Source organism: Trachurus japonicus, chromosome 19 (assembly GCF_045865225.1).
Source record: "Trachurus japonicus isolate A0001 chromosome 19, Traja_1.0".
Lineage (NCBI taxonomy): Eukaryota > Metazoa > Chordata > Actinopteri > Carangiformes > Carangidae > Trachurus > Trachurus japonicus.
Genome location: NC_140925.1, coordinates 21,082,489 through 21,347,944, shown reverse-complemented (window position 1 = coordinate 21,347,944; position 265,456 = coordinate 21,082,489). Strand labels below are relative to the sequence as shown.

Here is a 265,456-nt window from a genome sequence, read left to right as displayed (position 1 = left end):
GAGAGCCACAAACATAACCTTTTGCTTTTGAGACGCTTGTCTAAATAATGCTGGAGAAACACTGACACGCACATCACGTAAAGACACTTCTTCACTCATCATAGAGTGAATGCTGGTCTATGTATTTTAAGTGCAGTTGGAAAATGCCTGTTGTAGGTTTTACACCCTTTCATAGCCTACACCCTGACCACAAAGTGACGCCTGGCAACAAGCACAAAGGGCTTTTACAATCCCAGAGAAAATCAGTGGACTCACTTCTCTGATTAGAGAGAAAAACACACATGGTGGGAATAAAACATGATGAATGACCAGTAACTTTGCACAGAGGAGTGAGAAAGAAAGAAATAAGTAGGGAATGAAACAACGCATGCAAACTCTGAGTAAAAACCTGCAACTTAATCAAAACAATGTACAAATTACTCTTGAATGCAACCCCAACTCCAATGTACAACAATGCATTCTTCAAAAATACTTAACAAATTACAATCTCTGAAACAAAATAAAATGTTTAGTATATTGCACTGAAAGAGTTGATAAAATCTACTAGAAGATAAAGAATTTCCAAACTGAATGCTTTATCCACAGTTGGTCCATGCACTGTCAAGTCTCTATGGCTCAACTGAGCCCAGTGCTCTTTGTTTGGCCCGTGCCAGTGTGATGGTGAGTGGTTCAAGGTTCAATGTTCAAGGTTCAGGGTTCAAAGTAAAGGCCTCAGCAGTGGCAATGCTGCATCTCTGTCCAGCTGGTGATCCAATACTTTTTTTGCGGCTCCTCAGGCTGAAATCCCAGATTAAACTGATAACGCTCAGCCTTGCGAATTTTCACCCCCTGGTGCTTTGGCATTATCCGGTAGTAGATGGCTCGCTTAAAGAATCCAAGCTGGAGGGGGAGAGAGGGAGAGAGGGAGGTGACATTTAAGACGAGGCAGTGAAATGGCAGGGGAGCTGGGATTATTGATGGGTTGAGAGGAAGATTTAGGATTCGGAGGCTGAGGAAAATCAGGTTAAGGTAACCGAGAGACCCACAATTTCCTACTGCGTGAGATTGGAAAGATAGATAAAGCAGCTTAAATAAGAGTTACAGCAGCAGTGCAATGCACAGTATTAGCCTGAAAGGGAAAAAGAAGAAATGTTAGTTACAGTGCCTACGGGAAGTTGATGTGAAAGTGAAGAGACAGAAAGTGGAGTGGTAAGCTGATTCACACCCCAAGCTTAGTGCTGTAAGTAACAGAATCTGTAGGAAATCCATTTGAAAGTTTTCTTTTTTTGTTTTTTTTTTACCCAAAAGCCCCACTGGTGTGTGCTGTCAGGCGGCCCTGGGGGCCTCAGTAGTCCTCTGTCAGCCTCTCTGTCTCAGAAGGCTGGATCTTCATCTCAGCCTTCTGGGCCTTGGCCTCATACATCTCCCTCCTGCTGGCCCTCTGGAAGAAGCCACACTGGGGGGCGGTGGAAGAGGAGGGTGCATGGGGAGGGAGGGGTAGGTCGAACGTTAGACTGACGGCTTGATACGGAGTTTATAGATGTGAGCTCAACGGGTCAGCAGAGACATTCAGAGCATGTCTCTGTCAGATTTACAGCATGTCAATGTACAAGAGCACGATCAGCTTGACACGATTTGTATCCTCACCTTCCATAGTATAAGAATAATGATTCCTAGTAGGAGGATTCCAGCTACTGCGGCTGAGATGATGATCCATAGCGGGAGCTCGTAGGGGATCTCCACTCCCTCCACTGGGTCTATTTCTACGGTGAACTATAAGACAGCAGGAGGCAGTCAGGGAAAATCATCATCATCATTATCATCCTGATGATCCCAATGATCTCGATCGTCATCATCAGCTTTTACGCACCGTGATGGGCTGACTGACCATCCTGAGGGTTGGTTTATTAGTAATGAGCTTCAGCGTGGCTTCACCTCGGACTTTAACTCTTAAAGCGTTGGCATAGTCCTGCAGGAACACACACACACGAGAACATTTTCACAATGAACTAAACTGTTGTAGTTTGCCATCGATGAGTTGCAAAGTGTGTGTGAGTGTGTGTGTGTGTGGCTGCAGCTGGTGAACGAACCTCAAGCATCGTGCTGTTCCACAAACGGGACCGGACATAAATCTTGGCTGACTGCGTCATGTTGATTAGTGGGCAGGTGAACGTCACACATTTCACATTCCCCAGGGCGCAGCCCTTCAACACAACAATTAAACAAACATGGACAACCGCTTTATATTATATTTGCAGATTTTGTTTTAGGTTGTACACAAGCTGATAAAGTATTCCAGCAGTAGTAGAAAGGAAGGAGCCTCGGAGCCATGACCGTTAAATCTGTTTTATTGTTATAGGCATCCAGGGAGACTGTCAGTCCAAGATTTACTTCTACTGATTCTATTTTATAGTATATGTGGTGTGAATGTAGGTTGGTGCTGGTGTTATTGCGCCAGTATGTCTCAACAAATGAATGAATGCATGCATGTTTCATTTAGCATTATTTAATAGTTATAAAATTGCTACAAGTCTTAATTGTGTTCATGATGTAGGCTACTCGAGACATCCACATAATGTAGTGTAGACTTGTAGACCGGTCTTGGTCTCAAGACCACTTTTTGTGGTCTTGGTCTTGTCTCGGTCTCGACGGTGTTTGGTCTCGGTCTCAGGTCTCTTGGCCTCGCAATGTCTGGGACTGGCAGAACGGTCTCAAAGGGATTTGTAGCCTACAATATCCAGACAGGCATGCTTTTTTTTGGATATCATTATTTATTCACCCCCTTCAAGTGGAACCAATCACATGCATTTTGTGACACAGACGTGTTGGCACTCGCCCTCTCGCGTTCTACAACTCATGTGGAATAGCAAAATATGGTGTAACTGTTTTTTGGTCTCGTTCTCGGTCTTGAGCTCAACTGGTCTTGGTCTTGTCTTGGTCTTGATACTCTCTGGTCTTGGTCTTGATACTCTCTGGTCTTGGTAGTGTCTTGGTCTCGGTTCAGGCGGTCTTGACTAATGTAGTGTCAGTGATGTGTACTGTATAGGCACACTTTTTGTCTGAATACGGACCATGAGAGCACTCGGGCGGTCCCATTTCTTACCAACTCGTAGGTCTCTTTTCGATGAGTGGTCAGTTTGATTGACGCCTGCGGCTCAATGATTTGCGGCTGGGTCGTATCATGAACATCATCCACCACAATCTGCCGTTTAGTGCGCCCGGGCCTGCTCTCTGACAACTGGAAGGCAAGAGAGAGAGAGAGAGACAGAGAGAAAGAGAGGAGAAAATGAAGGGAGGAAGTAGAGGAGACAGAGACATTACATCAGAGGGTTAGTAGTAATTACTGGTTTTGATAAAGACATTACTAAATTCCTCTCAGAATAGAATTGTCATTTCCATCGTCTATATTTAGGCCACATGCATTACGATTTTCTGTTTCGGGGCTATGTGAGGTTTGTATGTGGCGACACAGATGTTTTTTTCCAAAATGTATTTCTGAGCAGCTGTGGTTTGGCTGTCAGACCATTTTCACACCACTGACGTTTACTTCAACTGCTCAGACTGCTTCACTTCACCCAGATACAATTTATGTCATAAGTCTGACCAATATAAAAGCACAATATAAACAGCAGCAGTTAATTCAATTTAGTTTTAGTTAATATTAGTCCAGTTCAGACCAAATCTCAAGGCCACTGCTACATTTTAAAACTGTACAGCATGTTTAGTGCTAATTGTCAAAAGTTAGTGTGCCAGCATGCTAAATATTTTACCTGCTGTGTCACTGCGGGTGTCTTAGTATGCTTGCGTTAGCATCTAGTTCAAAGCACCATTGTGCTTTAGTGCAGCCTCACAAAGCAGCTAGCTGTACCACTCTGTTGTTCTTTGTCCCAGGCCTTTCATTAAGGCCTCTACCTCTGTTTATTTGTAACCAAGTTTGTGGCTTTTCATAGATGGAACATTTTGGGATGTGCGTATTTCAAGGGTGTGGGCAACAGGACGCCGTAAAGCGTGGAAGAACAAGACAGGAGAGATAGGAAAGATTACAACAAAAACCGCCACACGCATCAAAGGTCTCAGTCTGAATATCAACCCAGTCACCTTTTTATGTGGTTTTCCAGCTGAATCACTGGCATCATTTGTGCGTTATAGTCTGCATCTTTAGCGCCTACTTTGGCTTTACATGTTCCCTCAGGTCATGGGCGTATGTTTGCATATGGACGGTAGGGACATGTAAAAAAAAACAACATTTTGGGAGGACAGAATTACCCTTAATAATAGAGTGAACCCACTGTGGTTAGAGTTAAGTCAGTTGAGGCATACTATTGGCTGATTGGTTAGAGGCACAAACTGTATTGAGGCTCATAAGCTCTTTTGCACTAGCCTAGAAATCTATCTGCACCCTAGTGGCAGCAAATCTCTTTGCTCCGTAGGTGGGTCTAGAAACGAGCCATAGGAACTTTTTGAGTCTCGAACACCGTTTGTGTTGACCAATCACAGCGCTCTATCTGTTTAGAGAGTCGTTGGGCGGCTTAACGCGATGACGACATACATTTTAATTGGCTTGTCAGGCTAACGTCATCCTGCTCTTTGCTCTGATTGGTCGTAGCGCTACCCTATTGGTGCAGAGGCAGTTTGAAAGACAGCCTTCATCCCGCCCCCTGGATTGAGCCGAGGTCTACCGGTCGTTGCCAGACTAGACATGTTAATGATGTAGTCTGGCTTGTCAGGCTACTTTTGCACAGCACACTTAGATAAATGTTGTCCACACCCACACATTTTGTACTTTGTAGATATGACTCCAAAAACAAGTGTACGTAACGTTTAGTAAAACAGATAGTATACTAACCAGCCAGCAGCGATATTGATTAATTAAAATTAAAACCTGGCAACTAATATCATCAACGATTCATTGTGACATTATCGATATTGATGCAGGAGGCTGCATTTTAATATTGGAGCCGATGATGGTGGGGCTAGTTTTAAACATAAAATCAAAGGAAGAAGTGGAAGAGCAAAAGTGGCAGGCCAACTGAATATACAAATATTTGTATTGAGTAAATGTAGAATTTCAATTTGTTTTGGAGGGGTAGCAAGGTTGTTGTGTCCCTACCAATGTTTAGACAAACCTACGCCCTCGTCTCATTTTCAATCTGCGCACTATTTCAAGGCATCCAACATATTTAGGACTGACATAATGTGCAACACTTAAATAAAAACTTAGAGCAGAGTCTTACAGTGAGGTTCAGTGTGTTGACGAGTGCTTCAGGAGGTTTACACTCCACCTCTGATTCCCCCTTAACAACGATCTTCGTCAGGTACAGCAGCCACTTGCCGTTGGATACCTCTAAAGGCCAGTTAAACTCCACACCCAGTGTCCCCAAGTCTCCCAGGGGGTCACCTCTCATTTCGACCTGGTGGAGAGTCAGACAGGCAGCAGCACGGAAAAAACAAAATCAAAATGATACTATGAAATAATATGGGGTAAAATAACAGTCAGAGCTGGACTGTAACTTTGTGACTCCTAAATAGTATCCACCCCTGGTCATGCTTACACCACAAACCATAGCTCACATAACAATCCCTTCCCCACACAATATTAAACTTCTGAAGAATAGAAGCACTGGCTCCAGAGACTGGGTGGGGATGAGGGAAATGTGGGTGAGTAGCACACATAGTGTAGATGCAATATACAGTCGTGGAGGTCTAATATAGCCTGAGTGGTAGAGGTGACTCACGTTGAAGGTGAACTCCACCAGACTACCCACGTCACTGGTGTTTACCATGGCGGACTCGCCCATCACTGTCCCACCGAACGTTGTTTGCACCAAGCGCTTCTCCCTGTACAGAGTGACAAGTTAATGTACACTGTGCGGCTGGGAGAGAGACGTGGTGTGGAAGATAATGTGATGTGACATTCAGTGCCGCCATGGCATTTCTGTGCTCTTCACTGTACTGTATATACACTGCATCATGAGTTATTAGATAATGGGACTCACATGGAGAAGGAGGGCAGAATGGTATTTTCAATCAGCAGGCCCACAGGCACCGGCTTCAGGTCACTCTGTTCACTAAGACTGAAGAAATACGCTTATTATATATAGCATTATAAACCATAATGTATAACCACAATGACATACCATGGAGAATTAAAATGCAAATTAACTTTAAACACTAAAAAAGTGTTTAAAGAGTTAGAAAATAAGAAGAAATGCTTAACTGTAGAATCAAGGTTGAGATGCAAGTTTAAACATGTTGATAAAAAAAAACAATCTCATATACTTACGTGGACAGAAGCAGCTGGGCTTCAATCTCTTGTGTATAAAGATTAATCCCTGATGTCTCAAAGTTTAAGACAAGTGACACCTGATGATGAAAACAATGATATTAGAAGAATCATAAACCAACCTGAGTAAAAAAGCCAAACTCTTTGAGAGACAGGCATACAAACTCACCTTTTCCTTGCCTTTAAGCGGATTCCCCAGCTCACAAAGAACATTGCCGTCATAAGTGCACTGTACGTCATGGTCCTAAACAGTCAGCGGATCAAAAGAATTATGAGACTGATGGAATTCATGGGAAAGTAGGCGCAATCAGTGCAGCCTTTACATTTCTTATGGACATTGAGGAGTGATTATTTTTAAGCCTAAACAAAATTGAACAGTCTCATAGTGCATTGTGCTTTTAATAAAATGATTTAAGGCCTGGCAATAGGGAAAAACTATTAAATGGTAATTTCCCTATCATCTGCTGCCCCCCAGTGGACGTACCGTTGATCTGACGCCAGAGTATTTCAGTGCGTCAGGGATGGTGACGTTGAGCATGGCCTGGTGAGCGTCCTCAGCAACCTTCCCCGGAGAAGGGAGGTTAGTCACCTCCACCATCAGCTTTATTAACTTCATGCTGCTGTCGAACTGAAGCACCTGTAATTTTCCCTGCCTGGACAAAGACAACATATAGGCCTTCTTATTTGTCTACTTATTTATCAATCATTATTACTACATTTATGCTTGTTTAGCTCATAAAATCTGCTACCAAGGAGAAGCAACTAGTCAAAAGAAGCATTACAGATTTAAAAAAATGACATCATGTATAAGACCCTCTTTCCGGTATTTATGCTAAGCAAATACTAACCTGCCACTTTCTTACTGTATGTAGCCTACTGTTCAGACATGACTTCTTTTCAACTAACTACTAATCATACTAAACTTTAAAGGGACAAGGAGGAGTTTCTATTCGGTTATAAAAAAGTCTCACGTTAATGTGGATGAATCTCCGCTAGCCACACTTGTTAATGGGCCCATTTTCGATAAATATATCGTTCTGTCTCTATCGTTATTTTGTTATTATTAGTGGTGGCGGAAATGCTGGTCGAGCCGACCAGCGTTTCCTTCGTGGCGAGTCATGAGAATAACGCAGCCAAATCGCCGTTTATGGTCGGAACTACGACGGTATGTGAACCTCTTTGAACCTCTGACTTTAATTCTTGATGAATGAAAACATGAGTCCGTCTTGCGCCGGTCAAAGAATTTTACGGTGCGCGCGGAGGCTAATAAATGTAGTGTGGAAATGCTTCGCTTTTCCAAAACTCCTCGTTGTCCCTTTAAAACGTCCTAAACTGTGACACTATAGCAGCTTTAAAAATCCTTAAACAAAGGGTTAATTTAATCAAAATATCATCTCACTTGGGGTACGTCTTATTATTGCTGCCAGCAAACCGAGCTGTCAGCTGCAGGTTACTGGTACATTTGTTGTCCGAACCACACGCCTTCTGAAAGTTAATCTGCAGGAAAGCAAACATAAAACAGATTGAATTATAGGCTACCTCACACAGGAACCATCACAGGTAGCTACATGTGTTTCATTGTCCCAGTAATTAGGGATGTGGAATATAAATGTGTTTTATGCAGTTCTACCACCTACCTCCGCTCTTTGAGTAAGTTTCTGCTCCTGGCTCAGAACTGGGAAGGAGTCCAGGTTCTGGAGGACACGTCTGACTTTGGCTTTTTGTTCATGTAGGGACATGTTGAGGGAAAAGACCACTGGCTCCAGTTTGTCCCTCACAGGTTCCTGTAAAAAAAGTCCAAGAATTTAACACTTGTAATAAGCATAATCTTAGCAATAGCAGCTTCTCAATGAACAAATAAATAAGTGAACATAGACAGCAGTTAACAAATGTTGTTGACATCTTACCACAACAGACAGCTTCAGAGTTTGACACGTGGTTTTGGAGGATTGCAGGCTAATTAGGCCGGTGTAGGTGTCATCTTTTTTGTGCTGGAAAAGAACTCGTGGGCTTCTTCTCTCCATGTCGGCTTCCACTGTGTATTTCACCGCTTTACAAAGCAGAAACACGCACAGTACATTAAAGAGTGAAGTAGTTCATAATACCTTTGTAAACAACAGAAATGTAAATGGGTAAAAAAAAAAAAAAAAACATTGCAAAAAGAAAAGAAGAAAGAAGTTCAGACAAGGGTTTATCAAAGAGATATCATAACTATATATGTTCATTTTATAATGGCCCAAAATGATTCAGCTGAATTATAAATATTGTCTTTTATTATGAAGGGTTCAAAGGAGGAAGCGATAAGGATGACGAGTGGTCCAGGTAAATAAAGAGAGACAGGAAGTGGAGTGTGTAATATAAAGTTTGGCGCTAGACTGATTTAAATCGCGTTTGTGACGTCATCTGTGAAGTTTGTGCATAAACTTCGACGTCCGTGTCTGGGATTATTTCTATGGATTATTTATGACACTCGACAGTCTTCACTAGCCAGGACTCTTGTTGTTCACCACCTGTCTCTGGGAGCAGATACTGAAGCTCGGCAGGCAGTTGTACCTGTTTATGTTAACGAGCTCATTAGCATACTGAGTGCATACCATTAGCCCCTTCATTAGCAACGTGGGTGGACACCTGGCTACTGGACCGCTAACACAGTTTATGCTAAAGGCGCTAACTCAGTTTATCTGACGTGGAAACCTGGATTTTGCTACGAGATACAAAGTAAACTCCCTGTTGAGGGACATCCGAGAGTGACCACCCATCGTTGGACAACAGACGCCGAGAGGCTGCAGACCCCGCCGTCAAAGAGACCCCCTGCTGACCAGGTAACAAGCTGCAGATTGGACTCAACTAAGGTGTTAGGCTACCAGACGCTACTCACACTGCTCTGTGATAGTTTTGGGCCGCTGTGCTCACAAGTCTCAAATCTGGCTGCAACAGGTTTTGGTTTAAGCGATGCTGGCTGATGTGTGTGATGCTGCTGCTGCTGCTGCTATCTGTCTGGTGTGTGTGTGTGTGTGTGTGTGTGTGTGTGTGTGTGTGTGTGTGTGTGTGTGAGCTTGATGTAAATCTGAATTGCATCACAAAGTTGCAGAAGAAGATGACAAGTGAAAGTTAAACATTAATTGAATTAATGGTCATGTTAAAAAGGTAACTTGATCCTGCTGAAACCGATTCCAGTATGATTTCTGGTTAATTCGTTGGTTTGATTTTATGGAGTATTTATACTTAGTTTTTAGAGGCCATATGTTTTTGTTGACCATGACAGTTGTTTAACTATTTATTTGATTGTTTAGATATGATACAAGGGTGAAGTAAACAAGCAAAACCCAGTTGGCAGCTGAATGGGTGATTAATTGAATAAAAAAAAACTTGAGGACCTTTCCTGATTTAAAATAGATAGGTTATGATGGGATGGGCCACATAAAAAATCCACATCAGTATTTGTGAACAGCCAGGGCACCGGTGTCTTCATCAACTCAAAGTCACAGCCATTATTTGTGCAACTTGTAAATTAGTCATTTACATGTTTATGACATTTAAGTGAAGAAAGTCTTACTGATATTTCTCTTGAAGTCTTTGTTTCCATTGCTCATTGTGAAAGACATGCACAGAGTTGCTGTAATGCTGTAAAACACCAACAGACATTAACACACGTGAGAAACGAGTGAATAAGACAGTTTCAGATAGAGATATCATATTCTGGGATGGCAGCTCACCATGGTGCCGTTGGAGGACACTGATCTGCGTCCACGATCCAAGGCTCCACGGTGAACTCCTTTTTTATGTGGACGACTGGTCGAGCTCTGTAAACCAGTAGATTGAAAACAGGAATCAAACTGAACCCAAGTTGTATGAGAGAATACAATTAAATATGTGATAAAGCTTAAATCCACTGCTTTTGTTACTCTACATGCATTTGAACTGTTACCAGGTGAAAACTTTGTCCTAAAGTTTATTTATACACATTTTTCTAATATTTTAACACAATGAACAACAAAAGCTGTTTGTTAAAAAACACAGCAACACCATGTTTTCTCTCATTGCTACCTGAGCAGGGCGACGCGGTCGTCCAGAGAACCAATTAAGATGTCAGGGTAACTGTTATCATCCATGTCCATCCCACCGTTGATGGAGTAGCCGAAGGTGTGGAATCCATTGCTCACTGACTTGCCCTCAATCACCTGTAGAGGGCAACAGCAGTACATGAGGGGTCAATACAGTAACTGTGGGCCGGTCCATATCCTGCATGTTGTGTAATAGTATGTGACGTGTTACCTGACTGGGGCTCTCTGAGATTCCCTGTTTGCTTCCCATCCATATGTAGACTTTTCCTGTCTCGTGGAAAGGAGCTCCCACCGCAAAGTCTGCAGACAGTGACAATGAAGTGAAATATTGGCAAGGAAACATGCTGCTATCACAGGACCGTCAGTATAGGAAGATATTAGGCCTCTAGGTGGCAGCATTGCACCACCTCATGATTAGTATGAAATGCAACATGGTCCATCATGTCTCTATGCTGAGATGTTGCATTAGTGTATAAAAAAACAGTGCTAATGCTTAGTTAACCCTATGTTTCTCTCTACAACAGTTTGATTCCTTTCCTCAGCAGAGCAGTGAATGCACCACCATTCAGTTGAGTACATAGATAGGGTGCCTGCTTGATGAAGATACTGTAGGGTGTGACCCAGCAGGGATATGCGATACAGTCAGTGGATGGATGGACAGATAGGGTGTTCACAAAGTAAAGGAAACAAATGCACAAAGATGCACTTAAACTAGATAGATCCTGTGTCACCATTTCATAGACTAGATAAATATAATAAAATCAAGAGTTCAGAGTCGTACCTTGGAATCCATCTTGGTTGATATCACCAATTGCAGCAACTGCCAGACCGAATGCAGAGCCCGACGGCCCCTTCAGCACCGTGGTGGCAGTCTTCTGGAAAGATCCATTCTCATTCATGAAGATGTACACGGCTCCGCCTTCGTCATCCATTCGGTCAAAGTAAAACGGAGCTCCAACAATCAGGTCGTTCCAGCTGGAAGAGGCAAAATGAACATCAGTAACAACCTAATCTTGACCAAAAGAGTTTATATTTCACAATCTTGCAACCCCTCAAAATGTCAATATTCCTTAAAATCCCAGAAATCCACCAAGTTGTGAAATGGTAGAGTTTAACCAGATTAACTGCTGCATTAAAGCGGACACATGACTTCACAATGATGTCATGATGTCAACACTTTATCTGAGCTGCTGAAAGGACAGGTTCTCTTCTCTCATGCACACCGTCATGCATTCTCTACATAACACAGCATATCGCTGCTCCAGAGCACTCGACCATGAGGAAGCTCTGGAAGATCAAGATATGGTTACACACACTTGCTTTTAAAGATCCAAACACAACATTTCTGCTTTTCTTCTTTCCCAGCTGTGAGTTCAGTCTTTTAAGCAGCTTGTAGTTGAAATTAGGTGAAAGCAAGATTGCTTCTTAATTTATGGGCTTTTCTTTGTTTGGATGTTAGACTTTAGTTTTTGAATTAAATGACTTCCAATTTGGGATTCCACTCAAACTAAGGACATAGTGGATTTCAAGCAAATCTAGACAAGAAATTATGTTTTTATTTACCATATATACCATATATTCCTAATGTTCATTAAGACACAATCCCAAATATCTAGTTTATAGAAACATACTCGTCGTTGTTGAGGTCGGTGACGGCCAGGCTGCTCCCAAAGTACGAGCCCACTTGTTCTCCAGGGATGATGAGCGCTTTTTCAATGGTGGCGTCGGTCTTTGTCCCAAACATCACAGAGCCCTTGGAACCATCCCTGGGAGACCCTGTCACTACTGTGAAGTCATCGTGACTCAGGAGCTTCTTCTCTTCAAGAACTGAATAACCTGTGGTGAAGAGCGTTAACGAGCTGTTAAACTGTCATCTGACCTTTTGTACAGGTGATACAGGCTCTTTCCAATGTCACTGACCACTATTCTGTAGTGAACCAGAACCATCTGTTCTTCTGTTTTGGTTTCTTTGTTACTTCTACTGACAGCTTGGTGTCAACAGTTATTTTATAATAAATACAATATACAAGCATATTTACCTATATAACTGTATCGTCTATTCAGCTGGCCAAAGCTTTTGCCTCTAGAGTCCCAGGCATTGAGTGGATCGGGATCTCTCCATGTCACATGAACATTTCCTTTAAAACAAAGCACAATCACAAAACAGTGTTAAAATCTGCTTCATGCACAACGGACAGGTTTCCCAGACAGAGAATAATCCCAGAGCTAGACCAACACTAGCTATTTTTGAATGCGTTTAATCCTTGTCTGTGAAACCTGCCCATTATTTCAATGTTGAGTATCAAACGCTCCTCTCCTCTCTGTGTTAACCCTTCCGTGCCCACCTTGCCACAAATAGCTGCCTGGTGCGCCGATGTAGACCTCAGTGTCCGTCATGCCGGCTGAGATGCCCATGTTGCACATGCCCTCGAAATCCATGTCGAAGTTGGGGTTGCAGGCCTCGTAGCTGTCGGTCTGCCACTCGTCGTTTCGGTCAAGGGTCAGATCATTACTCCGTACGAAGCACTTCCCGATCATCCGCCACTGCTCCCCTGTGCCGCCTTGGATGACCTTCACATATCGATGCCCACATGCCTGGACACCGGCGGAGAACATACAAGGTCTGTTTTACTTTGTGTTGTACACTGTACGGTAAAAACAAACCTTTTAAATTATGTCAATATAAATCAATTACTTAATGATCACTTGTAACACAAAGTACCAAACAAATTTAATGTATTAAAGAAAGGTTTCTTGAAATTAAAGGCCATAAAAGTGTCATTATGGTTCATCCACCAACATAATATATTATTTCCTAAACAAAAGTAACACCGTCAATAAGTCATATAAGAATCCCTCAGGAAAATAACTTTTTTGTATGCATATTTATTTACAAAGGGACCATCTACAATATTAAACATAGATGTTAACATTTAATGCATTGTAGCAGAGTTAGCCTAGAGCTAATTTACATCTCGGTCTAAAATCTACATGGCACTGCCTACCTGCATATCTAATTCTGTTGTGTCTGTCTTTGACACAGGAAATAAAATATAACGAGTTACATATCACCATTCAGTGAATGCAGCTGTTCACTGTAAATAGCACATCACCATCACCTTGACACTGACTAGTGGAGAAAAAGAGGAAGTCATCTCACCAGCACTCGTCCCCCCGGATGGTCCCTCTGACTTGCCACCGTCACACCCAGCCACATGCCCTCCACGTTCTCCGTCGAGGGATTGGCTGTGGACGTGTCATAAGGGTTGGGGTCATATGTAGAAATTTCATGGGAAGGGTTTTCAAAGGTTCCTGTGGTACTTAAGGGTATGCCATAATGTTTAACATTCAGTCAGAGTCTACAGAAACATTTTGCAAGTGCAAAAATTTCACCACCAGGTTTATGTTGCCAATTTAGTATCACATATTCACCTATATTCATCTCTAAACATCCATTTGCTGTACATAAATATTCAAAATCATGATTATTAGCATCAGAGTCAATGGAAAACCAACCTAACCCGATCAGCCTGGATCGTGCCCTGGCAGATATTAACCTCAAAAAATGTACTGAGACGGCAGCATCCGTCTCTCCGAGCTCAACACTGAAAGATGTTAGGAATCCTTTTATTATGGTTCTTACTTCTAGCCTCCGGCTGGCCATATTCACCTTAAGGTATTGCAGCACTAAGTCTATTGGTTAATAACCTCAAATTAAGAAAGGATTGCGCTTTCAGAGATTTATATCCTGAAGCTCCTCATGTAGGTGCAGCATGTGATCCTGAATGCTACGAAACCTGCCGAGGATTAGACTGAGATTGTCTGACGCAGAAGCCCTGCTCAGTGAATAAAGAGGAAGTTGGCTGATTATTGTTTGTGAGTTGTACTGTAACTTCCAGTCACCCCAGTTTAATAGCTAACGGGGAACTCTGGTAGAATAGCAACATGTGTCAAACAGAAACCGATTTCACACGTACAGGTTATATATATATATATATATTGTCATGACTACAACCACAACTGTATAACGCTATTTGTGGTTTTAAGGGAAGTTTGAGCAAGTCAGAGAAAAATACCCCTTTCTAACAATAGCCTGCTTTAAAAGTAATGTCACTGAGCTCCAAACATGTACTAAGCAGGTAATGCAAGTGCAGGAGTTTCACTAAGTCTAATTTTTCAGTTCAAGGTCACACTTTTGTTTACAACAAATAGCAACAAAACTAAAACTCCCATTGCTACACTTTTCATTTACATCAGATTAACAACTGTTAGCATGCTAAATGCTATACTAGAATAGAAAGGTAATATAAGTGTTATATACCTACAAAAACTATTTTAAAAAACTATACCTACGAAACCTACTCACCTTCAAAACTTGGGTGTGTTAGCATGCCTTAAAGCATCAATATATGCATGCCTGTATTGTAATTTTTACATCAGTGTCCCTCTCTCTCTCCTTCATCTTGGATTTTGCTGAGTTGCAAACGGCTGTCAGTAACTGTAGCCTAACTTTGAACCTGTACAAATGAACTGTTCCTCTGTTAAATATTAAAATAAGTCAGTAGCCTACATCTGAGAGCTCTGCACTGTGCTTACTTGTGCTGACCAGGTCCATTCTGGAGCAGTCACTGGTGTCTGTGTTGAGCGGACACGAGTAGACGGCCCCCGTTTCGTTGACATGTTGTAGAGACGGGGCTTTCTCCTTGGGCGCTCCTGCAAGAAGCCTGAACACACAGAGACAGACAGACAGAAAGAGACAGATAAAGATTATTGTCAGTAGATCGTATCAGGGTCGTGTTGTGGCGTTAGACAATATAACACAGAGACTGTAGCAGCAACAAAAGTGAGATGATTTCCCAGATAATCCTGCTAGTCAAAACACAGAAAAGTATCCTGCAGGTTCATATTTTAAAACATGAAACACAACTTTTTTTTTTAATCCAACTTTTAACAGCAGGACACTTCTTGATTAAACATTTTTAAGTGTGACACTAAAGTTGCTGTGTGTATTAACACATAGTACACATGACGTAGAGTCGGAGCATGATCCGTTACAAGTCTGGGCACACACACACATAAAGACAGACACACCAACTAGCCCCTTGGTGATGGACCTGATCTTTTTGTCCACTCACCCGGACACTCCCTACATCAGCACCTTTTAACACACCACAGAACTTTGAAGTAGAGGGATTACCCCCTCTACAAGGCTCTGTGCAGGGACACACTATTTACTGTCAGCACAAGATTTATTAGCTCCACTTTGTCGGTGGAAGGTGCAGACAGTCTTGTTTTCAGTCACTCAGTGCCTGAGTCTTGTCCCGCTGCACTATGTGGGAAGCAAACACTATATAGCAGTGTACTGTAGTAGTGTGTGTGTGTGTGTGGAGCTTGTCATTGTTTTCATGCAAACTCTCTGAAACACCCAGACTTTTCTGCCTGAATGCCCACATGTTCCTGGCTGAGGTGAACAGTGAAAAGTGCAAATCAGTGAGTCAATGTGTTAGTCAAGCTTGCGGGTATATTAACTGCAACAGCGGGGTGGCTACCTTCCTTACACACACTGATAAGCAAGAATAAACACTCTCATAATGGGTGCAGACGAAAAAGACGCCTTAAAAGGAAGGCCATTGTGAAGGCCGTCGTAATTTATGAGTCAAACCTGTATTGCTTAAACTTAAAGGTAGATCATTTGTTTCTGAGTTGAATCATTGAAGGAGGAACATGAGTAATATTGCACTGATTTTTGTAGAATCTTGTTCAGGCTGAGCCACTCCTGCTCGCATGCTTCCTGGCAAGTTATGAGATGGATTTTCATCCTCGTGTACCAGTCTCCACCACTCCTGCAGGATATTTATACATGAGCATCAGACAAAATATCTCCAGACATATTTTCAGTCTCATCGTGCGAACATCACAGGAGCCCAGACGAATCTTGTTTCTCTTTGATGTTTCACCTGAGCATGAACTTACACAGGAAGTTTGTTTTTGCACTGAAAGCCATCCCATGCATCGGCTTCCGCTGAGTATCTTCAACTGAATCATCTTATCAGACTTTTATTTTGTCTCATTACAGAAGTAATTTGGACCAGAGCAATATGACAACATCTGCATTTGTCCTGAGTTCATTTATGAGTATGATCTAAGCTTGAAGGGATATTTCACCATTTTGGCAAATTTGTCATTGCCATAATTTCCTATAGTCTTAGGGATAGGTTGGTTACCTTTAATTGTTGGTGCAAGCTGTTTTGAGACCGGCCGGGCAGAGATACAAGCTGCTCAGCTAACACCACAGAGGCTCATGGTATTTCCGGGCTTTCCCTCAAAACTCAAATCAAATAGCCTACACAATCCAACAACTCCAAAACGCTCTCATGGACAAGTTGTGACCTGCACATTCACCACGCTATGACATAATAATGGAACGTTACGAGACAGAGTTGTTTTCGAGGCGCATGGAAAGCCGGTGTTGTGCCAAAGAGAGACTCCTTGCCGAAAAATGACTGGCCCGACGGGAACGCACATTGGCAGCTTTGCATTGACCCATGCATTTGCCTCGAAAACAACTCTGTCTCATAACGTTCCATTATTATTTCCTAGTGTGGTGAATGTTCAGGTCACAACTTGTCCACGAGAGCGTTTTGGAGTTGTTGGATTGTGTATTTGATGAGTTCTGAGGGAAAGCCCAGAAATACCATGAGTCTCGGTCTCAAAACAGCTTGCACCGACAATTAAAGGTCATGAACCTATCCCTAAGACTATAGGGATTATGACAATGGGCGAACTTGCCAAAATGTTGAAATATCCCTTTAAAACTGAGTATTTTCCACTGAGGGATAAAAACCGTTTATCTCCACTCCATGCCTGCACCATTTGAAACAGGTATAATTATCTCTTCTTTCAGCAACCAGATGTGCATTATCAGCAAAGAATCAATTATCTTGCCACAGTGATGACAACCAGATAGAGCCAAGATGGCCTCTGAGGTCCAGCAGGTTTCAGCTGGACTGGAAGGAAGTGGCCTTGATTCAGGTAATCACTCAGTACTGTAGACAGCATCTAAGACTCCACAGAGGTTTGTAGCAGTTAGTAGGACTGATATATAGATGTGGAGAACCAGGGCCACAGCGTCCCACTGTGACCGCGTGGAGGCGTACATAGTGAGAGTGTATAAGCACATTAGTAGTAGGTGTGTGTTATGAGCTTACATGACTTGCCTTTCTGCTTCCATAGCCATTATATGAGAGGTCACGGCCACCCAATGTGTTTTTCAGCTGTAAGCAGCACAAAGCGTCTCAAAACACCGACTTACAAGGTTAACCATTCTTGCAGTGAAAAACTAAACAGGGCAAGAAAGAACAGGGTCAAGCCAGAGAAAAAGGAAAACTCTTTCCAAACACTTAAGAAACCAGTTTGTGTGAACTTTGCTCGCACTAAATAGAAATTAGGATTCAAAGTCCAGTGCTAATTACTCATGTTTCAGGAAGGGCATGGCTAACCTTGCCTTACCTTGCCAGAGAACCAGAGAACCAGAAGGGGAAAAAAACAAAACAACTTAGGTTCAGGCCGACTTCATAAACACACTCGTTGTCGTCTTACTGTCTCAGCAGATCACCTGTGTTTGTTGTGGAAATTCAACACTGCAGATTGAAGCCACCAGACAGTGGAGGCACAGCTTTACAAAAGAGCAGTAGTATTTTCAGCCGGAGGAAAGCCGGTGTTACAGTATCAAGATTTACTGTATATAGGAAACACTGACATATTGGGAAATACAGCAGAGAGGATTGTTGAGTTCTCATGTCTGCATGGTAAATATGAGGCAATAGCTCTTTTTTATACGGTCTATGGGCAATAGGTAGCAGCCAGGTTAGCTTGGGAGCAGTGGGAAACAGCTTGAATTGTCTTAAAGGGATACGCCAACATTTTTTTCGTGTCTTGCCTCACTCCCAAGTCCATGACCAGCAGATAGACACCATCCTTTCGACTGTGCGTGCAGTAACAAGGGAGATAAAGCCTGTATCACCCGTACTTAGCTTAGCTCAAACACTGGAAGTGTATAGGTAGTGTTAGCCTGCCTCCTACCCGAGCTGAAATCAGCAGTCAGAAGCTGATTTCATTTTAGCTCTAAACTCTGTAAATATATCACTTTATCCACATTTCAAACATTTTTAGACGAGAAAGTAGCCGTTTAGATCAGCGGTGTGTCCTTTATTTGTCTAAATACCAGCTGTTTACAATTTTGTTTGGATGAATCTGGCGCTACTCAAGCTAGCTGTTGTGACCAACACACTTCCGGTTACTTTCACAAAATAAAACACCCGTTGCTGCCCTTTACATACAGAAAACCATGACGATAGAATTTGTACTTTTACTTTGAAATAGGAAGCTAACCTACCCTCGATGTAGCTAGCTTGAACCAAAATAAAACCGTCTTTGCTTGAACCCTCCGTTTTGACCGATCTGGTCCCGTTAGCGGCATTTGACCACTAAAGATGCCTTACCGGAGAGTTTGTCAACTCTGAGACGAAGATCGGCCGTTTAGAGTTGCTGAGTGTCTCTGATGACTTTAGGTGGAGGCAGGCTAACACTACCCATACACTTCCAGTGTTTGAGCTAAGCTAATTACGGGCGATACGGCTCTATCTCCCTTGTTACTGCACGCACAGTCGAAAGGATGGTGTCTATCTGCTTGTCATGGACTCGGAGTGAGGCAAGACACGAAAAAAAATGTTGGCGTATCACATTAACAATGATGATTAATTGACCCAATTTATTAAATATGCAAGACATAGACAGCTACACCAGATTAGTAGTAGGCTTTGTCCTTCATCTTGCTGTTTCCATGTAAAAATTCCTCTCTAATTGTCAGTTTTCCATGAGATGTAACTCACATGAAAAGGATTTGAAAGGATTTCAGTCTTCTCAGCTTATACCTAAAATGATCAAAACCCAAGTTACAAATAGGTGACTCAGCCATGACAGCACATCTCATTTCCTGTCCTGTCCCAATTGCAACATTGCACATTGTCCTCCTATCTACCTTCCCTGCTCATCACCTCCTCATAAACATGCTGTCAAGGGCCCAGGGAAGGAAGGGAAGAGGGGCACCCAGCAGCTGCATTCCTACTCTGAGGACATGTTGAAATTCGCCCCCTCTGCCTCCGAAGTGATCTGAACTGCTGGCTTAACCAAACATTTGCTGTGGCAAACACACCCAGAGAAGGTGCATTCCTGCCTCTGAAGATGGGAGTCTGGGTGAACTGCTGCACATTCGTATCAGTGGTGTTTAGATAAATAAATAGACTCAGAGGTAAGCTCATCTACTCATCTTAGTCATCAGCAGCACTGCCCACTGACTTAGCCCAGAGGACAGGAGCAAGACGAGGTATTAAAAAAAAGGGAGTGAGTGTCAAGGGAGGAGGACAAGAAAATTGGTCATCGCTCATTGTCTCACACAGAGATAAAGAGAGAAAAAGAGTGATCATTATAATGTCTTGTCACTTTGGTAAACAGACCTCAGTCTACAACAAATAAAATGGTTTAATTATAACTAGGGCCGGGACTCGATTAAAAAAATTAATCGAATTAATCAGAGGCTTTGTAATTAATCGCATTTTAATCGCATATAAATATTTGACCTGAGAACAGAGAAGCATTTTTTTTTTCACATGGATTTTAGTATACCATTGAATGACTGAATACATAAGCTTAAGCATTCAAGGTGGTACTTAACCAAGACCAACAGACTAGGGATGCAAATTATCGATTAATTCATTAATCGATATTTGATACATACAGATTAAATGGTCTTTCCTTCCAATACACTATGATGATTACTGTAGTATTTAACTAGGCTACTTAAATCACAGTAGCATAAACTGATTTGTTGAACTCAGCCTGATGTAAACATTAATAAAACTCAGTAACCAATCACACAGCTCCATGTTGTCCCTGTGTGATGTTCAGGGACAGGTCAGGACAGTCTGAAGACAGAGAGCTCTGAGGGTGAAGTCCTATCATAATGAGATGAGCTGCACCTGTGACAGTGACAGGTCATAGATATAGCGCTGCAGCTGAGCAATTAGCGCGATATAGCGCATTTAGCGTGCGCCCGTGTCTGTGTATCTATGTGCAGGCAGAGATCAGAGATGGTGTTTTAAATAACCATGCTAGCGTTTCACCAGCTCTCATCTCTGCCAGTCAGCCTCTCAAACTGCCGCCTCTCTCGCGTGCGGGCGCACTGCACGTAGACACACGTGAGAAAAAAAAAAAAAAAATGTAATAAGTGCGATTAAAATGCATTAATTTTTTTAACGCGTTAATTTTTGTGTAGTTAATTAATCGTAATTAATGCGTTAAAGTCCCGGCCCTAATTATAACATTTTTTAAAATCCTAATGGAGAATCATGAAACCAGTAAACATGAAAAGCAACTAAATGAAAGATGACTAAAACTTTCTATGACACTTTCTCAGAATTGTATAAGACCAACAAGAAGAGACAATGTTCAGCGCTAGTCATTCGGCCTCATTCATCTTTATCTTGGTCCAGTCTGAACATGACTGTGATTACACACTGGCAATCAACTTTTCACCCCGCTGGCCCTTCCCTTAAGCAATAAAAGGGGTGAATATTTCTGTATGTGAAAGTGAGAGACAGTGGGTGAAAAGGAAACAGGAGTAGGAGTAAGAGCTGCTGCTTCTAATAAGCGTGCATTTATGTACATTTGTGTGCGAGTGAATGTGCTTGAGTAAGTCGGCCTGACGTAGTTGATTGATCATCTGTCCAGATACGGCTCAGGGAAACCTGTTTGTCACGGGGTGCGGCTGTGGCCCTCATGGCAAACTCTTCAATAACATGTAAGATAACCTCAGGGCCTGTGTTTCACACCAGCACTGCCACTCCTACACCTCTAGGAATAATATACAATCAATCCACCATGTGACATCCGGTTAGTCAGTCCTCTTGGTCAAATTACTAAGCAGGTACACTTTCTCTGTCTTTCTACCAGATTTACTTTCCCTTCTGTACTGTATGGAGCAGTAGACAAATGCTTGTAAATCAACCTGCATGCTCAGGATGTGGATTCTTAAAAAACAAAGCACACGCAGCTACACAACACAACACAGTTATCTGATCAGGTCACGTTCCTGCTCCTGTGCATCATGAAGCAAACCACAGGTCTGCCATGTCTGCAATTAAAAATATCATGCTTCAGGCTTCAGGCTGCTTTTGTCAAATCCAGCCGAAAACAAATACACACTTGCAGCTGTTGCCCCTGCTAACAATGGTTTGTTGTATTAAAGGGCATTTCCAGTCGTAACAAAGTTTACCTCAGATATCAGGTCACCTATGATTTCATACCATCCATAATATAAACATCACCACGCTGCAGTTGGGAGTATGGATGGTATGAAATGAACTGATCACAGGTGACCTGATATCAGAGGTAAACATTGATTATGTCTGGAAATGCCCTTTAAGGGTTCAGATTGAGTTTGGTGGGGATGGACAGTTCTGAGGAAACAAGATTTAACTGCTGTGTATTTATGTCTTTTTGGGGAAATGCATGAACTCTTTGCACATTTCTCATTTTGATTTAGATTTTTGATACAGATTGAGCTGACACTTTAAACAGCTGCCCAGAGTTGTAATAAAAAAAGAAAAAAGGAAGACCATCATACTGTGCGCACAAGCTGTTCTATTTATTCATTTGTGAGAAACACAACTTAGACTTGACCTTATCTTATTGGTGTCACTGTTGAAAGTGTGGTGTCTGCTTGTGGTGAGACAAACAAAAAGGACAAAAATGGCACAAAACAAGTATGCACTATGCAGTGAACAGACACACAAATGCTATTAATCTCTAACACTCTAACATACACATACATACACTGTGTCCTAAAGCTGTTGCACTACAGGCAACTTATTTTGATCCTGGGGAAACATTACCACTTAGACCCACTAAACAAATAAATGGAGATAATATTGAATGGAGCAACTCAATTTGAAGATTGAATTAAACATGAGAACAGGAGGAGACGAGGGCAGCCATCTCTTTATGCTCTTGTAATGGTGTAATGACTTGACTGAAAGATGAGAGGAGGAGGTTGGTATAGACACAGTGTGTTATGGTGTGGTCCACAATTAGTGTACTGATGGTAAGAGGGCATAAAGTCATATATGATGAATGTGTGTGTGAGAGGGAGAGTATTTCTGCCTGTGACTGCTCTGCTCTCTGTGTGGTTTTATTACAATACAACAGACTCTGATAAATCCAGTTCTTTGCAATTCCAGGAAGCACTCTCACAAAGCAGTAGGTGGAGTGGACTACGTGCACTTCTGTCAGACTATTCACAGTGAGCACGCCTTGTTGGTAATACACTAACTCCAGTATGTGCCTGTATGGTGTACAGAACATGGCCCACTGATGAGTCGCCTCTGGGCAAACACTGACCTGACTATCGACCTGTTGCAGGTAGGAACGTGTTGGTCACTCAGACCTGACCTCACTGCACCTCAGGGATTTCACATTTGTCTAAATTTATTTGTAAAGGCCGGTCTGAATAAAATCACCATGGATATTTTCTGACCTTCATCTTCATAAAGACAAAACATGGACAAATCACATTAAATAATCAAACTATAAAGTTGTTATCCAGTTTAAATCTACTTAGAGCTTTCTCAGAATAATTCATTTGGACAATTATTGGTTGGATAAGATCTTATCACCACTATATAATTCAAACAAAAATCTGTAAACAACGACATAAAGCTATCACACATCCAAATCAACAACATCCAACCAAAAAACAAAAGTAATCGTTGCAACCATCAGCACACAGCATGATCTACATCAAAGCCTAATGGAAAATAGACCAATAGTCAACCTGCTGTATCAAGACAAATCATTCACCATAACCGCCACAGTGAGTAAACCAACTGAGCAAACATGCACAGAGTGAAAGGAAGCTGGTGCTGGTTTATGGGCCCACCAATGCAACTGTATACACACCGCTGAGGCTGGTTGTGGTTAAAATGTAATTTCACGAGACACAGTCAGAAGATCAGTGCTGAATTTCCATCTCTTTATTATTTCTAAAAGCTTTAAAATGTTTGTTTTTTCAAGTCGAAGTCGCTGATTATGTCAGATTTTCATAAAGTGTAAAAAGAGGAAATGAAATGCTGGCGTCATTCTGATAAATGGTATGTTTTCTTGTAAGTCAAAAACATAACAGGACTGAAATGCAGTTAATATGCCGTTATTGACTGAAAGAGGAAGTGGCACTGAACATTTCAATATTGTTGGATAAAATGAAACGTCTGTGTCCCACTGTGTTTGATAGACACATGAACTCAGGTCTACCTGGGTATCTCAGCTGGGCAAACATCCGGTTTTAAAACCAGCCATCTGCCTTGGATGAAACAGTAACAAGAGAGCAAACTCATTTAGATCCAGTGTGACAAATGAAACATGGCCGGTCATCCCCTGATAATAAGCTAACTCACTTTTCATTAGCGACGAGTAAAACCTGACAAGGACACTGCCATGTTGGCTCATGTCTGGAGGTCGGTCTGCTAACTATGGCCACCCAGTGTCTGCTGTCACCGGATGAATGATGTCAGTCCCCCCCCCCCCACACACACACACATACATAGTCTACCAAGCCGACAGGGAGAAACAAACACAAATGTATGCACTGACACAACAATAGACACACACACACAGCTGGACTGCGCTTGGATACATGTTTGTCAGTGGCCCCACACACACCGCACCAGCATCCATCCATCCATCCATCCTTGCATATTTACATCACGGAGCTATAGAGGAATCCACAGGAGACTCACAGTATCAGTAACAGTATTTTCCATTAACATCTTGACCCTGCTGTGCATAAAGGGCGAGGAGGAGGAGGAGGAGGGGGGAGAGGAAGAGGGGGGTTACAGGTGGACTACCTCACAAATGAGCCGACTGCACCGCCGCTGCTATAGCGTGTCAGTGTGAGGCCAAGTTTTCACTGGGATATTACTCAGCTTACATGGAAGCAGAGCAGGTATGAAACATCTGTTTTTACCTGTTGAGTCCTGGGAAACCTCAGATAAACACCAGTGAAGCTGAGTCTACTTTAAGTGAACTGTAACAGGCATTTGATACCACTTAAAGGGTTTATAATTAATCTATTTGTTAGCTTGCTAACACTTTATCAATCATTTATATGCTGTTACAACACAATAGGTAAAAAGGAAGTGATAGTGACCCTTTGCTTGCCAAATAGTGATCCCATATTTATCTTCACTGTAAATCCTCGTATCTCTTTGTCTTCTCCAACATCCAGACTTTGTACCTGTCTGCTTCATCATATTACTCATTTGTTAAGTTAGTATCAATCAACCACAATCAGAATCTTAATGATCACAAGTTTAATTTCGCAGATCAAATGGGCTTTATGCACAGCTCCACTACTTCCTGATCTTAAGCCAGCTCCTTTATTTCTCGTCTTACATTATTGGACAAATAATGTATTAATAATGATTGATCCAGGTGTGTGTGACCTCACAACAATGGTCAGACACACCTGGATTAATCAGTTGGTCCAATAATGTAAGACAAGAAATAAAGGAGCTGGCTTAAGATCAGGAAGTAGTGGAGCTGTGCATAAAGCCCATTATGGCATATAAGATAACCACATTCATGTCATTATCAGTTATTAACAAGTTACTTTAAAGCTTCCAGTTATAAATGGTAGTAACTCAACTTTGATAGGAAGTATTAACTTGATCTTGCCAAATTGTGAGCCTGCACCAATGTATGAAAAATGTGTTATAACTTGTTTATTTGGGATTTATAAAGTGTTTAATAACCTTATTATAAGCAGTTATCAATCCTTCATAATACTAGTCTCATTATAAGGAGGTACCAGGCATCTCAAGCCATTTTCAGCTGATGTTGTGTTGCTAACATCCAGACAAACACTAGTCCCGCTGGCCAGACCCTCCTCAGACAAACACTGACTTCCACATACACATGCAAAGTGTAAACCAATACTGGAGGATCATTTCCCCCTGATGATGATAAATGGCACGAGGAGAGAAAAGAATTGAAGTATGTAGTTTTTCTAGCTCCAGGTAGCCCCCATTAGCCCAGCGGCTAGCTTCTTTTACGTGCTGTTTCAGGGCATTTGTACAACCAGGGGAGAAAAAGGGGGGGATCTCTTACAGTTTAGTTGGGATAGAAACAGTCCTCACTGCAGGTATTTCCAGTGAAAGCACCACCATGGAGAATCTCCTCAGTGGAGATTAGCAGGAGGCCCGAGGTCCCGCTGGGATCCATTTCAACGCGTTATTAGAAGCTGTCATTCATTCTGCCGCTACACAAAATACAACTCATGCCATTACCAACTGATTGGATACAGGCAATAAATAGCTTAAAGATTAGGGTCAGTCACCCTGGACAAACTTGCATGTAACATTAGTCAGGTCTTGTACTGTTGCAGTGCCTTGACCTAAAACCTTCAATAACTCCCAACTAACCCCTTTGTTCACAACACTGATTTTAAATTTCTGCCTGTCTGCTGTCTGACACAATTTGCTGTTTTTCATTTCTACAGTTATTACTGTTGGGAAAGGATTTATACGCTGTAATGAAATGGACTTTGGGTTGCCAAGTTGTAAAGAAGACCCCACTGGAAGGTGTGTATGGTGCCATGCTAATAAGCCATAATCTTCCTTAAAGGGACAACGAGGAGTTTTGGAAAGAGAAGTGTTTTCACACTACATTTCCCATGAGCCTCTGTGCGCACGGTGAAATTCTTGGACCGGTGCAATACGGACGTCTTGCCAAGAATGTTTTCATTCATCAAGAATGAAAGTCAGAGGTTTGAAGACGATCAGATACCGTCGTAGTTCCGACCATAAACGGCGATTCTGCTGCGTTATTCCCATGACTCGCCGGGCAGCGTCTGCGAAACCGAAAGTAAGGAAACGCTGGTCGGCTCGTCCAGCATTTCCACCACTAATAATAATAACACAATAGAGACAAAACGATATGTTTATCGAAAATGGAGCCATTAACAAGTGTGGGTAACGTAGATTCATCCACATTAAGGTTATTTATAACCAAATACAAACTCCTCGTTGTCCCTTTAATAAATTATATTTTTAAACCCTCTGGCATCTTAATAGAAAAAAGTAATAATAAAAGTAAAAGTTATATAGTATCGTAATTTTCAGCAAATTCAGTGCATATCTAACAGATGTATGGTTTAACACTGCTTCCTTTTCACACAGACACACACAGTCAGTAACAACTTGAGGCTGGCTCTCGTATAACACATGTATGAGGGTCTAATGGACAACACAGGAGTCTGATCTGAAAATGTTTCAGTGTGGAACACTGCTGCTCTGGTGGGTACTTCAGAGACAAAGCCCACTAGTATTCACATGACAAGGAATGTTGGATTCTGTCCAAGTTGGACATACCCACCTGCATCATTTACATTAGCCTGTGCTGTGTAATGTAATATAGCGCATTAGGTCATTCATTTGAAGTTACACTCCAAAAATCAGACTCTATTTGCTGAACAGCTTTTCAGAGCTCACAGCCGCATACACAATACTACAATAATACCAGGCTACAGGCACATTCATACTTCTTCCTGCTTTGCACAATCACAGCTACTGGAACCCTTGAATACCTGACATGAAGTCAAATGCTCTGCAGCTGCACCTCCAGTCAGCAGGGAGGGAGTGTTTTATAACTGAATCACAGGTCTGGGATGGAGCATCACCTTTATGTCGTTCCGGGACACTAATTCCTGTCTTTAAACAAATAAAGTGCAGTTAAAGTTTAACACGATGACTGTACAGCAAATCATCCTCATCTGCTGCATTACATTTACTTTGCAAGAGAGAGATTTGATTTAGCAATCCCATATTTGATTCTATCACTCTAAAGGAAAAGCAGAGTATGTTCCTGTGCTTATTCAACCCGTGCATCAGACTGTTTGTGACTATAAACCTTACAACAAGTCAAATGTGTACCTCACAGCAGAAAGGGGAAGGCCCCGTCAAATTAAATGGCTGACTTTCATGGCCTCAGGCCACAGCAGTCAGACAGAGATGAGCTGGAAAAGCAAATGCACTTCAGCTCTGATTAAGTATTCATCAGTCAGAAGAATTTAATCCTTGACTGAGGTCACAGAGGCTCCAATCTGTAAAACCAAGGGATTTTTTTTCTGTTGCATGAGTTTAAATTTTAGAGTTTTTGCTACGATTATAGTACGTATTCATCAATGGCCCACCACAGTCGTCATTCTCACTTCTGTCTTGTCTCAACCTGAAACCTGGCAGGTTGTGACTGTGCAGAGAGGGGCATTACATTCCAGGCATACCGTGGGGTCAGGGGACTGGAAGAGCCAATAGGTGGCCAGCTGACTGCCCAGTCCCCCCTCCCTGCTACAACAGAGAACAAAAAAGCTCTCTCAGGAAAAAAAAACCTCTCTGAGACCTTAAATGGGTGATTCAAAGAAAAGGGGGAGTGGAGAGGTGGATACCCTGTACAAATTGGCCTCAGGTATCTTCTATACTCTTCAGGTGCAGCCCTTCCCTATAGGTTGGTTTACTAATTGCTCATGAACGACCCCCTGAGTTCAAAATACATTTTTTTTTCAAACTCTTTCAGCCAAGCCATGATATACTGCTAAATTCAGACTAATTGGATAATAGCCTGTATCCTTAGACGTTAAGAAAACCTTTTTATTGCGCTCATTTAATTGCACAACTGGGAGTGGAGACCTTCTGTCTTGACTTTTATCCTCAACTCTGTCTGACTAATGCATGCACAAAAGAACAGCCACTGTACTGTACGTGTTCATGTCACGACTGGTTTATATGCCCAGTTCTTGCATTTTTCAAATATTCACACTCCAGCTCGTACCAGTAATGAGAAAAGCTGTGACAAACGGCTCTGTGGTGCAGCGAGACAAATCTGGGGCCACAAAAAAAAAAAGAAAAGAAACCACCAGACAGCAGAGAGGAAACAGACAGGACTGTAAAACAGGCACAAACACAGGGACACACACTAACCATCAGGATGTTGTTACTGTATGTGTCTCAGCAGAATCACAGAGTCGGTGCACAGCCAGGTCTGAGTGCTGAAACACTGTCTTTAGTGAGAATTTGTCTTCTGCAGATTACAAGCTCAGGCTGATGGAGAGGACGCTGATGAAACAGGACAAATAAACACACCACACCTGACACAGAAATTGTGTCTTGTGAATTGTCTCGTAAGATTCAGAATAAGCAAGAGCTCATTGTTGTGGGTGTGTAGGTTGATGCTCTGTAAACTTAACAACCACACTAAAGGGGAACATACAACAGCTGTTCACCGAACATGAACCTACAGCTAGCAGCAGGTTGAGTTCACGGTTAGTTAATGCTAAAGATACATCCCAATAAAACAGACCTGAGCTGCAGACCAATGAGACTGTTTACAGCCTGTTACTCCCTATAGGCCACAGAGTCTCATTACCACAGCCATGTGCTCCCCTTCTTGTGTTGCAGTCTGTGGACAGTGACTCCCCCCCCCTGGGGACAGGACCATGATGGCCCATTGATCTTGTGTCAGATGGACACCGCTATCAGTTCTATTAACTGGGGGGAGAAGCTCTGTACTGCACTGGCAGATAAAAGCTGGACGCTGCAGATTCACTTCACTGGTGACGATGCAGAGGAAGTGGGCCCCCGTATTGCAATTTTTCTTCCCTGTGATACTCTTCAAAGCAGAACGAGAGGACACAGATAACAGCAAGTTATGAACACGCTGTGTGATCATGGATGCGGAAGGATGAAGGATGGAGGGGGGGGGTAATTGGCCGAGGGAAATCCTACACTAAACAATGATACAGTTTGAGAAGCTTTAATTAAAGACAGGAAAGACATATGTCACACATTCTTCCCCTCAAATGTGAAATAGTCCTCTGAAACAAAACAAAACAAAACAAAAAACTCCCGTAAATCCACCTAAACACACTTTAATCCACACCAGCCTTCATGCCATGCTAATAACAACCTACAAGTGTTACAGGCCAATGAACACCTTTATTGCGAAACACACACTCACTTGAGTCTTGGCTGAATGTAATAGCCTGAGGATATGTGGAAAGAAAGTAGAGCAGGCTATGTCAGGAGTGTGTGCATTCCTCTGTGGCTGGATGTGTTCACTGAACTCCTGGACGCACAATACAGACCACAACATGAGAAGCTTTAAACTAACCCGACAGAACCTCCACACTGTTTGTTGCAGTGTCCATGTTTGATTTTCCATGTCATTACAACTTTGAAGACACTTGTTGCTGTGAGTTCAGTTCACACTCCGCTGTTGTTCACCTGGGTGCAGCTGTTTCACCCGCAGCTATAGTCCACTTCAAAGAGGTGTATGATGGGAGTTATGACATATCCTATTCAGCCAGGTCTGCATCTCTAACAGGAGGAGTCAGTCGAGGTCGAGGGATTATTCCTGCAATGAGGGGATGACGGTTGACGGTTGTAAAACTACAACACCCAGGTTTACATTCACACATCTCTGTATCACGCCTGTTTGACTGAAACACGTCAACAACTCTACTGATACCGACTCATGTAGCGAACCGCATTAGACAAGCATGATCACTGGATCCTCGTTATAAACGACACAAACGCAAAAAGCGGCAGAAAACCAACAACTGCTCCTGAGAGTCTGGTACTGGGTGAATCCGCAGAGATTTAACAGGTGGACTTGAGGAGGAACTACTTTGCGTGTTGAAGAAGGAAGTGTGTGATGTTAAAGGAAGTCCTCGGAAGCATTTAACTACAAGGTTATGTAAAGTGCAGTAGCCTATATAAACAGGTGTTAAACACAACAGGCTGTTCACTTCATCGCGGTGTGTTGTGCACAGTGAGCGGGCGCAATCATTTTCCTCCGCGGCGGATTCAATAGCTTTTTCTCTCCTGACGCTTCCCGGTGGAAAGAAAAAAAAAAAAAAGCAGGTGCGGAGCCGGTCCCGTTTGGTTGCGACTTTCTGTGTTTAACCTCTGAATGAGAAAAGAAGTAGAAGCGTTTTTTCTTTGTTTTCTTTCTACATGCGCATGCCGGTAACTTACAGATATCTCTGGGTTCCCTCCGTCTGGTGATGCAGAGCGACTGAGAATCCAAAGAAGCTGCCTTTGGTTTTCCCCTCCTTGATCACAGGAAACCGTTCATCTACATTAAATCCGCTGCAGGTTCGAGTCCCCTGGTACACAGCCAAAACAGCGCACAAGAACAGTCTCGGAGTCATTGTTTTGTTTTTTTTAGGCTGTTGGTGTCTCCTCAAAGTGCACTGGGCTTCCCGCGGATCCACGATCAGCGTGGGGCTCGGTGCGCACTGAGCTCCAACAGGTAGACTGCTGCTGCTGCTTCACAGACACCTCCCCATCCACAGCCGCTGCCCCCGTTAGCACTGGGAGTGTTGCTGCCTATAGGTGTGTGAGCCGGACTGACTCCCTCTGCCTCCCTCTGCTGCCCACCCTCACCCTCACCCTCACCCTCCCTTCCTTCCTCTCTGGCCTCCACACCCACTTTGAAACAAGTGCATTCATCATGGCTATACAGCACTGACTCACTGTAGACTGTGGTTAGCTGAATGAAATCATCCTCTCTCTCATCCTTCCCCCTTTGCCTCTGAATCTCACTTTCACACACAGAAGATTTTCCACCTGTTGATGCTCTCAACAAGTTATTATATAAGCATTTCTATTGAAAAATAACTGAAAAAGACTCATAATAATCATGATATCTGACCGCACGGGTTACATCAAGTTTTAAATTTAAATCCACATCCATATCATATATGTTACATACTCAGACATATTGAACTTAAAATATTTTTCAGTCATCACCTTCCAGATAAGATGCTGCAATTTCTTTTTCCAAACTACAATCAGTATTTTGAAGCAGGATATTCTGAGAGAGAAAGCCCTCTGATAAAAGTCTCCCAAGCCCACTAATAGACGCATGGCCCGCCCTCACATGAGCACTCTTGTGACAGCAACCCCCCTTTGCACCATTGACTATATCGCTCAAACTTCTGGCCTCCAATAGGCAGTTCATTAAATCCTTAATCCCCTTAGAGAGTTCAAGGAACAGGCCACAGTTTTAAAAGTATCCTTTCCTTTCCATGAATCCCCCCTGTGCCAGTTTTCCCTTCTTTTTTTCCTCCCTCTGTCTTCCTGAGGAACCCTCCCGGTTGTCCAGAGACCAACTGCAGCTCCATCTCCTCCCAGTTCGCTTGTATCTCCACAGTCGGAGCGCGATCTTTCATCGTGTCGGCTTTATTGGCCGACTCCTGCCTGAAATCTGGCGTCTCTGACCTCCTCTAATTGATGAACTGAGCTCCCACTCTGCATCTCCTCACGCTTCAGGAGTCTCTCCTCCATCCCGAGTGAAATAATGCCCAATGAGGAATGTAGTGGTTCACTGTGCACATTCCACAGACTGCAAAGATGAACACGGCCTTCTGTATTTAGAAGGACTGCATAAAAAGGATCTATCCTTTCTATAAGTATAAACATAACTTTTAAATGAAAACTCATTCAAATCAGCCAATAAGAGTATAAAATAATACAAATTTGCCTTTTAATGAACCACCCAGGACTGCCCATCTGAACTTCTTTTTGTACTTAATCCAGGCTTAAACTTTGTGTTTGCATTCACGTGTTATCATGCAAGTCGATGCTTTTTAGCCCAAAGGTGAGCGCACAACATGCCTGTGTATACAGTGTCAACATCCCGTTGTGGCCTTATCAAGGCATGCATCTGGCATAACGCTGACACAGAACAGAGCCACGCGATCGTACAAATAAAGGCCCGTCTTTACCAGACTCCAGACTCCACGCTAAACAAAATGTCTTTAGAGATGTTAGCATTGAGGAATTTAAATCAGCCAAACCACAAAGGACGAGCAGCAATCTGACCTTCCCACTTCCATCTCTGTGTGCGACTGGTTCTCATGCACCTGATCCTTAACCCCTCTAGGTCTTGGACCCGCCCATTAACAACTGAAAAGTGTCACTCTTGAAAAGTGACAGATGATACTGATGAACAGGGTAGTGTAGTCTTTTTCCATACGTTGTGTAATTGCGGTGTAAAATGCTCTCATGGCCCTTTACTCATACAAAAGCCGCTTTGCAGTGAGAAAGTACAAGAATGTATCTGATAACTTTGCACAAGGCTTGAGTTCACTTTCAATCCCTGCCCAGAAGAAACAAAAAAAAACAGCTCCAGTTCTGGCCTTTAGATGTGTATTCCCCCGACCCTACTGTAAACCAACACCAGCCATAGTGAACCACTGGGGACAAAGACCCACTGCCCTCAGAGTCCTGGCTGCTCTGGGACCTCCAGTCTTAGCCCACACATAACACATGGAATGTAATTTGCAATTTAGCTCCCAGTTTCCTGTTGTTTTCTTCACCAAACCCACCACCATCCTCCCCCATCACCATACAGTCCCAGGAAAAAGCAACCCCGCCCCCCTCCCCTCACTTCTTATTACTCCAAGAATCTTCCTGTCTCATAACATCCACCATTTAATTGAGCAGGTTAATCCTACATAATTATAACATGGTCCCCGCTCAACTTTCCTGCTGCTTTGTGGTTCTCTGTGTATCCCGACCGACCCCGGCTCCTCAAGGCATCCTTTGAAACGGAGCTGATGGGATGGGCTGGGTGAGTGGGATGCTATGTGGAGTTCCTGATGTGAATGTGTGATAACAGAAATGGACATGCTATTGTAAAGTGCTGTGAAATACTCAGAGTATCAGTATGCTCCATAATAGTCCCATTACACTTATCTCTGCTGAAATGACTGAAATCCTCCAGGCAGCGGTCAGGAGAAGAGCAGCACAACGACTGCACAGTGCCGGCTTTTAAACATGAAAATAAACCAGGCCTCTAAATAACTGGACGCCTGCTCCGCATTGAATTTCCATGAATATTAATCCACATTAGCTAAACTTAACATACAGAGCAGGACATTGGTTGAATTTGAAACACAGCACGCTCTCACGCCGGGTCCTCGCTGCACGGCGACGACAGAGCCGGCAGTTGCCATGGAGCTGGGAGTTGCTATGAAGCCAGTATGTTGTGAGCGCTGGTAGCCGCTGTGGAGAAGGACAGTGTGGTCTGTTTAAACTCCAGCCAGGGCTCTTGCTGGGCTCCGTTGACCTTTCACAGGAATAAAACATGATCTACTAAGTATCAAGCCAAGAAAGCGGGAAATTAACACAGATACGCACATTTACACACATGCACACAATGACATGCAACTGTAATATGCAGCAACAATGGACCACATAATGTTGATGCTATACAACAACTGGCCTGATGTTATATGATACCTCTCTATACATTGTCTCTGTTTTATGACTTCTCTAAGTTACTGAGCATTTGTTTCCCCTGGTGTTTTCATACATAGTGTGTGTGTGTGGTGTGGGTGGAAATATCTGTGAGCATATGTTCACATTTGTTCATCTGGGTGCGGGGGCTGTATGGTAGCATCCACATGTGCATGTACTTTGAGTGTTTGGTGTGTTGGTGTATGTGTGTAACAGGAAGGAAATGCAGCATGGGGTTTGAGACCCACACAAGGTCTGGCTGTTCCTCAGGTCTTCAGTTGGTGCTGTTGTGTAGGAATGTATAGCCTAAGGTGGAAGGCGTGGCGCCGACACACTCTCCCGCTGTCCAGTGGCACCTGTTTTTCAGCTCAGCTCCCATGCAGACAGATAGAGTGATGGGAGACAGCAGGGCACATAGTCACTGTGTGGTGGAAACAAAACAGCTGTTACACAAATTCATGTAATAAATATAATACCACAGGCATGACAAAGAGCTTTTCATGTTCTGTTTTTCTTTTTGCTCAGGGAGTTATATCACAATCTGGAATTAAGCTCATTTGACTTCTTGCCAAGTGTTGGATGAGAATTGACAGCGTAAAGCTACACCCAGCAGCTCAGCTTTAGCTGGGACTAAAGACAACTGGTATATGTTTGTCAGAATGTCACACAATCAGATTAGCAGGTCATATGTTAACATGTTATATCTCACTTGTCTAATCTGTGTAATCTGGAAACCTCATGATGACAACAGAACTAACCCTAACTCTAGCATGAGCTGGTTTTGTTATCTGACAACACAACCAGGCTAGTGGTTTCCCGTCTTTGGGTAACTGTCTGCTGGCTGCATCTTACAGAAGTGGAAGTGGTATTGATCTTTTGTGTCAGACAGAGTATCTGCCAAAATGTCATAATATTCCTTTGAGAGGTAGTTTGGGTTAAACCAACCGATGTAGTGTTTGTTACACAGAACAATCCAGGAAGGCCTCTTTGGAAACATGGCAGCTGACTGGATGATCTGCAGCGCAGAAAATAAAACATCATTTTTCTCATCTACGTCAGAAAACCCCAAAAAGGAGAAGCAGAAATAACAATATAGTTGCTTCCCCATAGATAACCACTAGTAATACCAGAAAGTAATATACAACAACTTTTAGCATAACATTTCAAAAATGTTGGAGGTGGTTAGTGAAATCCACCCAGCAGTTCAATCCTGCACTATGGGCAGCAGAGAAAACTACTAACAACAACAACTGCCCTCCTCTTTCTGGAAACATTGCATTAACAGTAATAGGGATGTGTGGTTGAGTTAAAGGGATAGTTCAACATTTTGGCATATTGGCCCATTGCCATAATCGCTATAGTCATAGCAGTAGGTTTGTTACCTTTATTTGTCGGTGCAAGCTATTTTTAGAACGGCGGAGCAGAGCCGCGAGCTGCTCAGAGCTACGCTACGGAGGCTAATGGGATTTCTTGGTTTCCCTCATCAAACTCATGAAATACACAATCCAACAACTCCAAAACGCTCTCGTGGACAAATTGTGACCTGCACATTCACCACGCTATGAGATGATAATGGAACGGCCAATTTGCCAAAATGTTGAACTATCCCTTTAAGGATTCACCAAAGGGAAAATGAAATTGAGACACTTGTTGTTCCCTGGGTGCACTCTGTGTTTAATCATTAAAAAGGGAGTTACTTCATGCAGCATTCCTTCCTGTGCCTATAGAGACACTTTTGTTGAAATGAACAATTCGGTGCAGAGGAGTCATAGGTAAAGAAAGACGTGTTTGAGGGGAGGCTGGGTTTGATCTGGCGCCGTGCCCAGAGGACTGATAACCTTGGGCATAAGCTCTCATGCTGAAAGAAATAGAGAAGCAATAACCACCACGAAAAATCCCTAAAAGTTTCACATTTATATTTCATATAGTGCAGCTTTGTTGGGGATACAGTATGTCTGAAGTTTAAGGGAGTTGTGGATGAAGGGGCTTTCTCTACGGGGAACAACACCAGCTTGACCTTTAGCCTGAGCTCAGTCGTAACCAACAGGACTCCCATTGAGTTTTTCCATCAGACCACGCTACTTGTTGCGATTGGCTGCTGCATGAGCTGGAAAAGGTCACGGGTGCATTTCACCTTAGTCTGAGATTTTCCCCTCCTCTCATGGGACATATTAACTCAGAATGTGATACTTAACAACCTTGTGAAGCCCTCACCATCACTTGTCTGCAGTGTTTAACAAAGGCGCAGTTATTTGTCTGTGGGACTGTCTTTCAGTGAGGAGCCTACATTACCTTTATACTCACACTGCAGGAAATACAAACACATGTGGCTACACTTCATGCCACTTAACACTTGAGTTTAAATATCCTGACAGGACAGGCTTAGAAACGTCTTTGAAAGCGATACTGCCATGTTGACAAACTGGAAAATTATATTCCTATCTACCTCCACTTAATGCAATTATTAACAGCCTTGCTATTCTTCACTGCAGGTAATAGGTGAATATATAGGGCAGTAAATCTGATGCATGGTGCTGCGACCAGGCCTAATGTAATCTCATAGACAGACCATTGAATAATGACACAATTTGGAGGGTAACTGCAGTAAATCTGGCCAGCAAACACAATGCTAGCTCACTCCCACATTGCTCATCTTCCCTCCTGTGGTAAAGTGAGTTGCAGTGATTTACAATTTTCCTTATAAAGCCTCCTTCCTGTCTGCGCAGCGTACGAGGCTGTCTGGTTGGCCGAACCCCTGCAAGCCTCGCCGGTCTTCCCTCAGACCTCCTGTAAACACTCGGAGGATTTCTTTTCCTGTCTTTTGATCGACTGTTTGCAGTCAATCCCGAGTAACCACATGGTGCCCCTTTGTTTATGACTGGCCTTGTATAACCCGTAAATAAATGTCAGGAGATAAAAGGATGGCTTTTTTATTGGACACATATGTGTTAGTTTGCAAAAGCTGAACCCGTGGTGATCGTCTGTTTGTGGTGAACGTGTTGAGCCCGGCAGATTGTTCAGATTTGATAGGTGGAAAGATGGCCGTATGTTAATAAATTCATGGTCTGTCTGTGTCTGTGTGTGCTCAGCAGATTTGAGGTTTCTGATGGTTTGGGAATAGCCTACTGTTGAACTCTACTATTGTTCACACTAGAAAGACTTTTCATATGCAAGGATCTGCACTAATATTTTAGGGGCACATGTGCTCCTTAAGTAAAATATTTGGGAGCACAAAAAGAAATTTGGGAGCAAACTGAAAAATGTTTAAGAAACACATTATTTTTTAACCCTTACATAATTTTGAGGGTCCAACGTGAGCCATTTTTACGTTTGAGAACAGTAAAATCACCCTAAACACTTCATCTTTAGCCTGAAATTTGATGACCCAGAATATACAAACATGGAAATACTTCAACTTTTTTAATCAACAGACACAAACAATAACTTGTTCTATAATATGACCAGCACAATATTTGATACATTAAACATAAATTGGTCTTTCCTGTAGGCCACTCCCATATTATGATATTAAATAATGCTTGAACTGATATGAATTACCAACTACTTAAATCACAGTAGTATACTAAATGTTTGGCTTGCTGCTTAGCATGTATTGATTATCATGATTATTAGCCTGAGATATGAATACAACTCAATTACCAGTCACACAGGTTAAGTGTTGCGTTGTGGCCTCTTTTCACCGACAGCTCCATTCTCCCTTACATGTAACTACTGTGATTGGTGTGTTGCGGTCAGAGGATTGTGGGATTTGTAGTTTTTGAACAAAGCAGATAAAAGAGGTTGTGTTTTTACCTGCACACTGTGCACCTATATCATTTTCCTGGTTCGCACATATATATTTTTAGGGGCAAATGCGAGTGTAATCCTCGCACTGTAGAGCCCTGATATGGTGCAGTGGTGCGTCATCATTGTTTAAGTTATGTGTTAAAAACAACACACATCGGTGAGGATGTCTTCCCCGTGAAGGTTTTCATTTGTGAGAGATTTGCTGAAGTGTGTGAAAATCTGCTTTGGCCTACTGCTCAAGCCGCTGCATGAATCCCCTCCATCCCTCTTCAGTCTGTGTGTGTGTGTGTGTGAATACAGAGCCGTGCCCTTTGTTTCCGTCGACAAGTGGAGCTGTACTCTACAGACCTGCACATTTTCCACTCAATTGAATGGCCTCTCTCAGATCATTAAATGGCCATTCATTAGTGAGGGACACTGGCGGGGACTCAGCGGCAAACCAAACACAGAGAGGCCTGTCTGGGGGACATTGTCCCTCACACCGAGGCCTGCAGCACTGTGGGTGGTGGCAGCCTTCAAGTGGAGCACCTGAGGTTTAGCCATTGTCATGATGAGAAGGTGCTTGAAGCTAGCTGAGATTTATTTTGTGAGTGGGCACTATTGAAATTGTATTTGATTGATATAGTTAGAGTTACAATTAATGTCCTATATAATCTGCTCTTAATCTCACGGTTTACAGTTTTTAGTTAGCGCTTTCTTCTGGACTTCTTTTTTTTTTATCTATCCATCATTTCCACCATTTATCCACTACTGTGAAGGAGGTATTTAAGTTTTGTTATTGCTTCATTGCCAAGATTAGCATTGACAACTGTGTACTTACCAGCCTGGAAGAAACATTGGGAGTGTGTGTGTGTAGTGTGAGAGTCGGCATCCAACTTTACTCCTGTACTTGCCAACAGCTGTCTCCAGTTGCAGAAAGCATCTCCATTATTAACCCTGGTCTCCATCACATCGTGCTCTTCTGCTGAAGTTAGCATGCTAACCAGCTAGCCCTGACCTGTCTTGTCACTTTCCGATAGCGACTCGCTGTAGCCTCTCATCTGCCCTGAAACTGTAGCACTGCTCACAGACTGTACTCTAACCTCTAATATTATAAAGACTATGATGGCTGAAGCTCTTGTTAAGTTACAGTTACCACCCGCCCCCAGCAAGAAACCACATATTTTCAGAGAAAAGCCCTTTTAAACTTCCTATTTATACACCACTCTCCTTTACTTCAAGTAAAATATTTAGATTTTTTTGCATTTTAGTTACAGCTTAAATCCCATGCCCATTACTTTAGGATATGTGAACTAATTATCCATCAGCAACTTTCAGTCATGTCACTTTAACAAACTGTTTCATGTTTTCTTCTCACTTACTGGACAGCTGTTTCTCTCAAGAGACATGTGAAAAATCATCATTTTTGATTTTGCAAGCAGTAGCTTGCAAAAATCTACAATCTACAAGCTACAGCAGTCTGGAAGTATCAGTACTCCTGCTCCCAGGCAAAACAGCTCCTGTGTATCCCTTGTTTCCAGGACTGGAGTTCATGTTGTCATCACTTCCCTCAGGACACCGAGTCCAGCACAAAAACCTGCACAGGAGATGAGGGAGTGGGGGTTGGAGGGAAGGCGCTCACCTCCTGGGGCCAAATATTCATGCACAAACTCACTCATGGTCAGGTGGTTAGAGCGGCTGAAGCTTTGTTTCAACCTGACTGAACCTGATTGACTCACTCTGCCGTGTCTTATTTAATGAGAGCGACTGTGAGTTTATAACACGGAGATGAGAAACCATCATGGAGGTTTTTGTGTAAGCTGAGGAGGACAGAGTGGGCAGAACGGGAACTCCCAACATCTGCTGTGCTCAGGCATGCCTAGAAAAATGACAGCTCTCTGTGCAGTGTTAACAAGCCCACCAAATGACTAGGTACATGTCTTACTCAAGATTTTCCTCTCTACAAAAGATTCCCAGTCAAAGGCATTTGAGTACCTTTGTTCTTCACATTCAGATTTGGTTGGAGACAAACACCTTCACAATGTGGCCCTGAACCATTTGAATTTAATAGGCTATTTCATTAAGTGGTGTGTGAATTGGAAATTTAAGATGTTTGAGATTAGAAAGAGCAAACTTTAACTCTGGGAATTTCTTGTTAGTCTAAGAAGGTTCACTATTTGCAATAGACTGCGTTACTAGGCTGAAAAGCAAAGTGAATGACAATCTTTTCTAGAAACTCCAGGAAACATTTGATTGTCAGAAGTTATCCTGCCAGCAGATAATCAGCAGATAGAAGGAAGCAGTTTCCACTGGTCTTAGATGCATTTTCATCTGAGCCAAAATAAACATGCTGGGATTAGGGTGGAGCTTCCTGTGAGAATCCTGGGAGAGGGCATCTCAACCTACAAGACTCAAGAAGAGTGTATCTGTAACCAAGGCTACAAATTCACTCTTCAGTGATAAGCCCCAAAAGAGATTGTAACAAAGGGGTGAAGGGTCAAGATGAACTGTGGGATAGCGGGAGCTCGAGCTCGACTGGCACATTTACAAACATCGTAGTTTAAATGAGCATCATTAGGAGATGATGTGTCCAATTTTAGCTCCAGCAGATTAATTTGAACTTAAAAACATGGGCCTACAAATAGCTCCTCATTTCTAAAAGCAAATTATTACCTTGGCTTGCAGCCCATTCAATGTCACCGCGAAAGTTTGGGTGGGGGGGCAAACAAAGAGGTGGTAATCAAAGAAGCCTCTCATTCTTTTGATCACTCCCTGAACAGCTGTTTCTTGGGGCCGCTCTCATCCACTCTTGGCAGAGTGGAACCAGAGAATAGATGCATTCTTGTCAGCGAGGCCGGGGCTGCCAGGACGGGGACACTTGTACGGATGCCTCTGTGCAACGTCTCATACCGGTGCCAGCTGAATGGAAAAAGATGGTGAGGAGCAGTTTGATGGATGGAGTGAGGAGCAGTGGATGCCAGAGAGAGGGAGAGAGAGGGAGCAGGAGAAGAGGATGTAATAAAAACACAATAGACAAAGAGTGGGAATGAGAATCAGCACATGAATCAGATATTGATTTGATCGTCTTGTCTTTGTCAGGCTTCTTTGGTGACCGTCCAGCTGACTGTGTCATAGCTCAATTAGCACAGTGCACTAATGACTGACATGTGATGCTGTCCAGGTCAAAGGCCGTTGTCTCCATCCAGGGGGCTGTTTGTTTACATCCCCACTTTCAAACATAATACAGATAGATTTTATTTAAGTATGCAGTATGCTATGACAGACAATAAAATCATAGATGGACACTAATCTCTTACAAAAGTCATTACTATTTTACTGTTATGCATTAGATGTAGATCTGTTACTTTTGGCAAACAAACTGTTTATTCAATACTTTAAACTTTTTCTTGATACAGTACTTTTTTTTGTTAGCATTAACTAGCTACTTTCTTCTACTATAACTCTTTGTGCATTACTTTTAGCATTTTCAGTAAATATCTATAGGCGAGAGCAGGGTCGATGCTGCGCTAATGACACACTTCCTTCACATCTTCACTTACACCCCCTGTTACACACACAGCACAGCACAACACAGCTTTAATGTGAATTTGTAGGTTTGAATGCTTGTGAAATGGTGTGTCTTTAGTCAATCTGCATCTCACACTTAAAACACACAAATTTACATTAATTTATACATTCTGTTACAAACTTCCCATGAATGATTTCATGCTAAATATAGTTTGAACTAACAAAACAACCCGTTATTTCGTGCTTATTTAAATAATGTGTTAAGAGCACAAGAAAGCTAGCTAGCAAAATTTAGCAAGAGACACCAAAACAGTGATGGATAAATGGTTGAAATGGTAAATTGATAAGGATTTCAGATAGTTAGCTAGCAGTGGAACAAGTTTTCTAAAATGGACAAACAGATTCTATACATTTGTGTGAGATGCAGATTGACTAAAGAAACATCATTTCACAAGCATTCAAACCTACAAATTCACATTAAAGCTGTGTTGTGTTGTGCTGTGCTGTGTGTAACAGGGTGTAAGTGAAGATGTGAAGGAAGTGTGTCATTAGCGCAGCATCAAGCGCAGCAGATGGCCGATGGCGTTGGATCTTCTTTGTGTTTCAGCTCACAAGTGGGTGTTTGTGAAGCAGCTCTGCAGGAGAGCATTTAGCTTCAGAATGTGTTTGGGATATGTTTATGTGCATGAGTGGGTTTGGGGGAAAAGGTCATGCCCTTCAACATCTGGACACATGTGTTTCCCATCAGCCTTTCCTCTGGCAGCTGTGGACCCCTGGGAACACATTACCCAGGTCTTACCTGATGTGGCCTACAACACACACATGTCACCTTCTGCACAGTGCACTGTCCTGTTGTGAAGCTGCATGAGAACAACACGGGCCTCCATTTCCACGTAGCTGAGCCAACTTACAACACCGCTGGGAGGTTGCAGCAATCATTCATTCCAGAAAAATCCCAGATCAAGTGGAGTATTTTTAGTTTGGAGGGATGGGAGCGCGGTGAAGCATTGGCTAGCTCCAGAGGAAGCCAATTACTGTACTATAGTTTTCTGAGAGCCTTGAAATTCATTTTGAGCTATATTCTGTACGCAGTAAGTAGTGTTTCGATAGTAATGCATTTTGCAGCGCTAACAGAGAGTCTGTATCTGGAAACATTTGTCGAAAAGACAGACAAGACTTTACTCATGAAAGAGGAGTAGCAGTAAAAAGCATCAGCTGATTTCCCCTGTCTGCACACACAGATCTACATTAAAACCAATGGCTCGGAGTCCTTGACCCGTTGCCATTTTCTCTTTTTATCTCTAATCAGGGCTGGAGATGAAGGAGGGAGAGTGGGAGGAAGAGAGAGTTAGCGGCTAATAGACTTCCAAGTCTCCCACTCATGAGAGTGCCCTGACTCCCTGAGTGAGTCGACCATTCAATCAGATCAGCACAGACCGGCCAGTGGTGCTTCATTATCTGAAGTAGCTGCACATTGCTGCCTCCAACTTTTCAAAGGGAGATGAAATTGCGTTGATGGTTGCGTTGCGGGGGTGTATAGGAAGCAATGAGCGAACTTTGTTTCTGTACGTCCCTTTCGTAATTAGAGTCTAAACATCCTCTGCAGTGTGGGCGTGTGCCTGATGGGGATCCCTTTGACTCCTTCATGTGTGTAGGGGGTTAAATATAGCATTCAGTGTTGCTATAGATCAAGACCTTGCTGTACACTGAGCTGTACATAATATAGTACTATATACATATCCAGTATATGTCTTTCCATTTGTTCTTTTGTGCTTGCAGGTGTAGGGCATTTCAAAAGTGTTCACTAGACAGCACAAGACAACAACAGAATGTGCAATATTTGTATCAGCCGAAGGAGAAATGCTGAGGCTGGTATTTTAAAATTGAAAAACCAGAGAGAAACAAAGAGGAGGTGCACTCTGTCCTTGTAGTGAAACTTTTTGAACTGCAGCCACTGTCATCCTATCAAGGTCCTGAGAAAATCGCTACACTAGTGTTTCTGATTCTCCCACATACTTCAGCTCTGAGGGTCGCCGCCATTAGTGCTGCTCTTTCTGGCCTGAAGGGGCTCCCATAATCACATTGATGACTCTCAGGAAGATTTGACAAGTTGAAAACAGGAGGAAAATTACTTTCTCTGAGGGGGGAAATGGTTTTATTTGTAATGTGCTGTACAAAAGATTTTTTTTTTTAAACCTTAGCAGCAGTGATCAGACCTAGTTAGCCAGTAATTGATGGGGTTTCATTGTGCGCAGTCTGAGCTCTTGTCCTGTTGGATCTGAGCCAGCTGTTCCACTTTTATTCACTGTGTTAGAAAGTGCAAAACAATGGCCCTGAATGCTGCCTCATATTACTGTGTTGTGTGGGGGGTTGTTGAGTTGGCAGCCTAGGACATTTAGAGAGTTCATTTGTCCATAAATCACATATTTAAGGAACAAATTATAATTTACACACATTTAAACCTCAAAGAGGAGCAACTACAAACAGCAAACTGATGTCAGAGCCTGAAAGTGTTGCAAATCCGTTATATTTTCTCCTTTATAAATACTTTCTCCATATTTTACATGTTTATTACATTTTTACTTTTTGTGCTTTACTTACTCCACAAGTAATTTCAAGCTGATGCCACCACATTCAATTTTAAGACATTTGCACCATCTACTGGTTGTTCTGTGACACTGCAAAAACCTGATGCTTTCACAATAAAACAGCAGCTGATTTGCTCTTTATATCTAATAAAAGTTTTGAGCAGTGAAGACATTTTTGGTAGACATGACTTTAAGCGAGTAGTTTTAAGTAGTTAAGTTAAGTAACAGTGTAGTGTTAAAATAGATTTTGAATATGTGTATGTTTGCTCATGTAGCTGATGTGAAACATGTCTTTACTTTGATCTTCTTTGATGGTCTTTTTTCATCCCTTCTTGTTTGACTGTGACTGAATGTGTCTATTTTTTCTGATATATCCAGTCACATGACTGCATCAGACTCGCTCAGTGCTGTTTTTGAAGTGGGAGGTTTGAGGCAGCCAGAGGCATGCACAGTCTCTCTCAGGCATGATTAGATTACCTGTCATTCATTTTTGTTGTTTACTTGGTGAGTATATACTTGAAAAAATTGCACAAAGATGCAAAGAGATTGGAAAGACTGAGTATGCATGTGAAGGCAAGAAGCTTTGCAATAAAGTATATAAAAAGATATTATCTGTCAGGTCTGGGGGCATTTGACAAATAAAAAAAGCTTCTGTTTGAAAAGTCGGGGATCAGGATGGTCTAAGCCCGTCTTAAAGGACATCTGATGAATGTTTTTCTTGACACAGAGAAAAGTTAATCTGTTGAGATCAGCTTTGCCTCTATATCTCTTCTTTGATTGACTGTTGATTTGAAGTGAAGAAAAAAACATTAAACTATAGCACTTTACTTACTTTACTTTATTTGTATATTTAGTTGGGACAATGCATATTAATCAGAACTGTATCCAGTCAGGTGCAACGTCTCAATGTCCTTTTCATGATGAGCTTAAGAACTTGGGGGAAAAAAACCTGCTGCAAAGTCCTAAAGAAGTTCATTTGCCAGATCTTTCAAATATAAACACATTTATTGTAGTTTTAAAAAATCAATGCATATTTTAAAATCAATATTGGATAGGCAAAATCTATACAAAGGTCTTTATTTGTGCCTTTGAGTTACATTTTGAACTTTGTGTCTTTGTTAGCATGAAATATCACTATCATTAATGTCCATAGTTCATATTTTTTAAAATAACGAGCAACATGTAAGAGGCCAAACATGTATCACAGCAGCTTTAATTGATGCAAGAAATAAAAGTTTTACTTTATTTTATTTATTTTTTAACGTCCGTTTTAATCAAACGGTTTTTCATGTTCGTTTGTGTTTTGGTGAACTGGCCCTTTAAAACTCCTGCACTACATAAGTCGACCGAAAGATGGCGCCACGTTATCAGATATGCGGTGCTACGGATGAAGCGCGTGCTGCTGCATCAACAGTGTCCTTTAAAGTCTTAAGACAGAGTTTTGTGCAGAATGAAGAGAGTCTGCAGCCTGCGCGTCTCCACATATGGAAATGTGAAAACTACAGTGACATACTGAGTGGAATCAGCAGGGGGCGCTGTGCACCATGTTTTCAACTGACACTAAAAATCTGCAGAATAAAAAAAAATCCCTTGTTGAAATTTCAAACAAAACATTATTTATGTAGTTCTCTATCAAAATAATTAATCAAAATTTTTTAAAAAAATCTAATCATTTAGACCTGGCTACTGCGCCTCCTACAATGTGAATTCGACTTTACCATCATCTTCTGAACAACAATGTTGATCTGATTTGCATTTACACACACGCATGCACACCCACGGACACACGTTCACACACAACATCCATGTTACACACAGTGCAGAGGAATTTACCCACAGGCAAACATCAGTTGAGCGAGTCTTTTGCCTATCTGTTCCATCTCTTTCACCTAAAGTTCACTGTCCGCCAGCGCCTTTGAATGACAAAAGGAGTCTGTGGGAGACTGGCCGGTCGCCTCTCAATGGGCTGAATGCAGCGGGATCTCTAGGCACTGTTAAGAAAACATTGCATAAAAACATTAAGGAGCCGCTCTGGCTGGAGGAGTCGGGCTTAGAAAAAAACAAAACAAAACAAAAAAAACTCTGGGGCAGTTCTGAGCTGGGGCATCTCGGTGCCAAACTGCACTATAGATGACTCAGCTCTTGAGAAAATCTTGACCTATAGATGCTTGTGTTTTTGACGTATGTTCATGCAGTGAGCAGGTAAATGCAAATCTTAAGAAAAAAAACTCAGGGTGCTGAGGTATGCGTGCACTGGCTGAAGGCTGGGTTTCACCACGACTTCGCCTGGAGCGCGAGAGGAGGGGGAGAAACGGAGCAGCCAATGGGAAGGCAGCATCCAGCCCCGCTCTCTATAACTCTGTGTCACAGGGACTGCGCTGTGCCACAACCGAGTTTCTTGCAGCTGGGAGAGTTTCAGTGGACTATAGGCTCTCCTAAGCTGTGCGTTTAAAGGGCGCACACACACATACACACACACACACACTTACGCACATACACTCCAGTTCTTCGGTGCGAGTTTGCTTTTGCGCGCTCCTCCGCTGAGGGAAGTCACCAGTGGACTTGGTTTTCTCTGGAGAGGCTGCTTTCACCATGAGCGCCGGACAGACGTACGAGAAGAAGATTGCGAGTATTTTGACCGATCTGCCAGGATCTATGAGCTGCCACCCGAACTCCAAGGACTCCCCTACTCTCCCCGAGTCGTCGGTGACGGACATGGGCTACTACAGCGGACAGACGTCCCACGGCCATCACGAATATTATCAGGGTCAAGCGTACGGACAGCCCATGAACTCTTACCACCATCAGTTTAATCTGAACGGAATGGGAGCCGCTGGAGCGTACGCCACCAAATCTGAATACCCCTACACAAATGGCTACAGACAGTACGGACATTACAACAGAGATCACCTGCAGGCCTCGCCCCCGAGCTCAGGTAAATATTGAGAAAATTTCCTGTTATTTTATTTCTTTTTTTTTTTGTTACTGCTGTTCGTCCTTATCTGCAGCGTGCATCGTGTTATCTAGACCGAGTCACTTGTGTGGGCTGAGATCTGCGCGTGGATACATAAGAAAACAGCAGTCAGGGTGTTTAGTTTTAGTTTTATTCTATATTTAATCTGGAGTTTTCCTTAATTCTCTTGGAATGTAATAACACGCGACGTGCTGATTGAACCCAGACCCCGTCTTTGAAGATTTGACTTTACAAAACCAATGCTTTATTCACTGTCCAGTATATTTGACTATTTACAGGTCAAAAAATACAAAAAACCCAAACGCACTAGACATTTGTTCAGCGGTAGTTCACCGCCTGGTGTTAATGTCGTGTTTTAATACCCACTCTGGGAATGGGCCAGCCATTAACAGCTGGTCATAAAACAATAATGGTTTGATTAAAGCTAATAATATACACTTCATCCATTTGAACGTCTCACTGCTGCCAGATTGCTGAGATTGGAGACAATAATTTGGAGATTTATTTTAGCTGATTTGTTGTGAAATGTTTCTGTCTTCTAAATGTCCTCACATTTTAGTTTAAACTTAAAAACATTATTCTCATGAAAGTAATAAAATATTCTAAGACATTTGAAAGTCTAACCTGCATTTTATTTTATTATGTTTTGTCCTTTGATTAATTAAATACGCAGAATCTTTTGTACTCGCAGTGAAACTCAGAGCAGCAGCACTGACGGTTTGATTTATACTTTCGTTGTCATTTATAGTGAAAGAAGAGCCAGAGCCCGAGGTCCGCATGGTGAATGGAAAACCGAAAAAGATCCGCAAGCCGAGGACGATCTACTCCAGCTACCAGCTCGCTGCTCTGCAGAGGCGCTTCCAGAAGGCGCAGTACCTCGCTCTGCCCGAGAGAGCGGAGCTGGCGGCTCAGCTCGGCCTCACTCAGACACAGGTAAGCTGCCTGACCCGGTGCAACACCTGGCCTTTTCTAGTTCACCAAAGCTATTAATGTCGCGTGAGTCAGGACTCCCCAATTTAGTCAGCGAGTTTCTTTGTAATTACCCATCGATGCGTAATTACGCACACCAGATGTGCCTCCCGGTTTCATTTCCTTTATTTACACTGGAGTAAAGCATTAAAATAGTCTGTGATTTTGTTACAAGCAAACATCCAATTTAAAATGATACATGTTGAATTTTCTATTGCATTGAAATTAATATACACATGTTTTCTCTCTCTCAGGTCAAGATCTGGTTCCAGAACAGGAGATCCAAGTTCAAGAAGCTGTACAAAAACGGCGAGGTTCCCCTGGACCACAGTCCCAACGCCAGCGACTCCATGGCCTGCAACTCCCCGCCTTCCCCCGCGGTGTGGGACAACAGCACCCCGCAGAGCACCCCGATCAGCAGACCCCAGGTCCCACAGCCGACGCACAGCTCGTCGCCGCCATACATGGAGGATTTTAACAACCACTGGTACCAGCAGGGATCACACCTACAGCACCCGGGCACCGTGCACCACCCAGTCCCACAGCAAAGTGTGGGCGCTGTTTATTGACAATGACTCCAGAGCAGATTTATCTCCGTACCCCCCCACCCCAAAAAAAACGAGGTGTCTCCACAATGACTCTGCAGAGCAGAAGGTCGACTGGACCGGGAGCTGGCCTGAAGTGAAACATTGCCTTTGGTTTTTTTTTTTTTTTGGATCATCAAGAATGTTTCAGAACTGGGTTTTCCATTCACAAAGCACATAAGGGATTTCTGATCACTTGTGGCAGCATATTTAACGGACATCTGGCGTGGTTTTTAAATTATTTATCGCTTCTGTTGTATTTCCTTACCTTCTTTTGTAAATGAATATGCAAAGTTTTTTTGTTTGTTTTTTTAGCCTGACCACAAACCGAATTATTTTGACAAAACTGTGCAGTTGATTCATGCTACATTCAAGTGCATGCATGCGGGTTTGTAGAGCGCGCGTAAAAAATAAACCGGAAAAGAAAACTCAGGTCATATTTATATTGATTTGTACAATACGTCGAAGGCTGTAAATATGTGTTTATATGCAGAACCACTATGATCATATTTGTTTTGAAACGGAGTGGCTGCACCGAGGTGCTTCCAAAAACCATTTTTATATCCATGTAATTAGTCCCCTTGTTCTTCTTGTCAATTGAATAAAGGTGTTAATTGCATGTTCTGTGTGAAGCGCCTTTATAAACAGTCTGATGGATTCGACAAACCGTGCAGATCACATCCACAAGGTCTAAACACCGCAGCAAACACTCGAAATAAAAATCAATATGCCTAAGGAGAATCATTTTCATAAAACAGTCTCTCTCTCTCATCTGGAATCCAAATGATTGCTTACATTGGAAGCAACTTCAGTCCTTATTCATATTTTATTCTAATACACCAATCAGGCTTTGATATTTACTCAACCATCTGAATATTAACCGTCTTGTGCCAATTAGGCCTAATGTGTGTGAGAAAGAAGGAGTATCCATGCCCACAAGCTACAAGCGCTGTTTAGTTCATGTTTCCTATAACTTATAATGTTTTATATTTTCAAGATATTTTTTTAAAGTCTCATCCTCTGATCAAAGCAGTGAAGTTAAACCTATAGTTGTGTGATGGGGACAGTATAGCGAACTGACTCTCCTCCTTCGGGCTGTGAGCTGCGTGCAAAGCGCTGCAGTAGGAGGCGACGTACACGCAGACATGTTGGAGTCACTTGGTTTTATTACTATTCTGTTGCCAGATAACAAGAGAGAATTCAGCACGTTGCACAAAGGGAGAGAGAGAGTTGTGTGTATGTGTGTGTGTGTGGGTGGGTGAGTGGGTGGGGCTGTGCGGGGGTAAAGCGAGTCTGTTGCCCAAGGGAATCTCACGCGCGCGCACACACACGCACACGCACATGCAGGCGCAGCAGGATGGATAGAAACTCTGCCAAATATTGAAGGTATAAGAAAACACAACTCCTTTGTGTTTCTGGAGCGTTTCACTTTAGACGCTGGAATCTGTTGTGTTTGGCAAAGTCGTTCCTCGAGGAAAAAAACTCATGATAAGCATTTTTTTTTTACTCACTGACGCACAACGTTTGAGAATGGAGTTCTAGTATGTGGCCAAATTGAGCACTTTTTTTTTTAATTCAAGCAACAGCTCTTCCTTGATAACCTACTTAAATATGCTCGTGGGAGCGACTGTGCGTGGCGCACGTGAAACCTGGAGAATACACTGGGATCAATTAGCTGAGAGATGCTGCATCAACATGACAGCTACAGGATAATGACTGTTATGACAGCGACAACGAGACAGAAATAAAAAAAACAACAGCTTTCCCCCTCTGCTTCTTCTGGAGGGATGACTAACGGACAATAACACCACGCAGCTCACTCATTATTAAATATGATGCGTAAAAAAATATTTTGGACACACTGCTGATGGCGATCCTGTCCACATGGACCACCAAGGCGCCGCTACACCCGGGGAGACCCCCGGCATTAGCGGCTTTAAAACCTTTTCTTTTCTTAGTAACTGGAATGGCATGCGCCCCGACCGGAGGTGTTACTGTATCAAACTTTATTGCGTCGTTGTGTCATATGAGTCACTTCAAAACGTTACAGCTTTAGGTGGGTGTATGAATAAAGGTCACATTGCGCCCTAAAATGACATTTTAACCTTTAAACTTTCACGCCAATGAAAACATGTTAGAAAGAAGTTTATTATCTCTACTAATGATCAGATGATCTAACTTCATTCAGCACAATTCTGGATACAGAATCAGTCAGCTATTTTCATATTAACCTGCCCCAAAATGAAATGAAATGATAAATAATATAATAGGAACATCATAATGGAAAAATATGGTATATAGTTAAATCATTTTTGGGACAAATATCTTTGACCTGGACAAGACTTAATCTGATTTTTCTCTGTTGCTTCATATACTATGAGCACACAGTCCCATCCAAATGCAGCATAGCCTACTCTACATGTTAACATTTTAGGGATGTTAAGGCATGTAATAGAAACCACTAAGAATAGTATTTGTTGACATGTAGTTCATATTGCTAAAATTTCCAAATTATTATTTTATTTTCAGTTTATTTCAATCCTATAAAGTGTGCCATGCAGTCAGGACATAATTTAATAAATTACTGGATTATGATTTTTTCAGTCATTTGAAATTCACTCCAGAGGATTTTGAACTGACGTCAATTGTTTCACTTTATTCACTTTTATAAATTTACCATAAAGTCTTAGTGCGCTGTTTGGTTTCCTTGACACCTGTGACATTCAGTTTATTCTAGAAGGCAGTTTACAGACTTCCACCAACCTTACACACATTCTCTCATCGTTCTGCCATGCACACACACATACACACACACACGCACATACAGTGTCACGGCCCCTGGTTCTATTTCCCTAATGTCTTTCCTCTGGTTTATTTCCCTGAACTCAACCCCAGTTGTCTATAGCATCACTCATCGTGTCAGTGCACTGTGCTGATTTGACAAAAGCAGCATGATTACTATTGCATTTTAATATCAATGAAATCTCATCAAGAGTACATGTGACCTCCCCTCGGTGGCTCCCTCAGCGTGTGTGGCCCCTCGGCCGTGGCTGTCAGGGGAAACATTTGTGCCGAAGACAAACGTGTGTTCGCTACAGGCTGCACTTGTGTGTGTGGGCCGTCAGACATGTCCATATATGTCATCTCTTAAACATTAACAAGTGTAAGTAGCCACGGAGGGCGGAAGGCGAACTGCTGAACCTGAATGTGATCTCTGCATGGCACAGCATCACACACAGCACCCTAAATAGAGCCGCTGGTGCCAGGGCCCCTGTAAGCCCCTCTACCCCCCCCAGCCCTCGCAACAGTCAACAGCGTGGTGTCAGCACTTGTCTCTGGGGTGCAGCGATGGGGGTTGAGATGGAGGTCGGGAACTGAAATGCATCCATGGAAAGACTTCAGCAGCTGTCCGACACTTAGCCCGGGCCGGGCCGAGTCCTCGGCTGCATTAAGATCACTCACTGGGTCCATTTTGCAGTAAACTGGGATGAAATGAAGGGGGAAAGGCATCCTTGACAGCTGTGGACCCATGAACCCTGGCTGACCTCAGGCCCGGGCCGGGCTGGGCTGGGCTGGGCTGGGCTGTGTGCTGATGATGCTTCACAGCCAGTCATCACATCATGATAAAGCCTTTTCAATAGTGAGGGCCCGCTGCTGCTGCTGCTGCTGCTGCTGCTGCTGCTGCTGCTGCTGCTGCTGCTGCTGCTGCTGCTGCTGTGCCATGAGCTCACCTTGACCTAGAAGGAGAAAGAATTGGCCTCTGGAAATGGATTTCAGCAACGAGACAGGCTCGAAAAGTAGAAAATGCTGTAAAGGACTAGAAAAGAAATGAAAATGAGTTGTAATTCCTGATCCCCCCCCCACCTTGGCTCTGTTTTGGGTGTGTCTGTCCTGCCTAAACCCAGTGTTTTGAATCTAAGCTCAGTGTGTGTAATGTGTGCATGTCCTCCTGCCTGCCAAAATATATTCCATCTTTTAATCCATCCAGTGTGTGTGTGTGTGTGTGTGTGGATGATGTCCCAAACTATAAGTCAAGCCTTTCCCTCAGATGAAACCAAATCATGTGCTCCCTCTCTGTAACAGGGATGTTGCTCACAATTACCCGAGATGTCGGATCACTCAAGTTAATAACAATAATCACCCCAGAGACCTGCTTTGCCGTCGGCCCGTTCGAAAGCGACTGGGATTTAATAACAAGTCATTTTCTCCATTGTCGCTATCCTACAATTAAAACCCAACAGACACATCGTATCTGATAACCGCAGCATCCACACATCGATACAGTCAGACTCGGCCTTTATCATTCCCCTTCAACCCATCTCCCAGCCTTCCGTCCCCTCCTCTTCGCTTGTCTTTTACACGAGGAGCCCTTTTCACTTTCCCTTCAATCTTCTCACATGATAATTGGCCCCCGTTTTGAAAGGTCCCACTCTTGTCTGTCCAACTCCACGGGCCATTATTCTAATCTGGAGATGTGAAATTGCCTATAATTTTCCCTGATGCCCCGCCACTTGGTTCAGAAATGCTTGCCTCTTCTTCCTTGGGCCTGCATGTTTAACCAGGCGCATAATCATCAGGAGAGAGGGATGAGGGCACGAGGGTGTGTGTGTGTGTGTGTGTGCGTGTGTATGTATATATAAAGAAGGAGATGTTAATGTTACACAATGCCTGTCGTTGTGTGAGAAAATCGGCTTGGAGGAGAGAGCACGCAGGGCTCTGGTGCGTCTTTGTTCTTCAGAGAAACACCTCTGCAGGCTCAACACCTCCAGGACAAAGCTGCACTTCTCTGACTGAGGTAAGACGGGACTGAATGTAGCCCGCATGACTGAGCGTAGCCTAATGTACCAGTGGTGTAGTGCAGATTGCTGCTTGAATGTAATTAATAATAGGTATGGCGTGCTGTATATTTAAATGCATTAGTGTCAGAGTTTGCATATGTTTAAGATAACAGCTGTACCTGTGAGGGCAAAATTGAAGTTATTTGAATTTGCTGATATTTATTTTCCTGCAGAGGAATGAAAACCTGGACGTCATGACCCTTTAAGATGACATCACACATGTAGATTTGCTCCTATAATAGAAATACCCTGCAGTATATTCTTACTACATGTGATTTTCAGAGATACAAGGAGAGAATATCTCCTCTTAAACTGCATGGTTTGGTTTTTTTTTTTTTTTTTTTTAATCCTTGGGTATGACATCAGGCAGAGTACACCTAATGTTTGCCAGACAGTAAAGACAGCAGGGCGATGAATGAAAAAGATAAAAAGAAGTCATTGGGTGATTCTTTTACGCACCATTCAGTTTCATTAATCAGAGCTTAGCCCCTCATTTAAATCAAGAGCATCAGGCCAGACCGCGGCGAAGTGTTTGCAAAGATATAAATAACACATTTTCTGTGTTTAGACAGTGTTAGCGCCAGAATGTGCAAATCAGTGCAAACGACTATAAATCAGGCGCCGTTTATTGGAGGGATAGGGCAGCCATTTGTCATTTTATCATGACAACGGCGAGTTGAGTGAGCTCACTTAAAGAGAGGGAAAATATCGTTGAAATGTTGGCGTGCACGTCCCTCACCCTCTCCCCTCCTCTCCTCTCCTCACGGCATGAGGAGGGAAAAAATAGGGATGTTGCCTCAGATGTCCCCTCGTTCTGCTTTCAAAACACACGAGAATAGTTTTATTTTGTTTCTGATGGAGCAGAAAATGCAGCCAATATGAGAAAAGTTTTTTCTTTCTTTTCCCCTAGTATATGTATATTTTTGTCATTGTGACCTTCAAATTAAAAGAGTCAATGTGAACCAAATAGCTCGCTTGCAGTGCGTAAAAGCTGTGCGTAAAGGTGCCAGAATCCATTACTTTGGCCTTTTCAGGTAGGTGTCATTATGATGGCACGTTTTTATGAGGTATGACTCCAATTAATAGCAAATAATTGTTTGGCGACCTATTTTTTTTCAGCCCCGAGGTGTTTGGACTAAATCTGAGCTGAGCTAATTGACACATTAGCTGTTGTTAATATTCTCATTACACTGAACCAGCTATAGGCTGCTGCAGTTTATGCATTTAAAAACCTGTATCTCGCAAGTGGGTTAGGGTTAATCATCTCTCATCTTTCAAAATAGGTGTAAATGAAAACGTGAGGCGTGAAGAACTCGACACACAACACATCAGTCATTAACTATGTGTGTATGTGTGTGACGCCCGTGGCATTTGTTGGTTCATTTAATTGAAAACTCCAGCACTTATAAATCAGACCCGTGCACACAAAATATTTTTGAAAAGTTCCTTTATCCAGATTCTCTTAGTAAACTGCACACACTAAATCCACATGTCAGTGAGATGAGGTCGAGCAATAGAAGTTGCAACGACTTAAGAATAAATCTAAAAGAAAAATAATAAAGAAATAAAAGCATTTAATGCCTGGAAGAGTTTTGCAGTGAAATTATAATTCCAAACACGCACACGAAATACAGTGAATATGGGACACACGTTTAAAGGCAGTTGAGTTCTGAGAAGAGGCCTTGGGGGAGAGAGACCAGCGGGTTCAGTGTAGCGCGCGTCTCACAGGCCGAGCAGCTGGCCTAAAAAAAACACACACAGTCCACTCACATCATCTGAGGCCTGGGCATCGCGTCCTGGTGAGGGTGGTGGTTTGGATACCAGTGACCAAAACTGTTCATGTAATTGTTTGGGTGCATTGAGGCTCCTTTGTTCGCCATGGAAACCTCCCAAAGCTGGGGCAACCCGGGCGAGCATGGGGAGATGGAGCTGGTGCTGTGGAGATGTTCTCCCTCTGATCCGCTGCCATGCTTCATGATCTTTTTATACTTGGAGCGCTTATTCTGAAACCATATTTTCACCTAAAAAAGGGAGAAAATGCACATAATTGTCACTGCGGTCAACAATCAGGAGTAATATAAAGGAAATAATACTGGGAAGGCCCTTTTATGAGCATATTTCCCCAGTTAAACTCAGCACTCTTTGCAAAATTGGCCTGAAGTGAATATAGCGAAGAATAAAAAAAGAAAACTCCACATAGCTCTCATCTTTTCCGTGTTATTTTTTTTGCAGATCTCAGGCCTGTTTTTGGCGCATTGTTATGCATGCAGCCTTATGGCTGAGCGGTGCAATCCATTAAAACTCAGCTCTCTTATTATTGTTGTTTTATGAGTCCAGTGATGCATGAGTGTGACAGCAACAAGCCGAGACTTAAGAGTATTGTGAAATAAAAACAGCCCTCAGAGCGCGGCGGTGGGCCACTGCGTTTTCTGCTGATTCAAAGTAAAAATGTCTATTTTTACACGAGAACAATGGTGTGAATATTCATAAAAAGGGCATCAAACGAGCCAGATGAATCACTCCATAAACATCTGAGCAACAGCAACACGAACGGCTGCATAGAAGCGGGAGATAATAGTCGAGGTAACTGGAGGGATTAAAGAAAATGTGCAGGAGGCGGCTCAGATGACAGAGTGGATTCCTTTGTTTATCTCTTATTTTGCAACTGTAAACTGAAGCCAGACCAGTCAGTCATTTCACTGACGACAGAGAGAGAGAGCTGGGGAGAGAGGGAGAGAGGGAGACCTCATTTTGTCCCATTTGGAAAGGGCACGTGCACCTGTTAATGGCTCCACGTGAAATTATTGCAATTATTATTTGTCCTAATTTTGATATGTCAGCATTTAAAATATTTGGGTCAAAAATGCACGTGCAGAGCCCCACGTGTTTCTGTGTAGATATATGTGTGTCAAGGCAAATTATGAGAATTATTAACCTATTAGACGGTCTGCGTTAATAAGCTGTTAAATATCTGAGCCAAGCACGCAATACAAAACACTAAAATATAAAATCTATCGAATAAAAAAGAAAGGACAATGCAAGAGATAATTGGATTTATAATAATAATAATAATAATAATGAAGCCTGATCTAAAGATCTTTATTTCACCTATATGATTAATCAGACAACCCTTCATTTCGCAGCATAATGACTTTGAAAACATGTAAGTGGAGCCATGCCTCACTCACAGGGATCACTTCAAGGACCAGGCCTGACAAAAGAAATATGGCCCCCGAAATTAAGTACAGTAAATAAGGCACGCATTAAAGGATTGAGTTACAAATCACAACTATTTGGTTTTTCATTTGATCTGCAGACGCGCTGTGATCCGTTATAATACAGCAAATGAGAGGGTTCCTCTTCAGCACCATCCTCTAACACTGTGAGACTTAGCTCCAGGCTACTGCAAATAAGATCAATTAGGAGGTTTGAATATAAAATATTTGCTAAGCTAACGAGCCCTCAGTGCTGTATAATAATTCAGTAACAGTTAAATGTTACCGGCCTGTTTTTTTTTTTTAGCCTGAAACGTCCTTGAGTCATTTTCATATTAACTATATTTGTATTATTAATTGCAGGCTAATATAATGTCTGTTCTCAACTCTACATCCGCCACAGTGTCTGTATGGTTGAGGGCTGCAGGCTGAGGTGAAGGCCCACCTGAGTCTGGGTCAGCCCCAGCTTTGCCGCCAGGTCTGCGCGCTCCGGTAAGGCCAGGTACTGGGTCTGCTGGAAGCGCTGGTGCAGGGCCTGCAGCTGCAGGCTGGAGTAGATGGTCCGAGGCTTCCGGATTTTCTTCCCTTTGCCATTTAGACGAATATCTCTGTTCTCAATCACAGTGGACTTCTCGCGATCTTTGTTGTTTGAAGAGAAAACAAAAAAAAGAGAGATCAAATAAAGAAGAGTTCAGTGTTTTTCATCGTCAGGTTCAAGACAAACAGCAGAAGTCGGAGATGTGACAGTTAAAACACACTGCCGGGGCGTTTTAAACAAACAAAAGCCACCATTTCAAACACAACGGGAGCACTGATGAATGGTTGGATTTTACACCCTAGTGCCTGGACACTTTCACCCACAGGCCCTGCACTGCATGCTACAACAACTCAAGTTTCTGGGCCTAAAAACCCTAAAACTGTAAATTCATCTCTGATTTTTTGACAGACTACGACAGTAAAGTGTCACTAGACCCCTGTATGTAGTTTTATTTAATTACGTATATCTTATTTATCCTTTATTCTATTATTGACAGCAAGTGCAGGTTGGTTCGTGGTGATACCTTCACACTGCAGAGACACAATGCAAAAAGAAAAAAGAGGGAAATCAGGGCTGCACACAGATGAAAGGAGTCCTGTTTCAGGAACCGTTTTCTTAATGTGCACTAACAATGAGGCTAGAAAAGAGTTCCTGAGGTAGGCTCCGACTACATGGACTATAATTGCACTAACCCACAGAAAATTATGGTCAATAAAAGTAATGGCACCGTCTGTCTTCATTTTATAACATGAGTGCTAAAGAGGGAGCAGTATCTGAACGGGCCCTGTTTGGACATTAGTGATTGAGTGAGAATCTACATGCTGATGTTCACAACTTTATTAAACTTTTAATATAAAACAGTATATGACAAAAAAAATGACTTATGTTTGCGTACTTAGTAAACCCACAAGTGAACCGTTTTTATCAGCAGGAAAATATCAGGGAAATTGCGCGCGTCCTGTGCGTAATTGCGCTCATGCATGATGGTAAATCAGAATTTTATAGCCATTAATAACACAACAATTTAGCTCGACTCGGTTTGACTTGCTCACATACCTGTCTGCTCTAATCTGCTCTGAGCCAGACTGCTGCTGTTGCTGCAGTGATTGCTGTGCGGGTAGGGCATGTAAGCAGACGGGGGATGAGTGTTCACCGCGCCGGGGTAGGCGTAGCCCAAAGAGCGGCCATAGGACGCGCTGCCAGGAAAAGGACTTTCGTGCTGGGAATGCCCAGCAGCGTGCAAGCCATGGACGGGGTAAATGTGAGAAAGTCCGGGGGAGTGCTGCTGGTGCGCCGGGTGTCCGTGGCCAAACTCTAGAAAGGCCGATTTGGAGGGATCTGAGGCATTCAGACTGTCAGGCATGAAACCCATAGACATCATTAGCTAATACGCGAGTCCATAAACCCGTCGCTCTGAAGAGGGTTTCATGAGTTGTGTCGGACAGCGAGGAAAACTTGGAACAAATCCACACTTAAGTCCAATGCATTGTTGTAGAAAAAGCGTTCTCCGCAGTGACAGCTTACAGTGGGCATATTCGCGTCTATAGGAGGTGGAAATCGAATAAAAAAGCGAATGGGATCCTTCTTTACATCACTGGAGGAGCTGACATGGTTCTTCAAACACCTCCTGCCTGCAGAGCCTCAAACACACTGACTTCCATCTGCGAGCTCTCTGATTGGTCTTCAGCAGCCGGCTGTCACTGGAGCTCCACCATTAACTTCATTAACATATGATACAGGATGCGGCCGTGCAGCCAGGAGGGACCTCCTTCCATACATATTGAAATAAATATCATTCACTCCTAGGTGGAGATTTTTTTTTATTCAGGTCCGCTTCATAATTCTATGACGCCATTTAAACCATCAAAATAACAAGGCGTCAAAGGCAGCTGACCCGATTTAGAAAACATCATAGGACTTTATCAAATAATTATAAAAGTTATGATTTAAAAAATAAAAGTCTATCATTGTTATTATAATTATTTTTGCGTTAGAAGAAGGAAGGTGCGATTATGAGACCAGACAAAAATCTGCATAATTGTATTTTACGGATTTGATATGGACGGAAATGACAAGTCTGATGGCTGCATTTACAGTCTAAATACAAGATAGACATATCAGCTTTAATTGATCTAGTGTTCAGATTTGTCAATTTCGTTTCATGTGTTTAATTCTCTCCAAAATAATGTAAATGTTTGTTGTTGTATTTTGTTGTTTTTTAATAATAGCCTACTGTTAATAATGTAATAATAATAATGAAATCCTGTTTGGATTTCGCCTAAAGGCTAATTTCTTATTTTCAGTGTATCAACTGTGTAGGCTGCTAAAACTTTTTTATGCTTTTTGTTTTTTCCCATAGTGGCGTTAATGAGATTTTAATGCACTGTAAAGTTTGTGAGATCACACAAACACAAAATCCTTGTGATCAGAAAGACATTTTAAAATTCTGTACATAATCCCATTTTGCAAAGCATTCAGACTTTTTTTTTATTATCACTTGACATAATTTTAACAGCAAATAAAATAAGCAAATAAAGATAAATGATCAAACAGAAAGTAGAAAACAAAAGATTGATTCTGTACAGACAGGAGGTTTGGTGTGTGTACAGTGTGTGTCCACCCAACCCTGCAGCAACCATGGTGACTCAGGCTTGTTGATATCAAGGATGACTACACATGTTCCTCCTCTGTCAACACTCATTCCTATAAATTATCCAAATTAGGAGGTAACTGATGCACAGTAACCATGATTAAAAAATTAGGCACATGCAGATATACAATAACACAATATTTTAAAATAGCATTTGGATAAACGCTTTAATACAAGCACAGTGTGTTTATGTCATTTGTGTAATTACTCTAAATAAATATTTTCATGATCTGGTGACTGGATGGAGACAAAAGAATAACTCACAGTTTGATTTCAGTTTTATATGAAACAAAAATACTCTGCCCACACGTCACACACACATATTATTTCTGAGTAAATAAGAGTTTATGAAATAAGGGAAACACTAACCCGCCAAAAAGAGGGTGGGATTGTGGTGCAGACTGCGGACTCAGCGAAACTCACAAGGTGCATGTGGATATAGTGTGGGAGAGGGGGAAGAGGAGTGTGGTCACAGGCTCAAAGAGCAACCCTGTCTCCATATTGACTCGCCCTCAAGCAGAGTCCATCCACAGGTGGGTGGGGGTGGTGGTGGTGGTGGTGGGGGGGGGGCACAGGGTGAAAGGAGGAAATGTTGCACATCCTGCTGCTGAGTTTGTAGCACGGTTTGATACAGACTTCACCTTCCATCTCCGCTGACTCACATGGGAAGCTGCAGTGAAATTGTAAGCAGAGTGTTTGGTGGGTTTGAGCGTGGTGCTAAGCTGCTGTCCAACCCCGTCATTTTGGTCATGTCCTACCCTGCCTGCGACTACTGGGAATCCAGCAGTGCTAAAGGACTGCTGGGGGCTGGACCGGTTCCCAAATCCTCACACAGGCCTCAGCCGAGCAGCCAGCCAGAACAAAGCCACAAATTATTATCATAGTAAAATTTCAGTCACAATAAAAAAAATAAAATAAAAATAAAACAAAACCAAAAAAAAAAAAGGCTGCTGAGAGACCAGTTTCATATTGTGGCTAACAAGTTTCTGCCTTAGGGCCTGTGGCTGTAAATCCTCACTGGGAAATGATATCACTGCAGAATGCACTGCTGTGGCTGTGGCTATTAGGAATTTACTGCAGCATTATGGTAGTGGGATTATGGAGGCAATATTTGCATTTGGCAACAAGTGAGTGGCTGAGAGATTTCTGTTGCTGCAGGAGCAGGTGTTGCATTCAGGGGCCACGTTATCAGCAGGAAAAACAACCGTTCTCGCCGTAGCCGTCGCACTCTTTAGCAGGATGAATGAGATCAGTGCGACCGAATGGAGATAAACACAAAATGCAAAGACTTTGAAGACGAAGGGGCCTATGGGCATAATGTCAACAGGCACTTTAGCAGCTGAATGCACAGGACTTAGACCTGGACGTGAAGTATCTGTCTAGAGATAAGGTGTGGGCACGAGAGGAGCATAGGAGCCACAGGGAGAGGGAGAGAAAGCAAGGTGAGGAGGCTCTTTAAGGCTTGTAATTATGTCTGTATTACGGGTGAAGAACAAAGGCGAGCCCTGCAGTCATAGGGGAGGGATGGGACCTTTACCGTGGCTCTTTTAATATGCGCAAGAGGATGATGTCAAAAACAGTCACACTCCTGAATGCCGCCCAGACTTACTGGCGTCTCTCTGCTGCACAGTGTGCATGGGCAAGGACCTGCAAAGGTGTGTTTGACATAGGTGTGTTTTCTCTCTCTCTCTCACACACACACACATACACATAAGTCAGGTTTGTCCATCACGAAGCACCGATGCAGAGTGACAGCATTCTTTGTGTACAAACCCAGAGCACATTCTCAGGCAACTGCCTCGGCTGTGATCTTCCCCATTGGCACGTCATGTTTTACAAGTAACCCTCTGTTGCTGTGGCCGAGCTGAGGCCCAGACTCAGACTGACAGTCCACCACTCCGACAGGATGCCAGGATTTATTATCATAGGCTCAGCTCACCACATAATAGACACAAATAAAGACCCACATGTCCCATTTCTGTAGCGCGCGATGATGGGTGTGAAGCTGAAGTGTGGTTTTGACACAATTATCTCACAAGAAAAGCAGCACACAACCAAAGTGAGGAAAAGCTGTGGGAAACATGGAAATAACTCCAAAATAAAATTAAAAAACATTTTTTGTTTTTTTGGACTATATCAGATATTCACATCGTAGTTATATGGATTTATTGTGTATGCTTTTACGCCCACGCTAACCAGGTGTCTGTCAGTGGAACACCCACCACTGTACATAGCAGCTGTTTTCCAATTTTCTTGCATCCACAAAACGCAAACAACGGGCCTGATGTTTTTCTGTGGCTGTTTTGCGCCTCAGGAAAGAGAAGAGGCAGAGGAGGAGCTGCAGCAGAGCAGAGGATGAACGGCCTAATCTCTCCTCCAGGCACCATCACACAGGAACACTCATATCTCCACGGCCGGCGTCTCATTCCTCAAGTGCAGCCATGTTGCCGGTGATGTGTGTGTGTGTGTGTGTGTGTGTGTGTTGTGCCTGGACTGGCAGCCTCTGAGGGCCCAGAGAGTTCACTGGTGTTACATGATCAGCATCAGTCAAGTGTGAAGCCTTAGGAAGCAACACATCTGATGTTTACGCGCCGGCTCAGCTGCTTTAAACAGAAACACTGTTGGCTGAATTGTGTCTGGTCATGTCATTTAGGTCTGTACTTATGTCATTAAAGGTAATCATTTTTACAATAGACTTGATTGACTGATTTATGGATTTGTATGGTTCAAAGGTTGTTTTATAAAATGCTTTCTAACCATAATCACACTGGCCTACAACTGATAAGGATTTACAGCTTAAAAGGTGAGCATGATTTACATCTATTTGTGGTTTGACCTTGTCAAATTTCTATTTCAGAGGCAATATATAATGGGAATATATTTACAGCATTTATGTGAGAATGTATTTTTTTCCTAGTTAAAAATAATATAAATTCCAATTGGGATTAATTAATGTATTATTACTATTTTGTATTGTAATTGTTGTATTATTAATACTCTTTGTATTTTGTTTTGACTGTTTCCAGTTGCAATTTTTGTCTGTAAATATTAAACTTAACTTCAAATGTTCATGTTGCAGCTGCTGTTTACTTTGCATTGAGCCTGGTTTGTTGTAATAGTTTCTTTTATACGTCACAACTAAAAACTAAAAACTCTAAATGTCAATAATTCATTAAATGTAAAACAACAACAACAATAATAGTAAATAATAATTATAGTAACAACAACAGCAACAACAATAATAATTATAATATGCCAAATGTAAGATAGATGACCTATTTCATTAAATCAATTCTACACAGTTAATTTAATTATGGAAGCAGATTTTTAACTGATATCTAGAATTTGGTGCCTATAAATATCAAGGTAAAGCAAAACCTTTTCCGCCATCCCACACCATAATACTCCAACTTTTAATTTAGTTTTTTGTTCATATATATTTTATAATATTTATTTTAGTTTTATTTGCTATTGATATATCAATTTAATTTTATCTGATTTATTTTAATTCTATCTGACCTTATTTGGGCGTTAAAATGACCTCGTCAGGACCGCTCATGTCCCAACATGTTCGCCTGAACAGTTTGGGTATTTCCTCTGAAGACCTTCTCATCACTGAGTCCAACTGTTTTATATATACTAATAAAATCAACTCTGAATTGCGTCATGCAGTGAATTAGCTTTATGTCACCATTTAGTAGAATTAAACTAGAAAACAGCCTAAATATGTGGGCCACATCGATAGAATAACAATCAAATCATATAAAATGAAATAATATAGGCTAAGCCACGCTAGCAATTAGCTTCTCAGACCACAGTGACTGAAAGTGAAGAGACTTGCGTGGGAACTGCCGGACTGTGTCTGCTCCTCTGCTTCGAGCTTTGAATTCATCATTTGGCATAATTGTTGCCAGACAGCGGTGACAGCAGCATCGCCCGCTGCCGCTGACGGTTAGACTTAAACTTTTAATTGATTGGTTGAATATAGAGGCCTTGGCAAATCGGGAGAAAAAATGAGTAAAGTAAAAATGAAAAAAAAAAAAGAGTCTGGTATCCGTTAACCGTAATACGCACGCGGGCCTGTAAGCCGCTCCGCTGCAACCTGAGCTCGGTGTCACGCGGGGCATCTGATTTAAATGGCTTCATTTGTAGAGAACGGCGCTCATATGTCTAAATTATACGTTGTTAATTTTTTCTAACCTTCCTTCAGTCATCTGGTTGCGGCTCAAATGCGCATTTGGTACCAATTCTGACTGCGGGCTCTGGCACACACACACACTCACACACTAACACACACACACACACACACACACAGGGTTTACTCATTCAAAATAGTGTGGAATCACGCAGTAACCTGTCTATGTGAATGCAGCCCGGGCCCAGCTGATGGACACGCAGTGGGACAGTAGTGGCAGTGTATTGGGTTACAGCGGCGCTGGGCTGGAGCTGCTCTAATAGTGTGCGCCTGCTCCACATCTGGAACAAAGAAGCCAGTCTGGGTCTACCCTTGGTGTTTACAGCTCTGTTGTTTTTTCACACTCCTTGCAAAATCTTGCCCAAACACACATTCCAGACTCACCAGCTCAACATGGGGGGAAAGAATATACTATATTTTTCCACTGTAAATCTTTGCCCCCAGTACCGAGGGGAGAAGTGGGTAGAAAAACAAAAGCTGGAAGCTGGCATGGATCAGTGGGGCGACAAGAGGGTGGCAGCGGCTCTGAGGAGTGGCTGAGAGAGAGAGAGAGAGAGCGAGGTCTGTGTCTGTGGGAGAGCGGTGCCAGGCCTGGTGGCTGGGATGGCACACGAGTTCGGCTGAGGTCAAAACCAGCCGGGATGGGGAGTGGCTGCCGAGGCTCCCGGGTCAGTTAACTGTCTGTTTACAAGCGTGTGAGGAGATATCTGAGGAGGCATCTGACGTTACATTTCAGCAGTTCTTTCAAAGAATATCTACTGGGACCTTTTTGTGAAGAAAATAAAGTCTGAAGACTGTAGAGACAATGTGTTCGGGCCATAAATCTCCTCAAGAAACAATAAAAAGATTCATAGTTCCCATAAACTCACTAGAATGGCCTACAGGTTTAACAAGCTGCAGATGGTTAGACAAGAAAATAATACGAGACGTGCAGGACTTTAGTAATTTTTTGTTTTTCCCTCCTCTTTCTCTCTCTCTTGTGAGCAGATGAGCTGACAGATGGAGGTGGAAATACTGAACATGCCGGACAATGATTTGCCCAGGGGGGAGTCACACATGCACACCCAATCAACACACAATGACACAAGGCTCGGGGTTGCCAGGTTTAGACAGTAGGTTCTATTAAAGACAGGTTTACCAGGTCCGAGGATTATCCATCTGAAGTTACCTGCCCCTCTGGGTAACGTGAACCCCCTTTTGTGGTCTGCAGGGCAACAGTGTGCGAGGCGAGCGTCGGTTTGAAATGCCAGAGGTGATGGGGATGATAAGTACCGGTGGCCCGGGCGGGTGGGCGGCGGGCGGGAGGGAGGGGGTCATCAGTGCAGGTGACAACTCATGCACATTCTCCCAACTATGATCTCACATCAAAACTGGATCTTGTGAGAATTCTCCCAAAAAAAAAGAAAAGAAACATGCGCCCATACGTGTCATAACAGGTTTCCCATAAAGTACAGCAGCTCTCCTGCATATCCTTTGAATGGTGAATTAATATTTGGCCTGATACTGAGCTTGCACAGCCGTGAGGTCAAAGCCCTTTCTTTAGAGCTCTTCAGTGGGAACAACTTGACAGGATCAAGTTCAGCTCCTGCCAACAAGCCCTGGCTCTGTCAAGTGTTAAGTTCCATTGTGACCTACAATAGGACACAATGGCCCTGCAGCACCCGGCCTGTACCACACTGCCTATCGAATGACGGCGTCTCTCAAAGAAGAACTTGGCAAACTGATATTCAGATATGTGTCTATTGTATGTATCATTTGTTGTTGTAGTTTTTTTTTTTACACCATGCAGCATGAGAGCATGTGAGGATCCCTAGATTTAAACCAGGAGCAGGGATTGATAGTTCATTAATTATTGTGAACTGGGAGTAATCAGAGTGCTCCAGTTTATTCTATAATAAACAAACAGCTCCAATTAACCACATACAGTATAACCTCAGTGAGCTCCTCTAGACAACTGACAGTGCCAAGTAATATCAAATGTGAGAAAACATTGAACAAAATCCAAAGAAAAAAGAAAAAAGAAAAGGGGAGGCAATAATGTGAGAACATGATTGAACCAAGGAGTTATGAATTAAAAGAGAATGTAGAGCTCATGTTACAACAAGCAGCTCATACGCATGGTCACGTGATCCATTGCTGATGTAGAAATATTGATCCTGGCAGCTTTGATTTTTTTTTAAAACAAAATCTTCTTTCTCTTTGACAAGAATCGATTTCTGAACGTAGAGGGAGACCCGCTGTGTAAAACAACTATGAATAAGTGAAGAGTCATAAGCTGTTTGGCATTTAAAGCTGCACCCCTGACCCCGGCTTCGTCATGACCATTTTGCTGCAGTGCTTCAGGTGTTTAACCTTGTCATATTAAAGCGTTTGTCACTGGAGGGCTAGACGACTGGGGCCAGGATGGGCCGGGGATTTAAAAAGCCTTGTGCTCCCAGATCATCAGATTGTCAGTGACTGTCTGAAGGCTGCCAAGAAACATCAAAGCCTCGGAGACTTGCTCATTTCATCTTTGAACCTCACCAAAAACATTCCCTCTCCTGCGCTCCCTCCCTGCCTGCATTCCTACCCTACGTCGCCTTTTTTTTTTTTTTCTTAATTAAAAAAAAAAACACACAGTAAAACAGAAATGATACAGGAGAGAGTAAAATCAAACCGCATTGGAAAATTAAAAGAGAGAAACACCTCTGAGGATTTTTTTGTTGTTGTGTGGAGCTGTAGTTGTTGTGTGGTTGTGTGGTTGTCACGCCGGCGCTCTGTCGAGGCGAGGAGGAGACAGTCTTAGTCTGAGCAGGCCCGCTCGGAGAGGGAGCAGCCTCCCAACAGCTCCACGCCAAGATTGATGGCTATGAAAGAGCTACCTGAGGCAGAGATCAAAGTCAGACAGAATACATACGCCTCAGCATTTAACTCTTTCATCTCCCGTCTCTTCTACGTGAGTCACGACCCCTCACCTGTCTATCAGTTTGACCTGTGACTGATAGATGGTATTGGCACTTTATGATGCGATATTTCCCCCCTTAATTGGATCAAAACAAGACTAGGAAAATATGATTTTTTGTGAAAATGTGTCTTTAATCAAAATGGACTGGACTGATATATCTTTGTCAAATAACGTAGAGGTGAGTGCATGTGCTTTAATATTTTTTTTTTCTTGGTTTCTCAACGTGGGGCTCTCCTCCTGGTGGAGGCCAGCGGTGGAGGGCTATTTGCATTCCAGCAGTGAGAGTGAGGACAATTAAACCATTTCCCCTCCAATCTATCTCCCTCCAGCCAGCCATCCAGGCAGCCCAGTAGATCAATGGGAAATGCAGCTGCACAGCCCATGTGTGCCAGGCTGTGAGACGAGAGAGGAGAAGATTGGGGTTAAAACCCTCCTGGCCTTCAGATTGGCTCCATACCTGAGTTAAAGCACAAGCGAACCAGCAGCTGTTGCCGGACAGAGCAGACAAACACAGCCTCTCTGGCCCGGTCTGTGTAAGCAGCGTATGGTTTCTGGCTCTGGTTCACTGTTTATTTTTTGAACGGCTCAGAGCTAAGACGTCTTTGTTTTGTATTTAGCATCATTTTGCACCTGAAAGGAGAGAGCAGCAGGTTCATTAATGCTATGCATAAAGGAAGCAGCCTCGACTTCCATCACAGTCCATTCCTGTGTGTGGTTTTTTTTTTTTTTTTACCCCCCCTCCAGGCACTCAAGACTGGCCACTCCAAAATCAATTAGCCAAATCACATTTCACAAAAGTAGCTGGAGTTCTGCTTTCAGCGGTCTGGCCCCTCAGGTGTCTCAGTGTCAGATTAAAGGTGCGGGCAGTGAGCCTTGGTTTAAATTGTGTGGGATTAGACCAAACAAAGAGCCATAGATATCTAGCCACACCTGTGCGACTTGCTCCTCAAGGACCGCTAATAGGGAGAGTCTTTGGTCCAAATAGCGGGTGCTCAGAACTTAATCTCCCAACTTTCGGGCCATCGCAGGTATCTGTTTCCCTCATACCCGGCAGCAGAAACTGTCCTGAACTTGGACGCTGCCATCATGTAACAGGGACTTCCATCTCTGCTCTCCCCTGCCAAGTCCAGGTGATCAATCATTTACATGTGTAATTAGGAACGGGTGTCAAAACAGAAACTGTACACTCGCTCGGGGACCCTGTGTGCAGTGGGCTGACATCAGACTTGGCAAGTAGTGGGTAAACAGGGTCAGAGAGAAAGAGACAGAGAGAGGGAGGGTGAAAAATGAGATGCTGAGATGTACCGATGCTTTTTTTCCCCCTGACATATTCAACTTCTTGCCACCCAAGGGGTGAGCTCCTCCTCGGCATATCAAGTTATGTAAGAGCATATCTCAATTTATGCGGTGACTTAAAAAATGCTGTGTCGAGCTTTCGGTGAGTCTTTGGTGTCACTGGAGATTTATCCTGCTGCACTGACTGCAACTAAAAACAGAAATCATGTTGTGATGGATCAGCACTTTATGGATGGATCCCCTTTCCTGAACAAGACAAACGCTTTCTAGTTTACTCAAGTGGCTCAATGGTCCTCAGAGAACCCAACCAGCCATTCAGCCCATCTGAGGTCATAACAAGGGATTACACAGCAACAACAAATACATCCAAGTGGGGAGTAATGCTTTGAAAACATGCGATTAAAACGCCAAACGATGCTTAGGGATGCAATGGGTTCACTTTGATTTTTTTTACATGTTAGGTTATCGCAAAGCTATTTTTCAAAATCCATCAGTCTTGTTAATATCTCATAGAAAAACAAATCAATTGAAGGTGACAAATTGATTGAATATTGCCCAAGACCATTTCTCCAGGCCTTAGCTGACATGTTCCCATGGGTAAATGAACTGTTTATAACTGGGCAGGAGAGTGCAGGAATACCGATGCCCAATAATCCACCTGTCACCCGAGGGGGATAGGTGTGGTGCTGCAGGGCTAAGGAGGGGATGTGTGCGGGCCACCGTGACTTATGTGGACTCATCCAGCCGCCACCTCAGTGCCCAGGGGGGTGAGTGGGTGTTTAAAAAAGAGCCTGTCTGGGGCCTAAGTTTAGAGTTTCCCGCTGCAGAGTGGCTGAGCTTTGAAGAGGCAGGTCCAGTAATGAATTAGAGTATTGTCTGCTCGGAGGGAGAAGCCTCTGGGTGGAACATCAGATCAAAGGAGGACCTGCTTTATTATTTCAACGTCAGTTCAGGTATGCAACTGGACAGAGCAAAAGGGCACAAACTTTGATCCTTAAAGAAGAAAACACAGGACATTTACACTGAGGAGAATGTCTCATCTCAAGTTGGCAAATAGTTTAAATTTAAACCAAATAAGGAACTGGGCCAGGAAACCAAGTCATGTTTAGTATGAATGTTAAACTGTTTTGGGAACAGGACAATAATTATAAGTGTCATGCAGGTGTCACATCTTTGATGTTTTCATGCCAGCGTGACATTACAAGCTATTTATGTCACCATGCAACGTTCTCTCTCTCTCAGACACGTGATGACTTTTTGTCCAAGCATCAGGCCACTGAACCTTTACAGTACACACTACTACACACACACATACACACAGAGGAATGCACTGACCGCTCCTCTTAGGTGCTTCCACGTCGTCCTGGGGCCGGGTCATTCTCCCATGACATTTCCCTCAGTGTGGAAAGGGGGAACAACACACCTCTGCTTTGATGTCAAAGTGGTTGGGTTTAGAGGATGAAGCAATGACACAGGAGAAGCAAACACCTGGACTGACTGGAACTAAACAGGAATGCAGCTCAGATGTCATATCTGTAAGTGACATATACATACAATAAATCTGTGCTCCTACACAAAGCGAGGCATTTGGAAGCCATCCAGACTGAACTAGTCGGTCCATCTACATACTACGTTAGATGAGCAATGAGGAAGTGGTTGTCGAACAGAAAACCTGGCACCAACATCATAAATCTTGCGACTCACATTATGAAACGCTTCTGAATACTTGAAGAGCTTTGACCTGTTTAATACAGGTCAGGATATGAGCTAGCAGGTGCAGCTCAAATCAAATCAAGCACTAGGCCATCATTAGATCAAGCTCATTTTTTATAAAATTAAAAGAGACACACTTATAAGTTGTTTCTGAAACTGAAAGCAAAAGTTTAGAATTGAAACCAAAAAGCTAACATGGTCAAAATGCTTTATTTGTACTACATGCAAAGGTCAGTATTGCTACTAAAAGGCTAAAATCTCACTTTCATCTTTCCACCAACAAAAATGAATGCAATATCCGTGAGCCCCGGCTGCACTTTGTGTTGATGCTAATGGTCAATCAATCAACACACCGAACATAGATGATGAATATAATGAGCATTAAACATTAGCATGTATGTTAGCAGAGGAGCTGCTGCAGTCTTGAGTCTTGAACACAGAGTGACAAACACACTCTCTGTGCTGCACCGGTGTATGATCAACACCAGCGAAAGCCATTTGGAAAATTCCATGTTTCCAGTATGTTGCAAGAACTGTGGCGGTGGCTGGTGACTCTGAGCTGTGGTCCGCCCGCCCACCTGTGACGGCGGCTGGACCATTTTCATTGAGTCTAAAATGAAATGTTCCCAGAAACCATTGCGGTTATCATGTTAGTCAAGTCATGTTCTGTTAAGTTTCAAGCGCATAGACTCGGCAGAGAGCCAGGATAGAAAAACTATCCTTCAGTTTTTGTTTTGATTTGTAATGTCACTCACTTGTCGTTGCAACTTGTCAGGAGTCAAAACTATCAGCTGAATTCACCTTTTCCTCTCGTTCCATAGGCTTTGATCGGCTGACATGTCAGGAAAATTAGTAGCATTTTCTGCTACCTAGTATTTGCTTGTTATGAAGTTGAGCGTAGACATGACATTTATGGTCCTGATTGTGTGTAAATACTGAATTGAACTGTATTAAGGGCAGGATGGGAGACTAACATACAATAAATCTATGCGTACAAAACTGATCTAATCACTGTTTGATCAACTCGTTACCTCTCTACCCCCAAAAGAGCGCACCGGTGTCAACGACTTCCCCTGATGGAGACAGAATATAGTCTCTGTATGTGGTGGATTGCTTCCCTCTGGGAACACTCGGCCCCTGGTTGCCCATTCCTCCCTCCTGCTTCTCACCAACTGGGACTGCTGCTCAGCCATCCAGCCATAATGTCATAATTGTCCTGTTCCTCTGCTCCTCTTCAGCCACTAGTCTGCGACACAATGGCTGGCAGCTTAGGCGGAGTGTGAATAGGGGCTCTGGCAAACTGGGTGGGTCCAGGATTATTCCCACACCTGCTGCTCACACCTTGGCTTGGCACTGTGAATGGCCTGCAAGGTGGAGAGCAGGTCAGTGTACAAACTAATCAAAGTTATAATGATGCTGTAGTGACAAACTCAGATTAATTTGCTGTATGCCTGAATTAATGATGTCTTCTTCATTGATGAAACATGCAACGAGGGCCATCAACCTTCAGCGGAGCTCCCCAGGTCTTAATTAGCCCTGATGACTTACCTAGTGGGAGCTTGTGTTTAAATCAAACAAGGAAATTATTGCCAGGGAGCCATAATAATTGATTCTTGGCCCCAGAACCACAAAACAATTACTGATTGCTTATTTGTGTTTGTCAGCTTTGACAGCAGGGGTTTCAATAAAACAGCAGGAGGGGAAAACAGAACTGGTCACAGGGGACCACACCTCACGCTGGAAAACACTGCCATGGCAATCATCTTGTCTGAGCGTTACATTGAATAAAAATCACTGAAGACTTTTTCTCATTCAAAATGATTTCAGATTAATGTGGCGTTCATTTTACAAACATATAATTGATCGTAAAAGTTAACAAAGCATAGCAATGAATACAGTTTAGTGTATGAAACATCATCACTTGTTAAAGCTCCCTTGTGAATAATCGTGTTAAAACATGAGCACAAAAACAAAATCAGGAGCACAGGGGACAGGGGAACAGGTGTTGTACATATACTGAGGCAGCTCAGTGAAACCACACCACCATCTGCCACAATCACATGTATCACCTCTTACAGTTGTGTCGAACTTAACTGTGCACACAGGCACTATAAAATGATTTGAGCACTTTCTAAGAAAATGGTCAGCGTAAACCCAAATGTCTTGTCTTCTCCAACATTTCCTTATAAGTCACTGTAGCTCATTTGTTGCGGACGTGACCGGAATCGGCAGTGATGTACTTCCTGTGGGTTTGTCCCCTCAGTCTGGCCCACAGTGAGATCTCACGATAACGCTAAACTGGGGCCTGTTTCTCGCCAGCTGCCTCCTCTGGTCACATTAACTTGGACCTCATTAGTCATAATCTGCTCCCCAGGGCCCGCCTCGAAAAAAAAGAAAAAAACTCCTGCCTGGTAACTGCATAGAAATGCTCCAAGCAAAATGTTCCTCTTATGTGCCTGACCCAAAGATGAAAAAAAAAAAAAAAAACTAAATCTCTTATCTGATGGATGGAGCTTTGGCAGTTCTCCTGTTCGAATGAGGCAGAAAGGAAGGTCTCTCTTTCTCAATGCAGAACTTCAGATAACAGAAATAGCTACCTCTGAAAATCTGCATGTGTAGACAAATAAATATCCTGTGGTTGGCGGGCAAGTTGAATAACTTCGCTGTTTCTTCTGAGCTAATTCATAACCACAGATTCAGCCAAAAACCATGCGTCCAACATAGGTCTGCTGTTATTTGTTGCCACACCGCGCAGAGTGGTTTTATATAAGGCCGAGAGAGCAACAGCAATCTGGGGCTGAGGAATTCAACCAGAGCTTAGCATGACATGACGAACTGGTAGCAGAGTGATCCTGCTCATCGACAAGCTTGTAACTTCTTCGTTTGGTTGCGTAGGGGTTAGCACTTCAAACACATCCATATTTCAGTGACACAAGGCTCTGGGGTAAGGCAATCCATTTACCTGTAATCTGTTTTAAAACCAGCCTCAGAGCAAAAAGGCAGTCCTTTAACGATGGGAAAGCTGTCTGAGTTGGGAGCCTGCATGCGTCAAAACCTGGAAAACACAAAGACAAGGCGGTAGAAGCTCCAATTGACCAGAGCTTGACCCCATTAGCTCTGGCTACATCACTTCAGGCAAACTAATGTATTTTTTTTTGTTTTTGTTTTAATGTAGGTCAACAGAGAGAAGAATTTTGCTTTTTAAGATGAGCAAATAAACAGTTTGAAATATTGGAAGTGTGAATTTAGGATAAGCAAGAAAAAATAATTATGAGAGGTTAGAAGTGTAGGACTAAAGTGTCAAAGAAGCAAAGGTTATCTAAAGTATCACAGGTGACTAACAGTGAAATGATTGAGCTTGCTTGGACCTCATATCTTTCTTTAAAACTAATCAATAGTTGATTTCAGAGGTAAACCAATGCATTCAGGAAATCTTTCCTCAGGTGACGTTCCTCAGGTCGCTTGTGTTTTCTCTGCCTGTTTACTATCATTGTCATGCAGTTTTCTGCTCAAGGCCCTGAAGGCCACAAGAGCTCAAAACGGCTCAGGGGGGGTCACCCTCTATTGTTTCCCCGTAAGATTTTAAAACCCATCTGGTTTGTCATCTTCCCCCCACCTGTACCACTACGTTTCTCCAGTACACACTCAATGGAGAGCCAAGAGGAATGCTGTATTTAGTCTGACCAACAATGACAACAAAAAACATCAACAAAAGCCAAAGTGCCAAACCCAGCCAAGGTACCTCCCCTGGACATACAATGCCCCTGCTTACCTCACCCTGCCCCTCCATTTCAGCTCAACCCTTGCCCCCCTGCCAAGCCAGGAATGCCGGGGACAGTGACCTTTTCACCCACGAGTCCCACCTTGGTTTCTCAGGAAGATTAGGAGGTGCTAGAGGAACTGGGAGTGTCTGGTGTTGAACCTCGTTGGAAGGGATTCCAGCTTTTTTTTGAGGAGGAGGACCAGATACTAAGTTTTGGAACAGTCAGGTCTCAAATTCCTCGCTGTATTGCAACAACCTTGTACACTCTTTACGCTTCACTGGTCTGGCTAATATTCAAAAATGTGAAACCAATGCCACTGCAACACAGCAGTTTTCGATTACCGAGCCCTCCATTATAAATAACAGAACGCAGCCTCATTAAAGGGGCTTCTCCTCGGTGGCAGCAGACTGTTAGCATACATAAAAGTGTGATTGGTGATTTTATGAGCTTTGCTTTCAAACTCGGTTTCCGTTGGCTTCTGTGTTGTTGTTGGAGCGTTGCCCAAAACCGACGTTCCTGCCGTCTGTGAGGCTCCTGAGAGAAGCTGGAGCGAGCGCCATCAGGTGCGTTCGTCACGCCGAGGCGCTCATCAGGTGGCCTGTTGCTCTGCGACAGCTGTCTGGGTGGCAACAGTGGCCCACCAGCTGCTGACATCACATGGACACCACTGCTTAGATAGTGAAACCACAGCCTGTAGAGGAAAACTCACAAACAAATAATATAATATATAAATTGGCATTTTGGTATTATTTCATTATAAGCCACAAACCAAACATGTTTCTGTACTCAATTCTCTCTTCACCCTCGTTTAAACATATAAAATGATGCTGAACATATGATGCTAGGACTGTAAATAACAAAAAGGCTCTTGACTCGAGTCTGAGATCAAATATTCATGTCCTAAGGAGTGACGCATGCCAAAACAAAATGCCTTAAAGCGGGCAGCTAAAAAGCCTTGTAACAAAATCTACTGTACATCTGCACGGCACATTTAAGGATTACCTCAACCATATAAAGTCACACCATGTTACGCAGGGGTGAAAAGACAAACAACAGCAATAGTGGCGAGAAAAGCTCCTGACGCACTCCAGATATTAACATCTCTGCAACAGCTGGGTGTTACCTCAGCAGACCAAACCAAAACCTCTGAGTTTTCCACAATTAAAGCTTTCACAAAGCAGAGAGGTTGAAATTCCAGTGTTGAGATAAAAGAGTAATCCACGGCGCTCAGTCCTGATAACCAGGCTAAATGGCCATTATTACAAAGTGTTACCAGATGCTGCCACAACATGATGATCAGTCTCCAGGTTATCAAATCTTTGCTCTTTGCTTTCTTTATATCACATTCGCCTCATGTCCAATCAGCTGCTTTAAGCACCAGATATGCTGCGGCTGTCTGATAATATTTACAGGCACACAGACAAAAATTAAACATATGAATCTACGTGATGCATAGAAATGATTGCTCGATGTTTGCCTTCGTACAGTGGAGGTTATTAGAGGAAATGTAAGAGAAACTCGTGTTTCTGTTGAGCTGATGGCAGTTGGGTGGTGGAAGTGTCTGGGGATTAACAGAGGGGCAAAGACGAGCCTCAGGTTTCCTATGGAGCTCCAAACACAGTCGACTTGCACCGTCTCAAACTGTCGGGGAAGAGGTAATTATGGTGACGTGAGTGACGTTAGCAAACAAAGTCCCTGTAAATGCAGCCACAAACACTTAAGTTATACACTGGTGACATGATAAAGCTACTGGCATTTTCCTAAGTTAGGACATGTGCTGATATTTACCTTTGTGTATTTGATTAATTTACTATATATTTACTTTTGGTGTCCTAGGTAAACCCCACACACTGTCTCTGATTGTCTTGATACTTTGGTCTGTATTTGCTGGGGGTGTAAAATGATTCTCAGATAATTTAGATGGATAATATCTGCAGATTTGTTTGCAGTTTTGTTTTTTAAGTTAGTGTTACACATTTTGCATAAACATACACATAGTGCATATTTGACATTTGATTAAATGGTGAATGCTTGATTCCAATATGGACAAGACATGTAAAACTCTGGGCCAAGGAAGAACCCATTCAATTCTGGTGCCAGTGAGGTTAATCACTTTTTAAAATCCACTTTGCTTTTTACTACTTGTTTGTCAATTTTAGGAAATTTCAGAAATGATCTTTAGATTTTTATGAAATAAGACATATTATTGGATCATAATCTAGACCTATCATAAATGTTTGTTGTTCTTTGTTTGTTTGTGCGCTATTCCAGTTGTTTTTTCTTTTAATTTAGCCTCTTTGTGGTTGTTTATGTCTTTTTGTTTATAGTACGCGTCTCTTTAAACTACATTTTGCAGGTGAAGCCTGTGTCTATGCCCAGTAGACCCATTCTCTAATCTGTCCGTGACCACCCAACAGCCACGGATTTAAATTTCAAGACCAACAGAACAGGTTGATATCAGGTTCACTAACATTTACCCAGTATGGTTTTGCATGTTTTAAACAACAGGCAATTACACAGTTTTAAACAAATGAGCATTTCCAGAGTACAAGCCTTATCATGCAAATGAATTGCCGGTCATAATCAATATTTCCTAAACTTGCCAGACCTCATGTTTAAACACCACCTTCAGATATTGACCATGAACAGGTCTGCCTTTGGGTTTGCGTTGACATTTCCAAAGTCATTTATTTGCACAGGAAGCAAAATATCACATCATAGCAACTCTAACAAGTCTAAGTAGTATAATGCATTGCTCTCCAGTGAATATCTATTTTCTCCTACTCAGTGATTCATTTCTGCAGGAAGTTGCAGGTTTGGGTGCATCTAGGTGCGGCGGAAACCCAATCCATCAGGGCAGAGCGAGGCGGGTGGGCCTGTTCTGTCTGACAATATCCAGACACCTCCCCGACAGCTCCAGCTTCACTGCTGACACATGTGTTACGAGCAACGTAAGCTGGCACTGAGGGACGAGGACTGAGAAACAAGTAGCTACATATCTGAAAATGTGGAATTGAAAGAACTGGTTTGTTGTACAGCAGGGAGTCTGCCTAGTTGAAGGACCTGTATCAACACATAAACATTGGAAAAAGACTGAAAAGTATTGCTACTCATGCCAATCCAACATCCAGTATTTCCACTCTGTTAATTTTTTAAAAATAATTTTTAACTAAAACATATAAATAAGCTTACCTTATCGTTCTTAATTGAGTTTTCTCCTATAATATCACACTGCTTTCTTCTTATTCTGATTTGAAACAACAGATTTAAATATGTTCATGCCAACCCACTGACAGATCTCTAATAGTCATATCAGATGTCTGCAGCTCCTCTAACAGTCTCCAAGACTAAACAGAAGCATGTACTCTCTTTGTCCAGACCCATCTGTGCTAATCCATACAACCAGCTTCCCACTGCAATCAAACCTTAGTAAACTTCACAACTTCTACAAAGATGGCCACCTCTGCTGCATTATTTCAACCTCACTTTGACCACAAATAGGTCTAAATCGACCCAATTACTTACTGCTTCCTTACATGCTCAAACCAGATTTACTGATACTCGCCAGCAATGACTCAGTGATAGCTATCTGTTTCATCTGTTGTCTTCTTGAGTATCCTGTCAAATGGCACAGTCCTCATGCGAGTGTCTCCGCTGTGACTTTGGGGGAATTTCAGACGACTGTGACACATAACGTAAACTCATGGAGAGTGAAAGAAATCATAGCTCAGAGATTTACGATAAATCCATCCTGCAGATAGACTTTCATGGCTACATTACATGAAATGTTCCTGTTTGGCAAAAGATTTATTTCCGTAAATTTGAACTTTTACACTTTTAAGCCAGTAGGTATTTCTGTGAACACACACTTGCAGCAAAATATGCCATCCTGCAGTGCTACACAAACAGTGAAGCCACTGAGAGACAGCAAAGGTGACAGATGAGACTCTCCTCTCTGAGTGGGTTAGCATATGGTAGCAATCAGGGAAAGTGAGGGTCTGCTGGCCCAACAGTAATTAGCGGACGGCCTCATGTTCATGTTTCTTTTAATAGCTCAACACGGCCCAGTGTGGACTAAAAATAAACATGGCAATTAGGGGCGGCAAGGAAGGCCGTCATTTCAGGGGTCTGACCTTTGAACCCGGGTCAGAACCCATATAGAGGTGTCCATGTGGACCACCTGCACCCCTCTGGGTCAGTGAGAATAGGAGCCATGTTGTGTTTATGTTAGGGGTCAGGCGTAGAGACGGGCTATTGTTGGGTAAACTAGATGTGTGAGTAAACACTGTCTATTTATATCAGGAGAGCAGTGTTAGTTAGTGTTAGCTGAACTTTGAAATGAAGGATAGCTACATGTTGCACCAGCTCTTTGAAAATGTAAGCACATGTGCAGCTGGAATATGTACCAAGTTGAGATGTATTTCATCATTTCATTATTTCATTAAAATTGAGTGCATACTTACATAGAGATTACATTTTTACTGAACACCCAAGTGAAACTGCTAGGTAGCTAACTGAAACAATGGCAGTGCTAATGTCATATCACCTGACGCTAAATAAAAGAGTTGTGTAGGCTAAGTATAAAGGGGCAATTTGCAGGTTTGCACATCCTGCTTTAAATGTCATTTCTTTATTCACAAGAACTGTCTCCACCAGTGGAGGAAAGAAAGGCCATCGCTCATGGGTTTTACTCTACTGAAGTTAGCATGCTAACCAGCTGCTCCAGGCCCCTCTCATCACTTTCCAATAGCGAGTCACTGTAGCCTACAATCTGACCCGATGATGTGCTGCCACATATAGGGCGTATCATAACCTCATAACCACCTATATTTGGAGGCAGAGAAATTCACAGATATGTCATCCATATGGATGCTCTGTTCTACAATTTGTGATGTTATTGGCTACTTTTGGCCGGATGGTTTCCTAGCACCTGATCTTATTGCTTCAGTCTTTGACTATTTCTCATTTGATGCGTTTCATTATTGCTGAGACTTAGTAAATCAATATAGTTTCAAACTAGTGTAAATGTTGAGGAATTTACATGGATTTTACACACAAATTCAGTAAGGATATAAATGTAGCTAAATCATGTCAGATAGTCCAGATAGAGTAAGTGTTCTGAAGGAATACAAGACCCCTGATGCATAGCTACACAGAGATTTAATTCCCAATTCCCCTCCCCACCCTTAAGTGTGTTTTCCCTAAATTATCCATGTTTTAAGGGGAATTCAACATCCTCAGCTTCAGCATGACTCTCTGTCTCTGCACTGGCTAGAAGTCCGGCACAGATGTGCACATCGGCCCAAGATCAACAAGTAAAGCTTTTCACACCTGGCAACTCTCAAACAGAACTTGGCACCAAAGAACCTGCAAGGTTGTCCCAGATTGACCTTTCACCCTTTGTGATGTCAATGATCCTGTCGACCAATTAGATGCTGGAAGCTGCCCTTGGACTTGCCTGGCCCCAGACACAAAGACAAATGATTCTATCAGATTAAATGTTTTTTAATGGCAGGCAGAGAGGCCTAATGCGGGTCTTTCACTTAGAAGCCATATGTGCATTTCTCTGGTTATCATTCCAAATGAGCCTCATTTGTAACCAATATGTGAATGAAAAGCTCAGCTCTGGCAGATACGTGGAGGACAAATTCTTGTTTGTTACCTCAGGGACAGCACGCAAAAACAGCAGTGTAACAATTTATTTCCTTGTGTCAATATTGCTCCATAATCGACATGTTCTCAAATTTGATTGACTATAAGAATAACCGACAGGCTGTTAAGACATGGACTCACATTATGTTGCTTTACATATGAAGCGGATTATGCTCTGACCTCAATCTGCCAAGAGAAACAGTGAGAGCAAGCCACACATCCCAAGACCTCGCTATTTTTAAACCCACATTTGGATTTTTGCTATGTGCCTACCACAGCAAAAGCTGCTGGAGCCACCATCAAACCCAACACAAAGACATTGTCCCTGAGAGTCAAGCTTCAAAGGAACATCAAGGTCAAACACTGTATTTTTAGCCTCTGGTGCTGGGCCACAGTGTAGGGCAAACTGGACCTCATGCCATGATGGTTCTCCACATACATGTATATATTGCACATGTAGACGTATGATCACTCAGCCATCATCCTTTTATTCAGAGAATGGGTGATGAGGTCTTTCACCTGGCTGTGGGGTGACCTGGTCACTCCTGTGGCCCCTTGTGAGTGGATTAATCCCCCCCCCAAGAGAAGAAAGACCCCTGCACCACTTATGAAGCGTTTGTTCTTCCTGTCAGCCTTCAATTGAGGATAATTGTCTCTTTTAGATCTCGAGGGCCTGTGATCTGCCATCCATTGAGCCCAGAAGGAGGTTATGTTTCACCTCAGGTTAGAGGGGGGGTGGGGGGGTGGGTGGTTGCTTGTCGAAGACGGTCCCAGATTCAGAAAAGGAAAAGGAAGACCTCTACATTGATGTAAACACAGTTTTCACACTGAATTCACAAGTGGAGGAGTCACATAGTGTCATGTGAATTGCACAATGCATTAATATAGATTGACAGCACTGAAGAAATTGACATTTGAATGTGAAGTTCAAAGCTGGATGATTCATACAGGTAGTCGTTGTTGAAGGTCACAGACAGGTATGCAATGTTGTGCAAAAGATTGTTTTCATTCTAATACCAGTATCAGATGTGTGGTATTCACTTGTGATTGTGTGTGTCTGTCTGTCCGCCTCGCTCTTTTGTGTAACGCACGCATACTTCATTCCGTCTGGTGCCGGCTCAGCTTACACATGAAGCTGAAATGCTTTGCACACTAACAGCTTTGGTTCAAATTTGCATTCAGTATTCAGTGCTGCTGACATCAGAAAAGGGTTTCCTTCACTTCCTGCTTATACTCTTACACCTGCAGCTGCAGTCACATAATCACCTCCCAATGGCGGTCCTTTAGTGCAACAGCTGTGCACCAGTGAGAGAATCATATGGGAAATTAGCATAAGCTGAGGCCCTGGACTGATTGTTGGGTCTGCACAACATAACAACATAATCATTTCAAATTCTAAATGCTGCTTGGATGTTGCCTCGGCTCTCAGGAGTCACACACGCACCCATCGTGACCCCCACCCCTCCGCCCCCCACTTCTCCCTCTATATCACTTCATCTCTTTCTATCTGTCACACACACACACACACACACACACACACACACACACACACACACAATGTCTGAATTGTGGGTCAGTGCCTCATGTGGTGACAATGTGTGCGCTGTGCTGTGGCGGTGGAGGCAGCAGTCAGTCTGTAAAAAGAGGAAGTGGTGCTGTGTACCCCGGAGCAGTAGGGTCCCAGGGAAGAATGTTTATCCTGTCCACCGCCTTTGATCTTTTACTGTTAATCACTTCCTGCACACTGTATATGAACTAAGCAGCTCTGCTCTGCCACGCCGAAACCGCCGGTGACAGTGGGAAAAAGGGAGAGGGCGATTTTCCAAACAGGGGCAGAGAAAAGGTTAAAAGAGTGAAATCGTGCTCTGGCTGGTGCTTTTGAATCACCTCAGAGCGGCTGCTCTGACCACTGTGAGCAGAATGTATTAAGATTTAGGTCTTTTGACATGAAACAGTATCGGAGACATTGTGTGGGACTTCCAGGAACACCGAGCTCAGAGGGTTACAGTAAAGCTGCCATGTTCAAGACTTATGAGGCACTAATGTTCAACTACTACACCGTGTGGTTTGAGCAGCGGTGAACGTTTCTGGCCATTATAGTTCCAAATGCCTGCCAGTTTTACAAAAGTCTCCAACCCTCAATGCCACTGATCACATGAGCAGAGTTCTCCCACGTATAAAACTGGTTGTCTGGGTTTGGCCTCCCGTCTTTCTGTCTCTTTGTCTTACGCAGTTATAGATGCACACCACACTTGCATGGGTGCAAGACCCCATGCAACAAACCTAACCCCTGCACACTTTAACCCCCCCGAGCATCTGTGAACATTTACACAGCTTTGGAATTCAGAGGGTCTAAACCCCACACCTGGTGAATGAAATTAAAATCAGCAACCGAGGACATTCAGACTTGAATAAGACAGTTCCTGACCTCCACACAAAACCTTCTGCTCCGTGTCTGACTGGCACTCTGCAGGCAGAAAACACACACACACAGGCTATCCTTATACAACAAAAGTCTGTGACAGGCTGAAAAGCACCGGTTGCCTGTGATGACAGTTGACACTTGGTTGGTTAGTGTGTGCCAGTGTGTGGGTGCATCAATGACAGACAAAGCAGGAAAGCTTTTGTGTCGGAGCGGGCACTGTGATTTATAGTTGCGACAGTAAACCGTGTGTGTCATGAACTGCTGATGAAAAAAAGCACGCAAATGTCGACACAAGACAAGGAGACAGGCAGGGAGGAGAGGATTTGGATTTTCTTTTCATTTTGGATTGTATGTTCGAGGTAGTGTGTGTTCATGTAACACACATGTTTGTATGTGTGTGTGTGTGTGTGTGTTGGGAGCTTTGTTTTGCAGTAAAGGTCTCTCCTATCAGTCATGCAGCGATGCCCTGCAGCCTTTTTTTTAAGCATCCCACTTGAATAGTCCCTCCTCTCATGCGCTTTCTTTCTTTCTCTCTCACACACACACACCAAAACTATACACAATGTTCATACACACTCCATTAAATAACCAAAGCAGAGGTTGATTGTTCTGTGGTTGTTGTTTAGCTTCTGCGTACCACCAGCAGCCGTGTCATGCCGTTACAGCTCCGTTGTAATTCACCAACTTCCCAAGTCATGGCTCAAAGTTCTCACTGGTTGTCTCAGCTTCAAGTACAAGACAGTTCTTCTCCATACATAAATCAAGGCTGCATAGGATGTGTGAATTCCTTACAATTTCAAATAACCACAAAAACCACAACAAGGAGTTGCACAACATCTGAATTTACCATCCTGAGTTTCTTCTATGAGTCATTATTCAGTTCGAGTGTGAGGTTTTTGTCTGTCTGCTTTCCTGTGACTGTGTGTGTGTGTGTGTGTGTGTGTGTGTGTGTGTGTGTGTGTGTGTGTGTGTGTGTGTGTGTGTGTGTGTGTGTGTTTGTGTGTGCAAACCTGTCTCTGACGGGGCTTGCGTGACTAGCGTGTAGTGTGAGCAGAGAGTGGAAAGGTTCCTCTCCTGCCTAAGGGAAATAGCAGTGTTGTGTGCATCTAACCTCTTTTAATCCCACAGAAACTTTTAAAAGGCCATGTAAAACAACAATGCCCTCAGGTAGCTGCACACAGGCATTATCATAATGTTAACATGCGTGAACACTGAAGTTCCCACAAATCCTTTGAGCCACCATCTAAAGTGTGCATACAACACAGATATATAGATAGGCAGACAGACAGATAAATAGAAAGCTTGATCTGCTCGTTCTTGCAGCGCGGTGAGTCAGACCTTGCACATCATTTATTATGTTAACCAGTGTTTATTTAGTGAAATCATGCATGCGTGCTTTTTCTTGGGTGCTACGCACTGATGCCATAAGTCAAATTCACACCTTGCGGCTTCCCTGTGTTCCCACAGTCCTCTGCTGCTGGCTACACGGCACTATCCGAATCACTTTGCACTTTATTTATTTATTTATTTTTCTTTCTCTCATTTCTGTTCTTTTTTGCTCATATAATATTGATTATGTATGCACTTTATCTCTTTTTTTCATGTTTATTTGTTAGCCATTGAAATTTGTCTTGTCCCTCTGGTTCAGTTTCCTTTATTTTAACAAAGGGCTGGGAAAAAAGGGAAACTGAAATCAACCCGGCTTTTTAATGGATGAGCTGGAGTCACTATGATTAAAAATAATATAATTGTAGGTAGGATTAGTGTAATATCATTTCTGGCTTTCAGGCAAATACAATGTGGTGTGATAGAAGTTTGAGCAGTTCACATAAAAAACAAAACAAAATAATTCAGCTTGTAAAAAAGTTCATCTTCAAATATTTTAACTGTAATAGATAAAGCACTGTGAAAGCTAAAGTGAACAGGTTTCTTGCAAATACAAGGATGCAACTGAGGATCCTCAGACTCTACCATGAGACTCTGCAGCCACAGAGCTGCTGCATGAGACTGTGTTCTTCATCACCATGTTGTGTAGTAGTAATGCTAACATTTGCCAGTTAGCACAAACGCAAACAAATCTTCTAATTTGAATGAGCAAAACTGTCTGTCCCTTAACTCAGACACAGGGTTTAGCTAAGGCCAAGGGATAATCACAGTTTGCGTAAGTTTAACAAATGCTACCTTGTCACGGGGTCGTCACAGCTACAACAGTCAACATGGGGTTGAACATACAATAATGTCTTTCTTCTTCCACTAGAGGTCTCAATTAAAAATGAGTTTACTGACATGGTGAAATAGCATGGGAGCTGTTGTCTTCACCACCTCTGTCGTCCTTGCAGTCACCTGTCAGTTCTTATGTAAGTTTTTACCAGGCACTGATTTATTCACAAAGGTCCAATCAGCCGACCTGCCGGCGCTGTGAGCCGACCTGAGGCGCTGTGAGCCGACCTGCCGCCAGTGTTTGTTCAGGCTTGTTTCTCTGATCATTTCACATCCAGACATTTCGGGGGATTTCTATTGACAAAGCTTTCCTCGTCTCCAAAGTAAATGGACTCAGTAAGTAGTAGACACAAGACATCTCGCAGGGGCCGGGAGCCAAGTGACCTCTAATGCTTGCTGAAACTGACCATTACCTTGATTAACTTTACAGATTGCTCTTGTTTTGAAAACTATTGGAAACATTTGTAATGCCCTTACATCAGAAGAGATACGATTTGCAACAATGACTCAGTACCTAATGAGACATCATTTGTGTGTAAAAGTCAATTCCAATCTTTTCTTAAAGCATGAGTTTCTTGGGGTGCCAAGTGGCGCAGTAGGTTGAGCAGGCGACCCATACAGACCCATACGGTCCTCACGACAGTCTGCCCCAGTTTGAATCCTGCATCAGGCGGCCCTTTACTGCATGTCATATCCCTCTCTCGGCCTCCCCATTTCCTGTCTCTCTCTACGATACTGTCCAATAAAGGCATAAAAAGCCCAAAAATATACTTAAAAAGTAAAAAATAAATAAAGTTTCTGATTACAGAAACTTTTGCACAAAATAAATCATATAGGTTGTAATAAACTGCATGGCACAATTAGGGCTCAGTCTGTGACAGGAGGACAGTGTAGTATATCCCTAGTCCCTAGAGGCAGCCACTAGCATGGCTAAAGAGCATGGTAAAAAAAAAATGGTGGGCAGATCTTTACTGTGATCACATGTCAGAGTTACACAGGCCTCTGCATTGCATTATGGCAAAAACTCTGCTTGAATACCACATTTTAGTCTCATCTCTGGTGCTAAGTAGTTGCGGCATTTCTGTGCTGCAGTTCCCCAGTGATCAGTTGTTAATCAAAGGGTGTGGGCAGAACTGTGGTGTTAATGTTGTTTGTGTGTGTGTATTTTTTTTCTTCTTTTCGACTGAGTACTTCAAATGTGGCAGATGTCGCTGCTCACGCTAACGCTCACAGTTCCTCTCTTTGCCCAAACCAAAACAGTTTTGAAGAGACTTTCATGAGGTTTCTTTAAATGACTGTTGCATTCATATCAACTGTTGTAATGTGATGGTGAGAACTTCATGCGGAGAGGTTAAAAGGTATACGGTCCGGGGTCGCCCCCGAGCTAATGGGACGGGACGGAAAGAGGGCGTGCACCAGGGGCGGAGAAGGTTGAAAGAGGGTGGGATGGGTGGAGGGCGGGGCACCCTGCTGATTCTCAGTCCAAGTGACAGGGTGACAGGTGGAGGGGGTTGGCCCTGATGTGTGTGTGTGTGTGTGTGTGTGTGTGTGTGTGTGTGTGTGTGTGTGTTTGCGCGGGGCCTTGGGGACGGGGGGTTCACCTGTTCCACTCATGCCCTGACAGGTAGGACCCCTCCCCTTCTGCCATGCAGCGACCCCACCCCCCAGCTTAACCACCGCTACACCCAGTCCCTACGCAGACTAGAGCCCGAAAGTTTCTTTTATCCCGTCTCAGGGTTCAATCTGGTCAGCGCAGCCCCCTTATGCTCCCGTCTGTGGGTGGATGTGTGGCAGCTTAAAGATTCCCATCTGCTGTCCTTGACTCGCTGCCAGAGGAGCTGGGAATGGCCGACGCTGCTGCAGGAAGTACAGAGAATTGTTGAGGCTTTGCTTCCTGGTTGAGTTCCATGCTCAGGGTTAGAGAGCATTACATGATATTTATGTTGGAAGCAGCGGGAAGTATTGATACTTACTATTACTGTTGAAACAACAAATTCTTTGTCTTTGCTTTTCACAGACACAGATGTTAATGAAACTGCGTGGGATCAGTTCTCCAATGTGTTTGCGTTCAGTGTAACATATGTCCTTTAAAAACTCTGGTGATGTCAATATGATTTTTTTTTTTTATCTTTTAAATTGGTTGTCAGAGAGACACCCCTCCTCTTCAGCTTTGATTTATTTACATCTCTGGGGTGGAAGTTGTTCTGGGATGTTGATTAAGGTTATGGTGAGGTTTGGCTCTTTATTTCATTTTCTTGAAATGCCACCCAGGTTACGCCCACAGAGGCTGTTTCCTTTTTATGTATCAAGCAAAAAAAAAAAAACAAGACCTTTGTTTCTACACCATAAATTCTCCTTACGCAGAAGCGAGCTTATTATTTCTTATGGAAAAAAACAAAACAAGGAGAGACTTTTTCAGTCATAATTTTAACAAATACAGGCATACAGACACAGACAATCAAACATGATCAGTTTTATCTCAGTATCCTGCTGTAGTCACTCCATCATGTTGTCGTGTGTGTTTCAGTGTGTGTGTGTGTGTGTGTGTGTGTGTGTGTGTCTGCAGGAGACAGGGAAGTGGTGGCCTGGTGCCAGTAAACACAGAGCTTTTGTTTGTGGGAATCGGCCTCAGGTGCAGTTGACCCCTGACCTGTGAGCCTGCAGGTTGAACAAAGGGCCATTAAGAGGAGCTGGGCATGTCTCCACTCCAGAACGACTGAGACAGAGAGGTTTACAGAAAGTGTGCAAAGGGTCAGGACTTGAGACGGACAGAGACAAATGGACACATGGAATTGAATATAGATTTTTTTTTTTAATGAATGCATATTGTCTGAATATATAACAAATGATAAATGGGCAGCTTCATAAGCCCATGCAACAAAATATACCCAATTCAAAGTATTTTCTCTGATTTCTAACAATTATCTGTCCCCTGGTCTTTATAGGGACACCCACCCATCAAACCAGCGCTGACAGCCGCTATCCACACTTGTGAATCCAGAGCAGATCACTTTATCATCATCTGATCACTGAAACAAGGTTCCCTTGGAAGTATCCTCTTGTCCCCCTGTCACTCCTATAACAAAGTAGAGACAGGGGCTTGTCCTCTGGGCTATAGCTGGTGACAGGTCGGTCTCCTAGATGCAGCAGCAGCAGCAGCAGCAGCACAATGCCCCCAGTCTCTCACGGCCCCTTAGGGAACAATGGGGTCACTCAGTCAGGGGAGGTTGGGGTGTGTGGGGCACCCTGTATCCTGGCTGCCTTTACACCTGAATCTGACAGGTGGGTGATGGTCAGGAAGTAATTATTGATCCTGGAAACATCTAAGAACAGAAATCTGTCTTATTTGCAGTGTTTTGTTTACGTTTAGCATGCTGAGCCAATCTGCAGTGGACTCCCTGTATTGAATGAGCATGAAGCCATGAAGCCAGACTTTAGTCCTCAATCGCTTCCATCCTCCTTCTCCTCCTTTCTGGCTCAACACTGCCACCCAGTGATCTCCCCACTCAGCCATCAGGCTGCAGCTCTGAGGCCTGTGGTTAGGCAGCCAGCATGACCTCACTGCAGGGGAAATACATAGGACACCCACCACCCCACCCACACCCCCCAGCTAATAAAAACAAGGGCTTGACATAGTCAGAAAGATCCGCAGGTGACACCGCTCAGTGTCTGACAATGTGATTTATGGTGCAGAGCTACTCTGTGTATTGAAGCTGCTGAGATTTTCTTCTTCGGTTTTGTATTCATTCCTAAATACTGAGGGAGGGTTGTGTATCTGTGTCAACTGCGTCTATTGCATCTCTCTCTCTCTCTCTCTCTCTATATATATATATATATATATATATATAAACTTCTAAATTACTATTATTACTTATAAATATTATATATTATATTACAGTATTTAGAAGTAATAGTAATAATAGTGTGTGTGTGTGTGTGTGTGTGTGTGTGTGTGTGTGTGTGTGTGTGTGTGTGTGTGTGTGTGTGTGTGTGCATCATTTAGAAGTAATTTTAAAGGCAGGTAATGACAGTATTAGTGCCAACCTACACCTATAGCTGGAGAATCTGAGCAGGTTAGACGTGATGGTCATCAGGGAGGTATTAACAAACTGGTTCTTTGCCCAAAGTCTTTAAGTTCATGGTCTTCTGCTATTATCGTAAAAGACAGCACTTCATTAGTGGTTCTCCTGAGAAGATGGGTTGTCTGTCTGCAGATGTAATTAGTTTTGGGGGAGGAAACAGGAGCTGAGTAGAGCCACCACACCTCCTGGAGATCAGAGATACTGTAGGTTAAGGTGCTTGAATAATTCAGAGTGGACGGCAATAATGCTGCTACTGCTCCTGCTCCCCCCTCCAGCTGCCTATAGGATCTGAAATACATGGCTGTTTTGCTTGGTTGGTTTTTTGACAGAGTAAGAGTACAATCAAAATCACACAACCTTAACATTACATGTGGCAAATTATGGGTGAAAATAATATTTTGCTATGTATGGTAAAAGTTTAAGTTTATATTACATTAACTTTCAGACAGAAGTATCAGGGACTCTTATTGAGTTCATCCTGACAACAATTCTCTGAAGGCTGGAGTAAATAAAGGATCAGATGACTATGACTAATATGAATTGTGGTTGAGTCCTCTCAGCTCGTGTGGAGCTTTATAGCAGCTTATTAACTCATTATTCTCTTTCCCGTCCTCCAAAAACCCACTGAATCTCCCAAACTGTAGAATTTTACAGTTAGCAACTAGCTGGTAAACACAGAGGAACATTAAGAGCAGGCAAAGGATTCAGTGGAGAGGAGCAGTAGGCCTGGACCAGTGCCAGCTGAGGGGGGGGATTACACCCTGAACAGGTCGCTAATGTATCACAAGGCTGAGATATAGAGACGAACAACTTCACACGCTCACACTCACAAAATTAACCTAATAGACTGTGAGAGGAAGCCGGAGAACCTGGAGGGAACCACGGCAGAGCGTGCAAACTCCACACACAAAGGCTTTATTTTAGAAATAAAAATAAATGATGAGTACATTGCCAGTGTAAAATAAAATCATAGGGAATGTAGGTGAACCATATTTTGGAAAATACTCTCCAATGTAAATATCTTTTTTTTCTTTTTTTAGTTTTATTGCTTCCTATAGGTTTCAGTTATATTAGTCTTATCCTGTTTATTTCTCTTTTTTTTCTTTTTCTTTTTACTGCATTTTAGTGTGAATGTTTACATTTTATCTTTTGCAAAATAGGGATGGTGGGGATCAAGTAAAAGATAAACACTGTATATTTAAAGGGACTACGAGGGGTTTCGGAAAGCAAAGTGTTTTCACACTACATTTCCCATGAGCCTCCGCACACATGGTGAAATTCTTGGACCAGCGCAGGACGGACGAAAGCGAAAGCATTTGCCAGAATGTATTCATTGATCAATGACGAAAGTCGGAGTTTTGAAGACGATCAGATACCGTCGTAGTTCCGACCGTGAACCGAAACTAGGAAACGCTGGGTGAGTCGACCACTAAATAATAATATAAAAATAACAATAAAGACAAAACAATATATTTATCGAAAGTTGACCCATTAACAAGTGTGGGTAATGTAGATTCATCCACATTATATGAGACTCTTTTATAACCAAAAGCAAACTCCTCAGCGTCTCTTTAATACTTATTATATTTTATTACTTGGTGGTTATCAAACATCCTCGCGCAATCAGCCGCCAGCCACAGGCTCATGTCTTTGCACGTGATGGAACACACATCCCAAAACACGCTGGGGTCTCAGTAGTGTGTGATCCTTGGCTCTTCAACACCTTGTAGGGATTACAGGTGTTGGTTTTCTTTCCACTGTGCAAGAGGAGCCAGAGTCCTGCTTCCGTGTGCCTGAGCATTTGTACAAGAGCATGGGAAACTTGATCATGTTAAATAATTCACGGCAGCACTGAAACCCCTTCATCTCCGTCCATTAGTTCCTCTAAGACCTCTGGCCTTACACTACTTTGTAACTTCTTCAACACAAGAGAGCGTGACTCCCCGGTGCCGGCACTTACGCCCGTTGCCGGCCCCTCACGGTGACAGTGACTAATATCAGCTTTTACGGGGACTCCATCTTTGTCTGCCTGACTGCTGATCGGCTGTGTCCCGATGCACTGGACATATACATGCTGACATGAGTTTGATTGGATAGGCGTAGGAGAGGAGGACAGCAGGATTAATTAGGTGTCAGTTTGTCTCCATTTCCTTAATTAATGTGTGCGTCTCTCTCCTGCCAGCTCCACCAAAGGTTTAAATCTTCGGTGGTGGAGGGGGTCTGGAAGTGACAAGGGAGCCTGCTGGTAAATAATGCACACGTTACACCTCAGAGTGTGACTAATCCAGACCTATTGACACGAGATGGCCGCGGCTTAGCCACAACATTAGCCTCGACACTTATGCTCTGGTGACTCTTGGCCTTGGAGGTTGCACCTTGTAAAGTGGGTTTGCACTTTTTAGTCTGGTTTTATATGTGTGTATGAACTGAGAAAGCATCTCTACATTGCCGTTATCACAGGACCGATCATATATTAAAATTTCTTTTTTTGCATAGGAGGTAAATATGAGAGATGATTTTGCGTAACAAGCTGGCAGCAGAACAAAGAGAAGAAACAGAAGACTAAATGGAAAATAGCCTCAAGCGTTTGCCTTGAACTTAATGACTCGGGTTCGTCCGAGGTGAATATTTGATTACATTGTGTCAATGTGCTGGTTGTGATCCAGTGTGCCACCCTGTCCTCTGCCAGTGCTGATGGCTGGGATGACCACACCCACCACAATGTCGCCTAGTGATACCTAATTAGTGTCGTGTCTATTTGTCTAAGGTTGTAACCTATATAAACAGAAAATGGCTTTAATGAATATCACCACACAAACCTATCATTTCCACTCTCCTTTTCTTAACCCCGGCAAATGACAGGGTGAAATACAGCTGCAATTGTTTGTGTTGTTGTAATCGAATGAGCACTTAATGGGACAATTAATGTCATAACACTCATCGGATCATTGTTCACTCCACCACCTGCTGGAATGCAGGTTTCCCTTGATAATCGGGGCAATTAGAGATTTCCCTGCTTTACTACCCTTGGCCGTGGAGGAACCCTGTTATTACCATTACACAACTCGACCAGGAAAACTCACCTCAGGGTCTAAAACCAGCTTATCTTAATTGTCATATCAGCTTGCCTCACTTAGGCTTTTTGCCTGCAGTATGCAAGCACTGGAAATGCAGTGCTAATGTAAATTATTGACAAGAGAAAGTGAGATAATTGCAGCCCAGTGGAAGCGACCAGGATTCCAGTGGGCTATCTCCGTGCTAATTGGGCAGATACACACATGAGGACGCAGCGCACATTACTGCATGACTGCAAGCCAAGCACCCACAAATATGTGAGCATGCAAATACGTGCACATGCGGCTCATGAATGACAGAGAAAATGCCCTGGCACCTCTCCGTTGTCACTTGAGCTCACAAAGGCAAGAGTGACAAGCGAGATCAAACAAAGCAGAGTGTTTAGGTGTGGCAGCAAAGCAGCAGTAGGAGTTACTCTCTTCATCTGTCTTGAGTGAGCGTTTCATCTTTTGCCTCTTGACAGCTGATGGCATCATTTCCCCTTGTTTATAATGCAGTGGCAGTCGTCACTTATAGACCCCCCCCCGCCCCCTCCTCTGTACTCTCACACGCAATGCTTTTCTTTTTATCAGGAGGCCCATCCATTGTTTCCAGACTGACAGAGGGAGATTAATACCCCTCGCACACCTTTACCTCACAGTTTGGGCCACCTTGTGTTTGGGAACCACTTCTGAGAAAAAAGACCGCATGGATTACATGGGAAAAAAAGAAAAGAAAATACAAGTGGAATATTGTGAGTGATGGAGTATTATTTCAGCATGACCGAAACAGAAAACAAACATGAGATATGTAACAAAAAGCTCCGGTCTGGGTAGCAGCCCAGCCGTACCCCTTTGGATCCAGTGTCTCCACCAAAGCTCTTGTTTTCCAGTACACAGTGATGGAGACAGTAGACACAGTAGGTAAGTGTTTGTGTCGGGCCGGGCCTAAGCCCCTTAGACTCCCTTAGTCCCCTGACGTCTACTCAGGTTCCTCAGGTTCTCAGGGTTGGACCTGCGTCCTGTTCCCTGAGCGCTGGCATGACACCGGCCCTCATTGGCCACAGACACAAACAGTAATTCTGATAGAGTCACACAAACAGGTATAAAAGCGCGCACACACACACACACACGTCGTGTAACACCACCTCCCTCTGCATAAAGAGCATCCCAATGGAATGCAGTGGTGTGTGTGTCTGACGCCACGCTAAGCCACCTCAGTCCTGCTGAGGAGTCTACTTTTGCAAGCCCTATCGTCTGCGTCTCGCCATCACATTCATGAGAAAATCACTAGGTGCCTGCAGGGTACATCTCCCAGGTTACAGGTACTGCCTGTTGACACATGCTAAATCCCTCTCTTTCTCCCTGGTCGGTGGTGAACACGCTGGAACGCCCTGTCTCAACCGCAGACATCATATAGGCCACTGAGCACGGCAAGACATGTTGGGTCAGGCGATGGAACCGCTGGCTGCGTCGATGCCTCGTAAACATGCATGAGCGCAAAACTACCTGCACTGCACACCAACAACACATGCACACTGGCATTAAAAGAGTGCATGCACACTGGCTGATTTGAAGAAGCTGCTGCCCCGGGGGGCTCGGTGAGGCCCTACAGCAGGCCACTGTTATGCCTGCTCTAGTTGAGCCGCTGATGGATGGAAGTCTTGGCACATTCCTCTGACAGGTGACAGGAACAGCTACTATTTGATCTGCCACCGAGTGCAGAGAGAGCAGGAAGAGCCAGAGAAAATCAAATGGCCTACATACGTACATCTCTGATGGTGACATGTGAGGTGCTAACATGTGGACCAACAGTAGCTACTCATAAAACTATTTGTGCTACATTTTAAAAACCAGGAAGTATATTAACCTAAATACTAGTGCAATTCTCATACTTTTATTAAATATTTTAACATTTGACCCTTCATTTTTTTAACAACTATAATTAAATCACAGATTAACACAAGTATGTATAGGGTCCATTGCTATATTTAAACCACCTACATACCAATCTGTCATTTGAATAAACAAACCCTACATCAAATTACCTCTGGCATGTTAATGCATCAGTGGTAACAGAACAAAAAAATAATTTAAGGGCAATTTACTGTATAATAACATATACACTGTATGCTAATAGTTCTGAGGCATTGTTGCATTGCATTTTTATTGTTATAATCATTTAGTACATTTTATTATAATGTTTTAAATATAATACTGTCTTCAAAATGCAAGTTGGTATAATACAAATAAGGCTACTCTGTTTTGTGTTGTGAAAAATGTTTGCTGACAGCAAGGTTACACAGAAGAGCGAAATCTGATCCTACAATCATATTTCCTTGAAAACATTTAGCCAGACGTGTGTGTATGGTTACAGGGAGCTCGGGTTACAGTAGGTCATTCATCCACAGGCCTTTTAACATTTTACTCACTGTACCTGTGACATCACAAAATTCTCACATTTATTCCCAGTTATGCATGAAACCACCGTGTGTATGTCGCAATACGCGCCACTGAACACAATTGCAAATAATTCCACAATGCACTCACTATACCTCAATGCACCGTTGTTGCCACTCTAAAGCCATGATATCCTTTAAATGTGGGTGGAAAACGCAGGATTGATGATTGAAATGCGACGTTAGATGACGTTAGACTATTTGTTTTGCCGCCATGGCGACTAAATCCAGGCGTAGGAAGAAACAAGAACAAGCATGGAAACAGGAACAAGGAGATTGAGATGATCAGTTCAGCATTATTAGATACCACAAGGATGAAATTGTTATCACTAGTTAACTGATGCACGGCGACGGCGCGGCAGCAGAGACAGAGCTGCATGACGGGACAGTCAGAGAACGCTGTGGTTCACCGTCACCGTCACCGTCACCGTCCCTGTCAGCACCGGCCCCGTCGGTTTGTTTTCCTCTTTCAGGTGTTTGTCATTCTAGCACAGAGACACAACAAGCCTGTTGTTGAGGATGTACACACCCCCTAAACACGTGTTGCATTTCAACGCCTCACTGGCTCCACAGAGGCAGGAGAGTCAAAGTCCAGTGGTGAGGAAGAATGAGAATAAAAGTGAGTATCCTCATCAGGGGAACTACCTACAGTATCTGGTTGGCTGAAGACTGTTTTAAGAGGTGTCTAATTAATTCTGCTCTCATGTAGCACAAGTCTCTCATGTCTCTCTGGTGAGTGCGGCTGTTGAATCACGTTCTATCCTTGTAAACAAGGCCATCTTGTATTTCCTGTTCCCTGCCTGGCACGCCATCGTCCTGAAATGACAAACTTGAAAAGCCGAGGAGGTGAAGCTGTGAGTTTGTGTGCGTGTGAACTTATATGTGCTTATGTGAAAATGTGTGTTCACATGTACATGTGTGTTTGGGGAGTGGGGTGGATGTCGGCTTGTGGAGGGAAGGTGGTTCAGCCACCGCCCTGACTGACTTCCAGGCTCCCCGACAGAACCGCAAACCCTGCCTGCCCCCCCCCCCCCCCCCCCCTCACCCCCCCACCCCTCCGCCCCATCTCCACTCACCCCTGCAGAGGCCGACGCCAGATTCAACACAGCATCCACGAAACAAACACAAACTCCCACTGTTCTCCTCTACGTGGCCTGCCGCGGTTGTGCAAGACGTTTGGTAGAAAATCCTTGTTTATATCGCAACCATAATACAGTAGATCTACAAAGAGAAGCTCCTGCCCACGCCAGAACCACTCAAAACATTACTGACCACCTTCTAAACACTGAAATCGAGCCTCATTGCAATGTAAAGGTTTGGGGCTACAGAGGTTTGGCTCGGCCTGGAAAAATACTGTGCATACCTTCAAATGAATAAAATACATCATTTAAATACATGAACAGGTCGACTTTTTGTGCTCTGTGACCTTTGTTGGTTTGTTTACTAGTTTAGGGCCTGTGCATTTGGCTGTTAGTGTTTCTGTAGGAGTTTAAATGTACAAATGCGTGGTATTTCACTCTATAGGTCAGGTTGTGAGAGGCTCAGGAGGGCTGGTCCCCTCATGTCCCCGCTCCCTCATGTCCCCCTCCATAAACCTCCAGCACGCCTCCCAGTCTAAGCACTGCCACTCTGTAATTGTGGAGAAACCACAGCACACAGCCCCGTATATAAATACCCTATTCTCCCAGCCTTGTCAAAATAAAGGTTGTGTGGGGAGAAAGAAATAGGGCTTTTTTGGTGGCCCTCTCCCCCACTTTGGAGCTATTTCTGAGCAAACTATACTCACATGCATGGATTTGAGTATGATACATGAAGACAAAATTGAGGAGTTTCCTTCCATGTTACATTTTTTTTAACGCACAGTTTGACATCAAAAGAGCTAAAAATAAGTCTACTGATGTTGTGAAACTTCCGCAGAGAGGTTACTACATGTATTGTATGTTGACATTGACGCTGTGGCATATTTACATGGCACAGTCCTTACAACATACAGGTGAGCTGACGTGGCTGGTGTAAAAAAAAAAAAAAGAAAAAAGGGGGGGTTGAAATCCTTGGCTAATGCAGTGGAGAGAGAGATGCAGACATCTGTAGAGAGCTGCCTGAGCTATGTACAAACAGCCGCCTGTTGACAGCTTGCTTTGATCTGTGTTTTTGGTGCGCGGAGACTTCCTTGTTGTCTTAACAGCCTACTCACCTGTCTGCATCTGCAGCAGCTCTCGTCTCCTCTGAACACACACAAAAATGCTTTAAAAAAGCTTTTGTCACCTGGTGTGTGGCCTCTGACCGGATTGCATAAGAGTAAAATCCATTCACTTGACTCCACTTAGTAACCATGACCCAGACTCATAAAATGATGATGCTTGTTTAGTCATAGAGAAGAAACTAGCCAGTCACTTACAAACATCACAGATCACAGTCCACATTTAGTGAAGAACAAGTGGAAATACTTTGTGTTTTGCTGATAGACAGGTAACAGAGTGCATGCAAACAGCAGCATTTAAACAACCTAGAGGCCTTCAAGTGGCACATTTGGCAAATAAATGATCATCAAGTAATTGAATACAATACAAATAGATTGTTTTACACGGCCTCCTCCGTGTTCACTATGATCTTGAACCGACCAGGTTACATATTTCCTGCTAGTAAACTATTAAGGAAATAATTAGACTTCATCACATTTTACCAACACTGTCAGTCAACCAGATCAACTAATCATGCCGCGTTGTGTCAACGTATGGTTGCAGAAAGCGTCAAATCCATTTGTTGAAAATGCTCCTTTAAAAGCTAAATACATGGTTTCCCATAAAGTTGGAATTATTATCTTTTTTTGTTTACCTCTTCTCATGAAATGATTGTTGACAATGTGGTTTATTCTTGATAGATTAAGTGTATATCTTCTCAAAACTTTATTGATCAATCTCTTCCAAACATATCACTGTGAAAATGAAACCACAATTAACCTTTATAGTAGGAATAAAAAGAGGAATGTGTCTGAAAACAAAATTATCCCAACTTTATGGGCAACAGTGTGTATGTTGATAAAAAAGACTCCAAGATGAATTCAGCTGTATTTGGTCTAATGTGAACCCCTGCATAAATCACATTAAGCCTGAGTTGTTCAATATGTTGTGTCATTTTAAAATAAACTTCCATAAGATGAAACTTGTTGATTGTGAAAATATATCATTGTCACTTTCAGTATAAAATTGTGATTTCCTGTCAAGAGAGAAAATCCTTCTTGCCCTTAAAAAGTAAAAACATTTTTTATACTGTATAATGGTAGAAAATCACATATTTTACGCAACTTTTCTGGCTCCTGCCTCCAGGACATTTGCTCTGTGACTGGGAAAACATATGAAACTGAGCCCTGCTCTGCTTTAAACATATCCACAAAACATTAGACTGGCTGTGCATGTCAAAATCATTCAAGAGCTCCTTATACAAGTGTGCCAAGGAAATCTGTCTATTTGGTGACAGCATTTTCATCAAGGACTTAGCCGCCCTTCTCACTCTCAGCTCAGATATAACAGCTGATGATGGGTTATGATCGGTTCTGCATCGATGCTGCTATGTTTTTTAACTTGGATGCACAACCCACACTGTCCGGATGTGAAATGCACACACGTATTGTGCAGAGGTCCTTATTTACATGCACACACATTGCATCTTTCACACATATTCTTCCCTTGCTCTCTGCCTCATACACGCACACACACAGGCAGGCAGCCATGGGAGGAGGGAATGCGAGGAATGCTCCAAACCCCGGGCTGGTGTTCTGACTCGTCCCAGACTTCATGCCGTCACCACCGGGGTCTGTGGCCAGACCTCCCTGTGCCAGACCCACTGGCTCCAACACCCGCCCAGGCCAGCCGAGCTGCAGCTCGCGACCCATAATTAACCAGCAAGCCGCACTGCAGTGCACATCCCCTCCCCCCCTCCCCATACTAGTACGGCAGGGGCCCCTTGAAAGCTCAGAGGAAGAAAATATGGCCTCATACTGCAGCTTTTAGCTGAGGATGCTCTGGAAGACCCTGGAGGAGGAGGTTCATTGATGATCTACTGAATTAACAGTATTATCTGTCAGGTCTAACAGTCACTCACTGTCACAAATTCAACGGTTGCACGTTAGCATGCGATGTTTTACGCATAATTATAGCTGTAAGGCACTCTTGGCAAAGATCAAAGTCACAAGCTGGTTTGCAAAGAATATGCAAACTCGAGGCATAAGAAAAGACAAATAGCGCCTTTTGATAAGGAAGAGGTAAGTGTGTGTACCTAAGTGTATTAGAAGTAATGCCAGGGTGCCTGTAATTCTCCCAGACTGGCATAATTATGGCTGAGACGTCTGCAGGTACCGTTGATGAGAAAGCAGTGATCATCTTCATTCTTCTAAAGGTTACTCTCTTGTTCAGGCAGGAAAGACCTTTATTCGGGGTGAGGTTTCTTCAGATCAGCCAGAGGGTCTTATACAGGAATCTTATACCAGCCAGGTTTGGTATGCATGAGCATTACTGCTAAGAGGTGACAGAAAATTGAATGTTTTATAACGTTGGTTTCTTTTGAAAGCAGAGCCAAAGTCAGACAACTTCTGATTACCTGCGCACAAAGTGTTGAAAAGTGGCGGCATAACTCCATCAAGTGCTAGACATCAAGTCATACAACTCCATTCGTGGCTCCTGTTCCCTGTCAGAGAAGCCTCCTTCCCGCTGATGTGGGGTCATGGCTTATAAATTTAACAGGGCTTCCTCGAGGAATACCTCATCCTTTGAAAGAGCAACAGGAAAATTATACGGTGGACAGCCCACTTGGTTTTTCACCCCCTTTTTTGCACTGTAATTTGCTTCTGGAGCGGGTCGGCCTAAAATAACCTTAACCTAATATTCTCAACATAGGCAGACTTTGAGAGATGCTGGAGGTCTACCCTTGGGTGGCAGTGGACCATCCTCAGCCCGTGGCCGCTAAGAGACTGTTTACTTGCTTACCTCTCTTAGATACCTCAAGAGCACGTAGGCGAGGTAGCGGTTTGAGCTCCTGTTCGTGAAACATATCTTGTGATATGCATAAAAACGGGTTTATCTGGTCAGCTGATTTTCCTAATTCTGGGAGCAAGACATGTTGGGATGCAGTGGGCGTGATGCGGTTTATCACTGAACTGCTGCGAAAAAATACATGTACAGATCCTCAGTGTCTTGGCGAACCGATCCGCAGTCCTGTTTCAGCATATCCCCCCAAGTCTACAGAGCTCAACGAGAAAACCACTAAACCCAATTGATGGGCATCAAAAGAGAAATGCCCATGATCTCACTTGAACCAAAGTTTCCAACAGGCAGGTTTCTCATTAATCTGAGGCTCCACTCTTCTCTGTATCCTCATCGTATTTCCATGATCAGCAACCATGACGCCCCATATGTTTATACAGGCAAGGTTAGAAAAGAATCACCTCAATCTGTAGATACAGTGTCCAGAAATCTGACAGTGATTTATGAATCGTGAGTCATGGAACAGGTTTTGAATCTAGAGCAGAGCATGAATGAGGAATGTTAGGGATTCAGTGTATGTAAAGGTGCATTATTTACATTTGTCGGTAATTAGCTAATGTGTTTGTGATGACAAATCTCTTCTGATAATGGGACGTATTTGGTTTTAATAAAGCATTAAATACACATGCGTTTGAATGCCAGGACACACCACCTCTGCCTGCAGCCATGAATGTAAAAACTGCATTTCCTCATTAAAAGCACATGTACTCACGTACACACAGACACAAGTACACACAAACTTACCCCACTAACCCCATCCACCCCTCCAACCCCCCCCCCCAATACTCACACACACAGAGCACACCGCAGGCACCACACACACACTGTTTCTCATATGGAATATCGTGGGTGGCGCTGGACCGGTAGAGGGCTCTGTAAATAGCTCGGGAGCAACCCCTCCATTTGAGCGACCCAAATTTCCTTTTCTGAGGTCGGCTGACTGGGCTGGAAGTGCTGTGCAGCAAGCCTCTAGTCGCCACGGAAGACCACAACGGCCATGCTGACAGCACTTCACAAGGACCACGGCATGGCAGGGGTGACCAGATGGCCCTCCGCACACACACATCACATGGGGACACCGAGGCCTCACACAAACACACACCTCATCCGTGCGTATACTGCATGCACTGGTGCATTAAGCCATGCATCCATGCACCTCCGTGTTTACATACAGGATATACAAATCTGTAAGTATGTGCACATGCACTGCAACACACTCCTAACGTGCTCTTATGCTTCCAAGGAGATCCATAAGACTCAGTCTACAGACACCATGCAACCGGGCTGTGACTTTATCAAAGAGACAGAGGATGGGAAAATGTGTGTGGTGCATGTTTGTGTGTTTGGTTTGTGGAAGGTGATTAGCTTTGCTTTACTGCTTGACTTTAAGTGTTTGTGACATTGGTTTGTATTATATATGTGTGTGTTTGTGTGTGTGTTGGAGGGAGGGCAAAACCTCCACGGACAAGAGATGGAAAAACACTGAAATAGAAGAGGTGCTTACCACCACCACCACCACTACCACATCTCACTTCAATTTCACGGCTAGGCGTTTACACTGCAGGTAAACTGCGTGCTGTTTAACGGCCATTTGCTGTTGCCGGGGAACAGATTTCAGGGTTTGGATTTCTGGCACTTAAACCTTGAAGTTTTTTTTTTGTTCAGGAGATTCTGCACGAGTTGATAGTTTATATAATAATATATAATGTGCTGTTGAAATGAAGTTCTTACATGCGACAAATTAGTTTTCAACCACTGCAGTAATACAAAGTAGTAATTAAATAGAAACGTATTAATTTCCTCGTTAACTGAGAAGATTGACACCACTCTCATGATGGCTGCAGTATAATTCTTCTCTTCTAATTCTTGGCAAGCAAGAGAGTCATTTCACAACATGATTTCTTTAAATAGGACCCCCCTACATAAATTCCTCCCCGCTCTAATGTTTTTTTAATCCATTAAATGTTTTCCAGCGATGCCAGGGAAAACCACAACTTCTTTCTGTTGCTGAGCCGAGCAGTTCCGCTGGAGGAGATAAACTTTTGCATCTTGCTCAAAGGCGCATTTGAAATAAGTGAATCATCTCCTCTGATCTAAGATTTTCCTGCAGCTGCTTTGTAGATTTGAACCAAGGGAAGGTCCAATTCCACGTGCCTAATATCAGATCTGACTGTGGTAGCTGGAATAGTCAGTAACTAGAGTTATCAGCTGAGGAAATTGGACAAAATATGTCTTAACAGTTTGTCTTTTACATTTCCATTGTTAATCTGAATGTGCAGAATTTAAAAAAAGCTTTATATGCTCCCATAATACTTATATTGTATCGTCATTTGAAACCATTACTATGCCATGGCAGTGCCAGTAAGCAGCAAAAGACGAAAGGAGAGAGCAAAAACATCAGCTACTACTCCACGTCTCTCCTTCAAAAGCCTTTTGTTTGTAATGGAGGGACTGAATGTTGCCATTCACGTCGGCCATTTCTTACCCGGGACAATATTTTATAAGCCCTTCAGAGAGGACCTTTCGCTTCCTTTTCCTGTGGTTTGGCCCGGGCTTAGCTGTCGGGAGAGGGGAACAGCCAAACCCAAATGTAGATGCACAACTTGGCAGGCTCTCGGCGGAGTGTCCTGACCAGACAAAAGCAGGGAGAGAAATACAGCCATTTATTTATATTCGCTGTGGTTTTGCGTGTTGCGTCCTAGACTTCCAGACCCCGGGTGGATATTCCGTCTGAGGATGAAGACAGATGGATGGCTTTCCATTGACATACTTAAAGCAACCGTCAGGATTAATGTCAGATCCATATGTGTTAATCGAGTGTGAGGTTTTGATGTGTGGTCCGCCCCCATCCCCCATCCCCCATCCCCCAACGCCATCTTCTTTTCTTTTCTCAAACAAAATGCTGTAGGTCTATCTTTCAGAGCAGGTTCTGGTTTAGACAGACTATCCTCCTGTAAAGATTTGACATTTCGTATGATGGTCTATAATGACAGCAACAGGGAAAGTATGAAATCTGAGCGTTGTCAGAATCACCAGCTCAGGCTCTTTTTCTGTGGGGGATGACCTCACCACTGTCAGCCAAGGAATGGAACCAATTTAGAAGAGCTCCCCTGAATTGCTTGTGTGTTCAGATTTGTCAAACTCCAGTACATCTGGGCCCACCTCCACTTCAGTTACATGTATACATTACTATTGGGGAGGGTGTGTGTGTATCTGAGTTGTAAGGATTGAGGGGGGGGATAAAACAAAACCTGAAATTTCTTCCAACAGAAACTGCGCTTGAGCCTTTCTGACTCACACCTAGGTACTGTTTCAATGTGGGAGAGCCCATAAATTAGTCAACCAAAGCTATTTCTATATAGGCTTCGAATCTGGGAGGGGGAAGGGCTATATATGTTCATACACAAACACACACATACACACGCACACACATACACAGTGGCTGTGGCTAGCTAGACCTCTCTGGTCAGGAGCTGGTGCCAAGAGCAAGCCGAACAGTGGAACACTGGGAGTCTTGTGCCTGATTTTGGAGCCTCTGGCTCTCTCCCGACCTTGCTTCAAAATACACTGCGGCTTCGAGGAACAGCACTCTCAGCAGTAGGGAGGCCAGGCATGGAAAATTTAGACGCAACAAGAAAGACGGAGGGGAAAAAAAGAGGCAGGCGAAATTTATGTGCTCATTCACATTTGCGGCCGTGAGCATTTTCTTAATGCTTTTAACACACTTACTGTATTGTAAAGGGAAGAGTTCTCATAGAAAAATTCAAATCTGAAAGTGAAAGAAAAAAAAAGTGCACCGTAAGAGCAGTTTGTGACTTGAACCAAACAATGTTGCAATCTGATGACAAGTTACACAACCAGGCTTTTTGAAAATGTCATACTGTGTATTTCTGTGTCTCTTGTTGCAGAGAATGTTTTGCCTTGAAATGTATCTGGAAATATCTCAAATAAATGAACGTGCAAACAGAAAATCTGTCTTTCCATTCAGATATGGGTTCAGAAAAGATTTATAGAGGTGCGTCTTTGTTAATGTGTTTGCATTACTCACTTGTTACTGTCTAAGCCTGCTGATCCAGCAATTGTAAGCATGACACAGACTAGTTGCTCTGACATCTCACCTGACACCAGAGGCATAATAACACCTTGTCTTCCTAATAGTGTGTGTTATTGCTGCTGTAACCTGTAATCTCTTCCCTTTCTGACGCTGGTAATGACTCCAAATATCAAACTGGCCTGCAGTGATACAATCCATACAAAACAAATGCAAATACAAATACTATGTCATGCAGTGACACAAACACAAACACACACACGCTTGCACAGACACACACAGACAGCATGGACTGAGCTCATCTATCCCAGAAGAGGAAACTTACTCTTTTTGTTTTCTACAGGACACATTTACAACTGGGCTGTCTGCTGCTCTGAGAAGTGAAAGGATTCAAACTCAAACAACCCACACACTAATTTGGGATGAATCAAAAAACGATTTGGTGTCTCTTTGCACACTGACTGGCATATCGTCTGTCTCTGCTTTGAAAAATACCCATCTAAAAATCCCCTCTCTCTGTTTTAAGAGATGTTTTACAATGTAGGATCACTTTGAAAGAACACAGGTGAGAAGGCAGCCACATAAGAACAGACAGGTATGGTTGAAGTACCATCAGAGTCCCATATCAAAGTCAGTGGAAACTTCTTTTTACACCCCATTGGAGGCTTCTGTTTCCCTTTCATCATTTATTTGCTTTACTGGGAAGAAATCACCATGAGTATGTTTAGTGTGTTTTCTTTCTCCAGACTTATAGCCCATCCGTTTAACAGAGCGTATATCTGAGAGGATGTTTGATCATTTCTGTGTGGCCCCATCCTGTCTGTCTCAGAGGTAATCCCTCTGCTCTGACACACAAATTAGTACACAAGCCCAGTCTTCCTTCAGTGGATACATAAACAATTAAATACCTGACAGACCAGCCCACATCTCCAGGTATTTATTAGGCTGTTTCTAATTCTTTGTGAGTGGTTCTATAGGTATGAGCCTACGTATGTCGTTTCCAGTAAAATATATGACCTTTAAGTTTATGTGGAGGCGACACTTTTGGAAAAGTACTGGTGCTTTTCTCTATCACATGAGGGAATGAGTAATGGCTGCGGATCTAAAATCAAACATGTTTTGTCTGCTACTCACTCACAGTTTACAGCTCAACACACCTCAACACACCTCAGCACACTTCATCGCCAAGTGAGTTATGATGCACGGGCACGCCTGTGCGTGAGGGAGGCAGACAAACCGAGAAGAAAAAAAAAAAAAAAACGGGGGGAGGGTGTGAGGGGGAGAGGAGGAAAAGAAAAAAAAACAACACATGCAAGCTCAGGAAGCTCACACAACAGAAACTGGGCCCAGAGAAGAGGCATGGGAGGAGGGGAGGAAGGTGGGATGGAGAAGAGGAAGAGGCGGTGGTGAAGCAGGGAGAGATGAAGAGTGAGTGAGTAAGTGAGTGAGTGAGTGAGAGAGTGAAGAGCTGAAGGAGGCTAGGACAGGATGAAGGGAGGAGGAGGAGGAGGAGGAGGAGGGGGGGGGGGTTGCTTCCTGTCGCCATTCCCGCCTGCCCACATAGACAGTCCGAGAAAGAGAGAGAGAGAGAGAATATCTGGGCTGACTGCAGGCCACATGACATTCTCTCTGGGTCCCTTGCTTTTCCTCCGCGCCGAGTGATGTGCTCCCTCCTTCCCTTCCCGTTCCCTCCCCCTCTCCCTCCCCCTCTCCCTCCCTTCCCCTGCCCTTCAAAGCTTCGACATGTCATCTCCCACCACAAAAACAGAGGTGGGAAGACTCGCTGGCGCTACCGCTGCCTCAGGGTGTCTGGCACTAAAGCTGCCTGCAAATACAGCAGGGAGAGGAGGAGGAGGAGGAGGAGGAGGAGGAGGAGTGAAGAGACAGAAAGAAAGACAGAAGGAGGGAGAGAAGGATATAGAGACAGAAAACTCAAAAGAGAGACGGAGAGAGAAGGAGAGAGCAGGACGGTGTGCATTTAACAGAACTCGTAAAGCCCTAGGCATCAAAGTGTGTGTGTGTGTGTGTGTGTGTGTGTGTGTGTGTGTGTGTGTGTGTGTGTGTGTGTGTGTGTGTGTGTGTGTGTGGAGAGGAGCTGTTATTAAGGTTGATGAGTCCTGTCTGTTTTTTAAAGTGACACTGCTGCAACCGCACTGTCTGCCGCTTTATGTCTCGCACACTGCAGCAGATGACTGAAGTTTATGAAGAGAGATTGAGGGGAGTACGTGGGGGTGGGGGTGGGGGGGGGGGACCCTCTCAGATGCAGCGAGGGGTTCGTGCTGTGTGGCCCGCCCCACCAGCAGAACCACAAAAACACAATGCTACATATAAAGATTGAACAAATAGGATGAATTGCGCTAAGCCTAATGTAAGATGTATGAAAACCACAGGCCCCCACCATTCAATGTATCTTCCATGACTCAAATGTAATTTTCTCCAGGAACACTGTAGTATTTTCTGTGACTCTAAATACATACCATGGACAGCCATTCGTCGTGAATAAATGATTCCAGGCCAACTGTTCGGATACCACGAAATTTGCAGATTGATTTAAGGGGCAATTATGCACTTGGCTTTTGAACCTCTGAGGCTTGGGGAATGAATTGGTGATTGGCTCCTCTACAAAGTAAGCACATCTGACCGAATGGGGCCTCGCCATAGGCTGAGAGTGTTGAAGAAGCCACAAGAGCCCAGCAAACAAGAACATCACTAACAGGGCCAATTATGGGCCTCTGGGGACCCGTGGGTTCTGACCTAAGAACCAACAGATGAGCACTGTAGAGAGGCTGGGAAAAGACAACAAACAAATATAGCTGCAAGAAGAGATGTGGGGGCCAAGTAACCCAGTGGGCCAGAGTTACCATGGAAATATGATGTCATTATGTCAAAGGCAGGTTTCATGCCAGCTGATAAAAAGATTGAGATATGACTTGATTTCTTGTTTGGCATCTTTGACGCCGGCGCTGGCAACGGATGAACGCTTTTGCAAATGAAACAAAAGCAACAACACCAGTTTTGTCAGGCTTAGTTTGAAAAACATCTGGGTCAATTTTTGTAAAGACCAGACCCAGGAATTGTGTCGACAGCTATAAGACGGAATAGCTACAGATTTTCCTGTCGCAGCATCTCCCAGAGGTCAAAGGATGCAAGATTGCTTGACCCACTTCCTGATTGGGTTGTGAACCCATACACTAAATTTAGGTTCCAAAGATCACTGTTGAGATTTGTTCCACTGCCATTTCCAATTGGTTGTGAAGGACTGAGGCTCTGTAAAAACAAAGTCTATGTCATAAGGAGGAGGAAGAATGAGCTTGCCTGATCTTAGGAAATCTAATGGTGTGTCAACTTGAGGCACAGACATGAAACTTGTAGAAAAGTATCACAGAAGTTCCCTCAGTCAACGTTTTACCACACAGCTCTAGAGGCCGCTGTAGATTCCTGTAACACAGGAAGAAGTTTAAAGAAGAAACACAAGCAGATCATACTGAGACAGAGGTTTAACCAATTATCATCATTATTATCAATATTAACAACCCATTATATGGATTTTAAGGAAACATTCAGCATGCTCCCTGTAGCTTAGCAAAAAATAAAGAGGCTGGCTTCATCAAAGGTGTGTAAAACTGATTAAAAGACATTCTAATATATCATGGTAAGAGATGAGCTGGGCTACTATGGCATAGCTGCTGGTTGTTAGACATGAAAGTGGTAACACCATTTTAAATAGTCAAAATGCTTTTATACGGAAGCTAAAATAGGTCGCACTCTTAAATGTCTGTTTATCTTGTTATGTTAGAAGAAGAAAACTAAGACCCATAAAGCTTGAAGCTAAAAACTAAATAGATAGTAAATGATGTTGTTTTTGTTTGAAAATTGTTTTTTGCCAGTGGGTCTCTTGCCAAAACCAAGCAACCACCCCTTTGAAACAAAGCAAAACTAACCAAAGAAGCTAACATAACCTGTATGTGATAGTACGCTTTGGTCTAATATGCAAAAACAAACCAACACCTTGTTTCAAGCAGTTTGGCAATTCATGAGTTATTAGTCCTAATATTGATGCCAGAATCATTCTCTAACAGGCTTAAGGGCATGTTGTTGTTGTTGTTGTTATCTTATCATAGCTCTGACATAACACCAAAACACAAGCCCATCACTGTGATTTGATTTCGAATTTAGAAAAAGCCCAACTTGCTTCTTCGAACACAACATATGAAGTGAAGCCCTGCCACCTGCCAGTGTCTCTATGTGCGGCCTTTTATTACCTGCCTGTGTTGAGGCAGCATTGCTCTTGCGTTTGGTGGTGGGGATCTACAAAGAGACACAATACACATCTCGTGCTCCTCTTGGTTCATGACTGTCGCAGCCGGTCCCATGACACCAGCCTGTCTCACACTGCTGGATACAGAACCGCTGTGTGGTACGAGCCAAAAGCCCCCAGTCCGAGCATGCAAAGGCAGACAGTGGTATTTCATTCTCAGAGAGCCTTGAAGAGCCAAATTTATGCCTCTCGAGAGAAACCACACTAAAGTGCCACAGGGCACTAAACAGGAAAAACAACTAAAAGAGCTATAGGGACGCTTTCAGGCTGAGTAACAAACTCCTTAGATAATTTACGGTTACTTGTATGCTAGGTTGCACTGCCTACCATTGTAGAGATGGGATGGGAACATACAATGTCTGATCTATTCTGGTGTGAGATTCTCCAACATGGAAACAATTAGTGTCATCCAGCTGGAGTGAGTGAAAATGGGAAGTGTTTGTGATGCACCTACCTCATCGATTCACTGTTGTTGTGTGAAAAATGAAAAAAGAAAAAAGCAAACTCAATTCCAAATAAGCATAAAACATTTTTTCCTAAACTGACATTGTCGACACTGTGAGTAGATGTCATTACATGAAGTCAGGATTTTCTTGATTTATAAAAACAAGAATTTCATGTAGCCTAATAAGTATAATTTAACACAATGAGAACTTCACTTGTTTTCTGTGTGCAACAACAAATATCCAGATTTCTTTGTGGTGTGCATAAATATTGTATGCTGACACTTGGATGTCTCAGTTTTGAAACTGACAAACAGAACAGAACACAAATGAACCACAAAAATCAAAGAGAAAACATAATACGTGTCACATTGCTCTTAAACCAAGACAATACTCACACATTCTTTCACATTTGTACTGTGTCAGCCAAGCATGCAGGCAAAAAAAGCTAACGAGACAGAGATTCATCATGGGAGCTTCAAAGTGCAGTTTGCAGTGACTCCACTCAAGTGAGGTGGTGGCAGCGTTTTGACAGGGAACCAGCAGCTCTGCAGGTTTTTGGTGCTGCGGGTTTATCTGTTGGGGGACACTGCCATCTGCTGGATAAGAAGTCTACTGTGATCTACCAGATGATAGGAAGATAATACTCCTTATTAGTTGTTTTAATGGGAGATAAAAATGAATAACAATTGTGTTTAAAACTAACATTGCTAACACATTTATGATATTTGACAGTTAAACTTATATACTATCCGATACTCCTTAATCAAGTATGACAGCATAAACGTACTGGTTTCATAATAGAATGAAAAATCCCAAAAAATTAACATGTAAATGATAATAGATGGCTGAATAGTGTGCACTGGTCAGATATCTGAATATCGCAAAATACAAAAAAGCAGCAGATAAGGATTATATTATCATTATACTCTTAATTTTGAGTTTTTCAGATGACAGTGTTGTGAGTTTTACTGTGTTCTGTATCATCATTGTACATTTTTAGGCTCATTACTGTCTTTGTATATGTTTTATACCTTTCTGTTTCCCCTTGTTTTATGTATATGTGAAACACTTCGTGGCTGCTGCTCTTAATGAAGTTTCTGAAATCTCTCTTCCTACTTCTATTTTTTTTGCACATGAAAACATCTGAAAATACATAGAGGACGATGATGAAATACTGAATTTTAGACAAACATTCAACTATTATTTCAATTCATATCATTTAAAACTCACTGTCAGTTTCTATAGCATTTCATATTGATGATTGTATGGCACAGTGATGAACATTTGTCACTTTTCCTCCACTTGCCTGACTGACCAGCTCCACTAAATCCCACTTAGTCCTAATGTGAACGGAGTGATTAGTCAGTGTCCGATAGTGTGGAGATAGCAGGTCTATCCGTCGGCCTTAAAGCCGCTCTGTCAGGCTGAGGCGATGATATCAGGCCTCCAGACTAAACTCACCACACTGCCTCATCTGATAACACAGCGTCTGTCAACAGCAGCTTAAGGCCCTCAGCTCCAACAACGTGGCTGTCGTCCACTGCTTTTTGTCAGGTGTGTCATGTATTTGTTCCTACATGTAGCTCGTCTGAGGCGAGGTATAAAACAACACCATGTAACTGATTTTATCTGTCTAATATGCAGATGTGATGCTGTTGCGTTGGCAGCACGGTGGTGTTCACTGAACACCAGATGAAAACAGTTACGCACCGAGACTCAAGACTAGAAAAGACGATGGTGGTTTTTATTACTTCAGACCACAAATAAATTAAGCACAGATACTGTCTTTTGTATCTGTCATGTACAATTTCCCTCCACGATGGTGATCTTGGTAATATAATAAACTGCATTTCAGTGGCAATATTGAGTCATTTCCACAGCTGAATTAGTGAACTCACTCGAGTCTGTAAGATGTTTGAACACCAGTAATAAATCTTTTTGAATGTAACATTTGAAGCCTGCATTAAAGGACGACTTCGGTGATTTAGTATTGCTTTTAATTAAAACATAAACTCCGGGGACTAACAAGAGCCAGATTTTACTGTAAAAAAGGGGGGGTTTCAATCGAAACAGCAGAGGTTGAAGTAGGCTATTCAAGTTACAGACATACTGGAAGCAGCGTTTTTCATTTTTTCCTGTAGCTCAACGCAATAAAAATATTTCTTTGGGAATATTTCTCCTGCCTCCTGAATAACCATATATCATCAGTTCTTTGCTGCATGTCACTTCCCATCTCACCCCCTTTAATCTATTTCCAGTAAAGACATAACATACACTACTCACAATATGTTAGAAATTGATGGAAAATGGAAAAAGTTCATGCTCAAGTGATATGAAATTAGGGCACTTGTGATTTTTCAGTTAATCACCTTAATCACCACTGAAACATTGAATAGTTGGACATGTGCATTCAAAAGTTTAGAGAAGGTCAAATTAAGTTCACCTGTAAAGGTTATAGTGCATTTTAGGTGCATTCTGAAATTTCATCCGAAAGCCAAATATCCCTAACTGCATGAGTTGTTTCCCATATGTATCCCCTTGAAGAAAATGAACTTCATGTGTGGAGAGCAACTATTATTGTCTAAATTCAAACCTGTATGAGTCTGATTGTTAATTTCAAAATAAAACTATTCAGAATAAATTATGGTAGCACATGGTGCTGTCTATATGGAACAAAACACTCCCATTAAAATGAAGCACAGCTGATCTCTTCAACCTTGCCCGCCCCATGATGCACCTGTAACAGGCTGATGAGGATGACACGTTTCTCGTCTTGTCAGGATGGGAGCTTTCTCCAGAGTGACCCCCACCCCCCACCGCTGGGACTGAAATAGTTGTGCACTTGAGATGTCAGAGAAGAGGCAGGTAAAGCGAAGGTGGACTGGATCAGAGGTTAACATCAGACTCTACACGCTGCAGTGGATCACCAGCAGTGAGCAGCAGAAATGGCCTCTCCCCATCCTCTCCCCTGCGTCACATGGAAATGCAGTGTTCTGTCATTACGGGGGCTCTTTGTGACTCAACCATTTCATATGCTAATGTTGTGCCTCTGATTTCTTTTGATTCGGCACTTTACGTTAGCCGTGGATTAGACTATGTGCACATGAGGGCTGTTCAGGTGTAATTGCTTTTCAGGCCTAATTCTCCCGGGCTTTTCTTGCTTTTAGAAGCACCTGTGTGTGGATCAAAGCATTTGATGCGTGTGTCAGCTTTGTTTCAAGTGGGTGTCCTTACAGCACACCAATTGTCAAGTAATTGCCTCTCCAGAAATTTCTATAGCCAGAGTGTTGGAAAAAGAGCTCAGCTTTCATTAAAACAGAGCATTTAAATAGCTAAGTAAGTAAAGATCATGAAAAGGTTTAATAACAGTGTAATTATGTCAGGGGATGGAACCTAAATATTGCTAAATAAAGTATCACATATATCAACATGGCTAGTTGGTTGTCTATATTTCAGGTTATGATGTGCAGCACAATTCATACATATTTCATAGCACTTGAAATGTCAACTGTCTATTTGCTGGTATTCTAAACAATGAGCTTGTTTTCCCCCCATCTTCAGCTTGACTTCTGACCATTAGCGTCACATAGGATCCAGATTCAATTGACTTCAGAGGTCACATCTGTGTCATCCTGCTCAATAAATCCAGACGTAGCAGGAAGGCACCAAGTCACTTGGCCAACCATAAAAGCTGTACCTTCAAAGCAGATGGTTTTATTTGGAGAGCATCGCCTGCGCGTCCTGCCCTCTTCCTCACTGATATCAAAGAAGCATGTGCACATCACAAGGTCACAAATGAGCAACAGGAGAATATTTTAAGACCAACAGCAATCCAGATGTCTCATAAAAAAATAAAGAACACCTCAACTGTAAATATTTGAGCTTTATTATTACTGCACATGTAAGCCCTCCTTTGAGCTTGCAAATAGATCTTTGGGGAGTGTCCCAGTATCAGACAACTGAGGAAATATAGTTTTCCAACTATAAGTTTGATTCCCCATATATATTACAGTAAATTAATAATCTGGCTGCGAAGTACATTATGGACAAAAGCCAGGTCCTCTTTAGAAAAAAAAGATGAAATATGACAAATCTGGACGTTTTTAATGTAATTGAGCCAAGTGCGTAATCATGTTTGGAGGGGAGGGGTCTAGCAGCAGTGGGGGTACAAAGGTATAAATGCATCATGGATACAGTTAGGACGGGCGAAAATAACCTGAACCACATCCTCTCAGCGTCATTTTTAAATGTGTTTTTAAGCTTTTGGAGCTAAAGAGGAACATTTTGATTGAAAAGATTCAGAACTAAAGCATTTCTCCTCAGCTAAGAGATGGAAAACTGGAAGATCCAGCTGATTGTTGTGACTTTTTGTGCTTTGTTGCAAACCTACCAGGGACTGTTGGCCGGTGTGGAAGAGGAGAGAGGATTATATAGTGACTGGCAGGTGAGCTTCAATTATTAACAGTGACTTATTCTGAACTGAATATTTTGAGTGATGGAAAAAAAATGAAATTAATGAATTCTGAATCAAATGTGATATGCATGTAATTTGAAGAAATATTAATTATAGATTTAAATGGTAGATTTAATTTCAGATTTTTCTTATTTTTATACATTAAAGATCTAATCTGTAATGAATTTTCTGGCAGGATGAATCCCTGGAAACAGGTCTGACTGAGCCAATGGCCGCTCTAATGAAGAGATCTAAAGCCCTCCGCTTCTACGGACTCATGGGGAAACGCTCCTCAGGTTGCCATCATTAAAATCACAATAACTATAATAAATATGGTCCATTTCATTTTTGTAATAGTGTAAAATTAAACTAAATCCTTTTTTTTTTTTTTACCCCACAGGTGTTAAGAAACCCTTTCAAGTAAACAGACGTAAGTAGCCTATTACATTTTTACAGGACAAAGCAACAGAAAGGTCAGGAAATATCTTGGGAAACATGATTTAAAAAAAAACATTTTTTTTTAAATCAGGGTTATCTTGTAACAATGGTACTGCTGCTTTGTAAATGTGCTCATCCTTTAACTTGTAGGAAATAAAGGAGGGACATTTGTGGGCCTGATGGGCAGGAGCATCTCCAGCGCTGGTGAGCACAAACACAAAGAAATGCAATTTCAAAATATCAATTCAGCTTTATTGATAAAAATATCAAATTGCTAATACACATTTAACAACTATGTTCAAAAGTACAAGGCAAAGATAACCCCATTTGAATGTTTTCTGCTTTTCTTACAGAATCGTTAACCAGAATAAATCCACCTGCAACAACCACTGGCATCGATGTCTCGGAGAAACCACACAAGCAAGGTATGATTGTATCAGTATAAAAACCTGAGGTTGTTTTATTTCTATGTGCATTCTTACAGTGGTATTGTCATAATCTTATCATATTCTCAGCAGATTAAAAGTATCTCAATTTTTTATTCCATTATTTGGCAGGTTCGTCAGAGGAATGGGTCCAAATCCTGTATTGATGGAGCTAGAGAGAAAAAAGTACACAATACTATGATCTATACAATTTAACACCAACCAAAGACGTTACCATACATCACACTCCTCGAAGTACACTCTGCTTACGGCTTCAGTTCATGCTAACAATAATTGTATTAATCCCAAACAAAAATATCTACCATCTTTGAAATGCACATTTCTTTGAAGAAATAAAAATAACAGCCTGTAAATGCTGCCAAATGTTGGTATGTATTTTTTTTTCCTTTTTTTTTTGCATGAGAAAAGCAAAACATTCATGTTATCCACCACATTGGACCATTGTATCATTTAACATTCAAAGCTTAGTTGATGTAGGCAGGACAAATACATTTTCTACTGTTAACTGTCATTATCAGTCGACTTGGAACGTATGGTGCTTAAAATATGAAGGAAAATATAAATGTAAAAAAAAAAAAAAAGACAAAAAAACAAACCTAAGCAGGATAAAAAAAAAACAAAGTGACAGAAAGAAAACACTGATCTTTATTGACAGTTCATAGGTCTAGGCTACTTGTGGCTGGTGAGGCTGGAGGTGAGTTTATTCAGTAGCCTGAGGATCTTAGTGCTCATGTCCCTTTGGGAGGGGTCCATTTTAGTGAAGTGGGGTCGATGGTTTTGTTGCTGTTGCCCCGCTTGATCTCTTTCGCCTTCCACTCATCAATCAGGTCCTGAAGGAAGAAAAGGTTATAAACTGTGCTGTCAAATACAGGGATTACTGAAGTCATGCGCCATTAATCACTTTTCAACAGCAGAGGAAAGACTGGGCCTGAGGCTTGTGGGGAAAAGTTACGTCAACATGATATTAGAGTTAATTTAAAAAAAAAAATCACTTTATCCAACTCATATCTATCTTAGTTTGATAACTTGTTAGACCAGAATGAAATGATTCAGTTGAAGTATCTAGTAATAACTTGTTTATTTAGATGTGAGAATTCTGCAATGTAGATGCATAAAACTTTAAAGAGAATAAAAATAAAATCAAAATAATAAAAATAAATGTAAAAAATAAATTAAATAACAGGAGCTACATGGGCCAGTGGACCAGCATCTTACCTGTCGCTTTAACACCAAGTGCTTTCCCTTCCAGTACTTGAGCATCTGAAGAGACTGAAGGGTGCTCACAATGTCCACCGGGTTGACTGCAGTTTCCTGACTGATCTCTGTGCAACAAGCAAACATTACAAGTGTGAATATTTCTCTGTATTGATGTTGAAATTGATCTCACGTTAGTAAATGTCTTTCCCATCCTGGCACTTAGCGTCACTTTCTACTGGAATGTTTTGTAGAACAGCAGCGAGTCCTGTGTCCTCTCTCACCTTTGATGGAAATCTCTTTGCCTTGAAAGTTGTACATGTATCTTAGTAACACTTCTTTCCAGTAGCTTCGGTAGCTGATGAGGCCCAGGTCAGACAGGGGTCTCTCCGGTGAGCCCACCTTCTCCTCCACTTTGGACAGCAGGTAGCCTGAACAAAACACAGAACAAGGTTAACAAACATGTACTCTTTCAAAATGGATCATCTTTAATCTGTATGTCATTGCGGTGCTAACCAAAATATGTACATTTCCATTCAATAAATGGATTAAATACTATATTCTTATTTTAAAAAGGCCCAAAAGACATCAGTATTTGATCAATCAAAAATTATCTAATTTAGATAATAGCATATTACAGCAATGAACAAAAAACAGTGTTGTCAAATGCAATCTAATGCAAGAGCCCCATAATAAATACTGCATAGTTGAAGCTCCTGTTTGTTGTTGACTGAGCAGGGGGTAAATAAAATATCCATAAAATATCCTCTTTATTTCAGGACACATTTTGAAATCAGTTTCCTATCTGAGAAGTCATGCTAACTGCTCTACTTTGCATTGATGGCAGCTCTGTTTCAGAGTCAGAGTCACATAGATGACTGTGTCTTTTACTAGACTACAGAGATCACATCTTTTTAAATAACAATATTCCTCATAAAGGATCGATTCTACTGTTTCGATATTCAACACTCTTTGTAAACAATTTTGTGGAGGAACCAATAAAAAAAGAGGAAAAAATAAGTAACACTGAACATACTGAAGTCAATGAGCATCTTGCCAAAGCCCTGCCTCATGTACTGTGGCATCGTCAGGATACAGGATACGTTGTAGTTCAGGAAGGAATTCTTCTCCTTGAATTAAAAAAAACAAAGGAAGACATATTTCAGATTATTCTGCATATGAAAATATATTTTTATACTGCATTAATGCACCATTTCACTTACCTTGGAAAAGTATCCGACTAAATGGCAGCCAGTGTTATCAGCTTCAGTCATGACGTAGAAGAGAAACGGCTCCACATCGTAATACAGTGTTTTGTGGTCCAGGAAAAGCTTGGCAAGTAAACACAGGTTCTGGCAGTAGATCTGTGGATACAGTGGCATTTAATCACTTTAATTGAGCCTGTAATTTAGCCTCTCATTAGACTGTTTTAAAAGCAAAATGTCACCCTTTACAGATAGAATTGCAACCTTATTTCTCGCAAATGAAAAAAACAGAAGGAGTAAAGAAAACACACATTTTAAAGTCAGAGTTTCTCTACCTTATTCTTTTTGCCATCAACTTCAAACACAGAAATAGCCCCTTTTCTGTAGACCTCGTCTCCTGGAGGATGCTTCCACACACACTTTGCCTGCAAACACACAGTAGCATTTCCATCAAACAACGCAATAAGTATGGACAGACATGTAAATGCATTTATAACCAAAGGCTATTTTTGCCTGAGTCCAATTAGGTTTCAGAAATAAAACAAATAAAATAAAATAAATAATTTCTTATGGAGGGGCATTTCAAAACAATTTTTACAATTTACAGATCTCTGTTTTTAGCTTTATTCAGTCATCAGTCAGATGGCCAGACACCAGGCTGTTCAGCATAACCTCACTGGTGTGTCACAGATGTCTTAGGTAACTTAGTTATCTAGTCAGAGGTAGTTTTTGTTTTTAAAAATGCTGTTCTGCAAAAAGGGGGCTGCCGCTTCACCCGGCTGGTTCTTTGCTAAGGTGCTGGAGGCATCAAAAGTGTCCAAACTGCAGAAAGAGATCTCCACACACTTAGATCTGTCTCTTAGATTTATCTCTTAACAGTGTCTGGCTCTCACCATGTGCCGCCTGAGGATGGTTTGGCTCTTCATGTACTTGAGGCAGAACTCGCAGACGTAGAGGCGACCCAGACGTGCGTACTCCTCAGGATATGGCGAGTGGTACCAAGTGTCCAGCTCGTAGCGGCCAAACAGGATTGTTTTAATCATGTTACTGCCTTCTGTGATCTGACCCTGGATACGCAGCTTCTCCTGCAGGACGGACAGACAGGAGGGAATACACAGCGTTACTGTTAGTCTTTATAACAACGACGTGCATGATAAGGTGCTAACAAACTGAGTAACAACTACATATTTGGTGCATATTCATTTATACATAGGTATTTAGTACTTTAGTTCAGTGCTATTAATTAACAACTATTTTAATTTGAAAAAAGAAAAGAAAACAAAACAAAAAAGTCATGAATCTGCCCCTTACCAGGTCTTCAGATGCTCGGGCCTGGGCTTTCCTGAAAAGTTCCAGATCATATTCACTGGTGATGTTCTCCAGAAGAGGTTCTCTGGTGTTGCCGTGTGTCTGCCGATGCTCCTGTGGTTCAGAGGTCGAGACAACATACCGGCTTAGACGTGCAGTCCCACTAGTTACGGTTAAATCTGCAGTGTGCATGTTGGAGTTAAAGTCATGTACCATGTGCTTTTCTTTCTGCTCCTTCTGCAGGCCAGAGTTTCGCCCCTTCCTGATCTCAGCCACCTGCTCTTTGTATCTGCTCTGTTTCGATGTTGGTGTCTTAGAGGCAAAATAGATATACATCAGTTAGTCATTGAAACATGAAGATATGGCCAGTAAGCCATATCTAATTACATCAAGACAGCTAATTACTTATCTATCATTATTATTTATTATTATGTAGTAGGAGAAACTGTGGAGTCTGCACTGTGCAGCCGAAAATCACATTGATGTCCTGGTGAAAAAAAAAAAGAATAAACCTAACAATAATGCAAATCTTTGTGTAAAAAAGGAACTACCTGGTGACGAGTTGCATGGCGTGAGTTGCTTTCTTCCTGTACTTTCACCTCTTCTTCTTGTTTCTCTCGACTGACGGCTTTCACCTGAAATGAGGAATAAAATGGATGGATTAGAGTTTATGTGAGGAAAAAACACCTGCCTGCTCCCCACCTCCGAAAAAGACAAGATGAAGTTTAACCACCAAAGCTAAGATATGTTTCTAGGTCTAATTAACTTTTTGTTTGATGGCATGCTTGAGCCAATTTGTGGTTGAACTGATTTATACCAAGCAAGGCTTTCCATGTAATATTCAATTATTGATGTTTTGTAAATAATTTTCAGTAAAGGACAATTTAATCAACAAAGTTGAATTGAAAAACTCTTAACTCTTAAACTGATTGCTCCAAAAGGCACCATGTAAATAAATGTATAAATATGACAAATATTATAGGGATTGCATAATGACGGGATACAATATATATCCATGGATGAGGAAGGACAGACGTGGTGAACACAGAACCACAACAGAGAAAACAAAATTACAGCTACAGCGTTTAGATGCTCACCTTGCACTCGTCAGCAGAAAGATTGTGGTAGAGAGGGCAACCTGATACAGCAAAATGACGTTCGTGTTTCCCTGTGAGGTGACCTGGGCAAATGGAAGAAATAGTTTGTTTTCTCTTATTTATATTGACACAAAAATATCACGACAGTAGAGGATGTGATGGACGACAAATGTAAATCAAATTCATTTTCGTAGAATGTGCCTTACCAAGTGAATTACACCCTGGTGTGGGGCATTTCATGTTAAAGTTGTAGGTCTCGTGGCAGCGGCGGCGCTTGGGTCGATGGGAGAGGTCTTTATCTGAGTCTCTGTTGGTTTGGTCTTTGGCCTGGCTCTCGTCGTGAGAGGCATTGGGGCTTGAGATGTCCAGCTCAGATTCAGACGAGGGGGCGTTTCCTGTGGGCGTCAGTGGGGGAGACTCATCATGGTCTGCAGCTCGTTTCAAGTCTGGAGTATCTGAAGCAAAAGTCAAACAGACACAGTGGATATGACAGAGCTGAGATGAAGAAGATGGAGAAAAAGAAAGCTTTGTACTGGATGAACAGGATAAGTCGACCAACCCTGAGAGCTTTGGCTAAGGCGTGTGGAGGCTCTGGTGAGTCGCTGCCTCTTGGGCATGTTTCCATCACTTTCTGAGCTATTGGTCTGTTCTCTTTCAGCAGAGGAGTCTGAGTCTTCGGTGCCATCTGAGCCGCTGCCTGCCATGTGTCTCTGTCAGGGGAAAAACATTACATGGTTTTGGCATCTTGCACAAATTACATAATAATCAGCTATGTGGTTAGCTTGCTAACAGCTGTTGCTATTAGACTCAAGAATTTAATTAACCAACATCTGGGACAGAGGGAGTCTTGTTTATAGACAACTATTTCTCTGGTCATGAATGAAGTGTTTGATTGAGAGGTCTCACAGAGCTGACAGCTTGCTGAGAGCTAAATCTGTAGAAATGTTAGGCTGAACAGCTATGACGAGCTGACACATTTTACAGCAGCTGGTAAAAGAGCAGCCGACCCTACGGTTGGTCAGATAATGTTACAGTTGGTGGCTCCCCTGTTTTCTGCTTCAGGTCAGCACCTCCACAGCCTATTATTATTGTTAGCCTAGCCTGTAGCGTTAGCTGCCTCTCACGGCTAACAGGCTGCGGAGCCAAACTCCACTCACAAATCTCAGCGTTTCAGGTTCACAGCTCCTCGGTGGGCTTTTCAATCCATGTAATTTACAAACCAATCATAAAATATCCATTATTGTTGTACTGTGATGTGTCCGGCGAACCATACGTTCCTCAATGATGGGTTTTAATGCAATAATGTCCACGTTAAACCCAAAGGTTTGGTTCAGCTGCTCGATACCGCCCATCAAGGTGTATTCACATTATCTAACGATTCCAACAAAAACAAAACACGAATATAAAAATTATAACAAAATAAATCACTGCTTGAGTCATTTTGTCCCTTATTGGACTACTCTACTGTAGCTACAGCATATTTCTGGGATGTTAAATCATGAGACTAGTGAAGGCAACATGGTGGGACTTTCTTCCCATCCGGAGAATGGAACACCTCGGTGCTAACTCGGCTAACGTTTCCTTCTCGTGCGACCTACATTTGTTCTTACCTGTCGTCTGCGGGGCATGTTCACAGTAACAGACGGTTATCCCTCTGGGCTTTAAGGAAACCAACGTCAAGACGTCCCAGTGGGAAGAGGAAAATGTGAAAGCAGAGTGTTAATTGGGGTTTTCTCTTTTTTTTTCAGGCAGAAGTTTGTATGTACACAGGGTTGCCAGGATCTCTCGCGCCACATTCCCCACAGCCGGAGCAGAGGATCATTGCATTTCCGGTGGTAAATCAGCGGCGCGTGCGCCGCCGGAACAGCAGGGGGCGACGCTGTGCTACACGAAGCCCTGTCACGACCACGACCAGCCTGTGGCCTGTGGCTGTAGCTGAAGCTCACCCAGGCCAGCTGACATAAGATAAATAGTCATAGACTGTAAAAAAAATAAAATAAAATAAAATCCACTCTTTGCGTGTTTGTTCCATGGATCTATTGTTCCCTAGATCAGTGGTTCTCAACTGGTGGGTCGGGACCCAAAAGTGGGTCGCGGACCCGTTCTGGATGGGTCGCGGACAGCTGGTCAAAAAAGTAAATAATATTTAATGCGCATCTGATTTTGGACATGTCTTTTATTTGAAAAATAACTTATAGTGAAAGGCATGCGTCACGTGAACACATGCAGTTGTAATGCTCCTCCTCAGTTTATTATTATTTGCTCTGAATGCAAAGATATCAGTTTCTTATTAATGTGGCCTGAATGCAGTGAATCTTGTTTTGTTTTGTGGGTCTTTATTTTGTGCAATTTGATATTAATTATTTATTCACTTTTGTGAACATGCTCTGAATGCAGAGATGCATTAGAAGGCTTGATATTTTTTTATTCACTTCCGTACATGCAGTTGTCATGGTAACTCCTCAGTTTCATTCATGTGCTCTGAAATGCACTTTGTTCAATAAAGAGCAAAATGAGTTTTTAAAGGCTTAAAAAAAAAAATCTTGGTTTGAATTCTATAAAAGTGGGTCGCGACTTAATGACCACGGGACAATGTGGAGCCCAGAGTGAGACTAGTTGAGAACCCCTGTACTAGTGTGCACTGCACAACACACATAAATATAAACAACAAGAAATAAAATGTCAGCCAAAGAGATCACTAAAAGATATGTAGGCCTTTTCTTACATGTAATTCCTATTCAAATTGAACTTTTGTATGTTTGCTGGAAATCCAGAGATGTCACCCAACAGAAATTGAATTATTATTATAATATTATTATAATTATAAGAAGTATTGATTTATTTATCTAATTTATAATTTATGATATTTCTGTGGGGCCTAAAAGTGACACAGGAAATCAATAATTAAAATAAATAAATCATTGTGGGAAGGACTATTCAAATAAATTAAGAAAGCATAGGCCTACAACTTTTTATTATTAGCCTATTATTTAACTCTTAGTCATTGTGTTCCACAAAGACAAAAAAAAGGCAAAAGTTGTTTGTAAAAGCTGTCTTTACATTTGTTGGCATGCACTCTTCTGTTCTGTGTCCCTGCCCCCACCCCCACCCTGTTAAGTTGGGGGTGGCTGAAGTTTTGAGGAACCCAGAAAATGCATCTGTTTTCCAGAGAGTTCCACGGACAGACCATAAGGGGCAGGGGAAGGGGCTGTGGCCGGCTCGTCAAACCAGCAGCTGATACCAACTGCTCTATAAATAGCTATCAGGGCCTGGCCACTGCATTAGACACACAGCTTGAACCAATGACCCACATGTCTTTTACTTTTCCACGGTCAAAGTAAGAAAAGGCTGGTTTCTGTTTTAGGATTTTATTGTTGTTTGTTTGTTTTTTGACAAGAATCGAAATGAACAAGACCAAAATTGTCAGACCAGAGGAGAGGTAAGTGCTGCCAGTTCTTCTCTCGACTATTGACCTACACATGTTTTTGCTAATCGTTTTGATTATGACAGTGTTTCACACTAGAAAAAGAAAAAACTTAAACAAATTATTGTGATGATGATTTCATTTGTGTCTCAACAGTCAGCCAGCACATGCCCGGTGGTATGACAGAAAGAAATATGTCACCGTCAATTTCCACGTGCAAAGACCTAAAGATGTCCAAGTTGATATTCAGAAAGACAAAATGATTTTATGGTGAGTTTACAACAAGTTAGAGAAAATGTTCTTCTTTCTTTCTAGAACTTTCTATCTATGCTTTTAGTAGCTATAGCAGCAGCTGTTGAAAATCTTATCAAAAAGCCATTGTTTCAGGAAATGGAAAGATAATGTGGGCAGCTGCTGTGAATTTTGTATATGTTGTGCTAACTTGTTCTTGTGACAACCCTGTCCGATCAGCTGTAAAAACGACACAGATGACTTCTTCTACAATGAGCTCTACTTCTACGACGAAATCCTAGTCAATGTAAGCACTGAATTCTTGTCTATGATGGAGTATAGCTAATGTCCTATGCAGTAAACACATAGTCACATATACTATCTTTTTAAAAGGACTCCAGAGAAAGAGTCTATGACCGCACCATCAACATGTTGCTGAGGAAGGTGAAGCCTGATTTTGCATGGCCTCGACTCCAGAAGGATGTCGCCAAGGTAAATCTGTCTGTAATCAGTTATAAGATTTGTGTTTATAATACATTTTTCACAGTCATTCTGGGTGAATGCCATTATGAATTGTGTTGTTTCACCTACTTTTTTGCAGGCCAGCTGGATTACTGTAGACTTTGATAATTGGAGAGACTGGGAGCATGAAGAAGATGACGGAAAGGAAGAATACGATAGATACATGGATGTAAGTGAAGTAATAGTGTGTGTGTGTGTGTGTGTGTGTGTGTGTGTGTGTGTGTGTGTGTGTGTGTGTGTGTGTGTGTGTGTGTGTAACTGTAAACATCTGCATTTCTTTTTTTAGATGATCCAAGAGATGGCTGTCACTAATAAGGGAGGGACACCGGATATGGGTGATCTCAGTGATGTAAGTATCTAAAATGTTATATGGAGAGCTGCAGAGATTAATTCATTTCCTGGATTTTCACATGCTGAAGTCAAATGTGTGTTTTGGTCAGAGGTGACATTAATTACTTTCTTCTTATTTCCCTTATAGTCTGACTGAGACGTGCAGTGCCTCCTCTCCAGTGTTTGTTGACGCTTGTAATATTTGCTGATGATCTGATTGTCCCAATACTGTAATATTTTCTATAAGATTATTTATTGACTCATTCTTGTCCTCTGTACACTGACACTGTCAGTTTTCATTAAAATGCTTTTTATCAACTATGATCTGGTGTTAAGGTGTTTTGGTTTATGTTCTCAGCTGAGAATTGCAACACATTAGGCCTGTTACTTTCAGTAAGTCCAGAAGATGGCAGTACAATGCAGCAGAAAAAGATGCAAACCACTTTAATTCAATTATTGGTGCATGTGCACTGTCATATAATAATAAATAAACAAAAATGATTCAAATGCTCATGATAATTCAGCATGTCTTTCAAATATCAGCTGGTCATATCAGCTGGTCAACCAATTTTTTCGAAGGTGATGATTGGCTACCCAAGGTTTGATCACCGTGTTTCATGCCAGCTTGTCGTTTTCACAGTAGCCTATATATTTAGTCCGAACAAAAGTTTATTTTAGTGATTTAATATGATATTTTGGAACAAGACAGCCAAATTCCCAATATTTTTTTTTTAGTAATATGTTATTTTCCTTTATATGTCCTTTATATGTCAGGAAAGAAAGAAAGAAGGAAAGAATCAAAGACTCAAAAGTCGTTGTGACTAAGTTTGGACGCTCTTAGTATCCGTACTGAGCTGACAGCTGTAGCTGTAGACTGGAGTTCGTCATACTTGTACAAACTCCCGTTATCAGCAAGTTTTCCTGTTAAAGTACTCCACCATGGCTTTTCAGTGTCAACGGGATTGCTACATGAAAGAGGTATGAAACAGTTTTCACACACTTCACGACCACTAAACTGTTTAAAACCCGGCGAAGTCATTCTGCAGAAGAGGTTAGCATGGCTGCTAATGTCTCTATCATGGATGTATTATATTTAGATCCATGGTCTCTATACTCCAAGCAGCAGCAGCCACCAGTCTAGCTAACTGTAATAATGTATAACGAAACCGTAGATCTGGCTTTTATCATGTGATGAATGCATTATATGTCTACTTATAATGTTGATTTATAATAAGTGTATCATGTAGCCTACCAGTGATATCGTGAATGCACAGTTTCTTCTGGTCTAAAGAGCATGCTGTCGATCTGTGTTCAAATCTGGACTTTATTTAAAAAGTGAAACTCATATCGACCAGTTGTCCGTTAACCACACTCTTCGTAGAAACCGTAAGTTTTTGTTTCATTCTTTATTTTTCTCCCGTAGTTTGTTACCTCAGTAGTGTCCTGCAGCCCAGGTGAATTAAAGCACGAAGTCAATGGAAAGAAAGAAACTCTCAAGGGCTTCAACGTCAAGCTCCAAGACACCATCTTGTTTCCTGAGGGGGGTGGACAAGTAAGCCCTTCTTCAAAATATGACATTATTTATGAAGAAAATGTGACTTTATGTTGCTTCCTTGCAAGTTGCCTCGACCAGAAATCACGAACAATCTTGCTATGAAATATCAAACTTTGACCTCCTGTTATGTGATGTCTTCCCTCAGCCAGATGACCACGGGCTGATCGGGGATGTCCCGGTGTTGAGGGTGACCAGGCAGGGACCAGACGCTGTCCACTTTGTGAGTTCACCTCTGGAGGCGGGTCAGGAGGTGCAGCTGAAGGTGGACTGGGAGAGGAGGTTTGACCACATGCAGCAACACTCGGGTAAGGACCATTTCATAAATAAGATCAGAATTAAGGGGATACCCTGGAGGCAAATGATTGTATTCATGATATTGTTCTGAGCTTTGCTTGTTTCACTCCCAGGTCAACATTTGATCACAGCACTGGCAGATACAATGTTTGGATACAAGACCACATCTTGGTACTCCACCTCTGCACAGATTACCTCTCTCTCTGAATAAAACCCAAGACTGGTGGGTTTACCTGCATCTGTGGTGTGTTTTTATTCAGGGACCTGGGGCGTCAGAGAAGCTCCATTGAGCTGGACGCTCCATGTGTGAAGGCTGCTCAGCTCCAGGCCCTGGAGGAGGCCGTTAATGAGAAGATCAGAGCTCAAGTCACCGTCACTGTTCAGCTTCTCTCCATAGATGACCCTGCTGTGGAAAAGGTATGTGTACTGTACTTACTGCTGTAGAAAACTCCTCATACTCTGTGATCAGTGGCTCAAACATACTGTATCTCTAACTGAACGTCCTCTATCTATCAATATGACAAGAAATATCAATGTTACACTGTATTTGTGTGTGAACCAGGTGAGGTCTCGAGGGCTGCCAGACGACCACGCCGGGCCCATTCGGATCATTGATATCGAGGGTGTTGATGCCAACATGTGCTGTGGGACCCACGTGTCTAACCTCAGTCACTTACAGGTACAACTTCACAAACAGGGATACACAAACACTTAGATGTGTCACTTTTGCATCGTTTTTAATGTTTAGGAGGTTGTGCAATTGCATAAGTCACTATTCTGCACATATCCATGACATATTTGTAATACTGGAGATTTATATTATTCACTTTCTTTATTTAATTTTTTTTTAACTTTTTATTTTTCATTTTTCCACAAAACAAAACATTCACTGACATAGGACCCTATGAATTGAAATACAAGTAAATAAAATGCAGTAAAAATACCATAAAGAGAAATCGCACAGAGAATAGATATTTGCACCAAAGGGAGTAACAGCAGTACACTATCAATCCTAGAGAGATACATGCCAGTCTTATAATAACCCATGTTCCTCCATTAGTCCTCCAAATAGAGAGTAATACACTGAGTTATGGTCGGTGGTTTTGGATCCTTCCAGTTCACTTTCTTTATTTTTACTTTATTGATTTCAGGTAATAAAGCTACTGGGAACTGAGAAAGGAAAGAAAAACAAAACCAACCTGATCTTCCTGGCAGGAAACAGAGTACTGAAGTATGCAGAGAAAAGCTACAGCACTGAGCGCTCACTGGTGTCTCTACTGAAGTAAGTGATCAAATGTCTTCTTCAGTTTGAAGTTAAACGCGTTGAATACATTTGAAGTGAAAAATCCTTGTCATTGTTCAACAGGACCGGCCCTGATGAGCACGTGGAGGCAGTCGACAAGCTGCAGAAGTCTGTGAAGCTTCTTCAGAAAGTAAGAGAGTCTCTTCATCAGTGGTGCATGAGCATTAAATCCTGAAATATTAATGTTGTTGTAATTCCTGTTAGTTGCCAGAAGAGCTCATTAATTATAGAGAGCTCATTTTAAATGACAACCCCTCTGTCTGACATACACTGTATCATATTTCAGACTTTCTAATATCATAAAAATGTCTTTGTCAGACTAACCTGAGCCTGCTACGGGACATGGCCGTCCTCATCGCTCAGAACTTTAACAACAATCCCCAGAGAGGAAACGTCTTCAGCCTGCACAAGTAAGAAGGATTTTAAAAACTGGTTACATGTTTTTATAAGATTTTTACAGCTGCAATGTGTCATCAGGGTTGATATAATGATTAACAACATTGTGTTTCTTTTTCTCTCTAGAAAAGAGGGTGACAATGAGTTCATGAATATTATTGCCAATGAAATAAACACAGAGGTAAGATCATAACCTGACTGTTGAGTTGTTGGTCTTAGCAGTTGAATGTTTTTGTTAAGCCTTGTTTTGTCTGCCTGTAGGAAACCTTAGTTTTCCTCACTGTTGGAGAAGAAAAGGGACCTGGTTTGTTTCTGCTGGCTGGACCCAGTGGACCAGTGACTGAGATGGGACCACAGTAAGAGACACAACCACACATTTATTTAGTGTTTACTGTTAAAATGTCAACAGAGTTTGGCACTGTATGATTCTTTGTTGTGTCCAGGGTGTTAGAGATGCTCCAGGGGAAGGGGGCCGGCAAGAACGGACGTTTCCAAGGCAAAGCCAACAGCCTGGCACGGAGAGGAGAGGTGGAGGCGCTGCTGCAGCAGCACTGCAAACATCACACCTCAGAGGAATAATAAACAGTTGCTCTATACACATATTTTATATTTGCTAAGGGGAAACAATCCACATAGAAGCCAATGACTGTCATAATATTTTCATTGTGTGATAAACACTAAAGAATTGATCAGAAATTGAATCATGAAGATGTATATGACTGAACTTTGGTACATGTGTTGTACATATCTAATTGTTAAATGATCTGCACTATTTGTATTCATTTCAAACCTGTTAAACTTCATTTTGGAATTCCTGCAAATTTTGCATTTAGACACAGAGATAGAACAATTCTTAAAATCATCCTGCTCATCATCATACTGCTGATTTAGACACATAAATCAGTTTTTCCCTGATTCCCGACACCAACACCTGTTTCTTGAATATTGTTTAATATATTAAACATATTATGCAACAGATAAAAGACAGACTGTTGGTAGCTAAAATCCCCCTTTACTTGTATTTGGTCAGATTACACCGAGTGATAAAGACAGAAGCCCTGGTGCATTGTAATGTTCTGACAGAACTGTCAAAAATACAGACAAACCACAGCTGTGCGTCACCTCATTTCCATATAGTGTGTATAAATATAACAAACATTTGTCACCATTGTGCAATCCAATACAACATAACTAAATACCGTTTAAAACAAGCAATACTTTTTCTTTTCCATAATGTGGTTTTAACAATTAAAACTTGTGATGTCAGATTGCATTACAGTGTAGAGGGATTACTGTGTGTGTGAGTGTGTGTTGTTTGGAGAAAATAACAGCTGTGCAGTTCTTAGTGTTGCTCACAAGTCTGTCACAGTTTGGTAACGTAGACAAAGTGTTGATGGTAAAATACAGTGATATAGTGCAAAAGTGCAAGCACCCAGTCCCCATTTATAAAAAAACTAGATGCAAAAAAAATTAAAAAAAATGAACCTGCCAACTAGACGAGTTGTAGGAAATACAGCCACAATCTCCTCATACTCAGTGACAGTGCTGAGTTCACAGCCAAAGGTGTTTTTGCGCCACATTTTGATCACACAATAAAACTGACCTTTGACCTTCTGAACATAAAATGTCATTACTTAATGCTTTTATCCTATTATATATTTGTGTTAAATTAGTCCATAATAGGTGAGTTATGACTAAAAACATGGTCAGAGCGACCTTGGCCTTTGAATTTTGACCTTTAAATTCTAATTGGTTCATCCTTGAATCCAGGTGGATGTTTGTACCACATTTGAGGAAATTCCCTCCGGGCCTTGCTGAGATCTTGGTGAGAAGGGGAGGTGCAGACGGTTGACAGACAACCTGAAAACATCATGTTGTGTGATCCTGTAGACATTGTTCATCATTTACAGTCCTTTATAGGTCCATTGCTTCTCCCCCAGTGTGAAGTTATGCTAGAGGCTTCACAATCTTCATTGAGATGTAGTTCTGAGAGAGGAAAAAGAACATTCAAATCAGTGCATTCGTAAGCCTTAGCCCGCAAACATCAAACACACATTTTCACCTGCCAATTTCAGAATAAATGACTAATATCTGGTGTGTCCTTACCGGTAAAGAGTACAACAGGATGGCGAGGAAGAGAATGACTATGGTGAGGAGGATGAGGACGATGAAGAGGCACCTGAACCTTCTCCACACAATGAACTTCATGGTCTTACATGGGTTGGTAAACCAGAAGAAGGACGTTTCTGGGCGTCTGGTGATTATGGAGAATGAATGAGTGAATGTGTGGACACTTGTCAGAGATCAGTTCTGAATAATGTGCAGGAGCATTTTTAACAGTCATTGCAGTCTTACTTGGGAGGGTCCAGTTTAGGGTTCATGTTGGGTTCATCTCTGCCTTTTCCTGCAGGTTTCTCATCTACGTCGGCTTCACTTACAATCTCCAGTGTCATCTCCACTTTCCCCTACAGACACACACAAGCACACATAAAGAGTACAGCTCAACGAGGAGTTAACAACACACCCTCCAGAAGATTCAAAATGCAGCTGAATCTATGCATCAGGCCTCCACATCTAATTTAACTATTGTTTTGTTTGAAAGGAGTGAACATGAAATGCAAAGTCAAACTCAGGGGGAAACTCCCTTATTTATGAAAATACAACTGCCATTTCTTTTTACTATTCACAGTTGCTGTTAGCAGAGTCAAAGTAGCAGGAGGAACTTCTTCCTCATCCACCCTCATCACTCATTCATCTGCTCTATAGTTCAGGTTTGAACAACTTAGTTTAACTAAACTGCATCCACATATTTCTGTGTGCTTCTCTGTTCACACTTACACCCAGGGCTCTCTGCCCGTCCTTTTCAATGACGCAGGGCCACCAGCCTCTGACTGACTGCTGTGCAAACAGAGACTTGGCGAGCTCCTTCTTGTTTGGGACTCCGACTTCCAGAACATCCATCATGTCCAGAGAGCACTTGTCTGGGTTCTTTGCAGGAGCGACCAGGTCACGCAAATCCAGCTCCACTGTGCCTGGGATCACACACAGTGAAGAGGTCAAGTTTTATAATGTCTCAGTAAAACAAACACTTGAATAAAAGTCTGATTTTCTTAGTTCTACTTCAAATGAATGGTCTTACCAAGGTAATCGTCCAATGAGAATTTATCGTTGTCCCATATCTGAACAATCAGCTTGGGGGGAATCCTGAACTCTGATTTGTCCAGACTCCAAAAGTGTTCCTGTGCACACGAAAACATGCGATTCAGACCAGTTTTATTTTTAAATGGGTTTTGCTGTATTATAAGGCAGCAGGTCAGTGGTCCAGACGGGCCTTACCTTCTTGGACACCAGGCAGAGCTGCTCAGCAGGCAGGTAGTCAAACTCAAAGATGAACCTCCAGTTGAAGTTACCGTCCCCGTCCAGAGACCGGTAGTGGACGTCAGTCTTCTGCTTGTCCTCCTCCATGCCTGGCATCCAGCTGGCACAGGGAAGAACACAAGTTATTCTTCTCTGTCCTATGTTGTCACACAATAGCACTCTACTATATAGTTTTACTTCAAATCAATATTTGAACAGCTATAGGAGGATTATAAACAATGGTTGATGAAAACAGCATCATAAAGCAACAAATTAAATTCTAAAAGCATAAATGAAACAGATCTGAGACCTTCAAAGCATACATAGTCTAACATAATCCCTAGATGTGTATATTGAAGTGAATATTATACCCTTTGACGTAGATGTCACTCATGTTTTCTCCAGTGATGCTCGTCTCATCTAAAGTCACATCTGTGGTGTTCCAGACGACGGCTCGTAGGAAATACCTGAACGTTCAAACACAGTGGATGTTAGCTCACTGGCGTCTGCTGTGACCTGTGACCAAGCACCGTAAAGCTGCACCACTCACTTCTTGGCTTTGCGTGGTGTGATGTCAAAGGGGGGTCCAGGGACGCCGATGCTTTTGGGGAAAACATCCACCCACATCTGAAGCTTTCCCTAAGTCCACACACAATGTACAGGTCACACAGAGCTGCTGCATAAGAGGCACAGATGGACACGTACTGTACAGACAGAGTATGTGTGAGTGGAGGTATCTCACCTGAGACAGATTAGGCTGGAAGCTGCTGTAAAGGGTCCTGGTCTCCACGTGTTCAGGGACTAGTCCCTGTTTCCTGAGCACGTGCAGACAGAGTCGTTCTCGGGCCGGACCCAAGTGTTGGTGAACTTCCTTGTTGTTCTCTGGATGACAAAACATTTTGCACCTTAGTTAGAGATAATATACCAGTGAGATTCAATCAATAAAGGTAAAGTAGCTGCCTTCTATTATTACAACAAGACAGCAACAGCATGAAGAAGTGAAACTTTTGGGGATTGCATTCAGGAAACAACTCATCTTTTTACCAGTATAAACACAAATACGTCCTGTCCACACTGAAGGACAGCAGCCTAATTTAAACTGTCATTTATGAGTACCTGTAGCTTAAAGGGGTACTTCACCCAAAATCTCCAAACCCTTCCTTGACCCAATACTTTGATTAAACTAACTTATTTTAGCATTTTCCTCTGGTGTTTTACTATTGTTTTATTGACTGTCATTATTGTAAACAAACTTTTAACTGTTTTATCATTTTCCTCTGGTGTTTTTTCGAATGTTTTTTTATTATCTGTTGTTATTATTGTACTTGTTTTTATTGGAAAGTGTATTGAGACCATGTACCATGGTGATTTTGCACTTTAAATAATACATTGATTGATTGATTGATTGATTGATGATGGTGAGTAGAAAATTGGTGAATTATCAATTTTGGGTGAAGTATCCCTTTAAGGTATAATAGTAATGATTGAATGAAGCCATTGACATTACCAAACTGAGCCAGTGTGTAGTCTTTGCCGTTGAATGTGAGTGAGTTGCCGTTGTCTTCGGTCCTGGGTTTGGACAGGCCTTTGAGACGGGCCAGGTTCTCCAGGATCTGAGACGGCTTCAGCTGGTCCCTCCACTGGTTTATACCAGAACTAGGACAGACAGAGAAATGTGTTCAGAGACTCATCAACACTATGTATTTCTAGACAAATACCCCCCCCCACCACCCCTTTTTCTTTACTCACATGCAGTATGTTTGTGGCAGGCCACAGTACGAGTTATATCTGGACAGGAAGCGGTTCTCCAGGTCGATCACTGTCTCGCCGACCTTCTCGTCCCGGCTCAGGAGGTCATAGTCATAGACAGAGATCTTCAGGTCTTTGTCCTGAGGCAGGAAACACGTCATCTCAAACATCCTAAAACAAACAAGAGTGTTTGAGAGGTGAAACGGCCCAATAGATTTCTCCATTTGAGTTCATTACTTTATAAATGTTACCTTCCAAATAAAGGGCTGATGGTGTTGGGTATGTAATGGTCTCTGTCTTCAATCGACTTCTTTCCCAGTGATATCTTTAAGTATGGATCACACTGAGACAGAGACAGAGGACAGGTTTAAGTGGCGCGTGCCGACTGGTGTGTTGGAATATGCTGCTTTTATAAAGATTCGTTCTCACTTTGCCGTTATTGTCTTTGGGCTGCAGATCGATGCCCCGGACCACATAGATCCTGACCAGACACTCCTGGGGCCCGCTGAGGGGCAGCTCCCTGAACTGGCGGGGGGGAGCGGCAACGCCCGGGTCGTCTGGCAGAGGGTACACCTTGAATGAGCCCTGCAGGTACGAGGGACACACGCAGATTTAACCGTTTTTCTTTTGTCAGTATGTCTTTCACAGTTTTTGATTCCAGGATATCAAATCAAGTGTCAGTGCTCTGAGTGGTGGCAGTTTACCTTGAGCTCTCCAACCACTGAGGGGTCATCGTCGCCATTTTCATTCTTGCCCCGCTGCAGCTTGAAGGTGTTGCAGAAGTCCGTCAGTCCTTTGAATTCTGCGATGTCCTCCAGTTCACTGTCATACACCTAAAAATGGACAGTCGCACTGAGGTCAGCTCCAGATACAGACAAGTGAATCAAACCTGTGGAAAGTATTGCAGAGATAAGCCCACTTACTTTGAGGGTGTCATATCCTTTCTTCAGGTAGGGGCCACATCTCTCCTGGTCTCCAACTGAAGCGTAGAATTTGCTCCACCAATCAATCGTTTCCTTTTCCTAATGATTTCATTCCACAGTGTTATTACCGTACTTGTTCTGCTTTTGGTAAAATAATCTTAACTCTCAGTCTTAATTGTCATGTTACACTCACCTTCTCTACATGCTTTGTGATGTGAAGTGACACAAAACAGAGAAGAAGTCACTTACATATACACATACATCAGAAACATACAAAAACAATGTAGTACACACAATAGGCAAAAAAGTGAAACAGTGAATTGTAGTGACAGAAAAAGATCAACAAGTGACACCAAATCTGTGAAACACGGGCGTAACGATGGGTAGTGCAGCATGGTGGGCAGCTGTAGTGAGGCTGCAGGCCTGTAGGAGGCTCACTACATAACTTTACTTCTGTCCCATAATATGCACCATGGCACTGTGTTGTTCTTCATGGGTATTCAGCTGCAGCCACCGCACAAAAGTGAATGATGAACATGAAGGAAGTAGAATTTCCAAAAGTGGGTCATGGGCGGGTTAGGGTTGTGATAATGGGAGTGGTTTATGGGCTGCAGGGCTGCAGCTGGACCTTTTTCCTATTCTTGCCTGCCAAGAGTTAGGCTACATACGGCATCAAATTTTGTAGTTTTATTATTAAATTAGATTTCAGTAATCAGAAATTAGAAGAGGGACTCTAGCTTGTTTCACGTTTAAGAAGCTAAGATGACCCCAAGACAACTGGCAAGTGGTTGTAGCTTCATATTTAGCAAACATAATGCTAATAATGCCAAACTTTTGTTTTCAGCAAACAATGAAAACAGGATTTACAGAAACACTGATGGCAACATCATCTTATTACATCGCAAACAGTGCCTGAAGGCCAAATCTAATCCCATTGCATGTTACGCCCATGCTATGAAAAAAAAAAAAAATTAAACGTGCTCATTCAATTAGTGCCAATTAGATTAATTCAATTAATGAAGTCAAAACAAAGATGTTATGACAATTCCCACACACATTAATGTCATTGTGTCATTATGAGGCATTTCCAAGCTTGTTGTAGTGGATTTAATGATTTCAGCCTTCCACTCTCATTGGCACCCAGCTGTGTTTTAGATTAGAAAGCTGTAACAGGTGATCATACATACAAAGTGGGAGGGAGGAGAAGCCATTTTGTTGACAGCAGCTGACATACTGTACATGAACTGTAAGCCAGAGTAATAACGTTGGTCAAATTTGACTCGAGGGTCAAATTCTGCACATTTTAGTGAACAGAGGGCAATTTAATGTGTTTTTAGAAAAAGTAATTAACAAAGCCACTTATTAAAATCAACAAAAGCAGGTAAGGTGATTGATTGGTCGCGGCAGAAGGTGGCGGAGTTTACCTGAGCTTCTAGCAGCGGCCTCGACTCCTCCATGTGGATGGAGACATGTTTGGACGGGCTGGCCATCATCAGAGCCACTGTGGTGAGGAGAGGACGACGTTAGAGCAAGGACATGGGTCTCGCTGCGTTTTAATTGATATTGTATGCCTTACTAAAACTGCACAGATTATATACAAAGCCAAGAAAAATGTACTCCCTAATAATATTCAAAAAATGTTCAAGGAAAGAGAGGGGAGATATGAGCTAAGAGGGAAACTTAACTTAAAACAACCAAGAATAAATACTACATTAAAAAGCATGTGTATTTCTGTGGCGGGAGTAAAACTGTGGAATAGCTTGTCAGAGGATCTCAAACAATGTAAAAACATAACACAATTTAAAAATAGATTAAAACATAGTATGATAGAAAGCTATAAACAGGATTGATTAATTGGGTGTTGACTGCAACTGTAATGCTGTTAAATTATTTATTTCTTTTATTTTTTTGGCTACACTTGTTAATTATTGGATAATTATTTCTTTCTACGACTCTGATTGCAACTGCAATACTGTTTAATTATCTATTTATTTTATTTTGGCTACATTTGTTAATTATTGGATACTTGTTTCCTTCTATGACTCTGACATCATGAAGAGCTCTAATGGATTTAATGGAAAATTGAATTAAAGATTAGGCATCTATAAGCTAGATAGCTTCAGCCTGCACCTTTTCGATCTATTTATGAACTAGTTGAACGAATGATGGTTTTATGGAAGGTTGACTGACTGTGATTGATGCTCAACTGTAAATCATTTTGTGTAAAAGATGGAATAAACTACTACTACTAAAACGTACTTTTGGAGGACATGGCTCCCTCTGCTGTGAGGACGTACGGGTCACATCTGAACTCCTCCAGAGACGTGATGGTGCACTGACCCACCACGGGCTTCCTGCCGAACGGCCGGTGATCGATCACCTTCAGGACGATGGGAGGTGTGTACATCTCGTCCTTAGGGAGGAGCTGGGTGGAGAAGATGCCAGGAGATTAAACTACATCCCCAACACTTATCTAATCTACCACACACACACTCTGTTGAGATGATGCCACGCTGCCGTTACCACTTTGATGAAGAGGACCGAGCTGGGGAAGTTGGGGCTCTTCTTCATGTTCTTGATGACGGCCGACTCCACCCTCTGCCCCCCACACTCCACCACCAGGCTGGGTGACGACACCGAGGCCAGCTGGTACGGCTTCATGTTCCTCAGACCCCAGGCCAGAATCTGGATACACACAGAGATGCACAGGGAGGAGGATTTAGAGACACGATAGTCAGCAGTTCAGTTCAGCAGGACAGGATGTCAGGTTGTGTACTGTGTGTTACCTCCACGGCAGTGAGCTGCACCACAGGACGGATGCCCTGGGGAACCATGTAGAGGTTCTCTGATCTCTTTGGGGGAACCAGAGGAAGATCCGACTGCCCCGACTGCAGAGACAAGACAGAGTTACATTACACAACAAACTATAAGAGCAAAAAGGCCTTAAGTTGTTTTAAATACTGTAAAGGAGCCTGTTCTCCGTTACTTTGATTGCAAACCTTGTCTTGAAGCATCAGTTCAGCAGCCACCAGGGCCTCCCCAGCCTTATGTCCCTTCTGGGTGATGGGATGCCACAGAAGTTTAGGTGTCTGGTCTATGCTTGGGTTCAGTTTCACCATTGGGACACAAACAGTGCGGCCCAGCAGCTCATCCTTCCCCTACACAGAGAAAAACATGGCACAAACACATCTTAGCTAGAATTTAGAGCACACACAAACCAGTTGTTCATCAATGCAAAAATCCTCAAACTACACGACTTAATCAACTACAAAACTCTGCAGATTATGTTCTGTACAGGGCCGCAAACAGGGACCTTCCACATAACTTACCAGGTTTTTTCATAGACAGAGAAGTGACACACAATCTGAGAGGAAATACTGTATGTTATTTAGACAGAGAGTGAGAACTAGGCTAAAATCCTTTTCTATCTCAGTCACTGGTGTCAAACAGTGGAACAAACTAGATGATGAGGTTTAAAAAATCAAGAAACTTGTGGGCTTTTAAAAAAGAAATACGAAACTCTATTCTAGACAATTATAAATTGATTTAAACCCAGAGAAAGGGGTTTAACGTTATTCTGGACTGGCTGTCTGAAGTCCAGACGGCAGCTCTGCTGTTGTATCACGTATGCTAAGAAAGAAAAATTGTGATGAAATGAATGTATTCTGAATGGTAATCGACCTGATAAGCTTTATGCTTCTCCCGTTTTCCCTTTCAGTCATGTGCTTGTATTGTGTAACTGAAATTGTGTGTGATGAAGTCTGATTCAACTAACATGTCCGAAATAAATAAATAAATAAATAAATAAATAAATAAATTCCTAGATCACGTTACAAGCTATAAGGACTGCAAAGTTAAAAAGACTTCTTTTTTTTAAACACAGCATCAGCTGTAGATCTAGAATATCATGTATTATTGTTAGAATTTGATTTGAAACAAGAGGGATTGATTTTATTGTTTATCTTCCTCAACTCACCACTTGGTCGTTGTCGTAGAACTCAAACACCACATCAGGGGGGCAGTGGGCGATACTCTGGGGGTCTCCATAAATCTCCACATCATTGAAAATCAGAGTTTGGTCCCAGGTCGGATTCAGAGTTGCTTGCAGCTTCTCAGTTGTTTTACTGAGATGCAGGAAGGAGATGTGTGCATACGGGTCTGAGGAGGCAAGAAATTAAGTGGTTTAAAGTAAATGTTTGTTTGTTTTTTGGATCCAGGGTTAGCATACCAACCATACTTGCAATGATGTGTATTTAATCAGTTTATTCAACTCTTCACATCCACTGGTGAACTTTATCTAATTATATGGTACCAGAGAAGCTGTCTTTGTCCATAGATGTCAAGTTCCGCGCCTGGTAGACGTACACACGGAGATGGTACAAATACGACCCTATAGAAAGGAGAAAAAATATATATACTGTAAGAACACGATCACATGTGCCATACATGCATTTACACATGTCAGCTGAGTAAGCATTCGCATGGAAGAGCATGTTAAGTTGCGTGTTCACTGGTATTTGCGTCACTCACTGTCGAAGGAGCAGGACACCGTGGGCGTGTTGGCACCAAACAGCTTGGTGACATCGGTCTTGGAGCCTTTCTCCTTCTCGTCAGTATCGACACCCTGCAGAGTAAACCCAGCAGACATCAGCTTCTAGTGTTCATGAGTCACACACGGCTTAATGAAAACACACCATGAAACTGTGACTGCGTGTAAAGCAAAAGTAAATATTTGAAAGTATTTGGTGATACATTGATACACTTCCTAGGAAGGGTGGATACTTGAACAGTGTTGCTCTATGAACACTGTCTATTCACACGCGTGTCATTCCTTTCATTACGTACCAGTGCACCCTCCAGTTGAAAGATGGCCGACGCTCCGAGGCGGTCCTCTGGTCCCATCTTCCTCCTCCAGCGCCTACGACGAAACGTATCCGATGAACGCTCCTTCCTGTGGAACTTCCAGCCAATCAGAGAGGAGAATTCCCACCCCTCGGGGTCGCCGTGATCCCGCCTCTGTGTGTAAAGAGAAACATGCAGCTCAGACTTTTTGTTTCATGAAAGTCTCTAACAAACTTTGAACGATTCAAGAGCTGTATGGGAAAGTTTTCTTTCCTTTACTCAGCAGCTGTCTGGTGGAATGGCCTTCCTTTAAACCTTAAAACTGTTAGCTCCTCCTACTTTCTTTTTAAAAATGGTTAGCCAACCGATAAATTAAATCAAAAAAGCACTAGATTATTGTATTGTTTGTTTGTGTGTCTGTTTTATGTTTTGTTGTTTCTGTTTGGGACCTAATCCCTTGTTTTATCCATTTCATCTTGTTCTTTCTCTTCAGTGTTGTCGTCTATGTACCTTAGTGTCTCTCTCCCATGTTTTTAGTCCATGTGTTGTGTGTTTGTCTTCCTTGTTTTAAATCCATGTGTACTGTCTACCATCAAATAGGACCACAATGGAAATAAGCCTTTGGGCTTTATTGTGTTTTTAATCCTTTTGAACACTTGTTTTCAATCAATCAATCAATCAATCAATCAATCGATGGATGTCCTATGCTGACCTCTGCAGCTGCTCCTGAAGCCGCTGCAGCTCTCTTACGCGGCCGGACCAGCCTTCTCCTCCTGTGGACGTGGTACACCTTCTCTGCAGCCACCCAGGACCGAGGCTTGTCGTCTGGAGGGATGGTCACTCCGTACTCCCAGCCTGTGGAGCACAACCACACAGTCACACAGTCAGACCCTAGTCTCCAATATCTACATACAGTACACGTAAACTATTTTGAAATATATATTTCTTTTATCTTGAAGCAGTTAGCTCATGTCTTCACCTTGATCATCCACAGCTCTGTTGTCATCCACTGTCCACTCGTCCTCCCAGGTCCAGCCTGGAGGACAGTCGAACTCTCCAGGGTTACGACTCTTCTCTCCGTTCTGTACAGATCAAATCTCTGTTACATGCACCCATTCATGTTCAATTAGTTCTAGTCATGTTTTTGCCCCACTTATATATTATTATAGCTTCTCGGTTGTTGTTCTATTAGAGCTATGGAGAGCTGTGTGGGTCTGTGTGGGTCTGGGTAGCCTTAGAATAGTGTTGTGGTCAAGACCACCTCACCCAAGAGCGAGTCAACAACAAGACCAAGACAAGACCAAGACTTTGAGGGGGTTGAGACTGAGGCAAGACCAAGACCAAGGCGGGGTGAGACCAAGTCTAAGACCAACACACCAGACCAATGTGAGACCATTTTCCAGACCATTATTGTATTCAATATCAGTATTGATAATAATCATATGGCTTGATATTTACATTATTCAAAAGAAAAGATGATTTTATATCAAAGGTATACCATATTTAATTGAAACAACGTTTGGATTGAACAGAATAACAAAATAACAATTATAATCTTAATATCTTAAAGTTATTGAATTATATCACATAAACCAAAGTGAGCGAGTGACAGAGAGAGACATTTGTGGATAAAAAGGGGACGTCACTGCAGCTGTGGTCTTGACTGGTCTCGAGAAAAAGTCCAGCTCGACCGAGACCGAGCCATCACTGAGTAAAAATGTAGTCGGTTCTGAGACAAGAACAAGACCTTGCAGTGTGGTCTCTAGACCGGTCTTGAGTACCACAACACGACTTTATACACATGCACATACTCATTCATACATTTGTGTGAGCTACAGTGACACATAGGGAAATGAACTGTGTGTTATTCAAAGCCACCCTGCACATCATTTGAATATGAGTGTGTTGTTCTCACCACGTCTGTGTAGGGCTCAGAAGCAGCTTTCCACTCTCCACCAGGGAAACGAGTCTCATTCTGAAACACCTCGTCCATGAACTCGGTGTGTCCTGCGTCTGCCTCTGTGAGTAGACTGAAACACAAGGTCAGTCACACAGTTGTAGCATCTGTAGGCATGATATGGAAAAGCTTCTGGAAACTTCATCACTACCTCACTGCTCATGCATGTCGAAGCTTTTTTAACACGACGTTAGTGCAGTGTGACTGAGCTTGCATGCGTGTGTGTTTACATGTTGGGAGTAACCCAGTTAAACTTTTTATTTATAATCATTTAGAACGCTCCAGTTGAAAAACAGAAAACCTCTGCTCTGCCTTGTATTTGTTATGATCCTCCACTTTTTTTGTTTTCTTTCATTTATTTTGCTTCCTGTAGAAAGCAGATGTACAACAGTTAGTGCTCGAGAAGCCCTTGCTCATGTTGATACTGATGATACTGATATGAAAAATCGACTAATTATCCATGTAAATTTGTCAATGTCAAAGTCAAAATCACTTCATTGCAGGAGAACATCAGTACAGTGCAGACATACACAACACAATGACAATCACACATCCCTAACAACAGCAACACAGACACACGTCATGTCACACATAAACATGAACATCCATAAAATGGTGGGTTAAAAACAACAATGGTTTATAAAAAAATAATAATAAATAGGGATTAAAGGGCAGGGAGTGGTTGTTCTTGAGTCGAAAAGTTATTCAATAAAAAACAAAAAGCTCCCAGCTCACTAGCAGCGGCTGGTACCCTGGTGCCATTAAATCCTTTCCTGTGGCATGAGAGGAATGTAAACAGTAGAGAACAGCTACCACAGACAGAAAAAGTGTATGTTCAGTGGGGAAAAATAAACATTCAGCCAAAACGACTTGCAGTGTAGTTTCCCTCAAGACAAACCAGCCTCAGTCCTACACCATCGCATCTCATACTTTATGTCTTAGTCAAATATTTAGTATTTTCAGAGGAGGAGGGAAAGTAAATTATCATCTCTAGTTACACTCACGCTTTTTCTGGGTCAATGAACCATTCATCCTCCCACTCCCATCCTCTGGGGGGCATGAAGTACTGCTGCTTCAGCTTCAGCTTGCCTGTGACGTCAGAGTACTTGTGGCGCCCCACCAGTCCTGTGGTCCCCCACTTCCCAAACACTTGGGCCTGGTTCTCATACTGTAAGTGCAAATGACGACATGCTGAGAGTTACCGATTTGACTTCACAGTAGCCACATGGAAGATCAACAATGATCAGGAAGAATCCACTTGAAATGATCTTATCGTGCATTTTCCTGCAAAATTTTAATTCCTGCTAATTTTTAGATTTGTTTTTAGAGGAACGTACCAGCTCAGCAAACACACTGAAGGTTCCCTCAGCAAAGGAGTTGAATTTCTTCTCATGTGCAGACAAACCGAGCCACATGTTGACTCTGATCTGAACCGGCACCTTCAAACCTTTGGTCTTGTCCATGGGGTACTGAGGAGAAAAGGAAAAACAAATCATTCAAAAATTTTAATTATTTAGTATATATATATATTTTAAATATTTACATTAATTATTATAATTTGAAAGAAAAACAGTTCAGTCAAGTATCTCTCTGCTAAATTCTTCAAAATTATTTCTTTATCAACAAAGACAAAAAGTTAATCTGGCAAAATCTAATGCAACTAATCTTGTTGTTACTCTTTCAGCTGTAGATGTGTACCTTCAGAAAGACGGTCTGTGTCTTGCCACAGTGTTGACCACAGGCCTGCTCACTGTGTGTGGAGTAAAGGATCTGGTGGGCGGGGATGCGGCTGTAGGCCACTCTCTTCTCCCCCCGCAGCATCCAGATGATCACATCAGGCATGCTGTTCTGGGGCTGGACACAGTGAAGATAAGGAGGGAGAAGGGAATTAATGAAGCGTTATGGTTGGTGGTGGTCTATGGTCGAGTGATGTTAAACACCTTCATGCACATTACATACGAGCCTGTCTGGGCCCGTACCACAAAATGCTGCTATGTCGCCTGTTTTGATCTGTTAGTATGTTGCCTTAGACCAAAGTGTGCAGCACTATCATCTAATAATCATAATCATCTAACTAATCATTGTTTTTGTTCAGTCCAGACTGTTTGGTTGAGATATATGCACTGTTGAACACTTCTGAACTTTGATCACAATCCACCAACAACTAATCATCAATTAAAGGGATAGTTCACCCACCCAAAATTTAACAAACAAAACAAGCTTGAAATATAGACTTATTTGATTTTTTGGGGGACAATTTCTCATGTCGGGGCTTCAATACAAGACGGACATTACATACGAGCAGCATGGAGGTATTTGGATGTTTTTTGGTGTGTCTTTTTGTTATGAAGACAGTTGGTATCCATTTGCAACCGTTATATGGACATGCACTGCTACGCCGAGACCCCCTGTAACTCAGAGAAGCCACAGATAACTCTGAATTTAAATTTTGGGTGGGAGAAGCTACGGAGGACTCTGAAACTTCTCCCAGCCCTTAGTCCACATGAGGGGGAGTAGATAATGAGTGAAATTTCAATTTTGGGTGAACTATCCCTTTAATGTCAAAGTGAGAGTTGGTTTGTACCTCTTCAGTCAGGGTTTTAAGTTTGTCTGCCCAGGCCTCGATGTCAGCCAGCGTGTCTCTGATCTCTGACGCCTCCTCCCTCATGCGTCTGGCCCCCTCCCTGACGGTGGTCAGAGTGTTGTCTCGCAGCTTTTTGATCTGGATGTCCAGCGTCGTCAGGTTGGCGCGGCCCTCCAGCTCTGGCGTTGGGAAACTGGGAGAGAGAGAGCGCACATTTCAAGGCCTCTGTCTGGTTTCACCTGAAGTTTTAATTACATGAGAACAGCATGTCCACTATTTACCTTTCTAAGTCTTCGATCAGATCACTGAGCAGCTTCAGCCACACGTCCACTAGCTGGTTGTCGGAGACTTTACCCAAGATGCCCGTTTTAAAAGCCTCCAGGTTGGATTGCTGCATCGACAACAAAACAGTGGTGAGGATTACCCCCTCATGGAGGAACATGTGCACACATGCACATAACAAACCTGCAAGCTATAAATCCTAAACTCAAACCACAGTTTAGAGGATTAGAGAGGATAGAGCAGTGTTACCAGGCGGTGACTGATGTAGTGGATGATGTTGACAGCGTCCATGCGGTGGCTGATGTCCTCCCAGAATGAAGTGACCACCACCACTGGCTTAGTGTTTGCCCAGGGCAGGTAGTAGTAGTGGTTACCTGGAAGGACATTTAACATCAGTCACCAGATTACATACAGTACAGGATGTGTGTATGATGTGAACAGATCAGATCAGAGGAGCATCGTCACTCACCATCAAATACAGCACAACTGTACTGAGTGGTGGAGGCCAGTGGTTTGCAGGTGGTGTCCAGTTTGTTGCCGTAGTTACCGATGCTGACCTCAAACTGGATCGGTTCGCCAGGTTCCTGAATCATGGAGGCGCTGTGGAAAACTGCACATAGACAGTACTTCCTCCTCCTCTGGTACTTCTGATGTCGAGAAGGAAACAAGAGCCAGAGGGAAAAATAGAGTAAGAAAGTACAGTTTTTAAAATCCCATTGTTCTCCCAGGGCAGGCTTTTAGGGACCATAATTAAATATTTTGCAGAAACAAAAGCTGACCAGTCATTTATGTCTGCATGTCTTGACTCTTGGTCAAAACTAACCTGTCAGGTTTCAGTCAGTGGATAAGAAGTAACTATACCTGTGCCACCAGGATGTCATCACTGTGGATACTTTCCACCTTTTTGTCCACTTTTCCCTCCAGCTTAGTGGACAGCTCCACCATGATCCTGCCCCTGTAGGCCACTCCTTCTCCCTGTGCAACGAGAACACATGAAATATTTTTAAAAAAATGAGAGCAGGACACGGATAAATGTGATGAGGAGGTTTAATATTGGCTTATAAGAAACAGGAAAACTAATCATATCTACATCTCTACCTTGCCAAAATTGAGATCCTCATAGGGGTCAGGCAGCCCACTGAACTCTCTGGGGCTGCCATACAGGTTGACATAGCAGGGCCCAAAGACGGGCAGGAAGCCCACCTCAGACTTCCCTGTATTAGCTGGAGACAGGAGAAAACTGAATGAACTTCTTCATAAATGGACTCAAGGAAACAAAAGCAGAGCTTTAATGTTAGTACTTCAGTGCAACAGTGTTTGACGTGGTGGTGACAGACAGACTGAGGTGGGGACAGTGAATGCTGTGAAAGCAGGTGAGAGGCACGACGACAACAAAACGGTTTAACATGTAAATCCTAGTGTTAACGTAAAGCACAGCACATTCATATGTTCAATGTGCACATACACAGTTAAACAGAGTGCACACAACATGCTTGATGCGTCACATTCATGCAACACAGAGCAAAAAAGATCATTGGTGAACCTTCATATGACGGCATATCCCCATATTCCGCATGTTCCTCTATGCCAGGAGAAAAAGGGACAATTCAAGTACCATAGAGGTTAATGCAAATGAGAGTGGCAACAGTTACTGCAAGATGTATTATTCCATATAGTAACTCATGAATATTTTCGATGGTATGTAATGACTATAAACTTCTGTAGAGGGGTTTTCAATTATACAATTTTGTGTTTTCTTTCAACAAAATCAAAAAGTGATACCTTCTATCTCTCCACCAGAGGAGGCTATCTTGGCCAGGTTCAGGTATGTGGTGCCAATAGCATCGTTCCCCGTCAAACGGTCCCTGTGGTTACACAGCAAAACTTTAAAATCAAACTGCAAACATGTGAACATCTGTTAAATAACATGCACATCTCACATCGTTGGTGCACAGCTATGCTCTGCCTCTCACTACCTCTACACAGGAAGCACATGGAACAGTAAAACAATGTCTGCCTCTTGACGTTTATTTCAAAATGTTTGAGTTTTCAAGAGGGACTTCGTTGGCTCTGGTATCCAACTGTGTTTTCAGCACATTCTGAAGTGTGCACTGTTTTTCTAACCTTTCCTCTCACACTTATTTCCCTTCAGCCTTCCTGGACCTGAGTTATCGGACTGTTCATTCACTTACAAACACACGATGATGAAAATGAGCTGATAGACGGTGCCAACAGGATCCAAGGGCATGTTATTGAGGGGAAGGGAGGGGCCTGTGCCGCCTGAGTCATATGCTGCTTCATTATTCTCATGTGGTTGGTGACGGGGCATGGACACGGACAAACACACACACTACAGACCGCGCCACAAAAATATTGTGCTGCACTTTCTCAACCCCAAATGACTCTGAGAATGAAATAACACTGTCTCTTCACATTCCTTACTTTATGAACATAAACTGAAAGTAATTTGCTTGGATGGAAATTGCAAACGTTTGACTCACCAATCAAAGACTGTGAGTTTGACAGACTCACACATGGAGGGGAACTGCAGAGAATACAAGAAATTGAGTTAAATTAAGAAAGTTGTTATTTAATTTATCAGAAAAATGTTTTTTATATATATCCTGATGACTTGTTACCTTGATTTGGAGGTGCAACACTTGATTCCACTCTGGGTTTGCATTTTTTTCTATTATCTGAGTGCACAGCTGGAGAGACAAGGAAAATACATGTCAGCTTTTCTTCTGCTAAACAACAATATAATATTCAGCTTGCTTACATTTAACACTGCAAATTTAAACACTGCTAAAGAGAGACAGATGATCAGGATGAACCTTTTTGCCAGCGAAGCGAGCCTCTAAGAAAGGATCCACCAGGTTCTTCTTGTTTTCATCTCCTCCAAAAATTCCTTTCAGGCTCTGGACGAACGCATCATCCACTGAAATGGGAAAACATTGAGGGAATTAATCAATCATAACTGAGAGTAATATACATTTTCTGGTTACTTGATAATCCACAGTTAACCAATTGTGTGACATCTTGTGATAATTACTGTGACAATTACTGTAAGCCAAACGTACATAATGCATGCACTAGGCTAAAGTGGTGTTAAACACTAAAATCTGTTTATTACATCCTTAAAAGGATAGTTCAACGTTTTGGCAAATTGGACCACTCCCATAACCCCTATAGTCTTAGGAGTAGGTTTGCAAGCTACTTTTAGAACAGCGGAGCAGAGCCGTGAGCTGCTCAGAGCTACGCTACGGAGGCTAATGGGATTTATTGGTTTCCCTCATGAAACTCATCAAATACACAATCCAACAACTCCAAAACGCTCTTGTGGACAAGTTGTGACCTGCACATTCACCATGTTATGAAATAACAATGGAACATTATGAGACAGAGTTGTTTTCGAGGCAAATGCAGAGACTGCTTGCAGAAAAACTGCCCCCGACGGGAATGCGCATCAGCGGTTTTGCATGAATTTCCCTCTAAAACAACTCTGTGTGGTAACGTTGTGTTATTATCTCATAGCGTGGTGAATGTGCAGCTCACAACTTGTCCACCAGAGCGTTTTGGAGTTGTTGGATTGTGTATTTGATGAGTTTGATGAAGGAAACCAAGAAATCCCATAATGAGCCTCCGTAGCGTAGCTCTGAGCAGCTCGCGGCTCTGCTCGGCCGTTCTAAAAATAGCTTGCACCAACACTTAAAGGTAATGAACCTACTGCTATGACTATAGGGATTATGGCAATGGGCCAATTTGCCAAGATGTTGAACTATCCCTTTAAGGCAAAGTGTTGAATGTTTGTACCAAATTTGAGGAAATTGCTTCAGTGCAGTACTGAGATATGTTGTTGACAAGAATGGGACATACATATGTAGATGTACAGTACTTACATACGGACAAATCAGCTCAAAAATAAAAAGCCTCTGGGGTCACACATCAGACATTTTATTAAGCTAAAATTTGGACTTGCTGTTTTGTTAATGTGTTATAAATGCTAAATAATGATGAATCTACAGCTCATCTTACTCTGTGGAATGTCCTCAGCTCTGAACACCTTCAGGGACAGCGTGGCCCATCGCAGAGTCACACCAGCTGGCAGCAGCAGGTTACTCTCTATGTCATCCTCATCGTCATTATAATCTCTCTTCTCCGCCTACAGTGTGGGACAGAAAGACATATTGAGACAGGGGGGGGGGGGGTTAAAGCCAGAGTATTTACAGTAGAAAAGAGGAGGCATCAGTGAAAGTCTGCGCGCGCTGCACGTACCGGAGGCTCGTCTCCAGTCCCCACCACAAAGAGGCTGACTTTGAGGTAACCTTTAGCCCCCGAGCTGGAGTCATCTGGGTCGTTCAGCAGAAGCCACTTCCTCATTACACAGTGGGCTGTAAGATGACACACACATCATGTAAAGGGCCTTCTCAGGACAGACAGCACCATCAGGTAGATGCACAACCAGTCAATGAGGGACACCGACACATTTAGACTGAAACAAGTCAGACAACAGCCTCGTCTGTGCAAATGTAAATGACACACAAATCTAGTCTGTGGTTTGTGACAAGCCTACCTGGTTCATCGTACACATAACCGACATCCAGCTGTGTGACAAAATGACACAAGATCAGTCATCAGACTCTTATTACATAAACCACACTGTTTGTATATCAACATATGTTGAATCTTTAATCTCCACTAAGATGAGACCAGGCACCTTGAACTCCCCCATTAGACTGTCAGCCCTCAGTGAATAGGAGTCATACACCTGCAGAGAAAAGCACAACGATGCATATTAGTTTATACATATTTATACATATTGACAGATCAGAGGATTTCAGGACTGATGTGATCCGAGCTTACCCGGAAGCTGAAGTTCTTATCCAACAGATCTGATGGAAGCATGTGCACATTGTAGAAGAACATCTGTACAAATACAAAAATCATATATAAGTTTAAAATGATTAAGTGTTTGAATACTTCTAAAGGGGATATTGTGTATTTTTGAATGAGCTACCCTTACTAATTTTGTTTCATTTTAAACCTGTGTGATATACAGTAGTCTCTCTGTGAGTGTGCAGTGATGGTACCTCATCAAAGAAGGGGTTGTTTCCCCTCTTGATCCTCGTCCTGTGTGTCTGTCCACACACGTTGATCTTCACCACTGGTTTGATGTTGTTGCCTGGCAACTGACGGGCCTCGATGATCCGCACACGGATCTGAAAGATGCACAGTGTCCAGACTGTCGATGAACGTACATCCACACTTACAGTATGAAGTATAAGAGCATCTGATTTCCACCAAAAGCATCGGTTTATGTAAATACACTATAGACATAACGTAGCATTATTATTCTTATCCTAAACCACAGGCAGCCATTGGACACCAGAATCTTGTTGTTTGAGTGAATTTGAATCAGTGGTGCAGACAGCAATGTATGCATGCAGTCAAGTCCCCAACAGTGAGATGACTGGGTGGAAAGCAACACAAACTCATCATTTCTTCATGAGGATATGCTTCATTTTCTGTAATCTAGAATTACTGCCTGGTGCTTGTGCATATCCGTTATCCAGACAAGTCACAGGAAATATGGTCACAACCTCCTCTTCCTGAGTTACAGCGCTGAATAATGGCCACCAGTGTTTCTGCAGAACATTATACTGTCACAGTTCAGCTGACCTTTGACAACTTACATGTGAAATGTTATCACTTAGTTACAGTATATCCTTATAGATGTTTGAGTTAAGTGAAATGAGTGTAAGAACTTGTGAGTTATGGCTAAAATACTGTGTTGTGAGGTCACAGTGATACTGGCCTTTGACACCTCTGGGTGTTCCTTACATACAGCACCAACATGAACTCACTGACCTGGAAGTCCTGAGGTTTATTGACCAGTCGGTGGCGGTTTTGTCCCCTGGTCAGGCGCTGGCGGAGGTTAGCAGCCTGACCTGTGGGTGAGAGGCCCCCTGCAGAGCCAGAGCCACTTTGGCCCCCATCTGGTAGAGTCTCATTACCCTCTTCACCCCCGCCGCCACCTAATCAGCAGAAAGACAGGATGATCACCACATCACGCCTTCCATCAAATGTAACGCTATCAATAATAAACCTTGAACTGCATCACTGAGAGTTGCATCAACACACCACCATCCACTGCAGCTTCTCCTGCCTGGGGGTCGTTGGGGTTTGGTATAGCACTGGCTGGAGGATCGTAGGCGATGGAGAGGTTGATCGTGGCCTGGGAGGAAATGATTGGTCATTTTAGTCATTCAGAGCCTTCCTCTTGCTTATATTTCTGAACTCATATTGATTAAAAGAAACTTACTCCAATATTCTGTCCACTTTCATTGGCCAAAGGCACATTTTTGGAGGGTAGTGATCTCCCTTTACCTGAGGCAAGGTCTCTTAAAGAGATTTTGGTGGAGCCAATGAATCTGAGGAAACACAAACATAAACACGGAAACAGATTGATATCCATTGTCACATAAAGGTGTAACCCTCCCTAAGAAGTTGCAGGTTCAACATTATGGTCATTCTGGATGCTGCACACTCTGCTGCAGTATACAGGTTGGTGTTTCTATTATTTGATCTACCCATGCTGATAAAGAAAATAAGAAGGACAAAATATTTGATTCTCGGGCTGAATTGCTGTTTGTGTAATTAAGTCACAGTCAGAGAGGAAGAGGGATGTATAGGTTGCCACCCAGAGCTAACAAACCCTACCTGCTCTGACAAACAAACACACCTCAAGCACATACATGTAGTCATCACTGCACAGGAGCTACCGACCAGCCAGTCTACAGTGTGTTTAGATCACGTGTTACCACCTGCACTGAGAGCTCACATGAAAAAAGCCCTATTCTATTTCTTTCCCCTGGGGGCCTCAACTAGGAGGATAGCGCCCAAGTATTCAAATAACAATAGAGTAAACCTGAAATACAATTTACTTGGCATAAACTTTTCTGAAATCACTGGAAATGTTCTTCCCACCATCTGCACTATGCACCTTTTCCCCATGAATTTATCAGCCTCCACAAATGAGTCAAACATTTTCTGTGAGGAATGTTGAAGACATTTCCTGATCTAATCATTAACACTCCAGTGATTAAGTAGAAAATTAAACGACATATTTAATCAAATGGTTGTTGAGAGAAGAGAACCAGATACAGATAACCTTGCACAATAGTATTATATATATTTAACATGTCATATTCCTCTGAAAACACAAGTGAATAAAATTAAATTGAAGCTAACAGTGGGAGGGTGTCTGGCTATTTTAGATAATAAATAACATTACTGTCCCTTTCTTTCAGTGCAGTGTTATTTGAATACTGTCCTGAAGAGGTTTGCTGTGAACCGTTGTCTGCCTTGGTTTGCAGCCAAGAACTACACAGCCTAAAGTGGAGCGTGTTTATGCTCCAGACACTTATTAGCCAGTACAAGAGCAACAACACAATCATTAGAGCTGAGTAAAAATAAATCTTAAAAAGTCACCACTAAACCATTAGACGCCTGGATAGGTAAAACAAACAGCGCATCTCTGGGTGGATAAGAAAGATACTATTCCATGTGTTGTGTCCAATAAAATGTAGTGCATCACATGAAATGTATCATTCTGTGGGTGGAGTAATATTAATTTGAAACTTTTAGCAGCAGCCCAGATAGAGGGAATTTTTCAGAGTAAGAGTCACACACTCTCTCTGGGCCTTAAATCAACTGTAGAGTTGTTCTAAGAGCGATGCTGGTATCTCAATGCCTCTGATACTGCTAAAAATACTGGATCAGTCATCAGGGAGGACAAAGATTGATCTAAGACAACAGAAAAAATGGTCAGAGCATTGAATCAAAAACAACAATATATACACTATACTACAGTACACACTACTTCAGAGGACTTCTTCAGCGGCTGCACACCAGTTACCAACATTTGAGGCCAGGGCACAAATAGCTGGACTGAGTCTCATCATGAGAGACAGGATGGAGTGTTATTATTTTGGCAGCAATCAGGGCTCTACATCAGGAAGGAGGCTGACACTCGGGATTCTCCGGAGATTCGGTGACTCTATAAACCTGGCATGTAACCTCAGATCACAATCACAATGCCTGTGTGCCGTTTTCCCAACGGCATCTTCAAAACAATGTGAACAGGATTTTTGAGTTTATCAGAGTGACCTCAGGTAGGAATCGACTGTGGATGGAGTTTGACCTGACCTGTCCCCAAACAGTTTAACAACTTAACTAGTTATATGCAACGCTTTTAATTTAATTGGTTGGGACATGGCTCGGTCAGTGGATTGTCAAATATTTGCCTACACTTTGACATCAGCATTCTAGTACGATAAGCCAGTAAGACGAGTGACTGCACAGTATCCAAGACGCTGTCCTGAATACCTGCAGTCAGTAGTGGGGAACCTATTCACCAACCACAGCCCATACTGTACATATTGTGGACACATTAGAGAGGACGTGTCTGAGCTGTTTTCTCCATTGTTTCCATGTAAACACACAGCGGACCGACCAAAACAGACTCTGTGACCATTGTCAAGCTCTGCTGAGTTGGATGTAGGTACAGATTCTTCCTTTGTCAGGATGTTTAGGCCGTCTAATAGCCGACACAACGACACAGTGCTGCTCTTTGTCACCACAATTACACAGTCATAGTTTGGCTTCTGCAAGTCTCATAGTATGATGAGGTTCTGATTTATCTCAGCACAGGGATTACATCTATCTATCTGTGAAGGGGGACGAGTGAGTGTCCTTGGCTGAGTTTCAGTTCAAAAAGTTAACACCCTGCCCCTTGTCAACATTAGTTTCCTTTCACACATCTGTAAGGCTGGATGAATGTGATGATGCTGCTCAGCTCACATCTGGGACAAGGATGTGAAAACCTGTGATTCTGTGATTATTATTATTGCTGCTATAGTTATATTCATTCAACAGTTTAACACTGGAAGGCTGTAAACCCCAGAAATCTCTTTCTATAAATAACTTCCCTTTAACATTTTTTATCTTCCCTACATTTCAACCTCCCAAATACATTCATGAAAATCTGTTTTATCATCATTTTAGTGTTGCCATAACTATTTATTGATTTATAAAAGCCTGCAGTCTTGTTGGAGGACCATGTAGTCAATACAGTATCTAAAAAACACGGTTCTCTAACAGAAACATGCAAAACAGAGGCAAAAAATGATAAACTCAGGCCACAGATCATGAGTTTCATATGCGTATCAAGTAGGTTAATTTTTAACCATGAACAAGTTTCACTCAGTTTCCCCTCTTCATACTTTTTCCTCGCTGGTGCTGGTGTTATAGACAGATGAACAAATATTCACATTTACATTCACAGATAGATAGAATCACAAAACCACACAGGAGGAAAGCCACACAGGCACCAAGAGAAACTCAGAAAGCTGCTGCCTGCAGGTACGTAACAGAAGTCTTTCAACGGTCCTAACCACTGCACCACCAGAAGGTTTGATCTCTATCTCAGCACTTAAGGATCAACAATTCAAATGATTTGGTGTTTGCTCTGGTTGCACCATGAGGTTGACATTTAAAAATTGCATTGAAATATTTTATAAAAACAGTATTGGTCACACTGCTGTGACATTTGTACATATGACCAGAGGATGAAGTGTTCAAATACTTGTGTCTTTTCTTCTTTAATCTTTCTTCTAGGTCAAAATGTGAAACTAAACTGAATCAGGCAAATCCAAGGAAAGAATGTAAGAAGAATATTTGATATTTTGCCAAGGACTTGTTTACTGAAACTGTCAACTTGTGTAACTCAGAATAAGTTTGGTTACTTTTGTCCTGTGGTTTTCTGATTCCTGATTTGATATCGTCACACACATACAGCCCTCCCCCAGTTTTGTTGCCACGACAGCAGGGATTACCCACAACAGCAGCTGGAAAACCATTTGAGAAAGAGAGAAGTCCTGCTCTGCTCCCTCTGTGTGGATCTTGAGGGAGTGTGTCAGACGGGCCGGCCCAGTGGAAAACCTTACTCAGTTTAACATGGACTCATGTGCTGGAAAGACTCCTCCCTCCGTTATGACTGTCCCATGCACTGGGGAAACTTTTACTCAGTAAAGCACATGAAAAGGAAAAAAAAGTATAATTGTTTGATATTTTCTATTATTTCATAAGAAAGAGCTGCTTCCATGTACTTTGTTTTCTCGCCATAGACGAGACTTTGATCGCAGTAATTAGTGATGTTGTGGAAACATTCTTTGTGGTTGGTCTTGATTGGTCCCATATGTGATGCTGGTTTTATTTGGAAGCTGCAGCCTTGAGCTGTTTCAGAGTGACATTCTGTATTTTCTCTTTATGCAGTATTAAAGCAGTAGCCTACGTACACCCTGTACTGTACCTACAGCAGTAACTCCCTTGCAACTGGACGGTAGCTGCCACAGAGTATTTTCCTTGTTCCCAGTTACACAGTGCCATGCAAATCCCAGCAAGAGAGAAGACAAACAACAATTCATCCATCCATTGTTGCAATAGGCATCAGCCATCCCACACGGTCCGGCAAGTCTCAGCATGGCAAACAGGGTGTGGGGTGGGAGGAGACTAAAGCCAACTACATAACTCAAACACTGGGTTACTATGAAAATATCCTGATTAGCTTCTCTGTGTATTGCTGTGCAGTATTTCTAACAATATGTAACCTAAACATCAGACCTGTAGCATGTGCAAAGAACGATAAGATCACGGCTCGCGCTCGCTTAATGACAGGTCAAGTTAGAACGTGTGTGTTGTGGGCAAGTTTAATGAAAATCTGGCAGCTACACAACTGTAAGAGATAAAGACATGAACACAAGTCCTGTTGCTGGCGAACCTCCAAACCCTTAAAAGACTTATTCTCCTAGAGTTTTCATCCAGACCAGGAGACTCTCTGGCTGTGATTCAGTGAGGTGAGGCACACAGCTCCTCTTTCTCTTTCACCACCGTGAGTCCTCGCTTGCACAACGCACAAAGCCAAAGTTAACAAGGGGCTTGATTTCAGGAGCAGCGCTGCACTTACTTGTCTTTCCCAATGGTTTCATAGTCTTTCACAATCACGTCTATGTAGGAGCTCGAGTCCAGCGCAGTGCCCTTCAGATCAAACTCAAGCACCTACAGGACAGGATGAGACACACAGACCATCACATGTGGTAATCCAATCGTTGTGACACCCTGAATAATAGTCATACCGTGAACATGACAAACACTGATTTACTCACTCAGCCTGTAAAATACCATAAACAATCAACAACTCTAGAGTAATCCAATCACTCACATAACCTATTGACATGGTAAATACATACAAGGCCATGTAGTCATATGATGACTGCAGTGGACTGTTTAAATCATGTGATATCTGCTACTGTGTGTAAAGGAGCATACCTTGAAATCAATCAAGTCCTGCTGTGTTAAGCAGCTTAGCTAAACGACCTTTGATTAAATATCAAAGCAAATGAGCGAGGCATACTGTAGGTATGTGCATGTGTGATTGTATGTGTGTGTGCGTGCATGCATCATGGTACATTACCTCATTCCATACAGGATTCAGCTCACTGTCAATAGATTTTGTTTTCTTCTTTTCCTCTGGAAGAAAAGTGTCATATTTTCATGGGATTATTTTTCCTCTTGTTGATATTTGATAAACACTTTTTCTTGACAAAAAACAGGACAGTTGCTTAGAATCAGGTCTAAATTCACTGTACCCACTTATTTTCAGAAAATATTAAGGAAAATCATTGCTATGTAATTGCTGAATTGAAAATGGATCTAAATGAGGATGTATGGGCATGCCGTAGGGCAGAATATGGAAGGGTTATTAATATAACGTCAGTGGGCAGCAGATCTTTGCTTTACATGTTTGCAGGAACAGAGAGAAGCTGCCACACCTGTGTGTGATGATGAGGACACTGGGGTAAACTTAACATCTGAAACCAACTAGTGCTGATTGCCAGGATCATCAACCATTCAGTCTGATGCACTGTGATATGATTTCATCTCAGAGGCTCAAGGCCAATGCTCTTTTTAGTTCCCAACATGTCTTTTCCCTTCAGCACAGCCTTCTTTCCTTCCTTTCACACCTCACTGTATCCCAGCCAAACGGCACCTTGCCAACTGTCTTTGCACCTGGAACTGCTTTGACATGTTGGGAAAGTCTTCAATGGTGCAACACAACTAGTGCTGATGAAGCTTTTAACCATGAGAAGACTGCACTGAGACGTTCACACACGATATTACTATGTGCCTTGTATTACAATAAATAAATCAAAACATTATGCTGGATATAAGTTGCCATCATCAATTGATTAGAAACTTCCCATTTAGTTCCAAAGACACTTTACAAGATGAGTAACTACAGTTGAAACTTTTAAAGGAGAGACCTTACCTTTAAAAATCACAGATGTGATTGGATCAGGACTCCCAACTTTCTTTTTCGGCAGACCTTTAGCCGACTCAACTACCACACGCAACATGGCAGCAAAGGGGGGGGAAACAATAATATCTATAAAACCCTGAAATCAGTTAGCCTAATTAAAAAATGTAAAAAGTCTCCGCAAGACTGTTGTAGCTACTCTGTCATCCTCACTGGCCCATCACTGAGCAGACAGACAGACAGACAGGGCTGGGGCCGCTGGGCGAGGAAGTGTGGCGATGGTAGACGGAAGGCGGATCACGGGAGTGTAATTATGAGAGGAGGCAACTATTGGTGCTGCTGCTGCTGCTGCTGCTGCTGCTGCTGCTGCTGCGCTGCCATCCTGTGAGTAACTCAGTGCAGATAGTTACACATAAACTGCGTCTGGCTCCGTCTATTTCCTGGAGGAATGTCTAAACCAACTGGGAACATCATATAGAAATGGTCACATCAGTATCTGAATGTTTCTGTCATCAAAATATCCAAAGAAAAATCCAAATTTCAACTCCCCGAGCTAAACTTTATTTATTGGTGATAGTATATTGCAGTGGCTCCATCTAGTGGCTGTACCTGGTAATAACATGCATTGCACACTGCACACATTGGGCTCTAGGGCGAGCTACAGACATCTCAATAATACCACTCCATTTTTTTTTTTTTTTTTGGAGGGGGCATGCACAAACAGCAACGTTTCTGAAATATTGTTTTTATAATATTCTTCCCCTGGCCACCCAGGACGCTAAACGCACAGTAACTTAACGCTAAACAACAGTAACAATAATATCCTCAACATCTCTACCTCATGATGTGCAATTTCAAATTTATCGTGGTTTGTGTATACACTGTTGTTTTCATTTAATTTATCTATTCCTACACTAAATATTTAAATATAGGAATTTCATGTATATTCTACTGTTTTTCTTTTAATCTATTTGATTCCCTTTGAGTGCACCTTACAGCAGTTGATTTTAAAATGTAATTGTCCAGGTGACTGTACAATGACAATAAAGGTCTTCAAAATTGAAAATATGATATGATTTGATGTCGTTGCTGGTTCTTTCCAGGTCAAAAAAAACTCTGTGTTATTATAAATTGAAAGTGATAGGGATTTTATAGGGTTTTATAATGTTCAACATCTTGCAAATAGCAGCTGAAAACATGTAATTCACATTATCAATATTGTTCAAAGATACATATATTAATTTTTCTTCTTCATTTTTCCTTTTTTCTTTCCTCCAACTTGTGGTGTTGGTGACAACTTTAAATTTTTGTTTGCAGCTATTAGATGTATGTAGTCACCTATAAAAATGTCACTTAATGACCTGGTGACTGCATCATATTATAGGCGATGAGTGTAGTTATGGGGGATGGTTGCAGTATAGGTTATTGGTGTTTGTGGGTCTAATATTAGAGCAGGTGTGAGGAATTGCCCAGCAGACCAGGGTCTACTGGGACTGAGATCCTCTCATTAAACATAGCAGGAGGCCACTCTGGACAGGCTCACTGAAGTGGTAGGCAAAACCTGCTGTGTGTTGCCTGGCAATAATTAAACTGCATTATTTATAGATGTCTGCACGGCTACAAGAACATGCCAAATTATCATCAGTTGTTTCTTTTTGACTTCAAAAGTTGAACATTTGCACAGGGGGTGGGCTGATTTATAATTTCATTTCAATGTGGTCTTCATCATGACACAGCAGCTGACCTATCTTTGGGCAAAAGTTACCAATCTGAGCACTCCTGGGTCCTGGATAACTTTGCCTCTTTAAATGATTAACCCACTGGAGGCTTGTCTGTTGGGTTTGCTGCTCTGTTACCCTCAGCAGACTTGGAGTTATTCTGGTAATTCCCATCTCATGGTCTTCTCTGTGAGGTGTTTACTTTCCTTTTTCTGTGTGGTCAAACAGTTGTGACAGATGGCTAATTGATCCATGGATGAGGACATTCCTTTCCTGTCTGGACACAGGACGTTTTGCTTGAATAAATTGGCTTTGCATGAAAAGACGTGAGTAAGGGGTGGAAACAAAGACTCTGCATGTTTTGACTCAGGGCACGGTGATGATCTCAGACCGGCCCCAGCACAGTTAAGGGGAACTTGTGGCTGCTGCATCTTCGCTCGTCAGTGGGCTACGGAGCTGAAGAAAGTAAAACAGACTGTGGATTTAATGTGGGCTGAACATTCAACAGACAAACATGGAGCAGTATTTGGTGTTTGGAGGTTTTAAAGAGGCGCTCACACCGTGAAGCTCACAGTTATCAATATGGATACCTTAAGAAACAACAAAAACCCATGGGTGCTGTATGAGACAGAGGTGCCACACAGCAGGTTATGGTGAGTTTCCTATTCTTTATTATCAAATATGTAATCATGATAGATGGATTTTAATCTAATGTATGCAATGTTACTGCATACAAGAGCCTGTTTTTAATGCATGCACCTTAATCATGGGATTGTAATTTTTGCACACGTAAAACAAGAAATTCCTTATAAAAAAAACAAAGGAAAAAAAAGTGTTGCTTCCATGCTCAATCCATCTATCAATTCTTAAATCAAACTACTCAATTATAGTAACTTAAGTTGTAAATAAAAGGCCATAGATGGAGTTATACATTAGCGTTACAGTCTGTACCTTGGACTTTTTTATTCACATATTTTCTCCACTAACACTCTGGAAACTGCACCATCCATCCTCCCCTCACAGCCTCCCCACAAACTAATTAAGCCTTTTAAACCCCTTTTCAGCGACAAACTACATTTTTATTACTTAATTATTTTATGGTTCCATTGGTTGATTGTGAGAAATGCGTATGATGTTAAGGACCACTCATGCGTGTCCTGATGGACCTGTGCAGGGGTTCTCAATGCTGAGACATTGTGACTCATTGTTTAAGTCTGTAGTCTCCCAGAGCAACAGGGCCACACAGGAGCTGCTGCCGCTGAGGAACACTTTGATCTTTTGAACACATCCCCCAAACCAAACGCATTCTCCCATCACATCCTCCCCACTTGCACAGCCTTCACCAAGACCAAGTTAAGACCCCTCCTTGAATTTACTAATAATCCTGCTACTTTGCATGTCTCTCAAAAAAATATGCTCTAAAGGAAAGTTCATAAGGTGATGTTAAACTTTTGCATGGATCAGTAGTGTGTCCCAGTTCTGCCACTTGGGAGCGCTGCCTTCTTTCTAGAGCAAGCCTCTCATCACAGACTGAGACAGCTGAAACTCACAAAGACTAAAATAAGTGCAAATACGCCAAATTGTCCTTGACTGATCTTTGGCTTCAGCTCACATCTGTCCTCCATGCAGACACATGTACCATCTTACTTACTCCTTAATGCTTATACAGTATATTGCATGTTTTGATCCAGCTGTAAGTCAACACAGTTTCAATCCACCTGAGGAGCAGACTTTGTGACTGTTAATACAGCAAAACTAAATGTGCCTCCAAACTGAATAGAAACTCTCTAGACCTCTGGGAGTGTTATCCACCTTGCAAAAATATTTAGTCCAATTTCTGCACAAATCAACATCATCCTTTATCTGATCCTTTCCTCAGTGATCCAGCCTGTGGAGTCAGTCCTGCAGAGAAACTGAGCCCTGAGCACCTGCAACTCCTGAGAAATGCATTTACCTCTCTAAAAACCAGAGTGCAGATACATGAACAGAGGCCTGGTGGAAGGAGCAGAAACAATAGAGGAGAAAATGGGGAGCGTGGAATGAAGTTTGAAGAGTTCCGGGAGGTTTTGAGGTCGGTGATTGGTCCAGATATCGAGGACACGTGGGTTGAAAGATTTTTCAGTGAGGTAAATAGAAATTCAAAGCTACAATGTGCCCAAAAGGATAAAAGAAATGATTGCATATCATCAGCATACAATCACTGTGCCACTGACTTCTTAAACCTTTTCACATCTAGGTAGATATCACTTGTACAGGACAGGTGAGGTGGCAGCAGTTGTGTTCATACCTGTTTCTGGAGTACACTGAAAGAGAGCGAGCCTCCATCCCCACCGCTGCTCTCCTGGACTCCCAGCCTCAGATCAGACACTGCTCGCACAACAAGGTAAGAAATTAACAATCTAACTCTGGAAATTGAGAAACTGGTTGTTCCAATATTTAACAAATGAATGATATGGGCATATGGCAGTATGAAGATGATAATATTATTCAGTCAGTGTTTTTCAACCTTAGGGTTGGGAACCCACGTGGGGTCGCCTGGAATTCAAATGGGGTCGCCTGAAATGCCTAGTAATTGAAAAAATAAATTACCACTGTTCTAAGTGAGACCAAAATAGGTGCAAAGCATCTTGATCAGAAGACTACAAAACATAACTTTTTTATTAATTATATTGACTCATATGCAGCGGGAGCCTACAGTGCGCCTGCTGACTGTTTCCAGTCCACCTCCACTGCGCTACATAAGTGTCAGCAAGGGAGGTCAGATCACTGTCTGGAACAGCAGCCTACACATCCTCAAAACTGTCGGGGTGAGTGACATCATGGTGTAACTTTTACATCCACAACGGAAAGTCAGCAGCACTCAACAAGCACAAACTCTTTTGCATTTCCTTCTCAGCTCTCTGGAGACCCGATGGAGGAAGTGGCCAACACCAGGAGGTTCAGAGGCTGGACCACTGATGCGGTGTATATGGGCAACGTCCACAAGGTTGCCATAGCTACCGACTGCAGGGACTTGCACTTTCTCAATGTCTCCACAGCTGGTGTATTCGAAGAGGTCCACCTTTTTGGTATACTAGATTGCTAAGATGTATTTGTTGCTCACTAATGAACATGAATTACTGGTGTTAATCCTTGTGTGTCATTATTGCTCCAAGGGTTTCGTAGCATCCCCACTGCTCTTTGTTACTGGCATGATATCCAGGTACAATCACTTTTTCTTTTGAGATGTTTAGTTCACTTTGAAAGCAAATAAATTATCACTTAAATTGGTGTGATTTCCCATCCAAGCGCCCAGACAATCCCCCTCTGCTGGTGCTGGGGGATGAAAAGGGAGGGGTCCATCTGATGTGGTTTTTGAAGCCGTCCAAAGGTCTTTTTAAAAATCCCTCCAAGCAACCAAGCGTCCCACACAGGATCTTTTTCCCAGTAAGCTTCACCCATCTCATTTCTCTTATCTCTATTTAATTACTGAGCCCAGTATCTGTTTTTTGCAGATAAATGTTTACCGAGCTGAAACCCTGGAAGTAGAGAGACAGCAATCGATTACTTGCTAATTTAAAAACCAACACGTTCCTTCTTTCTGACCCATCTTGACAACAGGACCTGGGTGAACACAAACAAATGGTCTCCTACCGTCACATCCCCAACATCCACCAGGAACCAGTCAACAGAGTGATGTTTGAGCCCAGCACCAATGTCATCATGACATCCTCAGAGAGCGACACCACCTCTGTGGTCTGTTTGAACGTGGCACTGAAGAGGGAGCCGCACATCTGGAAAATCAATCAGGTATTGCTGACATGATCAGCTTCACCAGGTTATGGATGAAAGCCCATTATGTGTTATGATTCTCTTTTGTGACTTTTCCTATGAATCAAAGCTCAGGGTAGTAAATCGGTACGTGGGAGGATACAATATGTTTCTATGCATCTGCAGCATTTTTGTAGAGTTTATTTTACAAATTGAATGAGAGAAGTCTAACTCATTTTAAAGTTATAAAGGTTGCAGAGACATGTGTCGGTCACAGTGCTCCGGTCTGGGTAACACTGACCCAACTGTGGGTGTCAAGCATTTAAGGTCCTAGAATGGCATATGCTATATTACATAACTAATTCATTAAATTACCCATGACCTGTCTTATCTAGAAGAACAAATATGAGATTTAAGTGAAGTTACTCATGTATAAAGTTTGCCCACACCCAGTCTGAGTGGCAGACAATGTCATAACATTATTTAAGTGGGTGGCTCACTTCCTGTTGTGTGCAATGGTTTTCATTTTATACTCCAATTAACTGTCTGGACATTTTAACAATAAAGCCACAGTGCTGCAAAACAAAGAGACCAGCTAACTTGATTTGTGTTAAGAGAAGTGTCCCTGTTTTATGTTCCAAAGGGCATTAAACCCCAGTTGATTTGCATCTCTGTTTCTTTTTTGAACATTGCCCGTTTTTCTCTCTATTTCAGGGAGCCAAATGTTTTGACTACGATGCCTCTCTGCAGTTGTTGGTCACAGGCGGTTGTGACCGAGCAGTCAGACTGTGGACTCGATACGTAACCACGCGGCCTGCCGTTACACTGCCAGGTCACAAAGCTGCTATATTGGATGTTGCAATCTACCAACCTGTTGGTCAGATCTTTAGCTACTCCAGAGATGCTGTGAGTCTTAAAGATGAACTGTCCTGGGTGTAGATGATTAAGTGCTGCAACAAACCCTAGTGACTGAAGTGATGTTGTTGTTTCTTTTCTTTTGTCAGGAGCTGAGGGTTTGGGACATTTCCACACATCACTGTTTGAAAACCGTCCGCCTGCAGTTCCCATGTCTGGAGCCAGGTCGAATCCCAGAACATGGCAACTTTCCTTTCCTGTTGCTAAGCGCACCTCTTCCTGAAGACATGCAGTCTCATTTAGTGGTGGGATGCAAAGATTACCTGGCGCTGCTTAATCTGGCCGAAAGGAGGAGGGGAGGGGGCAGATGGTTGACAAGTGACAGAGGGGAGTTTGGTCCAGACCTTCACAGTGGACCGGGCCTCTCCTGCGCTCTGTACAACCCCACCCTGAGACAGCTGGTGACTGGACACGCCGACTCATCGGTGACTCTGTGGGACGTGCAGACGGGTCGGAGGCAGCTTCAGATCTTTAACGCTCACGGAGAAGAAGAGCTCCTCTGCATGGCACTAGACTCCTCCCACAGAAGACTGATCACAGGGGCCGGCAATGGCACCATAAAGGTTTGGTTTCAGTCGGTACCAAAAGTCCACGACGCAGGAAGCTGCATGTATCTGTATATCTGTACACATCACTTATACTGTATGAGGTGGTCAAAAACTGTTTGTCCCTCTTGGCAACCACTCCAAACAGGTGTGGAATCTGCTAAACGGCCTCAACCTGCACAAGCTGGAGCCTGTCACCAGCTCCCAGGTCACTAGTTTGACCTGTCTCCATGACAACCTGCTGGCTGTGGGATGGAGCCAGCGGATCATTCAGTATGACATCGCAGCAGCCCAGGTAATATTCAGCTGTTTTAAATTGATACTTTCACATAAGGTTTAATTTTCTCCATGAGTAATTGAACACCAGACTAAAAATCAGCATGTCACTGCAACTTCTGGTTTCCACACCCACTGATGATGTCACAGGGTACTGGCGTATACCTGTGCATAATTGCAGAAAGGTGAGAGGTTAAACCACTGGAGATGAGTAAAACAAGATTATCAGAGAGGGTTATATTATTATTATTTATTATTTTATTCTTATATCTTTTATTCTTAATTGATAGACAATAGGCAGGCAAATAACTTAAGTAAAACATCAAAGGAACTATGAGAATCTTTTGCAAATAAGGAAAATATATGTTTTTAGCCAGTGTTTTACACCGAAACACATCATGAATATCTATGATATAGGCTATTGTAAATGTTCTGAATGAATATCCCTTACCACCATACATATCACACACATGTAACATACAAATTAACCTCAGGTCGTGTACGAGCATTCAGTGTCATTTGGACAACAAAATGAAATAGATAAAAAAATTTAAAATGCCAGAAATCTTACATTTTATGTGCAAAACACCCATGTCTGTTGGATCAATTCAGAGGAAAACTGTTTGGCTGAACAGGAAGTCATTTGTCATGTTTCTGTCAGTTTTAGTCATTTGTTTGGGGAAAAAAAGATGAATAATAGTGTAACTACAGTGAGCACTGACACGTAATCACAGTGGTAAATGCATTATAGAAGCTTTTGATTGACAGGTGAAATGCAGCATGAAGAATCACTGATGGCAGAAAAAAAAAAACATAAACATATAAATATACAAAAAAAGAAGGAAACAACAACAACCCCAACAAAAAGCGTGCCCAACCAGTGTCCCAACCTTCAGACAATTTGCTTTGCCACAACTTCTTCCCCAGATGTTGAATGCAGGATGATGAGTCCCACACAAACAGCTGTCACTATGGTGACTAATCTGATACAGACTTTGCCCCAAATTAGTTTCAGAAAATATTTCCTGCAATAGTAGCACAAAACTTATCCAATTAAATCCATTAAATTCATGGTTAAGGCTGTCATATCTTTAAATCATAATTCTTGTGTTTGTATTGGAGGTTACATTAACAAAAAGATACAGACACAGATACAAACCCACATCCACCAGGACATTTATACACAGGTCATGAGAAATAAAGATGAAGTATTGCCAGTCCCAGTAAAGGTGCCAGTATAAACACCAGCGTGAACTGCAATGTGAGACAAAAGTCTGGGTGTGCAGACGTGCTTATTTTCACACCTCAAATTCCTGTGTTACATTTTACCTCTCAACTCTTAACTTCCATCTGCTCTGCGGTTAAATTCATCCCTTAAAGACAATAGTAACGTTCAGTGTTTTATGCTTCTACAGCACATTTTTGATGCTGTTTTTTTCTCCAGTCTCAATGTTTCTCATTGTAAAGGCCCCTGCGTCAGTAGAGACCAGAAAACACTGGATGTAAGCCCAAAGCAACAGGTAGGGAATGACCTGATATCAGCACAAGACATAAAGTGGGAATACATTTACACATGGACATCTGTGCCGTGCAGAACATCTGCACCAGTGTTTGTATGAGGTCTAGCATGCGTTTAGATCAGCAGTTCTAAGGAGCTGATGACAACATTGTAGCCCAGAGGTGTAAACACAATCAGTAAACCACAGACTGAAACTGAGCTGCGCTCCACAAGACAGCACAAACAGTTCTATGTTGCTTTCCACAGTCTGGGAAGTGATGTGCAAATATTTTGACAATTACAACCAGTAAGGCCCATACACATTAGAGATTGAATACAACATTGGATTTTATTTTTTGTTGAAAAACCTTTCTTGTGTCACAAGCACAAAACTGGTGATATAAAAGCTCATCACTGCCTGTAAATGTTTCCCTAGGACTTGTATGTGAGAGCAGACATGTCATGGAAGTCGGGTGGTGTCCATAAGTCGGACATCCTGTGTGTGTGTCAGTGTCCTGCTCTGGGGGTGGTTGCCACGGCGAGCCATGATGGAGAGGTCATGGTCTGGAGGCTGGAGACACAGGGACCGCTGCTCCACCTGCAGAGAGAGAGGCAGGCAGGGTGAGGCCATGTGCTGCTATCTCTAAACTCGCTGGTACTGACATGATACAAACTGACATTTCTGAGTCACTGTCATTCCTTGGTTTGTTTTGATCTATTTCTATGTATCATTGTTTATATTTCATTTATGATCCTCATATATCTCAAGTGAGATTTGGCATCTCATTAGTAAACCACAGCAAGCTTCATTGATTACACTACAAAAAGTACAGATAACTACAGATAAACAAATGAAGACTCATTTCTAGTTCTGCATTGAAGACATTTCTACTGTTATTATCATAAAGACGTCAGAAAATTATCTTATATGTAGCCCATGATCATGTTATCAAATTTCTTGATTTTATATGACCAACAGTCCAAATCCTACTACTTACAGTAACATTAGACGAATAAAAGAGGAAAATAAAATAAAGTGTAAAAAAAAAAGAAGAAGACGGCCAAGGGAGATATTTGGTATTCTTTGTTGAGGAAAACTGATTGAAGCAATCAAGCACTCAATGAATGTATTCATTAAATGTTTGTAAATTGACCAAAAGTTCTAAGAAAACGATACATATTGAATAATCATCATCATAAAATCCGTCCAAACTAGAATGGTAATGGACACTTTTGTTTTCATGAGCCATAATTTAAAAAATATATGACTGGGTTGTTATTTCAATGTGCAAAGGTTAACTCATTCCAATTCCTGGCACCACTTTAGTTAAGGAAACTGTGTCCATTTTGGTATTGAACCTTGGCAGCTCAAGCTTTAATCTGGTTGTCATCATCTTCTCGTCAAGAGAAGTGCATTTTTAGTGGGAACCAACTTCACATACATTGTTTTGATGTGTTTTGTGTGACTCCAGAGCTGCGCTCCCCGTGGACGGCCTGTTGTTCCTGCAGCATCGAGCTGGCGACAGGAAGCTGAGGAGCAGAGGCGTCCTGGTGTCCTCGCAGGCTGGCTGTCTGTCCTTCTGGAGCATCTCTGGACAGACCTACACTTACGGTGATTAAGACACTGGCTGTGTAGCTGCAAGGGGGACTGGATGCAAGACAAGAATTACATAAATTCAAAATAGATCTCTGACAGTATGAGGAGCTGGAGGCACTAAACTGTACAAGCAGTTGACAAGCAGCCGTCACTTTTAATGATCCTCCAGTAAGATGGATTTACACTCAGCCAGAGCAGTGACAGTTAGACTGAACTGTCGACTTGGACATAGTTGTGGGTTGCCAGGAATGGCAGCCCACAACTATGTCTCTTTCCAGATCCCATCTGTGTTTAGTGGTGTAGGATTCATGCACTGTGACCGCTGTGTATGTGTATGAGCGTGCACAAGCGTATGTGTGTGTGTATGAGTTATCCAGAGTGCATTTGTGTGTGTGCATAGGTCTGTGTATGTGTCTATGCATTTTTTCAAGCAGAGAGGAATTTGAAATGTGACATAACAGGGAGGTGAGCGTCATAACAGAAAGCATTAAAAGGCAGCAATTTGTCTCAGAAGCACATTTGTTATTTTACATCAAAACGGTATTCTTGAAATTGGCACAAAATCTAAATATAAATAGTTTTGCTCGCATGCAACTGGAGTGAACCAACTATACTCTGTGAACCGTCGCCTGCTTATATAAACCTACAGCAGCCTGTTGCTAAAACAAAGTTGGTTTTAGACTTTATTTGACTTCCTTATTGGAAAGTGCACTCTCACAATTCAGATTCTTCTCCTCATCCCAGGTCACTTTTATGCCCCAGAGCAGCCAGGTGCGCGTGTGCTAAGCCTGAGCTCAGATCAGTCTAAAAACACCATCCTGGTGTCTGGAGACACAACAGGCTGGCTTCAGATCTGGGACATGTCTCACTATGCACTGGACGTCCAACACGAGGTGAGCTGGTGTCCAGGAGAAAAAGAATGCATAGTGTACTGTATACTCCCATGTACTTTACGTATTCTCTTCCTACACAGCCAGACTGTGTGCGGCCCGCTCCGCTGCAGTGTTGGAGGGCACATGAGAGAGGGTTAGTGAGTGTGGAAGTCCTCGAGGTGGCCGATGGACTCTTCGTCCTCACAGCCTCAGCTGACGGTTCTGCTGGGCTGTGGACAAAGGACGGAGACCACGTGGGATCTTTTGGACAGAAGGTGATGTGGAATATTACCGATGCAGCTGCATACCAGAGGTGAGTTTATGAGTATATATCAAATCACTGGAAGAATGAAAGCTATTCAGACGGAGCTTGGAATCAGCAGTAATTTGAGTAGCCATCACAAGTTCATTCATGAACAAATTCACATAACAGAGAAATAAAAATGGACAAAAATGTCACTTATTTTCTTAAATGATAAACTCCCTGTACACTAAGGGTTAACAGTTCCACCCTGTTGTGTAGTGGCTTGCTAACTCCTCCGTAGTTGGAGCATCCTGACCATGGACGCAGTAAATGCTAAATATGACTCCACACACGCTGCTGTGATTCGATCATACAGTCCAGACTCAACATGAGTATTTGATCATTTACCTCTGCCAGCCCTGGTGGGTTGTACCTGGCGTATCAAGACTGCCAGTACCAGAACAAGCCCAAACAAGTTTGTTGTTTACCACAGTGAGACTTAAATATGTGCCAAATCGAATATAGAGAATGTTGTGTAGAGAAACACATCATCCAAAAGAAACTTCCCTCGTTGTTTCCACAGCCGTTTCAGTCTTTAATAGAAACCTCAGTTTGGTTAAAGATCATAAACTCTGGCTCAGCGTGGGCCTTTGCAGTGTGCGCCACTGTATTTCTGTTACATGTTAGGTAACATGGGCCATAAAGGGGAGAGCTGTTCAAAGTAATTTAATTTTAGAGGACAAGAAAGTGCAGGCTGGGTATATGAAATGCACAGAGGAGCAGAATCATTACATCATTTAAAGTTATGCTTTTAACTCTTGTCGAAACCTGCTGCTGAAAGCTCCTTCTTGGTCTCTAAATGAAGACGTACCACACGGATGATTGTATTGAAGTTTAAATGACTGGTCATGGTGATTTAGTGGGTATGCGTGCGTTAAAGGGAAAGAGAGAGAAAGAATGAGTTAGTGTCTATAAGTCAGTTTTATTGTTTGCATCAGCTTTGCTCTGCTCATTGTCCTCCCAGCTGTCTGTCACTGTCTCTGTGGCTTCTGATTGGTCAACCACCCACAGAGAGATTGACAGCATTTCATTGCCTTTGTTCTTTAGTTTCAAAAAATAAGAAAAGATAACACATGCCACCCTTCTCCTTTCTATGGACAGTGAGATCCTGCGTGATTATTATTATAATTATTTTTATTTTGTTTTCAATGCTTTACTCCAGATCAGTCTAGGTTTTTCCTTTAAGGAGCTCTCACTTTGCAGGTGGAAGAGGATGGTGACACATTATTCAGTGCACCAATCAGGATTTAGTAATATTTAAAACTGGCATCAAATAGGGAGTTTTTCCCACTGTATCTCTTAATAAACAGATGTTTTTGATTCTCTCCTATTTATTTTATTTGTCAATGAATTCCATGTGCGTATAATTACACAAGGCATCTTCACAAGATGTTGTGTATCAGCTTGCACATACCGATGTAATATTAAGGTCTGGCAGAAGGTCAACAATAACTCCACAATAACAAGGGCAGGAAACTTGATTGCACAGATGTTGTAAACATGAGTTTATGACAGTTCAGCTGGAGAAAACCACAACCCTGATTATTCTCAGGTGAACCAGGAAATTAGGATGTCAACGAAACGTCTGCTTAAGTTCTTGTAAGTTTGGCTGACAGCACTTATTGTTTCTGTGATCATCTGACAACTTGTGTTTCATGTCCCATCAAGCTGTTTATAGAGAAACACTCTCAGATCAAAGCCATTATCTGAGCAGAGTTAAACCTACTGATAGTGGGAACTCTTACAGTAATGACCAAAACCATGAGAATGATCGTCCTTAAACATTTTGTAGCCAAATTTTACCTTGTAAAACCATTGAGACGTTTATTTAATGTGGAAATCCTCTGTGGAATTGTATTAAATGTACATCCATGAAGAAAAAAATGTACTGTCACTTTTCATTTACCTAATAAAACAGTCCTAAGGTCCACACACACAGATAGAGGGAGAAAGAGAGCGAGGGAAGAAGCATGTAGAGTCCTCAAGTGGCGGCCAACTTCACCACAGAGATGGAGAGTAGCTACAGTTCTGGTTTGAATCAAATCTGGCAACAAACACGCTCGCAGAAATCAGACTCTGTGACAAAACATCGTCCAACAGAGATCACTGATCTGAGTCCTGTGTGGTTTCAGGACCTTGACAGGAGCCAAACTGGGAAAGCTCTATCTTAAATAAACAGCTTTGTGTTTGCACAAGTGGATTCCCTTCAGCAGAGAGTGATATCTTTTGGCTGTGACGACCCCCAGAGAGACGCAGAACAACCTGAGGGAAGATACAGAAGAGAGGGGGAGGACCGAAAGTGACGGAGCTGGACCCGACAAGGTCAAAGGTCGAGCACTTGGCCCCACCGAGAGTCAAACTTCACAGGAAGAATGCAGTTCTGCAGGTAACCAATCAGCACCAACAGGTGTTACGGTTACTAACACACACACACACACTCACTGATAGCCCTTCTATGACCCAGGCTGCTTCCATACTGACAATGTCCCTTTCAGTCATTTGTGAGGATCCACTGACATGCGTTTGAGTGTGCGTAGCTGCTGCTGCTGCTGAGATATCCACATAAATGGGTTAAATGTACAGGTCGGGATGGTCTTCCAAGCTAATTAAACCTGATACTGGGATTCAATCATGTCCAATTTCACCACATTATGAAGAGAAGAGTCAGAGCATTCTTCACATTCTCCTCCTCTGAAGTCTGGAGCTCAGCTTGGGAACATTTGGGCAATGTTCTGCTCCAGAGACGCAGGCCAGATTTCTAAAAGTGCACAAATGCTCAAGGTTTGTGTGTGTGCGTGTGTGTGTCTGTGTATTTGTGTGTGTATCTGCAAGACATTTCCTTCACTTTCCTTTCACTGTCTGCCCGTTACTAAGAAAATGCCAAAATAAGCGATTAACTGTGCTTTCTCTGCAACCACACCCAGGCACACACACCGTACACACTCTAACTTACTTAATGTTGTTTCTTGTCGTCCACTTCAGCTCCATCCAGCAGACCATTAGAGGATGACCAGCAGCAGCCTCAGCAGCCTCAGCAGCCCATGGTAACCAGCAGCAGCCTCAGCAGCCCATAGTAACCTGCAAACACACAATCAGCTGCTAATGAGTGTGAACACTGTGGATGCTGAAACCATCCCCACGTACGTTTGTCATATTCTCATCTCAGCTGTCTTCTCTCCAACTCTCCATCCATCCATCCATCCATCCATCCATCCATCCATCCATCCATCCATCCATCAGTATCTGTGTGAGGACGTAGCTTCATGTTGCCAGAGGAGACGTCTGTTTGATGACTGTTGCCACAGCAACTGTTGATTGGCTCAGTTCACTTCATCAGACTCTGGTCCTGCAGGTGAGTTTGTCTTCACTGTTGAATCCCTTCTTATTTTCAGTCGACAGAGAAATGCACAGTGCTTTAAATGAGCCTTCAGGATACAACAAAAACTGACCGATGTCTAACTTTGCAGAATTTACCCTTAAATTTGTTATATTTTTTATTTGACCACTCAAGGACTCTTATTAGAGTTATATTCCATCTTTTCAGCCTTTAAACGATTTACCATTATTCTGAGTATTCTGACAGATCATTGGATTACATTTATTTTGCTGTTATATGTTTCCCATGAGTTACACTTGGACTGAAAACCAGCTGTTGTTGTGGCTGTGTGGACTGCAAACTTGCTTACTCACAGATATCCACTGGCTGGAGTGAGGGTTAAAAAATTGATCATCTACTTAGCAGCTTTGTCTCCTTGTCTATGATCCAGGTAAAGCATGATTGGTATATGCAGTCTTCCAACGGTGCTGTACCAGCTGCCCCATCACCTGTCTCCCTGATGGCCTTAGTCCACCCAGAGGATCAGCAGCTGAGGAGAGTGAGCTGGAGACAGAGGACAGTGCTCCACCTCTTCTGCATTGGACTTGGACACTGTGGCCGGCTGCCCTGATGCTGCCAGATGATCCAGGGGTTTGCACTGGCACCAGGCCTCAGGCTCTGGTGCAGAGCTCCACACCAAGTCCAGCTGGAGGACTTTAGTCCAAATCTGACTGTTTGTTCAGCTCAAAGCAGCGCTGAGTGACAATCACCATCTGTATTAACCACTGAGTTCTGCCAGCTGTGGCAGTAGTCTACCTGTGATTGGCCGCGCTGTGTGAGCAAGGTTAAGCATCTCCTCTGACAGAACTCAGAGAGAAGTGTAAGAGAGGAGATGGATACCAACACTGAGATGTTACTTAAAACCAGAAATACACTGCTGCTGCGATGACTCATTCTCCTGAATAATCAATAAACTTAATTTTATCAGCTCCACACCAGTACACATTTGTCTTACTGCTACTCTCTAGCTAGTCCTGAACAGAACAGATTTATTTTCTAAGTGTTATGTCAACCCTCTATAGCAGGAGTGTTTATTGTCGTTGGTGGTGTTCTAGGTTTTTTCGATGTCCAGTAGTGGCCACCATAAAAAACACTGGTCAGCACATGAGGCAAAAAAAGGCCTGATCAATTTTGGAGGAATTTGACAGCGTAGTTCCACTTCCTTTAATCCCGGTGCTGTGGCTGCAGCGCTCCATGGTCAGGCCAACTTTCTCCAAAAAACAAGAAAAAAAGAAACGTGATTGAAGAGAAGGGATAATGAGAGAGGGATAGAAAAGGGAGGAGCTTCTATTTTAGATCCATTTAATGATAAAAACATGATTTCTTTCAGTTGAGCGCGTATTTCCCACTATTCTTTTTTCTTGTTTCGTCTTGCTGAAAATGTCTCTCTTGACCTCTCCCTGTTGAGACCTGACGGGCTTCTCTGTCCTTCTCCCAGCTGTGACCATGTCCTTGGACCTTTTATACTGTGTGCTGTGCTGCCACACTGTTCATTTGTGGCCTAGACATGGAAGAGGCTTTTCCTGGAGCTACCAATTCATGTTTACTGACCGCTGAGAGGTCAGAGAGGAAGTTAAAAAGACTTCCAATCAAGTCCTCTGACTGCTTCACAGGTTTTCTGAGAGAAGAATGTCAGAAATGCCTCGATAATACTTCTCTGTAAATTATAACATATTTCTACTGAAATGTTTTCTCAACCTGAGGCTAAAAGTCTTTTCTTCATTTCTTTCTTCTTTCATTAACTTTTCTTCCACTTCTTTCAAGAGGTGCCGCCAATGTGGATTTACCCACAATTTAGGCTACCCATAATCCTCCAGTTGTGGACTGGCGACGTGCAACTGGGCACATAAACATATAAATATGGATACTGTTTTGTCCTCTCCTTCTTAATTTATAAAGCTTTATTTGATCTGTGAATTGAATCAGTCTGTTTAAATTTGTGGAAAAAAATAAATACTGTTCTCTGCCTGTGATACACAGTGCAGTCTTTCCTGTGCTGCATGTACTGTATTTTGTCCCCTGTGTTTTTAGCTTTTAGCTATTTTTGTATTCTGCTGCGTTCACTCCAGACTCCGAAACTGCTCTCATTACTTGATGATTGGTTCATCAGTTTGGTTTCCCATAATGAATCTTCTTTGATGAATAGTTTTCACATCTTGGGAAATACACTTAAATACCAAGAGTTATATGAGAAGATTCCTACTGCTCCCACTTAATATGATTCATCCACAAACATCACCTTATCTTATCTTATAGCTTATCTTATCTTATCTTATCTTATCTTATCTTGACTTATCTTGACTTACCTTATCTTATAGCTTAGCTTATCTTAGTTTATCTTAGTTTAACTTATCTTATCTTTGTATAAAGACTGGAAACAGAGGGCAATATTCAGCCTGGCTGCTTTTATTGAATATGAGACACAGCTCACACACAGAAAGCCCATTTTAGTGTAGCTTAGCTTAGCATGATGGGTTGAAAAAGAGGGGAATAGTCATCTAAGGCTCATGAATGAACACATATTGTGTTAAATCTGCACAAAAACCTAACTGTAGCCACTTGATGCTAAGCTAAGCTAATAGGGTAGGCCCAGGTTGTAGCTTGATATTTAATTCATAGGCATGTGTGCTTATCTTCTCATCTATCTCTCTACAAGAAAACATGTCAGGGTTTTCCCATCGTGTCAAGTTTTTTGCTTTAAAATCATTTAAACTACACATGGGCCCATTGTATTTGTGCAAGAGCAGCTCACATTACCCCGATTGTTGTAGTTCTTTTATCAGCAGAGTGAAATTTCCTGATATTTGAGACTTCTGGGTCATTCAGACAGACATGTAGACAGACAGACATCTGAGCCATCTCACCCACTTATCTCAGCACAAGCCACCCTGTACTTATCATCACAGCTCTGCTGAATTGCACAAATTGGTGACGCAAGACTCAGTGCCCTATTTTTGTTTGTTTTCTTCCCCATATTCGATTTTGAAACCTCTTTGCATGTGCTCGCCCGCTCATCCCTAAAAACCGGGTTATTTTAAGCACTGGTCTGGATGTTTTAGCAAAGGAGGAAGCAAGCACAGTGCTCTCTATTGAGTTTGTGTCTCAGGGATAAATACAGACAGTCGTCGAGACGGCACTTTTACCCCCTTGGGCATTTATAAGATAACACAGCATTATTGAACTCCACCAAATATTTTATGTTGCCAGAAATATCCTCTGTCTGCCTATAAACATGCAGATGGTTTGATCTCAAGTGATTACATCTTCAACCTAAAGTGCATATTTTTTACCTTTTGTTATGCAGTGGAATAAAAATATATGAGTGACATACTCATACATACTTGAACATTTTTCAGCATTGTTGTCCCTGCGGGGATACAGCGGAAGATTTAGTGCTGGGATTTTCTTTTCTTTTCTTTAAATGTCACTTTGAAAATAAAGTTTTAAGTTCACCAGACAGAAATTTAAAATGGAAAGTTCATTCAGTTGTGAAAAATGGAGCCTCTGCCTGTCTAAAAGCTGATTTTTATTATTATGCTGTTGTGTGAAAAGAACAACAACTTCTCTTTTTTTGTAGCTGGGGTCTTGTAAGGAGAAAGACGTGTGTGTGTGTGTGTTTGTGTGTGTGAATGTGTGTGTGGGGAAGCTAAACAGAAGCTCCTCTACAATCTGGCTAAATGGCAGGTTCAGGCTTCCTTTCACTAATTTCCAACATCAGCTAAGGCTTCTCTCAGCCTGTTTTCTCTTCAGAGAGGGTAAAACACCCTGGAGAGCTACTCCCAGACATTGACGCGTAATTTTGTCAGACGTCCATGCACACACACGCACACACACACACATACACATACACCCAAACAGACGACAGATGTTCCAAAATACCACAGTAACAACAGCGCAGATGCAGGCTGGGAAATGCCCTATGAGATCCTCATTGCCTCCCCATAAAGCTGCTTAGGGCTTTTAGTGCAGACTCGGGCAACAAGCAGCGATCGTAATTTATGCAGCACACTGTATGTTTTCATGAGGAATCAGAGAGGGGGGGAGAGTAAAGAAAAGGTGGCCTGTGAACGGAGGGAGGTGTTATTTCTCCCTGCGTGTTTCCTCATTAGGAGTTGTGCAAGAACTTGTGTTTTTCCTGCGCTGCCTTTTCTGAACTTGTGTCTCTTTGTAGATCAGCGTGACAGAGAGAAAAGTGAGGGATTCATGTGTGGGAACTGCAGCAGGAAGGAAAGTGCAGCTGGGAAATCTGCCTGGAGCGAGACAGACTGGAGGTCTGTGGATAAAAAAAAAAGGCAGAGTGAAGGAAAAGAAGAGGACGAAGAGAGAGAGAGGTAGAGAAACTGACAGAGGAGCGAAGAAAATTTGAGGCAGGGACAAGATGAAGCATGGGATGGGAGGAGGAGAGAGGATTTGACGAGATGAAGGAGGAGTGAAAGTGGACTTTAGTTAAAGAGGAGAAGAAGGGAGGAGACGGGAGGATGACAGAGGGAAGGGGATTCTTGTCTCCACACCTCCTTGGGAAAAAAAAGGGGGGATGTCAAGGCAAGTCACACACTCACACAGACTTAACACACTTCTACACAAGCACCTGTAAATCTACACACGGCTGCCAGAAATCTGTGAGGGAGGCCGCCAGTTTACATACACACATGAATGAAAACTGGACTTGGACCTACTGTTGCACACACACACACACACACACACACACACACACAGAGAGAGAGAGAGAGAGAGAGAGAGAGAGAGACATGCATGCATTGCATCAGAGAGGATTCGCCAGCTGGAGGTGGTTTCATTCAGATCGGCTGTGATAAGAAGAAGTCTCCACCCCTTCCTGCTGCCCAGGACTTCTGCTTTACCCTCCAACACTGTGTGCGTCTTCTATGTGTGTGTGAGAGTGAGAGGAAGAGAGGGAGAGCGTGTGTGTATGTGTGTATGTGTGTGTGTTTGTGTGTGTTTTCTGCCCCTTCACTCTCAATTTTGTGAATCTGTCATTTGATGTTTGTGTACATACCTGCGCAGACACACCCACAATGCACACACACACACACACACACACACACACACATGCAGACATACAAACACTCCCTCTCCACTCTCTCTCTCTCTCTCTCTCTCTCTCTCTCTCTCTTACACACGCGCTCACTCACTCTCTCACTCTCTTGTCCTCGGAGCAGCAGGTCCCTGGAAGCAGCCAAACAGTGACTGTTGCTAACACATGCTTGCTCTCAGCTCAGCTCAGCTCTGTCTTCAGCTGCTGCCAAGGGAGGAGGAGGAGGAGGAGAAGAAGAAGGAGAAGAAGAAGAAAAGGGAGGAGGGAGGAGAAGGAGAAGAAGAAGAAGTGAGGCTGGAAGGAGCAGACTGAAGGAGGAAAAGAGAAAAGAGAAAAGAGAGACTTGGACCAACCTCTGACTGTTTACCTCTCGCCTCTGCCTGGCTGGCTGTGTGGGTGATGCCTCGCACTCTCCAGAGCAGCACATAGTCAGGATTCTCTTTAGATCTTCCTGTTGTTGTTGTTTTTATTTTTATTCCTCCTCTCTTTCACCATTTCCATCTCTCTCTGTCTCAATGATGAGGAGAGACCGTCTCTTCTTGGCCACGACCCTCACAGCCATCTTCACCGCTGACCTTTACTTCATTCTCTTGCCAAAGCTGCGGAGCATCGGGCAAGGATCGGGACACTTTTGCTCATGTGGTCCCAAGAACCTCAGCCTCCCCAGTCAGGAGGGTCTGGCCACCCCGCAGCTCTCCAACTGGACCTCCGAGCTGGCCCTGCTGGGTACCACAGCCGACCCCATGGACAGAGGCTCAAAGCTGGGCCGGCTGTTCGCTCACCCTCTGTATAACATCCAGACCCCGGCGCTGGGGCCGGAGGAGAGGCTGCTGCAGGCGGAGCAGCTGATGGAGTACTACAGGAGGAAGGTGTCACGCTGGGAAAGGTCAGTGTCTGTCTGCTGTCACTTTTCAGGATTTACAAATATTAAAAAAAATCACATTCAAAACATTTGATTTCGTGAAAAGTGCAACGACTGTGTTGCTTCACTTTATTGAGAAAGACAGGCCATGTTCACTTTTGGCTGAAAAGTCCCACTAGTGGAAGCACATGTTGAGGCTTAACAGTGGTCAAGAGGCAGGGTCACTGACACGACGGACAAACCTCACTGCAGACACGCACAAACACACACCCATGCACATAAACACACTTTGTCCATGATAACAGATGCAAACCTCACAGACAGACAGTCAGGATGTGTATAGTCAGTTCTGTGCGTCATAAAAATAAAATAAAAAAGTCCAGTGTGGAGTGGGTTGGTGACAGAAAACCCTCACAAACATGTCACTCTGAGAGCTTGCATCTGGGGCGCTCTCTTTAAGGTAAACAAGGATTTAAAACTGCTAAAGCTTATCTTAATCTGTGGGAGCCGTGGCTGTCTTGGCTTGTGAGGCTGTCTGTCGATCCCGACACACTGCACTCCCTCTGAGAGATACAGATTTTGGGCTCTTATGGTGGAAAATAAGAAGAAATATGAGCAAATGGATCTCCTCTCTCTGCTGCTGTATAAATGTGCGCAGCAACAATGGATTGCCCAAAGGCTTGCTTAAGACTTGCAATATCTTGCAACAACATATCAACACTGGAACAAACACACCTATGGGGAGAGCTTCGTGACAGGGCTTTCTCAAATGAGCTGTTAAAAGCAGTTTTATTTGCATGGTGAAAAGAGGAACATCTTTTGAATTGATTAATTTCCTGGTCAGCCTGTGTGTGTTTGTTTGTCCTTCCTGGCAAACACTGACTAAGTAATTACCGCCAAAATATTCCCCACTTTCAAAACCCTCAGTCCTGCTGTGGTCTGCGGTCTGCACTTGTCCATTGTCCTGGTTCCCCCCGATCTGTCTCACTCAGCCTGCAGGATGACTGAGGAGTTGGTTGGATGACCAGCGAACTAACTCCTATTTATAACCCCTCTGCTCCATTATCACAATATGTTGCCCCGGCTGTGATGGAGTTTGTTTGGGTTGGCAGAATGACCGTGGCGCTCGGTGCGGTCAGCTCTGGTGATGTGGTGCCCCTCTCACCACAGACTGTTTGGTTTTGTTTTGTTTTGCTCTCAGATTATTCTTGCTCCAGCTTTAAGTTTAGCAGAGAGGAGAGTGGAGGAAAGGAGGAAAGGAGGTGGTGAAAACTCAGAACTGTGTCACAGCTGCTTTGAATAACAACAGAGGGCACAGAAGATATAAAATAAAATTCTATATGTGATTTAGAAAAATGTAACCACAGCATGAAAAGCTCAAATAAAACAGGTTATAAAACAGTGTCTTTAAAAAATCCAATACACGTCTGTGTTGCCAAGTAGAAATCCTGGTCTTTCCAAAATATAATACTACCTATAAACATGCTGTAAAGAGTATATATATACAGTATATACATATATGATATATATCATGTTGATTTAGTCGTCAGAGCTTCAACATCTCTCTCCCCAGGCATATGAAGCTATACAGCGAAGCAGCAGCTGTCTCCAACCTCACTGTGACTGAACATGAAGTGACCTTTGACCCCGACGCCAGCTGGCTGAAGTTCCACCTGGGAATAAGCCGCTACGCTCTGTACTCCCGCGATGACCCCTCTGTCCCACGACTGCTGAAGGACATGGAGAGCATGACGGTGGTCAGCGCAGGTGAGGGATGGATGGGGGGGGGGGGGTAACATCTGCACATTCAGGTTATGGTGACTGCTTGATGTGATTTGTAGTGAAACGTAACAGCAGCAACAGAATCAATAAGACCATATCTCCTCTACATATTCCATATTTCTCAGTTTCACCAGGTCAGATTGATGAGAAGCTCTGCAGGTGTAGGTCTGATCTGTCTGCACTAGAGCAGCGTCCCCTTCCTATATCGTGCAGTACAGCCACATCCCTTTGTGCCATAAAGAAACTACAATAAAATCAGTGTTGTTGACATTTTAATATTTATATTATGGACCAATAACCTTTATGTCCTACAGATTACACACAGGATGAGAAGGCCCTGAAAGGAGCATGCGACTGTTCCCAAGGTAGGATCAAGTACCCAGAGACTTTCAAGGAGTTCTGTACCTCATGTTGTGTATACTTCTGCATTTTGTGTACAGCTGTGTGACAGCATGAGTGTTCGATTTCTGAGTGCCTCCATTGTTTTGCTCTCTCTCGCTCTTTTTTTTTGTTTTTCTATCTTTCCACTGTGCTTGGTGGCACCGCCAGACACAAACACACTGCTGCCTTTGTGATAGTGAGGATTTTATTTTTCACTTGGCACCAAAAATTCAGATTTGTCCTTCTGTATAAGACACTTGCTCTGGGGCACAACAAAAAAAAATAATTAAAAAAACAAACAAAAAAAAGAGAAGCAGGCGTTCGTTTGTGTTCAAAGGCAGAGCTCCTAATTAAATGTTTGATGCCTGCACGCTCAGAGGGAAGCCAACGTTTTCCAGGCTTCAACCTACACACTAACCACCACCTACGCTGTCAAGCTGCAAAATGTATGGACGGATAATCAAACTTACTGACACAGTTACTTTTTTTTTTTTTTTTTTTACAAATGTTGCAGCAAAAAAGTTATTAGATATAGTTTTTCGTATAACTGATATAAATGCACAAATGTCTGCTTTTCCATGTAGCAACACATATGTACATTAATACAAAGTGGAAATTCATGCAAAACCGCTGATGTGCGTTGCCTTCAGGGACAGCTTTTCAGCAAGCAGTCTCTGCATTTACCTCGAAAACAACTCTGTCCACGAAAGCGTTTTGGAGTTGTTGGATTGTGTATTTGATGAGTTTGATGAGGGAAACCAAGAAATCCCATGAGCCTCCGTAGCGTAGCTCTGAGCAGCTCACGGCTCTGCTCCGCCGTTCTAAAAATAGCTTGCACCGACAAATAAAGGTAAATGAACCTACTGCTATAGCAATTATGGCAATGGGCCAATTTGCCAAAATGTTGAATTATCCCTTTAAGATTTTCATTGTTTCATTGTTAAGATAATTAGTTTTATATTTTGTATCTTTCTGTAGGCTATATTTCATCTCAGTGTAGATGACTAGTCAGTGATATTGCATGTTTTTGTCCCGTCTGCGCACAGTGAAGAGGGCAGCCACACAAACATCTCTCACTGCCAAGATGAAATGCATCAAAACAATCTGTCCCTCCTGTTTAAATTTAACCTTCACTCGACTCGTGTTTTCCGTAGCCAAAGAGCGACAGTGTTGTGCTGCGGCCACAGAGGCAGTTTGGTCGGTCCCCTTTGTTTCATTTAAGAAAAAAAAAGTAGAGATTGTAAACCTGGTATGATTGTTAACTATTAATACCCTGGAGTTTCACAGAGCGCAGCAGGAGGAGGTGTGTGTGTGTGTGTGTGGTCAGTCCGGCCTGCTGCTGTGAAATAATGTGCAGCCAGGCAGAGAGAAACTGTAGTCGCCAAGAAGACAGCAGAACGCAAGCTGTGCCACCAACAACCAATTACTTTATCACAGGGAACACACAGATTTGGAAATATTACACAGTTTAAACTAGTTTCTATGGATACAAGCTAAAAACCCAATAATGACTCAGTTATCTGTTGTTTAGAGTTTTACAGATAGTTACTTGATCTTCACTAACCAACATCTCTGGCCAGCTAATGCTTCTTTCTTTGATCTTGTCCATTCTAGTGGTGAAACCCAGTGGACATCACCTGAAACTGGCCCTGAAGATGCGTAACTTTGCCAAGGCCATGTTCAAACCAATGAGGTGAGCACTGAATCCACTCATCACACACCAGCATCAACAAGCCAATAAGGTGACACATCACACTGAAGGTCTCCATCCCATCATGTGATCCTACAGTCGCAGACACTGAATCGTGTCATTAAAACGTAGCGTTACTTTATATAACATCATATTACAGGGCGCTGTCATCGGCCGTCTGCTGTGTTCATTTATGTCAGACTGAATGATCTATCTCTGTAAATTACAGCATTGTGTTGATTATATACCACTCACTATTATTACTGACAGCTTGATAACTGTGTATGTCTTCTTCTTGTGTGTGTGTGTGTGTGTGTGTGTGTGTGTGTGTGTGTGTGTGTGTGTGTGTGTGTGTGTGTGTGTGTGTGTGTGTGTGTGTGTGTGTGTGTGTGTGTGTGTGTGTGTGTGTGTGTGTCAGGCAGCAGAGAGACCAGGAGACTCCAGAGGACTTCTTCTACTTTGTTGACTTCCAGAGACACAACGCAGAGATCGCTGCCTTTCACCTGGACAGGTGCAGCCTCGTTATCACTTCACAGTTGTTCATGTCTTGTTCTGTTCATCTTTGTTTCACTCTGTACTTTTATTGCCCCCTCAGTCAGTTTCTGTGGCAGTGCTGCTTGGAGGGTAATTTTATTTTTGGTTGCACATCTGTTGTTTTATTGGTCCCAGTTTTGGTTCTGGTGCAAACTTAAAGGCTACAAATGTTGTTTGTTGGTCCCCTTCAGTTCAAAGGGATAATCCATGATCAGAAGCTATTTTAGCCTCGCTAGCTGGACTGCCATGACATTTTGGTAAAGAGGTTCCCACAGGATCAATTAATGATCCTGACTCGTGTGCCAGCCACCATGAGGCTGTCACATGTGGTTCTGAGTGAACGAGCTCAACAACTACTGGCTGGAATAACATGAAATATTGTTCTGACGTCTGTGATCCCAATAGGATGAACTCAACTTTTCACATAGTGCTGTCAATAAGTAAAAAAAATATCTTTTCGAGTGTCTATAAAACTACAAAACCTGTATTTTTATATGATCATTAATATTTTAAACATGTTAAGCATTATATCTGCTTGGCATCAGTCACTGTGAGAATATTAGTGGGCCAACGGTACCATATACCTTATAGCAGTGTTTTTATACAGCTTCAGATTCCTAGACTAGTCTTGTATTGAATTTTATATGATATCACTAAAATTACCAGAAACATACTGTGTCTTGGAGGAGCAATGATGAAATTAGATGGCAATCTTGACGATGTAGTAGCATGGCAGCATTCGTATAATAGGATACCACTGTTGCAATTATTTAAAAAAAAATAATATTACATACATCCATTTCTCCTGGTGCCAACGAATGAATCACCCAACCTCCACAGAGCTTGCAACATATTTGCCCAACCCAGGATTTCCCAACTAGCTGATGATCAGTATAAACCACAGTCTGTGGACACGCACAGACACACAGACACAGACACACACACTGTATGTCTTTGTGTAATTGCACATTAGTTGAGGTGAGGTGATTCACTCTGAAACGCAGTCATTTGAGCTAGACAGTGTCATTAAGAAGCCTCACATAATAATAAGTCACCAAACAAGACGAAAAACAAGTGCCACGTCAGTGCACCACTCAAACTGTTATCATCTAATCATTATCTAAGTATCTATCAGTCTTTAAAAGATATGAATCATTAACAGTTTCCATCAGCTAACATAAAGATGAGTTCTCTGCTCTCTGCTATTTTTAATTTATGGGGGTGTGTTTTTTTATATGAGTAGCAGTGTCATCTCTCTGTGTTGTGTCTGACTTGGCAGCCTGAAGCCCTGATCATTATCCTTCACAATCAGTTGTAGGGGAATGCCGGAAATTTGAGAAACAGCAATTCAGCCTCACACACTGATTGTTGTTTGATTACTGTTTGCGAGACATGAGTGAAATATGGTCCACAGGGAGGTCTAAGCTCTGGATATTCTATATGAACCCAGCCGGCTGAATTACACAGCTGGCGGAGACAGTCAATAGGCTACATTCAGTCATTCATTGATAAGAATCAGCTGAAATGAACTGTGGGCTCAGGTGAAACGAGGTAGGGAGACAGAGATAAGGCTACCATCATCTTCACAGGGTTCACATTGCATTTATGTAAGCATGAACTGTGTGAACTGTAAACTTTTCCTAACACCTGCAGCAGAGATAACTTGTTGTCTTCTTCTTAACTTCATCAATGTCTTCGTTTAGGGTCCTGGACTTCCGCAGGGTCCCACCGGTGGCGGGCCGGCTGGTCAACATCACAGGGGAAGTCCTCCAAGCCACACGCAATGAAGACCTTCGAGCCGTCTTCTTCACCTCACCAGGTAAAACGCCTGTAGCCTCGTAAACCAGCCTCTCTAAGTGCATTTCATTTCATTCTGAGGGAGAGTCTGGCCTCATCCCCATTCTGAGCGTTTGGACTGAAACCCTCAGAAGGCCGAGCCAATCAGCATCGCCCGCTGTGATTGACACAGCACGTTGGCCAATCAGGGACCGACTGGTGCAAAGCCCCGTCACTACACCAACTTGCTGATTGGCTGAATGGGGTTGTCTGTCAACGCTACTACCAAAGATATTAAACCGTCTTTGCTACTACTCCCGCCCAGCTGCCGCCCCCCACCCCAAACGCTTAGAGGGGGGATGAGGCCAGACTCTCTGAGAAATGAAATGAAATGCATTTCCGCGAGAGGCTGGTTTACGAGGCTAAAACGCCTGCACCTCGTTTCACAAGAGTTTCACATTTTATTTAATACATTATATTTAACCATAATTCAAATAGCTATCACTTATACCTTATCACCTATATCACTTTTATGTCTGTCCATTAAATATGAAGCTAACAGTTATGGCCAGAGGATGGTTAGCCTAATTTAGTGTTAACACTGGAAACAGCTAAGCTAGCCTGGCTCTGTCCTAAGGTTAAAAGAGACAACGTCCTCTATTCCTTGACAATAACAACATCATAGCCCCTTTATTTAATAACAAAAAAATAAAATATAAATCAATTAGTCCCGTTTTTTGCTCCATTTACAACCACATCTGTTTGCCTTCTCACTTTATCCCTATTATTCAATTCAATTATTTTCAATAAACAAATGAGACATAACATGTTAATTAGGGTCACTGTTAGCAACATATACTTTTAATTTCTGAAAACGTCACACTGTTTTTAGTTTTAATGCTAAGATACTGTAAGCTAACTGTCTCCTTACCTGTTATCTTTACCACATAACAGCAGTTAAAGCTTGTTATGAATTTGATGAGATATATTTATTCTCGCCAGTGGAATTGTAGCACTAGATTTATTTTTTTGCCACTTACTTTTAGTCAATCAATCAATTTAGTTCACGGAGAAGATTAATAGAAAAATGTTTCTATTCATTTCAGTCAATTTCCTGATCCTTGCTTTTATTTATTTGCTTGCTCTCTTGTGCTTTGCATCTCATTACTTTTTTATTCATTTCTTTGATTTATTTTGTTTTATTTTATCTGTCTCTAAATGTTACGCTTATTTCTGACTGTACTATAGCTTATTACTATTTCCATCATCATTTATTGAATATTCCTTTCTGTAAATGAATTCCGTCTCTTGTCCTGTACATCAAAATTGTGAAATAAAAAAAAAACATTAATATCAATCTCCTCGTTAAGAGAGTAGCCTAAAGAATTTGTTCCATGTGTCCTTAAGCTGGTGCTGCAAGCCACAGTTGTTTTATTCATGGGAAGGGTAACACCAAGAATATGTCATGATTTAGCCTGCAGTATCTGTATCTGCAGTATGTTCCTATATCTTTATAAACAAAGCAGACCTAAGCTTCTCTGTGAGTTATTTTGGTTCTGGTTTGATGTTTGTTCTTGCTGGTGATAAGGCATCCAGCTGTAGGGAAAGGCAGCGTTGATCAAAAAGCATGTAATTGTATGTGAACAGGAAACTCATTTTGTATTCCACTATTTTGCTTTGCTCCCCAAACAGCGAACAACACGTGTTTCTTCGCCAAGTGCCTCTATGTGTGTAAGACGGAGTACGCAGTGTGTGGCAGCCCTGATCTGCTGGAAGGCTCCCTGTCGGCCTACCTGCCCGGCCTCAGCATCGCTCCCCGCATCTCCATCCCCAACCCCTGGATACGATCCTACACTTTCACTGGACGAGAAGAGTAAGACCACAACTTATTATCATAATCTCATTATCTTAAAGGGATAGTTCAACATTTTGGCAAATTAGCCCATTGCCGTAATCCCTACAGTCTTAGGAGTAGGTTCGATACCTTTAATTGTCGGTGCAAGCTATTTTTAGAACAGTGGAGCAGAGCCGGGAGCTGCTCAGAGCTACGCTACGGAGGCTCATTATGGGATTTCTTGGTTTCAAATACACAATCCAACAACTCCAAAACGCTCTGGTGGACAAGTTGTGACCTGCACATTCACCACACTATGAGATAATAATGTAACATTATGAGACAGAGCTGTTTTCGAGGCAAATGCAGAGACTGCTTCCTGAAAAACTGCCCCCGACGGGAACGTGCAGCAGCGTTTTTTTCTCTAAAACAACTCTGTCTCGTAACGTTCTGTTATTATCTCATAGCGTGGTGAATGTGCAGGTCACAACTTGTCCACAAGAGCGTTTTGGAGTTGTTGGATTGTGTATTTGATGAGTTTCATGAGGGAAACCAAGAAATCCCATTACCCGCCACGGCGGTGGAGCCGATACGTTTCTATTTTTGTAAATGTGTGCGATTACACCGACTACGGAACAACACTGGCATCCGGCTGCACTCCGCAACATATACGCAGAGCTTCTGTTTTTGCATCATAGCTCTGAGCAGCTCGCGGCTCTGCTCCGCCGTTCTAAAAATAGCTTGCACTGACAATTAAAGGAAACAAACCTACTGCTATGACTATAGGGATTATGGCAATGGGCCAATTTGCCAAAATGTTGAACTATCCCTTTAAAGAGCAACACATGCATTTGAAAAATTGCAACATGCCGTATGGTGCAAGTTGAATGTCACATCTTGGACCTGTCCTGCACCCTATCCAACTGTGGACTTTTATAATGTTTAGTATTTGCAAAATAGAAGACCAGATTTTCCCATAAATCCTATTTATTACAAATTTGATTTTCCTCTTTTATCCGTTCTTTCCTTGGTAAAACACCTTGGTAAAACATCCACTGTTTTTGAAAGCTATGAAGTCAATTTGCTCCTGGGAGAGCTGTTGTAAAGACACTGAAAGGAAAATATTGACAGTGTTTTGTTTGCTCGTGTCATATGAAGAATATTCTCCATTAATCCTTTCTGTCTGTGATCTGTGTGGGCTTTAAAGGTGGGAGGTAAATCCTTTCTACTGCGACACCATAAAACAGCTGTATCCATATAACTCTGGCAACAGGCTGCTCAACATTATCGACATGTCCATCTTCGACTTCCTTATAGGTATTTCATTTCACTACATTACCTAACCTTCATACAACCAGTGGACCTTTCACTATCAGAATACATCTTTCCAAACACTAAAAGTTTGTTGAACCTCTGTCTCAGGAAACATGGACAGACACCACTATGAAATTTTTACCAAGTTTGGAGATGAAGGATTCCTTCTCCATTTGGACAATGCCAGAGGGTGAGAAGCAGTTTTTATGAATGTTTTATAGTAGGTGTCATCGGATGTAATAATAAAAATAATCCTTTGTACAGGTTTGGGAAGCACTCTCATGATGAGATGTCCATCCTAGCACCACTATCTCAGTGCTGCATGTAAGTAAGATGTACAGTGATTTGTATGTTGATAATGAATCCTTCAATTCAGATTCATGTTTTATACATTTTTTTGTTTTCATGTCAAGAATCTAAAATGAAGAATGTTGTGTTGACTGTTCAGGATAAAGCGCTCCACGCTGCTGCGGCTGCAGCTCTTGGTGCGACCAGAGTACCGGCTGAGCGACGTGTTGAGGGAGTCCCTGGAGGGAGACCCTCTACGGCCGGTCCTGATGGAGCAGCACCTCTTAGCTCTAGACCGCCGGCTACAGAAGATCCTCCGCGTGGTCCAGCGCTGCGTCCGGCGGCTGGGCGAGGACGAGGTCATCACCAAGGACTTTGTCAAATCCACAGCCAGACTTCACACCGCCACAGAGACGAAGACCAGGTAGCAGAGGACGACGGCCTGGCCTTTCCTGCTTTTTGTACCACTGAGGACTTCATGGGGAAGCAGCACACACAGTCACCTTCAGAGCAAACAAGGCTCATATGGTTTGGGTTTAAAGAACAAGCCATAAATGGACGACGCTGTGGGATCTCACTGTGAAGGATCAGAGCGTGAATCTCTGCAGGGCCTCGAATTCCTATCGCAGAGGGAGACGCTTTTCCCTGTGTTTCTCCCATGGTCATAACTTCCCCCAAGGGTGCATTTTATGACAGGGCCCTCATGTACACCATGTGCACATTTGGTCAGGGTGTTGAAAAGGATTGTACATATAAATTAAAGCCTTTAAAGAACAATTGAAGAAAGCCAACTGCAGTAATACTGTCAGTGAAGACAGAAGATTTTATTCACGTAGAGCCACCGGCGTGCTCTCACTCTCACACACGTCAACAGCAGCAGAGTTCACCCTTTCCCCTGTGATGCACTGGACCAGTTTGTCAAATTATGAATGGGGAAAATTGAGATTTATGTGTCATCCACGTAAAGCTAAAAATAGAAAATAAAGTTATTTTATCTGACTACAGTGCAAGTTTTTGAGAAAAGCTATCACCTGCAACTAAAAGTGGAAGTTTGTATGTGTGTGTGTGTGTGTGTGTGTGTAAGAAAAGTGCTACCTATTAAACAGCCATTTAGTTCACTCCACCCCGTTTTCCAGACTTGTAATCCCTGTCTGTCTCATCTGAGTGTTTAAACAGCTTTACGGCATCACTGTCAACTAAAACAGGCTGAGACAGACATGGTGAGCAGACCCAAAACAACTAACTAATAACAGTAAAACCCCACCTCCATAATAGTTGTGGACCAGGCCGACTTTTCACTTCTTCAGCTTTTTATGTCCAGTATAAATCTCTGAGTGTGTTGTTGTCCTCTGTGAGTCTGTCTGAGCTTTGGCCTTCCTTGTTTTCTTTGTTCTCATCCCACAGTCCTGATACGTTCCAGGATGTGAAGTAAGACGGATAACCACAACTATTTTTAAGAGATCTGAAGAGTTGGTGAATCTTGAAAGCAGGCAGAGGGAGGTTGATAAGCCTCTGCCATATGATGAAATGTGTTCTTAACTAGAGGTACATTTGTTCAGCATTCATGTAGTATATCTTCACTAAAACCTAGCAACAGGAATAAACATTTTAAAACCTTGTCAAAAAATGAAGGACAGCCAATTAGAAGAGGAAGGAACAGACTGAACTTTTCCAACGTCCAAATATCTACCAGCAACAAATTTAAAGCAGCATGCTGGGACTTGCCAGAGCCAAGAACTATTGTTAATAATCTAGTTTAAAACTTTCAGCTCATTGTTCGAAAATATCACTGCACGGAAACATGACCTAAGTTGTCTTAAGTCATAAAAATTCTCTTAAAGGAAAAACACAGAGAGAGTGAGAAAGTATCATTAACCAGACAAAGTATGTTCAGAATAATATGTTTACTAGAGAGGAATAAGAGGAGTTGTACATTTTAAATGTAGGTATAGATTACAATATAAATGGCCATTTGAGTTTTTGTGCAGGAATGAATGAAAACCAGGGATCGTTGTTCTTCTATAAATTTATAACACTATTATGTTTCCCCCTAGTGGACAGATTTCATATTGCAGACCCAACAGGAGCCACACAGCTCCTCAACTTCAGAGACAGTCTGCTCAGTTTTTATCTCCTCACAGCCAATAGACAAAAAACTACAGCAATTCACTGATAATCATTGGCAACTATACTGAAGAAAAAAAAATCTGGCAAAAAAGAATTTACATTATGAATATTTGCTGCTTTATCCATTTTATAAAATTACAAAAAAAAAAAAAATCTCTTATTGATTTGGATTTTGGTCTTGAACATTTTTCATGTTTTCAGTATTGCCTGAAATTCATTAAATGACACAATTAAGAGGTTAATGATCAAGAGAATAACTGATAATTAAAGTGACTGTTGTAACTGTTTAGTTTCATTGCCTTTGTAACAAATCCCACATCACTGTGACATTAAAAAGAACAGTTTTTGCAATAGGCATCATGAACTCAACCAACATCATCCCAACAATAACACAAGTGTTGAATTAAAAAACGAAGCCTGAGGAAAAGCTGAATCATTTTTACTTTTTTATTGCTTAAACTGCCATCTGGAACAATCTATACCAAAAGGAGAAACATCTTTGCACATACAGGAGGTCAAACTGAATACAGGGTAGAATAGAAAAAGAATGGTCCTCTGATCGCCTGCAGCTCTCTTGCTGCAGGTCTAACAAACTCACTGAAGGTCGGGCTAGCAGGAGTGACCAACTACTACTGTAAGCCCAGGTTAGGTAAGCTAAGGCAAACCGGGACAATTGCAGTGTGGCTAAAAACATTTTGGAATAAAACCGATGCTGCTGCTATTTACATGAAAACAATATTTTGACAAAGGTGAATCAAACCCTCGCCCCTAACGGAGTCACTTCCTGTGGATCAGGATAAACAGGATGTGTTGCCAATGGACTAAAAGAATCCACATGTAACCTCACCCACAAGGACAACCTGAGGGTTAGCGGGGAAACAAAATGAAGATGCTTGATTTTAACTGTAAAGAAAAACACACTCGTGTCCATAAACAAAAGCTCTCGTCATCGCCATCCTGACTACCCTGCGATCGGCACCAAAATCAAATCTTCATAGACGAACAAACATGTATCTCAATTCTAAGCAAATACAAGAGCTTTGAATGAGACAAAACAGAAACTGGTAACAGACAGTGAGGCAGGAATGAAGAGTTAAGTCTATAATCCATAAGTCAACATTGTGTGATTTGGTAAAGATCTTTAAAAAAAAGAAAGAAAAAAAGAAAGAAAGAAAGACAGACTTAACATTTTATGCCATCTAAATAGTCATGAAGCTAGGGAGTAACAAACCAAATATCTGACCTGCTTGTGCACGCAGGTGCATGGCAGGTTTTTTTTTTTCTTTTTTCTTTTTTTAATTCACGCTTCCATTCATACCGGATCACTGGATGCCTAAAACATCATGCCAAGTAAGCATAGAGAACAGATCACAAGCTACTCTGATGAGAAGACGGCCACCTTTTCAAATAGGCAATAAGCAATGACACTAGTTTTAAATAAATACCTGCTCACTCCGCCTGTCAGCTCACCTGTGACGCTTTGATGCATAAATACTTCAGATGTCCTAAAAATCCATAAACCATCTCTCAGTTGTTTTTTCCCCCAAAACTTCACTTCATTAAACCTGTAGTTACCCTTTTGATCTATTTTAAAAAGTTTTAACCCATGATGTTTTTTTTTTACACAATACAATTACATACTGTTTTGTCAGTTGACAAGAAGAAGCATTTATTTACTTTGTGGCACTGGACACCTAAAATAGAATTGATGGAAAAATAAGTGTTTACAAAAGACAGTTTAACATATTTTTTTTTAGATCACCATCACTCCAAACCATAAATTTATCATTTAATCAATGATAATAATAGAACTATGATCGTTTTAACTATACTATGATAACATTTTGATTACAAACCATAGCAGAAGAGTGACCAAGTTATTTGGTATATACTAAAAAATTGAATACTGAAATACACTTAATACTCTTGATTTTTTTTTTTCCCTTTCTTTTTTTCCTCAGAGTAGTCAAGGCAGTTTTTGTATGGTCATTCTACTGATTAAGAGGACAGTAAGGGTAATAACTACTTCCGGTTTGGAGCTGCAAATAGTCAGGGAACAAAACACGCACTGCATTTCCACGGCTATGCATCTTTGTGATGTAATAATAATCGACATTTGGCACTAGCCTGGTAGCTGCACAATTAAATAAAAGCTCTCAAACTACGCAAAATCATCGTCTCATCATACCAATCAGGTAAGGTAACCAAAAAATAACAAATGGAGCATCATATCACAGCTGAAACCTTAAAACCAAAGTTGAAGCAGTCTTATTCTTCCTGCCCTCTAATAGTTCCTAGGTTCTGCTCTATGCTGTTTACCTAATCAGGCTAACTGATGTCAGAAAGCAAAACTCTGAAAATGGGGGAGAAGCGTTCCTCTTCACTTCAATCTACAACGTAAATCTGTAACAAATTCACCAAAAGCGCCGTTGTAAAGTTTGATTGTCCTGTCTCATCAGTCTGAGACCCAAATGTCTTTCAGATCCCCTAACAATCCATGTGTGTGTGTTGAAGTCAAAAAGAGAGCGTAACCAGCAAATACAGATATAACATAGGTAACATGTGGTGTAACTGTGCCTACATGGTAGCATACAGCAGCTGGTACAAGCGCTGGTGAATGGCTAAAAGTCACCTCTGCCTGACAGGTGGTAACAACAAAATGATCTGTGTGTGTGTCTGTGTGTGTGTGTGTGTGTGTGTGTGTGTGTGTGTGTCTGTGTGTAAAACAAAGAGGGGGAAGAAAAAAAAAAGAAGTGAAAAGAAAGAAGAAGAAGAAAGTGACAAAAAGCAAATTGCATTGGTGGACCCTGGGTCTAAAAGGAGAGGAGGAGGAAGAGGGGTGGAGGGAGAGGGAGGGTGGGTGGGTGGGGAGGGACGCCCCCTTCAGACAGACAGCGAGACAAAGCTGTTGTACTGTTGGATGTTACGTTTGAGAATGTCTGAACAGGGGCCCAGGACGCGCTCGAAGCGAGGCCGGTCCAGCTTGACGCACTTCAGCGGGCCGCGGGCGACCACGGTGGCAGCACGAGGACGGTTCATCAGCAGAGCAATCTCACCTGCAGAACACAAAACACAAAGGAAACCTCAGTCATCCTTCAGTACGACACAAAGAGAGTGTTTTCAGCAAAAACTACAGGAACTCATTTTGGGTTCAGAGCCACTAGAGCGGCGTTCCCTCCTGTCACATCACTTACAAAAATACTAATTGGTTTAATGAAATAAAAGCCTGTCGCGATAATGATTTTGTTCTTACCAAAGTAGTCAGATGGTCCTAATCTCCCCACTTCAACAAACTCTTCGTTCTCTGAGCGACGCTGCAACACAGCTGCAGAACCCTGAGAAAGACACAAACACACACATCAGTTTGGCTGCATCAGAGGAAAACCATCATTACTTCCATAAGGGTGAATTATGTCAACGGGTTAATGACTGAAATGCTTCTGATATCATTAAAGAAGTTTTCAAATCACTGGTTATCCTTTAAAACAACCAGGCTACAAACTAAATAATCATCCATCAATCATGCTTGATTGTTACTTTTATACAGTTTTACGTGAAATTATGTTTTTTTTCCCCATTATAATAGTCATTATACTCAAAAAACATTCAGAAACATATTTTTCAATTAATTAAACAAAAAGAACAGTGAAGAAGTAGAAACACAGATGTAAGTAATGAAGCATAGAAGAATGTAGGTCCCTGTCTCTGTGTCAACAAATTAATACCAACGAGCAGTTGGTATCATTGATGCATCTAATGATTGTTAATTAATCTGTCTATAAAATATCAAGAAAGACATTTAACAACAAAATGTGATGTAATCTCATAATTTCATTGAGTAAAAGTTCAATTGTTTAAATTGCTTTATTTGTCTGTCCCACCAAGCCAAGAGATGCCAGTTTAATCATGAATCAATCAATCATGAAAAGGCAACAAACGATCATATTTAAGTAGCCAAGACTGTTAAATATTTGGCTTTTTTTTTTTTTACATGATTAATAAATCATAAAAATACTTGCTGATTCATTTTCTGCTGAGTGACCACTCATTTAATCAACTAATCATTTCAGCTCCAGAACAAATGTGTTGAGGGTGAGGCAGTGTTGTTCCATCACCACCAGAGGGCGTGTGTGTGTATCGAAGCAGCTCAGCTGAAGTGCCACTGATAAAACAATCAACAATGGGCAGACGCCCCCCAATAATTCAACCGTGCTGAGCCTGTTAACTCATTTTCTCATCTCTTCAGACTTCCAAGGTAAAACCCTGGGATTCTGACAGACCTCTCATCTATGAAACTGTGTGTGTGAAGAGACTTCACGATCCGAGTGTCTTTACCTCCAAGATGATGAAGAACTCATCTCCAGGCTCTCCCTGCACGACGATCTTCTGTCCGTCCTCAAACTGGACGGGCTCCAAGGCGTCAGCGACTGTCAGACGCTCCCATTTGTCAAGAGACTCTGAGGAGGGAGAACACAGAACAAAGTTATCAGAGGAAATGACAAAAAGAAGATCTCTCCTGAAAGTTACTGGTTTGGTTTTTAGGTGAGATATTTTTGAATTCTCTTTCATCCTATTTTTATCTCAGCACCAGTGAAATACTTCTCTTATTCTATTTTTAAGTTTTGTGACGTGGCTTATTTAAAAAAATAAAAATAAACCCACCCAAAATGGACACTTTCCTGAGGAATTCCTCGTACATCTTTCTCTTTCTCAAAGTGCTTCCCTAAAGAAAAACAGATGCATTAGTGTAAAAGTGAAACCATTAAGAAAAAGATAAACTAGATTACAAGAAAAGACCAAAAACATTTCCTCACCATGAGTATTCTCCTGTAGCTGTCTCTGTCGATGCCCCACAGCTTGACATTGGTCTTGGCTCTGACTGTGGCCGCCCTCGGAGTGCCATAGATCAGGGCCAGCTCTCCGAAGCTACCGCCTTCTCCAATGCTGGTCACCCATTCATTGTTCACATAGACCTTTCAGATGAGCAGGACACAAACCGAGGAATTTAATCGCAGCAGTGACAAAAACCAAAAGGGAAGCAGAAAATACTGAAAACTTCACACTATTGTTGTTAATAGTTACACGTTTAGCATCAGATGTTTAGCATCAGATACTTACATCCATCTCCCCTTGGTCGATAACATAGAAATTGTCACCTTCGTCACCTGAATGCACATAATGGAAATATTAACATGAGAGTTGCACTGATAAAGTAGTAAAAGTATGGTAAGTAATTCTGAAAAAGATGTAGCCTTACCCTGCAGAATAACAGTTTCCCCAGCGATGTAGGTGACTGGAAACATTGCATCAAAGATGTCACTGGAGAGAAAAAGATGTGTGAGTTAATGAGCTGGAAAAAAACAAACAAAACAAAACAAAACAAAAATGGTTTACAGGTACCTCCTCTCATTGTCATCCAGGTGCGAGAAGAGCACATTCTTTTCGATAGCTTTGGCCAACGCTGCCATCGTCTTGTAGTCTTTTGGAATGACCTGAGGTGACACAAACATGTTTGGTGTTTTAGCACAAATACACTGCACTGAAAATCATCAGTCACATCACTGGTATCAGATTGTTGCTGTAGATGTTAAGCGTTGCAACACTCTCACAGACTTTGCTGCTTCTTGCTTGTACCTTTCTGACATATGAGGCTGCGTCCTCCTCTGTGTAAACCTCTGCGCTGAACGCTCCTCTCCGCCGACGACCCTTCACCACAGGGTTCATGGGTGGAGACACCTCCTCGTCGCGTGAGTCTGAACGAGAACTGCTGGCCTTCTGTTGGTTCTGAATCTGCTTGGCCTCCTCCTGCAACACAGCGAGGGGATGGAGTCAGTGAGGCAAAGCCAGCAGGGTTTATAGCTGCTAGAGTAATTAAGTGCTATATACAATGTACATAAACACATAAAATGCAACATAAATTATGTTCTTTGTCATTGTATAGCTAAAGATACACAGGTGGGATGTTGATGTGAAGTGAGTATTTCTTAAAAACAAACAAACTGACATGTGGGTGAAGAAATCACCTTATCTTAAATGGTTCTAGATAGTAAGCAAGCAACAGTTTCAGAAAAAAACAAACATTTGTAAGCAACTAAAGAATGCATTTCCTGAAGGAAATATGGGTGAGCTGAATGAGTTGAATAAATTGTTGAAACTATGCTGAATTAAGTGAAGAAACTGCTGAAGCAATCTTGAAGAGATGAAACAATATCTGAAGAGTAAAGCTAAAACATGTAAGAAGAGGGCTGTATGAAATGGTTGGGAATAGCTTGAATTGTTGAAGATTGGTTCTAGATAGTAAGCAAGCAATAGTTTCAGAAAAAAAATATTTGTAAGCAATTAATAGTAATAAATGTGAAATTTGATTTAGTGTATGTGCAGTTGTGTATTTTAATTCAATTAGATGAGCAATTTAATCAACATCAGCATCAAGGACTTTGCTCAGCGATATTTTTACTGGCAGTTATGGTAAATGAAGCATCTTGTTTTGTGCATGGCCTCTCCCCCCTAGTCTACATATACACTTTGTCCAAATAATTTACATACTGTTTACAGAAATCATATTAGATGTTTTTCTTCACTCAAAAAACCAAACATACACAAACAGTTGTGAATAAAAGAATTTGAATGTGTCAGGAAGCTTGGTAGAGCCCTAATTCATTTGAATACATTACAGAATCTTTTAGCTAATACCATGTGTGTCTGGCCAAACTGCTGGACTCACTTAATAAAATGTATAATTTAATCCCAAACATGAAGAGCAAAGGGACTGATAACATCATGAACATAGAAAGTGCTTTAAGCTAAACTTCCAGTTTGTTGAAATAACAAATGTATTTAATAATGTTGTGATTTTTGCCTGAGAAGTAAAGAGAAACACTGTCCAAGTGTAAATAAACACAGTTTGGGATAGAAAATAATAGCTGGCATTTGAGACATTACCTTCATGGTGTAATATGAGAATATGCAATGCTCAGCTTTCACTGTAAAATTATTTGTTTTCCATTCACTGACCAGTAAGAGCAAACAAACAAAAATCCAATAACATATACAAACCTTCTCCAGCCTCTCAAAGTACTCCCTGAGGAAGGCCATGGGCCTGTCTGGCCTGGAGGTGCACAGCTGGACAATGCAGTCCTTCAGCAGCTGTTGAATGTTGTGTTTCTGCACGTACTGCTCACACTCCCTCAGGCTGCGCTCCTCCTCGCTGCTCGTACTTCCAGATGCCATGACGACAACTGCAACCCTGCTCTGTGACCTCTAACCTTTGTTCTGGAGAGAGAGAGTGGACAGTAACGAGAAGAAGGAGCACGATTTTAGGTCATCGCTGTCCAACACAGATTCACTGGGTTGCCAAAGAGTGACACAGAATAAAAGCGCTTGTGTGTCGTGATGAGAAACAGACAGACAGACAAAAAAAACGTGAGAACGTGAGAAAAGTAGAACCAGAGTGAGAAGGCACAGAAAGACGGGGTGTTGTTTTGGCACTATGGAGTCTGAGAGTTTCTAAGTGTCAGGAGTGAAAACTGGTCATATGATGTGATCACACATTTCTAACTACACACAACAAACTGGGACAGGCACACTGTCTGTGTTAGGTTTATTTACTCAAAACAAGTTATGTTTCTCACCAGCCTGAATGAAGCCCTCTATCTCAGTGGCTGAAACAGTGTCATAGCCAAGGCCTAATTTTAGACAAACGGTTAAGTGAAGGCCAGTGAATCAATCCAATCTGAAACAGACTAAACCATAAAAACAAGTGCACTTGCTTGAGGATTCAACATTTCAGGTCACAATACTGTTGCCGAGTAAAATACCCTGACAGATCCCAGATCATCTGATCAGCCTGTGATATCAACTTCTTTGGGTAGCTCTTAGGAAAGGCCTCTAAAGCCCTGTTGTAACCACTATGTGCAGTTCAGATGAGAAAACGAGTGAACAGCGAGTCCTTTGTAGAAAACAGACCGATTCACCCTGTCCCTGCAAGTGTATCATGCATGTGCATCAACATAATAGGATTGGGATATTTTCTAATCTGACAAGGCCCAAGGGAGATTACTAGCCATGTTATCAAAGATGAGGTTGGCACAAGCTTCATGCAACTAACTACACTTGTAGTGGAAACTTGGCAGACTTGCTTTAATCTAAACCTGCCACAGGAATAACCAAGTGACAAATGATACTGTTTACAGACCAGGTGGGTTAAATTAAGAGCTAAGACTACTGGCTCCTCGGTATGATATAATCAGTTAGTTTTATTTAGATTGGCATCTTAAAGTAATCAAAGTGTACAATTAACATGTTAATTCTTTAATTCAGTTACTGAGCTGCAGCATCACCTCTGCTATTCACTAAGAGGCAGGCTGTCAATTAAATTAGAAAAAAACACTGCGATGCACAAATGACCTTGCTGAGCAACTGACAACGGACTATACTGGGGGATTGATGATATAACGCATCTAATAGTGTTAAGACTGAGTATGTGTTGCCGCCTTTAGAGACTATGAGCAAATGCCCTGTGTGTAACATCGTCTAGGTCAGGAAGGCTCCATGAAGAGGCTGACGGCTGCAGCCAAGTAACTTACGGCGAGCAGACAAATGCTAAAATACTATCTACTATAAATACAGAAAATGAGCAGTAAAGACAAAATACAAACGGATACTAAATTAGTTACACTTTCGCTTAACTGTTTGTAAGCTGCGTAGCGTTAGAGAGTGTGTCTAGTGTGATGCCTAGCTGGCTAGCTCCGTGCAAAGGCAAAGCTCTCCTCCAACGACGCCATCTTGAGTTCTATCATAAACAAACGAGAGACGGAGCGAACAAATTTCACCTATCCAGAGGTCATATGTTACACGGAGCGAAAGAAGGCGAATACTCACAAGAAACTGTGAATTCTTGCCGAGCCCTTCGGTCGCGACTCGGGATGGACGATATTTTTCAACGCGTACCGTTACCAGATCCTCCTCGCTTCGATTTTTTTCCCGAGCCTGGACCGCTGCCCCACCGGATACGGCTGCGGACCAATCAGCGGCCGTCACTGACGTCAATCCTCCTCGTTCTGACATGTGAGCCCGTAACCCCTGGCAACCTTAAAGGGGACTGCGCGGAAACCGTGACGTCAAGGAAAGTTTAGAAAATAAAAAAAAATCCATTCATATCTGATTAAAAACTTGCCTGATTACGGGAATCTCTCTGCGTTGTGTCTGTGTGGAGATGTCGGTAAAGCCATCTGATCTCTGCAGACTGCACGTGTGGACGTCATTTCATTTCAATCATGGGGGGGATTCTTGTATTTTGGGGACATTTGATGCATGTCTTGGCAGGAACAGAGGTCATGGAAATGGCTCCCCAGATGAATTAGATTCCCATTGGAAGAATGATAAATATTACAGAGTGCACTTCAGGCAGCAGAGCATTCCGATAATGTTTTTTAGACCCTAGATCTTGTTTGTGATGTAAAAAAATAACAAAAATTGAGTCAAATAATATGCAAATAAGGTTGTATGTCGTGCATTCAAAATGGTACTCCTATAGAAGTACAGAGGTATCAATTATAAGTAATGGCTCATTATAAAAAATAATAATAATACTTATTTAGTCAGCAACATTGTGGCCCCTAGGTGTCTCATGACATTGTGTTAAATGGTGTTGGATGGAGTTGCAGAGATGATAGCCTATTAATGTGGTGGGATCTGAGCTAGCCGAGAATGCAGCTAACAATCTGATAAGGATCATTTGGTTTGCATGCATGCATGGTCTGCATGAGCAGAGCTAACTCAAGGGATCAGGTTAGTGTGGTGAGGAAAAAAAAAAAAGCTCATGTAATTCCCACACAGGTACACAACACTCAAGTATAAAGTAGTTGAATACAGCAGCACAGTAGATAGTGTAGTGCAATAGCCAACACACAACGGTACATGCACGTGTCTAATAAAGCAAAAAATAAAAACGAAATCTTGAAACTCTTGATGATTTTTGTCTAACAATAACAAAAAAAATAGTCCAACAGTTGAACATCTCTCTCTCTCTCTTACTCTCCCTCTCTCTCTCTGTCGTTGATGTGGCGTAAAAAAAAGCTTGGTTCGTCTTTTATCCAATGAAATCATCAAAACAACTCCTCGTGACAAGACTGAACGTGTAATTGGCCAATAAATAGCTTTTTCCTCTAAACAGGCGGCTCTTATTCGACTGACAGCTGTATGGTTAAATCATTTCAAGGCTTTATGAAGCTCGACCAATAGAAACTGTCAATGAGACGGCTCGACATGTCGCCAGCAGCCAATCACCGCGCAGCTCCGAGTGACGCATCCTCCCATCAGCTGTTTTTGTTTTGCTGTGTGAATATTGAAAGTTAATAACACAATAATAACCCAGTGGAGGACTGGAGTGGACCACGGCCCAGCGGGGAGGGGAGATCGTCTGGTCCTGTGTGCGGCTCAGCTTCGGGTCAGTCGCCTCGGTGTGTGTGTGTGTGCTGTGTGTGTGTGTGTGTGTGTGTGTGTGTGTGTGTGTGTGTGATGTGTGTGTGTGCCACCGCGGCTGTGGCCTGACCGGACGTTCCTCTCCCTGCAGAGTGTGAGCGTGGCGCTTGGAGTCGGGGATAGAGGAGGGGGAAGCGGGGATCGACCCGAGTCCAAGGCCTCCGACCGCGGCGGGTCTGGCGGCTCGGATGGAGCCGCAGGACCAGGTCCCGGACGGGCCCGCGCTGCACCGGGGCTTCATCTGCGCCTCGTTCAACCAGGACACCACGTAAGCGACCTGCGGGCCGGGCCGGGCCGGGCCGGGCCGGGCCGGGCCGGGCCGGGCCGGGCCCAGCTCAACTCAATCTCCTCCATGCACCTGACTGTTGCATCATTATTTACAGCCGCATGTACATGTACACACCGTTGGTTCAATATTTGCTACTTTATTCAAAGAACCCACGGGCACACGGTTGTAGCCTATGTGTGTGTGTGTGTGTGTGTGTGTGCATCCGAAACCAAACTGCACACTGCTTTGCGTGTGTCCTATGAAAAGTTCCAGATCAGTCCTGAGAGCCGCTGTGTTAATCTTCCAGGCCTGTTGCACATTAAAGTACACAGATGATAACCAAACTTCTGGCTGTTCAGTAATATGACACAGCTTAATACAATGTACGGAACAAAGTGTCTTATGCTGCTTAACTCACCCTCACTGCATGACAACATTAATATCCAATTAATAATTATGCAACAATGGGAGCAGATGTATCGTGCTGAGGTTGTAACATTTATAATAAAAGCAGCTTTACAGATAGAAGTGTCTGTGTCACCTTATGATGAGGTGTTGACATATTTTGAACAATGATATCTCCACTGTTAATGTCCATTGTCCCATTGTTAATGATCGTAAGAGCTTAAACTTCAAATTAACAGACAAACAGCACCACTTCTTTTGTTACAGGCGTGTCTGCTTACACAAACATCTCCTCTGGCTCTGCTTGTAAAACTAAGCAGGTGGTCAAACAGTCAGCCTGGCCTTCTTATCTATTTGTCACCCTTTTTTTCTAACATCTTCAGCCATTATAAGATAAGATGAGCTTCTTTGTGATAATTAACACATTTTAATGGACGATATGTAACGGAACAAGATAAACTTGACTGGAAGAAATCCAGTCATATGTGGCTACAGACTCAGAGCAACTCCTTGGATGAAGTAAAGCTTGGATCTGCTCTGGTCACCACTTCCTATCGGTTGTGGTCTTAGGCCGGCCTCATGCTACTATTGTCATCTGCACTACCTATCAGCACATGTTCCAAGTATATAAAGATCACACTCACCACATGCTATCTGAATGATTCAAATGGAAACTAACCGTCACAAGGCCTGTGACATATACCACACTTTATATAGACTCTACGTCCTGTAGTATCCTGTAGTAGTGTGTGAATAATAGTAGTGTGTATAGATAACCTTCTGATTTGCATGCCTGTCACTCTTAGCATACAACCATTCACTTATCTGTTTTTTCACAGTCAAAAAGGTTTCTGGCATTATTTCACTGCACTGTCTGGCAGAGGACTTTAAGTCTAATAAATCAATGTACATTATTATTAAGGTTTTATACTGATTTGGTTGGTAATATGGTCTTTGTTGTGTATCTGTGTGATTGTATTATTAGTTCTCTGTCAGTGGGCACCAAGACTGGATACCGACTCTTCTCAGTCACTGCTGTGGATAAACTGGACTGCATCCATGAGGGAGGTAGGAAACTAACTATTCTCAATGGCACTTCCCATATTAAGGCTAAGACAGGATATACGTGTTTGGGAGTGTGTAGGCTATGTGTGAAACTTCTTAAACATACAGTGTGACACACCAGCAGCATCTCCTGCCTGAGTGACAAGTCTACAGAGTATTATTTGAGCTGTGGTCAGGTTCACCTTGGTCACACAACAGTCCAGACAGGCTGCAGCATGTTTGCTCTGCTGCGTACAGGGGTAAACACAGAGGCACGCTCAGTTTTCTAATCCTCAAAAGCTTCACTGAAATAAGAGAGTCCAGAGTCAGTTTAAGGAAGTTTTAGCAGCTCAATAAGGTCTTCTTTGTCTGGCAGCGTTTATTCGTGAGTAATATGGTTGGCACTTAGCAGATGCACGTCAAGTGTGTGAAATTGCATTGGAATTTGATAGCATAGGGAGATGCAGTGTTTGATTTGAAGTTTCCATAGCTAGTATCCACGGTCTTCCTCTTGTTCCTTCCCAGTTGAGTGTCCAGATGTTTATATAGTGGAGCGGCTGTTCTCCAGCAGCCTGGTGGTGGTGGTCAGTCTGTCCATGCCACGGCGAATGAACGTTTACCACTTCAAGAAGGGCACAGAGATTTGCAACTACAGCTACTCCAACAACATCCTCTCCGTCAGGCTCAACAGACAGGTAAGGAAAGAGGAAGTAGACCTCTCCACACCTGCTGCTGCCGTCCTTCTGCTTTGTGCTGTCAAACAGTCTCTGTGTTGCTAACCTCTGTGCTGCTGTCACTCCAGCGGCTGGTGGTGTGCCTGGAGGAATCCATCTACATCCATAATATCAAAGACATGAAACTACTCAAGACCCTGCTCAACACACCCACCAATCCCTCAGGTAGGCTACAATCAGTCAGATACACACATTCCTTTACAGGCTGACTAAAATCTTGTTAATTAGTTCACTTTAAAGCAGCAATATGTCATTTTTGACACCACTATGGCTACAAGTGACATTTACAGTATGATAGTGGAGCGGTCACACAACTGGAGAAGAATCATAAAGTCAGCAAACAATAGCAATGTCAGTTGTATATTAATATCTATCTATAGTTTGCTAACATTAGCCACCAGATGCTACTGGTAACCCACCAGAGTGAGCAAATGCTACATTAGTCTTGTCTGCTGCTATTTTAACCAGCTAATAAGGTTAGGATTAGTTAGCAAACTAATAGCTATACAACATAACAAATAGCAAACAACAACAATAAAAGCAAACTCGAAAAATGCAACCTGAAGACTCATAGCTTGCTTTGTGTGTGGGGATGATTTGGTTTGCCACATGAGCTATTATTACTATTTGCATTTTGAGAATAGAGAAAACGCCCAAGCGCTTTTTATTGTAACTATTCAGGTTTTACTGACCTTGTTTCACTATTCACACTATGAGATAGATAATACTTACTGTACGTCGCTCCATTTTGAAGCGACTGGTAGGACTGGTCCCTAAGGAATGTGGAAGAAAGATAAGAAAATAAGAACAAGGAAGGGCAAAAGACAGAAAACGGTCTCAAGTCTTCTTTGTGCTCCCTTGTAGGTCTCTGTGCTCTCTCTGTCAACCACAGTAACTCCTACCTGGCGTACCCTGGCAATGCCTCCATGGGAGAGATCACCATCTATGATGCCAACAACCTGGTGAGGCTGCGTTCCACTCAGCAGCTGTGACTCAGTTACAGCTGCTGTCATGTCTCTTGAAGAGGCCCACAGGGAAACGCAGCCGTGTCAATGTCACTAGATAACACTTGTTTGCCCCTTCAGAGCACTGTGACGCTGATTCAGGCCCATGACAGTCCCTTGGCAGCCCTCACCTTCAGTGCCTCTGGCACCAAACTGGCCAGTGCTTCAGAGAAGGTGAGGACTTGTTTCCCTTTTACCCCCCCTTTTTTATTTTATTACCCCACAGTCTAACGGTTTTCTGCTTCACAGGGTACTGTTATCAGAGTGTTCAGCGTTCCTGAAGGACAGAAACTGTTTGAATTCCGGCGAGGGATGAAAAGGTTGGCGCTCATTTTCATATAGTTAAATCAGAAACCATAAATAATCCAACCGTGGAGGAACAGTGAAGAAGATTAACGGCTACTAGTCAAATTAAGATGCTATTCCTCAATAGTGAGTGTTAATTCCTGCTGCTCAGTAGCAGATGACAGTTGGTTGTGGCTGCACTGTGCAGCCAACAGTGTCAAGACCTCAATTCAAGCAATGGGAAATACTAGACACATTAGAGAAATGCAATAGTCATAGTGTCATAATTAGTCCACATTTGGGCTAATATGGATAAAATGTGGCGTAGATACTGGATTACTATTTCGAATATAATTTGCTCTTAATGAAATAGTGCATTCATCCTTGTATTTACGGTTTTCAATGAAACATGTTCACTTAATCTTAATTATTTACATCTCTTGTGTGTTTCAGATATGTTAGTATCAGTTCATTGTCCTTCAGTGCAGACGCCCAGTTCCTTTGTGCCTCCAGCAACACTGAGACGGTCCATATCTTTAAACTGGAGCAGCACAGCCCCAGGTAAACACTCCTACTTTTAATCCAGGCCAAAATAAATTGTTTCTGTCAAAGGGGATTTTTTTTTTTATATCTCTCGTACGATGTTTTCCTTTGGAAGATTAACATTACATTATTCATTTCCAAACCGTCTTGTTGTCCTTTTCTGAACCTTTCGTGGTTCATGGAAGGACAGTTCATATAACAACCAGCACCCTCTGCTGTATTTCTGATGTAAAGCAATCCAGCTGTTTGTTTTTGGAAAAAGTGCATATCTAGTATGTAAGATGTAAGAAAATGGACAGAAACCCCCTTCCAGTACTGATCTGATTTCTGATGTTGTCTCCTTCCAGTCCAGAGGAGGAGTCTCCCACATGGTCAGCATACGTGGGTAAAATGTTCACGGCAGCCAGCACCTATTTACCTGCCCAGGTGTCTGACATGATGCATCAGGACAGAGCCTTCGCCACCGTACGACTCAACATGTTCGGCCTGAAGAACATCTGCGCCCTGGCTACGTAAGGCGCTGAGAGATGGAGCTCAGAGCATGCTGGGTAAGAAGTGTGTTTTATGTGTAGCTTCACTCACATCTTGTGTCTGGTGTGTGTTTGGTTTGTCAGGATTCAGAAGCTGCCTCGCCTGCTGGTGGCGTCCTCAGACGGGAATCTCTATATCTATAATGTGGATCCACAGGATGGAGGCGAGTGTGTCCTTGTACAAAAACACAGGTTTGTGCATGTGTTTTTATGGACTGTATCGCACATTATTAATTGCTCAAAATGTACAATAAACTGCAATGAAGTGTCCAACAAGTATTTAAAAGCTTGTTATTCTACTTTGCACCTTGATCCTCATTAATTTGACTATTATTTTAACAACTATGTAATTCCTGAAGTCAAATGAGGCTAATCCATTGGGTTTTACAGCTTTTCTCAGTGGTATTTCCTACTCTGTTGCTCCAGGCTGTTTGACTCCAGCGAGGAGCAGGTGGAGGAGAAGGAAGAGGAGAAACCAGAGGACGTCTCTCCCCCGCCGCCCAGCCAATCGTACGCTGCCACTGTGGCACTTCCTTCAACCCCACCCTCCTCCACCACTCTGATGGGTAGGCCTCATCATAAACCTTTCCAAGACATTGGCAACCTGAAATGTATACTTATTACTCCTGTAGGCTACATTTTTCTGGCTCTTATACAATATGTGTTACATTTTAGCAACTCAATCACTCTTATGTAACCCCCCCAACCTGTTTTAACACAGAGCTTTTTTATTTACACACATGCAAATGCAAATAATATCCAAAATACGTAGGTTAAACTAAAATCCAAAGCAAAATTGCTCTTAAGTAAAATATTACAAAGTATTGTAGGAGCATTAGTTATTATTAATTTTAACTTTAAAGGGGAACTCTGCAAGTCTGTTGGCTTTTCCACTGTTTTGCTAACCCTCCTCCCGTCCATGTGCATGTTTTCAATGAAGGCGGCGAGAAAGCAATCAATAGAGTGGTGGATAACGTTATATATGATGGGCATATTTGTGTAGTCTTATCTGTCATAAACAAGAGATTAAAGGTTCTGCAGCACGTTTGTGTTGCGGTGCCGCCACCACGAGATCTGGGACACTGGGTCGGCGGCACTGATCTTGCAAGGTTGGTTTTCAGCCAAGAGACGCTACATGGAAGGCTGAGACTGAGAGCCTCTATTCTCCCTTCAAGTCATTTACCCATCACAATTACTCTGAAGCTGTTTAATTAAGGTAAAAAATCCTGCATAGTTCCTCTTTAAAGTAGTTCATTGAGGACTAGAGGTAATGAGTAATGTCTAAACATGTTGTTCTGCTTCTAGGGAAGCAAAGAGTAACATCAACTCATTAACTAAATCTAAAGCACCTATAAAATGGAGGTTGCTCAGGTTGTGCATAAAAAAAGGCAAAGCAGCTGATGCTAGAGGAACTTAGAGTGGATATAAGGATGTTATCAGTAGCAGGAGAGAACAGAAACACCCTGTCTCCTCCTCTCTCCTGTCCCTAGGCTACTCTGAGGACGGTGGAGCCCAGAAGGGCGAGGTCATCCCAGAGCACGAATTCGCCGAGGGCCCCGTCTGTCTGGATGACGAGAACGAGTTTCCACCAGTCGGCAACCAGAGTAACTGACCAAACCTCCCGTGAACTCACCCATCCCAGCTTAACAATCAGACTCACTTTGTTTCAAGCTGGGAGGATGGACAAAAATATCGCTGACATGTTGAGACATTGTGGCCCCACCCCAACCCCCCCGGCCTCACCCCAACCTCCCACATGTACCCCTGCTGGCCTAGGGTCAAAACGTGCCAGAGTGCTACTTCCCGGTGTTTCTGTATTCTGCCTCCCTCCCACTTTTTCTAAGAAGGAAGAAAGATTTAAAAAAACACTAAAAAAAATGAGTGGAAGCTCCACTCATCATTAAAACACCACATTCAGAGCATTTTAAGCTGTTTGCTTAGACAGATTCAAAGCCTGTCTCACTGTTAACTCCCATATTACACCATAAAAACCGTTAATCCTTTTTAAAACAATGACCTGACATCACAGTAACATTTAATTGCACAATATTATCATGGTAGTAACCAGATGTGTGTGTCTGATTGGTCCAGGAGAGTAGACAAAGGTGTTAGAGGAGACAGTAATAGGTGCCATCATAGAGTAAACCAGATGTCAGATTCACAAAAATACTCTAAAGAGAGATACTGAGAAGCCACATGAGAGGTGAGTTCAAGTGCAATCAACAATAATTGGATAAAAAAAGTGATTTGTTAATTTGCTGTTGTTTATTTCTGTTATTTACAAATCTTTGGAATTATCTGAGTATCTCTCATCAGGGCTTTTTTGTCAAGCTCGGAGCTTATCAATGGGCATTAAATGCATCACGCCAAAAGAGTGAGGTGCAGTAGTTCACACGGGAAAGGAAAAGACTTTATAAGTGTGATACACTATTGAAATCACGATACATGCAGTAAGTATGGCATGTGTTGCAGACGCAGCTTGTGATACGAGTCTGTGAGAGTTCAACAGCTACATGTGAAAAGCTTGACGAGGAGCTGCACGCGACAAAGTTATAGGTCCATGGATTTCAGTGATATCCTGAAACATTTTTATTTACGACATGCTGAATATGTTAACATGTTAAGTCATAGTCATTTTTACTTTGATGTATTAAATATTGTTTTTGCAAAAAACAACAACATGTTTTAAGTATTACACATCAACGCATAGACTTACCATGCGTAATTATATATTGAGGATTTTTACTGTGTGTATAATGTGTATATAACATTTATATATAGTACTGTTGTAATAAGTAACATGGTAATACCATTTGAGTTGCCAAAAGGTGGCACTGTTAGGACACCCTTACGCTGCATTGAGCTGTTCAGTACTGGACATTTTACCATAGAGACTCATTAAAGCTGAGAAGTTACTCAACCTCTGCACTGTCTGCTTTTGATTTAAAAAAGGTGAATTGAGAATGTTTAAATCTCATTAAATGCTCAACATGTCAATGACATGAACAGTGTGGTTTCATTCTGCCATTACAGGCTGATCTACATGGTAGAAAACAGTGTCCTGCTTTGATAGATCTTATTTTCCTCAGATAATGACCTCACCCCGATCTCTTCCACCACCTGACTAATGACTGGCCAGAGTTTGACCTCCTGCTTCTCTGTGCTCTCACTGCTTGTTTGCACATCTGCTGCATCTGGACGTTGAACCTCTGCAAACAACACATTCTACAAACAAACAGCTGAGCCCATCCCAAGGGGATATTTCTCTCTCCACATCTGTTTGCTTCCATCTGTGCTCTTCTCTTTGGTTTGTCTGTCTGGTGTGGGTCAGTCCCCGTCCCGTCGGCCCCGTGGGTGGCAGCGGCAAACGGCCAGTCTCGGGTCACAGCAGGGTGCCGCCGATGCGTCTGTGCTGTAGTCTGCCGTCGACACCGATGTGTCGGTGGCGACGTCCCACAACAGCTCCTCCCTCATGCGGCCGACCCTCTCTGCTACCGCCTGGTATTCAGGTGTCCCCCCCTCCAGGGGGGTTTCCTCAGCCTCATCCTTCTCCAGGTCAAATATCAGTGGTGTGTCATGGAGCTCCTGTTTTCCTGTTCCACCACCACATGACTCAGACGAACCTGCAAGAAGACAGAGAAGTGTGTGTGTGTGTATTTACTACTACGGTAACACTTTACAATAAGGGTTCCGTAAAGGATAATTTCCGTTTTTTACAACCTGGACCTTATTTCTAGCATAAAATACGATCATTTACTCACCCAGACAACTTTGGTGTCATTTGGAGTCGTTTTGACGAAATTAGCCCCAGTGGAGCGGCGCGTATATCCGTATAATGCGTTTAATTGACTTTAATTGTTTTCTTTAATTAATGTTAGTTGGTACATTATTAAGCATTAATATATAAACTAATGTGTTAATTAATGCTGAGTAATGCATATATAATGATAACTAGTTACATTATTCAACTTTTATTATTACTAACTTTGAGTAGTAAACATTAATTAACTGCTTACTAATAGGCTAAATTTAATGAAAGATGTTTAGCTAATCATCTAATACATAATGATTGTTTAATATCTGTAAACAATTTTTGTTAATGCTTAATAATGTAGAACACTAAATGAATTAATTCTCCACCCTTATTGTAAAGTGTTACCTACTACTTTTTTTGCCCTTTGCTTGACACTTTAATGTTTTGTTTTGGGATAAACTAGATAATGGACTTTACCTTATACTACTACTGACATACATTTCATTCATACTGACAACACTGTAAGAATGCAGCTGCTCATATTGCCTTTAGAAAGACACAGAATGTGTCTGCATAATCAAAACAGGCCAGCTGGCAGATCTGCTACCACCGTGTTGACTTCATACCATTAATATTCTGCATACCATTCATCGCGGTATAGGAAGGAATAACAAGCAGCACTGGCGACATGTCATAACATTTAGTTTTGGACACGTAAAGCTGCAATGTGGCGAGACTGGTTTAGCACTGTGGACACATGTGACGTATAATAGACGGATACCTGTGATGTAGAAAGCTTTGTACTTCCCTGATCGAACTGTCTGCAAGTCACCAAACTTCCCCGCAGCACCACTGTTAGGGTGGAAAAGAAACTAAAAAAAAAGAGAAGTAATGACTGTAACAACACCCTAACACCCAAACCCCAGTGACAGCATTATTATTCATATAGACCTGAGTAAGATAAACAACAAAAACTAGCTGGTACCTCATGGCCAGTCTGTTCACCATGCAGGAGGACTTTCGTGGCATCAATGCCGTCGTAACGTCTGTCAGAGGGAGGAGTTACTCCAGCCAGAGACAGAAGGGTCGGGAAGATGTCCATACCACTGCAAATGAGGAAAGGACTGTTTTAAATGTGTCTGGTTTTATTTTATTAGTCTTTGTCATTTCAAACTCTCTAAAAGCATCTCCCTTGTTAATCAACAAGGAGTGGATCCATCACATCCAGGTAGTAGGAAGTCCTCATGAATACATAACATTTATACAATAAAGATAGGATCTATTAAAATACTTGAATCTCTATGTATTGATGAAATGAGAGTACCTGAGCAGGGCAGAGGTGGTGGTGTTTGCAGGGATCCTCCCAGGCCAGTAGGCCACTGTCGGGACCCTGTGACCTCCTTCCCAGGTGGTCTGCTTAGCTGAGCCTCCACCTTAAAACACAGCAAAATGGTCAAGATTCACTACTATGCAGTTGAACACATCATATCCTCTCATGAAGCATACATTTTATAAATACACAGTGAGACCTTGGGGTTTTGATCATGCCTCTACTGCCATCTCTGTTTCCATCTTGTAGGCCACTTCCGCTGCTTCCTCCCATGGTACTTTCAGTTCCACAAATGCATCGATGCTGTTCTTATACAGAACCACGACTCAAGAGACCCTGACTCATTAATTTATTCACCCTAACCCTCACAAGGACTTAGTCCCATGGCCCTTGCAGCACTTGTCCAGGTGTGTAGACAAAATGAAGCTGGACATGAACATCAAGGATATGCCAGGGCCTTGTCTATCCATTTGCTTGGATTGTGGAGAGAATAAGGCTTTCTGTCAGTTGTCATCACTCTCCAAGGCCAATTGCTAGATGTTAACTTTTGCTTCATCCTCAATGGCATGGTTTCTGATATTATACAGGCTTTGGTTACTAACCTGTTGGAATCAGACCCAACTGATCTGATTGACTCAATCAATGCAGAGTCCGTTTATCTTATGGCCCTTGTTGCACGTCACCTTTCTTGTAGTCACAAAGCCATGTCTTCAGCTGTCTTAACTCTACCTTAGACATGTGTTTTCCTTAAAATGCTCTTTCTGTTCTTTTGTACACCAGCAGCCTGAGAGTCATCCTCCACCCTGGCTCTCCTCGACTCTACAGGTTGGCTCTACCTAACTTGTAACTTAAGTGGGGCATCTAATAAACACTAGGCTGCTGCCTCTGTGAATTGCCAACACACATCGATCCAACTGGGATCTATTTTCGTCCGTTAGCTGTCTTTCCATGCCGTCACTTGGTATTTCCCTGGTTGTCAGCTGCCCTAGTAACAGCAGATGATGCTAGCTACCGATGCTAACTTATCACTACATGGTTAAATGTGCTAAAAGTTGGGTAAGAATTCCTATGGAAGCCAAGTATCCATGTTCAATCGTGTTTTACACTATCACATAACTGCATAACTGCAGGTAACAGGCTGTGCTGTCAAAAACTGCTGGGCCATAACAGGTGACAGTGTTCACTTTGTATCTCTAAGGCAAAGCTGCTATGACTGGGCCTACTGGCCTTGTAGGCCGTTTTATCTGAATGCCACAAACTGATCAGTAGTCTGTCTGCCAGTTTTACCTTTTTATCTAGTCCCAGTACTTCAAACCATACCAAACCATGCAAAAGCATGCAAAGAACAGACGCTTGGCATGATACAGTAAGTCTGTCCTCCTACTGTAGCTCTTTGCTTATAGGCTGACTCAGACTCAGTTGTCCAGCCACCATTGCTTTACAATAGGTTCCTCTAATCTCCAATAAATCATCCTCGTGACTTACCAAATAAAGGAACATGCTGTTGACAGTAATTTGTGTGTGAAAGTGACAATGCAATCAGTAATAATTTGATTAGCTGCCTTGCTAACTGACTGCATCCGGTATGTTGCTCAACCAGCTGGATGATCTCTCAGCTACCTCGTGTCAGCAGTTAAAAGAATCCACAGGTGCCTGAATGCACCAGGAGTTTTCAGTGTCTTATCAACTTCTACCTCTGCTGGTCTGCCACGTTCCTGTGAAAGGTCCCACACTTCCTGCATATTGGCACTTCTTCTCCCAGGGACCATTGTCACCTAAACATAAGACAGTGATTATTTCCTGGACAGCAAATACACTGGTAGTGTGAAAGACACGATTCTTTCATTGGTCTTACCAGTGAACCAGATGAGTGTATTGTTTTTGTCTGTGTCATCAGAAGTGCTTTTTATTGCCCCCACCAGGCCGTCCATCTCTCGCAGACTGGCACTGTACACTCTGCCGTCACTCTGGTGGTGAGCAGGGCTAGGGGCATCTGGAGGAAGTGGGGGGGCCAGGGGGACATGCATGTGAGCCAAAGCTACGTAGAGCAGATAGGGCTGTCCCCGCTCCCTGAAGAGACAATTAATAAAAATGTCAGATAGTTTATACTCACTGCGTTAAAGCAAATTAGAAGGACTGACTGTTTATTCACAAAGTATCCACTCACACATGGGTTCCCACCATCATCCCCACACAGTGCAGATTTCTTGAAGACATTTTGACTAATCACACCAACATAAGGAATAACATTAATGATAACACACTTTACATTTACCCCGGAGATAAAGACTGTAATGGAAAGCAGCCATTATCAGTGTTAGTAACTCTGCTTTTCCTGTTACTGTGACATCTTGACGTCTGTGATGATAAAAGCCTGTGAAAATGAGTCTTTCATATTTACGAACACAGTATATTAAAACATATTTTATGGATGTTGTGTAGTTATCATGGAAAGAATAAATGTGAACAATGGGGCAGTAGTTTAAGGACCAGTGTATAGGATCATGCTGGTTGCAATCAACTGAACATGTCCCTCTCCTTGCCCCTCCCTTTCCAAACATGTAGGAGACACTACGTTTAACATAAAAACACAGAAGGCCCTGTCTAGAGCCACTGTTTAGTTTGTCTGATCAGGGCTACTGTGGCTGTACAACATGGCAGCCTTCCTATGTAGATATGAAGGGCACATAGGCTACAGAAAACACAACAGTTCTTTGTTTTGGGTGATTATAGACTGATGAAGATATCAATCCATTTCTAGATAGAGATCCCTAAATCCAACACACTAGTCCTTTAAGTTGCCATTTCATTTTACTCTGTAGGAACACAGACTTCCCAACTCTCTGGTTTAACTGGAAAACTGCATTAGTCCCACTCCTTTTAAAGAGACAGTTTAACATTTTTGCAAATTCGCCTCTCTTGCCATTCAGCAAATACTCAGAACTACTTGTACTTTTGAAATCCCTCCGCCCAGCAGCCCGTCTGGAATGTAGTTCCGGCTACGCATTTGCCTGGGAAACAACTCTCTCTCATAATGTTACATTATTATTGCATAGTGTGGTGAATGTGCAGGTCACAACTTTTCCATGAGAGCGTTTTGTAGTTGTTGGATCGTGTATTTGATGAGTTTGATGAGGGACAGGGGACTTGTACCGTTCACCTCCATTGTGTTCACTGAGCAGCTAGCGTCTCTGCCCCGCCGATCTCAAAACAACATGCACTCATAATTAAAGGTAATGAACCTACTCCTATTACTATGATTACGGCACGGCAAACTATCCCTTTAAATTATTCGACTGAGCAAAAGCCTTGACAAGCACATGACTGACAACAACTGGACTGGTTCACATGACCTTGTGCTATAGCATGAAGACGTGTTGCCTTTCATTCACAGCTGCAAACAGCAGGGCTCACCTCCCTCCTCCAGCTGCTCCAAAACTAACACAACACACTCTGACACACACACACACACACTGTACTGCACAGTTCTACTACTGGCATTATCACCTCCATAAAGGAAAAATAACAAAGCTGTGCAATTGCAGTGACTTGTTTTCCATGTTAACATAACATAACAAAAAACAGCAAGGTCACACATTCTGTGACACAGTAAACCACAACTAATCAACTAAGGTTCAGAGCAGCTGAGCACTGGCAAAAACAACTAAACTCAAAACAATGTGAAATTCTGTTGACTCAAGCTGCTTCTACTATTATGGTGTACGAGTTAATGGAGTAAAGAGACTGACCATGACCTTTACTTGCACCATTGTAGCCTCCAAAATAAAGTCCATCTTGCATGCGTTTTTTGTTATTTTGAAGTAACAAAAAATTAATCAGCGCAATGTTGCAATTGACATTAAAACATGTGTGTGTGGGCGCTGTATACAAACTATTGTATGTTATATGATGTCATAGACTTTTAGCCTGAACCCTCTTGGTTTCTGGACACACACTCACACATACACATGTATGATGTGCTCTGTGTGATGCTGAGTAACAACAAAGCAGCATGAAGATGAAATATGAATTCCTGTCTGTACAGCTGTACTGTACCTTGCATTGTGTATAATCCTGGTTGCAGCAGATTTGTATTGTTCTGTTAGTGTCCACAGGTCAAGTGGCTGCTCCACAATACTGCTGTTTTCAATCAAAGGAAGGCCTACTTTGGAGTAACAGCCTTCATGTGCATTCCTCTTCACCCTTGAACATGAGAATGACAGAGCAAAGAAATTTAAATGTGAAACTTCTCTCCATATGCAGTAGATATCCATTTATACTGTAGGTTTCCCCCTAGATATCTAACTGGTACGTTCTACAAAAAGTGTTCAATTTTGCATGATCTTGGAAAATGAAAGAAGTTAGTACCAGTATGGAGTTGAACTGAGACTAAATTAGTGAGTTTAATATTTGTTCAAGTAGGGGCACAGAGCCACACCTGAATACTTGAGGTCCAGGTGTATCACAGGGGGGGCACTGGGGCAGGTTATATCCTGGTATGTCGGTACAGCCCATGTCATTGCTGTATGGAATACCTAAGTAGTGGTCAAAACCTGTCCAAAAGATGACAAAAATACAGCACAGCCACAAAAGCACTGGTGTTTAATCCTGCACTGTGTATTGTTACCTATCAAACCAAATTCACACTGGCTTCTTTAACTCAAATTTCTACCAATGGTGATGATGTGATGCTCACACATCCCTATCCAGGCACAGGCAACATACTCTATAATGTTGGCTTATATATAATGCATCAAATGAGGTTCAGTTTCAAAGAATGAACAACAATCTCATTGCACATGGATCTTACTTTCATGCTGTGTCTTTGCAAAGCAGCATCTAAAGAAATGATTTCTCCCTCAGAGGGCGTGTAACGCAAACGCCTCAAGCTTCACGCGGTCCCTCTCTCTCACAAGACACAGCTGCAGGGAGTTGATTATTTGCCCTGTTTTGTCTGCTCCCTGCAGCGAGGCTGATGGACTCTGTGGCTAGAAACGTCTGGAAAGTCTGACAGACACCATAGCCCTGAGATGAAAAGATTCTGTGTAATGGACAATTAATGTGCAAACGTGTGTTTGCTCCCATCTCAGCTTGATCTGTTATGTGACTCCTGTAACTGATTGATGAAATTAGATGCTTGTAGGTTGTGTTGGAATCAGCAATTGCTCTGTTACTAATTGTTAAATTTGTTGGTTGTGTATATACTGTATAACCAATTATTCATATTTACCCTTACCTTTATGTTTGTAGACTCTATAGGTTTAACCAAAAGACTCAACTGTTGGATATTAATCATTTATAATCGTCCGTTCCAACACTGGTAAAGAAATTCTCACCTGCCCTGACACTGTTATGTTCAGTTGAGTTCTGACAGATTCAATCTCCCACTTACCTCTGTTAGTAGGACCATACGGTCCGTTGTGGCCCAGATGCCATTTCCCGATCATGGCGGTGTAATATCCTGCCTTCTGTAGAAGTTGAGGTAATGTAACTTCAGAGACAGGCAAACCTGCCACAGAGCCCACTGCAAAGTTATGTGTCACCCCGTTTCTTAGGCCATAGCGACCGGTCAGGAGGGCAGCACGGGATGGGGAGCAGGTTGAAGCAGGGGAATGGAAGTCTGTTAATCTAGAAAGTAGGTACATAAGTACATAAGACACTGATGATACAACATGAAATCAGTGCTATGTGTTACTTATGAACATGATAAATTCTCTACTTTAGCCCTTGCTCAGCCATCAGGTTGAGGTAAGGTGTATTGTTTGTTCTCCGTTCAGGCTGATTAGCATCCAGGTCACCCCAGCCTATATCATCTGCCAGAATGATGATGAAATTGGGCCTCTTGCTGCCATCATCAAGCCTAGCTCCATGTACAGACACGGTGTGGAGCAGCAGTCCACACAGCAGCACCCCACTCAAAAGAAATAGGGTGAAAGCCTCCGCCATTTTCTGTAAAAACCTGCCAAGGATATGTTTTAATTAAATCATAAGTCTATGACCCATTGATACAAAGACAAAAAGACACAACTTATCACAATACATAGGCCTACAGGATGGGGCGGTAGCTCAGTTGGTGTAGAGCAGCCGCCCCATGTGTTGAGGCTACAGTGAAAACACCTGTCATCAAATTTAAAATGGGTCTACAATTTTCAAAAGACAATGAAATTTGATTTTTGAAAAAGAGTAACTTTAGACAACATAAGTCCTGAGCTACAGGGCTGAATGTTTAGAGAGGATGGTGTTGGTGTAGCCCAATGGCACCATATAGCCTACTGCATCAAGATGCTATAGTAATTTAGTTTGGGTTTTTTCTTAAAAAATAAAGGGGAAAAAACTATTCATTTATGACATAACCAACAATTCCCATCAGTGTGTGTGTCACATATTTTGACATCCTGACTGTAACCAGATACTTCTCCCCCCTTGTGTATGCTACCCTGTGTGTGTGTGTGTGTGTGTGTGTGTGTGTGTGTGTGTGAGCGTGGGAGGGGAAGGGAGAAGGGGGAGGGGTATCGTGTATGAAAGCCGACCTATGAAGCCGGCTCGGGTTCGGCCGGCAGCGCTCGCTTATCGTCGCGTGCGTCTGGTTCAGTTCAGTTGTAGTGGCCGTGCGCACGTGGACATGAATGCGGAAAGTTGAATTTCTCGGTGAAGCCGGGCGCGCGACGGAAACGGGAGACCGGGAGCGGCACCGAGCGAACAAAGGAACCGTCTGAAACCAGCGACACACAGGTGAGTTGTCAAACCTCTTTACTATGGGGAATCTGTTGGTTTGGCCAGTCTTCCACTCGACGCTCCTTTAACTACATAGCTATAAGACAAACCGGCGACATAAAGTAGGCTAAGCTACTCCCGAAGTGTCTGAGGGTAGTTAATAAAATGACATACCGACCACGTGAGTCGCCGTTGGGCAGAAGTTGTGTTGCGTCATCCGGGCAGACTGACCATATGGCTCGGTCAGCATATCACCACTCCCTCCTCTACCTCCTCATGAAAAAAACACTTTTAACAAGTAAATGATTCTCAAACAGAGCACCCTGCTGACATGTGGCCGGCAGTGACTCCTACCCCCAAACAACACAATATCAGTGTTGATGCGTTTTCCCTGTTTAACTAAGGGACCTGGTTCATATCTCTGTATAAAGAATAAAGTCTGCTGTGATGGGTTAAATGCAGCTTTCAGTTCTACTATACATAACAAACCTCTTGATTCTTGGATGTCTTGCAGTCCAGTCCTTGTCATATTAATGTGTTAAGTAAGGTTCATTACTTACTGTAGATAAACGTCAGCTTACTTAGGTCTCAATCATCATAACCTAAGGAACTTAACTGGCTGCCACGTAAGTTAACTATGTGCAAGTGGTTTTAAATTTGCATTACTGTAGTTTCAGACATGTGTCCAAGTCTGTTTTTGCATGTAATTTCAGTGGGCACAGTGACATACTTTTGCCTGGACAGCATTCTTTTACAAAATGTAATGGGTATTAGATTGACAAAATACTATACAATGCAATTGTGTTTCTGTGAACTTAACAGTGGGTTAAAGGGAACAGTAGTGATTTTATTAGTATAGTGTGGCAGGGCAGTGCGTAAAGTCTTTAGCTGGGATAAGAGGGTTACAGTATGCTTTACATGCCAGTGCAGCTTGTAAAAACCACCATCTATTGTGAAACTTGACAAAATTGGGAGCTCCATCACACAATGTGTTTTAAATCAGGGCAAGTATGGGGTAAAAACAAAATATGAGCTAGATAATGAAACCAAATAAAGGAAGGCTGATCCAACTGGGGAACTCTATGTAGGAAATTATGTTTCATTGTGGCAAACAGTGTTGCACAGATGTCAAACTAGATCATAACATTGTGATCTTAAGTTTCACAATGTTAAAGGTACCATGGGTGCACCAGGGTGTGTTGTGCATTATCATCATAGAAGAAGAAACAGGGTAACTGCAGAAACAGGGTAGCTGCAAATGGTATAGTGCAAGGTCTCCAGGTATTCTGTAAAGCAAAAGAGCTGACAGAGAGAAACTTAAACCATTGATATAATTATTGATGCAAAGGGGGTGAACTTCAACTGCTGCTTTTCCCTCCTTCACCATATTTGCACTGACAGTGTTTGTAGATTAAACAGTACCCTGATAAGGATGAACAGGAACACTTCATTTGATAGGCTAGCTGTTGGAGAAGAGGTATATAAGAGGGCAAGTGAGATCAAACCAGCACAATATTGACCAAAACAACCATTTCTTTTTCCAGCCATGGTGCTGTGTGGAGCCAAGTGTCTGCGTTTCTTGGGGCCCAACGTGTACCCAGAGGCTCCTGATGGAGGCTGGGGGTGGGTGGTGGCTGTGGCCTTCTTCGTGGTGGAGGCTTTTACTTACGGCACCATCAAGAGCTTCGGCATCTTCCTCCAGGACCTGATGGGGGAATTCGCAGACGAGACCAACAGTCGAGTCTCCTGGATCGTTTCCATCTGTGTGTTTGTCATGACCTTCACTGGTGAGTACGGATGAGAAGTGGGAGCAGCCATACGAAAAGTAAGTGGGAGAAATACTGTACCTTTGTTTACTCTAACCAGTTGGTCCACCGTTGGTCCTCAGGGCCCCTCTCCTCTGTGATGACAAACCGCTTTGGCTTCCAGCCTGTAGTCATGCTTGGAGGATTGCTTATTTCCGTTGGTACCATTGCCACCAGCTTTACCAGCTCCATCAATCAAATGTACATCACCTATGGATTAGTTTCAGGTATTGAATTTATACCTTGTTTTTAAAGATCACATCATAGTTGTATTCATGTTTAGCTGAATTGAATCTTAAGAACTTGCATATTTTCAATTGGGCAGGTCTGGGCTACTGTCTGACCTTCCTGCCCACTGTGACCATCCTCTCCAAATACTTCTCACGTCGACGGTCTCTGGTTACAGCGGTGGCTTCCATGGGAGAGTCCCTGTCCATGTTTGCCCTGGCACCAGGTGAAACAAGCACTCCTTCTTGTCCACTATTGCCAGACAAAAACCAACAATTAATTGACCCTACTCACAAGAATCACAGATGTAAACAAAGCTTTACTTTATAAATCTTATTTCTGTTGTATGCAGGCATTATCCTTGTGACAGAGCTGTATGTTGTATGAAGGTACCAAAGTCATGCTCATTGTTGTCCATTTTCAGCTCTAACTGAACACTTTCTTTTGACTTTCAGCATTTTCTGCAATGAGGAACCGTATTGGCTGGCGACATACCATGGCAGTGATAGGAGCTTTGCAAAGCAGCATCATCGTCTGTGGTGCTCTGCTGCGGCCTATCATTTTAACACCCAGAGCATCCCACGAGACTGACAGACTATCCCTAAGAGAACTGGATGTCTCCAGTGCACAGGAGGATGCAGGGGACATGAATCCAGAGGACTCTTTGACGAATACAACCTCACATGCACCAAATACCTCATCTAGTCTGGACAATGAACTGACCAGAGGCTCTGTGAGCACTGGAGACTCAGGTGTCCAGTCTCTGAAGGACAGAGATGACAGCAGCCCAGAGGAGAGGACTTGCCTGTACAAAGAAGCAAGTTCAGACATGGAGAAAAACAGTGTGGAAAGCAGTACGGCAGAACCTGAAACTGATGGGGAGATAAACGATAAAGATGCAGAGCAACAGAGACTGAAACACGAGGACAATGAAACAGCTGACGAAAAGTTCTCTCCAAAGAATTCAAAACTTCTAGATTTCTCCATCCTCAGAGAGTGCAGCTTCATTTTCTATTCTCTGTTCGGGCTGTTTGCCACCCTGGGCTTCTTCGCCCCTCAACTCTACATCATTGAGCTGAGCGTGAGCCTCGGCGTGGAGCGGGACCGTGCCACCTACATGCTCTCCACCATGGCGGTGGCTGAGATCTTAGGCCGATTCTCCATCGGATGGATCCTCACACGTAAGCAGTTCGAGAAGAAGAAGCTGCTTGTTCTTCTGGCATGTGTAATCACAATGACTGTGGATCTGGTGGGATTTACTTTGGTTACGGAGTTCTATGGCCTGGCCGTGTGCTGTGCTTTGTATGGCTTCTTTATGGGCACACTAGCATGCACCCACATCCCCATGCTGGCCGAGGATGATGTGGTGGGCATTGATAGGATGTCTTCGGCTGCTGGTGTCTACGTCTTCATACAGAGCTTTTCTGGGCTGGCTGGACCCCCACTTGGAGGTAAGACTACTGTTTGAAACACCTACATAACACACTTCTTGACTGTATATTGTTGTTAAGATAAAAATGACAGAGGGAGTTAGTATTGCAGACAGTGGCTTTAAGCACAACCACAGGAGAGCTGTAAGGCTACTCAATGAAATAGCTCTTGTATGATCAAAATCCTCCGGTGTAAAATTGAAGGATTTTCAAGAGAAAGAATTTAAACAGGATGGCCAGAACTGGTGCAGCAGAGAACAAGATACGTTTATATTTAGCCTTTATTACGGACTAAGCTGTGAACTCCATGGATCCTACTTTTCCTCTAATGCATCTTGAAAGTATCTTTCATTCCCCCCTTCTTGACTTGTAAATGTGTATGTCTTGCTAAAAAAAAAAAAAAGTTTGTGGTGAACTTTTGCCTCTTTTAAATCCTCTCTCTCCCCAGGTTTGCTGGTGGATGTGACTAAGAACTACGGATCAGCCTTCTACTCCTGTGCAGCCGGCATGGCACTGAGTGCCCTGTTCCTCGGTTTGGTGAAACCTGCGAAGAAAAGATTAATCTGTGGGAGGAGGAAGTCAGAACTACCTCAGGACACACATGAAAGAAGAGAGAACTCAGAAGAACAGAGTGGCGAACAAAAACTTGACATTACAGAAAGCCCTCGTGATTGTGCTCAAGCAGAAGTCAACTCGCAACACAACAGTGCGGCGGCCACAAGAGATGCTCAGGATGTTATATGTTTTGCTTGAGCTGATGACACAGTATAGGGGTAATAAAAGGGTCGAGCCATAAGGGGTTAAAAGGCTGTTGGGGCGCTGCTACCAGAGAGCTAAAGAGACACTGATACAATGAACAAGAACACCAGAAGTGTTTAACATTATGCCTCCATAGATCTGGTTTCTGAGAGTCTTCTTGAAAACCTTTAGATCACAAGATGTAGCACTACGCCTCGGCCTTACATACCCAATCTACCAAACAGCGTTTTTATTACTGTTAAAATTAAAATAAGTGACTAACTTTTGATAATCAACTTGTTTTAACAGACAGTGGTATGAAATATTGCTGGAAGGTATGAACCTTAAGATGGACCACAAGTGATGCAGTGTCTTAATTGAGGTGTCTTTACACGTTCCAGAGAGAAGATGCATCGATTTAACACTGACAAACTAATTACCTGCTGGTGATCAACTCTGTAATGATAGCCGGTAAAACTGTGAACCAAATGTAGCTGCAAGAACACTAAAAAACACACATTCTGTAACACTCGTTATAGAAAATGCATTAAGCTCAGGAGTGTATGGTTATTGGTTACAACTTTATTTTTACTCAAATTGTCACTGAGCTGACAATAACTGTGATAAATGTCGGACAAACTATTTTTGTAATGAAAATGTGCTCAATCACAATAAAACTGTGATTTGAACCTGTGAATGGTGTGTGTAATGTTTTTTTTTTTATCTTTACCTTGAATAAACTGTGTGAATAAAGTGCTTTTCACTGCAGAATATGATAAAGCAATTGATAAACTGCAATACTCTTTCATAGCAAATCCAAATATTCAAATACATAAACCTCTGAACATCAGATAATTAAAGAGAAAGTTAAAAGGCGAGCAAATGATTAGCGGGATGAGTGTCCCAACCCAGTTTACCTCATTTGGACATAAAAATATGTTCTGTACCCCTGAATTGTAATAAAAAGCATATTCAAATTTAAAAGGGTTTTCTCATTCATTTTTAACCAATACAACTCAATGTGTACTGGTGTCAGTATAGGGAGTCTGTATTCGCATACTGTATATTTCTATGGGTAGCCTATAACCGAGGCAAAACATGCCCTGTGGTTGCTTAGAAATTGGCCGTAAAAGTCATACACAAGTTTCTGTTTTGTATCAAACAGCAGCAGGAATCTCAAACACAGACTAATGTTTCATGGTATACATGAAAAGGTACAGCAATGTGTATTTCAACATCGCCGTCATTTCCAGATCCCATCCAGATACACAGGAAAATGTGATAGTTCATCTATTTTCCAAGTATATCGAGGCACCTGCGGAGCCAAAGTTTGGATGCATGAAAGGCTTCAGTGGGTTTGGGAAGGCTGAAAGCAGACTGATGAGCAGCTGCCTCTTCTGGTCTGGATGTTTGTGTCTGATCCTCCTCCATCCAGTGCAGTAAGGCCTAATAAACACAGATAAACATCCAATGAAGCCACTCTAAAAACATTTCCCTTCACATTGTGATTCTGTCCAAAAGATCAGTTTGGATGCACTTGGGTTTTTAAACTTCTCCAGTTCTTAAAGACGGTCTATGTTGTAGATTCTCTGCTACTAATGAGGTCACATGCTTCCAGTTAGAGTAGGTTTTCTTACATTACTGACTGACTGGAGTCTAATTTCTATCTTGTGATCCAGAAACGCCAGAAGCCCTCTTGTAAACAAGAGCACGTTGCAACAGACTGCTTCAGTGTATTGATGTTGCCATAGTAATATGTACCGCTGATGTGCAAAACAATTTCTGAGAAGAAAAAAAAGTGGTCATAGTCAAACTGAAACATACAGTTAACGGTTAAAAGTCAATCAGCCATTGTGAAAGAGTCGGATTTTGTGTAAAACTTCAAGCTACGAGCTCAGCACACCCAAGTTAAAATTCAGACTGTGTTAAAGACGACGTGCTGTGAAGCCAGCCATGTCTGCAGCCAAGAACATTCTCGGTGTAGGGGATAGATGTTGTTAGAAAGTGGGCTGAGAAAATCAGGATTACTCTGGCATGTGATACTTTGAAGTCAGTGACCCAGCTCAGAGTAAATGAGCAACCAAATAAACACACACTGTTGTTGTATAAAGTTAATGAGTCTTCTAAGGAACTTGTGCTAATTAATGTTATGGTATTGCCTTAACTTAATTTTCTATACCTATTAACTATTTACTTTACAGCAAGTTAGTATATATTATAAAAATACTTAAATAGAAAACATTATTATAATATTATATGAATCAAATGTTATTTTTTTCTATAAAAAGTGTCTTTTTGTTTTTGTTTTTACCTTGTATCTTTCATCTATTTTGAAGCCGACTGAAACCTGCAGCTTGCGGAGGCAGATGGGACAGAAATCCAGAGGCCTGCGATCTGACTCCTCGAGATGGTTGGAGCCCTGCATGACACAGTTCAACCACTGGCAATGCCTTATTCCAAACATATGGCCAATCTCATGTGTCATTGTCTGCAAAGAAATATTTCATGTTATGGTTTTCTGATAACATCCCACTAAAAACAAGCACAGAGGTGTTTTAATCACCAGCATTGGTAAAAGGTAGGAGGTGGGATGACCTTGAAGTAAGACCCCTAAAAAGAGTCAAAAGTGAGTGAGTGGAAGTGCATGTTTGCTAGAAAAACCTTGCATGATCGAAGCAGCAGAGTGCTGGAGATGGGTGGAGTGTAATAGTCATCGAACACAGAGTAGTCACCCTGCTCTGGCTGAAACCATTTCTTCAGCCTCCCTGCATAATTTCTGCTGTAGAAGTTGTCATCATACCTGGCAAAGCTGAAAACCCCCATTCCTGTGCAGAGTGCAGGAGAAACATTGAGGAATTAAGGAACAGACACGCTCCTGGATTGTATGCATTTCACTTTGGCACCATCTGGTGGTGCTACAACCCTTACATCATCTGAGACTGAAGGTGATCATGAATGTTTGTTTCACACACTTCATTCCTCTATAAGGTGAAGTTTACTTTTCCTCCTTTCTTTTTGATACTTGTGCTGGACACTGGATCAGGGTGTTTTAACAGCAGACTGATAATAACAACAAAGAAAGTTATATATGTATACTTTATGGCTTTGTGGTGAAATCTCACCCATGCTGAGAGAAGCCTGTCCAAAGACGAAGTTCCAGGAGTCTTTAGGGTACAGGTCCATCATGGTGATTCCAACAATACAAAACGCATCTTCTGGTTTCTTGTTGCCCAGAAATCGTAGCAGGTCACCTATATATCAAGAGAAAACCATGGTGACAAAGTAATATCATAGACAGTCTGGGATTTCTGTATTTAACCACAAACAGTCACACATTTCTAGATCAAATTGTGATTTAAAAAAAAACATACCAGTGAGGATTTGAAGGTTGTGTGAGTTGCTGTTAACTCGGAAAGAGCATCTTGTTTCAGCCACTGTAACTGCTGGCAACAACCTGACAGAAAGTCCATTGAAGAAGGCTTGGCAATACTGTCGAAGCCACTCCACATACTGGTCAGTTTGGACCCCCGCCTCCCCAAAGGACCCTTCAAGTAACATCATGTAGAAATAAGGCTAAGCATCAATGAGACTTGCTTCACACAGAGTCTAAACAACCACCATAGAACATAATGTAGATGTCCTGTCCATCTGTATAAACCATACAGTTACAGTAGTATCATTTCAATGCAAATTCTCCCATATCATGTCTATTTTACATTATTACTGGTACAGAGAAGCAGTGTTCATTCTAATGCTTACCATGTTTAGTGCTATTGGTAATCAATTTTCATCGTCTTTTTTTCCCCAAACATACTTACCTATGGTTTGAATATAAATAGTGCTGTGACTTGCATTGGGTGTCTTCCGGTAAGGGTCTCTGTAGAAACTTTTAAAGTCTTGAGGTTCCTCAGGGTGAGCAGGGATCCAGTCTGAGTCAGAGTGCACTGTGATGGGTTGAAAGAGGGAACCCGGCTCCCCGGGGTGGAAACCTTCCTCTAGAAGACGCCTTTCTTCTTGTGTGTACTTATTGTAAAGTTTGACTAAGTCTTTTTTATCAGATACCAATGCCTTTTGTAGGGTCTTCGCAGAGTGCTGGATCACCTTCATCTGCAGCAGAGATAAAGTTTGACAGACAAATGAATTTCCCTTTGGGGATTTGTAAAAGTCGTTCTTATCTTCAAATTTTATCTTACAACCATTATATAAATACAGTAGTACTGTTAGGTGGTCATGTTGAAACATGGCTTAGAAATCCCATATTTATCCATGCTTATTACAAACTGTATATAAAATAAATATTTGAGTTTGAAAACTCAAAGTGTATATATAATCACATTAATATATAAGTTATGCAATGCAAATACTTTAATAACAAAAACCTGCCTGACAAACACAGAAGCTGTAGTGCATAGCTTGCTATGCTAATGCTACATGAAATTACCCTTTTACCACGTTGTCTTCCTTTTGACAGTGGAGAAGACTCTTCTGTGACAAATGAGCTCTTTCGTGGTGGAAAAGACAAAAAAACACTTGGTTTTAGCAGAGAATTTCTATATTGTAGAAGGACTTTAACATTGCCTAAAGGACTTTGGTTTTAGTGAAGCAAAGTTGACACCGGAAGTGGTTGCCGCTGTGTCGTCATGTCAACAGAGGGGCGGGGCTTCTTGAGGCAGCAACAGCAACAGAGCGACGACCAGCGAAGACAGGCGCGCTGCTATGGCTCATCTAGCACCACTGGGACGTCGGTGAACTCACTTCGGACAAGTTTGGAGTTTATCAGATTGTTATCTCTTCTAGTTTAGTATCTGGTGTGTGTGAGTGCTAGCCAGTCTCGGTAACAGTTAACCACCGTTAACGGCGAGTGGACGGGGTACGCAAGCGGAAGAACTTTCCGTTAGCTTACTGCAGCGGTAGTTGGCTAAAGCGGTTAGCTCGACGAGTCGCCGATACAACGTCGAGTAGGAGCATCGAGCCGGCGTCCCTGCTGCCTTTTACCTGTCATGCCTGGACTTCCTCGACATTTCACTGTGTAAACGAGGATGCCTAGCGGTTAGCCGGTTAGCTTTCAGACGTCCACGGGCAGTTTGTGCTACCGGTTTAGGCGTCGGCAGGGCGGGCTGGACTCGGAGCAGTGGAGCAGTGGCAGGACTGGACTAACCACAGCAGAGGTTTGTTGCTGTGACCGGCTTTAGACAGCTCACACACACATATCTACGTCCTGGACTTCCTGATGAGATGCCATACTGAGTTTCTGCAAAATGGTCGTGGAGCTGTGAGCCTGCCAGAGCTTTAAAATCAAGACATCTCGACCCGGCGGCCCACAAGGAGTGTCGACCCCTCTCTCTTTGCCAAAAAGAAAAAAAAGGACCCCGTCCGTCAAAACTGCAGACATGCTGACTGACAACAGGTAACACGGGGAACCATCTGAACACCCCTCATCTAATCATCTAATAATACTAGCCCATCATGTCACACAGCTACGTTTTACCATTGTGTCGATTGATTGTAATGCATCATCGTGGCTGGATCATATTACTGAAAAATACTTGACAATCCACTGTGACAATGCAGTGTTAATACACCCATGTGGTTGTACGTTCAAACAAATCATAGAATCCAGTTAAGTTATGTTTGTAGTCATGTTTGTTCTCATAATGGGAGTGCCACATGTCTGATCATGTAACTGAGTGTGTGTTGCTATTTTTGGTCCCTCTCTCTTTTTCATAGCCTGCCTCTCCCCCACCTCCCTGCATCGTTTGAGCCACGCTATCTCTGTCGTTTTTCATGTTCACTTCACAGTCCTCTGTGGTACAGGCAGTAGAACACCCTCTTCCATGTCTGTTTTCTTCTTTGCACAGGAAGCGACACCGTAGTTGTGACAGTGAGGAGGACCAGCAGCTGAGTCCTCAGGCCAAGAGGTCAGGAGGGGGCTCCACTCTGCTGGTATCAGATTTGGACTCAGAGGTGAGACTGAGTTGATCTTTAGACCATCACACAGATACAGGTTTATAGATTTCGCCTGACGATGTAATGAAAGTTATCTACTGGACGAGGATATGTGTGTATTCTCTTTCACAGGGGTGATAAAGTGTTGTTGTTTATATTGCAGATAGTGCATCAACCCGACATCAGGCATATAAATATATGATTCTGCAATCCATATGCAATGCACCACTGTCAGGAAAAGCTCTTAGCATTTTATTTAAAGGGTCTTCTTCCATGAAGCTGACATTCAGAGCCCCCCCAACACCCCTCCCCCCCCTCTGTTCTGTGTTTCCAGTCTTCCAGCAGTGACAGCAGTAATGGGATCAGTAGTCCAGAGAGAGCGATAGTGGTCACCACCAGGCCGTGCATCCACAGCCAGAACAACTGCATCAGCCTGCACTCCCCTAGCCCGAAGCCTGACGACTCTGCCAGCTCCTTGCAGCACGGTTTCCATGGCAACGGCAGCAGCAGCAGCAGCGTCTCCTACGACTACATCAACAGAGTCCTGAGGGAGGCGCACTTCAGCAGTCTGCAGACCAGAGGGCGTCCGGGTTCGACATGACTGTGACCTCTGACCCCCACCCCCCCTCACCCCCCCACCCCCCACCTCCTGACCTTTTGTCCCTCGCCCATCAGTGCAGGCACTACTGGCACGGTGGCTTCTCCTTGAAAGCCTCAAGCGACACATACACACACACGCGCGGGCCAGGGAGAAGGGAATGATGTGTGGGGAGGTTTACAGATTTTGGGCACACAGGCTCATCCCCACGTCGCCATGTACCATTTGTCAAGACCATAAGCACATCCGCCTTTCCATGGCCCAGCCACTGTGGTTTTCTGTGCAGTATTGATGTGTATGTGTGTTAGTGTGTGTGTGTGTGTGTGCGTGCACGCACCCTGTGCACTTTATAAAGAGGTATCGTTCTCTTTACATGCGTGCATTGATGTGTGGACATTTTCATTGGTGCTAATCACAAGACAAGTGTGATGATGATCCAAAGTGCTTGCAAGACTAAATAAAGCTAAGCACTTTACTCAATAACTCCTCATTCTGTTTACTCTCGGCTGGGGAAGTCGGTCGTGCGTTTGTATCTATGAGGTGGGAGTTGTGATCCCATTCACAAAGGAAGTTGACGGAGGCCAACAGGTCGACTCCCAAGGAGCATTAGTAAAACAATCGAGTTCAACATTTTAGGCCTTATGTGTTTTCTCTAACCAAAGTAATAAAGTTAGAGTAACTTGTATTTTGCTTGTTACTTTCACTATTGAAATGACTTTAGGACATTTAGGTGTGGCAAGTCAGTAGGTTCAAGGTAATGGAACAGAGATTCTTCATGGGCCTCACCACCAAAATGCAACCTCAGATTGGACCCTGGCTAATTATAGAGCTGAGAGCAGGCACTGCAGTCTGTGGCTGTGGCAGCAGAACGTTCAGCACAGTGCTCCTAACAAAAACAAGCTCTCAAGAAACGGCTCTCTGAAATAACTTTACAGCCAGGTGTTGACTTCTTTTAACATTTAACACATCGTGTGTATAAGTGTGTCATGAGCCTGTCAGCCATACCTGTTGATGGATGGTTTATTATGACCAGTACACTGTGTTGCAAATAAAATAAGAGGTGTGAAAGTGATAGTGATTCATATTTTATGTGATGTTTCCAAATCATGACATTGAAATAAAGTGTTACTGAAAGAGAAGTCTGCAACATGTCACTGAGAGAATTTACACTTTTGTTAAGTACGTACGGCACATGAAAGCTCGCTGATGTTAGCGCTGTAACAAAAATACAGCATGTTTTATTGATCTTCAGCACATGCGACAGCATGGCTTGTATTCACTGAAACCAAACACAGTAGTGTTCATCGTTGATACCAGTCGGTTGGATTATTATCCTATGGACGTGTAGTTTGTATAACATTCCACATTACTCAACAGCACAACACAGCATGTAACTGAAATGACAATGGTGACATAAATAAGTCTGCTTTTTATTTGGTGACATGAGCAACTTGCATTATGTTAACAGCAGGTGCTTCATTGGGCAGTTCCACATGTTGGTGATGCACACAGGCTATCTCAATAATTACCTTCCCCATTAGTTCATACATTACTTTTTAATCACAGACATGCATTCTACAGCCATTCTCATGGGTATGTTTGAATCAATACTGAGTAGACATAATAAATACTTTAGTAAACTAACACTCATAATATTTACATTGATATTATAGCTTAGTACCAAAAAATATGGAAGACAACTCTCTTTTGTAGTTTCTTTTTTTTTTGAGTTCATAATAAAAGCAACTGTAGTGCAAATTACAAATCAAGGGATTGTCCCTTTAGAGGTTCAGGGCGTGCTGCAGAGGCGTAAAGAGTTGTTACCTAAAAGAAATCCTGAGATAAAGCAACCATCACTTAAAACCTGTAATTCAACACAACCATACTTGTGAAATACTATTAAAACTCAGCTTCAGTCTGAAGGACTACAGTCGTAGTCCAGTCAAGGCTCCTTCTCTTCACCCAATCTGCTGCTGAAGCAGCGTTGGCAGAGGCACCGCACAAACAGACAACCCAAACATAACGCAATCTCCCATCTATACAGTACAACCTTACCAGTCTGTTTAGAAAATTAAATATTTTTCTCAATGGATAATATACTATAATGATGACATCATTGGTTTCAAGTGGAGCAGCTCCAGCTGTAAAAAGTTGGTCAAAACTTGAGAAAGGAGAAGGCCGATACTGGTTGACTGGTATCAGAAGGAGCGTTCTCACTGGTTTCACTAGTGCCGGGGGGAGAGGATTTTAAGTCGGCGTCCATTGTGTGTGTTTCTGTCGGGGAGGTTTCTCTTTCCCTGTCGCACAACGGTCTCCCCTTGGTCACCAGCTCCATGCCGCTGAACAGGGACAGTCTGCTCAGACACGGCTGCCCGCTCCGAGGCTCACAGGGAGGAGGAGGAGGAGGAGGAGGAGGAGGAGGTGAGCCTTTGTCTCTGATACACTCTGGATCTTCAGCAGACGGTGTGACCTCAGCAGTCCTAACTGGCTCATCATCACCCCCCCTCACCGGCCCCCCTGAGGAGGCGTCTGTCTGGGCCCAGGCCTGACTAGAAGGGGAAGATGAGCGATGTGGTGGTTGGGTGACACCTAAAGATGATGTTGTTTCTGGCTGGTAATGGTTGAGGTTGAGGTTGGTGTTGTCAGCAGACTGGGTGGGTAGTAAAGGATCGGAGTATGTCGATGTGGGAGCGGGATGTGTTGTTGTTGCTGGCTGGCTACTGTTGGCAGTCTCGTGTCTGGGAGGGTTCAAAGGTCCGCCCATCAGAGCCTCAAACTGTCGCAAGATCTGTTAGGAGGAGATAAGACGGAGAAAAAAATCTCTAGTTCTGTTTATCAGTCTTGGCCACGTGTAGTTTTCTTTTTCTGTCTGTTTTTCTTTTACCTTAGTGGCTTTGTTTGCCACAGGCCCCGGGGCGCCCTCACTCAGCTGGCGAAGCTTTCTTTGTGTAGCTCCAAACATTTGCTCAAGAGAAAGCAGGTCAGAAGTCATGAGGCAGGCGACAGCACACAGTGCCCGCTGCAGGTTTGGAAAGAAACAAGACCGGTACATTAATATTGCACGGTATCATAAAGAAAACCTAGGTTATCGGTGAAGACTATTTGATTTTTACCATCTTGATGGTGTTTGAAGGGTCTTGCAGCTTGCTGGACAGCAACTCCACCACGACCTCACAGTTAAGAATGGAGCACCTGACAGATCAGAAACAAAGACAGATATCGTGTCGCTCGTTGAGAAGACAAAGACAGAAGAGGATCTGGTTTTAGAGTCTGAGTCGGTGCACTGACTCTTTGATGAAGTGCTGGCTCTCCTCTCTGGACAGGAAAACTCTGGAGCCTTCAGTCAGTCTGCTGATGAGCGCCATCTCCTGGCCACAGTCGCCCAACTGCAGAGCTTCAACCCTGGATATCAGACGGTGGATGACAGAGAAACAACAAACTTAGAATATACGTTATTTTCTACTTATACGCCACAGAGAAAAATATGACAGTAGAGGTGAGAGGTAAAAAGCAAGTATAAATATGCCTCTGCTAAAAGGTAAACAAAAAAAACACATTAATCATTAATCACAAAAATTATTCACTTTATCCCTGGGTGCTAGTAAATGATAATTGCAAATATGAAGAAGTCCCATAAAAGAGTTACTGATATCGTGTACATGAGAATGTGATGGATGGACAACCCGAAAAAACAAAATACAAGTAGCTTTTTGTAAAAACTGCATGAACCCAAAGTAAAATCCACCACCTATCAAGTATTACTACATCATGACCTAGCAGAGGACTCCAGTGGGTTGACTTTGCCCCTCACCGGTCTGACAGGTCCCCGCTGCTCTCCCTGCTGGCCCCTGACTGGCTGCCGGTCCCGGCTGACTTGCTGCCCACAGAGGCTCTGCTGTTGGCTGCGATGTCCTGAGAGGAGTTGTGAGAGGAGCTGTTGCCGCTGTCCGTCTCTTCCCAGCCGCCCCCGACCTGCCCGGGGCACCGCTGGGTCGCTGCTGTGGTGAAGACACATGATAGGGTTCGGGGTGTCAAGTGGAAGCCTCGGTGCTCGGTGTGACCTTGTCGGTGACTCAGACACTGTGTGTAGTGACGTAACTGTAAACATGTGAAGTTCATGTTTCCATCACACCAACGATTTCTGACCTTTTGATCTGCGAGCAGGAAGATTATAGGCGCACGCCGGCACGGCCACCTCGATGGGTGCGGACGGCGCCACCACGGCCCTGTAATGGTTGTCGTGGAGACGGATGCCCTGGTGTTCGGTTGGTGGAAGGACAGCACTGGCTACTACCTCTGCAGCTTTCTGGATCTTATCCAATATGGAATCACTGCCCGCTGGAGGCACAGGTACAGACATAGACTCAGTTTGATCTGTGTGTGAGCAGTGTGTGTGTGTGTGTGTGTGTGTGTGTGTAGGTGGTGGTTGTAGGAGCACGACTCACCTGTCCCCTGCTTCCCTGGACTGTATCCAAAGCCCTGCATCCCTGACCTGTGGGAAGTACCTGATCCCATACCTGAACAGAAAGACACAAGAGACATATTGTACCATGGCTTTCTGCTGATTAAAGATGTCGATACATTTATAGCCCCTCATGCACTGCTAATATTTAATTAATTATTGTATTGTATTGTATTGTATAATTAATTACATGGTAACTGAGGTCACATCTATCAGTGGACATGGCTGTAAATGCCTGGTCCTCTTCTCTGGACATCACATAATTCCAACTAAAGCTGTATCAACCTACCAATCTGTATCTAATTAGTCAGAAGAAGTTAAAACACCTGTGAGTGTGTTCACTGTCTTTTGAGAACCTCTTTTTAAAGAATTGCACTACATTCACATTGAATACAGATTCAATACTGGTTCTGGATTCAATACATTATAAACAACTCTGACGATGAGTGCTGTAGTGTGTAGGGTCACTGTCAGCAAGTTGTCATGTTTATTGCTCACCCATCGTTGGGGGAACTAGGTTTAGTGGGGATATTCCAGTTTTGGTGGAAATTGTATCTGTGAAAAGCAGCCTGGCGACCTCCTGCAAAGAGAGAAAAAGTCCAAATATGAGTGTGCGTCTTCCTCACTGACACACTTGTGTAACTGACATGATGATGAAACACAACCTGTGTCTCACCTGTGCTGTATTCCTCACTTTCTGGTATAATGCTGTGCCATGAATGGGATCAGGTGGACCACTATAAACTGAGAGTGAAAACTTCCATCAGGGAACAACGTGAATAATCATGTTACGGAGCAGCCACAGAGTGCTGAAAGTTTAATGGAGCAAAGAAAAAAAGAAAAATACCAGTGTGTCTAACCTGATGCTTGTTGGATGAAGGTGGAGTTCCTCCTAAGTTCTGTGAGGAAATGATTTGAACCATGACCACAGAGATGGACAAAGATCTTCAGCACCTACAAGACCAGATGCAGACATGTAACTTTGTGTCGCTTTAAACAACAAACATGTAGAGCTGCAACTCTACAGATCAGATAATGGTAACGTACAAAAAAATTCAGTTTACATGTATAAACTTAGAAAAACACAAGTCTTACCTTTAGTTTGACATGACAGGACTCAACTTGCAGCCTCTCCAGTAGGTATTCTAACAAACACTGACCACAACCTGAAGACTCATGGGAGATTTCTATTGTGCTGGTTAAGGACAGTATTTATTATTGTGTCTGATCTGAACAACAGAACCCAATCCATGAATTTTCACTGAGCAGTTGAACATTTTAAGTTGGTTTGACTTGAATCACCATTGCCCATTTGAGAGCCCAACAACTGAACAGGCAGATGTTTTACTGAGGTTTGCTGTGACACATTATGATTATAAATGATATCTAGACATGATGATCAACAGCTATAAGTGGAAACAATGCACTTGAATGTGTTGTGTGCCTTAATCAGTCACATTTCTACTAACTGCCCTGATTCAGAGAGCAGCTGGGGCCGGGCTGTTGGATGAACCACAACACAAGCTGTTCAAGGATACTTCCAATCTCCTGGAAAAGGTAGCCAGGACAGGGGTTTTCATCATCTGCTGTAGCCTTCATCAGAGTTGGTACCTTGAATTAGCAGAAGAGACGATGACTAAATGACGCCAACATCACATGTGTCAGATTGTGTTTACCATAACAGCTGCACAGCCCACCAGCCATTGACCAGTCTGTTAGTTAAACGGTTAAACAGATTCAGACAGAAACCAGCTCGACGTGGCAGCAGCGCCTCGGTACCAGTTCAGCCTTCACCAGTGTGTCGTGGCTCTGTGCCGGTGTAAAACTTTAACCAAACACCTTAATGTGCAGTGAAACATGACAAGCTGTTAAAACAGAATGTGTTTCTTCATGTTGTTAGCTAGCAGGCTAGCAGCAAGCTAAAGGTGGCACAACTGAACAGCTTTAAACAGACGCGGTGACGCGGCGGGAGACCCAGCTAGCTCCGTTCAGCGGTTAGCTGCCGCCTCAAGCCGCGGTGACGGTAAACAGAACTTACTTTCTGAAGAAAAGCCAGTCGCTCCATGAATGTTGCCATGATGTAGCAGTCCTCCTGGCTGCGGGTTACTCATCTTCCTCCTGGGGCTACGAGGAGAGGGCGGGGCTAGAGATGACAGCCAGCCAATCACGGCACAGCAAGTAACAACCCCCGAAGCCCATTGGCGCTCTGGTGACGCCCAAGGTCAACATCCGGCCAATCAGGCTTCAGGAGGGGGCGCGCTGACACGTTGATTGACAGGGAGATGAGCCAATCAGATTACTAGACACTCTACCGGACGTTCCCGTGATGACAGGGTCAACAAGATGGCGCTGCCCACAGATTACAAGATGCCTCATCTGCTCGGTGTTATGTATATTTCAGGTTAGCCATGACATTTGACAAACTGTGAAGCAGCGACGGTTTCGGGGTTCACGGCTGCTGCGTGTCGTCCTGTTGGTTAGTCGACTTTTACAGCTAAAGGACGTCAGTGAACGCCTCTTCAGCATCATGTCTGGGTCCAACGTGTGGAGTCGCAGCCGAGAGAAACTACGACTCTTCCCTGAACTACTGGCACAGTGCGCGGGAGAGGTGAGCAGCCACACGGGCATTTAGCTCACTTCATGCTCAAATGTAGTCCAGCTGTCTGCTTATGGCCCAAAACATATCAGTAATACCCTTTAGGGTGGCTCCAGTTGTCTGTATAACTGTAAACCTCTTGACTATTTCTGTTTTTCTTAATTTATTCAACATTTATCAGTGTGTTTTGATACACCTTATGATACACAAACCAATTATACGTGATACATCTACATGTTGTTTTTCTTTGTGTTGTGTCTATTCTCGTGTGACCCAGGCATCAGCGTATGGGAAGTGTGTTGCAGCCACTACAACAGGCTCACAGGAGCTGAGGAAGGATCTCTGTGCCAAGGAGTTTGAAGCACTCAAGACTTGCTTTACAAACGCAGTAAGGGGCAAATACAGTAATCCTCCTACTGGTTTAATATAGAAATGATTAAAACTCATAATTTTTTTTTAATTACAGGCCAAGAAAAGACCTAAATGAATGGAAACCCGTCCTGGTTGTGTTATAAGATAAGAACATAATGGAGCGACCTCAGTATCATCCTGTGGACTGTTCACTGTGAGAAAAGAAGTTGGGAGAGGATTGCATTGCTGACAGTAACATGGGAGAGTTGAACTGAATGCATCACAGGCTTAAGAAGTCAGTCAAAAAATGTTTTTAATAATAATCACGTATTGTTGAAATGGAAAATATACACAAAGCCATGTATTTTTCAGCACTGCCGGTTCCTATAATGAGCTTTATTTAACTCTGTAATATAGAAATGTGAATATAACTTGTTGAAATTATGCATATACTATTTGAATAAAAGAGCAACGGCCATGGTTGTACTTTATTTATTTTTATCCCCAAAAATGTACAGAAATACAATGCACATAGAAAAATAGTCAGAAAAATAGCCTCTTGTACAAAGCTAAGGTCCAACGTGTTGAAGTGCTAACAGATGGAGGAATTTTCAGAAACAGATTACTACAAACATAATCCAGATTTTCTTAATGCAATGTAAATATATTAAAATTACTGTAGTGATTACAGCAATGTGTTGTGCAAGAAAAACAACGTAAATTGAGATAAGCGGACACATTTTGTTTTGATAAACCATCACTACTGCAGCTTATGAATTAGAAGGCACTAATAACTCAACAAGGAAGAGATGTTGAAGAAGGAATGATCATTAACTACAGTCGTGGATCCAGGTGGTATTCATGACAGTTTGAATGGTCCACAGTTTATCAGAGTAAGGCTATGCTGTACAGCTCCAGCATGAGGTTGAATTCAGTAACTTTCATTTGAAAGCATAATGTAACCATTTATGAAAGGGCTTGAATCCAAATCACATCCAATATCGTGTAATTAGGCTTAACTAGACCCTCTGCATTGATCACAATCAACATAACAGATTTACAATATTTACATCTCAGAGAAGACAATACACGCAAACTGAACACAACTTTTTTGTACAGAAAGGCATAGTCCACAAACAAGTAAAAAAAAAAGTTGTCACTCACATATAAACATTATTTTTTTGCCCTGTCAAAACACAATATAATGATATTTGCATAGATTTATATACATTTCAACAATAAATTCCTAAATTTCCACCACAGCACAAAAATAAGTTAATATTTACATACACTTCCTCTTTAATAAAGACTTTGGGTAATTTCCAGAGTACACAGTATCAAGAAAGAGAAAATGTTCCTCTTTGTCCGTGAAGGCAAGAGAGAATGTAAGGCAACGATGTCTTGGTCCACAGTATTTGGGGGTTCTGCAGGTGTACAAAGTGTGTGAACTTGCACTTTGACCATCAAATGAGACTGTGTATGTGTGCGTGTGTGATGTGTGTTATCACTCCCCCTCCCCCTCTGAGGCCTGTTTAATCTGCCGTGAGTGCACCATAGCCCCGGCCATTAGCTGTTCCTCCAGGGCCACGTGCAGGTCTGAGCCCCCCAGCTCCAGCAGGGGCTCCAGCCCATGCACCCCCCTGGATGCCCCCGTCTCCTCCGGGGCCCCCCCAGCCTCTTTAGGTCCCAGTGCCCTGCGCCTCCGCCTTAGATCCATCTCCCCCTGGTCCCTGGCCTTCTCATGGGAGCCCTGGGGGTGAGCGTCGGCTTTGACAGCCCCGTCTTCCACACCTTCTCTGGGGTCTGCCTGAGCAGCAACTTTCTCTTTGAGGTCTCGTCCTCCTTTCTTCAAAGCTTCTCCAGCTTCTCTCTCAGCCCCCTGTGCAGCTTTCTGGGCTTCTAAAGCTTGCTCCATTTGGGCCAGCCTCTCCCGAGCCTCCTCTGCCTCCTTCACTTTCCTTGCTCTCTCACGCACTTCATTGTCTGCTTTCTGCATCTCCTCCTTGAGTTTGTCTTCAGCGGCTTTCTGCTGTGCCAGTTTCTCTCTCTCTGCTCTTTCCCTCTCCTGTTCTCTTGCTAGCTTATCTCTTCTCTCCCTCTCCAGTCGTTCTTTTTCCACCCTTGCCTGCACTTCTTGCTCTATCCTCTCCTTCTCCAGCTGCTTCTCTCTGGCCTTTTCCTTTGCCGCCTCTCTGTCAAGTTTTTCTTTTTCTAGTATTTCCTGAGCCTCTCTCTCTAAATGTTGTTGAACATTTTCAATTCTTTCATTTTCCTTTACTAGGTTTCTTTCTTCATCTCTAAGTTGAGCTACCTGATCATTTTGAGGCACGAGCGGGAGGTCATTGGAGCTCTTCTTCCCCAGTGGCACTCCCCTCGCCCCCAGCTCATTCTGTTTATGAGACTCTCCTCCAGGTGCGCCATGGACGTCTTCCTTGTAAGCAGCTGGAACTGCTCCTTTAGGTGCTGCATCCTCAGCAACCTTATTCCCAGCCTGAGCCTGATTCTGAGGAACATCATGCGGCTCAACTGCTCCACCCTGTCCAGCTCCAGCTCCAGCTCCAGCTCCAGCACCAGCACCGGCACCAGCACCGGCACCAGCACCAGCACCGGCTGCTGCTGCCTCATTGGGGTGCTTCTGATCCGAGGCCACACCAGAGTCATTGGGCTTTGGTGCTCCACCTTCAATTTCCTGGACGCCTTTCTCTGCCTCACCTTCAGCACCTTTAAGATATAAACACGTTGTCTGCACTGTGTTCCTTGTGGACAATCATGTCTTGTAAGTAAGATGTCTGTGTATACGTACCAGGCAGTTTCTGGTGGATTTCCTTGTGTTGCTCCTCTATGACTGCCAGTAGTTTCTCCTGCTGGTCTAGAAGCCTCTTCTGTTGCTCTTGTTGCTCTTTAATCACCTGCAGTAGCACTGCATGGTCCAGCTGTCCCTCTACATGGAGACAGAAACTTTGAATTATAACCATCCCAAACTGAGCTGAGAAATAAGCATTAGTTAGGTATCTGTAAGAAGCTCAGTTAGGATGTAGGGACAAGCTCTATGTCAGGAGGGGGAATAGACAATGGCCCACTATTCATAAATCCATTCAAACACACAACTCTAGACTGTAACCTTAAACATAAACGCAAATGGGCAGTAACGGGCAGCTGTAGACACACACAAACTATGTTAGAGGTGAGTGGGTGGATTCTAAGCTGACGCAAACTCTAGTAATAGGATAAAAACACTAATAACCATTTGAACTGTATGGATAGATATCTATTAGTCCACTGACTGGATAACAGAAAATTCATACGGCAGGCCGGGGCAAACAGAGGAAAAGGCAAGAGGGAATTCATACCTGCAACCAACTTTTTTATCACTGTGATAGGAGTCCAGCAGAGAAAGAAAGAAAAAAAGGGATAAAGATGGTGAAGAGGAGAGAGAGAAGGCAAAAGTAAACAACAGAAAAAGAGTCAACAACAGTCAAACAAAGACTGGTAAAAGTCTCAAGCCAGGTCAAGAAGTAAAAGAAAGACATCTCTGTGTTTTACTCCACCTGTACCTTCAAAAATCGGCACAGTGAGCAAGAGCAGATCATGAAGATGAGATTACATAAGATAAAACAAGCAAAGTGAGATGAGGAAAAGAGTGGCAGAGGCATAAACAGCATGCAGGAGACCATAGCAAACCTCTATTATATTACCACCAGAAGGAAATCCACCAATCCAACCTTCAATGTTATTACATTTTCATAAAATGTATTTTATGATTAAATGTTATAATTTTTGTGCACTATTTCACAACCTGACTCTAATTCCTGTTTTTTCATTTCTACATTTTCAAGAGTTAATCTACAGTGAAACTCTATCAGGGCTCTCCATACACTACACACAATAGCAGAAATGCAATACTGATGCTGTCATATTTTCCTCACTCGAGGCTACACAGGAAACAGTCTTCACTGTCAAAGGGCCACTGTATTACATAGGCCACTGTATTACATAGGCTATAAACACTGCCCCCACAAAGCTGCAACTGCAATGCATTCTGGTCCACAGAGACCACTGTTGGTGGAGAGACTGGCATCCCCACCCTCCTTTGTATGATTTCTTTTTTTTAAATTTGTTTTTGCAGTTGATGCAGCTGTGATTTAGATGACATCACATCCAATTAACACATAAATAAAAACAACATCCCATATATCACAATATAACCAGAGAATAAGATTTTAAATGAATTTATTAAAGTTACTTCCTAAAAGCCCATGTCTACTCCCCCCTGATTTGAAGGTTTTTTACTCTTACCGTCCATCTTCTCATCTGGTGTGTCTTTGCTGTCACCGGCTGGAGCCTCGTCTCCAGCAGGACGATGCTCTCCTTCAGGAAGTTGAGCTGAGGAATCATCAGATATGACAGGGTCAACATTATATTTCTCTGTCTTTAGCTTCAGCTGCCTTCTTCTACCAGGACGGTGACAAATACTCACGTTTCCCTGCAGCCTCTGGAGCTTTGCCCACTTTGTCGTCTTGTGCCACTGCGGCCTGATTGGGCGCCGGGACGTTCTCTGCCAGCGGATGTTTCACAGGCTCGAGCTTTTCCTCTTCCTTGAGCTGGGGAACGGCCTGCTGGTTGTCGGCCTCGGCCGCCTGCTTCTCCAGTACCTCGTTGGACAGGACTTCTCCTCCTCCTAGATCCACCTCCTCTTTCCCCGCAACGTCAGCAGGCTTCGGATTTTCTTCAGCCTTGTTGTCTTCTACCTTCCCAGCATGCCCCAAACCATCTCCATCTCTTTTGGGCCCTTCCTCTCCTTCTACAACTTCTTCTTTAACTTCCTCTTTCCTTATGTCTACCTTGACCTCATCGTGAGGGATGGGTGGTTCATGGCGATGGGCCTCTCCCTCTGGCACTGCAACACCTGGGCAAACAGAAAGAGGTTAGTGAACGCTACACACTTCATGGAAGATGGAAGGTCGCAGCCTCGGCTCAGTCTCCTCACCGGCATCAGGACGGTCCAACTGCACCTCTTCCTCCTTCTTCCTGTCTGGTACTTCCACGGGTCCTTTAATCTGGGGGGGCTCGGCCGGGTCCCTCTCCACGGGTTGCACCGCCTCCACAGCTGGGAGGTCAGGCTTCTCAATTTCTGCTGCCTTGTCTACACGCAAATACACAAAACCACCTTTACAACACAGACTGCTGCTGCTGATACACTGAATCACCTTTATGAAGATGAGTCTTTATTTAGCTGTAAAAAACTTTTATAAAAAACATTTTCACAGCAGGAATTTTTTTTTTAACCTTGTTTAGTACCAAACCTCATAGGCTTTTTATTTGTCTTTGCTGTATTTTCTCACACAGACTGTGCAGTCACGGAAAAATATGAGACACATTGCTGCGACTAAATAAAGAAACCATAAATGTGACAAATCATTTCCCAGCATTTTCTCTTGAATTACAGTATTATGCCGCATTATATTTATCACTAGCTGAAAAGTACTCTTATTTTCTTCTACAGTAGTGTTTATCGTATACATAAACTACTGGCATTAAAATAAATTAACACCCAGGAATATCTCACATGTACATGATAAACTGAGCTGTTTTTTTTATTGTGCTGCTGTTTTCTGATGAGAGTCCACCAGGTGGCAGCAAATACTGACAATGGCAAGATGGATAGAGTCGCTGCCATATAATAAATGAATGATAGAGAAAGAAGAGAGAGGAAGAGGGAGATGAATTCAAATTGAAACTGACAGGAAGTGGGTGTGCAGGTCAGACCACGAGTTCCACAAGAAGCGAAAAATGAGAAGAGAGAATAGAAAGACTAACAAAGATGGTGGTAAACAGACAGTTGGTGGTGTAAGAGAACAGATCAGGGAAAAGACGCAATTGGAGAACCACGAGATAAAGGGAGAGGAAGTGAAACTCTGTTTTTGGAATGAAACAGGGGAGAGAAACTGAGAGTATCTCACAGATTTCCTGCACATCTCATCTCCATTTGTCTCGTCTGTTCCCCTCGACCCTCCCCAAAACCCATATCAACCCCTTTACACAGCCAGTGCTTGCAGGCATTTTATAGCTGCCACAGGAGATATGGGGGGGGGCGAGGGGCTGTAGACAATGTATTTTGGGGGGAGGGGGAGGCAGGAGAAATGAACAGAGGTAGAGGAGTGGAGAGAAATTGCTGGAGTTTGAAGGGCATCACTCTTGCTCCATCAATGTCAAGCACTCAGCGTTGCTCTCAGATATTATCAAGAGGTTATCTCCTCACCTTGCCTGCCTGCCTGTCTATCAGTCACTCTGTCTGTCTCTATCTTTTCTTCTCTCAGAGATGAAAGAAACCTTTTCTTTTGCTGCGGCTTTTGGGGCTTTTGTTTTACTTTCACGCGCCCGGTGCTACTGGCTAATATTCCCTTTATGTTGCCATTTTAGGGCGCCGCATCCCCCCTCCGCCACTTTGAAAATAAAACAAAAAATAAACATGTCTCTTGTGCCGCCGCTGCCTTTTGCATGAAATAATTACACGCAGCACCGCTGTCCAATTTCAGACGCTGCAGACAACGGTGGCTCCAGCCCGTTGGGGTAAATGTTTCCATGGCTCATTAGTAAACCACTTTCATCTACAGTCTGTCAAGTAGGTAAGTGATTGCCAGCCATTAGCGCATGTCATGATCTTTACCGAGCAGTTCATGGGGGTCTGGTACCAGTTTGTTCCTCTCAGCCACAGCGGGAGAAGGGGGATGGACTCTGGGGCCGGGACCACTCGCCGAAATGGAGAGAGTGGTAAAGGTGCTGATCAGCAGAATGCCCAGGCCGACCCAAAGGACCAGCTGCAGGGCGGACGGAAAGTGAAGAGGGACAAAATGTCAGACACAGTGAATCAATTTTATAATATCAATGAGAAAATTATTGGAAAAATGCAAATTCTGCCAATGTAACCTGAGCGATGAGGCCGTTCTTCTGGATTTTCCTGTAGATGAGAGCGGGGCAGATGAAGCAGATGAGGCTGCCCATGGTGGCTCCAGTCAGACCCAGAATGGTTTCCACTAAACAGAGAAGAAAAGTTAAAGAAAGACACTGGGATTACACTGTGGTCCTGTGGAGCAGCGATTCCTCTCAGCTCCATCTTATCTGAATAGTAACCGTCCTCGGGATATGATAAATCCAAAAAGTTGGGAGCCACTGCTGAAGAGCCCACAGGGACGTCAACACCGGCATCCAACCCAGAGCCCAGAGGTTTTCCCATCCGTCTCGTTTCTGCCAAATAACTGGAAGTAGTTCCCTAATCTAGGCTGCTGATCGCTCGCTCCATTCATACCTGCCTCTGCCATTCATACCCGCCCCCCCCCCCAAGAACTCATGCAAGCTGCCCACCCGTGTCCCCCTGCTCTTGGCAGCAGCGGGCCCTGGCCCCACCCCTGTCTCTGTGGACCAGGCCGGCTGGGCGTCGGGCCCGGAAACACATCGTTCATCCAGAGGACGGACACCATATTGTCTCCCTCAGATTTAGTGTCCATTCTCCCCAGGGTCCTTACCTCCCTTCTCCTCAGTCTATTAGTCTGATTAGACACACAAAGAGCCATCCAATCCAGTTTGTGTGAGTGTGTGTGTGTGTGTGTGTGTGTGTGTGTGTGTGTGTGTGTCTGTATCTGCCCAAGTTTAACAAACAGCCACCATATGAAAGTATGAATAAAACATCAAGTAATGCTAACCTTTACATCGCCACCATTTTGGAGCCGTTTGTGAAAGGCATGGACAGACTCAAAGAACTCGCCGTATTGGTGTGTACACTGATTTTGTGAGTGTGTGTTTAAGTGTGTGTGTGTGTGTGAGAGAGAGGGAGTCTGGGAGAATAATAGCCCTATCTTCCCGTCTGCCCGTCTAAAAGGGGATAAAAGTTAGGGCCCTGATTTAAGGACTGTGTTAGAGTGTGACAGTCACTGACTCGTAAAGTCACATTCACACATGTCGTAAAACTCCCCAGCTACTCCGCCCACATAAAGGAACACATGCACCTTAAAGACCTCCAGCCAATAAGCTGCACACACATGAACACACATACAGTTTTAATTCATTCAATCCAAGCCCCAGTATTCACACACACACACACACACACACACACACACACGGAGGATGTACCGTTGGGAATGAGAATGCCTCCCAGCATGGTGCCAAACACAATGCAGAGGGTGATCATCTTGAAGCGCAGAGGAGGCATGTATCCCCCGGCAGCAAACGTCCCATCCTTCTGCTGCAAGACAGAAACAGAGGGGAAAAAGATGGTGAGAAAACTACATTTTTCCGGGGCATAAGTTGATATTTGTCTCTTGATGATAACACACCCACACCAGACAGCATGTAGCACTTCTGCTACATTCACTCATATGCCGTGGCCACAACATTACCAGTCCCATCCACACTCCCCGTCTGATTTCCCCGAAAAACAAAAAACTAGATTTCCCATTTCCTGCTTCTGGCCATGAAAAAAAAAATACTTTGAACATTGCATATGCTAGAAATTCTTCTAAATTACACAAGAAATAGTACATGTCACAGGACTTTAACAAGCCAGATGTGTTTATGTGCTTAGGCTCACATCTGGATATGATAAAAATTTAATAGACGTCACAGTTAAAAACCACAGCGAGTGTCTTCAGCGGGCTGTGTTTACATGGATCAACACATTTCAGTCTGTCTGTCAAACTTCACTACAGGGAGGAGGAATGCTACTTCCACAGCGATGAGCTCAAGTGTAAAATGAAAAGACACTTTGTATCCAAATTATTCTCTCTAAAAATTAACAACATTTACATAAAAAACATGCAACATAAAGGCATTTCTAGTCAAGTATCCAAACACATGAAGGTATTTCGGGTGTCCTGCTTGTCTTCCACACTCTATGCAGGAAGTGTGTGTGGACCTTTTGAGCTCACCTGCTGCTCAAAGAGCATGGTGTTGATGGCCTGGCGGCAGGGCAAGATCATCATTGGGAACCCGACGGCCACGGACATCATAAAGCCCACACGGATCATTTCAGTCACCAGGTTGGAGGGGAAGTTCATCAGCACGTTGCCTGCAATGTTTTCTGTGAAGCTGACGTAGCCAAAGAACCCCACCTGGTTTAGGGAGAAGGGAGGGGGGCAAACACGAGGTGGGGAGGAAAACAGACAATGGAGAAATGAAAGTGTCAGAGATTAGTGTTTTTTCAGGGGGACTTTTTGGATTTAAAAAAAAAACTGGGGTTAAGTTCCTCATGCATTAGACACCAACTGTACTGCCTGATGGAAATGTTGGCTTTAAAGGGATAGTTCAACATTTTGGCAAATTGGCCCATTGCCATAATCCCTATAGTCATAGCAGTAGGTTCGTTATCTTTAATTGTAGGTGCAAGCCATTTTTAGAACGGCAGAGCAGAGCCGTGAGCTGCTCAGAGCTACGCTATGGAAGCTAATGGGATTTCTTGGTTTCCCTCCTCAAACTCATCAAATACACAATCCAACAACTGCGTTCTTGTGGACAAGTTGTGACCTGCACATTCACCACGCTGTGAGATAATAACAGAACGTTACCACACAGAGTTGTTTTCGAGACAAATGCAGAGACTGCTTGCCGAAAAACAGCCCCTGACAGGAACCTGCATTAGCGGTTTTGCATGAATTTACCTCTAAAACAACTCTGCCTCGTAACGTTCTGTTATTATCTCATAGCGTGGTGAATGTGCAGCTCACAACTTGTCAACGAGAGCGTTTTGGAGTTGTTGGATTGTGTATTTGAAGAGTTTGATGAGGGAAACCAAGAAATTCCTTTAGCCTAGGCTACGTAGCGTAGTTCTGAGCAGCTCAAAAATAGCTTGCACCAACAGTTAAAGGTAACGAACCTACTCCTAAGACTATAGGGCCAAATTTGCCAAAATGTTGAACTATCCCTTTAAGGACTTTAATATCAGTCTGTCTGACCAATTTTAACAAATAACGAAATTTTAAAAAGCCGAATTTTTATGTGAATGACTGATTTAATGATGTCTCAAAAGAAAGATCGTAACAAGCGTAACATGAGATCACAAGGTTTCCATGCAATAGCACTGACAGACAAACGTGACTGGTGTGAATGACGGTGTCATTTCCACTCACAGTGATGTAGAAGATGGTGACTACGTTGAGGGAAGAGGTGAAGATGGTGCTCATGCGTTTGACGGACGGCTCGTCCAGGCTGTCGTAGGTCGGCAGCACCTGCCTGTGAGAGACAAGCAGCACCCCCCCAAAATAAAACAGCACTGTGTATGCCGCATTACAGAAAACCACACTGGTACTGTTCTTGTTGTGCATTCATGTGCCGTATGAATTATCAGACACACAACTCTGCCGTTCGAATGCTGGAGGAAGGGTGGGGGAAGTCGACCAATAGAAACTTCATGAACCAGTTGTGTATTTTCTGTAAAAACAGCTGCTCCGTCATAATCTACAGAGCCGCTTGCTTAAAATCTGGTTCTGCAAACTGCTCTATAGATTCTCTTTAATGAGCAGCCATATGGGGGCCCATTTATGCCACTCAGTAATCAAATGATGCATCACTGTCCTCATATCCTTGTCACTATCCAACTCAGACAACAGTAAAATTACACTCAAATCTCTATTTTCTACTAAGGTGGAGTCAGATTTCCTGTTTGAATGATTCACACTTAATGACATGTGGATATCTGCAGTGTTTCTTCATAAGTTGAAGCATTCACTTCACTGACTTATGTTATTGTGTAATTGGCACTTACACAATGGGTTTCGAAAAAAGCAAATAAAAGGAAACTAAGCAAAACTAAAAACAAGCTGTAGCTTCATAGATTATTGCTTTGATTTGTCAAAATCAATCAATCGGTTGTGATCAATTACAAATCGCTTCTTGAGAAATTGGCTATGCTCGACATAAAGCACGTCAACATACTAGTTGTGTGTCTGTAGGTTCATCTGACACACACATGAATGCAACAAGTTTTTCACATTATGAATACAATTCACTAAAAAATTATGTTTCCATTTTTTTTTATTGCAGTCGTTTTTCAAAAGGGCAGTGGATGGAAGTAATGACATGGCAGTGTGAAGTGAAGCGTGTTAGGAAGTGTACCTGCATGTGTGTGTGTGTGTGTGACACAGAATGGGTGACAGTAGTCAAGGTGGGCTGGGGTTTGAACCTGAGTCTGTCCGTCTGTCTGTTAACCCAGGTGTCTCTCTGTCACTTTCTGCTTTGTGCTATAAAAGAGTGCAGCAGTGTGGATGGAACCATTGGCACATTAACCGGTGAATTTACAGGCTTTATATATAACAGTGAGTGGCTGGCAGGTTTTAGAGCATTATAAACTTTCCTGGCTCTCCTCCTCTCTCTTACATTCAAGTGAAAGAAAGACAGAGAAGAGCTGGGAAAAAGAGGGAGCAGAGAAAACCATAACTTTCTCTGCCTCTTTCTCTCTTTGCCCATCCCTCTTTCACACACTCTGGTTTTATGAGCAAAGCACTGTCCCGTGGTGCTATTCCTTGATGCTTGTTTAATCCGCAAACCAGTAAATCTCAGAGCCAAGGTTAAATAAAACGGCATATTGTAAGTGGGGAGCTAAAGCATCTAATGGTCACCCAATAGTCCTGACTCAGAGGCTAATGTGTTTTTATTTGCTTTAGCGCTGCCCTTTAAAGAGGAGGAAATATGATGGAGAAGCTCTTTAAAGTAGAGTGTGTGGAAATGTGTGTGTGCGTTGGGGGGACTGGAGTGTGTGCTGAAGATAATATCATTAACTGGGAGTTAAAAGCGTGCTGACAGTAGCATCACAGAGGGACATTTTTCGGCGCACATGTTTTTCTTATGTCCCTCTATTATGAGCTAACTGCTCCTCGCGATTCAAACGCGCAGCCAAAAAACAACGGGGCCAGCTCCCATCCCGTCATAATGGTGATGTTAAGTAATGTTTTAACTGAAAGTAAACACATTTCATGAATGTAATAAAAATCCAATGTGCTGAGAGCTGTTTAATCAGCCTGTGAATACATCAGTGTGTGTCTGTAAGATGGCGGCGGTCCAATGTGTTGATTAGTGGTTTGGCTTAAGCTGCCTGCCGCCTGACGGAGCGCTTGCCTCGCTCGGCCTGACCACAGGCCAAGAAATCACCCTGCCAAATATCACTCAGCACCACTAGTGGGAACCAACACACAAAACACACATGCATAAACACACACCACACACACACACAAGCGCACACTTTCTTCTTCTCCTAACACGCGCACACCTCACTGATGCTAATGAACGCGCCTGTTATGCCATAATGTTGTGTTGGCTTTTTGTGATTACATTGATTAAAGTCTCGATCCAGTCTTGAGCCTGCAGTCACCCACTCCTGCCACTTACCTCACTCACTCTCACACAAACAAACCCATACACCACCACCACCACCACCACCACCACCACCCCCCCCCACATCTGGCCTCTAGTGACCTCACCGTAACACTCCCTGCATCCTCTCCCCCAGCGCTGCGTTCAAATCTGAGACGCAGACTTCGAACACCCATTAGATCTTCATGTGTTTTTACCCGCCACCTGCTCAACTCAGCGCCATCCCAAAGCAAGCGCTTAAGCGTAGAGGACAGGACAAAAAAGAGACGCAGTGACAGAGCATGCAGACGGGTGAAAATGGAGAAATAAATGGGTATGGTGACTGAGAGAAGCTGTGAGAAGTGAGATGCAGCAGTGTGATCCCTACCGTCACTGTGGGGGAAAGTTAATGGAATGGGAAGATTGGCGTGAAAACCCTCTTACTATCTGGGAAAATTAAAAAAAAAAAAATCTTACACTGCATCTATAAGTATTTGTCACACTAGCTAAGTCTCCATCCTTCTTTAAGCTTCAAATTTTAATGTTTCAAATCAGAAAAAAACGTCTTCAAAAACAAACAGAAAGTTTTTCTTTGTTAAAACTTCAGATCTTGTCTGTTTGTTATCAATTTATGAATTTTTAGATTACTATCATCTCTATGCCAACTTGAGTTTTATCCTCATCACATCAGACAAATACAAAAAAGCAGCAGCATGGACAAAAAGCTGTTTAAATCCTGGGTTAATTGTAGAGAGGTGGAGCAGAAACAGATGAGCTGACTGTCAAAAGCACATTAGCAAAATAAGCAGCCTCCCTTTGGAACTAAACACCCCATAATAACCACAAATCTGTGAGTCTCTTTACATGACAAACTCACCCCAAACCCTCCACTGTGGCTTAAAGCAACAATATAAATACACATGCACTAATTGTGACGTTTGTTCAATTTGTACATGCGGATTGAAAGATTCAATTCATCATGTTGCCGAGCGGGGGAAAAAGGCCACATTTACAGGATTTACAGAATTTTAGGACGAGTCAATGGGCTTTCAACTTAAGGTCTCTTTGTAGTCTTATTTGCCATTAGTTGGATTACATGGTCCTGTGCAGGTGGAGGGGGCGGGAGGAGTACTTACGACTGACAGGCGAAGGCCATCCCACAGATGGGGAGACAGCGAAACACGCCCTCCCAGCGCACCACATAGACCTGCCCTAGCCACCCGCCGCTGAGCAGCCCGTGTTTGAACGAGGACAGCACCATCTGAGGGGGAAGGAGGGGGGGAGGGGGGGAGTTACGGCCCGAACCAAATGAAGACAAGAGGAGGGGGTTGGGGGAAGAGCACGAGGTAGAAGGAAGGGGAGGGGAAGGGGGGCTGCACCCATGCTGACGGCTCACAGACAGATAATGAAAGTAATGAATGAAGAGAGAAAACCAGGAGAAAATGAAGAGAAAAAAAAGGGAAAGAGACATGACAGGAAACCTCATACTGGACAAAAAACCTTAAATGTCATCGCTGAAAAGTTCGAGCAATGAAGGTGATGAGTTGTAAATTTGATCCAGTAATCATTCATGTGAAAGTGTAATCTACGCCGCAGGTTTTGGGTCAGCATGTGTTTCCTTCGTCTTGCTCCTTCAGTTACCTGGTAAAGTCCCACAGGACCGTCCAACATCCATAACCCTCCAGCCCTGCACCCCCAGACCCAGACCCGGGCTGCTCAACCCGGGTCTGGGGGCGGCGGTGTGAACACAGCAACACGTTTTTACCTTGACCTCTCTGCCTTATTACTACTGCCACCAAAAACACACACATACACACGCACAGACACACACTCACAGAGCTGAAATGGCTCAGACCAAAACCAGAATTGAAGGTGAAAAATTGGGACGGCTGAGAAGAGTGGGTGGAAGGTTCAGGTGGGAGGGGGGAGGAGGGGTTTAAGGAGCGAAAAGTTGCGAGGAACACATCGGGCTTCCTTAACTCTCCACCCCCCTCCACTGCCCTTACGGTGGTGTTATTTCGGGGGTGGTTTCCTGTGGTTTTTTTTACTTACGGGTGACAGCAGAAGGTTGTGGCGATTATGGGCAGGCACTGAATGACGCCCTTGAAGCGCCACAGGTGAACCCGCTCCACCCAGGAGCCCGAGATAATGCCGTAGCGGAGAGACGACAACACTATCTATAGCACCAGCAGCAGAAACAGCAGCAGGACAGAGGAGGAGGGGAGGGGGGAGCAAACAAAGGGTGTAGAAGAGGAGAGGAGAGGAGAGGAGGTAGTAAAGGGGAGTGAGGAGGAGGAACAGGGCGACAGGAGGGAAACAGAGGAAGAGAGAGAAGTACAGGAGTGCAGAAGGGAAAGGGAGAGAGACGAAGGGTAGGATGAAAGGAGGGAGGGAAGGAGATACGTCACTGTTAGAGGGTTAGGGGTCTGGAGTGGGCCGGGCCAAGCCGGGCCGGACCGGACCGGGCCGGGCGTGGATCTAAAGCCAGACACACACCACACCACTGCTCCATGTTATCGCCATGCTGAATCAGAACTAAAAGTCACAGGACACAGAGATACTGTGAACAACAGGTCGACGTCTGTGGAAGCAGCACGACAGGCCGGTGAAACAGACACACACACTTACAGTATAGTGTGTGTGTGTGTAAAAACTTAGAGAGTCTGAGCTGAATCACATGGGGCAGAAAAGCGATGCTGGACTTTAGCTCTTCTATGTGACGCACCTCTGACCACACTTTAACCTAAATCTGTTCACCTCAGTTATATTTCAGTGGCCAGCTGACATACTGGTGCTAACGGTGAATCCTGATCAGCTGGGGCAGAAAATATGTGCCAAAATATAACAAGAGAATAAAGTTGTTTCTTCTATGTCAAAAGGAATTATTAGATATGATGGTAAAAGAAAAAATAAGTAATAAGATTTCTAAAATGCATTTGATGTAGACCAAGTTTTTATAATAATAAATGAGCAGTGAAATACAATTCCCTGAAGTTTTAAAGATTTGTGGTTTAGTGGAACTGACCATCTGATCCCCATTTACTTTGCGCTTACAGTGTTTAAAATGTCCCTAGGGGAACATTTCCAAGTGGTGTCTCCTTCCCAGGGGAAAGTCTTTGTTTCAGCCAATAAAGAGCTGTGCAGCAATTGTTTTCTGCCTGGTGTGATTTAGTGTGGATCAGCTCTTAAAAAAAACAAGAGGAGCAAGAATATTGTGTGTAAGGAAGACACACAATACAATGGAGCAATTAAGAAGAAATTAACACATAATACAATAAAATGGCATTCATCCAAACAATATTCACAAAATACAACTGGTTTCAGTTTAAAGCAGAGGGTAATGACAGATCTGTAATAGCCATATGTAACATTTTACATATGACTAATACCAGCTTTAGAATATTAATACACAAATATACAGACTGTGTAGTAATACTGCAAGCAGAGGAAACAATATCAGTTCCTGTAGTTGAAGAAAATGTAAGAAAATACCTATAAGCAATTTATATTATAAAGAAAGTTAATACAAAAAAAAACCTCTCCTCTGTGGCTGTGGGGTCTGGAGTTTTTAGTTGTAGCCTGGTTAATTTAATGTCATCTGTCAGGATAATCAATATCGGGCTAACACTGTTATTCATAATACTGTGATGTACTGTATATCTTATTTGATAAACAAAGCTAAAATGTGTTTCCACAGCAGTCTGTCCTGAAGCATTGTGTAGCGTGTGGCTGTCTGTGTGACGGCACGCTCACCGTAAACATGAAGAGGGTGTAGAACATGAGCGCCATGGCGGAGAAGGACTGGATGGAGGACATCATGTTCCTCTGGAGACTCAGCGGCAGCACGATGAACAGAGACACGGCGATCAGCAGCAGCCCGCGGAAACTGCCCGTCACCTTTAGAAAACAGCATGATACAACAATGATCACTTCTCAGACTTGACTCTACTGATCTGCAACTGCCAAACTTTGGTTAAAGAAGGCAGAGGAAACCAAGGATGTGAAATGTACCATTCGATAAATCAGTGTTGTGACATAAATATGGAAAAGTCATGATCTCAAACCTGTAAACCCAACAGCTGAGCGAAGAAATTTGAGCCCAAATCAGCAATGACAACATAGAAGGCAATACAGGTGCCCAACATCAATCCAATCATACTGCAGGGACAGAGGGGAGAGCAGACACACACAGGTGGAATCTCAGTTATGTCAATGATTTGGGAAATAAATATTTTACTACCATTTACTACAATTACCCTCTCTGCTGTCTTTACTTTCTATTGGTATTCTAAATGTCTCGATACTCAGAGATCTATAACAATTACTTGCAGCAAATAAAATCACAATACACTTAAAATACGGCATAATGTTGCGTTGTAAATAAGTAATGAGACTTGCCTCGTCTCCACCACAGTTTTTCCCAGTTTCCCGTAAGCATGGAAGGCTGCAGAGAAGAAAGTGATGTCAGTGGGAACAACAGTCGTCTACTCCACAAAGAGGCTTTAGTGAAAAGTTAAGAGTTTCTGGAAGTTTGGGCGTTTCCTGGACACTAGACACTGGGCACAGAGAAGCCTAACAGTGGTAAATACAGATGCTCATGTATAAACCACTGCACTGTCAGTAACAAACTGACACATTAATATTGTTTTTAACATCTTAAACTCACCAAGTCCAGCGTAGGTCCTGCGTTTGGTGTTGCTGGCCGTGTGGACCAGGAACATACAGGACTTGTGGGTCATCCAGGAACAGAAGAACAACAGCATAGTTCCCAGCACGATCCCACACTGTGAGAGAAGACAGTTTCAACACATCAGACATACTAAAATCTGGCTATCTCACTGAAATACAAAATATGAGACAGTGTTGTCTTCTTCAAGGAAGGAAAACAATTGCTAGTTTCAGTCAAATATTTCTTCTACAAGTGTTTCCCATTAAAAAACTTGAAGAACTTGAAGATCAAAGAAAGGAATGCAGCATAATGACCTAACTTGTGTTAACTTGCAGGAGTTAAGCAAATCAGTTTGATGTTTAACAGAAAGACAAATGTGTGAAAACACTGCAGAGGAGTTCCAAATGATAAAGGCTTTGCTACGTGGAGACAATTTGCAATTATAACACAATCCTAGTGATATTATAGCCTGTGCCAGGTGTAGTGTGAGCTTTAACACAATGGTGACGAATGATGTTGAGACTCACTGAATTAAATTCCCCAAAGAACACACAAACAAATGAAGAAAATTGTAACTGCTGTTGAAATGTAAGATTAAGGACCACATCAGTTTCTCAATTATTGAAGTGAAAGGTTGCACAGAAGTCACACAGTGTGGTGGCAGAGGAGGGGGTGTTTTTTGATCCAGGTAGTATTTTTAGTTTTGCGTTGTCATAATAATGAATTACAGTTATCATTATGGGGCTTACTATTTTTATTAAAATCGTTGTTATGGTTAGATGGCCCAGTGAAAATGGAACCATCTCTCACCCACAGCAGGATGGTGAAGCAGGAAGTAGACAAAGACACCTCACAGCAGTGATGATGCCCAGTAAAACATTACCTTTTACCAGTTCGGGGGGGGGGGGGTGCCCTGCCCAAACAAAACCTGCAGACAGTGTGTTTGAATGCTCTAATAGGAAGTACACAGACTATGATCAACCAAGCATCCACTGACTTATGAGGAAGTTGCCAGGCTGTAAAAATAACACGATTTCTACGCAAATTTCAGCACACACTCATAACATGAAACAAACAGAGGACCAAACTGAAACCTGCTGCTGTGGATAAGCTGAAGTTTATGACATTCAGTTTTTGATTAAACTGTTTTAACAGTCTCATTTTGAGGACTGTGGTGGAGTAGTTTAACATGTTTCCCAGCACTTTTACATTACCCATCTGTAACTGTGACTTGGTAAAATTATATTATCTGTGAGGAAGATGACAATTTGTGTGTTTCTTCCTTCCTGTATATCATATTAGTGATTCAGTGGGGACTGAATGATGCTCAGGTTTCCAGATCTAAACTATAGTTCATGTTTGACCCTGTGTGACATTAAATTAAACAAAAACTAATATTACACTGCTGTTACTCAAGTACTGAAGTTTTAAGTTCTTATATCTTATGCTTCTTTAGTCTACTGCACTACATAATAGACGATGTGTAGAGGAAATATAGCACTTTTCTTTATACTATTACAATTTCTTACTTTTCTATTTTATTTCACATATAGCCAGGGCCGTTGCTAGGAATTCTGGGCCCCCTGAAAGAATACTAAAGTGGGCCCCTGCCCCCTGACTTGTCCACTTTTTTTTTCTTACACTGCAAAAACTGAAAATTTCTAGTCAAAACTAATTTCTTTCCACTTAAAATAAGACTCATCACCTAAAAATGTACTTGTTTTTAGATAATTTTCACTTGTTTCAAACCAATATTCACTTGAAATAAATAGAAAAATCTGCCAGTGAAAGCACGTTTTTTGTGCTTGTAATAAGAAAGAAAAACTTGCTCCACTATCAGATTCTTCTACTTATTTCAAGTGAAAATATGCTTGAAAGAAGTAAAAACTGTCTAGAAACAAGCTACTTTTTAAATATTATTTTAAGTATAATGAGATTTGTTTTGACTAGAAATGACATTTTGACTAGAAATAAGACAAATATTCTTGGTAATTATTTGAGTTTTTGCAGTATAGACTACATTATGTATTATCATGTTTTATTAACTTTGTTTTGATGCTAATGCAGCATTACTATGAGTATTAGTCAGGGTCTTATGCAGAATAATCCAGCCATTAGACTACTGGGGGGTTTTGTGGGCCCCACTGGGCACTGGGCCCCTGGAATTATCATCACCTTTCTCCCCTATACAACGGCCCTGCATACAGCTACTGAATAGGCCTATTAGATTCCTCTTAACTAACCTCGGTATTAAAGCAGATACTGACTCTGACTATGAAAAAACGTATATATCGCGTAGATTTTGAAGTTATGACTACTATTTAAATGCGGGACAATAACAACTGTTCCACCTGATTGAACAACCAAGTGAAAAAGAGAGATGTGAGAGGGTTAGGGGTGTGTTGTGGCTGTTGTGACCCACCTGTTTGAAGCAGAAGGGCATGGTGAGCACGCTGACCCCCACGATGCTGTTCACCACGTTCATGATCAGACCCGAGTTGGACGCCGTCATGTTTGAACCGCTTCCCGGCTGGTCCTCTCCCCCTCGGTAAGACCAAATAACCCAGGAAAGGCCAGCAAAAGGGGACAGCAGCAAACAGTGAAGCGGGACCGTCTAATCCCTGGTAGCAGCGGGGGCTCGGGTAAACCCCGGGTTGTGTTTGTGTGTGTCTGACTCCCCTGCTTATCAGTGACGTGGCGCTCTAGGGAGGAAACACAGAAGCAACACACAGCCACGTTGGGACACGTTTCACCGCCGGTTGTCCCCTAAAACACCCGCTAGAAACACAAACACACACACAGACGACGACACAAACTTACATGGACACAAACTGACCGTAAAGACCGAAGCTGTCGGCTCGCAGGCTGGTTTAACCGTCAGTAGTTTGGTGAACTAACGTTAACTCACCGTCGCTACGACCTCTGCGCCCCCCGCCCCTCTGCGCCGTGCTACGTTATCATCGGTGATCTCGGTGATATTGAACGGTTGTTTATCACAGGGATAGTTTCGTCTTCAGGTGCGAAGAAGCAGCGGAAACTGGGTGTAATGTGATGATAACAAATCCAACCTGGCTGCTTTTTTTTCCTCTCTGAGCGCGTATCCAGGAAGTAGGGCTGGTAGTCGAGGAGAGGGGAGAAGACGACTCAGTCCGCGGCTGTAGCGCTGCGCCAACACTGCGGCGCCCACTAGTGGCCACACCGCTGCACTGCCGCTGAACCCGACCGGGTCACAGCTCACTCGGAGCCCCCTCTCTAGCTTCCTGTTTTTACCTTTTCCCAGCAACTTTTTGATTTTACAAAATTTCAGAAAAATTTATTTTTTGTCCATCATGACACTGCTACAAAAAAAGAATTTTAACACAAGTAGCTACTTTATAATTTTATATTTCTTTTTAATACCACTTTTACTTCTGTAACAATTAATTTCAAAAGTTGTTAAATGTACTTCTTTGTCGTCTACATTTAAGTTTACTCCCAGAGTTTCTTCCTTACTTTTCAAATTGTCATTTTACATTAAAAACATAAAACACAGTAGCTAATACAATTCAATTATATTTAAAAAGATTTAGACAGTGTTTCCCAAAAGTTGTGGCCTTTTTACCCCAAAGAAAAATGTATCCACTGTTTATGAACTGATAATAGTTCTCTAACAAATAAATGTTTTTTTCTCTTTTTTTTTTGTTTGTCTAAACTGTCAGATATTTTTATTTTGAAGAGAAATAGGTTGAGATATGAAGAGGCCTTTTGCTGTTTGGAGGTGGCCAGACTGAAGTTTAAAAATTGTTCCACCTACCAGCAAAAACAGTAACATTTGTTGCTATTTATGCATCTCTATTTGCATTCCTAACGCAATGTATAATTGCATGCACAATAATTTACAGTTACTGCCTAAATTTGCAGCGATATGACATTTTTCCTAAGAAGGATTTTGATTGAAGCCTTTTCTTGAAATGGAGCATTCTTTACAAAATTGTATTGTTCTGCTCAAGTAGATAGCCTGTATATTTCTTTCAGCACTTGTGGGCTCTGTAATGATAACAATACCAGCAGACATGCACAAATCCTGTTTTTCCAGATGCCTCAGAGAATACCTTCCGGAAAGGGAAACAGGCAACAGAGGGATGTGAGGGCTAAAGGTGTGAGGGGAAACTAAAAAAAAAAAGACTAAAGCAATCGTGGCTGACGTCAGAGCAGCCAGTCAGTCAGCCTGGGCACCTGAAACGCTGCTGGCAGTGGCCCGGGTTGTTTCCATCAGTCAAAGCGCCTGCCTGCCCGGTGCCCTCTCTGACTATTGTGTTGTTGGACCAGGAAAGAGAAGACGGACTGAGGGGTTGGAAGTGGGGGGTTGACCTGGGAGCTTTCCCCCAGCCGGGTGTGCTCTCCCCCAGGGACAGAGGATTTGCAGAAGCGGGGATGTGATGAAGCTTTGAGAGGCAGACGGGGGGAATTTTTTGAATTGTAATAATGTGCGTGTTTGTGCGCACACATGTGTGGAAAGTCCCGTCTGAGGAGTTTGTACGTCCTGCATTATCTTTAGCTCTCTCCTCTGAAAACTAACTTTGTCAGACTTGAATATTTAACTATTTTAATCTTGTGTATTTATAACGATTCCTTTTTTTAACGCACTTATTCACTCTTTTTTTTTTTTTACTGCTTTCTATTTTGACCTTTCATTGTTTGCTATTCCTGCTCTTCACCCACCCATACGGCACCGTGCCAGCTCTGCCTTCTATGTATGTGATATAAATAAAGTTTTTGTCATTATGTGTGCATGTGTATGAGTGTGTGTGTGCATATGTGTGTGATCAGAGAGGTTAAGACAGGAAAACCCTGGCCATTGTGCACTAGTGACCCCTCAAAATCAATGTGACAGACCGGCTGATTGGCTGGAGGGTCCTGTCTCTCTGCACCTAATCCCTCAAGGTAGACCCTCAGCCAGGCCTGCTGCGCTCCCAAGTGTGTGTGTGTGCATGTGTGTGCGTGCATGGATGTATCTGTGCTTGTATGTGTGTCTTTCTGCACCTAATCCCTCAGGATAGACCAAAGGCCATGGGATGGGGTATTAGTGCAGTTACAGGGGGTCAGGCCGGTGTGTGTATGTGTATGTGTGTGTGTGTGTGTGTGCGTGTGTGAGACAGAGAGTAAAAGAGAGCTTGAGTGTGAGCACTACTCCACGGTAGTCCAATTAGACTGGAGAGTACCTATGCACTTCTATGGGACTCAGTCATGTGTGGAGGTAGCGGTGGGCTCGGGGAGGGGGGGGCGGGTGGGGCGGGCTGAGGAGGCCACATTTTAGGGCAGATTTGGACGGATAACCCAGTTGGGGTGAAATTAGACGCAGGCATCTGGATTTGACCTCGGGCCCTCGCCGTGACCCCTGGGTCACTCAGGGGTCACGGGGCACAAAGCAGAGCGCTGACCCTGCACAGGTCAAGCATGCGGGCGGCTGAAAGGACGCCTTTGTGGGGCCTGGCATGCTCACTATTTCCCATGAGCACCAGGGGACTGTGTCTGCCCAGGAAACTGGACCGGAGAGCAGGCCAGACAAGGTGTGTGTGTGTGTGTGTGTGTGTGTGTGTGTGTGTGTGTGTGTGTGTGTGTAAATGTGTGCGTGCGTGTGTGGATGGAAACCATAATTGATTTTTGTTTATATTTCTGCTTGTTTGCCTTATGATTATCACTGACTGAAGGTCATAGTTTACCCTGATTTTTATTTACTGCTGCATTAGCCGTGTGTTTGTTGATTTTTGTGCATTTTGGAGAGACTTTGCAAAGCTACAAACTGTCAGGGAAAAACAGAAAAAACACTCACAACTCCAATTCATGTTTAATCTCCAGTTGAAGGAGTAAAAAAATAAATTCTACCACCCTTGGGCTTATTCCCTTTCAAATCTAATCCTGCCTTTCTGGGCGCCTGGAAAGTTGACATTTAGGAGATACACGGTGTTTTTTAACTTGTGTTTATGTTTGTGAGCGTGTCAGGGAGAGAGATATGGCTCAGATTTTGTAGGTACGCCTGTGGTCGTTGCTTGTGTACATCTGTTAGCGCCTCCTTAATGAGCGCATGCACGCTGCCTGCAGTCCTGTGTGTGGCCCTCAGAGAGGGAGAGAGAAGCCCTCTGCTCCAGTAATCACATTTAATTACGCACCAGCATTAGACGGCCTATGAATAGGGTTTTTAGGCAGGCCTCTCACACAGGAATTGGCTGCATCCAGCTGAACATTGCCCACCTTTGTCCTGCCCGTCCCACTATATTCTATTAAGACTTTGTCATTTGACCATCAGCAAAGCACTATGGTCTAGCACTAACAACCGCCAGACTAATGCTACACATTAAAAACGCGAAGGTAAAGAGAACAATAGGCGTTTTCTTGGCTGAACGGCTCGCGTCTGCCCCATTAATGAAGCAAATGGACCACACATTAGAGTCCATCCACAATTACATAGCACCTAGAATCACAGATAAAGGATGTATGGTCTCAAGAAAATCCTCCACGTCTGCTTATCTGAGGTTTAAGCAAAAAAAAAAAAAAAATCTGTGGGTGCTTCTTTTGGAGAGTAGAAGTGGAATTTGCTTTGTTAATCTCCGAGGGGGGTTCTCGCACTGTGAAATCAATTTGGGAGCAGAGCGTTTTTAAGATGACGTGGGATTTTTTTGCGTTTGCACACAGGAAGAGAGAGAGGGAGAGAGAGAGACGGAGAAAGATGCCAAGTCGCCATCTGCACCGCTCGACTCCGTATACATGCATGTGCAACGTGTGTGTGTGTGTGTGTGTGTGTGTGTTTAAGTGTTAATGTGCACATTAATCAGTGTGTTTACATGTAGGATTCTGTTCTTACACAGATAACCTGCTTTTGGGTCTGCACATGTAAACATCACAACTCAGAGAGTTTACACCCCAAACTAAACATGTTACTGTGACATGAAAACATTTTTACTGTCCATGCTTGCTTGCACAGACACACACTCCCAGAGCATTGTGGGTACTTTTTTTTTTGCAGTATGTTAGTGAGAATGTCATTTATTTCCTCAGTGTCTGGTTGTTTAATCTGTAGATGAGATAACAGATCATTGGGGTTCATCTTTTACCTGCTTTATTCCCTCACAGGTTACTTCCTGTATTTACAGCGAGACACTACAGGCAAAAACACATTTTCATGCACTGATCAATTTTGAGATTTTTGGCTATTTTTCTTCCTTAACATGTATTCCTTCAGAAAAGTCAAAAGAAATGGTTGAAAATCCACATTAAGGTTTTTATTTTACTTCATTTTGTCTCTTTTGTTGGTAGATTTCTCCTAAATTCGCCAAAAGTTATGATGCTACTGTGACATACTGTGCCGTGCCTGTTGTCTGACCCATGTCATGTCAGGTATCATTGTAAAGCTCTCTCTCCTGAACAATGATGTAGGCTCCAAAAATTGTCATCTCCTCCGTATCCGCAACCAATTGTAAAAGTATGATTTACATTAACAATCCATGGAATTTTACAGTACAAGTCTTTAAAGGCTGTTTTCTCAAAATGAGTTTTTCCTCAGATTCTGGGTGTGAATCTCCACTTCAGCAGCATTTACAGACACCAAACCTTCCAGTTTTTTTCCTATCTATATTCTTAAGGTTTTTACAGAGGGGATTGTTGATATATCATTCAAATCCTGATTTACACAATATTTTATTCCTAAAAACATGGCGAAATTGTTTTTTTTTAGGGCTGATGACAGTATTTTCTCATTTACAAAGTGATAAAGAGAGATATCTAAAATCCCCTCTGTAAAAACCTCTGACTCTAATATGTCAACAAAATAAAACAAGAATTTTGAAAGGGGCTTTATCCATTTTTCAGATTTCGGTTCTGGAAATGTATGCAAAATAGTGCATATTTCATCAGATATTGCCTCATTTACATATTTAAACATAAAATTTGACAAAACGTGTAATACAAAAAATATTTGACTTAATGTAAGTGATAAACCTGGGAAGTTTCATGGTGATATCTGTTATTTAAAATGTTTACCCTATTCACCTGTAGTGTCTCCCCTACATGCCGCTACAGACAGAGATCAGCTGAATGTTGCACAGAGAAAATACAAAACTCCCAGTGGCATCTTTTCTTTATTATATCTCTCTCCTTTGTATCTCCTTACCTCTCTGTCTGTGTGGAGTGGGAGTAACACAGCGCTAATAACCCTCTCATCACTTTCTATGTTTATGTGTTTAATTCCTCTTTCGACAGCAAACCAGACTCATTTTCTGCAGCGTAGGTTTGGTGCTTTGTGTGTAAGTGCGTGTGACTCGACACGCTCTCTCTCTCTCTCTCTCTCGCACTATACGCAACGTGGCTGAGATAGCACCCAAACTGACCATAAATCCACAGTGTTTTTAAAAGGCTAGACTCATAAAGAGAAGAGGTGACAGAACAGCAGTGATGGGTCAATATGGACCTCGTCCTACTACACACACACACACACACACACACACATATATACACAGATGTCGCTGATACAGTAACCATACATACAGCTTGTACACACACAGCACACACACTGCACATGGTATGTCATGTTTGCATGGGAACGCACTCAATCACATTCATATTGTACACGCATCTTACCACACACACGCACATTCACTGTACGGTGAATACCAGAGCACATAATGTACAGTATGTAAGAACGTGCATGTGTGTATGAACACACACACACACACAGAGCCAGTGTGTTGTGAATGGTGTGTTTGACTGGAACAGAATGACTGTGGGGATTCATGCTGGCTTTCCTCTATTAAACTCTGCAATAAGGCTCACTGTGTATGGGAGTGCTGACGTCCCTGCCCACCTCAATGATCTACAGCCTGTGCATGTATGTATGTGTGTGTGTGTGTGTGTGTGTGTGTGTGTGTGCTAAACTCTCTCTACCTGTTCCCAATGATCTATAGCTCCAGGGGATTTTTATAAACCATATACGAACATTTGTGTGCATTTGTGTGTGTTTAAATCAATGTTTGCGAGTGAGCGTGTCCACATGAGCGTGCAGCTGCATGCTCCACAGCTCCACCGCTCTGCTTTGCAAAGGCTTGGGGTTTGGCACACAGAGGGAGGGAATTCCTTCAGAATCGGACCGAGACAGAGGAGGGTCTCACTAGTGACTCCAAATTGCTGCAAACCTTGGAAAAGGGGGTGGGGGGGGGGGGTCGGTGGTGATAATTTACAGTGCGAGTGGGCTGCAGCAACTGAAGGGGACTCAGTAAAGTGGTGGAAACGGGCCGGCCACCGTATATCTCCCAGTAATTGACGGCGTTTGAGCGTTTGGGTGCAGAGTGGAGAGCCAGGAGAGGAGGTGTTGTCCCAGGTTCTCCTCAGACTCCTCCTCCTCCTCCTCCTCCTCCTCCTCCTCCTCCTCCTCCTCCTCCTCCCTCTCTCTCTCTCCGTCTGTGGCCGTCTGCGGCCGCTCGGCCAGAAACAGGCCTTCCATTTGAAACGCTGCTTTATATGGCTCTCTGGTGCCAGCAGCATCATTAGGATTTTAGGAGTGGCACTTATCACATGAGCAGCCAGGTCCTTACCCAACCAATATTAGGATTATTCCTGCTTTTTTTATGGCTGTACTGATTTATTACAGACGGGACACAGAATAACCAGCAGCCTGAACAAACCCCCCCCCCCTCCTCCAAGTAAATATCCCCGGATGATGCTGTCCAGACTGAGAGGGGAAAAAAAAAAAAAAAAAACTTTATGAAATGTTAGTGAAATACTTGTTTCCTGAATTGCACTTAATGTGTGAGAGGATTTTTTTTTTCCAACCACAGAAACATGACATAGATGGGACATTAAAAGAAGCAGGCAGCGGTTTGACAGTGAGCTCAAAGAGTCGACATCTTGCCACATTTGCTTTCAGCTCCGTTGACCGATTTCCAAATCACGCAAAAGGAGTTCTCTGGGAGTGAAATTAAAATGTTCTCACAGCCCTAAACTTGCGCGAGTCTTCCCACAGACTGCTGCAGGGTCAGCAGAGGAGCTTTCAAGGTTGATTTTTAACGACATGACCAAACTTTTGTTTGCATAATTTTTTCATCTTACCTGAGCCAAGACGCCACGCAAAAGGCCAGCTGTTTCTGTCTGCTCCTACATATGATTAGGATCTGATCCAGTATTTGAAAAAGGGTTATGTTTGGAGTTTAAATCAATTCACTCAGATTACAATGAACATTCTCACTAAGCTCCAGTCATTTCTTGTGGTTTTCTTGCCCTGGTTCTGACTTATCTGACTTAAAATTTTCTGCTGCTGCACAAATACAATGGAGGTCAATTAGATTATTTAAAGTATTCAAATAACAAAAAGAGAAAAAAAAGTTTTTAGTTTTTTTGTTTTGGTAAAATAACCAGTACAGCTACATTTTTTGGTTGTTCAAGCTACACAACAGAAAATAAAGCATGAATGAACTATAAAGCACAAAGGTCAAAGGTCACATTCAAGCCCTCAACTTTGAATACATGTTAACATCTCACCTCATAACATCACACCAGGATAGAGAGACAACATTTAACATACAGCTGCTGATTTTCTCCTCCTTCTGTGTGTGTGTGTGTGTGTGTGTGTGTGTGTGTGTGTGTGTGTGTGTGTGTGTGTGTGTGATGGTGCACACACAGCAGATTCCCCCCCTAATAAACAGGAAATATCTCTTCAGTCCCAGCAAATAACACACAGGCACAGGCACTCACTTGTTAGCGCAAATTATGGGCAGATGCTCACAGTTATGGATCTTATCGTGTTTAGCAAAACACACACACACACACACACACACACACACACACACACACACACATGCATGCACCTCAGTTTATACACTCTTTTTTTTATCAAGTCTTGCACGGCTCACTCTCACTCGTCCAGTCTTCTACATAGTTTTCCACATTCCTCCCATTTCTTTTTCCCCCCCTTGAAGGATATACTATCCTTCTTCCCTCTCTCTCTTTTCACATGCCTTCCCCGCCTCTACTTGTTCTCCCTTCCTCTTCCTTTCTTCTGTTCTCATCTAAATTCAGCTGTGTAATTCCCTCTCCGAGGACACCACTGATCTCTCCCTTCCTGCATGTTTGAGAAACACTGGGCGGGCAAAGCCGGGGTTTTAACGTCAGAGAGAGGAACGGCAGAGAGACGGAGAAGGACGGAGAGAGGAGAAGGATGACAGGAGAGAGAGAGAGAGAGAGAGGGGTGGGGGGGACAGGAAGCAGAGAGAGAAAGCTGAAAGAGGGAGAGTGAGAGAGGAGAAAAGGGGGTAAAGAAGTGGAAGAGGAGGAGGAAGGGGTGGTGGTGGGGTGGGGGGGTGGAGGAGAGCCAGACCCCCTCTATAGCGGCTGGAGAAGAAAAGACACGGGCTTTCCTCGTGATCACATCTTCCGCCCTCGTCCTGCAGCTCAGAGACAGAGAGCAGCTCTCTGCTGCAGCCGCACACAACCCACACTCTTATTTACTTTTGCCCATTTAGCTTCTGCCAAGGACTCTCCAGCGGGGGGGCCAAGAACAGAAACCAAGGTGTTTTACAAAGTACCACAGCCCCCCCCATCCTCCTCCTCCTCCTCCTCCTGCCCCCTCCTCTATATGTGTGCCTTCTTCATTTATCTGCCCATGTCCAAACTCCAAAACCACCCACCAAACAAAAGCCTGGCGATATGTATCCCCCCCCCACCCCCGCCCCACCCTGGCTCAACATGTGGGCACATTTATATACTATGACCTGCTCGATCCTCCCCCAGGCCGGGCCACATCCACACACACATCCACACACACACACACACACACACACACACACACACACACACACACTGTGACGCCAGAAAGGTCAGTGTAGTCCTGAGATGGAGCTGACCCTCTGTCCTGAGGCCGACCTGGCCCCCCCCCCCCACCCATCTTCCTCCCCATCACCACCACCAACCAGCCACTGCTCCTCTGCCTCAGCTCACCGTCGACCGTCACGCTGCAGCTCTTCTCTGCCTGGACCCGACGTCACACTGCAGCTCATCACAAGAGTCCCCCCCCCCCCCCCTCCGTCCATGAAGCATCCCCTCTGTTTGGGAAGTCTGACTTCATGCCGACCATAATCACATGTGATCTTATTTGTTGATTCAGCTTCCTCATTTATTTCCTCATGTCCGTCTAATCCTAAAAGCTACAAAAAGTTCTTTCAGGGGGGGTTTTCTGAAATTTACCAATTTCACAGACAAATCTGAGAAAAGCCTCATTTTAGTTTATTCATAAAAACTCAATAAAAGTAATTGTACAAATATTTACTTACTAATACTAATGTGATGCTGATAAAATAACATGTTATCAGCATCGTGTGTAATTATTAATGTTGCATTTAGACTTTGTGACTCTGCCCCATAAAAACCATGTGTGTGAAATATGTTGTGTGATTAACTGCCTTGTTTTCTTATTGAGTATTATTGTCAAAACAAAGTTCTAACTCATTTTAATGCCTCATCTGGTGTTTTCTGGAGTGGAAGCAACATTTTGAGATGCAACATTTTTATTGCATTGGCCTGTGATATGATCCAGTCTGTAGCCGGGCGAGAGGGGTCACGAGTGCAGCTCTACTCCCTCAGAAACATTTGGAGAAAAAATGAATAAATAATAATAATCTAATTAATAATTTTAATTTTCATCTGATATTTATCCTGTTTATTTATCCATTTTTTATTTTTTTATTAACAGCTATAGTGCATTTTTTGTACATTTTATTTCCCTGCAAGAAAATCTGAATTTAACTTTGAATGTTTACCGTCTACAGTAAAATGTTGGTGTAGATTTATTTATTAACTTTCTCACTTATTTATTTAATACAATTTCTGGGTTGAAGATAGTTACATTTGAATGTAACAGGTCTAAAATTGCTGGAATTAAATGGACATTTAAGTTTGTGTAAACTTTGTCCAGGTCCCTACATTTCTAATCTGAAGTCCCTCACCTTTTTTTACCGCTGAATATTACAACACTTTCCTTTATCATTTTATAATTTTATTACCAACATTTTAGTGTGGGAAATCCTGTCTGAAGTAAAAGCCAGAACAAATCCTCCACCTGGAGAATTAGACATTTACCTTCCCTCTGCTTTCTCTTCTCTTCACCTTTCATGATTGTGGATCACATCGCTCTCTCACTTCTCTGAGCGTCGTCGGACTCGTCACCTTGTGAAACTGATCATCTTCATCTTCTTCCTGCTGCTGCACCACGCTGGCTTGTTCCTCTGCAAAAATAGAAGCTACTTTCTCTCAAATGAAGCTCACAAGGGGCCGATCACAAGACAGAGCAGTGTGTGTGTCTGACTCTCTTCCTCTCGCTGTCTGGTGGTGTGTGTGTGTGTGTGTGTGTGTGTGTGTGTGACGGACGTCCCTCTTACGCTGGGCTTGATGCCTTTAGTTGGGGGCCTCTGAGCCTCCTGCATTCAAAAACAAATAAGCCGCCACATAAAGATCATCCCTCATTTCTTCTCCAGTCAATCAGAGCCTCACCCCCTACCGACACACACACACACACACACACACACACACAAAGATGCACCATCACTTAACATGCACTGACTTCCATAACCCCACCAATCACTAACAACCTCCCTTTAAAACACACTCTGCACAACACACACACACACACACACACACACACACACACACACACACACGCCCAGGCATGCACCAGAGGCCAACATCTGTAAGGGATTTGTACAGTGAGATGATACCCAATAATAAATAATGTGAACATTTGAAACTCATTTCATCCCCCCACCCCCCCTCTCTGTGACCCCAAACAAGGTCAGAGGGAAGTGTGTGTGTGTGTGTGTGTGTGTGTGTGTGTGTGCGTGCACGTTTTCACTGCATCAGTGTATTATTCATGCATGTCTATGATGTGACGAATCCCAGAATCCCACAGGTGTTCCCAATTCCCTGTTACCGTGGTGACCTCGCCTCAGTGTCCCCTCTCTCACCCTTCACCATCTCCCCCTTTAAGATTAAAAAAAAAAAAAAAAACCCTTTCCATCAAATCTCACCTCATCTGCTGCTGACGTTTAATCATACGGGTCCTTTAATTGGTTTAGTTAATCAGGTTCAGATGATCCAGGATCAGGACTCAGACTGTGGTTGTGCTGTGTGTCCAGCAGGGGGGGCTGTGGCTCACCCTCCCTCCCTCCCCGGTGCCCCCCCCCCCCCGGCTGGGCTGACCCCGGCTGGTCAGAGGTCAGCTGGTGGTCTACTTCTACTACGAGAAGTGCGGCGGCTTTCCAGTCGAGCTGATCCAGAGTCAAACGGACAGAAACCTGGAGGAAGAGAGAAGAGGAGGTGTGATGTCACTCCTCCTCCTCCTCCACCTCCAGCCTTTGACCTCCTCCTCCTCCTCTTCCCCCCTCCTCCTCCTCTGCTCTTTCTCGGGATGGCCTGTTGCATATTTTGCCGTTGCCATGGCAGCAGAGGTTTGTTTGAGACGTGACGGGATCATCTGTTATGTCACCTGACCCCACTCTGAACCCACACAAACACAACTGCAGCGTGATGTCATCGCGGACAAGACCACCTTTAACTTAACGTCCACTGCTGTGATGGGGTGTGTGTGTGTGTGTGTGTGTGTGTGCGTGTGTGTGTGTGTGTGTGTGTGTTATCTAATTGTACGTAGGTGAGGATGTGGAAGAACAGTTCTGTCCTACAAAGGCAAAGTGCAGTATCTGTAAAAATGCCAAACTGAGAAAAACAGCTTTTTGTGTTTTTCATTGTCAGGTTTAAGCATCAAATTATGAACAACTACCAAGTCTATGATTGATTAGATAAAGGTGGACTGAATTAAATGTATTTTGTAGTTTGTCTTTCTGACCAATTTTGACCATTTTATGGCAGATACGGCACTTTGCCTTGGTTTTGGTGCAGATATGACACTTTGGCTTGGTTTTACTCCAATGGAGTTATAGAGTAAATTATATAATGTACAGTACTCTTTGCAGATACGGCACTTTGCCTTGGTTTCACAGTGCTTTTTTGGATGCACAGCAAAATAAAAAGCCCAATAACTCTGGAAATTTTTAGCAGTACCAGTATCACATTCTACCAGATTGAAGAGAATATGCCTTTACACTTTTGAATGGTCAAAAAAAAAATTTGGGGGGAAAAATGCAGATAGTGCACTTTGCCTTTATATGGCAGAGGAGGGAGACGGAGGTGGCATATGACAGGTATGTCAGCGTAGGGGGGAGGAGGAGGTCAAACCCTGCTGCACCAGGCTACACACACACACACACACACACCTTCACATCTGGTTTGGCTATCGGTCTCATTCTCAATTGACGTGCCCCTCCTCCAACACACACACACACACACACACAGAGTCACGTAAACACACAGTCACATTAATTCTCCCTGTAGTGCTGCTCCTCACCTCTTTCTCTATCACTGGCAGAGTAAACCCACCATGTGAGGATGATGAATGGGCTATCCTGCACCGGAAGCACACGTTACAACCCCCCCCCTCCATCCACCACCACCACCACTGCTTCACGCACACCTGCACACACACACATGTGCACAAACACACACACCCTCCCTCCCTCTCTCTCTCTCTCTCTCTCTAGTTGACTATCCTCTTTCCTCCTCTTTCTCCCCTGGTGACCTCATAAGCCTCCTTCCTTCCTGGTCTGCCCTCCCTACACACACACACACACACACACACACACACACACACACACACACACACACACAATCCTGATGTTGCGTGCGTGAGACTAATACAGAGCGTATTGTGTCTCGTCCATGGTGTCCAGTGTCATACACACACCTGCAGGTCATGTGCTTGTGTTTATTGTGTACTTTGTGTGGGAGGACGCCTTTAAATACACTGAAGGTTTGTGTGTGTGTGTGTGCATGTGCATGCGTGTGTGTGTGTGTGTGCTGAGGCACAGGGTAAAGGACTATGTGTTGTGCAAATAAAAAGTTGAAAGAGTTCCCTTTCAATTCTTTATTTAAAAAATGAAGCATGACAAAAAAAAAAACAACTTATTTTAGAACACACAGAAAGACTCTCACACACATACACACACAAAACACAGAGATACAATTTAAAACACAATCCGTGCAACATTATATCAGTTTAGCATTGCAAATGACATATTTCATCTGTCTTCTCTTCTGCTGCACACTTCACATGTATAGTTGACCTGAGGGAGTCTGAAATCAACCAGGGGAAATGTAGAAACTCCAGGTGGTCCACAACCAATTAAATAAAGCATCACTGTGCTCCTTGTTGAAGCACACACACACACACACACACACACACACACACACACACACACACACACACACACACACTCAATGCAAGCTCTAGATGCTGAGAGAGAAAGCAAAAAAAAGAAAAAGAAAAAGAAAAGAACTCTTTTTTTTTGCTCCACAAATCCCCAACCTCGCGTGGAAAAAAAAAGGGAGAAAGAAACGAGTTTCATTTGCTGTCAAAACATTTGTAGTGAAATTAAACATATGGATGCCACAGGCAAAGTGAGGGCTGGAATATTTTAGAGCTGCACGATGTTACACTAACCCTCCAGTATCTTACACCGCTCTGAGAGATTAATGGAATAAAGACGAGGGTGTGCATGTGTGTGTGTGTGTGTGTGTGGGAGGGGGTGGGGGGCTTGAGTGAGTGAGTGTCTGTCTTTCTCAGGCCACAGCAAAATCAATATTTTTCCATGATACAGAGCTCCAGCGTTGGGCTGTATATATCCACAGATCTCCTTTAGAAAAAAAAAAGAAGATAAGAAAAGAAAAAAACCTTAAATTTGAAATGTCCTGAGCTACAGAGAGAGCTCCAGATCAATTTGACTCATTCCTCTGAAATTGTAGTATTTGATTTGTTTATGAATGAGTTCCTCTGTGGTTTCCCATTTTTATAATAAAACCAAACAGACGCGGTCTCTGTATCTGTTCTGCACACTCCTGCAACAGTAGAAGTGGGTCATCATTCCTCACCTCGCACATAATATTTTGCACTCAGTTCCAACATGTTTGGTCCCATCATGTCAACATGCTGGTGGCTCAAAAAAAAAGAAGAAGGAGAAGCCTGAAACTCCTTCTTCTCCTCCTCTATTTGATGAGTGTGTCTCAGTGGCGAGGTCACAAATGTAGGCTACATGTTCACAAATGAATAGTGCGATTGTTGTTTCACTCCCTAGAATCATGCTATGCGTTAAATGTCTCTAAGGGACCAGAGCATCATGGGAAGCCAAGATCTAGAAGTTTGCGTGAATGTGAATGTTATCCTCACTGGTCCTTTAATTTTAAAGCTGCAAAAATCTGTTAACATAACCAAACATAATTCCCATTTTCAGATTTCACCACAGATTTTCACTGCTCTTT

General features: G+C 42.7%; 19 protein-coding genes across 36 annotated transcripts; 10 read left to right on the top strand and 9 right to left on the bottom strand.

The window, feature by feature from the left end:
• Nucleotides 1–667: 667 nt before the first annotated feature.
• On the bottom strand, nt 668–30,792 carry itga3b (integrin, alpha 3b). The gene is made up of 26 exons (XM_085761940.1): nt 30,468–30,792; nt 14,923–15,050; nt 13,487–13,572; nt 12,672–12,921; nt 12,366–12,464; nt 11,958–12,162; nt 11,108–11,301; nt 10,538–10,626; nt 10,310–10,443; nt 9,979–10,065; nt 9,819–9,886; nt 8,170–8,312; nt 7,900–8,046; nt 7,662–7,759; nt 6,747–6,915; nt 6,432–6,506; nt 6,263–6,342; nt 5,976–6,053; nt 5,715–5,817; nt 5,214–5,390; nt 3,083–3,217; nt 2,070–2,183; nt 1,850–1,948; nt 1,627–1,752; nt 1,281–1,435; nt 668–879 (listed from the first exon to the last, which is right to left on the bottom strand). The coding sequence occupies exons 1-25, from the start codon at nt 30,641–30,643 to the stop codon at nt 1,325–1,327; spliced, it is 3,171 nt and encodes a 1,056-aa protein (XP_085618066.1). The 5' UTR covers nt 30,644–30,792; the 3' UTR covers nt 668–879; nt 1,281–1,324.
• A 15,229-nt stretch (nt 30,793–46,021) lies between these two features.
• Nucleotides 46,022–48,470, top strand: dlx3b (distal-less homeobox 3b). Its single transcript, XM_085761526.1, has 3 exons — nt 46,022–46,574; nt 47,362–47,546; nt 47,837–48,470. Exons 1-3 carry the CDS (start codon nt 46,232–46,234, stop codon nt 48,149–48,151), a joined length of 843 nt encoding a protein of 280 aa, XP_085617652.1. The 5' UTR covers nt 46,022–46,231; the 3' UTR covers nt 48,152–48,470.
• Nucleotides 48,471–54,436: 5,966 nt separating this feature from the next.
• Nucleotides 54,437–58,525, bottom strand: dlx4b (distal-less homeobox 4b). Its single transcript, XM_085761592.1, has 3 exons — nt 57,814–58,525; nt 56,665–56,858; nt 54,437–55,025 (listed from the first exon to the last, which is right to left on the bottom strand). Exons 1-3 carry the CDS (start codon nt 58,136–58,138, stop codon nt 54,771–54,773), a joined length of 774 nt encoding a protein of 257 aa, XP_085617718.1. The 5' UTR covers nt 58,139–58,525; the 3' UTR covers nt 54,437–54,770.
• A 52,758-nt stretch (nt 58,526–111,283) lies between these two features.
• On the top strand, nt 111,284–112,333 carry LOC146967954 (uncharacterized). Its single transcript, XM_085761018.1, is given in 5 exon segments — nt 111,284–111,508; nt 111,714–111,813; nt 111,918–111,947; nt 112,106–112,170; nt 112,172–112,333. Coding segments are annotated over 5 exon segments (351 nt in total). The 5' UTR covers nt 111,284–111,394; the 3' UTR covers nt 112,214–112,333.
• Nucleotides 112,334–112,386: 53 nt separating this feature from the next.
• Nucleotides 112,387–119,012, bottom strand: kat7b (K(lysine) acetyltransferase 7b). 4 transcript variants are annotated; one of them, XM_085761016.1, is made up of 14 exons: nt 118,804–119,012; nt 117,765–117,915; nt 117,412–117,660; nt 117,206–117,288; nt 116,660–116,743; nt 116,322–116,420; nt 116,112–116,222; nt 115,694–115,885; nt 115,136–115,225; nt 114,819–114,959; nt 114,632–114,725; nt 113,880–114,026; nt 113,617–113,723; nt 112,387–113,231 (listed from the first exon to the last, which is right to left on the bottom strand). In XM_085761016.1, exons 1-14 carry the CDS (start codon nt 118,831–118,833, stop codon nt 113,130–113,132), a joined length of 1,680 nt encoding a protein of 559 aa, XP_085617142.1. In that variant the 5' UTR covers nt 118,834–119,012; the 3' UTR covers nt 112,387–113,129. The 4 variants fall into 4 exon arrangements, with proteins under 4 accessions (XP_085617142.1, XP_085617143.1, XP_085617140.1 ...); XM_085761017.1 differs by having other exon boundaries at nt 118,816–119,012; XM_085761014.1 differs by having other exon boundaries at nt 116,112–116,420.
• Nucleotides 119,013–120,409: 1,397 nt separating this feature from the next.
• Nucleotides 120,410–122,028, top strand: ptges3l (prostaglandin E synthase 3 like). The gene is made up of 7 exons (XM_085762135.1): nt 120,410–120,644; nt 120,786–120,899; nt 121,101–121,167; nt 121,254–121,352; nt 121,462–121,551; nt 121,669–121,731; nt 121,861–122,028. Exons 1-7 carry the CDS (start codon nt 120,610–120,612, stop codon nt 121,867–121,869), a joined length of 477 nt encoding a protein of 158 aa, XP_085618261.1. The 5' UTR covers nt 120,410–120,609; the 3' UTR covers nt 121,870–122,028.
• A 517-nt stretch (nt 122,029–122,545) lies between these two features.
• Nucleotides 122,546–126,345, top strand: aarsd1 (alanyl-tRNA synthetase domain containing 1). Its single transcript, XM_085762134.1, has 12 exons — nt 122,546–122,690; nt 123,136–123,264; nt 123,413–123,572; nt 123,675–123,732; nt 123,822–123,978; nt 124,124–124,240; nt 124,713–124,843; nt 124,928–124,994; nt 125,183–125,274; nt 125,387–125,441; nt 125,522–125,616; nt 125,704–126,345. The coding sequence occupies exons 1-12, from the start codon at nt 122,652–122,654 to the stop codon at nt 125,837–125,839; spliced, it is 1,236 nt and encodes a 411-aa protein (XP_085618260.1). The 5' UTR covers nt 122,546–122,651; the 3' UTR covers nt 125,840–126,345.
• On the bottom strand, nt 126,195–153,583 carry LOC146967950 (myoferlin-like). 4 transcript variants are annotated; one of them, XM_085762132.1, is made up of 55 exons: nt 153,343–153,583; nt 152,488–152,543; nt 151,981–152,072; nt 147,277–147,385; nt 147,096–147,189; nt 146,823–146,989; nt 146,045–146,173; nt 145,818–145,880; nt 145,672–145,722; nt 145,528–145,558; nt 145,230–145,345; nt 144,990–145,116; nt 143,789–143,892; nt 143,594–143,662; nt 143,456–143,499; nt 142,737–142,819; nt 142,498–142,536; nt 142,053–142,177; nt 141,816–141,929; nt 141,424–141,601; nt 141,204–141,328; nt 140,954–141,063; nt 140,673–140,865; nt 139,787–139,942; nt 139,426–139,557; nt 139,093–139,256; nt 138,047–138,161; nt 137,111–137,213; nt 136,844–136,986; nt 136,135–136,305; nt 135,820–135,913; nt 135,602–135,679; nt 135,266–135,447; nt 134,289–134,447; nt 134,076–134,177; nt 133,813–133,974; nt 133,549–133,714; nt 132,714–132,790; nt 132,473–132,533; nt 131,423–131,430; nt 131,290–131,388; nt 131,071–131,199; nt 130,796–130,951; nt 130,618–130,709; nt 130,367–130,537; nt 130,125–130,273; nt 129,360–129,499; nt 129,168–129,256; nt 128,989–129,084; nt 128,597–128,738; nt 128,400–128,499; nt 128,099–128,292; nt 127,616–127,725; nt 127,367–127,514; nt 126,195–127,246 (listed from the first exon to the last, which is right to left on the bottom strand). In XM_085762132.1, the coding sequence occupies exons 1-55, from the start codon at nt 153,428–153,430 to the stop codon at nt 127,208–127,210; spliced, it is 6,234 nt and encodes a 2,077-aa protein (XP_085618258.1). In that variant the 5' UTR covers nt 153,431–153,583; the 3' UTR covers nt 126,195–127,207. The 4 variants fall into 4 exon arrangements, with proteins under 4 accessions (XP_085618258.1, XP_085618255.1, XP_085618256.1 ...); XM_085762129.1 differs by lacking the exons at nt 131,423–131,430; nt 132,473–132,533 and adding an exon at nt 131,483–131,494; XM_085762130.1 differs by lacking the exons at nt 131,423–131,430; nt 132,473–132,533.
• A 1,815-nt stretch (nt 153,584–155,398) lies between these two features.
• On the top strand, nt 155,399–168,651 carry LOC146967949 (cilia- and flagella-associated protein 337). Of its 2 annotated transcripts, XM_085761075.1 has the most exons (19): nt 155,399–155,701; nt 156,928–157,174; nt 157,285–157,431; nt 157,733–157,855; nt 157,945–158,116; nt 158,204–158,250; nt 158,337–158,474; nt 158,649–158,837; nt 159,513–159,704; nt 159,803–160,276; nt 160,407–160,553; nt 162,469–162,653; nt 163,505–163,644; nt 164,374–164,522; nt 164,603–164,814; nt 167,052–167,191; nt 167,788–167,849; nt 168,046–168,157; nt 168,573–168,651. In XM_085761075.1, exons 1-18 carry the CDS (start codon nt 155,631–155,633, stop codon nt 168,118–168,120), a joined length of 2,910 nt encoding a protein of 969 aa, XP_085617201.1. In that variant the 5' UTR covers nt 155,399–155,630; the 3' UTR covers nt 168,121–168,157; nt 168,573–168,651. The 2 variants fall into 2 exon arrangements, with proteins under 2 accessions (XP_085617201.1, XP_085617200.1); XM_085761074.1 differs by lacking the exons at nt 167,788–167,849; nt 168,046–168,157; nt 168,573–168,651 and having other exon boundaries at nt 164,709–164,814.
• Nucleotides 168,652–173,024: 4,373 nt separating this feature from the next.
• Nucleotides 173,025–184,694, top strand: fam20a (FAM20A golgi associated secretory pathway pseudokinase). The gene is made up of 11 exons (XM_085761071.1): nt 173,025–174,120; nt 175,670–175,863; nt 176,193–176,243; nt 177,874–177,952; nt 178,368–178,460; nt 180,187–180,302; nt 181,952–182,132; nt 183,301–183,410; nt 183,516–183,597; nt 183,672–183,731; nt 183,856–184,694. The coding sequence occupies exons 1-11, from the start codon at nt 173,750–173,752 to the stop codon at nt 184,121–184,123; spliced, it is 1,605 nt and encodes a 534-aa protein (XP_085617197.1). The 5' UTR covers nt 173,025–173,749; the 3' UTR covers nt 184,124–184,694.
• Nucleotides 184,695–186,255: 1,561 nt separating this feature from the next.
• LOC146967947 (cAMP-dependent protein kinase type I-alpha regulatory subunit) lies at nt 186,256–194,811 on the bottom strand. 2 transcript variants are annotated; one of them, XR_015034373.1, is made up of 12 exons: nt 194,703–194,811; nt 192,879–193,094; nt 191,457–191,627; nt 191,223–191,314; nt 191,080–191,141; nt 190,941–190,987; nt 190,637–190,795; nt 190,485–190,545; nt 190,158–190,279; nt 189,076–189,157; nt 188,563–188,878; nt 188,329–188,524 (listed from the first exon to the last, which is right to left on the bottom strand). XR_015034373.1 is itself a non-coding variant. In XM_085761073.1 (11 exons), the coding sequence occupies exons 2-11, from the start codon at nt 193,050–193,052 to the stop codon at nt 188,706–188,708; spliced, it is 1,143 nt and encodes a 380-aa protein (XP_085617199.1). In that variant the 5' UTR covers nt 193,053–193,094; nt 194,703–194,811; the 3' UTR covers nt 186,256–188,705. The 2 variants fall into 2 exon arrangements, 1 of the variants encoding a protein (XP_085617199.1); XM_085761073.1 differs by having other exon boundaries at nt 186,256–188,878.
• Nucleotides 194,812–196,341: 1,530 nt separating this feature from the next.
• LOC146967946 (WD repeat domain phosphoinositide-interacting protein 1-like) lies at nt 196,342–204,037 on the top strand. The gene is made up of 12 exons (XM_085761626.1): nt 196,342–196,572; nt 197,963–198,045; nt 198,547–198,716; nt 198,824–198,920; nt 199,620–199,717; nt 199,841–199,933; nt 200,009–200,079; nt 200,498–200,605; nt 200,935–201,099; nt 201,202–201,309; nt 201,544–201,683; nt 202,608–204,037. The coding sequence occupies exons 1-12, from the start codon at nt 196,493–196,495 to the stop codon at nt 202,727–202,729; spliced, it is 1,335 nt and encodes a 444-aa protein (XP_085617752.1). The 5' UTR covers nt 196,342–196,492; the 3' UTR covers nt 202,730–204,037.
• arsg (arylsulfatase G) lies at nt 203,355–213,200 on the bottom strand. Of its 3 annotated transcripts, none has more exons than XM_085761623.1 (11): nt 213,090–213,200; nt 211,921–212,160; nt 211,594–211,829; nt 210,640–210,754; nt 210,258–210,404; nt 208,057–208,271; nt 207,896–207,976; nt 206,196–206,304; nt 205,857–205,977; nt 205,653–205,743; nt 203,355–204,740 (listed from the first exon to the last, which is right to left on the bottom strand). In XM_085761623.1, exons 2-11 carry the CDS (start codon nt 212,145–212,147, stop codon nt 204,445–204,447), a joined length of 1,638 nt encoding a protein of 545 aa, XP_085617749.1. In that variant the 5' UTR covers nt 212,148–212,160; nt 213,090–213,200; the 3' UTR covers nt 203,355–204,444. The 3 variants fall into 3 exon arrangements, with proteins under 3 accessions (XP_085617749.1, XP_085617750.1, XP_085617751.1); XM_085761624.1 differs by having other exon boundaries at nt 213,094–213,144; XM_085761625.1 differs by lacking the exons at nt 211,921–212,160; nt 213,090–213,200 and having other exon boundaries at nt 210,648–210,754; nt 211,594–211,816.
• Nucleotides 212,700–217,813, top strand: LOC146967944 (monocarboxylate transporter 7-like). The gene is made up of 6 exons (XM_085761622.1): nt 212,700–212,933; nt 214,460–214,702; nt 214,804–214,947; nt 215,046–215,174; nt 215,404–216,399; nt 216,827–217,813. Exons 2-6 carry the CDS (start codon nt 214,462–214,464, stop codon nt 217,129–217,131), a joined length of 1,815 nt encoding a protein of 604 aa, XP_085617748.1. The 5' UTR covers nt 212,700–212,933; nt 214,460–214,461; the 3' UTR covers nt 217,132–217,813.
• LOC146967943 (archaemetzincin-2) lies at nt 217,800–222,239 on the bottom strand. Of its 2 annotated transcripts, none has more exons than XM_085761628.1 (7): nt 221,566–222,239; nt 220,935–221,223; nt 220,488–220,661; nt 220,239–220,367; nt 219,778–219,941; nt 219,428–219,604; nt 217,800–218,562 (listed from the first exon to the last, which is right to left on the bottom strand). In XM_085761628.1, exons 2-7 carry the CDS (start codon nt 221,221–221,223, stop codon nt 218,407–218,409), a joined length of 1,089 nt encoding a protein of 362 aa, XP_085617754.1. In that variant the 5' UTR covers nt 221,566–222,239; the 3' UTR covers nt 217,800–218,406. The 2 variants fall into 2 exon arrangements, with proteins under 2 accessions (XP_085617754.1, XP_085617753.1); XM_085761627.1 differs by having other exon boundaries at nt 221,569–221,626.
• LOC146967942 (uncharacterized) lies at nt 221,762–224,799 on the top strand. Its single transcript, XM_085761629.1, has 3 exons — nt 221,762–222,523; nt 222,975–223,080; nt 223,397–224,799. Exons 1-3 carry the CDS (start codon nt 222,507–222,509, stop codon nt 223,661–223,663), a joined length of 390 nt encoding a protein of 129 aa, XP_085617755.1. The 5' UTR covers nt 221,762–222,506; the 3' UTR covers nt 223,664–224,799.
• Nucleotides 224,800–225,069: 270 nt separating this feature from the next.
• On the bottom strand, nt 225,070–230,261 carry tepsin (TEPSIN adaptor related protein complex 4 accessory protein). Of its 2 annotated transcripts, none has more exons than XM_085761621.1 (13): nt 230,161–230,261; nt 229,661–229,733; nt 229,218–229,309; nt 228,983–229,076; nt 228,799–228,866; nt 228,621–228,702; nt 228,102–228,177; nt 227,807–227,991; nt 227,472–227,658; nt 226,949–227,062; nt 226,774–226,852; nt 226,545–226,679; nt 225,070–226,448 (listed from the first exon to the last, which is right to left on the bottom strand). In XM_085761621.1, the coding sequence occupies exons 1-13, from the start codon at nt 230,197–230,199 to the stop codon at nt 225,816–225,818; spliced, it is 1,857 nt and encodes a 618-aa protein (XP_085617747.1). In that variant the 5' UTR covers nt 230,200–230,261; the 3' UTR covers nt 225,070–225,815. The 2 variants fall into 2 exon arrangements, with proteins under 2 accessions (XP_085617747.1, XP_085617746.1); XM_085761620.1 differs by having other exon boundaries at nt 227,807–227,998; nt 228,106–228,177.
• A 171-nt stretch (nt 230,262–230,432) lies between these two features.
• On the top strand, nt 230,433–231,542 carry ndufaf8 (NADH:ubiquinone oxidoreductase complex assembly factor 8). Its single transcript, XM_085762462.1, has 3 exons — nt 230,433–230,730; nt 230,996–231,106; nt 231,185–231,542. The coding sequence occupies exons 1-3, from the start codon at nt 230,650–230,652 to the stop codon at nt 231,203–231,205; spliced, it is 213 nt and encodes a 70-aa protein (XP_085618588.1). The 5' UTR covers nt 230,433–230,649; the 3' UTR covers nt 231,206–231,542.
• A 3-nt stretch (nt 231,543–231,545) lies between these two features.
• slc38a10 (solute carrier family 38 member 10) lies at nt 231,546–251,204 on the bottom strand. Of its 6 annotated transcripts, XM_085762460.1 has the most exons (19): nt 250,983–251,203; nt 250,497–250,776; nt 248,072–248,189; nt 247,804–247,849; nt 247,470–247,563; nt 247,159–247,302; nt 245,458–245,582; nt 244,542–244,666; nt 241,188–241,290; nt 239,991–240,173; nt 239,197–239,308; nt 237,997–238,103; nt 237,737–237,887; nt 236,057–236,212; nt 235,547–235,975; nt 235,366–235,452; nt 234,420–234,440; nt 233,873–234,010; nt 231,546–233,790 (listed from the first exon to the last, which is right to left on the bottom strand). In XM_085762460.1, the coding sequence occupies exons 8-19, from the start codon at nt 244,664–244,666 to the stop codon at nt 232,574–232,576; spliced, it is 2,829 nt and encodes a 942-aa protein (XP_085618586.1). In that variant the 5' UTR covers nt 245,458–245,582; nt 247,159–247,302; nt 247,470–247,563; nt 247,804–247,849; nt 248,072–248,189; nt 250,497–250,776; nt 250,983–251,203; the 3' UTR covers nt 231,546–232,573. The 6 variants fall into 6 exon arrangements, with proteins under 6 accessions (XP_085618586.1, XP_085618587.1, XP_085618582.1 ...); XM_085762461.1 differs by lacking the exon at nt 234,420–234,440 and having other exon boundaries at nt 250,983–251,204; XM_085762456.1 differs by lacking the exon at nt 245,458–245,582 and having other exon boundaries at nt 250,983–251,189.
• Between the last annotated feature and the right edge of the window lie 14,252 nt (nt 251,205–265,456).

What these genes read in the sequence shown, in the direction of transcription:
- itga3b (XM_085761940.1), bottom strand. Translation starts at nt 30,643, where the DNA reads ATGACTCCGAGACTGTTCTTGTGCGCTGTTTTGGCTGTGTACCAGGGG. An exon ending in CGCTTAAAGGCAAGGAAAAG is followed by an intron (nt 6,343 to 6,431) that starts GTGAGTTTGTAT and finishes TTTCATCATCAG; the next exon opens with GTGTCACTTGTCTTAAACTT. An exon ending in GCCCAGCTGCTTCTGTCCAC is followed by an intron (nt 6,054 to 6,262) that starts GTAAGTATATGA and finishes GTATTTCTTCAG; the next exon opens with TCTTAGTGAACAGAGTGACC.
- dlx3b (XM_085761526.1), top strand. Translation starts at nt 46,232, where the DNA reads ATGAGCGCCGGACAGACGTACGAGAAGAAGATTGCGAGTATTTTGACC. An exon ending in GGCCTCGCCCCCGAGCTCAG is followed by an intron (nt 46,575 to 47,361) that starts GTAAATATTGAG and finishes TGTCATTTATAG; the next exon opens with TGAAAGAAGAGCCAGAGCCC. An exon ending in TCGGCCTCACTCAGACACAG is followed by an intron (nt 47,547 to 47,836) that starts GTAAGCTGCCTG and finishes TCTCTCTCTCAG; the next exon opens with GTCAAGATCTGGTTCCAGAA.
- dlx4b (XM_085761592.1), bottom strand. Translation starts at nt 58,138, where the DNA reads ATGATGTCTATGGGTTTCATGCCTGACAGTCTGAATGCCTCAGATCCC. An exon ending in GAGCAGATTAGAGCAGACAG is followed by an intron (nt 56,859 to 57,813) that starts GTATGTGAGCAA and finishes CAAACAACAAAG; the next exon opens with ATCGCGAGAAGTCCACTGTG. An exon ending in TGGGGCTGACCCAGACTCAG is followed by an intron (nt 55,026 to 56,664) that starts GTGGGCCTTCAC and finishes TCCCTTTTTTAG; the next exon opens with GTGAAAATATGGTTTCAGAA.
- kat7b (XM_085761014.1), bottom strand. Translation starts at nt 118,833, where the DNA reads ATGCCCCGCAGACGACAGGTAAGAACAAAT. An exon ending in TTGATGGCAAAAAGAATAAG is followed by an intron (nt 114,960 to 115,135) that starts GTAGAGAAACTC and finishes CTGTATCCACAG; the next exon opens with ATCTACTGCCAGAACCTGTG. An exon ending in CAAAGAGATTTCCATCAAAG is followed by an intron (nt 113,724 to 113,879) that starts GTGAGAGAGGAC and finishes CTTGTTGCACAG; the next exon opens with AGATCAGTCAGGAAACTGCA.
- ptges3l (XM_085762135.1), top strand. Translation starts at nt 120,610, where the DNA reads ATGAACAAGACCAAAATTGTCAGACCAGAGGAGAG. An exon ending in ATTGTCAGACCAGAGGAGAG is followed by an intron (nt 120,645 to 120,785) that starts GTAAGTGCTGCC and finishes GTGTCTCAACAG; the next exon opens with TCAGCCAGCACATGCCCGGT. An exon ending in AAAGACAAAATGATTTTATG is followed by an intron (nt 120,900 to 121,100) that starts GTGAGTTTACAA and finishes CTGTCCGATCAG; the next exon opens with CTGTAAAAACGACACAGATG.
- aarsd1 (XM_085762134.1), top strand. Translation starts at nt 122,652, where the DNA reads ATGGCTTTTCAGTGTCAACGGGATTGCTACATGAAAGAG. An exon ending in AACGTCTTCAGCCTGCACAA is followed by an intron (nt 125,275 to 125,386) that starts GTAAGAAGGATT and finishes TTTTCTCTCTAG; the next exon opens with AAAAGAGGGTGACAATGAGT. An exon ending in GTGACTGAGATGGGACCACA is followed by an intron (nt 125,617 to 125,703) that starts GTAAGAGACACA and finishes TGTTGTGTCCAG; the next exon opens with GGTGTTAGAGATGCTCCAGG.
- LOC146967950 (XM_085762132.1), bottom strand. Translation starts at nt 153,430, where the DNA reads ATGTTGCGTGTGGTAGTTGAGTCGGCTAAAGGTCTGCCGAAAAAGAAA. An exon ending in ATAAGAACTTCAGCTTCCGG is followed by an intron (nt 145,723 to 145,817) that starts GTAAGCTCGGAT and finishes TTTTCTCTGCAG; the next exon opens with GTGTATGACTCCTATTCACT. An exon ending in TCTGCCTGGTGTCCAAGAAG is followed by an intron (nt 128,500 to 128,596) that starts GTAAGGCCCGTC and finishes TCGTGTGCACAG; the next exon opens with GAACACTTTTGGAGTCTGGA.
- LOC146967949 (XM_085761075.1), top strand. Translation starts at nt 155,631, where the DNA reads ATGGATACCTTAAGAAACAACAAAAACCCATGGGTGCTGTATGAGACA. An exon ending in ACATCCTCAAAACTGTCGGG is followed by an intron (nt 157,856 to 157,944) that starts GTGAGTGACATC and finishes TTTCCTTCTCAG; the next exon opens with CTCTCTGGAGACCCGATGGA. An exon ending in ACATCTGGAAAATCAATCAG is followed by an intron (nt 158,838 to 159,512) that starts GTATTGCTGACA and finishes TCTCTATTTCAG; the next exon opens with GGAGCCAAATGTTTTGACTA.
- fam20a (XM_085761071.1), top strand. Translation starts at nt 173,750, where the DNA reads ATGATGAGGAGAGACCGTCTCTTCTTGGCCACGACCCTCACAGCCATC. An exon ending in AAGGTGTCACGCTGGGAAAG is followed by an intron (nt 174,121 to 175,669) that starts GTCAGTGTCTGT and finishes CTCTCTCCCCAG; the next exon opens with GCATATGAAGCTATACAGCG. An exon ending in GCTGCCTTTCACCTGGACAG is followed by an intron (nt 178,461 to 180,186) that starts GTGCAGCCTCGT and finishes GTCTTCGTTTAG; the next exon opens with GGTCCTGGACTTCCGCAGGG.
- LOC146967947 (XM_085761073.1), bottom strand. Translation starts at nt 193,052, where the DNA reads ATGGCATCTGGAAGTACGAGCAGCGAGGAGGAGCGCAGCCTGAGGGAG. An exon ending in ACTTTGAGAGGCTGGAGAAG is followed by an intron (nt 191,628 to 192,878) that starts GTTTGTATATGT and finishes GCTGTGTTGCAG; the next exon opens with GAGGAGGCCAAGCAGATTCA. An exon ending in CAGCCTCATATGTCAGAAAG is followed by an intron (nt 191,315 to 191,456) that starts GTACAAGCAAGA and finishes GTGTCACCTCAG; the next exon opens with GTCATTCCAAAAGACTACAA.
- LOC146967946 (XM_085761626.1), top strand. Translation starts at nt 196,493, where the DNA reads ATGGAGCCGCAGGACCAGGTCCCGGACGGGCCCGCGCTGCACCGGGGC. An exon ending in AACATCTGCGCCCTGGCTAC is followed by an intron (nt 201,100 to 201,201) that starts GTAAGGCGCTGA and finishes TTGGTTTGTCAG; the next exon opens with GATTCAGAAGCTGCCTCGCC. An exon ending in CTCCTCCACCACTCTGATGG is followed by an intron (nt 201,684 to 202,607) that starts GTAGGCCTCATC and finishes TCCTGTCCCTAG; the next exon opens with GCTACTCTGAGGACGGTGGA.
- arsg (XM_085761623.1), bottom strand. Translation starts at nt 212,147, where the DNA reads ATGGCGGAGGCTTTCACCCTATTTCTTTTGAGTGGGGTGCTGCTGTGT. An exon ending in ATGGCTGAGCAAGGGCTAAA is followed by an intron (nt 211,830 to 211,920) that starts GTAGAGAATTTA and finishes CCTACTTTCTAG; the next exon opens with ATTAACAGACTTCCATTCCC. An exon ending in AGGATTATACACAATGCAAG is followed by an intron (nt 208,272 to 210,257) that starts GTACAGTACAGC and finishes TTGTCTCTTCAG; the next exon opens with GGAGCGGGGACAGCCCTATC.
- LOC146967944 (XM_085761622.1), top strand. Translation starts at nt 214,462, where the DNA reads ATGGTGCTGTGTGGAGCCAAGTGTCTGCGTTTCTTGGGGCCCAACGTG. An exon ending in CATGTTTGCCCTGGCACCAG is followed by an intron (nt 215,175 to 215,403) that starts GTGAAACAAGCA and finishes TTTGACTTTCAG; the next exon opens with CATTTTCTGCAATGAGGAAC. An exon ending in GGCTGGACCCCCACTTGGAG is followed by an intron (nt 216,400 to 216,826) that starts GTAAGACTACTG and finishes CTCTCTCCCCAG; the next exon opens with GTTTGCTGGTGGATGTGACT.
- LOC146967943 (XM_085761628.1), bottom strand. Translation starts at nt 221,223, where the DNA reads ATGAAGGTGATCCAGCACTCTGCGAAGACCCTACAAAAGGCATTGGTA. An exon ending in CAACCTTCAAATCCTCACTG is followed by an intron (nt 220,368 to 220,487) that starts GTATGTTTTTTT and finishes CTTGATATATAG; the next exon opens with GTGACCTGCTACGATTTCTG. An exon ending in AAATAGATGAAAGATACAAG is followed by an intron (nt 218,563 to 219,427) that starts GTAAAAACAAAA and finishes TGTGTTTATTAG; the next exon opens with GCCTTACTGCACTGGATGGA.
- LOC146967942 (XM_085761629.1), top strand. An exon ending in TATCAGATTTGGACTCAGAG is followed by an intron (nt 223,081 to 223,396) that starts GTGAGACTGAGT and finishes CTGTGTTTCCAG; the next exon opens with TCTTCCAGCAGTGACAGCAG.
- tepsin (XM_085761620.1), bottom strand. Translation starts at nt 230,199, where the DNA reads ATGGCAACATTCATGGAGCGACTGGCTTTTCTTCAGAAA. An exon ending in GACTGGCTTTTCTTCAGAAA is followed by an intron (nt 229,734 to 230,160) that starts GTAAGTTCTGTT and finishes TGCTAATTCAAG; the next exon opens with GTACCAACTCTGATGAAGGC. An exon ending in CTTCAAACACCATCAAGATG is followed by an intron (nt 226,680 to 226,773) that starts GTAAAAATCAAA and finishes CCAAACCTGCAG; the next exon opens with CGGGCACTGTGTGCTGTCGC.
- ndufaf8 (XM_085762462.1), top strand. Translation starts at nt 230,650, where the DNA reads ATGTCTGGGTCCAACGTGTGGAGTCGCAGCCGAGAGAAACTACGACTC. An exon ending in TGGCACAGTGCGCGGGAGAG is followed by an intron (nt 230,731 to 230,995) that starts GTGAGCAGCCAC and finishes CGTGTGACCCAG; the next exon opens with GCATCAGCGTATGGGAAGTG. An exon ending in AGACTTGCTTTACAAACGCA is followed by an intron (nt 231,107 to 231,184) that starts GTAAGGGGCAAA and finishes TTTTAATTACAG; the next exon opens with GCCAAGAAAAGACCTAAATG.
- slc38a10 (XM_085762456.1), bottom strand. Translation starts at nt 250,586, where the DNA reads ATGACGGCGTCCAACTCGGGTCTGATCATGAACGTGGTGAACAGCATC. An exon ending in CTCAGCTGTTGGGTTTACAG is followed by an intron (nt 247,303 to 247,469) that starts GTTTGAGATCAT and finishes TGTTTTCTAAAG; the next exon opens with GTGACGGGCAGTTTCCGCGG. An exon ending in AGACCCCCATGAACTGCTCG is followed by an intron (nt 236,213 to 237,736) that starts GTAAAGATCATG and finishes ATTTGCGTGTAG; the next exon opens with ACAAGGCAGCAGAAATTGAG.